This window comes from Dreissena polymorpha, chromosome 12, assembly GCF_020536995.1.
Source record: "Dreissena polymorpha isolate Duluth1 chromosome 12, UMN_Dpol_1.0, whole genome shotgun sequence".
Taxonomy (NCBI): Eukaryota; Metazoa; Mollusca; class Bivalvia; order Myida; family Dreissenidae; genus Dreissena; species Dreissena polymorpha.
Window position 1 is genome coordinate 33,129,111 of NC_068366.1, and position 252,500 is coordinate 33,381,610.

Sequence of the window (252,500 nt, forward strand, 5' to 3'; positions counted from 1 at the left end):
GTGCATTATTCTTTGCATTTTGAAAGATGTCACAAACTGTTTTGAATGTGTGAATGTAACTGGGTCCCTTAAACTTACTTTCCATAGTCTCGTACATGCAAGCGTTGCTGATGGATCATGTTGTAAGCAGATTGGATCAGCCAGTAGCGTGGACAGGATCTGGAAACAGTCCTGTAGGTCAGCATCTGTAACCTTGCAGTCGGATGTGTGACTTACTTCTCGGCCGATCTGACGGACCTAAGAACAACACATCATGGTGAATGAGCAAGTTGTATATTTATCAAAATCGGAAGTTTTAGTATACACGATTTAAATGTCGGCATTTTATTTTCGCAATCTTAATAAACATATTAATAGGACCGAGGAATATTAAAAAATAGGTAATAATTAATTAAAAATCTTTGTAAAGTAACATCAATCAAAAAGAGTTACTTCATATACATTTTAAACCGTAACGTTTACTGGTATTTGTTGTAGAATCAAAAGTGCATCTATGTGTCGTGTATACGAATTTGAGAAGGCTTAAACGGATTTGCTATTATAGGACACGCCGTGTGTACATGAAGGAGTTTTCTACTGCACATCAGAAAATTATGAATTGAAAAAAAACTACTTTTATTTCATTTGTTTCCTGATACTACTTCTTCTTAACTTGTATTCTTATTTTCAAATCATCAAAGTTTTATCTGTTAAAATAAAGATCGTATATACTCGATGTAATTTACAAATTCATGAAATGCCAATGTAAGCGTTTATGCACTGTTTAGAAAGTCAAATGATATAAATTGATGACATAAAATATTCCAAACATTGTGTAGATGTCTCTGTGATTTTCGTAATTACACTCAGTTATAAGTGAACGAAACAGACACAATACTGTATATGCATTAAACTCTGGAGTTAAAATTGTATAACCTTTTCTAGTGGACATTGTTTATCAGGCGGTGGAGGTGATAGACATGAAGAAGAGAGACATGTCTGGAAATGTAGGCAATTCAACATGATGCTTATCACGCCATTGAAGTCGGATTCCTGGACCGAGCAAACGCTGCTATATCCGTCTGGAGGGAAGAAGCATTTTCCTATTTCCCAATAGTCTTGTGCCCAGTTTTCCGCACGAGTGTTTCTCCAGGACGGCCCACTGTATCTGTGCTGTAATATGATATTCTGTTTTACGTGATCACATGTTGGACATGGCTGTGGTTTCTGGGATTTGTGAAAACGGCAATAATTCAGTTTCAGTTTCTTACAGTATGGTTTTGTGGGACATGGTATGAGTTTTTCAATCGGACAATTTCCACAACTTCTACCTACAACGGCGTGTACATTCTGTAATTGTGTTTCCAGAAAGTTAGTAAGTCCTTGCTTCGTCACATTGAGTGCTATGAACGTCTTAAACCAATTAGTGATCTCCTTGTCAGTAAACAAGTTGGTGTTGGCGGCCATCCTGCTATTATAACATGCAGCGTTCAGTTGTGCGTTCTTTGATTTACATGTTTAAACACGACATTATTTCCCGTACAAGTAAGATTCCGGTGGACTTGACTTCGATAATATGCTCTTGTCAGTGGTTTTCCTTTGTCATCTACAAAAAATAAGTTCATGTACAAAACTCATAAAGTGGGTTTAGATAAAACACATCTAACATAAAGTGTTTATACATATGTTATAGATTCATAAGCATATTTTTTTTTCTATTTATTATGATATATTGGCCGACTGTATGAATATAAGCTTATCTCCTACAAAATCCTGTATTAATGACAGTAGGATTGTGTCGCCGAGATGTGCATCTTTTGATTTCACATATAATAAAACTTCTTCATTTACGATTCTCAGCAAACCATGCTAGTTTGACTTATCGATCAATAAAAAAACCTTTTGTTTTTGGTATTCCCAAACAAGAAAAGTAAAAAAATGATATGAAGGATTGTTTGAACGATGATTTTCACAATTTAAACAGTCGCTAGTTGTAAGTTCCATAAGTCTGAGTTGTGCTTTTGTAAAATCGCTCATATTAAATATTAAAAATAAACAAATATTGGTCCAGTAATTTGGTGAAAAATGAAATGCCAGTCGGTAAATGTTAACTTTTTTTTGCGTCAGCGTGAAAATTTTAAAATGTGTGTGAGCAATTGTACGAGTTGTATTGTAGAACTTAGTTTGATTGCTAGTCTGTTATCGCCTGTACTAAAACGTATTTCAGCAGTTTAAATTGCGAATAATAAAGGCTGACAAAAGATCAAAGTTTAAATTTAGGATTAACCAATCAGTTACGTGCACGTTATGAAACACCAAGCAGCCTGGAAATAAAGACATTGTAAACATGATGATTTTGAAAACAGACGATTGAGTGATGTTGAGCGCCATTGCACCTGTAGTGGTTGTCCATTTACCGAGTACAATATGCGATAAACCTTGTTCACTTTTACTTGAATTTGAACCTGGAATGCGTTTGTCAAAATCTGGTATTTTAAAATTTGTATTATATAGCACAGTACAACCTGCACAAATATCGTTCGGATTTTTTGTTTTCACCCTTTCTCACATCTTCCCAAGGTTGTATTCTTAACCATTCAAATATCAATTTTCACTATGAATGTATCGATTTTGTACGATTTAATCACGATCTTCAAAATATACAAGATAATTTTTCTTTATTTTTTCTTTTGGTCTTTAAAAGAGCTTGAAATCGGACCTACACTATTTTGTGCTTAAAACAGCTTTCAATCCGAGCTTAAATAATATTCTCTTGGAAATGGACTTAAAATTTGACCTTAAATGTGATTTTTTAATGACAAACAATTTTTCTAAGAGATAACGTTAAATGAATAAAGATCATTGTTCGTTTCATAAACGTACATGTAAGAAAATGGGCGTGCATGTTTACAACCAAGACAACACATTAAGCATAAACTAGTTATTAAACACAATGTAATTGCTCAGTACACATTTTCGCGACCGATTATTTGAGAAGAAACAGAATCCGACATCGAAGTTGCTTCAGAATAAATTTACGTTAATGTTCTAAACACATAAGGATGAATACCTTATTTCACATTTAATAAACGTTCTTTACTACTGTTATTGTGTCATATATTTGTCAGCACCGAAATTGACATTCATGTTGTATCTATGTATACCTGGGAGAAATAAAGTAGTTCTGTTCTGCTCTTCTGTTAAGCATTTTTCGTCAGGTGTTAAATGTCCATTTAATTCAGCGCTCACCGATTATCTCGTTATGATAATGTCCAAACAATTCCTATCAACATGGTGTTATAAACCTCAGATGACAGCTACATGTCCGTGTCTTCTCTTTGTATTGAGCGGTTATTTTGTTGAGTAATTGAACGAAATCATAATTACATGTTGCTTTAATTGATTTTGAAACATATAGTAAAAATGAAAAGTTGTTTGTCAAAAATAGGTTTAAGCCAGTCTGCTTTTAATAATGCTTTTTAAATAACATTCTGATCAAGATTCATTCGTTCCCCTAGAGTGGTAACAAGATGATTTTCCAACTATATGTATTTGACCAGGTGATCTAGTTTTCAGACGCATCTGTCCCACATTCAGACTTGGCCTGAATATTGTCAAGATTAATATTTTGACCAAGTTTTATGAAGCTTAAGTTATAAACGTTGTCCCTAGACTGGGTTTGATTCGACTGTCTAACTGTTGACTATTAACAAGGAAACAAAACATCCTTTAAGAAATAGACAAACAGACAAACATTAAGCATATTCATAGCAGTTTTTTTTTAAATAAATGTCGTGTGTGCATCTATGAATGGTTTCCACTGAAGAAAGGACAAGAGCAATTACGTGAAATAGTGATTTGATGAAATATGGGAGTTCAAATGATGCATCACATTCTGAATAATGAGGAATGCTGTTGCTGTCGACATAGACTGATCTGTCTTTTGGTAAATTGACAAAATTTGAAAAAAAGTTGTTTCAGATTCGCAAATTTTCGTTTTAGTTATGCTATTTGTGAGGCAACAGTAATACTGAACATTTACCATGCTCTAAAATAGCCATTATATGCATCTTTTTACAATTAAAAAACCTGAAAGTTATAAAGCGTTGCAACGCGAAACGATTGAATAATTTTGAGAGTTCTGTTCCTGTAGTTATATTTTGTGAAACTACAAGGATTGCTCATATAAAGTAAACATCGGTCACTGTGTGAGGACGTATGGCCGAGTGGGCTATATGGTAGACTTTTTCTCCGGGACTCCAGGTGTAAGTGGTTTAAGCCCTGCTGCGGGTTACTTTTCTTTTTTTACATTTTATTTTTGATTTTTTGATAGAGCGTTTTAGATTTAATGTTTACATTTATCAATATAAAGCATTTATTTACAAACTTCAATACATGCCAAAATCTGTGAAAAGGGCCCTTTAAAAATAATTTTGAGACTTTGAATATGTCTAAATCTATCTTTAATGATTATTTTATCTTAATTGGTGTATGTAACTGTTGCATTAGATTGTTGTTAAATGTATATCGCTTTTAAATAACTCGAACATTTTCATTAAAATTTGAAAAGAAATGTCAGCAATCACAATGCAGTCATGAGTACATAACGACATGGGTTCGCATAGTTCGTTCACACAAAGCAAACTGAAATTTGATACTGTCAGTGTTAACCCATGCAAATAATTTGGAAGATATTATAGAACGTTTATTAGTTTAATACGCCTTCTATTCAATGCGACTCTTCTGTCCAGTGAATTATTTTGTGCTCATTTGTCACGCAGGCTTAATAGAACATACATACACCTATACAAAATTAAAACATTTCAATGAAGATTTTTTTTTGTTTTTGTGATTGAAAATAAGCCACTAAAGTATTTAACACGATATGAAATTATGAACGGGCATAAAACAACTATAAGGCTTCACTCATAATAATAATAATAATATTATTATTATTATTATTATTATTATTATTATTATTATTATTATTATAAATAATGATGATGATGATGATGATGATGATGATGATGATGATGATGATGATGATGATGATGATGATGATGATGATGATGATGATGACGATGAAGCGATTGACATTATCCGAGAAGAGCTTTCGCAATATGATTATTAAAAAAACCGGAAAATACTCGCTAACCAGTAGCCATTTAAACAATATACCCGTTTAAATCGTACATTTTTACTTTAATATGCCATCTATTAGAAATATCAAATAATAACAATGTACTTACGCAGTACGTTGCATTGGAGTATTCATTCACTACAACATTGTTTTAATATAACTATGATAACCTATACCTCTACAACCACGGATTTCAAAACGAATGCGCAGTTTATGTAATTGTTTACACACAATCGCGTGACAAAAACCAATAAATGACAAAGCTCGTTATTGATTTGTAAGACACGCTGGTTGATAGGCCGTTGGCAAATGTAAACGCCAATAAAGAATGGAAATCAGAAACGCGTATCGGTGTTTATTATCAGCTCCGGCAAACAACCACTCTTCAAATGTTATCGTGTGTTTTATTGTTTGAAGAGGACCCTCATATATAGAATATAGGATGAATAATTTAACTGTCTAAAGATAAAGTATCAATATTTGTATATAATATAGTGTACATATCAATACATTATTAAGACGTATTTTCTGAAATTATGTCATGTAATTTCGTTTTCGCATGTTAAAGATTAATCTGCACTATTGGAATTTAAAAGCACAAATCACATACTTGATTAATGTGTTTTGTTTATTTTATACAAGATTACAGTATTAGGGTTAAGTGATACAAAACATTTATATTTTCGAAATATGTATATGTGCTTGAACGTAGTTTTAATATACATAGTTTTAATGTATATTTCCCTTTATTATCATACCATGCTACAAAAAAGGTAATTCGGCTCTGTGCCAAAGATTGGACTGGAGGAACGTTTTTTAGTGGCCAAAGTGCCGTTTAAAGTGGGAATTTGTATTTACATAAAAAGTGAAAAACGTAATATCGAACATTATCATATTATAGTGGGAAGGCCTCAAGTTTTAAAATTATTAGTCCACAATAACAATATAGCTATCACATACATTTATGCACCAAATAATGACATCATGTGGTTTTTTTTGTTAAACTTGAAACTACTATTTGTTTACGTAGATCAATTCTCACCGATAGTTGGCGTTGACTTCAATGCCGTGCAAAATTGTACAACAGACAGGTTGAATGGTAGAAATGATACCAATAAAAAGAGTTCTAATAAATCGACGATTTCAAAGAATTACACGATTTATTGGATATTAACAGAAATGTTAACCCAAATGCAAAGGAATATACATGGCATTCAAATTCATACTATCCAATATTTTTTAGATCCAAGTATTTTCTTTGGCGGCCTCACTGATAAGCAATGCAAAAAAACTGTACTGAATATACTGGCTTCACATTGGATTACTTTATTGTCGTACTCGGCATTCTTTTTTGATAATTGAACAAGGAGTTTAGTTTTTTTAAACTGAATAATTCATTTCTATTTCAGCAATATTATGAAACTTAAATTAAAAACTCAATACAAAAGAAAGTTGATTTTAACAAATAAACGACCTCTACTATTTTATTTGAACGTATTAGGGGTCGAATCAGGGATGATTTGATTATTTAATTATCAGCCTTGACAATTTCACCACTATATCCGCTTTACAATTGAATAACAATAAATGTTTAAAATTTAATAAAAGCTTATATTTACTTAAAGGTTTTACATTTCGGTTCAGGGGCATAAAAAAGCCATCATTACGACCCCACATCGTATCTGCTTCTTAGTACATATACTTGAAGCTTGTGTTGATCAAGGCATATAAATAACTCTGAAGTTTCATGTTTATTCCTGCTTGATTTTTCTAATATTTAATTTAAAAGATCAAGATTAATATCTGTTCAGAAGTAAGAAAGACGTTAAATGTTTAAAAACTATTATCTGTTGTTGTTCCCTTCAGTTTCATATGAATGACATTGAGAACGTGATCCCCTTCGTTCTGATCGGGCTGCTCTACCTGCTTACTGGGCCCGTATTCACCAAACAATTCTTAGACTTAAGTCTAAGAATAAAGAAAATTGTTTAAATTGATATATTCAATAATTGCTTGAATTTTGAGTAAAATTTGTAATGTTATTTAACAGCTCTATTTTTGGCATTCTTCATGTAGAACAGTGTGTCTATGACATAATTACCAGTGGAGGCATCTATATATTCAAACATTGAATGCATTTTTCTTGGGTCCAAATCTTTTCTTTATTCTTAAGTCTAAGAATGGGTTGGTGAATACGGGCCTTGGCCTTGATGAAGCAACTGCGGTCCTACTGTTTCGTGTATTTGCTTTCGGCCTCTGCAAACGATTATCTTTTATCCACATTTTCCCAGAGCGAGGCTCATATCTTTCATTTGATTTTTGTTTCTGTCCTTTTCTCTCTGATGGCATGTCCACTGTGTTACAAGCAAGAAAATTCGTTTGTAGATTGTATTCATCAATTGTATTAAATATGTATTTAAAATTTGTGGGAAGGTGTCACGAACGCATCGGTGATACATCTTGGTCATACACATGTTAAAAAACATAGCTTAAATGGCACAGCGATTTGTAGTTTTCCCAGTTGAGCAAGTATTCTAAAATGGTACGTATGGAACTTCCTAAGAACCTAATTTTCACAATACAATAATTAAAAGGGCAAAACAGTAGTTCTGAACATTATCACAATACAATACAATATCTTTCACTTTGCGAGAGCACAAATCATCAACATATTGTTGGTTCTGTAAAAGTCAGTGAAAACTCCTTGTCTGTCGAATGCTTGACCATTAAATACCTCAGAATAAAACAATTTTTTGTTAATAGCAGAGCTCTAAACGGTTGCTAAGTGGCCAATAAATAAATTACCATTTGTTAAATCTTGCGCATGTATTAATTTTAAGCAAATGTCTCGTGCAAACGTGACTAACCGTATATGCTTATTTTAATACATGTAAAGGGGAGCTTAATATTATGTATACATAAAACAAACTTTTGTTTTCCGTGTTGGTGATTTAAATAATAAAGTACATCAATCTTTAGAAAAGTAAGGTCAATATTTAAACGCAACGTCATACTTAAAACTGTACAAATAAGTATATAGTATTATGTCCGTTTGTGTGTATATAATAGTATGTCAGACCATGTACAGCATGTACAGAACAACAATCTGAAATAAAAGAACGACTATTTTTAAGTGGCTTAATGCATGTGCGTACATGTTTATAACGGACGACACTTAAGCTATTAAGGGCAATCCAAGAAACTGTCTGAAAAGTACATTCACCTCGTGTAAAGAAGGGAACTTAACATAAAATTGGCAAGGGACATACATTTGAACCAGTTTTCCGTGACATTGTGATCCCAGATAAAACATGAGCTTGTCACAGTACTTATTTCCCCCCCCCCCCCTCGACGCTGTGTGGAGCAATATGTAAAATGTTTTAACAGTTAAAATCTGGACCCTGGGGCGTGGTACATTTTGACCTCGGGGGCATTATTTAACAAAGGTTCTTAAGTCCATGCTACGCAGCAACTATAGAACATTTGGGCTTTGTGATTTCATATGATAATTGCATTTGAACATTTTCTATTGTAACAATAATGTTACACACATTGTAAGTTGAATAGGGCGGGGAGCATAACTTCAGACATTTAAGCGCATGGCGATGTATATCGGGCATGCGCAGCTTCATATCATAAGGAACGATTCAAGCACGTTTTACTTGTGTACGGTGAAATGTGTTTTAGACATATATATCCCTAAAGACAGATATTAGACAGACGGACATACGGATGAACGAAAGGACGGACAGACCGTTGAATTTATAGACTGACAGACATCCCGTTATGATTCTTCCTTACATTTTTCCGTGGTTTTCAACTGAATAAAGGTGTTATTTATCAAACTTTAGCAGCTATTTTTAATACGGTAAGTACTTTTATGCATAATATAATATAAAGATCAGTGCTCCAGATAACATGCGAAAAGGCGTAAAAACGAATTAAATTTCTTAAATAATGATTTAGATTTAAAATCTCTGCGTTAAGTTACGCATTGAAAAAATAAAACACGAATTCAAAATTTTCGAACGTGCGTAAAACTTCCAGTAGCAAATTATATACGGTAAACATTTCATCCCGGTTCTGACTCGTCTAGGTGCTCAATTAAAACTACAACTTTAAGTCAAGGTCACTCAAGCGTTTGCTGTGTTGAAGAGCCACACCTAAGAACGGTCGAAAGGCCAAACGGTCTCGATTCTGTTCTCCTAGTATTGCAGGCGAGTCATTACTGTTTATTGTACCTTTTTAATTACCCTTATCGTAATTTTTATACACAAGTAAGATACTGTATACCTATTCAAAATGGCATTAAAATTAAATGTTAAATATAGTTTTTGATATGACTTCAACGGCGACCAAAAGGCCATTATGACCTAAGCCGAAGTGTCAGTGACCGTTATACATAAAAAATCAAAATGGCCGACCGAAGCGTGGAAGGCAAAAAAGCCATTTCAGTGTCAAAAATGCACGCTGCATGCATTCTTTCAATTAGATTCAAATACCCAAAGCATGGTTTCGTCAATAATTGATGAATTTATAAGCTCTTGCGCAAATGACTCAATTTGTTGATGTGTCAAAAACGATGAATAAACAATTATTTTGTAATATATTGTTAAGAATTAATTTTATAAATAGACGTAAAATAAGAATTAAGTTTTAAAATAGGGAGTAAATAAGAATAAGACCAAAATTTTATCTGGAGCTCTGATAAAGATGCAATACAAAAAGATGCAATACCATTAAAAGAATTTCATACAAATCATTGACCTCTTACGCGTGATTAGACGGTTACTTATACACAATAAGTTACAGTTAAATGTTGATATTTAAAAACGCAATTCTTTGTGTGAGATCTGAAAATAACATTCAATACCTATTGACTTAATAATCAAAATACAAATACAAGAACATAAAAAATTATTGTGGGTGACAAAAGGAGCATTTCATGACCCAAGTTTAATGTAAGCAACGTATTTTCGTCACTAAAATATATGTCAATCAAAATATGTAATATAAACACGAACGGTGACATATATGTGGATAATGTTTTAATATTTCAGAACATACTTTAAAAAATAACGGTGTACGGTCTCTAGAAAACGTTTCTGATTCGTATTAAACAAATTGACGTCATTCTTTTTGCGTATGTGCAGGTTCAATATAAAGTCAGCGAATGGCAAGCGCGTTGGAAATATCGATTAAGTTATTATGAACAAGCGATATCCTCGTAATACGGTGTCAGCTCATTCTAGTCATTCTAGTCAATGAAATGCCAGGTAGTTCAGGCTGTACGATGTTTATAAAATCAGTAACACGAATACTTTTAACAATTTTTATACAATCTGGTTACCAATGTCCATGTTGTACGGTGTTTATACAATCTAGTCATCACTATCCACGCAGTATGTTTATACTATAACGTCATCTATGTCCACGAAGTACGGTGTTTATGCAACTTAGTCATCAATATCCAGGCAGTACGGTGTTTATACAATCCATTCATCAATATCCATGCACTACGGTGTTTAAACAATAACGTCATCAATGTCCACGCAGTGCGGTGTTTATACAATCTAGTCATCAATTTCCACGTAGTACGATGTTTATACAATCTAGGCATCAATATCCCCGCAATTCGATGTTTATACAATCTAGTCATCATTATCCATGCAGTACGGTGTTTATACAATCTCGTCATCAATGCCCATGCAGTACGATGTTTATACAATCTAGTCATCAATGACCACGCAGTACGTTGTTTATACAATAGCGTTATCAATATCCAACTTCAGATTCGCGGGTACGGACGGTCTCAGGTCGTTTCGCCCTTAATCCCGTTCGCCCTTACGGCTGCACTAAATGTTACAATACACTAAACATAATTAAACGCGGTACGGCGGAAAACAGAAAAAAATAAAACGACGAAGAATCGATTTCAATTCGTTTTCCATTTTCAAAATCAATTTCTGTACGATTGAATTCGTTTCCTGTCAAATAAAAATCGTAAAAACGATCAAATGAACCTTATCTGTTGCCCTGCGATATACCTGAAGCAAAAGACAAAAGAAACAGTAATAAAGATAAAATAATACTGTATTAAACAAATTAATACTCTAGTTGTAACAAGCTAAAGATAAATCCGTATAAAAACTAGGGCAAAACGACCCAATGGGAATGGGAATCAGGGCGAAATGACTCGGGGGCGAACAGGATTTAGGGCGAAACGACCCGGATTCGGTACGGATCCACCCCTGGAAATTTCGGTTCCGAATATTTATTTTCATAGTTGTATGTAACCTAGCGCTGTTTTTTCACGAGTATTGACTGGTTCTGTTTGTAAGATGAAAGATACGTATAATATTCGATATTTATTGACATGTGACAGTCAAATAGCGGATCATTCGATATCCTTCGGCTTTTTTTGTATAAGAGTGTTATGGTCATAATACACTAAATAGTTTCCCTATATAATTCAATGTAAAAGCGACAACTTTGAGCGAAAATAAATGCAACATTTTGCACATAGAGACCCCCATAACCATACCTTTTCTTAAAGGCCATTCTAAGCGGAATCGATGTATGCAATAAAAAAGATATGTCATGTACAAAGCAAGAAAGAACTTGACACAAATCAAAATCGACTGTTTTTGCAACTTTTTTTTTCGGCCGTTTCTTAGTGGAATGTAACCTTTTCTAGTGCAATGGTTTACTATAGTCTTCACGTGTATCATATTTCAGGGATTCAGTAGTGAACACCTATTCATGCCCTACCATTATCTCCGCAAGATAAAACCCAATAATGGTAAAAAGTGTAAAACATGCCTTCCTGTCAACTATGATATTTTTGTAGAGAGTACAGCCCTACCATTCTATTCATAGATGGTGACGTCACTACGTTATTGTCAGTAAGACCGGTGTGACACAATGCAGCCCTACATGAAGCGATCATTTAGTGTATTGTAACCTTATTGGACATAACGTAAGCAGATAAGATAAGATAAGATAAGATTTATTTTGAGTCGGCAAGAGTTAAAACAACAAACATAAGCTCAGACAGCTTGTACAACCGACTATAAAACATGATGAATGAGAAATAACAAGTGTATAAAAGCTGAAAGACTGGAAACAATTTGTTCTGCAATTAAAAGGCAGATATACATATAAATATATAGCATGATATTACAACATCAGATATGGTTCTTAAAAGTTTAGATTTGTCTACATTAAAAGTCAGATAATTTTTAAAGAGAAAGAATAAAATATCAACTAGACACAGCATGCAAAGCATACAAAACATATCAAGCATACAGAGCATACAGAGCATACAGAGCATACATAGCATGCAGAGCATACAAAGCGTACGGAGCGTACAAAGCAACCAGAGTATACAAAGCGTAAGGCACACAAAGTGTACATAGCATTCAACGCAAACAAAGCACACAAAGCATGCCAGGCATACAAAATATTCTAGGCATACACAGCACACAAAAATACACCAAGCAAACAAGGCATATAAAGTATATAGAGCAGAAAACACATGCAAAGCACACAAAGTATACAAGCAAACAATGCATATTAAAGAATATAAAGCACACAAAACATGCAAAGCACACAAAGTATATAAAGCATACAGATCACACAAAGCATATGCAGCATATAGGGCCTACAAAGCATACAGAGAAAGCAAAGCACACAAAGCATACAAAGCTAAGAAAAACACTAACAGCATATAACATTTAAGTAAATAAAGCATATAGAGCATGCTAAGCATCCAAAGCACCCAAAGCTAAGCAAATCTAACACTATATAACATTATAGTAGAAAATGAACTTAAAACTAAGTGATGTGATGCTCCCTTGCTGTGGAAATCCCATTCAGTCTACAGTATTTGCACCTACAGATTTTTCCATTCCATTTCCCAATTAAAGTTTTAAATTGCGAAAAATTTGTACATTTTCTAAAATCTTCTGGTAGGGAGTTCAACAGCGAGTGGGGCAGCATATCTAAAAGAATTTTTACCATATGTTGATGTGCGTACCTGTGGTATCTGTAAAATATTGGTATATCTAAAATTTATGGTTGACTGTCTCTTAACAATTAAATTATTTAACAAAGGTGGAGAAATTTTATTTATGATTTTAAATGTTTCAATAGCCATTGATCTTATACGTCTTATTTGCAAGGATGGAAGGTCTACCTTTTGTAAAAGATCGATATATCGAGTGCTATAGTCGTTGTATATAAAACGAATTGCCCTTTCTTGAATTTTTTCCATCTTTTTAATATTAGTTTCTGAACAGAAATGCCAGGTCATTGGGAAAAAAATTAAAATTTGATAATACAAAGGTATGGAAAATTAAAAGCTTGTTTTTTACATTTAAATTTGTACCAATTCTTTTTAAGATGTTAATTTGAGTGGCTGCCTTCTTACATAATCCTTGTATATGAGTATCAAAATTTAGTTTATAGTCTATGTCAATACCAAGTAGTTTAACAACTTTTTCGCAAGTTATAGTAGCATCACCTATCTTGAATGAGGGCTTTTTACAAGAAGTTGATTTGCCTATTGCAAAAGATTGAAATTTGTCAGGGTTAGCTTGCATCCTGTTAAAATGAAACCAATCAATAAGAATGTTACTTTCATGTTGTAAAACACTTATAAGTTCATCAAAGTTTGTTGTGTAAAATGACAGAGTATTATCATCTGCATAATTGTAAAGGGTAGATTTGTTTATAAAATAAAAAATATCATTAATAAAGACATTGAACAGTAAGGGCCCCAGGATATACCCTTGGGGTACTCCTTTTGTTATACTGGCCCATGAACTAACTGTATCGCCTATTTTAATTTGCTGTTTTCTGTTAAAAAGGTAAGACTGGAGGAGTCTGGACGCAGGCTCTGACATACCATACGCTGACAGCTTTGACAGTAATATATCGTGCGGCAGGCAATCGAAGGCCTTGGACAGGTCCATGATAATTGCTGCAGCGTAATGGTCTTTATCGAGAGCCTGCCTCCAGTCCTCCAGAAGTTCTAATAGGGTGGTTTGACAGCCATGTCCCTTTCTAAAAGCACATAAAAAAATTTAAAAAATTTATCAAAATGAAAGTTAAGTTGATTAGCAATTACTTTCTCAAAATTTTTTTGAGCAGAACTAATTCTAAATCATGGAGGATTTACACATTACAAATGCAATTCCTAATGGCAATAAGTAAGTTTTCAATCCTTATTGTCTTTCTGAGTTGTATTAAAAACAACGGTAGTGGATCCAGTGTGGCTGGTATGTTATTCAGGTAAATGTTGCATAATTTCGCGACCTGTCAAATTGTGTTCCTGCATAATGTATTGTCTTGAAAGCTTTTTTCGTCATATACTAAGTTTAAATGTTATCATGTGATACAAGGAACCTCAGTGCCCAGTGAGAGAATCTTCTCCACAGCAGGAGACCTCGTCAGTGCTCAAAGGGCTTGCCTTGACCGGGATAATGTTGATATCTTAATTTTGTGAAAACAAACATCAAACTGTATGAACAGTGAAAAGTGTATGTTTATGAGCAAACTATTAAGTGAATAAGTGTTAAGGTTTTGTTTTATTTTGACATTGCTACAATGTTAAACAAGAAACTTGTTATGTTTTTCGTTAATTAAATGTTTAATATTTTTTAGTCAAATAATACTTCTAAAACATTGATTTCTTTAATGTTTACAGAAAATTCTTATTTTCTCTTATCTGAGGGATCCGGATCCGAAAAACTGCAAGAAAACATCTTTGGATTCGGATTAGGATCCGATCAAATTTTTTGGATTCGTTGCAGCCCTAATGTCCACGCAGTACGGTGTTAATACAATATAGTCATTAATATCCATGCAGTAAGATGTTAATGCAATGATATCATCAATTTCCACGCAGTGCAATGTTTATACAATCTAGTCATCAATATCCATGCAGTACGTTGTTTATAAAATCTAGTCATCAATAAATATCCACGCAGTTCGATGTCTATACAATCCAGTCATCAATATCCGCACAGTACGTTGTTTATACAAAAACGTCATCAATGTCCACGCAGTAGGGTGTTTATACAATCTACATCAATATCCATGCAGTACGGTGTTTATGCAATCTAGGCATCAATATCCATGCAGTACGGTGTTTATACAATGACGTCGTCAATGTCCACGCAGTAGGGTGTTTATACAATCTACATCAATATCCATGCAGAACGGTGTTTATACAATCTAGGCATCAATGTCCATGCAGAACGAAGTTCATACAATCCAGTCATCAATATCCACGCAGCAAGGTGTCGACAAAATAAAGTCATCAATTGCCACGTAGCCCGGTATTAAGGCAAACACGATGGTGACAATGTTTATGCAAACATGACCTCGACAGTGTTTATGCAAACACGATGGCTACCAGGGATTTCAACAGACGCAGAATCCTGCGTTTTGACGCGAGCAAATTAAAAATGACTTGTTTTTGACGCAACCCTTTTTTGTGCCGCTCTTCATTTTGACGCATCGAAAATTTGACCCGTGCGTCAATCGGTTAACATCTCGAGTAACATGGTAATAAATCCCGCTGTGCTCCTATTAAATTGAAATTAATGTTTCAGTATTTAAAACTCGGTCTATAATCGAGGGAATACCCCGGGCGTTGTTTATCTTATCTCATCTCTTCCAATACACATGTCACCATCTAAATAGTGCGTGCGCACTTACTGGGTAGCCGCAGCGCCTACGTGATGATTGATTAACCATCCGATAATTGCAGGTTTTTTTGCAGACTTTGCAGACGGAACGGTTAACGAAAGTCGGCAAAAATAATTAAAGAAAAAACAAAATTGATCTAATAATTACGTAGATCCACTATTAAGTCCAGCGAGTTTTGTCAGTTTGTTAACCCACCGATAATTACGAGTAACACCCATCTTATATAAACTGGAATCACAGTTCATTTTTTTATACTTACAAGTCATAATAATACACATAAACATTAAGAAAACACATTTCCTTGATTAGATATAAATTATCCGAGTAGAATTAAATTGCTATGTCATGACCTTCGACATTGTAAATGGCGGACATTTTGTAAATCAATATTCATCCCCAATCTCTTGCACGACGGTTACATTACATTCACCTCTGTGTTGGGCTCAGAACGGACTATTGTTATGAAAGCGTCTCATTCATGTCATGATCATACCAAGCGTTCATCATTGAGGTTACAGTATACTAAACAATCTCTTGCACGACGGTTACATTGCATTCACTGCATTAAAGAAAACCATCTCATACCATGATATCTTATATCAGTCTTAATTCATTATTTTAAAATTATATGGTTTCTTGATGTTAAGAAACCAACATACATACACACGTCGAAGCAATTCCTAACGTCACTCAATAAACATTATGTTCAATTGTTGACATTTGTAAAGTGCGTGAAATGATTCCATCTGCGTAAATGGGCAATAAAATAGATCCAAAGAGTTGCATTAGAACTCGCAAGTTTTTGCACGATTTATCGTACATTTAAAAGTCATATTCCTTAATTTAATGCATGCGATCTTAAATATCCAATCAAATATACATTGGATGCGTTTGTTCGGTTTTAGCTATTCTATAGACAAAATGGCGTGCTGAGCCTTTCGCAGAGTTGTATGTGAGAGCAAGGAACGACAACTCTGCGTGGAGATTCATCCCGCGTTCAATTCAAAAAATGGTGATTCTATAATGGAGAAAGCATAAACTGGATGTAACAAATATTTGATAAGGTTTGTTAAACCAGATAACAACAAGGAAAATTTGGATTATTAAAGTTAAACTACTACTGGTATAAGGCATTCCTAAGTGAGCTAAGTGTATATATTTCGGACATGTATAGTATTCGGATAAACATTAATAGATATACTAGATGTTCCATTCATTTAGATTGTGTTTTTGTACAAATGCTATCATAGGGATGATGATAATATAATGAGGATAAATATGTGATGAAAAGGTGCTACCGGTACATATCTTAATTTACTCAAATGTCTTTAAGGACTTAAATGTGTTATGATGAAGTAGATATTAATGAGCATTTATTGTTTTTACAAATAAACATAGTATAAATATAGAAATAATAAAAGTTGTAAAATGAACATGTTTTGTTTTTGAAAAACTTAAAAGTCGATATTGTTCGCACAAATTATTAATATTTTGTCCTTATCTGTGTGTACCAATTCATTAAAATGTGTTGTTTTATGTATCATGGTATTTTTATTTAATAAAGCAGTATAACTTTTTAAGATATTGTGTTACTCTTAGAGCATATTTTTATCTAAAAAAGTGAATATTACAGACAAAAACACAATTAACGCGCTTCAAAATGACCCCAGCATTTTTCAATTTGACTCCTAAAAATTTCTGTCCAGGGGTCATTGACTCCTGGTTTTTAAAATCTATTGAAATCCCTGGCTACGGTGTTTATGTAAACATGATCGCAACGGTGATCATGCAGATCATACAGACGACTGCTGCTACCCCAGAGGAGATTTTCCATCGAGGCTACTCAGCAATATTTACCATATCCACCCTCTGAACATGTTGACGAACAGTGAAAACAATAAGCCCCGTTATGGGGAACATGACCTTTAACCAAAGTGCAGTGCTCGAATTTAACTTTTTTTCTACTTGCAAAATATTGCGAGAAGCTTTAATACTAACTCGCAAAATCAAAAACATTCTCGCAAATTTTAGATTTATATTGAGTTCTTTTTCCCACTTTGCTGTTTTCGTAGAAGGATTTAATTTCCGTTTTTGTTCTAACTCAACAGTTAACTTTGCTTTATCTTTCGTATTGTTATGTCGGTCTGTGTGCAAAAAGAAACCAGTTATTTTTCGCATCGATGCCATGTCTGTTCAAGTTCAATGAACACGTGTGAATAATCGACTGTTTCACGTTCTGTGTAACAATGCCGGCCGCGTATCTGTACTATAAGTATACCCGTCTACATACAAGGTACGCGCTTAAGCATACGGGTATTCGAACGTTCTATAAATTGACCTACAGTCTAGCGTTCACGATGTCGAGCGCATTTAGCAATATTACACTTTTTTCACTATTTCTTTACTCGCAAAAAAATACTAGTGGCTTAAAACTTAACTCGCAATTAGTATTTTTCACTCGCAATTTGCGAGTGTGCGAGTATTAATTTCGAGCCCTGTAAAGTGTTGTCCCAGATAAGCAAGTGCAACCCACAATAATAAGCGAAATTTTCTGCCTAAACTGGATTTTCCCTAAGAAGAGACTTACTTTAAGTGAAAAAAGGTAGCCTCTGTGGACTGCACAGGCTAATCTGAAACGACACTTTACGAACAGGGATTAAGCCAAGTTTTCCAAGAACGTAGCTTACAAAATATCTTGATTGGTGACATTTGATCGTTATCCGTGAATCGGAACAAATACTCACACAAACACGCGTAAACACAACGTTGACATTACTGATTTGTTTAAACAGAAAAGATGTAAAAAGCAACACGTTTTACACAAAAGGTAAAATATAAATCTGCTAAAATAAAAAAATGCTTTGTTAAACCTTCTCCTTTGAAAGATACGGAATGTGTGATGATAAATCAAATAAATAAATAAACGTTTTGCGATCAGATTTCTTATGAAGTCATGCTGACTTAATGACTTACTTTTGGGCCGAAGACATTATTTTTATGAGCGCTCTATCATAAAAATATATATGATAATATATGATATATAAATAGAGAGAGAGAGAGAGAGAGAGAGAGAGAGAGACAGAGAGAGAGAGAGAGAGAGAGAGAGAGAGAGAGAGAGAGAGAGACAGAGACAGAGACAGAGAGAGAGACAGAGAGAGAGAGACAGAGAGACAGAGAGAGAGAGAGAGAGAGATAGAGATAGAGAGAGATAGAGATATAGATATATAAGATAGAGAGAGATAGATATATATGATAGAGATATAGAGATAGATATATAGAGATAATATAGAGACAGATAGACCACATTGAGACACAGATAGACAGATATAGATATAGATATATATATATAGATATAGAGAGAGAGATAGATATATAGAGAGATATCGAGAGAGATATATATAGATACTATACAGAGATAGAGAGACATATAGAGACATATAGATAAGAGAGAGATAGAGAGAGACAGAGATACAGAGATACAGAGATACACATAGAACACAGAGATACAGATGATATATGATAACCTTACGAGATATATAATAATATGTAGTCATATAATATATAGATATATATATAGAGATTATATGAGATGAGAGAGAGACAGAGAGAGAGACAGAGAGAGACAGAGAGAGACAGAGAGAGAGAGAGACAGAGAGAGACAGAGACAGGGGGAGAATCAGTTAGGGGGAAAGTTACAGCCATGACAAACCCTTTATTACAACGAAACGCTGTGTTTTGAAATTATACTTTAAGTTTGATCATGATCTTGACGGTAGCCGAACGGTTGTCATGAGCAACACGTCGTCTTATATGGTATATCTGTGCGTCATTTGTTTGACAACTTTTACAACATAGTGAAGTTACAGTGGTGACAAACCAAGTTACGACTACAAAAATCACTTTATTGTGGACATTTGTACACATATTTTGACGTGCAATAAGGTTGTAGCGGGACACATCATCTTAAATAGATTACAATGTGTTTCAAGTATTTCATATTTGTATATACTTTTAATAAATATATTTACGTAAAGTCATTCTAAACTTGTTTCCCTATCCACTTCCTATGAATGGATTTCAGGTTTTCCCGTCCGCCTAAGATTATTCGTTTTTTTTTTGTGTTAAAGCCCTCAGCTTGTCAAGTGACCCGCATGTTGAACGCGTCAGACGGTAAATACTGAGGATGTTTTAGTATATTTGAAATTACCTTTTTCATTGGTAGCCGGAAATACATTAACCGTCTTAACGACTGCACGTCGTATCTTCTACTCTGCCATTAACACGCAGCTTGTTTATATCGAGGAATATAAATAACGACGGGCGATTTAAATGTTTTTTGTTTGTTTTTTTTTTCTAATATTTTATAAGAAACAAAGATCAATATATGTTTTATGCTGCTGTTTCCTTCAGCTGTCATCTGAATGACCTTGAGAACTTGATTTCATTCGTTCTGATTGGGCTGCTCTACGTTCTCAATGGCACGGATGTAGGAACTGCCATTTCGTATTTTTGCTTGCTCTCGGCATCTGCGCACGGTTATCTTTCTGAACGTCATAACGCAACCCAGCCGGGACATTGTATGACTCCCGAGCATGGCAGTTAATATTTTAATGGCGCTCAAGGTTTTACAGACTGGTTCATATTAGTCCTTTGTTGGTCATAAACATGTTTAATAACTCCGTTTAAATAGAACAGATAAGTGTAGTTTTTACAGATGAGCGAGTATTCTAATATGGTATATACATATATATAACTTCCTAAGAACTTAATTTCCCTTGTAAAATTGTATAAAAAGTGAGAAAAACAATAGTTCTGAACATAATCACAATATAGTATTATATGTTTTACTTTGCAAACGCAAAATTCATTGTGGATAAAAATTACCAGTGACCGATAATTATAAAACACAGAGTAGTCATTTACAAATTATCCATGTAGCTATATATTGACCTATGATGGTAGGAGACGAGTTCTGGGTAAACTGGGCTAAATGCATTTGCGCACATGTTAATAAGGGACGACACTTTAGCCTTTAAGGACAATGCAAGAAACTGTCTGAAAAGTAGATTGGGTAAAGAAATGAACACAATTGCATCTTGTTAATTTCATATACAATTAAACATATACATGTGAAAGGAACATACATTTGACCAAGTTTACCGTGACATAGTGATTCCAGATAAAAACTAGAGCTTGTCAAAGTACTTGTCAAAGGACCCCATCCCTTCAACGCCGCATATAGAATTGTTAAGAAAGTAGCAACAAATAAAAACCGGACCCAGTAGCGTGGTAAATTTTGATCTCAGGGGCAGTATTAAGCCAAAGTTCTTAGAGACCTATAATGAAATGCTTCAAATCAATAATTAAACACTTGGGCTTTGTAATTTGATAAAAAAAAATCATATGAAAAATCTATTGTAACAAAAATGTTACAGTCCTTCTGACGCAAACAATGACCACTGGACCTTACTTGAACATAACATTGATAAAGCTTTTACCATGTTTAACGGTAATATCATCATCACTGGAGACATAAATATTAACGTCCTCAGTCAAACTCCTAATAAAATCATAAACCTTATGACATCATACAACGCTGAACAACTTATCTCCTCACCAACTCACATCACATAACACTCTAACTCACTTATCGATCTTATCTTTTTATATATAGAATATTAGGTTAGCGTTGAATACAGAGAAGTTTATGTTGCGAGGCTTAGAACGCCGGGAGCGCGAGCCTTGGCGAGCGCTTTCGGTGTTCGAGCCGAGCAACATAAACTTCTCTGTATTCAACGCTAATCCTAGTATTCTATTTATCCCATTTGATTTTTGTGTAACGTGACATTTAACATAAATAGATCTAATAACCTTAACAATGATTTTAATTCAGTCTTAAAAGCGCTTAAAATCTAACGAATGTTACCATGCGTAGTGATATAAATGTATTTGTTCTGGTACGCAAAATAGTCTTTAAAAAATTCACACACAAACTGTAAAACAACTAAAAATATCACCATATGCCTCGATTCAATTTTACGCAGTATCCGAATTGTAACACATTACGACCGCAAAAAGAAGATTTTACTTTACTATAATTCATTTTATTTTCGAAAGAAAATGATCAAAATCCAATATGGCGGCGATTGCCTCCTGACAAAATGATCTTGGCGTCCATATTAAAATCATTTCCCCGAGAACAGGGAACGACAAAAGTACAAAAAAGCAAAACACGTTCGAACTAGTATCTTACCTTTAATTATCCTTTAAAACCCATCTAATAATCCATTTAACTCGATAATTGACGATTTTGCATCTAGGGTCTTTAATAATTATTTTTGCATAGTTAAATAAAGACCCTTATGCCATCCTATCACTATATTCAAATGAGTTTACGAACTCAATAAACTTTTTTCTTCGTTACACGCTACGTCATGTACTCTACATTACTGCTGTTAAAATGAACCGGATCAGTTTATCAATAATAGCCGTCGGTAAACTCGGTTGCATTTGCAGATTTCTGCATTCAAACATTATTATGTTTAAACTTGCACAATTTTTTATTTGTCTATGGTAAATGCGCTTTTTGTACAAGAAAATAATTTAATATATAAATACACAAAGAATGAAAACATTCCATTTCACAACAAATAAATGAGTGTATAATACCCGTGTACAAAATGGGACGTTCCGAATTCCAGTGTGGTGGTATTTTTACCATCTTATACTTTACACAGCTCTATGCCTAACGTGAATTAAATCGGAAAGCAAATATTGCAGATTATTTATGAATTGTGCGATATTTGTATTAAGGGTGTCACGATACGCTCACCTTACGATACGATACGTATCGCGGTACAGTGTGTACGATACGATACGTATCGCGATACGTATCGTCAGATGGAAACAACATACAAACCATTTAAAACCATTTTTCAATTTTATTTTAAGACCTCTACATATGTGTCATACAATATACAAAATACCATATAATGTCATGCAAGTGAACGAATTGACAATTAGTTATTATTATTTACTAATCTAAAACTTTGATTAAATATGAACACGAAATTATGAATATGTTTAAAAAATACGGACTGCTTTATGTTTCTTTTACTTCGATAGATTATTTAAGTTAAAAATATAACGTGTTTACCAACTAGTCAAACTGGCTATCTGTGCTCGTACCGTAAGAAACTCCAAGCGCAATTCGTAGAACCAGTCAAATATTGCACCTTGTTTAATGACGTAGGCGACACAGCACTTTTTTGAGTGGTTGAAATTTAATTTAATGCTTTTAAAGAATTTGCGAAATTCTCAGCGGAATCACAAAATTACAGCTCCTGCTTAGGAAATTCGTAGCGACTAAAGTCGTGATATAAAGCAAATGTATATACAAAATAAACGCCTACCACTTTCTTACTGGTAACACAAAATGTTTCCATATTTTTTCATTAGAAGCTCGCTGGAGGTGATTTCAATTTAACTTCCGCATTTTTTTTTTGGACGAATTACAGTTATTTCCCTTGAAATGCGTCATAGAAAATGCCGTACCGTACCGTACCGTTCGGACTCGGAGGCGTATCGTGAACCGTACCGAGGGGAGACTATTACGATATACCGTCCCACGGAGTACCGTGACACCCTTAATTTGTATGGCTTGTTGTACATTCTTAAACCTCAAAAGTATATGCATGGGTTGTAAACAATGCACAATACACGAAATAAGGAAAATATGATAAATTGACAATTCAAATATGTCGATATACAGTACGTGTACATGTGAAATAAGTTGCGGTTGTAATAAATCGTCAAATTTTTTTTTGGGGGGGGGAAATGATGCAATAAGTGTCATTTTCAGCTAATTCATCATTATACGGATGGCGAAATATTATGTCATATGACTAGATTTAAAGGTTGAAGGTCGTATAATTTTGAAGCTAAAGTTTTATCGCATTTTAGCGCATATCGCATGACGTCATTTGAAAAGTAGTCCGTGCACGCGACAGGTATATTCCACAGTGTTGAAGACAGGCTAGTATAGTCAAACCTGAATTCAGCGGTCAGTCAAGGGATATGATCAAAATGACCGTTGTCCACAGGTGACCGTTGAATTCGGATCACAATTTTAAGAAGGTTGGTCAGTTGGTAGTATTACTACTTCGTTACCCCACCCAGTCGTTTGCATACAGTGTAAAACAAATGCTCCTTGCATTAACAAATCATAATAACAGCATTTACTTACGCGTGTACATTGAATAATAGAGAATAATATCTTTTAGATTGATTTAATTTCATATTGTTAAATTAAACAATGACTTTATCAACGCTGGTATAATTGTTTACTCATGCATCTCATTCATTCAGTAAATAAAGCTTGTCATGTTCCGTTGACGGCACGTCCGTAAAAGTCTAAACATCGGATTCGGTGTCATAAACCGATAGTACGGTGTAATTGTACCGTTCTAATTCAAAGAAATAGCGGTCACTTAAATAGCGATAATTACTTTCAACAAGTCATAAACTCTGATATATTTTCTTTTGAAGATACCCCCACAATTATCCCCGGAAAAGAAACCTTCTCAACACCTTATAATTTGTTTACTCGCAGCAGGCCGCTTCTATAATATCATATACAATTACCGCTTTCAGACTTTTTAAACGCAAAATAGACGGACAAATAATGTGCTGTGTTTTTAATTTTCGTGACTCGAGACGACTGACGCGTGACCGTTGATTTCAGGTCAAACATTAATTTCGGAGTGGAATATAGTGGCCGTTGGCCGTTATGGTCAGGTGGCCGTTAAATTCAAGTGTAATATAGAGTGTGTTTCGTCGGGGGATTCCAGACTGACCGTTGTCTGCAGGTGACCGGTGAATTCAGGTGGCCGTTTGGTCAGTTTCGACTGTATATTCCACAACGTGTTATACCGTCAATGTCGCGTTGAAAATGGGATAAAAAATACATACTATCCAGCTTTATTGCAGACCCTTTCACTTCAAACTTAACTCGTTTTCACTGTCCAGTAGTGGTAGTTCTCCATTTTCATAAGCCCAGAATAGCTCCATTTAAACGAGGTGGGTCTACGACAGAGGACATTATGATGATTACAGAGCCGGCCTATAACGACGGACTGGATTAGTCTTTTCGACAATGACGACCTTGACGATATTACAGATAAAATAACAGACGCAATCCTATCAATAGCATCCCAAATATCCCAAACAAGATAATCAAAGTTAGACCTCATGACATCCCATGGATGTCAAACCTGATTAGAACTCTTATAAAAAAGGCAAAAACTTCATAAAAAAGCAGAAAAGTCAAATACGCCAGAAGCATGGTCAAAGTTCAAACACGCACGAAATTTAGTCACTAAACATATACATCAGGCAAAACAAAACTATAAAAATAAAATTATTTGAGAAACTGAATCAATCTAACACATCTCCTAAACTATGGTTTAAAACAGCTAAACAACTTACAAACAAAACACAATTGCAAACAATACCAATATTATACAACCTCAATCACGAGACAACTATTGACAAAGTTGATCTTCTTAACAACTATCTTTCCTCTCAGTCAACTGTCGACAATCGAGATCACTATCCTCCACAAATAAATCGTCTTACGGAATCCTCTTTGAGAAGCATAACCATTACGTCACAAGACGTTCAAGACGCTCTTTCTCTTCTTGACCCAAGCAATGCAAGTAGCCAAGACATGGTCAGTTCTAGGCTTCTAAAAGAAGATGAACTTTATATGCCCCTTTCAAAATAAACTAAAATGAGATCCTTCTAAAACCTCCAACTACCGCCCTATTTCCCTATTTAGTTGCCTCGGTAAACTAAAAGAGCGCTACGTACAAAAATACATATATAATTACATATCAACAAATAATCTTCTTATCCCTTTCCAATTTGGCTTTATCGACGGCGACTCGACCGTTAATCAATTTACATGTCTTTACAACGACATATGTCAGGCGATGGACGAGGACAAGGAGGTGCTTGCTGTATTCTGCGATATTTTAAAAGCTTTTGACTGAGTTTGGCATCGTTGTCTCATCATAAAACTTTCGTCTTTTGGAGTATGTGACGCTCTACTAAACTGGATTATGTCCTTTCGCGAACAACGCGTTGTGTATGCAATTTCTACATCATCCCGGCACCATATACAAGCAGGCGTCCCTCAATGCTCCATCCTTGGACCCTCATTCCTTCTCGCCTATATTAACGATAGTTTCTGCCGTCTACTTAAACATCCGGCTCTTGGCTGACGGCACTAGTCTGTACATTATTGTAGAAGATCCGATAACTGCATCAAAACACGTTAAACAACGACCTTGCATCCATAAATGCGGGGTCCCAGTCTTGGCTTGTATCGTTTAACTCTGAGAAATCTGAATCTATTATTTTCAGCAGGAAAAGGCGTAAACAACAACACCTATCTTTAATTATGAATTCTCTAAATATTGAAGAAGTTGATACCCACAGGCACCCTTGTCTTACCCTTTCCTCTGACGCAAAATGGGACGCACATATCTGAATTACTCTGAAAAATGCTTGGCGACTTATCGGTATCCTCAGGTCGCTTAAATTTTTCATAAACCGCTCCTGTCTAGATCAAAATGTATTTTTCACTTATTCGTCCTACACTTGAATATTCTGATGTTGTCTGGGACACTTGTAGTAAATACCTAAAGCAAGAACTCGAATAAGTGGAAGCTGCCCGTATATGTACAGGAGCAACAAAATATTGCAACATCCAAAAGGTACTGAACGACATCAAATTGGTTACACTCTCGGAAAAAAGGAAACAACATCGCCTACTTCTATTTTACAAAACGGCACATGGATTCTCACCACCCTACATGTCAGATCTGATTCTACATATTAAACAAATCCAACCAGACGGATAAAACCTAAGGCATCCCTATTTTTTGTTTTCTATTTTTGTTTGTATATGTAGACATCTTATGTCTTATAATAGAAAACAACTGGACATGTTTAAAAATAGAAACTAACTAGACAAGCACACACAAATTATCATTTACACCACCCTCCACCTCTTTAAATGATTAAATTATGTACTTTGACTGTAAAAGGGCTAAACAATAAAAATAAACGCGTAAAAATCTCCAAATGGTTAGACGAAAAAAAATGTATATGCCTATTACAAGAAAGTCACTTGACACATACTTAAGCACAAACCTTAAAAGATGAATGGAACGGAGACATCTATCTCAGTGGACAGCATTCTTATAAACAAGGCATTGCCTTTCTGATAAAAAATAATATAGGGATCACAGTCGATAACTTTAACGAAATAATAATTGGCAGACAAGCAAGTATAGATATCAAAATACATGAAACACAACTAACATAAATCAACGTTTACGGCCCTAACATTGACGGTTCCTCATTTTACGAAACATTACAATTCTTTGTAATTAATAACCAAGATAACAATATTATAGTCGGTGGTGATTTCAATACTGTTCTTAACCCATTATGAGATAAACAGAAGAACAACCTTTATACTCATCCTAAAATTAGAAACATTTTAAATAACATAATTGAAAACTACAATTGATAGACATCAGGCGTACAGTAAATCCAAATGAAAGCAAATTCACCTGGCACTCAAACACAAAACCAACAGTATTTTGTAGATTAGACTATTTTTTAATATCTGAGTCTCTTTGCAACATCATTGACACAAGCTGCATAAAACCAGGATTCATGACTGACCACTCTCTAGTTGAACTTAAACTGCACAAAATACAACCTGAAAGAGGCCCAGGATACTTTAAAATTAATAACAGCATCTTATTAGATACACAATATCAAACGCAAATAAAACAAGAAATATTCAATACTGTTCAAAATAATAAAGATGCGAACCCAAACACCTTATGGGAAGTAATTAAAGGAAATATACGTAACACAACTATTAGATATACATCATTTAAACAAAAAGAAACACACAAACCTGAAACTGAAACCATCAAAATCATTGAAACACTTGAAAAACAATTACATGAAACAAACACAAACGACACCAACGCCATTTAAAACGAAATAACATTAAAAAAAAACAAGTATTAGAAGGAATTTATCATACACATCTCAATGGAATAATACTACGAGCATGTGCACAGCATGTTGAACACAATGAAAAAAATACAAAATATTCCTCTAACATCGAAATACGTAGAAGTAAACAAAAAACTGTACACAAATTAGTAGTCAATGGCGAAGATATAACAAACAGAACTCAAATACTAGAAGAACAACGTTTATTTTTCGAAAAACTCTATTAACGAAAACATATTGAAAATAACATCCTTTTTAAAAATACACATCATGCTTTAAATCAAGAGGAAAACTATTGTGTGACGGATTACTTAATGAATATGAATGTGGATTAGCACTAAAAATGCAAAATAACAAAAGTCCAGGATCTGATGGCATCACAATCAAATTTTATACAATATTCTGGAATGATATAAAACAAATCTAATTAATTCACTTAACTATTCATTTAACAACGAAAACTTAACTACGCTACAAAAACAAGGTATTATATCACTCATTCCAAAACCTGGAAAAAAAACTTAGAATCCTTATTAAACTGGCGCCCGATTAGTAAACAATGACTATAAAATTGCAACTAAAAGTATATCAAACAGAATAAAGAATATTACCATCAATCATCTCAAGATCTCAATCTGGCTTCATTAAAGGACGTTACATTGGTGAAAATGTACGTCTGATACAAGAATGCATAAATTATTTCAACCAACCAAACAATTCTAGACTCATTTTCTTTGCCGCTTTCGATTCACTAGACCATTCTTTTATGTTCTCTTGCTTAGAAAATATGAATTTCGGTGAAAGTCTCATTAAATGAGTTAAACTATTTTACACCGATATTAACAGTATAATTATTAAAAATGGCTTTTTCTCAAACAGTTTTAACATCGAACGAGGGGTAAGACAAGGATGTCCACTTTCATCCTCACTATTTATTATATGCATCGAGTATCTATCTCACTATATCCAATCAAACAAACATATAAAGGGAATATCGCTAGAACCCGACGAAGAAATTAAACAGTCCCTATTTGCTGACGATGCAACTTATTTCGTAAATGACAGTAGTGACTCATTTGATAATCTTATAGAATCGCTAACCCTTTTTGGAACAGCATCTGGTCTTAAACTAAACAAAAGTAAATGCACTGTGCTACGAGTAGGTAAATTTAAACAAAGTAATATTCATCTTAAAAAAGAGATGAAATTCAACTGGACATCAGATGAAGCAACAACGTTAGGAATAACCTTTACAAACAATGAACATGAAACAATTTTAAAAAGCATATTGCCTAAATTACAATTTTTTTTAAATTGTTTAAAATCATGGCAGCATCGTAAACTTACACTTATCGGAAAAAACACAGTGTTGAAAACGTTTGCACTCCCTAAATTAATTTATACACTAACAGTTCTCCCAAACCCACCAAATGATATCATTGAAGATATCAAATCAGAAATATTTAATTTCATATGGGACGGTAAACCTGATAAAATTAAACGAACTCAATTAGTTCAATCAGTACAATATGGAGGTATCAGACTAACAGATATAGATTCATTCCTGAATACAATCAAATGCAGTTGGGTTAAAAGATATTTAGATAACACCAATACGAGTAAATGGAAATTATTCTACCAGAAAATCCCTAAAACATATGGTGACTCCTTACTTTTTGAATGTAACATCGACAACAATATCTTAGACGAAATTTCAACCAAAAACATATTTCTATCGAATGTTCTATCGGCATGGTGTAAAGTAACTCAAAATTTAGAAACCAAAATAAACAGTAAAATCAGTTTATGGAACAATAAAGACATAACTACTAATAATAAAACGTTTTTCTATAAAAATTTGTTCGAAAGAAACATAAAATATGTAGATCAATTGTACGACTACAGAATAAACGACTTCTATTCCTTTGATAACTTATGCTACATATTCGGAATACCTACAAGTAATTTCCTGATGTACTACACGTTAATCAAAAGTATACCCATACATATTAAAAGCTGTATACAATACAAATAACACACCATGTACTCAAAAAACTTTCGTAGAAAACATAATTGCAAAACAAAACAAAACAAACAAAATATTTTACACACTTCAAATTAAAAACCCTGCCGAAATCTCTAAAGCTCAAACTAAATGGCAAAACCTTCTTGGAGAAAATGAATTGAATTGAAAACAAATATTCGTCATGCCATATAAATCAACTACTGATAGCACACTAAGAAATGTTCAATATAAATCCATCCAAAGAATCATAGCTACAAATAAATATCTTTTTAAGTGCAACCTAGCCAATACAAATCTATGTGATATGTGTAGTGAACATATTGAAACAATAAAACACCTTTTCTGGGAGTGTAAACATATTCAATCTCTATGGAATCAATTGACAAGCTTTCTAGATAAACAACAATTAAATGTTAAACTATATCTCTTAAACATCAGTTTAGGGGTAAATACCTTCAAAATACCACAGGTTAATAATACTGTGAATAACATAGTATTGTAATGAAATATTTCATATTCAGTATGAAATACAGAAAAATAACACCTACAATGAACTGTTTTATCAATTATTTAAAACTGAAAATTCAAATTGAAAAAGAAATAGCCCTAAACAATGATACACTTCATATATTTGAACAAAAATGGAAACGCATTAAATTTTCATAACAAGTCCAGTATGCTTTCTACCCACGTCATACAACTCATCCTTATTCATAATTATTCTGTTGTTTTTCTTTTTCTTTTCTTTTCTTTCTTTTCTTTTCTCTTATTTAAAAGAATATATTAGCATATCTTGTATGACATGTTTAAACATTATTGTTGCTACATGGTCGCAATCTGTTTTATGATCACATACATGTATACATTGTATGTCGTATATTGAATAATAAAAAAAATCTGTTAAATGGCTTTGACCGATTCTCTCTGAAAGAAACCGAATTTCTATTCTGCACTGTACAACGGTATATCATTGCAACGAAACGTTTTGCGACATATGTGAAATCGGCTCTCTACTGCTCTACAATAGATGGTGTACAAGGTTTACATATAAAATAACGTTTTTTCTTGTTTGTTTTTTTTGTTTTCCTTTTTTTTATATTTCTCTTAGATATTGTCTACTCCCACCCTTTTTCACATGTAATCTAAACACTTACAGTTCGACTTCTGACCACAATAATTACAGTCGCAACTCCACACAAACGGAGAGGAATTTACATAAGTGTCATATCGACCTTGTTTTCCAATCAAAAGCACATTTAATTTGGGTATCTGTATATTTCGAATATGGTGCATGTTTACATGTGTTCATGTTTACATGCACTATTTGCTTGAAATAAAGTTTAAACTTGACTAACAATAATGTTACAAATATTCTAAGTTGAATAGGAGGGGAGGGGGCCATAACTTTTAAATTTTAAGCATAGAACGATAGATATCGCGAATGCTTAGCTTTATATCATAAGGAACCATTCGAGCAAGTTTGATCCTTGTACGGTGAAATGTGTCTTAGACACTCGCCAAACAGATATTAGACCGACGGAAATGCGGATGACCGGAAGGACGGACAGACAGTTTAACTTATAGACTGACAGAAGTCCATTATGATTCAAGTATAACCTCCTTGACTTTTTAGGTTAAACCTTATGATTCTCTTGTAGCTTAATTAATCAGCCATTCCAGTTATACAGGCGCCATTTGCTATACAAACTAAGGATTTTTAAAGGTTTGCAATAAACATTTTTTGGATGAACTTGAGACTATACACTTCCAATTGTTGAATAAAACATGCATTTTGCCAACAGGTGAAACAGTTTGCGAAGTCAACTCTTGTAGAAATTTCGAAATTAGCAAGATGACAAGATTGATAAATTAGCAATGAATATTTTTCCGACAAAAACACGTTTATTTTTTTTCGTCAAATCAAGATAATTACTTAACAAGATATATTTTAACCATCCATGGACACCTAGTTGTCAAACAATTTAAGACTCAAATAAAAAATTTGAAAATCAGCATTTCTGATTTTTTCTGTAGTCGGACAATGTGCTACTGGTATTACGGAAGTTAAAGGGTTGATAGCTAACTTTTAATCATTTTTTAAACAATCCAAAAACAAACACAAGAAACAAAATATGTAATTTAACTGTAATAACACTATATTATCATCTCCAAAATATGTGTCTTATCAAGAGGTTCATATGCGTTAATAACATTTATCATATACTTCTACATACATCTCATCAAATCCACTTAATATAATTGCCACAACTTAACCATAAAATTTAAGTTGCATGCATGAATATTGTTTACACTCAAAATGGCATGTATACATATCTTTTTAAAAATTCAAAATTGAACAAATCTGTATAACAGTAACACTTGTTAATGAACGCAGTTAATATGTAACGGAAGTTAAGTAACGGACGTTAATTATTCAGACATTTTTCAAATATTGATTTTAATCGTTTGCCCTTTGCAATAGGAATACAAAATCAATTTAAAGAAAATCAATTAGAATCCAATTCACGTATCGGGTACTTAGTTGTTTTTAATTCAGTTGTTTTTCTAAAGAGGCAGAAACATTCCTTTCGCACAACTCTTCAATCAAATCCGTGATTTCATTGCCCAGTTTGTAAAGTCGTTTTCTTGACCCTGACGCATGCGGCTTCGGTACTTTCATCAAAATGTCTTGGGCAGGTTTCCATGCTATATCTGCCTTTGTTGGCCATCAGAAACTGGTTTCTCGTATCCCTATCTCTTCCATAAAGTTTATCTTAAATCGATCTTCTGATATATCGACCTCACTTACCCGAAAAATGTACCAGTCTTGTTCAAAAACTGCAGCACAAAAATCACCTTCTTCAGCATGAATCAATTTCTTCCCAGTTTCATCTGTGTTTACATCTTTGTCAACATTTTGAGGACTATTACTCTCTTCTTCTGGTGGAGTCTTTGTTGCTGTAGCCTTAAGAGCGCCTTTGACTTTCTTATCTGATTTACTATTTGTCTTCAACAGTTCATGAACAGTCCAACCACCGCATTCAGAACTAACCATGTCTGATTGACAACCTGTGCATGAGCATGACAATTCTCTGGTCGCTATTAAAGTATTGCCAATAGGAACAACAGCATGAAGTTTAAAAGTCCCTTTTACTGCTTTGATGTTTTCATTTCTAGTTTTTAGATCATCGGTCGATGTTTCGTACATCTCTTGAGATACATAATAATATGTCACTGCAGTTTCAGTTTCAGACTGATTTGCTGCCCACGAGAAGAAATCCTGCGCATTCTGGATTACTACTTTGCCTTGCTTTACAGCCATGTCTGCTGAACGTTTAACACTACCGCCCAACCCATCACATGGGCCCTACCTATGACCACTCTCTAGGTAATCCCAGCTTCCACTAACTCCAAATAATGTTTCATGTCTTGTTAAGAATTCATATGCTCTTGTTCCGATATTGACATGTGGGAGAATCGCTAAGGTAATGTATGTGCTTCAAATTTGGATATTCAGACTTAACTATTGGAACTAGATTTGACACCATAGAAATAACCATTCCTGCATTGTGTATGTTGAGATCAGATATCCCTACGATACTCTTATGCGTTTTATCATGAGTCTTTGGGAAATATGCAACGCTGGTATGCAGGGTAACTTGTTCACTTGTCTAATAAGCTGATTGCACTTCATCAAGTGCGGTGCACGTAAAGTTTTCAGCAAAGTCCATCCATATAAGAACATGGCCACATTCTAGATTTTCACGACGACGTCGCATTTGACTATATATAATTTTTTACTCGGTCAACATGAGCCCTGAATTCTTTCACGTCCTTTGTAAACATGTCAATGAACTCTACCTTTGTAACTTTAGTCTGGACTTGCTTCCATCTCATTTTCCCAGATTCATCAACTCGTTTCCACGCTGTAAATGTTACATGGGACCCATGTATTTGTCTGAGCTTCTCCTGTATGTCTGCATTGGTGTTCTTCTGTATAAAATTATCAGGATTTTCGATCCAGCTACATCTTGAAATGCATTTAAAAGTCCATTAAAAATTATCTGAAATTACGAGTAATAGTACAAACTTTGCACCAAATACTAAATAAATACATGTCTGCATTATTGTTGAAAAAAAAACACTAAGACACACGAAGACACATGGATATATAAATGGTGCATAAATTTCTGGAATGGCTGTAATACGTTTTTAAACAAAGAAAATCGGGATTGTCTTCGTATGTTTTAATTGTCAACGAAAAACAGTCGATATTCCCAGTCTTCAACCGTGTTTACCCATTTTCAAGTAACGGATATATTAGTATGAAACTGATTGTTATACAACAAGAGGACATAAAAATATGTATTAATTGCAAAACACATAAAATGTGTATTAGGCGTGTATGTCGCATTGACAAGACTGAACCAAATGCTGCTATTAAAATATGATCTATTTGACTTCAGAGTGTATTTATAAAGAAATTTAAGAAACCTAGTCATTTGATACATTACAACTATGGAAATTAAAATAGAAATTTAAAACTGCGTATCGTGTTTTATAAAATGTCAGCAACTCGATCTGCAAAAATTTACAATATTAATATAAGATTACACGTATTTGTATTCACAATTTAATCCACTGCTTAAAGACATATTCAGGACAGGATTTGTCTCATCAAATGTCAGATTGTTCATGCAAACCTGCACCTGTAGAGGCGAAACAAAATACTTCGTGACATACAGATAATATTAATTATGCTGTATAGATAAAATAGCAACATCATAACATTCAGTTTACTGTCAATGGTGACATCAACAACCTCCGTGGTTCAACACCACTCCAAAAAAGTGTTCATGAGTACATGTACTGTTATTGAACAATTGTAAAAGTTAATAAACATGTCATTAACTCCATTAAGAGGCCCATGAGCCCTAAAGCGCTTACCTGAAATCGTAAGGAACTTAATTATTCTAAGAAGTTTAACTTCAGAAGAATAAAAAAAGATTATTACATATTGTTACCATAAATAGTAACACATTGACTTCACTAGCAGGCTGTTTTTCGGCACCCTGCCAATATGATCATATCATTGGCCCCGATCCGACATTAGATAAGAATCCGATCGCGCGACTTCAACTAAACAACATGTCGTTCACATTCAGATTTAGACAATAGTGATAAATAAAGCCTCCAAATAAACGAAACACTTCAAAAACATAAATAGTCAAACAAAGCACACAATTAGCATAATTTAACTATCGATTACCACTGAAACTGTACTGTAGATAAGATTGATGACGCTTTTGGATTTTTGAAATGATTATCAAACTAAATTTAACAAACAAATAAACAAATACGCTTACTTCAATGACAACCTTAAAACCATGTTGATTACAATAAAATTATAACGAAATACACGTCCGTTTTCTGTTATTTCATCAGTAAATCTGAATTAGTTTTAAACCACACTTTTTGGGAAACGGTTTTATTGAATGCTAGCCATTCCGACCAAAATCAGGATTTACACAATTGCATGGCTGGGAGGAGCGATTTTTTATATTCCTATCTAATTTCCAATTATACATGACACATGCACAATCCGATATATGTTTTGGATTATGCTTTTAACGTTAACTGTTAAAAAAAAATACATATCCAGGGAGTCTAGCTAAAACTTCACAGAAATTACGTCACATGAGATACGTTAATAATTTGGTAATAAGATGAAGGAAAGCAAAAGAAAAGACAGTTGGTTCACTAATAAATTGTAATATAGGACGACTAGGGTTGATATTTAACATAAAAAATATATTTGGCAGAGCTGGGCCGGACATCTTAATCGGCCCTAGTCGTAAAACGGTCGTCGGGCGTTTGGCCCAACCAAGTTTCATAAAAAATGGACAATAAATGTATGTTTAGAGTGTTAACAATTCTAAACAAAAGCCATATAAGAAAAAAAACACAAATACAAACAAATAAACATAACAACTTTGTATGATGCCGAAATAATATGGCGGTGGCTTTATAATGTCCTTTATAGACAACTTGTTCATTAATTAAATTTAATTCAAATAATCTGATTGTCAGATATAGTTAAATTGACTACATAAATTTTGTTCTTCTCTCCAAATACTGATGCTGAATTTGTTCACATCATAAATAAAATTAGTACAGCTTTTTATGAAGTTGTTACATTGTACATTATTTGTTAAAATAAGTTTATATGTTGTTTAAGCTACGGTTGTGTTTAACATATTTTTTGTTTATTGGGAATTCCCTTATAGATTTCCTGTGTTTATATATGAAGATAGAATATATATATATATATATATATATATATATATATATATATATATATATATATATATATATATACTTATAAAAAAAGCATAAAACCTCTCATGTTTGGTAGTAATGATTGGTATTTTTTACATATTACTTTAAGTCTCTATGGATATAAGCATTTTTATATTGCTGTTAAAGAGGTTGCAAAAATAATTTTGTCGTCAGCTTATATTATAAGAAATAGTTTGAGTTCGATAATAGTGAGTTAGTCGTTAATATCTTTGTTTATGTTGGCCGTTGTGCAATTTACGACAATAATTAATGTCAATGATGAACCATAGCCGTCCTGTTTCAAGCATTCTGCTACAAGGATAAATTAAGAGAAGTTCTGATTAAAGTCAATTATGGATTTATCAAATCTATGAATTGCCTTTAAGTCACCAATCATTCTTGCACTATTTTTTTCAGGCATACCATGGTAATCATAATATGTCTTTCATTTTTGTTTTAACATGTTTGGTCTTTTCCTTATGTAAATGTGTTTAAACTATTGCATAGTGTATACATATGAAATCAGTTGCAATGTTTTACGTTTAAATTGTCAATTGGACTTTTGTTTAATTTTTCGTCTGTGTTTGTCAAATGTGTGAGACGAGTGAGTAGCCATTGAGAAAATAATGTTGATACCACTTTTTGAACGTTATAACGCTGGGATTTTGAAAAAAATATAAAATACAATATACTCTAGACCCCAGTGTGTTGGGTGGTCTGCATTTGTGATTTGCTTATTGCAGAATTAAGCAAATAAGGCGGTAATATGTCGAAGGATTATCCCATTCATTGTGCAATTATATTATATAGAGAACATAACTTATTTTTATTCTTACTGAAAACGGCGATGTTTATTCTGTTTATGCTAAATGCATGGTTTGAATCATTATATATTGTTTCAATAAAAAAATGTTTGTGAGTGGGTTGTGCGCGATTTTTCGTGTATATGCAGAAAATGTAAATGGTCATATCGACGGTTAATGCGGTATTATTGCTTAATGTCCAATATAATCTTATTTTTATAATCTATTTATTTAATGATTTCTTAGCATTTGTATTTTACTTGTATTGTCGCTCAGTGCAATATGTTTTACGTTATAATTCTAAAAAAACACGTCATCCCGGAACGGTTTCTGATGGCCCTGGATAATAATTGTAAAATTTCATTAATTAAATAGATACAATTATATGAAAATTTGGACTGAATTGTTGTACAATTTTCACTTTGGTGCGAGATTTTAGAAGACAGATAAGATAAGATAGTTTATTAAAGTCTCATCACCATGTACCTAGAAAAACATATATAAAATAGCTTTAAAACATAGTACATAAATGCCACTCACAATTGAGTTAAAAGAGACTATACATATTATAAAAAATACAGTTCAGCATCAATAGCCAAAATTTTATGAACATATTTCACTTCAACAAAGGAGAATGTTGATCAAGTTTTCAACTTCAAATATCGGTTTTAAGTAATACAAAATATATAAGAGTAAAATAAATCTTAGGTCTAATTGCTATGGGTATTATAAAGATCATTTTGCAAGTCTAGTGCTAATATAACTTCTAATTGGAGCAGAAAATTGAATAAAATTAAAGTTGTCAACATGCAAATTATAAAGAAGTGTAATGTCTACAAACAAAATTAAGATGATTAAAGGATGGTTTAGTGAGTATGGTAGTATTATGCAGCAAGAAAGGAGACTATTCTTCCCCAGAAATTTACTGTTATACTAGCGTGGAATGTATATCGTCTTATGAAAATTGAAAACTTGATATTTCACACTTATGATACAGCTGTTAAAATACAATGTATTATATTATGAAACCAGAAGCAGCTACTAGATACTCATATTTAAATATCCAGGTCAAACGCTCAAAATCATGCAAGAGAAGGGGTATCCCTTCAGTATTTATAAATAGGAGATGCTAAAAAAATAAAAATAAATTAACCTAAACATACAGTGTACTATCCTACAAAATTTAAAAGACATATCCATCTTTTAGTGGCTGCTTCTTGTATCTGACTAGAATAACCATGAATATCTAATATATATATATATATATATATATATATATATATATATATATATATATATATATATATATATATATATATATATATAAACAAGAGATGTGTTCGTCAGAAACACAATGCCCCCTTTTGCGCCGCTTTTTTTTACCTTTGACCTTGAAGGATGACCTTTACCTTTAACTTCCACCACTCAAAATGTGCAGCTTCATGAGAACGTCGCTTTGAAAATAAATTATTATTATTTATTTTTGACCTTTGACCTTGAAGGATGACCTTGACCTTAAACTTCCACCACTCAAAATGTGCAGCTTCATAAGATACACATGCATGCCAAATATCAAGTTGCTATCTTCAATATTAAAAAAAAAAGTTATGGCCAATGTTTAAGTTTTCGGACGGACAGACGCCATATATTTGACATTTGACCTTGAAGGATGACCTTGACCTTCACCTTTCACCCTTTAAAATGTTCAGCTCCATGAGATACACATCCATGCCAAATATCAAGTTGCTATCTTCAATAGTGAAGAAGTTATGACCAATGTTAAAGATTTTGAACGGACGGACAGACGCCATATATTAGACATTTGACCTTGAAGGATGACCTTCGCATGCACCTTTCACCACTCAAAATGTGTAGCTCCGTGAGATGCACATGCATGCCAAATATCAAGTTGCTATCTTCAATATTGAAAAAGTTATGGCAAATGTTAAAGTTTTCGGACGGACAGACGCCATATATTTGACATTTGACCTTGAAGGATGACCCTGCCTTCACCTTTCAACACTCAAAATGTTCAGCTCCATGAGATACACATGCATGCCAGATATCAAGATGCTATCTTCAATAGTGAAAAGATATGGCCATTGTTAAAGTTTTCGGACGGACGGACAGACGCCATATATTAGACATTTGACCTTGAAGGATGACCTTGATCTTCACCTTTCACCACTCAAAATGTGCAGCTCCGTGAGATACACATCCATGCCAAATATCAAGATGCTATCTTCAATATTGAAAAAGTTATGGCCAATGTTAAAGTTTTAGGACGGACAGACGCCATATATTTGACATTTGACCTTGAAGGATAACCTTCACCTTCACATTTCACCACTCATAATGTTCAGCTCTATGAGATACACATGCATGCCAAATATCAAGTTGCTATCTTCAATAGTGAAAAAGTTATGGCCAATGTTAAAGTTTTTGGACAGACGGACAGACGCCATATATTAGACATTTGACCTTAAAGGATGACCTTGACCTTCACTTTTCACCCCTTAAAATGTGCAGCTTCGTAAGATGCACATGCATGCCAAATATCAAGTTGCTATCTTCAATATTGAAAAAGTTATGGCCATTAAAGTTTTCGGACGGACGGACAGACTGACATACACACATACTGACACACTGACGGACAGTTCAACAGCTATATGCCACCCTACCGGGGGCATAAAAGCTTTGTTAGTTAACATTATTTACACATTTTTTAAATTTAAACACATTAAACGATCAAACTCTACAATACAATTTTCTTTTTCTTTCTACTAGAATATGATGACAGGCTTTGGCAGATAAATACACAAGGTTTTCGTCACTAAACATTCTAAACAATATGCCGTCATCTGACATATTATCATTACTTGCAAACATATTATCGAGTGCAGAGACTAGGTCTTTTCTAATATCACAATATAACGGACAATCAAACAACACATGTTTTTCATCTTCAACATAATCAGGACAATTAAAACATCTTCTATTTAACACATCAATATTTTCATAGCGCCCTGTTTCTATTGTTAGTGGCGCAACACCACACCTAAACTTTGTAAAAGCTGATCTATATTGAAATGGCATATTACACATAAGATAGTTTTCTGTCCAATACTGCGATTTAAACTTTCTGTAAGTTCTTAATTTAGTACCACAGTTTCCTCTTATAGCATTGTGCCTCTCCAACAATAGCTTCTACTTATTCTTTTCAATATCTAACAATTTCTCTTCCAAAATTGATATAGTAGGTTTAGCATTTCCAATATTATTCTCTAATATATGAGCACTATTGATTACTGATAAAAGTTTCTTTAATCTATAAAAACCATTTTTAACATCGCAAGCTTTGGACCAAATATATATAGATTTAATAATTTTATTATCATTCATACTCATAACTCTAAAATACTGCCTAAATACTAAAACCCATTGTCTAACAATTGGTGGTTTCCAACCCATCTCTCCACTTACAGCAACATTAGGAGTATACTTTTCAACGCCCAAGAAATATCGCATAGCTCTATGCTGCACTGCATTTATGATCTATCACCCCATATTGGGGCCCTGTAATTGATTATGGGCCATACCAATGAATCATTTAGTTTTGTAAATGTAGAGTAGTGAAAACCACCTAATGCCTTACTTTTGGATATAACAATACCGAATGCCTTTGAAGCAGACATTGCAACAGATTTAGCAATTTCATTATAATCTAAATATTCATTCAATACAACGCCAAGATACTTGGAGCTATGAACAATATCCAGCTTCTCGGAATTAAATTTAAATATATGTTCAGTTTTAGAGATACTGCTGGCTCTGAAGTGAACAATATAAGATTTTTCACAATTGACAGTCATTTTATTTTGGTTACACCAAATAGCTAAAGCATCTAACATGGTTTGAAGGTCCTGGGCATTTTCCGCTAACAGAACTATATCGTCAGCTTAAAGCAAAATGCATATTTTACTTTCTCCACTACATACACTTTTGTCTTAATTATTCATATATACAACTAGATCATTAATGTACAAGTTGAACAGCATAGGAGATAAGGGGCAGCCTTGTTTTAATCCGCATTTTACATCAAACCATGATGTATCAAACCCGTTCAGGCGTATACAGCACATAACATCATTATATAATGATTGTATTGCCTGGATCATTCTGCCCCTTATCCCCACCTGCTGATGCAACTTATTCCACAGAGATTGACGATCTATGAGATCATACGCTTTTCTAAAATCTATAAAAGCAGTAAATGTTTGTAACTTCTTAAGCTTTCGTGTTTCAATAATACTTGTAAGGGACTGTACTTGATCAATTTTACTTCTGCCCTTCATAAAACCATTTTGTTCGTCACATATAGTATTATTACTCTCGGTCCACTTTATCAATTTATTATTTAAAACAGAGCAGTATATTTTATACATTGATGGGGCCAATGATATGCCTCTGTAGGATAAAGGGTCTCGTGGATCCGATGTGGATGATTTGGGGACCGGAGTAATAATACTTTTGGACCATGCTGAAGGTACAGTACCACTTAAGAAACATCTGTTAAAAAAGACTATGTAGCAAAGCTAAAGCAGAATCATTTTTGAGTAGTTCACATGGTATGTCATCATATCCAGGTGCTTTACAAGATTTAGCATGTAAAATACATTTCAATACCTCATCGATAGATATCATACTATCAAGTTGTTCATTTTCTTGATAATCAATATTATAAGCACTAAAAAAGCCAGTATAATTATCAAAGCCATTTGTTGCAGTGTTCATAGGGTTAAGAAGACCTTCAAAATCAGAGCCCCACTTATTAAGAACCGTCTCTGGATTAGAAATAATGGAACCATCAGGCATTTTTACTTCAAACGGAATGCGTTTTAACCGTTCACTTCCAATACCAATATTTCCAATACTTTCCAAGACATGATCTCCAATTTCGCTTTAGGCGGATATCGCAATCGTTTTTTATGAAGTTTACGGTATTTTTTCTTAAGTCTTGGAAAAAAGGAAAGTTGCATCATTGTTTTAGGTATCTATATTGTAGGTTAATACCTTTGATACGCCCCTTTAAACTTTTGACATCATTCTTTAAACAAATTAAAATAGATATGCCTGGACGATTATCGCCACATATTAAGTCGGCAAAATTAGCTCGGCTGATTAAACATAACATTTATTACATTATTTTATTTATTCCTGATCACTTTTGGTAAATAAAAAAAAACTAGCTCGTATAACTGAAAGTAACAATTTTCCTATTATTAACTATTATTTAAATTTACACACAAAAAAACATTATCTGAGGCATTGTTATGGGCCTAGTCTTCTGTCGATCGTGATCAATCGTCAAAACCAGAACAGTTTTTTAATGTATAAAAACACTCAAAGTATATGTTAAGCTTTTAAAAAACATGTAAACATGTATAAACTTTTAAATCTAAACCGATTTGTTTTGGGACTTTTAAAATCATTTATCGAAATTCCTTTATTCTCGTCATCGATGCATCAAATAGAATCTGCGATGATGAATATTCTGGACTCTTCCAATTTGTGAGTCATGAATATTCAACAAAAAATAAAATGGTCAACGGGGTTAATATTTGTGCTGACATCGAACACACTTATAGTGAGTATTGGATACATATTTTGTGTTTTGCCATTTTTTAAGTTTGACAGATTATTACGTTCTTTCTCTAATATTACAGAGAGCGGCGTAATTTAAACAAAGGATCATGTGAAAACAAGCGCTGTGAGTGTAATTTAAGTGTAAATAAAGTTTTGAATTTGAAACACATAGGTTGGAAATCATCTATTTACCTATAAAAATGGCAGTAAACCAGAGGTCAGTATAGTCTCTAAAATTGCTTCTTTAGCGTACTTAAATGTATACTATGTGTTTTGGTATCGTTAAATGAAATATAAAATGCAATAGGTAATAATTTTAGAAGATGACAAGTTTTCGAGAGCCGTAAAACCATAACTAATGGGCCTAAATTAATGTTCGTTTTATTTGAGCCATGAAAAAGTGTAAGAAAATCTATTTATTTACTTGTTCAATTAAAAAAGCTTATTTTTTTATTGATTTACTACTTGATGAATTGCTGCACCATGCAATTCTATTATAACATTAAAGCCGAACTTTTTCTTTCAGACGTACCTTAAAATTTTATTTTAAGTTTTTTTGGACATATTTATTTATTTTTTTTTTGCAAAAAATTGTTTTAAAATGTACTCAATACTTATGTATGTTGTATATTTTAAAACAATGCTGTAGTATTGCTACTTGCTTATAAGTAGCCAATAACAATATATTAATCGTCGATTTCATTCAAATATGATAGCCACATATAGTCATAACAATGTATTTACGAAATAAGATGATAAGGATTATTCATTCACTTCAACATCATTTTTGAGTATCCAATCACGTCCACATTATTTGTTAATATAAATAGGATAACCTGGATCTCTGCAACCACGGATTTTAATACTAATGCGCAGTGTGCGTGCGACTATGGTTTGCACCAAACCACGTGATCGGTAAGCTTTTTTCTGATTCGTCAGACATCCTTTATGCAAATTATTAAATATAACTACGGTTGTTTTTTTCAATATGTATAACATTACATTATGTGCATCGAGGATAAAGTTGGAAATCTGTTAACCAGCTGACTGTCTTAACAACTGTTTAATACGTAATGTTTCGATAGGGTCGGCAAGATTTTATCATTCAAGGTCGAGGTAGATAAACACAATGTATCTAACATGGCTTGAACAATCATCTAAAAGCTAGTGATATATAATTTCCGACATAACATTGAACTATATACAATCCATGTCATCCTAAAACTGTTCATTAAGGACTGATTTTTGCCAATAAAATTGGTCCGTCAAAACGGCTTTTCGCTTTCATTTCACTGATTATCCGATTGAATGCTGAAGTCTTCGGAGCTTTCTGTGTCTGCGTGTCTACGTGTATGGACATATTTAAGGAAATAATCGAACAGCGGGTGATAAAAAATGTAACTAAAGAATGCAAGACCTGATAAGGGTGGTGGCTTTGTTCATTCAAAGATATGTTTGTCATCAAAGAAATATATCGACACATGTCTGAAAATACCGATTCAGCATCTTTTATATTTTTTAATACATATCACTCCCATGTGTATGTTAACTTCATACCAAGTTATATACAAAAAACAGATCTCGTTTGAATTGTGTTAAGATTCAATTGTACACACCGAGCTCTGACATTGTCACAAGACAAGTCACACTGTGTAACTTAAGGGACTCCGCACTTTACTCCTTTTATTATAAGTATACATAGATAAACATTAATCGTGTTTAAAAACGATAGATGGCATTATAAGGTATTGCAAAACTGCATCTTGTATCTGAATTATACGTTTTTAAGTCATATCACATATATGTAATCGATCACCATATAACGAAAATACGTTATTATAATTCGAGGATGGGAGACTCGGGAGCGTCTGAATAAGCTTTAAGCTTTCGATGAAATTCAGCTTATATAAATCGGTTAAAACTGAAAGTGGAGACACTTGTTACAAGTTGTATATAGGTACGTTTACGCTATATAACTAGTGTTCTGTTTTGGTACATTTCGTATCCTCACAGTCTGTCGCTCAAATATTTAATGGAAATGCGTCTGCCTCGTCAGGAAAAACTTGAATTTCTTCAGCAAATTATGCAGTTTATTAAAACATTGTGTGTGAATAGTCAATCTGATAGGGTATATCTTAACTCATAATATTATTTGGTGCAAATAGTAATAATACTCCTGCACATCTCTTTATTAGTCATTTTCCCCCTGTTTGATTAGTAATGTAACTCATTTCAAAGTTCCTCATTAAGAGCTCCAGTTAAGGACAGAATGTGTATGAGCCGTGCTCTTCGAAAAAGGGGTTTAATGCATATGCGTAAAGTGTCGTCCCAGATAAGCCAGTGTAGTCCGCACAGGCTTATGCGGGACGACGTTTTCCGCTTTGATGATATTTTCTGCTTAAAGAAAGTATCTTCTTAGCAAAAATCCAGTTTAGGCGGAAAGTGTAGTCCCTGATTAGCCTGTCCGGACTGCTAAGGCTAATCAGGGACGACAACTTACGAATATGCATTAAACGCCCTTTTCACAGAGCACGGAATCTATTTTTTTTATCAAGGCGTTATTGGTATGGCACACAAGTATCGCATTACTTTAAACCCGTGTTCTATTTCTAAACCCTCAAGCATAAGTTAGTGAACATTTAAGTGCATTTAGTCGCACACGTATAAGACTGCAATAATTTATTTTTTCTTCCTGATGTTTCAGATAAAATTATATAAAAGCTGTACTGTGGGTTTAGGGTCAGGCAGATTATGTTTCGTGTGGTATGCTATTTTAGATTTAATTGTTTGGATAGCGCGTTCTGATCTCTTTCGTGTCTAGCTTTGCAATAGACACTTCGTAACCGTCCTGTTGTTGTTTTTTTTTTGTTAGTTTCATAATTTTCAAGATATATAACATCCACGCGGATGTTTTTATTTAGTTGTTATTGAAACAGAAGTAGATTATCTTAAATTGTGTTTAAATCAATGCTATCAGAGAAGCACATCACATTCACCATTGTTTGAGATACTATAAAATACTAAGCTGAATTTCTCGCCATTGTTTTTGACTGATCTTAATAAAAGATCAAACTTAACTTAAAAAGCTTGTATAAGCAATCTGTACTTGCTAACACGAATACATTTTTATCAAGTCCAGATTGAACTTCACCAAACGTTTCTCTCTTCAACTTGCACTTGTCTCGTTATGAACTGAATAATCAAAAGGGCATTAAGATTTACGGGAAAAAAAGATTATACCTCCACTATGTGTAGGAGATGAGGGTTGGTATAAAATAATCGTTTTATCCCATGACTTGGCGTATCTGTCTGTCAGTCTTTCTGTCTGTGAATTGTGTAATTTAATTTGATGAGTTTGATTCATTTACATATTTCTTAATAAATTGGCTCAATGGTTCACCTATACGAGACAGAGTGTCGCACGTAAGAACTGCGTGACTATCTTCAATGTCAATGTCAAACCTTTAGGTCAAAAGTCAAAATATAGAATTTAAATATGGAAGTATGGTATGTACGCTCTATAAATTAAACAGTCATAGAACAATGATCAAATAACACAGTATCACCTATGTGAGCTTATGTGAGCATAAATTACATGGCTACCTTCAAGTTAAAGGTCAAACTCAGAACAAAGTCAAAATTCAGCATTTATGTTCCGAAAACAATCTTTTCCGTTCAATAATTTGCATGGAAGAAAATTGGAAAATTAGGAAATTACACGAATCTTTACCTAAATTAGTAGGTGTTTAGCCACATCGCTACCATGTATTCATACTTGAACATAACATTCACAATAAAACGCAGACGTGTATGCACGTGCATCAGCGTCAAAGCGATATGAGGTATAAAACGCTCAGTCAGTGGTAACTTTACTTCCTGTTGTAGTAGTAGGATATCAAAAGCGCTGGTGGTTTTAAAAACTTCATGTTGTATAAGTAATTAATGATATACTGTTGTTATGATGACTAATATAAATAACTGTAAATATTATATTTGTTACACGTAAAATAAGTTTTTGCTGTTTAAATAGGAAAGTTATTCGAGCTATTGGAACGTTGCGAAATAAGCGTTATTAAGTAGCTTTTATCATTGCTATTATAAAAGCTTTGGAATGCGCTTTGAAATAAAGTTAACTTAAAGGGGCCGTCCAACATATTTAGGCATGTATTGAAGCATGTCATTAAATGCTTTATATTGATAAATTTAAACATTTGACCTAAAAATCTCCAGTAAAAAAACAAAACAATAATACAATTTTAAAAAAGGCAAAAAAGTTATCCTAAACAGGGCTCGAACCACTGACCCCTGGAGTCTTGGAGTAAAACGTCTCCCGCCTAGACCACTAGACCAGTCATGCTCATGCTTAGAACGGATGTATTTTTTACCTATATAAGCAATCCTCGTAGTTTCCCAAAATGTAACTACAACAACAGAACGTTCCAAATATTCAATCGTTTCGCGTCGCACGACGTTTTATTATTTTCAGGTTTTCAAATCGTCAAAAGATGCATATAATGGATATTTAAGAGCATGGTAAATGGTCCTCAAAAATATCATAACAAAAACGAAAATTTGCGAATCTGAAATAAGTTTTTTTTTATTTTGTCAATTTACTAATCTGTTGGACGGCCCCTTTAATGACGTATCATGCATACCCGTAGCCAGGGGGTGGGGAGGTGCGTTGGGTGCATTTGCACCCAATATTTTTTAACAAGTAAAAAAAAATCTACTATAAGTTGCAGCCAACTGTATCGACGCAAAAACGGTTATTTCTCTTTTTCCCGGAATGCATTGAGTCTTCGTATTTAAGCGTTACAATAATGTTGAAATCAATAGGCTACCGACAGGTCTTCATATAATTAATTTCTCCATGAAGTCATTTCCAAGATAGCTCCACATACAGAACTTTCCTCAATGTTTTAATTATATCAGACTTGACACTTGAAAATATGTCCTACTCTTAAACAGTTGCTAAAATGAATTTTAAACGTTAAAACATATGCTCAGGTGGACGTTAACGTTTAATAACCATTAACTGTGACGGGTCTTGAGTATTATGGGCATCTAATTCCATCTTTTTGGTAAGGATTTTGAGGCCATAGGGCCAGCAGTTTTTGGTTATAGTGTCTTAATGAAGCCTTATTTGTTATATGTTTCTTAAATTCGTTAAGAAATAGATAACTAATTGGTAAAAAAAGTAACCAAATATACCTTTTTGATTTCTGTTTAGTATTGATGCAGATTAGAGAAAACCCAGTTTTGTCAATCAGTGTTTGTTGTACCATTATTAGCACGTTTAGAGCAATGCTATGCCTCTGGTACTATCCATAGTAGCAGAAAAAACAATTGTTTTGGAAAAAAAGTCCAATCTTTCCTTTTAATTAGCTTGATTTTAGAATGGTAGAATTTTGGAATGGTAAAATACACCAATGTTATCAAGATTTCAAGATTCCAATAAATAATGACATTTTATACTGTTCTTATTGTTGATTTTACATTCTATAAATTTGATGTTGCATATGTAAAGAAAGTGTGTGCGCACATACTAGTGTCGGGTTAAACACCGTATAAAATAGTGTTTTTCCGTGACTGATCGAAAAAGGTGATTATTAAAAAACGGTAGTGGGGAATTCATGTATGTTATTTCATAATCATGTCCATCAGGCACTGATTATGGTCAATGAAAGTGAAATTTCATATACAAATGCCCTATAACTTCAGTCTCTAAATACAGATAAAAAGTCACCAGAATGCAGGATTTTACGTTTCATTTTCAAAATTTTCTAGGGAAAATCCGCACCCCCTTTTCAAAACCCTGCCTACGGGCCTGTCATGTGTATTCATCGTCCGTCATATCTTTTGTAGCGGCTGTATATTATTGTTCATTCCTTTGCTGTGCCCGGATAACATTTCAAATATTTGTCAATTCTTTAATACCTAATGATTAAATATGGCATTTCTGCAGTGAAATAACAGCAGTGAAAATAAACAAATTGTTATTCAACGGTGAAAATAACAAATTTTTGGAACTCTATTTTTAGAGAATTATATCAAGATTTTTATGATCACGAGTGAATTTAAATTGTTATTCCACGGAATCCAACACATTTTTTATTTTATGCTTTTTCACTGTTTATTTACATTGTAAAAGAGTTTAACTGGAGAACTGGAATAGTGACGTCATTTCGTCGAAAAGATGACGTCATTTTGTGTTTTGAAATGTATTGAGGCACGCCACGGGAGAAAGGATAACTTTTCAGCGAAAGGGAAACAGCTGTTAATTATTTTCTTGAAAAAGGGGCATAAAAGAAAGAGAAAATGTGTTCATGTCAGTGTAAGATGCGCCACGAGTGAAAATATTATCATTCAGACATTTCTTTCTCAGTTAAACCTTCTGGACTCAGTTGTTAAAAAATTAAACAGTTTAGTTGAATCGGCCATAGTTAACTAGCAAATACTTTGCTATTAAGACTTAACGCACACAAAACGCACATTTGGGGCATTGTTGGATTTATATAATGATCGAAATTTGTACCACATTTCATACAATCTTAAATAGGCAGCCATCTGGATCAACAAATCATTAGCCTCGGGTTATAATTACCGGACACGAATATTTGCTTACCGTATGTGTCAATCTTCGGTCATTTCCGTATGTATTCGTTAGGTGTCCGTTGCATACGTATATTTAGGTTGCAGACACGTGACTTAACAAACGGCCAATCAGAATTGTACATGTAGACACGTGACGTTACACAGCCAATCAGAATTGTACACATAACAATTATCAAAGCTTTCGTTGTTTATATCTATATTTATGGACAGTCTTACTTAAACGGCCGAACATACAAGTCGCATTATTGCTGGCTTTCTCGGGATGGGCCCATTGCGGGCTTCGCATGTATCTTGTAGTTGACAAACATTTTGGAAACGTTGTGTTGTGTTAATAAGCAGAAATAAAACGCAAAGAAATTAGAAATGAACTTTGTTGGTTACTGTGTCTTTTCCACGAACGATACATAATTACGCTACACAGTACATTTTATGGAGCCGTGTACCATGGATACGACCGAAGTACGATCACAAGTGCGATCACGTGCCGAAAAAATGAAAACATCACAACCACAACGCGACATGAATTCAGGTCAGCTGTTTAAAAAATTATGGCAAACTTGGAGAGGGAATTTCAAAATTTATAAAGTAGAAAATTAAAGTAAAAGTCGTGATGACAACGAAATTTTTAAGAATTGTTTTAAAGGATTCTACGTAGTCAGATGTTAAAAATAATAATGATGATAATCAATTATGTACGAACAAATTTTGCAAATATCAAAATCATGCCAATTTTGCATTTATCGGTACATTTTTATAAATAACGGTGAATTGAGAATAAAAAGAGATATTTGAGTTTTACATTATTTTTATGAGTTATGGAAATCATTAAATTACAGGTGTACACACAGAGAGTATTTAAAGAATTTATATATATTTTTGGTATTGTTAGAATAAAGGATTATGTACGGACTTATGGTTTTTTGCATACAAATCCATTTTAAATTGTTGGTATTTTTTGTAAAGTTCCATTTAATTAAAACGTACAAGGAAATAATAATATCTTATATAGTTTTGTTTATTATTTTAATAAAGAAACTTTGGCGGTGGTTTTATTTATTAATATAATAGAAAAAACTCGGAGATGATACAAATATTCAAAGAATTTACCTAGTATTTTACATTGGCTGAATTAAGAATTTAGGAATTTAGATTATTTAAGACAGTTTTGTTTATTAGAATGATAAAGGAAATTAAAGAGGACGAATAAATAAAATTATTGGAAAATTTAAAAATAGTTTTCCGAATTGTAAAAGAAAGAAAATAGGAAATAAGAAAAATAATGTTGATTGCGAATATGAATAGGGCAGACACACAAAAAAAATATTATGTAAATATGTATATACGTCATTGTGTTGATGCAAATATATGTAGGATATCGGTAATATTGAAGTTCTTGAGTAATTTTAAGTAAGAATTTAATGCGATCTGACGCGTATAGCGCAGTGAAAATATAACGATATGTACGCATTAAATTTCTAATATAATTGTTTAAGGGTTACAATTATATTTTATGAGCACGGCTGACTGATCAGCGTTCGGACATACCGAGCCCGAGGTTCTGATAACCTTAGCGTCCTCATGAGTTAGAGAATTTATCCCTGTGCCATCGAAGCAAATTACGCTATGGACAGAAGATGCGATGTCGCATAAGAATTATTTGAGTAGTTCGATTAGGAGCAAAGACCTGAATTTTGAAGTATACCGATACGTGTTCTTATATTATGAATGCATATATATATAAGTCTGCCTTGTCATATTTGCGCATTTTTACAAGTGCACAGGTCAAACATGTCAATAAATCTATGCCCAACGGCAAAACTATAGTGATAAAGATGAGGTTTATGAAACCATGATATGAACAGGTACGTCTATCATTACCCATTACTCTAGGTCAATAAAGTGGCGCGCGCCTGTCAAAAATTTACTGGCTGCACGTGCGTAAAATGATTATGCCTAAGGCGGTACACAAGTCATATTAAGTAAATGGCTTGTCAGATGTCAAACTGTCATGTACTTATCCGAAGTATGTTTTGAGGAATTGACTAATATTTTTTCGTTGAAAGAATTTATTTTTTTGAATAAGATATCACAGTAAGTTGTCATGACGATGTATAACAATAAATAAGGGAATATTTATAAATGTGTGCCATGATTTTGAACAACTGATGCGTGTATCTGCACAACACAAATGAAAGATCAAGATTTCAAGATTACGCCTTTAAAGATCGACATCGCGAAAACAAACGACTTCCACAACGAATTAACGACAGTACTTCATTATCATGGAATGCATAAGAAACATCATTGGGTTTTGCTCTCAAAGCGAAACACATGGTTTTTTATTGCGAGAAGAAAAATCAGCGCCTGAGAATCATTTAAGGACAAAGAGTGACGCAACACTGGACACGATTCTTATGACGTTAAACACTATAGAGTAGATGCAGCCGTTCAACTGTTTGACGTGCGTAGATAACGCATTTGGAATGATACTTCCGAGGCCAAAGACATCAAGGAGAACACTGCTATAGTTAATACCTCGTGAGCATTATGGCCAATAGAAGATCTTAATATCCCGAGAGAAATGAAGACGCTGGGGCCATCAACAAAAGTACAAACGACAACGAAAACAACAACAACGATGAATACAACGGAAACGACAATCGACGACGCAAGTTAAACATCGGAAAGCAGAGCTGAATCAACAAACGCATTCCAATTGCCACGGGCGAATCCACAATCGGCTTATCTTCATGACGGCGGCAATGACTTCAATGAAACATCGTATTCGCCGCGAGCTACAACTTCAAGACAACATGGACGACACCAGATGTACAGATGGCCAACGATCAACATATGATGTTCTACACAACATTTCGATTGACATTTAAATTGTATATCAATTACTTATGTTATTTATTTCAGCAGAGATGCTTGTCAAGGAAATTATATTGTTATCCGCATATTTTCCATCATTTGAGTGTGTTTATATGAATGTAGTTTTTGTTATTTAATTAGTAATTCAATAGTAAAATTTTAAAAGATTTTTTAAAATCATAAAATATAAAAAAATCAAATTAAGGGGGAAAGTTGTGTAACATAACGCACACAAAACGCACATTTGGGGCATTGTTGGATTTATATAATGATCGAAATTTGTACCACATTTCATACAATCTTAAATAGGCAGCCATCTGGATCAACAAATCATTAGCCTCGGGTTATAATTACCGGACACGGATATTTGCTTACCGTATGTGCCAATCTTCGGTCATTTCCGTATGTATTCGTTAGGTGTCCGTTGCATACGTATATTTAGGTTGCAGACACGTGACTTAACAAACGGCCAATCAGAATTGTACATGTAGACACGTGACGTTACACAGCCAATCAGAATTGTACACATAACAATTATCAAAGCTTTCGTTGTTTATATCTATATTTATGGACAGTCTTACTTAAACGGCCGAACATACAAGTCGCATTATTGCTGGCTTTCGCGGGATGGGCCCATTGCGGGCTTCGCATGTATCTTGTATTTGACAAACATTTTGGAAACGTTGTGTTGTGTTAATAAGCAGAAATAAAACGCAAAGAAATCAGAAATGAACTTTGTTGGTAACTGTATCTTTTCCACGAACGAGACGTAATTACGTGACAATTTGTTGAACTATTTACTACTTTAATCTACTTTAGGACATTATTAAATTTATCAAGGATTATCGAATTAATGTGAAATGGATTATTAACAATGTTTATAATTAACCAATGTTTTAATTTTAACAATAATTGACACTGGATTCAACAGTTGCACGAAACAATTTAGGATCAGTGTATCTAGTGTAACATTGCAATCTTTCTGGGAGGAAAAGTCTATCTCCCCTTTTTCTCCATAAATATAGGGTGTTTATTAACACGTTAAGTTTTCAGTATTTAAATACATTAAATAAGAGTAAAATAACTGTTTTTAAAATAACGCAATTTATAGCAGTTTTCAATTTTAATTGTATAACTATCATTAGAAAAGTATCATACTAGATTTAGATTGTTTTTCTGTGTGATATGAAAAAGAGAGAATTCGTCTCCATACTTACCTGAAAAATTGATTCAACGTATTGTTTTCAAAAGTTCCCAGAGTTTGTTGTGTAAAACAGAATACCAAGATAATCTATTCAAGTGTAATCGATCTCTGTCCTTTCGTCCGTCAAGTTCTTTATCATTCATTTCCACGCGAGATCGCAGACACAAATTTCATTCACTTTGTATTCAGCATCACTTTAAAATTCACATGCGCGTATTGTTCCTCCCTTCTTACCAAAACATTGTTCAGGAAATTTCCTTTAATTGGACAAAACGTTTAATGATGTGCGTGTGCCATTTTGGTTTTTTTTAATTATTAAACAAAGTTGAAAAAAAAATCTACCGATTAAGAAAAGTAAACCAAACCGCATACGAAGAAGTTTGATGGGCAACTAAACATATGAGAATTTCACACCTTGAATGTTTTTTTAAGTAATGTTTTGTATTTATTTGTCCATAGTTTAAAAAAATGAAAAGGTTTCAATTAGCAGGTGCGATATTTTGCTGCATTATGTTGAAAAAAAGTGCACGCATCGCTTAATGATTTGCGTTTGCTTTTGATTGTAATAAGATAAAAGTAACATAAATATTCAAAATCAACGAATATTTCGCAAAATATTCCGTAACATAAAGTTAACCCATAAAAAATCAGTACTCCTTATAGCAATAGCCAAAATTTCTACGATATATATGGTATGTAAACATAGATTGAACGAGATACAAAATACTCGTTTGTATTTGTGTGTGGCACAATACATTCCATTTTAATTGCCCGCAACGCTATCTTTTCATACGATACACGAACACTTACTTGGTACATGAACATGTGTTGAATATATTGTCCCGCAAAAAAGAGCATTTAGTATCTTGTAAAATCTATGTTTCCAGACCACATCTAGGGTTAACATGTTGGCTGTTGCTATAAGGAACAATGATTTTTTATGTGAAATATCGTACGAAATGTTCGTTGATTTTGAGGATTTATGGGCTTTTAAGCATGCGGATATTCAGTATATTTCTCAAAAGTGAAGTGATTTATAGTGTATTATCTTAAAATAACATTTAAAATCTTCTTTTATGAAACCGCAAGGATCAGATGTGAAACATCATATACTCATGCTCTACATCGTTTGTTCAAATCATGCACCCAAGTTCAAGATAAGCCCTCCCCTGGATGTTTCATGTTTTTCTTATATGTATGTAGTGAAAACTTGGACACTTCGGCAACGCAGGGCCAAGCAATTTGATATGGAACATATACGATGTTATGGATGTCATCAACTAAAATTGTTGAAATCATGCATCGGGAGTCAAAATATTTATAGAGACGTATTTGGTAAATAACTTACACAATTATTCTCTGGGTTCGTAGTTTAATATTTGGTCTGTAACATCCCATTGTGGTATGAGATTTATATTGATGGTTATAATACCATCATAGCGAAATAATGCGCATCTAGTGTTTTGATCATGAAAAAAGAATTAGTCTTTGTTGTCAACAGTGTGCGCCAATGTTTCTAATTTTTAATTAAGTTGGTTCAAACAAGTCTGGTATTAGCAGTCACATTTAATTGGAATTATTATATTTTTAATTTACAATTGCCCTATACTTCATTCGCGTGTTCTATTAAAGACAGAATGGCGGAGAAGTAAATTATCTAATCACTTTCGATCGATTCCATAACGAAACTGTTTCATAATGCTGATTCTTGACCAGGCCTGTGAGTCAATATGTTCTTGCTTCCGTCGCTTGACGATACTTGATCAAGATGTATTTGATTGGTTTATGATAAAATGAAACATAAATGGGGTTCTCCATTTTTTTAAATGACAAGATATTCAGATTGACGAGAATTCAATTCTATCTACCAGGGTTTTGACATGTGTCAATATCTTTTTAATATACCGAAGCATTTGAAGGATCAGCAACTACTAATAAACGGACTTTTGTACTTTTGCAAACTCTGAGCCCATATTTCACCTATAATGTCTTTAATATAATAACTTAAAGTGGCACAATAATAAATGTTTCAGATTCGCAAATTGCCGTTGTAGTTAAGATATTTGCGAGAAAACAGAAATACTGACCATTTACAATGCTGTAAAATATCCATTCTATCTATCGTGTTGATGATATAAAACCCTGAAAATATAAAACGCGTAACGATTGGATAATTTGGAGAGTTCTGATGTTATCGTTACATTTTGTGACACTTCGAGGATTGCTTATATAAAGTATAAAATACAGAACTCACTGTATAAGGAGGTCCCTTGAATGGCATAAAAATGAACACTTAAAACTTCCAAACCAGCTTATCCGGGGAATGTTTACAAAGATTAAGTTAACGACCGCCGCCCCATCACATCACTTTAGTAGTAAGGCTTAAGTGGTAAAACAGATATATTATAAAGATTTATAGAGAAAAGTAAGAAGCATATGTTTTTGTCAGAGGGAATAAAGCCACAGACAACAGTTAGGTATGAAACATAGGTCAATAACCATGCACTTATGGTTCTTGTGTATTACACCTCGCTTCGATGTATTCTATTGTATTATGACGTTCCAGGTTTATACCTGATTATTTTCCAGTTCTGCCATGGACAAGAAACCCGAAGACCGCATGAACTACCACACGGAAAACATAATTTAAGAAACGTTTCTCTTACATTTTTTACGGAGGAAAATAACGCGATTTTTATGTAGTCATTATAGAGCTCCGTCGAACAATCCCGTATGGCTCAATGGGTCATTGTCAACCAAACGGCGGTGCCGTTTAATTAAAAAAAACGGGTGACAAGAAGCCGATTCTTGTCATCCGGGGGTGACTAGAAGCCGATTCATGTCACCCTGGGGTGACGTCAAGCCGACGCTAGTCACCGGGGTGACATGAATCGGCTTCTAGTCACCCCCGGGTGACTTATGGGCCATGTCAGGTCGACAATGAAACAATGAGCTCAAGTTATCTTAGAAGATTAAGTTTAAGTCACATACACAGCGGCATATAAAAGTCTCGCACAAAAGGTCATGCTTTGTAAACTCGTTTACATTATCTTCATATACAATATTGTGTTTAAGCGGTAGCACCGTATGATGCCAGAAGTTTTCTTCTGTATAATAGTTAAGATCGGATACCTGAGTCAAGTATTCATTGTTTGCGTAAAACTGTCCTATCGTGAAAAGTTGAGCTCTTAAATTGAGATATCGTGTCCATGTAAGAATACACGAAATCCTATAGCCATACGGTCACATGATGAAAAGGCCAACTTGCAAGGGATTACACGTGCATTTCCTTTATTTAGGATTGTGAAAGCCTTGTAACAATTTAAAGATGAACATATCCTTTCAAAAACTACCACGTTGAGATAATCGATCGTTTTGTGGGACAACTCAAAATGTTGCGATCAATGAATTAACGCGACAACATAAATGTAAACCTATGGGTACCACATATGCGAAATTTCAGATGCATCCGACAAGTAGAAATGCCTCAAAACACATTTGAGCATAACACATTATAAGCCACGAGGCTTGCGTTTCCAGCACTTGGATTTATAGGGAAACGCGAGCAAAACTCTCCTTTAAATTTTTAATGCAATGGAATCAAGCATCATTAAAATGCGATACCGGTTATGTAAAACTTTTTTAAGGGACAGAAGGCCCGTATTCTGTCCGTATTGGTTTTTTATTTAACTTTTTCCACCCGTAGAGTCTGGTGTTGTTTAAGATGTCGTAAAAACACTGATATTAATCACATGTATTTTCGCTAAAGGTAAAACATCGAATGAATGAATGTTAAAGTGGATTATGGATAGCCGGTACATAGTTTTTTCTTAAAGGGACTTGTTAGCAGATTTTGGCATTTTTATGAAAATGAATAAATGCAAAAACTCGTGTATAAAACAAGAATAAAGAAGACTTAACAAAGTTATCCACAGATGGACTTGAAACATCCGACCCTTGGAGTAAAAGTCGAGCGCTGAAACCACTCGGCCATCCGTGCTGTTATAATTCAAGTTGTCTTTTGCACTTCGATAAGCAATCCAGGTAGTGTCACTAAATATAATGATAACAACAGAACTCTCCAAATTGTTCAGTCGTTTGGCGTTTGTAACGCTTGATTGTTTTCAGGGTTTAGAAATCGTCAAAATGCACATAAAAATGCTATTTTTGAGCATGGGAAATAGTCAATATTACTAGAATTATTCCCTCGCAAATAAGATAACATAACGAAACAGTTTTGTCTATTTTTTGTCAATTTAACAAACCGTGAACAGGTTACTCCAATAGTAAGAATACACTTTATCCGTTTCTCTTTTAAAAAAGACCAACTTTAAAGAATTGTTCATGCCTTTCAGTTATTTCTTATCATGCAAGCTTAGTATCCATTTAATGATGATAAAACGCAAACACCCTAATACAACTGGGTTACGGCATTCACATTACGAAAGCCCAGTAAAGCATTAAACGAACCTCAAACGGTAAACTTTATATTTAGTTCCAAATGAAATACACCAACGTGTTGCAGATATATGTTTTATATAGAAAATAGCCACACAAGGCTTTTCCGCGATTGCTAAATTGCTCTTAAACCGGAAAAGAAAATATGATCTTTTTATAAATAGGCATTACTTTAGAGTGTACTTAATGTTACATCCAGAAGAATGGGAAAGATAGTGGTATTGGTTAACAGCGTAACAGAAATGAACACATGTTCCATGTCATCGTTATACTATGTGTCTATATTAGGCATGAGAATGTCAATATCACGAATTCCTCTCCGTATAAACTCATCGTCACACAGTGTCTTGTATTCTTTGAACATTTGTTGAGTAACTGGTCGAATGTTTGTCAAAATGCCGATCATCTTCGAGAAACGTATCAACCCTTTTACCTCTTCGTATCTTTTCCTTATCTCTTTCCGTAATAACGTGGTAAGCTCCAACTGTGAATCTTCTACCAGACTTGGGTTTTCCAATTCACAGCGACATGAGCGAGATGGCTGCTAGAAGTGCAGTTTCCTCTTTTGTTAATTTGAGACTTTGTAGTTGTTTCTAGAGCTCGGCATGCGCATTGACTAACTCTCGCGTCACGAATTTGTCAGAGATCTCGTCTGTGTGATAGACGTCGCCATTTAGATCGATATAAACTTTATATTCTGAATTATAGTACGGGTGACCTATGACTATACAAAAGCCATTATATGCATGTTTAAGCAGAGAGATTTGATCGTTAAGACTTAGTTTTGAAAAATTAGGTAGCTCTTTTGCAAAATCACAGTAGCGATCTAAGAAGTGCTCCATGAAATCTTGACCTCGCTTCAGCATTTCCCATTGGTTATCAATATCAATGCCATAATTTTTCAGGAGGTGGTGATATTCCTCCTGACTTACATTACTCATTTTACCGAACGCAATTGCTCTTGCAGAATATTTGTCATAATGTTCTTTCATTTTAGATTCGCGGAGCTCTTCAGTTGCCAGATCCTCTCCCCAGATGAAAATGTTGTCCAGCTTTATAACAATCTCTTCAACAAGAGACCTTGTACCACGAAGTATTCCACTTGATTTAAGCATATCAGAAACGCCATAACGGAGTCTTGGTCCATATATTTCAATGTAGTTTGAAGGATGTGATGCCATTCCTAATTGGGCTTCATTTGATTTACACAAATCAATATCTGGTGGAATTGTATCTTGAAACTCACTTTCTTTATGACGTTCCATACATTTTACTTTTGTTATTGTCTCTGTTCTTCGCGCAAGCGATTTTCTCCCCTTTTGAACTTTTTCGGATGACATTCCCAGGTCTATGCATTTTTTAAATCGACAGGCCGTGCAATTTGTTTTTGATTGCTTATACGATATTTTACAGTTTCTATAAGTCAAACAAACATGAGGCGTGCTAATCTTTTTTGACTCAAGACTTAATTCACTTGTCTTCTTCATACATCGCCTGAAAAAATTCTTACACGCCTCACATGTATAACAGCCGAAGTGGACACCTGAAGACTCACCGTCGCATATCTGGCACGGCGGGAAATCGAGCGTTTTGGTTTTCGTTTTCTTCTTTGCTCCATTCAGTTCAGAAACATCATTTATTGGTAAATTACTTTTGGAACTAGGAGGAGAATTGTCACAAGAAGACATATCGTCACGTGTTGAAGAGCACTGGGATGAGAAGCGACACGTATGCTCGGTCGTCTGAGTAGGAAGCTTGTCCAATATCATATGGCTTGATTGATTGTGCGTCTGCGGAGGAGACTGGTCTAATTTCAGATGGATTGATTGATTGCATAACTGAGAAGGAGGCTGGTCCAATATCAGATGACGTGGTTGATTACAAGTCTGCGGAGGAGATTGGTTCCATATCAGATGACTTGGTAGATGGTTTGTCTGCGGAGGAGATTGGTCCAATATCAGATCGCTTTGTTGATTGCATAACTGTGAAGGAGGCTGGTCCAAAAGCATATGGAGCGTTTGGCTGCAAGTCTGAGGAGTAGGTTGATCCATTATCAAATACATGGGAATGGCAAGCTTCCCTGGGGGCATTGTGCATTGTTCAATGACTGCAGACGGCACGAGGTACCATTTGCTGGCTGATGACGGAGAAGAAAGTCCGTTACTCATGTCTTCAGGAATTAACATGGGCATACCTTCCTTTGATATTTGCAAGTCGTTCACATCCATTCTTTCTACTGTACTGTCACTTGTAACTATAAGATTGTCACTATCATGCATTACACATATTACACATATTTATCGGTACTTGCAAATTTAACTCGTTTCTCGCGTTTTCTTATTCTGCTCCACAGTCAGTGACAACTCTCGTTAATGCTTCAAAGGAAACTACGTTTTCATAACTGTGTAAGTGGAGGGGGCTGAACAAAATTACCCCACTCGAAAATGTTGGTGAAGACATATGTAAAAAGGTCAGTCGTATTTATTTCAGTCTAAAGTTCGGTGTGCTAAACTAATGCCTTTTCAAGTTGAATATTACTTATGCTGTTATTTTCGTATACACGTTTATTTATTCCATCTTGAGTCATGTAAACGAATAGATATGGTTTATCTGATTGTCACTTTATTGCTGCTTTGATGTCCACCTGAAAGTAAACTGCATAGAATAAATATAGCGAGTAGGTTGCGATATTAAAAATAATGGAATCACAACTTGGTACGTGCACATTGTTAAGCAATCGATAAGAATGATAAATAAGTCTTACTATTACTATATATCAAGAAAGTGCAAGAGCAACATTCTCTTCTCAAGTTCAGATTTATGACAAATGTATTCCTAGTGTGCTTTTAAGGACAAATATTTAAGAAAATACATTCAATGTTTCGGCAGCAGTACTAGTTGCGACAGCAGTATCAGACGCACTAGTAGTAGTAATAGTATTAGAAGCAGTAGAAGTAGAAGTAGTAGTGGTAGTTGGTAGCAGTTTTTTATGTAAAACAATTAGTAGAAGTCCCTAAAACATAATTAACGACCTTCGAATTTCGTTCTTAACACTGATTACAACGGCTCAAGTCCGAATATGTTCCATAACATAATTGATCATATTATCTATGGCTATAACAGTATATGTTACAGTAAATCTGTGAAACTAGTAATTTTACGAAATTCCTTAACGATTCAGTATTTTCGGTAAATTTCTGTTTAACTAGGGGACTTCACGAAATTGTTTTTTTTTTCAGGAGATGGCTGAAAGTGGTGACACAATTATACACAGTTTTACTAGAGGTCTTTAAGAGGATTCAGGCAATGGTTGAAATGTCCTTGTTTGATTTTAAATGAATACATAATTATATTGCATATTGTTTAATAGGAAAAGTGTAGTTTGAATTTTAACCAACCAGCTTCTGTCAACTACTGCTAACAATCAGCCACCGCAAACATTTTCCACTAACGAGCAACTGCCATCTGCTACTTCTACTAACCAGATACCACCAACTAGCCAACGCCGATTGCTTCAACTACCAACCAGCCGCCTCCAGCTACTACCACTAATCATTAACCGCCAACTACCACTTCCAATCAACTACTGCAAACTATCACTGCTACTACCAACCTTCCACCGCCAACTACCACTTCCAATCAACTACTGCCAACTATCATTGCTACTACCAACCATCCACCCCCAACAACCACTTCAATCCACTACTCCCAACTACCACTGCTACTACCAATCATCCACCACCAACTACCACTTCCAATCAACTACTGCAAACTATCACTGCTACTACCAACCATCCACAACCAACTACATTTTTCAATCAACTACTGCCAACTATCACTGCTACTTCCAAACATCTACAGCCAACTACCACTTCCAACCAACTACTGCCAACTATTACTGATACTACCAACCACCGCCAACTACCACTTCCAATCAACTACTGCCATCTATCACTGCTACGACCAACCATCCACCATCAACTTCCACTTCCAATCAACAACTGCCAATTATCACTGCTATAACAAACCTTCCATCACCAACTACCACTTCCAATCAACTACTGCCAACTATCACTGCTACTACCAACCATCCACCACCAACTACCACTTCCAATCAACTACTGCCAACTATCACTGCTACTACCAACACTCCAAAGCCAACTTCTTCACTATTCGATTAACGGCATAAGGCCATTTCAGATCAACGTATAAGAGAAAGAGAGTCAAAATTATCTCAGGCCGTTAGAATGATCAAATGATCCCGTGTAGAACTAAAGACAGGCGAAAGTAGGGATAACGTTGCAATTCCGCCAGACGTAGTTGACAGAAGCAGATCTGATCATAGAAATATTTTTGGCGTTTTCTTTGCCGGGATGAAAAGAACAAGAACAGTATTACCGTGTTGTCAGGTGATATAAGTATAAACAATCCAGGAACCAATTTGACCTATGCCCACAACGCCTTCTTACTGATTTGGATATAGACACAGAAACAACTATAACGCTTCGTCAAGCTTACAGGAAGACAAATTATGATGGTAAATTATTCTCCCATTGCAACTTTAGCCTTGGAGAGAGACATTGTAAGACTGAGAGATGCTAGTGTTTTATACTCTATAGACTTTTAAATAGTAGATGTCATAACAGTCTGACCTGTAATAACGAATAAATGTACTAATTGAATGAAATGTTGTTTTTTTCAAGAGTGGGTTTAACACACACCAGTTTGAATTATTCCTAGATGATACAAATTATGTAGCAAACATTCATGTATAAGTTTCCTATTTTTGTTTACTATCATGTGCCTATTTCGATATTGAGCAGTAAAATGAGATTTGTCTAACATAATGGGAACTATCTTATTTAAGTTATTAATTCATACAGTTATTAAATATTTACAATTGTATTCATTGAGAAAGGATACAAGATTTATCTTATGATCATTTCCATCTTTTGTCTCCGTGAATGAAGTATGAAAAATTAAAAACAGTGTGAAATATCTTGTTTAAGTTCATATTGATGCAGTATTCAAAGATATACACTTTTCTGAACGAATTAATGTTTGAATTTAAGTCGCATTTATTTTATTAAGCAATAAATAATTGTGAATAAAGCTTAAGTCGTTTCATGATATTCACGAAAAGACTGAAGTCATTTTTCAGTCATTTCGTGAAATGCCATAAGAAATTAGGCATTTCCTGAAGTCTGTAAACGAAAATTACAAACATTTAAAATCATTTAGGAATTTCGTGCAATTTCTAGTGACACAGATTTACTATAACATATATAGGCAGTGATTTTAATTGAAGCAAAATCCTGCATTTTGATGCAAGCAAGTTGCAATTTTCTCATGTTTGACTCCTGCACAAATTAGTCTTGCATCATTTTGACACATTTGTTTTCCCCAATCCAATTTTAAAAAATACCAGAAATGATCATTTATGGGAGAAAAACAAAACAAAGCTTTTGTGAAACTGTTTTATTCATTATTATGATAAATAAGCAATTACACAATCTTAAACATGCATTTAGGAACATTTCAGGTTACTTCAATATTTTGGTTAAACATTAAAATCCAGAGGGCGAGAATGCGAGAACGCGAGAGTACGATGACGACAGTGCGACAATACGATGGCGAAAACGCGATTGCGAGAATGCGATGATACGATGGCGACTATACGATATGACTATCGAATTGTCGCCATCGTACTATCGCACTGTCGCCATCGTATTGTCGCATTGTCGTCATCGTACTATCGCGTTCTCGCATTCTCGCCATCGCGTTCTCGCATTTTCGCCATCGCATTGTCGCACTGTCGTCATCGTGTTGTCGCATTCTCGTCATCGCACTCTCGCGTTCTCGCATTCTCGCCCTCTGGATTTAAAATTTGTAATCACGATGGCACTAACGGTATTCCGTAGATACGCGTTGACAAATCTAGACGTGTTAACATGCTCACAGTCGAAATTTGTAGTTCGTTTAAGTTAAGGTGTGAAGATTGTATAAAAGTTGAATTTTTTATTGTTTGCCAAAATACATTGGATTACTACGTGCTTTGTATAGCATATTTCACATATTAAGTTAGAATTATGCTTCTTGTTTTTACACATTACTTTAAAATTTCTTTTTCGATAAGGTAGATTCGCAAATCTTCCATTGAGCTTGTAAAATGGAATTTTCTCAAAAGCGTTATACTTACGATATTTCATATTATCACATTCATTATCCCACCATGGTTTATCTTGCCGTTCATAAACGTTACGTCGTTTGGTTCTATTATGGACTTACATTTTTCCTGCAGAATTTTTATAAAGTGATACTATTGTTAGAAGTGCCTGGTTTATATATACAGTAATTTGATGCAAAAAGTCGTCCTCAACAAATGTATCCCTAAGCGCAACATTTCATTTAAATTTATCAAGTTTAATATTACCTTCAGTGATATTATTATTAATGCAACGAGCAGAAGGTAAATCAACATTCGTGTTGCTATTTTTTCTATGAAAAATCATAGTACTTAGCGCTAATAGGAAAATAGTCTGATTCGTCAATGATAGAATATTAAACTCTAACAAATTCAAATAAATCAGTTGAAATAATGTGATTGAGTCTTCTAGTTCAGAGTATATTTATGTATATATAATTAATCTAGTGTATGCATCCATAACTATTCTTGTTACAAATCACACATACTTTTATACAAATTATGTTGTATTGCTCTTATGTACTGTACGTACTTTCAATTACGAAAATTGACTGATTTTTAGTTAAAAGTCTGTCAATAAGTCAATAAATCCGCATTATTTATAAAAAAATAATTTGGTTTCTTAGTATAACAATCCTAGTCATGCATATGAACCGAGCTCTGGGAAAACAGGGCTTAATGCTTGTGCGTTAAGTGTCATCCCAGATTAGCCTGTGCAGGCCGTACAGGCTAATCAGGGACGACACTTTCCGCCTAGACTTGTTTTTCGGTAAGGAGGGACTTCCTTGAAGCTAAAAATACTATAAAACTGGAAAGTGTCGTCCCTGAATAGCCTGTGCGGACTGCAGATGCTAATCTGGGACGACACTTTACGCACATGCATTAAGTCCAGTTTTCTCAGAACGAGGCTCATATGAACCGAGCTCTGGGAAAACAGGGCTTAATGCATGTGCGTAATATATTGACATACATAAGGGATGACCCTTTCCGTCTAGACTGGATTTTCGTTAAATAGAGGCTTGGGGAGAGGGGGCTGCGTCGATGAAGATTTACCATGTGCGCCGTAAATCGCAAGTGTTGTTTCCGACACCGATATTCGAGTCGCAAATTCGTAAGATATATAGATCAAGTAGGCGTTAATATCGTGAATTAGTACTCTAATCTGCTTATTTCAAGAAACTCTCCCAATGATAATCTTATGAAGATCTTTTGTAAAGACTTAAATACTTCTTTCGAACATGGAAGTAACATACATCTGTCCACTGCGATCGGTAAGACAAATATAAATTGAGTCGTTTTCTGAGAAAACTGGGAATAATGCATGTGCGTAAAGTGTCGTAACAGATTAGCCTGTGCAATCCGCACAAGCTAATTAGGGACGACAGTTTCCGCCTAAACTAGATTTTTGCTAAGAAGAGACTTTCTTTAAACAGAAATTATCAAAAAAGCGAAAAGTGTCGTCCCTGATAAGCCTGTGCGGACTGCACAGGCTAATCTGGAACAACACTTTACGCACATGCATTAAGCCCAGTTTTCTCAGAACACGATAATATCCTTATGAAAACAAATACTTTACTTTGATCTCTTCTGTACGCATTAAAAATACTTCGCAGAATACATCACACCATTGCGGTCTCGCTTCTTCCATTCCAATATCCTTCACACACACAATCGTTTGGTACCAGCACCACGTTGCAAAATCCTAGTAGGCCAAAGTGCAACCTGTATCAACAGACAATGCATTAAGAACTAAAGACTAATCCTTATAAACCCTGATATACCCATATAAGTAAACCATGTAACCATGGTTTAAACAATTAAGTCGCGTTCTCAGAAAACGGGGTTTAATGCATGTGCGTAAAGTGTCATCCCAGATTAGTCTGTGCAGTCCACACAGTCTAATCAGGAACGAGACTTTCGCTTTTATGGTATTTTCCGTTTAAAGGAAGTCTCCTCTACACGAAAATCCAATTGAGGCGGAAAGTGTCGTCCCAGATTAGCCTTTGCGGACTGCACAGGCTAATCTGGGACGACACTTCACGCACATGCATTTTCCCAGTTTTCTCAGAACACGACTCAATTAAAAAAACAGAATTGAAAAGTACACCTTCGTAACCCATCCAAACTGTCAACAAGAGCTAACACACAAGAAAACGCACACATAATGGAAACTTCAAAACACAGCAAAAACACGTGGTGGGATTGGAAATAAAATAAAACGCGGAACAAATAAAAAAACAGAATATAAATTCAAGAGGTTATCTGCAACACAAATGGTAAAGAAAAACTGTTCATACACATTGCAAGCATTTAACTTTAGGTAAATATTGCATTCGAATATTTGGCAATGCAGAAGCCTTGCATTTTTGCTATCAATCGATTGTATCGATATATAATCCTGATTGCGCTTATCGAGTGCAGTGGATAATGCTTTACATTCACCAGCAAAATGAATTGAAAAAAATCATGGACTCATGATTAATAAACATATTCCTTAGCAAAGAATGAGTTGTTCTTAACAAACAGTGTACCGAATAATGGTCGAGGCGGTTATTGATAAACCGATATACGTCACACAACAACGAGCCTTCAACACTCTAGCTGAATCCCCTTTCATGCGAAGAATAATTATGTGTCGCGTTCTTAGAAAACTGGGCTTAATGCATGTGCGTAAAGTGTCGTCCTAGACTAGCCTGTGCAGTCCGCACAGGCTAATCAGGGACAACACTTTCCGCCTAAATCGGATTTTTGCTAAGAAGAGACTTCATTTAAAATGTCATAAAAGCGGAAAGTGTCGTCCCTAATTAGGCTGTGCGGACTGCACAGGCTAATCTAGGACGACACTTTAGGCACATGCATTAAGCCCAGTTTTCTTTGAACACGACTCTGGATTTTAAAGCAGTGCTTAATCAGACATTGCTTTTATTGAAAATATATGTTAACACGCTGAACATTACTTCACATATGTATACATATCCACTCATTGATCACGTGCAATTGCAGGTTTCTCGTTTCTTTTCTTGCATCTTTTTTTTTAATTCACTAAACAAGAAAATAAACATGTTTGGTACAAATATTTATTCTTAATGTAATAATACTATGATGAGAACTGTTTGAGGAAAAGTATACATCGGTTTGTATAACGGGTGGTTACATCGAGTAATTCAAACAGATTAAAACGACATTTCGCCCATTTTTATTAATTTATACATTATTGAATGAACTCGAGGCAAACATTCACATCCACGTCAGTTTACAGACAATCGATGCATTTTGGGCTCGTATTATGAATTGACATTGAATTATTGTATTGCTTGTCAATATGCAATTTGAATCGAACTTTCCGATACTAGTATTCAGAATAGAGCCTTTATTTTGTTATTAAAGGAAAATGATCTTTATTTTTTGAAATTGAATTGGAACTAATCTCATTATCATCCAAACAGAGGTACAGTCAGTGTTTACAGGCCGTGCAATTGGCACAAATCTTACGCCGCCCCCCCCCCCCCCTTAAATGCAAAGAGGTACAGTCCGTGTTTACAGGCTGTGCAAGTGGCACAAATCTTTCCCCACCCCCAAATAAAAATAGGTACAGTCCGTGTTTACAGGCCGTGGAATTGGCACAAATCTTACCCCACCCCAAAATAAAAAGAGGTACAGTCCGTGTTTTCAGGCCGTGAAATTGATACAAATCTTACCCCACCCCAAATAAAAGAGGTACAGTCCGTGTGTACAGGCCATCCAATTAGCACAAATCTCATACTACCTCGAACATTTCACAGACAGTGTTTACAGGCCGTGCAATCGGCACAAATCTTGCATCCCCTTCCTAATTAAAACGAGGTACAGTCTGTGTTTACAGGCTATGCATTGGCAAACACCGCATTCTCCTCCCAACAAAAAACAGTAAGTGTTTACATGCCGTGCAATAGTCCAACCGCTATAAATTAAATTAGTCATGAATAACATTAATTTCAACTAAACTCAAATTAACATTGATTATATTTATCATTTATTTATATTATTTGTGGGGTTTCCACCGAGTACTCCGGCTTTTCCCATGACCCGAGACCACATCAAAATTGAAAATATTTCAATAACTACTAAATAACTGGAAATTCCACTTTACTTCAAAGTTTGTGGGTCTTGTAGGTCAAATGGGTCGGTGTTGTGCGACTCATTCCGGGTTTACACATAATGCCCTTTCAGGCGCGGAAGAACCTTACAAACTTTGAAACACGCGATTTTGAGCCTACTGTTCGCAAAGCTGGGTTTAACTTCTTCGTATGTCTTAGGCTTTGCGATTGCCGAAGTTCTAACGTCCCAGTGCGTTTAGTACACCTCGTTCTTTAGCCTCAAGTAATCAATAGAACTGTACTATTGCTGCGCACATGTATTAAGTGCAGATCGAAAAGATAAAGTTACATAACGATCGATTTATAACGCGCTTTAAGTTTAACAGTTTAATCAAACTGGAGGGATCTTTCTCTATGACACAATCACTAGCATTGGTCACATTAATCACTTTTATTCTGATTATACACGTGCACGCGCGCCCGTACGGACGTGCGGACAAAGGTAGCAAATCGGCCATTAGTAGGGATAGAAACTTACAATTTAGTTTAAAATGTCTCGTCTCCACAACCTCACAGCCGTTTCAATCCTATTCTTTAAAAAAATCCATATCCAAGCGAATAACAGTCAATATAATTACACTAGGTTTAATACTAATTACGAGTCTATATGGTTCCCACTGATCGATGTTATGTAGAAGCTTAAATTGCGCTAGAGCTACATAGGCGATAATGTTCAAATATCTGATTATATACAGGCATATACAAATTGCTATACATTATACTTAAAACATCACAGGGGAAAGGATCATAACAGTTCTCTATATGGCACATTGACATGTGCTTATCTTTGTTGAGAGAAGGTCGGGCTTTACGTATGTTTTTTTTCAAAATGTTATTTGGTGAGGGTAATGCGATGTAAATCAATGTTACTTGAAACAATACATAAACATACATTTAAATGACATATTAGTTTTTAAACTTTGAAACTTTACAATCTGTATTATACAGTAGCCTTTACACAGACAAATAAACCTCAATCCAATCTGGCACCATGTCAATCTGCGGAGTATTAAACAAACACCTAAGGCTCATTTAATATATCAACCAATGTAATATCCAAACAGCTGTGCAACGGCCTTTTACAATGGGAAATAGTTTAGGCAAAAGTTTTTTTTATTCTGCCACACTTCGATTCATGCTTAATCCGAATCCCTGTGGAATCTGAGTTCCTCAAAGAATAAATATCGTTCGACCTTGTCAAAGACAAATCCTATACAGCTCGCGTGATCGATAAAACTGGCTCCAAAGCGCAAAGTCAGCCGTTTCGACCAGGTTTGAAAACATAAGTCAGAGAGTAAGAAAACCAACTCGGAGTCGCGACAGATTGTTAATTAACGGAATATTATTGATCAATTTCTTAATTAATTACAATAAAATGGCCGATAATAAGAGCAGTTTGGAGGAGCTATGGAAGCGGATTTCAACTTCGACCTCTGGATCCTTAATGAAGAAACACCTGACCCCTCAGGTCTATGCAAAGCTCAAGGACAAAGTGACCAACTTCGGAGGGACCCTGGCTGACTGCATCCGCTCAGGTAGGGGTCGTAGCTCTTGCATTGACACTATGCATTTGAAACATTTTTTTAATAATCACGCTGGTAACATGCGCCATACAGTATTTCTTGATGAAAGGTGTGTCTGAGATATTATTAAATATTTTTAAGACTTTTATTAAGGGGTCGCAAATTTTGAATAAATAATGACTGCAGTAATATTTGCAATAGCCATGTTGTCGTTGAACGTTCATTTTCGGACCATAACTCCTGTACATTTGAGCGTGCTTTTGCTTATAAATATAGCGTTTTAAAATTGTATTGGCAGTTCACACAATGAACATTGATAGCATCGTTAAAAGAAATTGTTTGATAACATGATCATTTAATTCGAGCTACAGTAAAATGATAAATTAATGGTTTGATCATTGCACGCTGCCATGTTTTGGGGAACATCTATCAACCATTCGTTCAATAACTTATGAGTGCACTTCTTTAGTGTAAAATTCGACGTATTGAGCAATAGAGAATAATACGGTACAAATGAACCCAAATCATGTTAAAGCGACAACAATGCTGGAAGTAAGGATCCACTTTCTAAAAACAATGTGAACATCATTTTTTGACATTCATATTTTTTTCTTAACAGTACGTATTCATTTTATTATTTTTGATAATATATATATATATATATATATATATATATATATATATATATATATATATATATATATATATATATATATATATATATATATATATATATATATATATATAATATCATTATCATGATTGATTGCATTTATGTGACGTTATATTTACACAACATGTTATTACGCTCAAGCAAATTTCGCGCATTTTATAAAGTATTCTTACAAGAGCATGAAATAAATCGCCACGAATGAAAATATTTGTTTTATATGACCACAATGGAAATGATAATACAATCTTACAATGGTATCTTCTATATCATGGGTATATCATAATTTTATCATTTGGAATATAAATCGATGTGTTGTTTTGATAGTCAGTTGTCAACGAATAAATCAATTTGAAGTAAATGCTTTTGTTCTGTTTCAATAATTCGCATATTTTAGATGACGTTAAATGCCTTACTCGCTATATGTAAATCTACCCAGTTTCTGTACTTCTATTAATATGTTTTATGCCATTTCTCTACCAATGACCTTCCGCAAAGACTTTGAAAGTCAAATACCAGACATAAAACAAACCCGACATCTGAATACATTTGAATACATTTGAACTAGCATTGCTCTAAATCGAGCTGTATATGGTTAGTGTAAGCTTATCGGATATCCCATACAGTCGGATCATTATGACGTATGATAAAATACAATAAGACTGCGATTAAGCAAATAACATTATTGTGCTCATACAATTAGTAATACGGTTAACTTCGTGTACACGTTGATCGATTTCAAATCAGATATAATATGAATAATCGATATCTTCATATCGAACGTATAGATTTATCGTTTGTTGATTTGTTTGTTTAGCATTTCTTTGCAACGAGTAAACGAACCGTTACGACGACTGCCCAAAGATATACTTTTATTATGATATTTTATATTTATAAATTAACGTGTGTACTCAGGCTGTCAAACGTTAAAAAGTAATCTTAATAATAAAGTTCAAGATGAAAATCTTATTATTATCTCTGGAAGATTAGGAACTTCGTTGATGAGCTATCTTAAATTAGCGCTACAACGTAACGTCAATTTATGGCGGGAACGCATGTTGTAAAATGTTTTGCCGCCACGTAGTTCTGACGTCTTTCGTGTGACGTCAATTTGAAACAATCAGACCAAACAAGCAAGATGAGCGCGGCGGAGGATTTGTTCAAACGGCTCAGAAATTCTGGCGATGAATGCAAATCTCTTCTCAAGAAGCACCTTACTCCAGCAGTTTTTGAAAAGTATAAGAATGTAAAAACAGTTTTTGGCGGAACGATCGCACACTGCATAGCATCAGGTATTTTAACTCTTTAGATTTTCATATTCAAGCAACATAAATATGCGCGTCTATATTTATTAAATTGAACTCGTGTTTTAATGTAATTTATAGGAACTTTTTTTGAAAAAAAAATCGGCATGGCATTACAAAACAGATGAGTAATTCGCGCATATCGCCAAATTTTACGGAAACGCGCTTTATATTTACTTATGGCAGCTTTGTTTGTCTTCATAACTTAATAACTTAATTTGAAAGTTTAGTTATAAAGTATCGTCATTTATATACAGAAACGGCTAAATTGCACTTTACCGATACGCAGTTGTTTACCACTATCAACAAAGCGGGGGTTTGGGGACGGTAGCCCCCGATGCTAAGGAAATATATAGGATAAAAAGGATTATTAGGTGTTGCGTTCTAGGTGTTAGGTGTTGCAGGTAAGGGTTAGGGTTAGAGTACGCTTTTCCGTTATCATTTACGTACCGGTAAAGTGCAATTTCCCCACAGAAACTAATTGGGCGGCTTTCGTTGACATCAGTTAACGTGCGTTAACGGCAACGCTGCGTAAGCCGTTACGTTACACGTTTGAATTATGGTTTGTTCCTTGTAGGTTGTATATATATAAACACCCGTATACATGCTTGTAGCATGTTTTTAGCGACGTTTTAAATTTAAACTTTGTAATCCAAGAAACTGATAAAAACATTGTACAGGCATGTCAAAACATAATTTTAAGTCTAATGTCAAACATGAAATGCATTTCAGACATGTGTCTAGCATTAGGCGCTTATCTTAATGATCCTACGCCGGGTTTAAACAATAATTTCAATTGCAGAACTTACTAGGAAACTGTATCCTTCATAATTATTTTTTACAAATTACAGTTTGTCAGTTCCGGATAATCAGCAGTTCCGATTAATTTGTATTTAACTTTCCATAATGCCCCAATAAAAACAAAATGATAAGTGTCTAAGGTAAACATTAGGTAAAGGAATAAAGTAACAATAAATAACAAAGTTTTAACACGAAAGCTTTTGTATTATGCTTACAGGGGAGATAAATGCAGCAAAAAGTTAACCGGAACTGATTGAATGAGTTATGTTTTGAAATGTGCATATGGATATAGAAGGCTTTATTATTTTCAAATAAAATTTTGACGATTGAAAACAAATGACATTGTTTTAAAATACTAATTTTGTAAGTTGAATGATTTTTTATAAATTTTCGAAGGGTGAACTTTAATTGGCTATTTTTGACAAAAAACTGCATATGCCGTCTGGCCTAACCTGTAATCATACAAAATAAATTTTACCCTTTATTTTTACATCTTCTCACATTGACACTAAATCCCGAAAGAAATTATTGTGGTCAAAAGAATTAACGTTTTTTGCCGGGTTATTTTAAACTGGTTGACTGACTGTACCATGATGAATGCATCGCGTGTTAATATTATCTTCAAAATAAATTTTCACCTTACTCAGGAAAGAGTTTTAGCGTTATTATTTTAAATATAAAGGTTATTAATCTTACAATGACACATCTTTACTTAAGCGGTTTCTGGAACATAAAGAATACTTTTACTTTAGCCGTGTCCGAATATTTAAAAAATGCATTCTCCTTATCTAAGGATAATGTGTGCGTGTACAAGGAAAATACTAAAAAATAAACCCTAAATCATTCCTTTTTTAGTGTAATCATATTGTGGGAAGCATTCACAAACTATTAATAAGACCTTGTATGTGTAATGTATTAAAAGTTTTACAGGTTTCTACAAAAACGATTGCAATTTTGGAGACGATATGATTTTTTAAGGAACTGCACATGCATCAAAAGTAGTTAAGGGTTAAATCTAGCCCATATTAAACTCGCATGGCATGTAACGCACACTGTACGTGGCGTTTTGCAGGCTGCCTTCATCTGAAAAGTCACTGCGGCATCTACGCCTCGGACCCGGACGCCTATGACACGTTCTCAGACGTCTTCTACCCCATCCTCAAGGAGTACCACAAGGTCGACAAGCTCGAGCACCCTAAGCCGGACTTCGGTGACCTCAACAACCTGGGATTCGGCGACCTTGACCCCAAGAACGAGTTCATCAACTCGACCAGAATCCGCGTGGGCCGATCTCATGCAGGCTATGGCTTCCCGCCCACCTCATCAAAACAGGTAAAAACAAAACAATAGCGTTTGTTTCATGTTATTGTGCATTCTGATTCTGCATGTTGGGGGTTAAGTCCCTGTCATTATGATTCGTTTGTTTGTTCGGTAGAATCGCACGCGTCTGTAAACAAGTTTCATCAATACTTAATTGTATTATAATTTAACTAAAACAAATGAAAATATGTGTTTGATATGTACTGGTAAATTGCACAGTACTAACTCATAGATGAAAATATTTGCCAAAACCCCACAAAAACAAGCCGTGTTTAAAGTTGAGTAATAATGAAAGAAAAACAACCCATACAATTACAAACTATGGCTAATGTTTAATACTAAGATCACTTCCGTTCCGGCCCCTGTGGTATATTTTGTACTTAGACCGTATCCGTCCCTGCACCGTTCGCCTATATTAAACTAAGACCGCTTCTGTCCCGGCCCCAGGACCGACTGGAGATGGAGAGGATAACGGTTGATGCGCTGCGGACGTTAAGGGGTGACCTGGCTGGCAAGTACTTCCCCCTGCAGGGCATGACCGCCGCCGAGGAGAAACAACTCGTCCAGGATCACTTCCTCTTCCGCAACGACGATCCGTAAGTGCTCGACGTCGTTCCTAAGTACTCGACGCAGTCCGTAAGTACTGGACGCTGTCCGGTGTGGCGAAGACCGGGTACGCACCGGGGAGAGTGTTGTTGCGTTTTTGTTTAAATGACGTTCGACAATGATCCGGTTCCCTTTATGTTTACATGCTTACAGTGTGCGTGAGTGTTGTGTTGTGAGATCATTTAAATTGGGGAAAGTAACATATGGTTGAAACAAAACCGTTTGACTATTCGATTCAAGGTTAACAATTCGATTAGGTTTGCTACATTCGAGCATGTTCGCATAATTATCTTTCATAATTTGCCCACCTACTTGCCGTTTTTGGTGGGGATGTGGTGGGTGCAAACAAACATTTTATATTTGCCGATTTTCAATATTTTTGTTAACACAGCTTTCTATTTTAAAGCGTATGTTTTGGTTACTTTGGAAAACGGATCTATATGCACGTGTTTTTATTCAAATGGTTAAAACTGTTATTCATACCCATTTATGTATGTTGATTTATTGGAAAAAAAATGTAGCTCGTTCTGATCTAAGTTTATTGAATATATGGTCGATAAACGAAGATACGTGTATATAGATAATTTGTAAATTCATTAAGAGTTCTATTTTATAATACAACTCCCGACACAATTTCTTGCCTAACAGCGTGCTGGGAGACGCCAACGGCTACGACGACTGGCCGGCGGGTCGCGGCATCTTCTTCAGCCACAACAAACGCTTCCTGGTCTGGGTGAACGAAGAGGACCATCTGCGCATCATCTCCATGCAGCCCGGGGGAAACCTCGCAGAGGTCTGGCAGAGGCTTGTCAAGGTGAGCGAGGCGGCGGAACTTGTGTGTCTTTGAGTGCTTGGTTATCATAACACAAGTCGCGTTTTGTGAAAACTGGGCTAAATTCATGGGCGTAAAGTGTCGTCCCAGATTAGCCTGTGTGTCTCATTTTGGGAAAACTTGGCGTATTACATTTGCGTGTCGTCTCAGATTAGCCTGTGCAGTCCGCACAGGCTAATCAGATTGAACTCTTTTCGCCTAGGATGGATTTTCGTTTTAAAGAAACTTCCTATAGACGCGACATTCCATGAACGCTGACAATATCGTCCCTAATTAGCCTGTGCGAACTGAACTTGCTTATCTGGGACGACACTTAACGCACATGTATTTAGCTCAATTTTTCAAGATCGAGGCACATAATTATTATAATTCGGTTTCTTTGCTAGAAAGTATCAACGAAATGTCATCATTTTTTAGTTTATAGCCGTTTAGGCTAAACCTGTTAAAGATCAGATACAAAAAGGTAAAAAATATAAGGTTTTATTTAATCGTTACTTCAAGAACAAATGCATTATAAAAGATGTTCAGTGTCATTTTATTTTCAAACGAATAGTAAAAGATCTCTCCAATGTCATACAAAATAGCTGAAGTTAAAAACGTAGTAAATAATGTATGTAATCCCACCGAGTATAATACGTATAATAAGTTGATATATCTACTCGCTGTGCGCATACAATTTCCAATAACAGTTATTCACTAACGTTGCACGTGCAGGGCCTGACGACGCTGGAGAAGAAGCTCACGTTTGCGCACCACCCGAAGTTCGGCTACCTGACGTTCTGCCCCACCAACCTGGGAACCACGCTGCGCGCCAGCGTCCACATCCGCATTCCCAACCTCTCCAAGCACAAGGATTTCAAGGAGATCTGCGAGAAACTCAACCTCCAACCACGAGGTGCGTATGCTCGCTTCCGGTTCGGCGGCTAAATCCGCCTCTGCCCTAAATCCGCCACTCATGGAAAAGCGTGTAGATGCCTACCAAATGTAGCCGATTTTAACAGCGCTAGGACTAACGTAAATTATAAACGAGCCTTGCTCTGAGAAAACGGGACTCAATGCATGTGCGTAAAGTTTCGTCCCAGATTAGCCTGTGAAGTCCGCACAGGCTAATCAGAGACGCCATTTTCCACTTTAAGTGGATTTAAGATGAAAAGAGAAATACTTCAAACGAAAAATACCATAAAAGCGGAAATTGTCGTCCCTGATTAGCCGTGGGGACTGCACAGGCTAATATGGGACGACACATTAAGAATGTGAAATTACTTTTGTTACAGGCATCCACGGCGAGCACTCGGACAGTGAGGGTGGGGTGTACGACATTTCCAACAAACGTCGCATGGGTCTGACCGAAATCGAGGCTGTACAAGAAATGAGAAGGGGCGTCGAGCGTATCATCGAACTCGAGAAGGGACTAAAGACCCAGAAATAGACAGCCACTTTACTGAACTTTTTGAACGTCGTATTTATATGTTGTTTGGACATTTTGATATTTGTTTTTGTAACTAACAGAAAACAACATTTCTTTTGGGTTTAGTCTTTTGTGGATGATTTTATATATTTTTACAAGTTTACAGTCTATGTAAATGTGTTGCTCTTGTTTAATAAATTATAAGTTTTACTGATTTATTTGCACTTTACATAATACGCCAGAAAACAGTATCTGACACAAGTGCTGCATTTTATCAATTTTGAAAACAACTGCTTGAGTCGCGCTACGTGAAATCCGGGCTTAATACATGTGTGTTAAGTACCGCCCCAGATTAGAATATTCAGTCCGATCAGGCTAAAAAGGAACGACACTTTCAGCTTTCCTGGAATTTATCGTTTAAACGAAGTATTTTCTAAACAAACCAAAATCAAGTCTAGAGTCGTTTCTCATTAGAAATGATTACAAAAAAGACGCACTGTTGTTTTTGAAAAATGTACCTTAGTTTCTGTATCTTTGTCACTTTAATACTTTTAATCCTTAAAATGAATTAATTCGTATACTGTTAAATAAACAATTTATATCCTACCGCCCCCCCCCCCCCCCCCCCCCGAAAAAAACTAGCACCAAGATAGATTATTATGGTCAAACATGATTTCATTTTTGAAATTCATGTGTGTGTGCACTGTTGGAACGCTCTTTAACTCCCGTCTTTCTTCGTTCCCGTCTTTTTTATGAACAAAAAATATCCATGGATGACACTATGCTTGGTCACTTTATCTACGTACGAATTGATTTCGGCAAACTCCTCACAGTGTCTACACCCTATATCGGGTCAACTGTAGAAGCTGCATAGTTATTTAAAAAAATAACACTTTTTGTTACAAATAACAAACTAAATAGAGGATATTTGTTGGATCCGGTGGTTTATCGATTTTAATTCACGAGTGATCATAGAAATAATATTTTCACGAGTGGCGCAGCCACGAGTGAAAATATATATTTTCTATGATCACGAATGAATTAAAATCGATAATCCACCAAATCCAACAAATTTTCTTTTTATTTAATGCATTTTTCACAGTTTATATACATTCTTTAAGAGTTTAACTAAAGAATTTTGCTGGGATAATGACGTCATTTCGTCAAAAAATGACGTCATTTCACAGTAAACAATGAAAATTATCGATAATTTTCACTGATAATTTTCACTGTTTGAAACAGTGAAATTATCAGTTTTAATTCACTGATATTTCTCTATAAACCACCAGAAAGCATTAAATAAATAGAGGATATTTGTTGGATTCGGTGGATTATCGATTTTTATTCACGATTGATCATAGAAAATAATATTTTCACGAGTGGCGCAGCCACGAGTGAAAATATACATTTTATATGATCACGAGTGAATTAAAATCGATAATCCACCGAACCCAACAAATTTTCTTTTTATTTTATGTTTTATTTCACAGTTTATATATATTGTTAAAGAGTTGAACTAAAGAATTTCGTTGGGAAAATGACGTCATTTCGTCAAAAAAATGACGTCATTTAACATAAACAGTGAAAATTATCGATAATTTTCACTGATAATTTTCATTGTTTGAAACAGTGAAATTATCAGTTTTTATTCACTGATATTTCTCTATAAACCACCGGAAAGCATAAAATAAATATTTATATTTATAAAAGTTTTATTCTTATTCATGATAATTCTTCTATGACAACAACTCTTCACATAGGAATCCATAGAGGTGTGAGACATGCAAGTAAAATGTTACTAATAAAAATGTAAAGTGTATTAAACATAACATGATTAAACTCTCTTTTTTTCAATTGTAGCAAAAAGTATTTGAATAGACTCGAGTGCGATATATTTATAATTGTACTAGCCTTATAATTAAGCTGCGTGCATTTATAATCGCAAGGTAATGTAAAACACATCTTTCTGTCAATGTTTTACAAAACAGATTTAGTGCTTTTTTAAAGAAAAATTTTTGAATTGAAATAATGAAGCTTACTTTAACACATGTTTATAACCAAACGCGTGATTAAGCGACTAATCTGCTGGATTAGATATAATAAGTCATAATGGTAAACCAAAAGAATCTGCAACAACAATATGCCAACAAATGTCCTATTCGTAATTGGGTCATTAGGATTATTATAATTTAGATTTATATAAAATAAAACATTGGTATCTGCATGCACGTTCGAAAATCGTGTAGCCTGTATTGTATCTGAAGAGTTATGTCAATTTTCAAATGTGAGAACATGCCATAACGGAATGTTTATATGAATGAGCTTGGCAAACAATTACATTATTGGGAAACATCAACTTTTAAACATAAAACAATTGCCATATATACACAGTCTATATATGTAAATAAATGTGTAAAAATATTGCATATCAGTTGTACAAATTTGTCTATTTTACATTACTAACCTTTTAGTGATGGTGATTTATGTCTAAGGGTGAAATATAAATACTGATTACATAAGAAAAATTTCTTTGTTTTTTTTTACAACCTAGTAATGTGTATTAAGTGTAAATAAAACATAAGTGCGTAAATGTAATACATTTTAATTTTGTAAAACATGGTTTGACTTAAGAGGCAGATCAAATGCAGAGCACTCCAAAGTATACCTCAACCCCACCCCCATATACATACATTACATAGAGGATATTTGTTGGATCCGGTGGATTATCGATTTTAATTCACGAGTGATCATAGAGAATAATATTTTCACGAGTGGCGCAGCCACGAGTGAAAATATATGTTTTCTATGATCACGAGTGAATTAAAGTCGATAATCCACCGAATCCAACAAATTTTCTTTTTATTTAATGCATTTTTCACAGTTTATATACATTGTTCAAGAGTTTAACTAACAAATTTTGCTGGGATAATGACGTCATTTCGTCAAAAAAATGACGTCATTTCACAGTAAACAATGAAAATTATCGATAATTCTCACTGATAATTTTCACTGTTTGAAACAGTGAAATTATCAGTTTTAATTCACTGATATTTCTCTATAAACCACCGGAAAGCATTAAATAAATACCAATTATAGCACTCAGTGATACAGAACAATCACACAAATCTAAAGGCAAATCCTGATTTAAGTTGTACTATTCTATAAAATGTTCATTGATAAGTCTAATGTTTTTTTATTTAAAAAAACAACACACAAGTTAAACAATACCTACTTGTTTTACACATTTTAATTTGAAATATCTGCACACACAATTGCCAAAGACTAAATGTATTTAAAGAATTTCAGAAAGTTCCTCTAAGTTTTACCAAAGGTATGCATTGCGATTATTGCTCACCCAGCACTCCACACCCCAGAGACATTCAATGCAAGACAGAATTATATGTAGGATATGTACAAAATAAGCTGGCCTCAGGTTAAACCTGGCTTGATGCTTGTGTTTACAGTATTGTTGCATGCTAGCATGTGAAATCAGCACTTTCTGCTTTTATGGATTTTTTTTGTTCAAAGAAAATCTCTCCCACTTAAAAAGCAGGACTGCAAAGGCTTATCTGGGACAATACCTTACCCACATGCATTAAGCCCAGTTTTTCCAGATGCCCGCTCATATGTATGACTAGGAATGTAATATTAAGATGGGGACAACAAATATATAATTATGGGGTAAATGATGCAGATTCTGTGACTTAATTGACTACCTACTTAAAAAGTAGTAACTAGAAGTACATAAGAGGGATAAAATGACTTATACAAAACAACATGTTTTTTTAAACACGAATATTAATAGGTGCATATTATTCATGGATTAAACAGATATATTCTTTTAACTAGAAAACACAATCACAACATAAAGAATGTAAATCTAATTGACCATTAAATTGAATTTATAACATATTTTCAAAACAAAAAATTATTTTTAGACCATTCATCAAACTCAGGTACATTGTTACTTCAATTAAAAATGTCATACACACACTTTAAGCTTTAAGGTTTGACAAGAATCATTTTATTGGCAAGATTCTGAAATAAGGACTGTTTACAAATAAAAAATATTAACAGCACTAGGCAACATAACAAATACATAAATTTAAAATGAAAATAAAACATATAAAAAACTCAGGGCAATCAGTCAAACACAGTGAGCCTTGAGTGGTAGCTCACTTCAGGAACCTTGTACAATAGCACTACCTTTTTAATCATGTATATTGTCATTTGCTGACACATTGAATACTGTTGTACTGTATTTGAACAGGAATCAAAGAAAACTTTTCATACAATTGTATAGCTTAGAGAATAACCGGTAGTATCTATTCATGTATTGTACAACATTCGGAAATAATGACTGTGTTGTAATCAGATTCTTCAACTAGTTATGTAATTAGAGACCTTATTTTGAAACCACCAGTGGTCTTTCTGACTTTAAACTTGAGTTTAAGTGAAACATTCCTTTAAAAAATATCACTTTCTGTTTAAACATCTAGCTGCAAACAACATTTTGCACAATTTCTTTAGACAAACTCAGCAGCAACAGTTTTTTTCTATTTCTAGTGACAGTGACCCTCACTTTTACCCGATAAACCGAAATTAACTGCAATGATAGGTCTTCATATAAGCAAGCTCCACACACGCACACAGTAAAACCTCCATCCAAACTCAGAGTCTGGATTCCATTTTTCTACTTTTGTTAACAATTTAATGACCTTTACCTCAATGGCCCATAATGCATTCCAAAGCTGAGTCTAAATGTAGGCTACAAACACACACAATTGAAGTTCAAAGCCTCCATTCAAACTGTAGTTATTGCGCATGTGCATTTTTTAAATTTAGTAACAGTGACCATGACCTTTTCCTGACATGCTCAAATACAATCCAAAGCTAGGTCTCCTTACAAGCTTAACTCTTTCAGTACTGTGGAACCGAATTTTGAAGGCCTTTGCAAACAGTTTGGATCCAGATAAGACGCCACAGAACGTGGCGTCTCATCAGGATCCAAACTGTTTGATATTCTGATAGTATTCTTTGAAAAATAATCGAAGAAAATGCTAATGTTAGAAATTCAGCAGACGACATTTTAGCAGACGACAAATTTCCCAGCATGCAAAGGGTAAACATATTCTAAGTTTCATCAAGATTGGTCAATGCAAACTAAAGTTATTGACCAGAAACCACAAGTTTGCCCCTAAAACAGTCCAATGCTGGGCCTCAATGTGAACTACCTTAACCCTACATTTCAGTTATATTCAAACTCAAGTTATTGAGCAATAGAAATTTTTCTATTTTCAGTAACAGCTGACCTTGACCCGATACACCCCATGCACAATCCCAAGGCCTCCATGCACGCTTGCCAGATCCAAAGTTCCATTAAAATTGGTCAAAGCAAACTAAAGTTGTTGATCTGAAACCACTAATTGACGCTCCCCATCCACCAAAGGCCAATCTAATAACTAGAATTTTCAACTTTTTGAAAACTTAAAAGCAAATGCTCCAAAATAAGTGTAAGCTTTAAGATAAATGTACCATTGCAAAACCAATACTACAAGATAAGTGTACTATATCAAAATCAAATCTCCAACATAAGTTTTACATATCAAAATCAATGCTACAAGATAAATGTAACATGGCAAAGCCAATGCAAGATAAATTTAGCAAACACAAATTTACGCTTTAAGATAAATTAACACATCAAAATAAATTCTCCAAGATAAGTATAACATATCAAAAGCCTTTCTGCCAAATAAATGTAATAACTCAAAACCAATGCTTTTTATGTATATTACATTCTGCTTTTTCGAATAAATGCAAAATGCATCAGAATCTAATAGACAAAATTGATCTTGAATATAGAGTGGTAAAATACATGGTCTACATGTGGAACATCAGAAAGATGTCTAACATATGAAACCAAATGTACATATGAGCTGTGCTCTTGTAAAACCATGCTTAATGCATGTGCATAATGTATCGTTCTATATTAGCCTGTGCAGTCTACACAGTCTAATCTGGGACAACCTTTTCTGCCTTGACTATATTACGGATTAGAAGAAACTTCTTTTAAAAGAAAAATTCCATAAAAGCTGAAAGTTTCATCCCCTGTCTACATGCCTTGGACGATACTTTGTGCACACGCATTAAGCCTGGATATCCCAGGGGGGGCTCATATATCTTTAAATAATAAGAAACATTTCTATGACCTGTAGACAGTATGGATAGACAATCATTCACAATTTCATTCTTACTAAGATGTACTGAACAAGTGTCAATTATATTGCTTCTATGATATTAAATAGGTTCACAACAAACAAGTAGATCAACAATAAGTCAAAAACACAACATCCAAAGGGTAAATAACAATTTCTTATTAATATTCTTAATATACACACACTGAATGTTGCATAGCAATGATATCAAATGTTAAGAAAACAACTAGGCATACATTTTAACTACACTTGGCTGTAAAACAAATAAAAAATGTTATTGAGACAAAAGCATTACAAAACTACCATAGTATGATTTTATTTGTAATAACAAGTTAACTTGAATACTGTAACTGAAAATGTAAGAAAACAACATCCAGTTGACAAACAATATTGCAGCTTTTAATAACTAACAAGAAGTATTTTTTAACAAAAAATGTAACCCATTTGACAAGGAATCACTTTGATAAATGATTTCATGGATTATTACATGTCACATAAAACCCTTCACATTAAAAAGTACATAAAGCCTGCAAGTCATGGTTTAGCCAACGAGGTATATGTAGACAGGTACAATCACCCATGATTTGAACAAAATAAATAGGAACACATGACAGTGGTGCAAAGAGAGCCAGCGTCAAAACATTGAACATTTCCAAACATAATCTCAGGTTTTATTTAAGTAGTAAAGTTCTTTATTTCAAACTCAACTTTTCACTTAAAAGTATCGACCAAGTAAAATACATACCACATTTTTAACCCTTGATTGTAACTGGTTAAATATTTAAAATCCATCAAAAACTTAGATTCAACATAAGAATAATTGAGCCTCGTTTTAGGAAAACTGGGCTTACAGCATGGGCATAAAGTGTCAACCCAGATTGCCCTGTGCAGCCTGCACAGGCTAATCAGCGATGACATTTTCTGCTTTTATGGAATTGTTCATTTAAAATAAGTCACTTCAACTTTTTTTATCCAGTTCAGGCGTAAAGTATCGTCCTTGACTAGTCTGTGCATACTGCTCAGGCAAATCTGGGACGACACTTTACGCACATGCATTAAGCCTAGTTTTAGCAGAATGCTGCTCAATCGTAGTCATGGCCAGTGAAAATCTCTGTTAAACTTGCTCAAAGAGATGCAGGTCCAGTTTCACTACTACTTCCCCTGTAGGGACCTCATGTAGTACAAGGTGTTTTGTGATTGGTCGCCGCCCCTGCTTGCCTGTCTCTTGGAGAATGTCCTTCACCCTGATCTCTGTTCTGCCAAGAAAATCTGAAGTAATGAGAAAATTAGGCAGGAATGATTATTATTGTCGATAAAATGTTTCAGAACAATTTATAGTTTGCTTATCAAACATAATAAGAAACATGACAATTCTGCAAAACCAGGTTTTCAGTGTTTGAATTATTCATTTAATTTAAATTATTGTGAAATCCAAAACTAGGCCAGCATGTAAGCTACCAAACCACACAACTGCATACAAATACCCCCATTAAAGCTATAGCTATTGGACAGATTACCTTTTACTTCTTTTACAAACAGTGACCTTTATTGTGACCCAACTGGTCAAACTTGAAAACGCAAGGTAGGCATACATGTAATATGCCTACTGAACCAATGTTAGCACCATCCATAAAACCATTCATATTCAAGATATTGTGCAGAAATAATGTGTGTTTTTTCTTTCAATATTCATAAAAATTGACCTTAGCCCAGACGTGTCCTCAAAAGAGCTACAGGGCTGGGTCTTTATAAAAGCAACATATATACATAACCTATGTGATACCCTATAAAGCTATAACCATTCCTTTCACAATATTACCATAGGGTAAAGAAAAGTCTATATAGAAGACAGTGATACCTTCTAATACTACAATCATGCTGATCATATTATATTAAGTGTTTCTATTGGTTGAGAAAAGGTACCAATCAACCACTCAGATTCCCTGTTAATTTAAAACTACCTATCACAGTATTACCATTGGGTGAGAAGAGGTCCCTATCGAACACTGTGATACACAGTGAGTCCATGTCCACGTCTCGGATGATGAACTGCATTGAGGCGTTCCATTTAGGGTTCAGGGTCTGAGGGATCACCTTCGTCTTGTGCTCCTGGGCCCCCATGCTCACCTCACAGTAGGGGTCACTTTTTCCTGGAGGCAGGGGATAGATGGGGCTCATATGATGATGATCATATGTCAGCCTTATTCTAGGAAAACTAGACTTAATGCATTTGTGGAAAGTGACATCCAGATAAGTCTGCGCAGTCCGCACAAGCTAACCAGGAATGATTGACACAGCTTCAATTGAATTGTTTGCTTAAAGAGGGTCTCTTCTAAACAAAATATCAAGTATAGGTGAAAAGTGTTGAGCCTGATAAGCCTGTGCAGACTGCACAGGCTTATCTGGGATGACACTTTACGGACATGCATTAATCCCAGTTTTCTCAGATCCAGGCTCATATATACACAATGTCCAAACTAATATGATATAAACACAACACCATTTTGAAAGTGATTTAACATTACAGTTAATATGGGGATAATTTGAACATGATTTAAAGATTTGAAGACTTGCAGTCATGCATGGAGATACTGTATATTAAGCAGGCTGATAAACCATCTGACATTTTAAATGAAAGCTTGATACATATTCTTCAGTGAAAATCAGAAAGAATGCACCAGTGTATAATAATTTAGACCGTTCACATCAATTTACAATAATGAAATTTGAGATATTTTGATCTGTTGATTTGGTTCATGGATAGCAACCCAAAATATGCAATAAACATTTCTTAAGATAAAATACATTATAAGTGGTATGCACAAAACTTAAAACATGGGCATCAATACACATACAAATATGTACTTATTGATTTTACTGGAACTACATTGAAAATGTTTAACACAAATGAAAATGTGCTGAGATCTTAAATTAGCATGTTGGGATATTATAGTAAATTCTACACTATGTTTATTTGATGTGTAACTTAAGATTCTGTGTCTATGATTATAATAAGCTGGGGTGTTATTTAAGGCACAGCTTACATGGGATATACGGTGGATATAATTATATACTGTTTATACACGAGCCTCCTTCTGCAAAAACAGGGCTTAATGCATTTTCTTAATGTCATCCAAGATAAGCCTGTGCAGTCCCTACAGGCTTATCAGGGACAACACTTTCCGCCTAAATTGGATTTCTGCTAAGTATAGACTTCCATCAAGTGTTGTCCCTGAATAGCCTGTGTGGACTGGACAGGCTAATCTGGGATGACACTCCACTAACATGCATTAAGCCCTGTTTTCCCAGACTGTGGCTCTAATGTACATGGGTTATTGCTATACCTTTTCCTTTCAATGATGGTACACCTAACAGTGGCAGAGACAATTATAGTACACAGCGGATATAGTAATGACAGAGCGGGTAGTCTACAAGCATTATTGTAATTATAAAGGTGATAGGTGTTGGAAAAACATGTAATAGTTTGAAGTAATAAATGTACTGTAGACATTACAATTATTTTAAGATGTGACTTGATGTTTAATGGAGTTCTTTATAAAGCATGATTAAAAATGTTTTTCAATAAATATTTTCTGGACCGGAACATTTAACAACATCAGTCTTAGTTCTCTTAATAGACAAACAATTATATAGAGGATATTTGTTGGATTCGGTGGATTATCGATTTTAATTCACAAGTGATCATAGAAAATATATATTTTCTATGATCACGAGTGAATTAAAATTGATATTCCACCGAATCCAACAAATTTTCTTTTTATTTTATGCTTTTTTCACCGTTTATATACAGTGTTTAGAGTTTAACTAAAGAATTTCGCTGGGATAATGACGTCATTTCGTCAAAAAAATGACGTCATTTGAAAGTAAACAGTGAAAATTATCGATAATTTTCACTGATAATTTTCACTGTTTGAAACAGTGAAATTATCAGTTTTAATTCACTGATATTTCTCTATAAACCACCGGAGAGCATAAAATAAATATTTGTTGTTTAATACAAAAAATGTCATTTTTCAAAAATACAAAAATCTGTGAACACGAACATTTAAATCTATGTCAGCAAACATTAAATGTTAATAATATTTATTAGTTGTTTTTTTGGTAATATTTTCAAGTGTATAACAGACAAATAGAATACTTTGTTTTTCACAAGCATAGGTACTTTTTATGTGTGATTGATTTTTTAAAATATGAATAGAACAAGACTATTGTCAAGCAATATAAGTCCCCTACCGGCTCCACCATTATCAGAAATTCCAGATATTTTTTTTTATATATTTGTTTCCATAGCAACCAAATTTTTTAATTTAGGAACAAAATGAAATGACGTGCATAATGTCCATATTGCCATCTATCCATGTTTCAAGTTTCATGAAAAAATATTAAGAACTTTAAAAGTTATTGCAGGATCCAGAAAACCACCATTTTCAGCAGTATTTCTAGTCTACATGTTGCCATAGTAACCAGAATTTTTGAGGTCGGAACGAAATGAAATGACGTGCATAATGTCCATATTGCCATCTATCCATGTTTCAAGTTTCATGAAAAAATATTAAGAACTTTAAAAGTTATTGCAGGATCCAGAAAACCACCATTTTCAGCAGTATTTCTAGTCTACATGTTGCCATAGTAACCAGAATTTTTGAGGTCGGAACGAAATGAAATGACGTGCATAATGTCCATATTGCCATCTATCCATGTTTCAAGTTACATGAAAAAAATATTAAAAACTTTAAAAGTTATCGCAGGATCCAGAAAACCACCAATTTCAACAGTATGTCTAGTTTATTTGTTGACATAGCAACCAGAATTTTTTACGTTGGAACGAAATGAAATGACGTGCATAATGTCCATATTGCCATCTATCCATGTTTCAAGTTTAATGAAAAAATATTAAGAACTTTGAAAGTTATTGCAGGATCCAGGAAAACCACCATTTTCAGCAGTATTTCTAGTCTATTTGTTGCCATAGCAACCATAATTTTTGACGTAGGAACAAAATGAAATGACGTGCATAATGTCCATATTGCCATCTATCCATGTTTCAAGTTTCATGAAAAAATATTAAGAACTTTTTAAGTTATCACAGGATCCAGAAAAGTGTGACGGACGGACAGACGGAGACAAAAGCATAAGTCCCCTCCGGTGAAAAAATTAAAATCATCTATTTTGACTATTGCTCTATAGTTACAAAATTATACAAAAGGGCATCACAACAAGCTCCTATCTACACTTCCCCTCTACATGCTACGTTGTCTCACCGTTCTCATCTCTCGACTGCAGATCTATACCCTCTACAATAACAACAAGCAGACGACCGATGCCAGCAGGGCGACGAACTACAAATAAACATACCCATGCAGTTCTCAGCAATCCATCACTGCAGAATTGAGCCTGGTTCTAGGAAAACTGGGCTAAATGCATGTGCGTAAAGTGTCATCCTATATTAGCCTGTGCAGACTGCACAGGCTTAACTGGGATGGCACTTTACACACATGCATTAAACCCAGATTGCCAGGAATGAGGTTCAATTGTTCCCTTCATGCAGTACAATTTTAACTGCTGTTTTCACAGATCATGCCCCACAACTTCACAATTTCCGAAATGTCTGACTTGGTTTCAACTTAAACAAACCAGCCAATAAGAATGCTCGTTACATTACAGCTTCAATCTCATTATCACATAATTATTAAGACAAAAGTTTTGTGACAGAATTTGTGAAGTCTTTGGGTCTAAAGGGCCTTTATGCACCAACCTATTTCCCACTTTCCTTACAAGAAAAAGCGCATGAAATTAACAAACTGCTCAGAAAGCAATCATTTAAATAATTCTGGAATTCACCATTTAAATTAAAACACCCTTTTGTTTTGAACATATTTTTTAGATCTGAGCAATGTGGAACATTTTTGAACTCACACCAAATCTTTTGTATCCCTTTAAGTCTTTTCTTTACTCTTATGTATAAGAATGGGTTGATGAATATGAGGCCCAGGCAAGTGTATGAGCCTTGTTCTGAGAAAATGGGGCTTAATGCATGTGCGTAAAGCATTGTCCCAGATTAGCCTGTGCAGTCCCTGATCAGCCTGTGAAGGCTGAACAGGCTAATCTGGGATGACACTTTATGCACATGCATAAAGCCAAGTTATCCCAGAATGCGGCTTATATGCTGCAATTTCATGAACACAAGGAAAACTATGGATATCCATAATATCCATGTGCAAAGTGACTATGAAGGTAAGGAAGTTCTAACAGGGGAGTCAAGGGAAAAAAGAAAGATTGACAGTTCAGGAAAATACAGTAATGACGATACGGGAGGGTTTGGTACAATAGACAGACACTGAAGACACACATGAATATCTGCCATCAAACAGTTATCAACAAAGATGGCATGCATTTATGATAGTACATTTGTTTTCCTTTGAAAAAAAGTACCATTCAAATGACGCAAACAAAAATTGAAAGATGACTATTTTAGCAAACATCCATGGTTTTCATGCACAGAATTCAACAAACACTACCACAATCAGCAAGCTACAAAGTGAGCCAGTACCAATGGACCAGCACATGCCATGAGTCCATGGTCTCACTATGACAACACAACATGCATGATGGGACATCAATGGATGTAACTAACTGACCTCTGTGATGTTGTGCACAATTAATGTACATCTTATATTCACATTAAGTCATATTTGAAAAGTTTTAATGTTTATGATAAAATTCAAATTATTGTTGACTGCAATCCCTTTTCACTCATTGCACTTAAAGATCAAATACTTGAGAATTACAAAATTCTTTAGCATTTATATTGTAATGTTAAGTGCCTTAACCATTTTTTTAAATTACATATCTGAGAATACAAAATTAATTCTCCAGTGTGTTGCAATTTTTGTTTTGACAACCAGATATGATTAATTACAAGCTGGAGAAAGCCAGCACAATATTTACTAGGGTTTTGTTTTTCAGAGTTTGGTACATGATTTGCAGAGGTCAATGTCTGACAGAAAAAAACACAACAACGACAGGATGACAACAGGTTCTATGCATTCTGGGATACTTGGAGACTGGTTACCAAGGAGACAGGTTGTCATGGCAACAGGGGCCTTACCATCCGCATTTCCCGCCAAATTGGTCCCTTCAAGCACAATAACAAGCAGACGACCAACACCACGGTTATGCTTAGGGGCTAGTGGTAGACAAAGAAAATTGAAATGATGATGATAAAAATGATGATAAGAAATAAGGTAGATTTGATCCAGAGACTAGTATAGAAATATTTTGCATCAAAATTATATGTTAAAACACTGCAGGATAGGCAACAGTATTCACCTGTACAGTGTAAATGGATGTAACAAAAACTGAGAGCTCAAATTTAAATATTAATATGGAATAAATAAGGAAAAAATCGCCATTCAGTAGGGTCCCAAATGGGTAGGTAGACACATTATTTTTGTTTCAGGATGGCAGATCAATAACTTAAACCAACTAAACTAACTATGTGGACCTGTCTGTTTCTAGTTAGTATTTATTGGAGGTAACTGACTAGGTCTCCTATTGCAGGTATTACTTGGCATTCAAAAACATTTACTTTTTTGGGTACCCATTTGAGCCCTTACAAAAGGTGTTTTATACAAAGACTAAATACAATAATTTCCCATATATTTATAATATTTATATAAATATGTAGTTAATGAAGGATGCAGGCAAAGTTTTTCTCAATGAACTTTATACAAAGACTAAGTACAATAATTTCCCATTGGTAAATTATAATATTTATGAAAGTTTGTAGTTTTTGAAGAATGCAGAAAGAGGTTTACCTATGTAACAACAATTGCAAACAAGTATAGCGGGTAATATGGGGGTACAAGATGAGATCCCTACAGCAAGTTAGGTACACAAATGAAAAATAAAGATTAACTGCCAAATCTGATATATTATGTATAAACATAGCTACATTCTAGAGAGTTACATATGCCAAGATACAAGTATCCCAAACAGATTTGTCTAGAAATTACAAACTTGCAAAGCCCCCCCCCCTCCAAACAGGGCCTTGACAACCATCACTCAATCCTTTGCTGACATATTGAATGGAAACCAATTAAACATTTATGTCACAGTGACCTTGACCTTTGAACTAGTGACCCCAATTTCATCAGAGGGTCGTCCACCTTCCTAGACAAATGCACATGGGAAGTATCAAGCCAATCGGTCAATATGTTGAAGAGTTACTGATCGGAATCAATTTTCACACTTATTGTGACAGGGACATTGGCTTTTGACTAAGTGACCCCAATTTCGATATGGGTCATCTACTGTCCACGGCCAATGCACATGGGAAATATCAAGCCAATCGATCAATTCATTGACGAATTATTGATTGGAAATGTTTTCACACTTATTGGGACAGTGACCTTGACCTTTGACCTAGAGACCCCAATATCTGTAGGGGTCATCTACTGTCCAAGGCTAATGAACATGTGAAGTATTAGGCCATTTGGTCAATTAGATGATGAGTTATTGATCGGAAACGAACAGGTTTACCGACAGACAGACTGTTCAACAGACAGACTGTTCAACAGACTGACCGACATCCAGCAAAACAATATACCCTCTCTTCTTTGAAGGGTGTAGGGGGGCATAGTAAACAAGATTTAGAAATGATACTGATCATTTAAATGTATCATCTGAAACAGTCTCAAGAATCAAGATATGATAATGCAGAATGGAAAATATTAACAGAGATATGATGAAGAATGGATTATGTGAACGCAGATGTGATATCTTCAGTATACTTAAGAAAAATTAAAGAAAATTAGATCACAGATAAATCATATGGCAATGCAGATATAGAATTGAAGCAAGATTCAGAATAGAAGAAAAAACTGCATAAGGCTTAATAATCTCATTCAAACAATGCAAGATAATAAACACTGTCAATACTGAAAAATATGATCCAAATTAAAAAATATATATATTTTTGTTTTAAATGAGAACACTCAAAACAGTTAAATGTTGTGTTTGAATTGTCTCATATCATGTGAAAAAATAAAGGCCCAACCTTTTCACAATATGGCACATACCAGTGAAAATAAAATCACTTTTAAGACTTTAAATAAAGTTGATTTTACATGTTCACAAAAACAGCTTAAAATACATACAACTGATGGCTTTTTCCCGCTTTTTTTTCTCCGTGTTATGATAGTCTAGCGAGGCCGTCTTTAGTTTGCGCACCCAGTTGTCCCGATCAGACTGCGTGTTACATCGCAGAGTGTACACCCGGTCAATGTGGGATATCGTGAACCCTTCTGGGTCGTCTGAAGGAGGGTCTTTAATCATCACCTCGTTCAAGAACACAGGCTGGGAAAATAGCAGAAAGAAAATGTTATTTATATCGTCTTTTATGAATCTTATTGTTGGCAGAGTTCTAAATGTTTTTCATTATTATGTCATTTTTTTTTTAAATCAGGATCTGATAATAATTATATTTGGTCTAGGTCTACTTACCAGTTATCAACACCTATTAGACATAGATCCCTTCCAATTTAGACCCCAATCCAATTCAGACTGCCATATATGTTACATGCAATAAACAAGCAGTCATAATGTGGCATTCCACTGGCGGTAAGACAGATTTCTCCTTACATTGATTAATGCATAATTGGTTGGATTGCTTTTATCCAAAATGAAAATGTGCAAATTTAAGACCATGCAAAATATATCTGATATAGAAACTGCCAATCATGTACCCCAAAAATTCAATGGATTTCACATTATTTGTGGATCGGATTTTTAATTAAAAAGGACGAAATCAGCTGAAACTTTCAAAAGAGGCAAAATCACACTTTTATGCACACACACATGTAAAAATGCAAAAATACAGAAATAAATTGTGCTATCATAATAAAATAAGCTTCATTCTGTGAAAACTGGGCTTCATGCGTGTGCATAGTGTTGTCCCTGATTTGCTTGTGCAGTCTGCACAGGCTTATCAGGACAACACTTCCTGTCTAGACTGGATTTTTGTTAAACGAAAAGTGTCGTCCCTGATGAGCCTGTTCCAACTAGACAGTCTAATCTGGTATGACACTTTAAGCACATGCATTAAGCCCAGTTTTCCCGGAACAAGGTTCAACTAAAGGTTCCACTTACAGTTTTGTACATTTTGTATTGCACCTGCCCGGTGAGGTCAAACACACTGTGGGTGGTGTTGTTCATGGGTCGGTTGGACGTGGTCAGCAGGAGGAAGTCGTTGAACAACAACAACACCAGCTCCTTGTTGCTCTTCTTCTGTAAATTTGTGAAACAACAGTGGGTCACTGTAAAATGTTTGTGTATTGTCGTGTCTTAACCATTTACCACTGAAAAACACACTTGGGCCCATTTAAAAATCAAATACAATTTAAGACCTTTCCAACCAGATTCTAGTCTTAAAGGCCTCATTTAAAACCCCATGGCAATGATGAGCAGCAAACAGCATAAAACCTGAACAGAATACGAGTTACTCGCAGGCTGTTGTGGTTTTATACTGGTTGCATAAAGCCATTGTCACTCTTCTTGTGAGCAGGAAAGGGTTAAAGAAAAGCCTTGTGTAATCAATGCGAAACATGGTCACCATACTGGACAACTCATTTTTCCTCTGCTCATACTGTTGTTTTTACCACAGCACAAATCCCCACAAAAACGAAATATCTTTCAGTATAGTAAATAAGCTGAAAATTGCAGCTATTATTCAAAATGCATACAAGCTTTCGAGAGAGAGCAGTATATTAATTAGATAGGATCGTTGGGAAACACTCTGGGTCCTCTAACAATGTAGCCTCAAAGACAGACAGACTTCAAATCTTTGAAAAGGCACACGCATTTATAAGATTATTTTTTAAATTATTAACATAGAAAATGTAAAATGGCTTGTAAATTGTTTAACCTTGGACAATTTTTCGACCCACTGTACATTAAGTAATGCTTTACACATTTTCTTACACATACAATTAAGTATTTTTTCAGAAACAAAGTAAATTGAACAATAACAAAATTCAAATCAGCGGACATATTTGCTAAAGATATCAATATCTGAGAGAACCATAGCTGTGTAAAGTGCTGCTACCTTGTGGACAACCCCGGAGTGCAGGAGCTTTCTTGGGCCAAGGCAGTTGGTCACAGAATTGAAGGTGATTTTCTGCAAAGATAAAGTTTTACATAGTTATTAAATATTTCTGAGTTTTATAAAAAGTTATATGAGCTTTGCTCTAGAAAAAAAGGCTTAATGCATGTGCTCAAAGTGTCGCCCTAGATTAGCTTGTGCAGCCTGCTAATTAGGGATGACGCTTTCACTTTTATGGTATTTTCTGTTCAAAGGAAGTTGTTTCGTTGCAAATCTCCAGTCTGGGCTTAAAATTTCATCATAGATAAGCCTGTGCAAACTGCACAGGCTAATCTAGGGCAACACTTTAAGCACATGCGTTAAACACTGTTTTCCCAAAGAAAGGCTCGTCTAAATCATCAGTTTTGTTAACTGTGAAACAAAAACTACTCCAACTATTACAAGAATTTCATAACATCACGAAACAAACTAGTGGAAATACATAAGGTGTTTTTCCACCACGTTAAATACAGCAATCAAGCGTAGTATGATGACATCCATTTGTTATACATCATTAAATCATTTGTCAATAATTCTTTAGTTCAACCTTCATGGTTCATTTCTTAAATTGCTTGGCAAGAAGACCTGAAACAACTAGTCTCATGGATTATATTTTTAACAGCTCGTCTATTAAACTAGCTAAATTGTTTAGCTTGTCACAAACAAGTCAACTATTGGCTCTTATGGGTTTAGGTTTCTAGGCCTTGTCCTTCTAACTATCAATTTGTGTCACTACTTTCTTAGTCTCTAAACCAGTTGCTATGAAGCTAACCTAGTACTCTAGTAATTTTTTTGTGAGCTGTGACATGCAAAAATGTCTCTCATAAAATATGTGGGCAGAGTTGCTGCAAACAAGCCTGCACATAAGACCATGAAACTTTGCGTGATTTTACATTAGACAACGTAGCTCCTGACAAAACTGACCACAACTACACGGTGGTCTGGAGCTACATTGGTTGCATGTGGCATAAGGCCCATTTTTGCATAGGGCAGCTCTATTTGAGCCTTATTCTGGGAAAACTGGGCTTAATGCATTAGAGTTAAGAGTCATTTCAGAATGAAGGACAACATTTTCCTTATACACTGGATTTTCATTTAGAAGAGACCCCCTTTATAGTAAATGAAAAATTCCATAAAGGCGGACAGTGTAGTCCCTGATAAGCCTATGCAGGCTGCACAGGCTAATCTGGGCTCGTTTCTTAGCCCCTTACCTCAGGCAGTCCATCACAATGCACTCTCTGCTGTATCCACTCGAGCCTGTCCGAGTTTTCCTTCTCCCGCACGCCCTCGTTGACCTGACTGCAGAGCTCCTGACTCGCCTCCAGGGCGTCCTGTAGGTGTACATGGTCAGGGTGGCTCTGGGGCGTGTGCTTCAGGATCTGGGACAGAGATAATAAGAATATCAATAAGCCGTTCTGTGGGAAAATGTGTCTAAAGGCATGTGCATAAAGTGTCGACCCAGACTAGCCTATGCAGACTGAGGTGTCAAATGTTAATTCATACTCAACAATAAAAAGTATTTAAAACATCACAATTTAAAGAATATTGTTTTTCCTGAGACGTAATTCACTGGCCCTTGTCATGTGTTTTACCATATCCCTTTTTGCCCTAGATAAAGTAGAAAACCAATCATGGATTTTCCTGCAACAAATTATAGGTCAAAATTTCAATAAATGCTTTACTGCTATCCCCATCATAATTTAAATCCAACACACTCAAACAGAAACCCGTTGTGATCACTACAATAACCAACACTTACTTGTCAATAAGCACTAACGTTACAACTAACTTAAATGAAACAATAATAATAAATTTCCCAATGTTTGACAAGCAATCTGTAGCCTACCTTGTCAATAAGGAGTGGATACTTTGTTATGCGCTGCATCGGCTTCAAGAGGAAGCTACTCAGAGGCATACCCTTTGTCTTAGGGTTCTGAACACATCTCTATAACAATGTAAGAACAGTTGAGCACCATTTCATTTAACCCTTCACCATTCATGACAAATTTCTAGTCCCTTAGAAAATAAAATTTAAGGCTTCATTTCAAACATTAAGGAACTGATGAATAGCAAACAACATATAACCTAAACAGACTGTGTGCTACTTACAGGCTGTTCTGGTTATATCCTGGTTAAGTTTTAAGAACTAGTTTCCTAACACTTCAAACTTCCTACCTATGAATTTAATTTCTTGATAGCTCACATGAGGGTCAAAATACAGTTTGAAAAAAAAATTGATTATGTATTTTTCACATTTATTTGATTTCAATTACATACTGAAGATAAATAGCAAGTTATTTAAACTAAAAATTTCAATCATTACTAAAATTTGTCATTAGACCTCTAGCATAATGGGGTCTAGATTTGTATGCCTTACTTTGTGGATTTCTACAAATTTTGGATTGGTTTCCGTGAGTCTCTGGAGGAGAGCGGCTGCGTTCAGCTGACAGCTGCAGAACCGGATGTACGGTGTCAGATGGGGGATCTGGAAAACCAAACAATAGATTATTGGAGGTCAGTCTGTAACAAATATGAAAATCTTCAATCTACAACTTTATAATAAGTAAACAATATTTATTTTTTTATATGATACTAAGTGCCTTTGTTTTAATTGTACAAGACAGCCATGACTGCTATCAAGAATTCACCTGAGTTGACCAACACCATTTGTTGAGGAATTGACCAAATATAAGGTCACACCTAAGCATTGGAAGGAAAAGATAATTCTCAATGACCAATTAATGTTCCATTAAGCATGAATGCAACCACATTCTACTTTTGTCATACAACTACATCTACGCTTATATCAGGCACAAGCTGTTCATGATCAAATCTGACTTCGTAGTCTTCTAAGTGTGTCCTTGACATTTTAGTTCATGAGTCAGGTGACACATAAAGTTGCAAAAATCCAACTCCCAGCTATTGACCAACAGGGTAGCTGACAGTTGCGATTAATAACCGTTTTTTAATGGATAGGCGCTGCCTTGAATTTCATGCTACACTTTAATTGGTAATATTAGCGATGTAAACTATTTTCTGGCATACATAAACACAAACAATATAAATATATCACTGATGATCAGATTAAAACAACTTATGTGATATGGTGTGCTTGCATAATAATGATATTAAACCAATGTTAAAAACACATCAACGGTTCAAGAAAATGTGTTGTGATATGGTGTGCTTGCATAATAATGATATTAAACCAATGTTAAGAACACATCAACGGTTCATGAAAATGTGTAAGTTTTTGCAATGGACAAATCCATGTATTAACAATTCCAAAAAACGTTTTCGACTATCTTTGGAAAATGCCACGTGACAGATCTTATTTATAATCAACCAATCGTAAAACATCAACTATCTACGGAACCTCTGTACAATAAATTGAATTTCAATTCAAAATTTCGGCGTTCAGTTTGATAACCTGTTTTTATAAAGATTATTGTTTTCTCCACAAATAACAAGCTAAATGATGTAAATGGTACCAGGTATTGTGATTGTTGCAATTATTAGGTTGATTGAACATTATTTTATAGACACATGTGAGACATAATTTTTTAGCATGAAAAAAGCCGTCATTAGGAAGAACTTTGAGCTGTACGCATGTTCTCATAAAAGCTCAAACCATTCAAGAAGAACTAGTTACACAAGCAACACTCAGTCTCTTCATGCTGGTCACTTGTGGTAATTCGTCTTAAAGTTGAATAAGGAGTAAAACAAGAGCACTGCATAACGGGTGTCACGCTCGGCTGCGAAGGCTTGTCAGAAATTAAAAAAAAAAAATTTGGTCACAGTGACCTTGACCTTTGACCTAGTGACCCAAAATGGGTGTGGTGTGTAGAACTGATCAAGGTGCATCAACATATGAAGTTTCAAAGTTGAAGGTGGAAGCACTTTGATTTTAGAGGTAATGTTAAGGTTTTTGTTAAATTTTATATTAGAGGTCACAGTGACCTTTGACCTAGTGACCCAGAAATGGGTGTGGCATGTAGAACTCATCAAGGTGCAACTCCATATGAAGTTTCAAAGTTGTAGGTGGAAGCACTTTGATTTTAGAGCCTATGTTAAAGTTTGATATTAGAGGTCACAGTGACCTTGACCATTGACCTAGTGATCCCAAAATGAGTGTGGCGTGTAGAACTCATCAAGGTGCATCTACATATGTAGTTTCAAAGTTGTAGGTGGAAGAACTTTGGTTTTAGAGCCAATGTTAAGGTTTTAGCACGACGCCTACGTCCAGTGTTTTTTTCACCTATAGGGGAATTGTGGCGCGGCCCGTCCAAAGGGGAAAAACGCGTTGTTTTTTAGGAAAAGGGGAAAATTAAGAAGTCATTCTTTTATATGTAATGATATTTATTATATGAATACACATGTATGTATGAATGTAATATTCACAGCTGAATGTCTCTGTTCTTTTTCTTAAATATATATCATTATTTGTTCAACATTAGTTTAAGTCAGTTCAGCCGCCATGCACAGTATCAGTGTTCCAAGCCAATTACAGTCTAATTGGGATTTTTTTAATCAATAAAATGGCAAATTTGAGCATTTTTTATCAATAAAATGGGCCAAATTGGAATGTTTTTATCAACAAATATTGACATAATATAGATACATCAGGCCTTTTCTTGGCCATTTGAAAAAAAATTATTTTATATAAGTCCACTGATTTGGGCAAATCTAATTTAATATAACTCTTTATAATAATAAAAAATCATATTAATTATAGTTATATACCTTGTTAGATGTTTATAAAATGCATTTGAGATATATCTATCATGAGGCAGTTGTTTCTAAAAAAAAAAAAACTTTTTTTTTTTTTTACTTTTGGAGGGGATTTTTCAAAAAAATTGGGGGAAAATATATATTATTTTTGAAGGGGAATGAGGCCCCGAAATTGCCATAAAAAACCACTGACGTCGGACGGCAGACGTCGGAAGAGCTGGCTATGAAAATAGCTCAGGTTTTCTCCGAAAACAGCCTCGCTAAAAATTACAGCATAGCCTTTTTTATAACCATATTTGACCTTTGACATCTTAGTGTGACCCTGACATCTGAGGTACAGAGACAGGTTTTGCGCAAAAAATGCTGTGTTTTCATGGTTATCATTTATGGTAATGTATCTAAAAAATAGCTTAATGAATAAAATACAATGTTACAATCCTAATATGCCGTTTTATTGCCAAACTTGATCTTTAAAGTGTTGCTGTGACCTTACAGGTAAGAGGACATGTGTAACACCCAACAACTTGTCTTATGATGAAATGCATTTTTGCCAAGTCATTTAAAATCCATCAATATATGGCAAAGTTATAGCTGAGACAGGAGATTTTGTATAGATGTACACAAAGACAGTGCAACTGCCATATGCCTCATTCTTTGAATGGGAGCTTAAAAACAATCAAACCTTAAATAACAATAACACACAAAAAACATAAACAAGCTTACTAAACTAACTTCTGTCAAATGGGAGTAATGCATCTTTAATTTAATATTTATAAGAGTTGTTTCATATGTAACTATGCTTAAATTAAGAGATAAGTGTTAACAAGGTTTTTCTAAGATTTGACATGATGACCTCATTTATGGCAGCAGATGACCCAAATTAGAACTTGTTTGATATTGTCAGGATAAACCTCCTCACCAAGTTTCATCAAGACTGAATTAAAACTGTGGCATCTAGATTGGTAACAAGGTTTTTCTATGATTTGACCTTGTGACCTAGTTTTTAAACACACTTGACCCAGATTTGCACTCAGCCCAGAAATTGTCACGATAAACATTCTGACCAGGTGCAATCAAGATATATCCTTAAATGTGGCCTCTAAGGTAAAAACTAGGTTTCTCTAAGATTTGACCTGGTGACCTAGTTTTTGAAAGCACCATACACAGATTCACACTTGGTCTAGATGTTATCCAAATAAACATTCTGAACAAGTTTAAGATTGAGTCATAAATGTAGCCTTTAAAGTGGCAACAAGTTTTTTTGTTCAAATTTGACATAGTGACCTAGTTCTTGGTACCAATTATGCCTATATATTATCCAGATAAACATTCTTATTTTCGACAAGATTAGATGAATAAATGGACACCCCTAAACAACATAACATAGGGTCATCACAGTAGCTCACCTCGAGAATTTCGTGCCAAGGTGAGCTAAAAAAATAATATATGGACATCAATACCATAATATAATTCTTGCATACTTTCTTGGATAACAAGAGCACCGCATAACGGGTGCCACGCTCGGCTGCTGGTAGAGTTTTGAATAAATGAAAGCTTGTCAGAATTTTTTTTTATTTTTTAGAGGTCACAGCGACCTTGACCTTTGACCTAGTGACCCAAAAATGGGTGTGGCGTGTAGAACTCATCAAAGTGCATCTACATATGTAGTTTCAAAGTTGTATGTGGAAGCACTTTGATTTTAGAGCTAATGTTTAGGTTTAAGCACGACGTGGACGGCGGACGTCAAACATCAGACAGCGGATGACGAGCTTGCTATGACAATACCACGGGTTTTCTCTAAAAACGCCGAGCTAATAAAATGATAAAAATATTACCAACTTCCATAAAAATATTAACATCACATGTTAACATGTTAAAAAATAGTCTATTTAATTTAATGTATAATTAAATGCAGATACATACATTTTCGCACAGGATGTCCCCAATGCTATTTATGACTTGCCCAACGCCGCACATCTTCTTACGAACACGAAGTGCTCTGAAATGCACTCAAGATATCATGTTTTGTATATAAAATGAGAAATGTAGAAAATATAAATTTCAGAAGAAGACCAAAGGCACTCGTCGGAGATCTCAAGGCACTTAATTGTTCTGAGAAGGTAGTGTTCATATGGTTTTAAAACAGACTTATACATAAAACTACACTGCCTCATGGCTGCCATGTTTTTAAATGAACAGGAACCATATCTCACTAGTCAGAGAAATCATTAAAACAGACATTCAGAGCAAATTTATTGAACATTTGGCAGTAAATGTGGCCTCTAGAGCAGTAATAAAGCTTTTTCTAAGATTGACTATGAGACCTAATTTAAAGGATGCATTTGACAAACATTCAAACTCTGCCTAGAGAATGTCAAGATAAATATTCTAACCATGTATCATCAAGATTGAGTCATAAATGTGGCCTCTAGTGTTTAAGTTCTCGACGATTTTACCTGGTCACCTAGATTTCTGACACAAATGACCCAGATTTGAAATCGACCTAGACATTGTCACATTAAATATTTGTAACAAGTTTTTTTCTACAATTTGACCTGGTGACCTTGTTTTTTGACACTTAACATTCTGACCATGTTTCATCAAGATTGGATGAAAAACAGTGGCCTCTAGACTGGCCACAATCTTGAAGCTCCTATGACGAATGATCCATGAAGCAAAATGAGCCACACACAAAAAAAAGTTTGGCCAACCTACCTGCCTTATTTTTATTTACATGTAAGAGGAAACAAGCAACTTTGTTTTGCCTCATATGTTGACTCTCTGTAAAAATTGTGTAACTTACTTTTGCAGTTTAGTATTGCACAATATAAGATCATTCCAGTTGACAAAAATGGCCTGCAAATTGTCCTCTGTCAGCGCCCCACCCTCCTGCAGTGGTCGGTAAAATGCCTGGAGAACATATAGGGGTAGGGTAGACTTATGCAATCGTGTCTGTCGAACATTACATCATGTCTGTCAAACATTACATTTATCTATTTTGACTAAGTTTTACTTTGATCCTACTTCGCTCCTTGTATTAAGTTCTTGCCATTGATATGTTAGGATGTAAAAATTGTGAATGAATAAGAAAAACCCATTCATAGCCATTGGTAAATATATGAAGTTGATACAGTAATTAAGAATTTTCATAAAACTAAAGTTACATGGACAATACATTAAGCATGTTTATTTGTAAAGATTTAACTCATAAATGTGGTGAACAAACATTTAAAACCATTCCATTCCATTGTTAAATTTCTGAAAATTGAGACTGAGAAGCCAGATTGAAAATGTTCATATCATATGAGCCTGATTCTGGTAAAACTGGGCTTAATGCATATGCTCAATGTTTCGTCCCAGATTAGCCTATGCAATCCGCACAGGCTTATCAGGGATGACACTTTAAGCCTAGACTGGATTTTCATTAAGTAGAGACCTCCTTTAAACCAAAAATTCAATAAGAGCGGAAAGTGTTGTCCCTGATAAGCCTTTGCGGACTGCACAAGCAAATCTGGGACAACACTTTATGCATATTCACTAAGCCCAGTTTTCAAAGAACGCGGCTTATATTTATATAAGTCTTGTTCTGTGAAAATTGGGAAAAATGCACGTGCGTAAAGTGTCGTCCCAGATTAGCCTGTGCAGTCCGCACTAATCTGGAATGACACATTACGCACATGCATTATGCCCAGTTTTATCAGAACAAGACACATATAATCAGTGTCACCTCCAACACAATAGACATGTCCAGCATGTATAACTCCTCTTACCTCCAACACAATGGACATGTCCAGCATGTATGACTTACCTTCAACACGATAGACATGTCCAGCATGTATGACTCCTCTTACCTCCAACACGATAGACATGTCCAGCATGTATAACTCATATTACCTCCAACACAATAGACATGGCCAGCATGTATAACTCATATTACCTCCAACAAAATGGACATGTCCAGCATGTATGACTTACCTTCAACACGATAGACATGTCCAGCATGTATAACTCCTCTTACCTCCAACAGGATAGACATGTCCAGCATGTATAACTCCTCTTACCTCCAACAGGATGGACATGTCCAGCATGTATGACTCCTCTTACCTCCAACACAATGGACATGTCCAGCATGTATAACTCCTCTTACCTCCAACAAAATGGACATGTCCAGCATGTATAACTCCTCTTACCTCCAACAAAATGGACATGTCCAGCATGTATAACTCCTCTTACCTCCAACACAATGGACATGTCCAGCATGTATAACTCCTCTTACCTCCAACACAATGGACATGTCCAGCATGTATGACTTACCTTCAACACGATAGACATGTCCAGCATGTATGACTCCTCTTACCTCCAACACGATAGACATGTCCAGCATGTATAACTCCTCTTACCTCCAACACAATGGACATGTCCAGCATGTATGACTTACCTTCAACACGATAGACATGTCCAGCATGTATGACTCCTCTTACCTCCAACACGATAGACATGTCCAGCATGTATAACTCATATTACCTCCAACACAATAGACATGGCCAGCATGTATAACTCATATTACCTCCAACAAAATGGACATGTCCAGCATGTATGACTTACCTTCAACACGATAGACATGTCCAGCATGTATAACTCCTCTTACCTCCAACAGGATAGACATGTCCAGCATGTATAACTCCTCTTACCTCCAACAGGATGGACATGTCCAGCATGTATGACTCCTCTTACCTCCAACACAATGGACATGTCCAGCATGTATAACTCCTCTTACCTCCAACAAAATGGACATGTCCAGCATGTATAACTCCTCTTACCTCCAACAAAATGGACATGTCCAGCATGTATAACTCCTCTTACCTCCAACACAATGGACATGTCCAGCATGTATAACTCCTCTTACCTCCAACACAATGGACATGTCCAGCATGTATGACTCCTCTTACCTCCAACACAATAGACATGTCCAGCATGTATAACTCCTCTTACCTCCAACACGATAGAAATGTCTAGCATGTATAACTCCTCTTACCTCCAACACAATGGACATGTCCAGCATGTATGACTCCTCTTACCTCCAACACAATAGACATGTCCAGCATGTATAACTCCTCTTACCTCCAACACGATAGAAATGTCTAGCATTTATAACTCCTCTTACCTCCAACACAATTCACATGTCAAGCATGTATGAATTACCTTCAACACAATGGACATGTCCAGCATGTATGACTCCTCTTACCTCCAACACCATGGACATGTCCAGCATGTATAACTCCTCTTACCTCCAACACAATAGACATGTCCAGCATGTATGACTTACCTTCAACACAATGGACATGTCCAGCATGTATAACTCCTCTTACCTCCAACACAATGGACATGTCCAGCATGTATAACTCCTCTTCCCTCCAACACAATGGACATGTCCAGCATGTATAACTCCTCTTACCTCCAACACAATGGACATGTCCAGCATGTATAACTCCTCTTACCTCCAACACAATGGACATGTCCAGCATATAAGACTCCTCTTACCTCCAACACAATGGACATGTCCAGCATGTATAACTCCTCTTACCTCCAACACGATAGACATGCCCAGCATGTATAACTCCTCTTACCTCCAACACGATAGACATGTCCAGCATGTATGACTCCTCTTACCTCCAACACAATGGACATGTCTAGCATGTATGACTCCTCTTACCTCCAACACGATAGACATGTCCAGCATGTATAACTCCTCTTACCTCCAACATGATAGACATGTCCAGCATGTATAACTCTTCTTACCTCCAACACGATAGACATGTCCAGCATGTATGACTCCTATAACCTCCAACACAATGGACATGTCCAGCATGTATGACTCCTCTTACCTCCAACACAATAGAAATGTCCAGCATGTATAACTCCTCTTACCTCCAACACATTGGACATGTCCAGCATGTATGACTTACCTTCAACACGATAGACATGTCCAGCATGTATGACTCCTCTTACCTCCAACACAATGGACATGTCCAGCATGTATGACTCCTCTTACCTCCAACACAATGGACATGTCCAGCATGTATAACTCCTCTTACCTCCAACACGATAGACATGTCCAGCATGTATAACTCCTCTTACCTCCAACACAATGGACATGTCCAGCATGTATGACTCCTCTGTGTTGATCAGCTCATGTATGTAACTCTGCCTCTTACTCTCCTCTGACGACGTCTTCTCCAGCACCTGGGGGTCAGACGACCCTGTAGGGAGCATGGAGGATCAAGTAACATGTTTACCCTTTATCAAATAGATACGCACTTTGACGCTTTTGTAGTCCCTTAGACAATCAACATTAATTTAATACCTTTCTGACTAAATTCAAGTTTCAAAGCCTTCATTTACAATCCGCCGATACTGATGAGAAGCAAACAGCATAAAACCTGAACAGTCTGCGAGTTACTTGCTGGCTGTTTTGGTTTTATGCTGGTTGCATTTAGCCATTTTTACTTTCATTTCGAGTGGGAAAGCATTAACAAAACTAGCTGACACAATTATTTGACTTCTTTTCTCTTTTGCAATGGGCAGGGGGGGGGAGGGTAGAGGGCAATCTTCATAACAAGCAATACTCAATCGATGTTGTTCTAATCAATATTTAGTGCCACCAAAAGTAAAATTGATGTTGCTTAAATTGTAAAATTGATTTATTAATAAAATAAAAAATTAAAATTTTGGGAACAAGCAGCCTTAAAATGAATCTCACAAATCCTATTGCCAGACTATTTTTTCAGCATATCATATAAGCATTACACAAGCCTTAAAATTTTGTTATGTACCACCATCAACCAGGTTGAAATTTTCAAAAAAAAGGTGTACAAGTGTATATAATAAAAGGAATATTATGCTAGTCCATTGTTGCAAGAGATTGTATCAGTCTTGTGATTTGCTTTATATACACAAACACTTGGGGGCTACGTCTCTACTGACACACCATAATACAAGCCATTTGACTAAATACAGCAATTACCTACATATTTCTGCAGTTATAGATTGCTATTATATTTTCCATTGCTACTAATTTTAACAACTAAAACTGTTGAACATAAGTTGAGGAACTGATTGAGATCAATTACTAGGCATTTCTCTGCAGATCCAAAGCAAACTTGATCAAACTTGACATCATATTAAACTTTCAACAGACCCATTCGAAAATTTTGAGACTTAAATTACCAGTTTTTAAGAATATCATCAATACAATATTTAAAAAAAGCAAAGGGATCAGTCTCTTTAAATGGTCAATATATCAATTAGTTTTTCCACGATAACTAGAGAATGCTTTGTAAAACTAGAGCTTTGTCACAGACGTGACGTATACCCCCACATGCTGCATTGACACAGAATATTTTGCATGCTGTCTTCACAAAACAAGATAAGCTAATTTATGGCGATTTTTAAGAATTATTATGCCATTCTCTTTTATGGCCATTTTGACCTTTGAACTCTTAAATTCTTTCGCATGACACGCAGTCCAATGACTGTGAACAAAATTAATGTACAGTCATTTTAAAATCACACAATGAATGACATAGTTATGGCCCGGACAAGCTCATTTATGGCCATTTTTGACTTTTGAACTCCAAGTGTGACCTTGACCTTGGAGATATAGACATAATTCTTTCCCATGACACGCCGTCCAATGATTGTGAACAAATGTTAAAATCTCAAAATGAATGACATAGTTATGGCCCTGACAAGATCAATAATTCTTTCGCATGACACACCGTCCAATGATTGTAAACAAATGTACCGATTATTTTAAAATCTCACAATGAATGACATAGTTATGGCACGGACAAGATCATCTATGGCCATTTTTGACCTTTGAACTCAAAGTGTGACCTTGACGTTGCAGATATCAACGTAATTCTTTTGCATGACACACCGTCCAATAATGGTGAACAAATTTGCCAAATGATATTAAAATTTCACAATTAACGACATAGTTATGGCCCAGACAAGCTCTTTTTTGACCTTTGAACTCCAAGTGTGCCCTTGACCTTGGAGATATCAACGTAATTCTTTCGCATGACACACTGTCCAATGATTGTGAACAAATGGGCCAAATGATTTTAAAGTCTCACAATAAATGACAAAGTTATGGTCATTTTAAAATCTCACAATGAATGACATAGTTATGGCCCTGACAAGATCATTAATTCTTTCGCATGACACACCGTCCAATGATTGTGAACAAATTTACCAATTATTTTAAAATCTCACAATGAATGACATAGTTATGGCAAAGACAAGATCATTTATGGCCATTTTTGACCTTTGAACTCAATGTGTGACCTTAACGTTGCAGATATCGACGAAATTCTTTTGCATGACACACCGTCCAATAATGGTGAACAAATGTGCCAAATGATATTAAAATCTCACAATTAACGACATAGTTATGGCCCAGACAAGCTCATTTTTGACCTTTGAACTCAAAGTGTGCCCTTGGAGATATCAACGTAATTCTTTCGCATGACACACTGTCAAATGATTGTGAACAAATGCGCCAAATGATTTTAAAGTCTCACAATAAATGACAAAGTTATGGTCATTTTAAAATCTAACCATAAGCGCCAAATGATTTTAAAGTCTTAAAATAAATGACAAAGTTATGGTCATTTTAAAATCCAACGATAAATGACATAGTTATGGTCCGGACAAACTTTCGGTCTAAAACGCACTTAGTGACCCTGTGATCTAGTTTTTGACCTGGCATGACCCATATTCAAACTTGACCTAGACATCATCTAGATACACTTCTGACCATGTTTGGTGAAGATCGATTAAATTTTTGGGACAGACAGACCGACCAACAGTTGGGGGTAAAACAATATTGAAATTGGTACAATTGTTAAGAGGGGGTATTAAAATCACATGACAAACAATAGGTGACATCCATGCCGAGACAGTTTTTTTTGCCATTTTATACCCTTTATTACTTGTATTGATTGCTTAAATGCTGCTCACTTTCCAGCCATATCATCAAGAAAGTGATTAGGGTTTATTTTGTATTAATATTCACTCTTTATCTCCACTTAACTTGCTGCTAAATTTGTTTTCAGAAGCTGTAATTTTGTGACACCCTCAAAAATTTTGCAGCAAGTTAAGTGGAGATATAGGGCAAATATTATAAGATATAAACACTTTCTTACTGGAAGGGGGGGGGGGGGGCTGATACATGTTTTATTAATATATTTTTGTTTCAGTATAAATATTTCTTTTTTTCCAGCATGAATAAATTCTACACTTCAAACAAGATATGTGTTTGTCAGAAACACTATGTCCCCTTTTGCGCAGCTTTGAAGCTATATATTTGACCTTTGACCTTGAAGGATGACCTTGACCTTTCACCACTCAAAATGTGCAGCTCCTTGAGATACATATGCATGCCAAATATCAAGTTGCTATCTTCAATATTGCAAAAGTTATTGCAAATGTTAAAGTTGGCGCAAACCAACCAACAGACCAACCAACAGACAGGGCAAAAACTACTACACTACACACTATAGTGGTGGGGGACATAAAAAATTTAAACACATTTTTCACTGAGTTGCGTACATACACTTCCGCTTGCATTACACATCAAGGAGAGTCAAACACAACATTTAATCGTACACTGTTCATTATTGACATGAACTTTCTGGTTGTAAGCAAAAAATAGCGCTGTTTTAATAGTTTTAATATTTTTATTGATCTGCGTATAACAAATACAACAGTATACAGCTACATATTTAATTAATTATAACATAACAGTAAACACATCTTAAACATATATGAAACCATATCTTAACAAACACAGGAATAACCCTATATACTTAACTTATGACCTTGGTATCGCAAATTGCATGATGAAACCACACATTTGGCAATAAATTAGATACTATAATAATGTAAAAACCAATATTTTTTGCTAAATATACTTCCAGGCCATTTAATGGGAGTATTTGAATAAGCACTCTGTTATACTTTGTGCAAACGAACAAAATTGAATGTAAACTATGATATGAATACGAATACATTTAATTTCCTACACATCCACAACATGAAATATAAACACTGGTTTGTCTAAGGTGACATAACGCCTACCGCACAATAGACAAAATAAATGGACCAACAACATTTTAGAGTTTAAATGGTGACATTATACACACTAATATGTGTAAAGAAGAAATAAATTGTCACTGAACAAACCGTTTTCCCACATCGAGGCTTATCTTAATTGCATAGTTGTGTCATAAGCATCTGGATACAATCAAAGTTATGTTGCCCTATCACATTTTACTTAGCAATAAACAAGCATTGTTTTGATGCATGTTTTTAATTCTTTCCCATCTGAACTGCAGATTGTGGTTTTTTGGCTGATAGACAAAATAAGTTATGAAAACATAAATGTGCCATGTCATGCAAAAATGGGCCTTAAGAAATATCCATATACATATATGCCACTGCATTTCTATACTCTGAAGAGGATTCCAAATATCCACTAATTATAGCACCAAACCTTTGCATGACTTGACAGTGTACAGGGTAGCTCCTGACCAGCCCAGGCATTTGCAGAAGCTACACTGGCAGCATATGCAGCATATGGCATAAGACCCATTATGGCATGACACAATGACAATGTACCCTGTTCTCACATAGACAGAGTAAAACATTCAAGGGGCAAGAATAAAACTTTGTTCCATGAATGGTGTATGGGTAGAGAATGCATATGTTATACAAAAATAAGTATTAAATGCATTTAATTAAAGCACTTTAATATTCAAATCATCAAACAAATGCAATTTATACGAATATAAGCAAATAGGAAAAAAATACCATAAAATCTTAAGGCCCCAGGCCATGATTCACAGTGCTCTTTAGGGAATTCTTAACTTGAGTTGAACTAAAAGGAAAATTTCAGATCTAATTTGTTATAAGAACTCCAATAGTTTCTGCATACAAACAGGTACAATATTAATAGTTTTATCAATATTCACTTGTTTTTAACAATTTATTGTAAAAAAAGGAAGAGGCTTTGTAAATACAGGCCCAGGGCAGGTATTTATTAAGCGTCTTAGGAATCTAAACTTCAGTCATAAGTAAGGGAAAACCTTTTTATTATATTATCTTTGTGAAGTGAACTATTTTTGTCCTAACACAATGATAAAATATTAACCATATTTGTAATATTGATTTGTTTAAATTTTAATGTAAAAAAATAAACAGGATTCAGCTAGACCTTGAGAAATGTTTAGGATTTCAGGAATTTCCTGAAGTTTTCCCTACAGAGCATTTTGAATACCCACCTAAATAATGTGAAAAAATATTTAATATGTAAAAGCACTAATTTCATGAATATTCAAAGGTAAGGGTTTACTGGAATGCTTCCATACATTGTCTTTTTATAGGTAGATAAATTACAAAGTCAGGGCAAACAAATCACACAAAAAGCTATATTTTGTAGTAATCAAGCTGTTTCAAAATCACGGAGCTTAATAAAGCACCTTTTTATTACCTTAGGATCAATGCTGATGTTTCTTTACATTTATTGGTAACAACATGTAAATGCCAGGACAAAGAAATTTAGATACACAATACACTAAACTGATGATTAGATTCAAGTCATACCTTTGTTGTATGCTAAAAGCGTTAGCTTAGTCTAAATTGTTTTTATTGTTGTTTGTTTGGAACAACATTTTTATTTTTGATTATAATTGCTTTCGAAATAAAATTAAAATGGAAATATATTTTTGAAAAGAGTAAATTTGTTTATAACAGTTTTTCCTAATTCCCTCTAAACTTGCAAACTGAAATTAATCTCATAGAATTATACAAAGACTTCTAAAAAATATTACCAAAAAATCTTTTTATTACCAAACTACACCCAAAGTAAAAAATTGTGTATTAAAGGAAATATGCAGCTGATTAGAGAAAGAGTGCAAAGGTCAAGGTCAGACTTACCTCTGACCCATTTTCCAAGTTGATTTGTGTGCAAGGTCTTTACATGAGAAAGGCATGTCTAATTAATAAAAAGTGTTAGGAATACTTGGGAATAGTGAAGTTGAGCAACACGAGCATACAACTACAGTATAACTTGAACTACTGTCTTTAACAATACACTAAGAGTCTCTATTTTTGTTTCACACTTTTTAATCCAAACTTTAACCACTCTTATTGGTCTCCCTTACATAAGAAACAAGCACCTTTGCCAAAACACTTAAACTTAAGCAAATTTCTAATGAATATTTTGTGAAACAAAGCATACCATTTACATCACACTTAAAAAGCACTATTTTTTTCAAAAACAACTGGACTAGGCAGATTTGTGTCCAAAGATGCAATAAGCACTAGTAAACAGATCTGAACCTCTAACAGTTGTAATAACACTAAATGACATCATGTATGAAGTAAATGAGTATTGCACGGCAATATATCTAAATCAACTAACAGAGTATCAGACAATTGATAACAACGAAAGCCAAATATCAAACTAGACAACTGCTGTTTACAAACATTGATTTGAACAAGCCAAGGTAACCATATATCAGCTTATCATCATAATAATAATAGAGGTAATTTTTAGTTTTGTAAGTTTTTGAAACAAGGGAGATAACTCAGAGCACAGTTCTTGTAATGGGTCAGAGCTGTAGATGACCTTGACCTTGGCAGTGCCCACAGCTCCTGTAACAGAACAAACACAAACCAGTGCATTACCAATTTGATTTCCACTCATGGAAAATGGGGATTAATGCATGTGTGCAAAGTGTCCTCCCAGATTAGCCTGTGTAGTCCACAAAGGCCAATTTGGGATGGCTCTTGACGTCCAGACTGGATATTTTCATGTACTAAAATTCCATGAAAGCGTAGTGTTGTCCCTGATAAGCCTGTGCAGACTGCATAGGCTTATCTGGGATGACATATTATGCACATACATTAAGCCCAGTTTTTTCAGAACTAGAGCTTTGTCAAAGACGTGACTATTACCCCCACATGCCGCATTGACACATAATATTTTGCATGTCGTCTTCACAAAAAACAGAAGACACCATGCTCAATTTTTAAAGTGACCCCTTGACCTAGTTTTTGACCCAGAAAGGCCCATGTTCTAACTTGGCCTTAAGATCATCTCCATACAACTTCTGACCAAGTTTGGTGAAGATCGGATGTAAACTACTTGAATTAGAGAGCGGACACCATGCTGAATGTTAAAAAACGCACTTAGTGACCCCGTGACCTAGTTTTAGGCCCGGAATGGCCCATGTGTAAACTTGTCCTAGAGATCATTTAGATAAAACTTGTGACCAAGTTTGGTGAGGATTGGATGAAAACTACTTGAATTAGAGAGCGGACAACATGGTGAGGTTTAAAACGCACTAAGATACCCCGTGACCTAGTTTTTGACCCAGCATGACCCATATTCAAACTAGACCTAGACATCATCTAGACACAACTTCTGACTAAGTTTGGTGAAGATTGGATGAAAACTACTTGAATTAGAGAGCGGACAACATTGTGATGTTTTAAACGCACTAAGTGACCTGGTGACCTTGTTTTTGACCCGGCATGACCCATATTCAAACTTGCCCTAAACATTATCAAGATACAACTTCTGACTAATTTTGGTGAAGATTGGATAAAAACTACTTGAATTAGAGAGCGGACAACATGGTGAGGTTTAAAACACACTAAGTGACCCCATGACCTAGTTTTTTACCCGGCATGGCCCATGTTCGAACTTGACCTACACATCATCTAGTTACAACTTCTGACCAAGTGTGGTGAAGATCAGATTTAAACTACTTGAAATAGAGAGCAGACACCATGCTCAATGTGTAAAACGTACTAAGTGACCCTGTGACCTAGATTTTGATCTGGCATGGCCCATGTTCGAACTTGGCCTTCAGATCATCTAGATAATTCTTCTGACCAAGTTTGGTGAAGATCGGATGAAAACTACTTGAAAAAGAGAGAGGACACCATGCTGAATGTTAAAAAAACGCACTAAGTGACCCCGTGACCTAGTTTTTGACCCGGCAAGGCCCATGTTCGAACTTGGCCTTAAGATCATCTAGATACAACTTCTGACCAAGTTTGGTGAAGATCGGATGAAAACTACTTGAATTAGAGAGCGGACAACATGCTGAATGTTTAAAATGCACTAAGTGACCCTGTGACCTAGTTGTTGACCAGGCAAGGCCCATGTTCGAACTTTGCCTAGAGATCGTGTAAATACAACTTCTGACCAAGTTTGGTGAAGATTGGATGAAAACTACTTGAATTAGAGAGCGGACAACATGCTGAATGTTTAAAACGCACTAAGTGCCCTAGTTGTTGACCAGGCAAGGCCCATGTTCGAACTTTGCCTAGACATTATGTAGATACAACTTCTGACCAAGTTTGGTGAAGATCGGATGAAAACTACTTGAATTAGAGAGCGGACACTTAATACGGACAGACAGACCGACAAGTTCACTCCTATATACCCCCCTAAACTTCGTTTGTGGGGGTATAACGAGGTTTATTTTATAATACTATAATGTTAATACCATGTGTTTTTCTAGAAAACCTTAACAAAATGCACATACAGTGAAATCTAGAATAAACACATTCAGTCCATAGAGTCTTATCCTGGATGATAGTTTACACCCTCCAGAAAACCATTGATTGTGTATTCAGCCTGTGATTAGCAAACTGACTTAGCCCAGTTTTCAAACCACACACCTCGCACATAGCTCAATTTTCTGAGTCATATGTCCCAAACCTTTAAACCAGCGTAACATTTTACACTAGGCAAACAAACGTTTTTACGTTTGTTTTACACTTTTATCAAAAGCAATTATAACAAGATGTGTTCGTCAGAAACACAATGCCCCCTATTGTGCCGCTTTGAAATTATTTAAAAAAAATTATGACCTTAACCTTAAAGGATGACCTTGACCTTGAACTTCCACCACTCAAAATGTGCAGCTGCATGAGATACACATGCATGCCAAATATCAAGTTGCTATCTTCAATATTGCAAAAGATATGGCCAACGTTAAGTTTTTTTCCGGACGGACGGACAGACTGACATACAGTTCAACTGCTATATGCCACCCTACCGGGGGCATAAAAAGATTAAGTAAAACAGAGAATTATGCTTCGATGTCTCATAATATAATTGCAGTATGTCATTTCATTGTTACCGTCGTTAAACATTAAGTAAGCCCCCCCCCCCCTAAAATTTAAATACGAGTGAAATATTCATGCAACAACACTTAAAACAAGAGACCAATGAGGGTCTGAATCGCTCTACTGGCTGGAATCAATAGGACTCAAGCCCTTGATAGTATGAACAATCTGAGTAAGGTTTAAATAAACAGACCCAAAATGAGAAATTTATCGCATAAACAAGAAGAAACGTAAAATTTAAACTTCAAATGGCTCCTTTTCAACAATAAGTTGGACAAATTTTCTATACTCTCAATGGGGTTCTGGCCCTTGATGATATAAAATATCCGTTGAAGTTTCAAAAGGATATATCTTTATATGTAAAAAAACAAGAAATGTGTTTGTCGGAAACACAATGTCCCCTTCTGCGCCACTTTGAATTTTTTTTTTTTACCTTTGACCTTGAAGGATGACCTTGACCTTTCACCACTCAAAATGTGCAGATCCATGAGAAACACATGCATGCCAAATATGAAGTTGCTATCTTCAATATTGCAAAAGTTATGGCAAATTGTTAAAGATTTTCATTTTTTTCACAAATTCAAGGGGAGATAACTCTGGACTTATAATTCCGATATTGCTCATTTTAAATAGGGTTTGACTCATCATTCAGACAAAGACACTGTGCAAGTTGGGAAATGATTGGATGAAAACTGTGGATTTAATTGCGTAAACAAACCTTATTTCACAATTTTCTCAAATTCAAGGGGAGATAATTCTGGACTTTTTACTGTGATGTAACCCATTTTCAATAGGGTTCGGGTCCTCATTAATATAAAGACACTGAACAAGTTTGAAAAGTATCGGATGAAAACTGTGGACTTTATCGCGTAAACAAGAAAAAGTCTAACACACACACGCTCACGTACGCACGCACGCATACACGGACAGACGACGGAAACCACGCCATGACATAAGCTCTTCAGGCCTTCGGCCAGTAGAGCTAAAAAGATAATGTACTAATATAAATCACAAACAAAACAGCTTTATCATCAACTGGCTGAGATAATCATACAGTAATCATAGCTGGGGTTGATATATAAATGTGTCCATAGGACATGAATGTATCCCCTATATTTCAATGGACACTGGAAACATATAATGTTTTTGCCACAGTTAATAATAAAGCAGTAATGTACCATTCCTTAATAAGTGTTGCTACACTTTAAGCTTATTACACATACATGATATTGGCCTCCAAGCACTCACCATAGTTAATGTCGTCTTGAGATGATGAAACATTTTGTCAATGCAATAAAAAAGAAATGGGCCGTGCTCTGTGAAAAAGGGGGTTTAATGCATGTGCGTAATGTGTCATCCCAGATTAGCCTGTGCAGTCCGCACAGGCTAATCAGGGACAACACTTTCCACTTTAATATTTTTTGTTTTAAGAAAGTCTCTTCTTAGCAAAATCCAGTTTGTGATTGCACCGGCTAATCTAGGTCAACACTTTACCAACTTGCATTAAACCCCCTTTTAACAGAGTGGGGCTAATTAGAACTGAACATCATATGAACATCTACTATCACAAATACCATATAAACAAACTTCAATTGTCTACTGTGACCCCGACCATGAAGCAAACAACATGGTTATTTCACATCACACATCGTCCAAATATTATGATTATGTGTGCCAATTTGTTTTCCATAATGCATGACAAAGCCATTGGCAATATAAGAAATGTGCACAAAGTGAAAGTGTCCAGTGTAACCTTGACCTTTAAAGTAACATTACTACTCAAAATCAAAGAACATTTCATACAATTGTTCGTAAAATAAACTTAACCAATTAAAAATCAGTGTTCTTTATGGCAATTGCCGAAATTTCAACGTCAGATGTGGACTGGTAAAATAGATGTTTGTAGATACAAAATGCTCGTTTTCATTATTGTTTTGCATGTCTATTCATACGACACATGGACACTAAAATGGTGTTCGTGTGTCGTATGAATAGATATATTCGCGGGAATTAATTGTGGCCACAAATAAATAAACACGAGCATTTTGTATCTACAAAAATCTATGTAATCATATCACATCTAGCGTTGAAATTTTGGATATTGCTATAAGGAACACTGATTGTTAAGGTGTTAACTTTATTTTACGAAATACTTAACGAAATTTTCGTTGATTTTGAGCGTTATAGAGACTTTAAGGAATATCCTTCTTGTTGTACGCACCAATTGTCTTCATATAATTTATGTGTCAATCTTGTTATTAATCCCCAAGTGCATAACAGAGCTATTGTCCAGACACTGACATGTACTTTCACTGCATACATTTAAGGAATAAGCAAAACCTTCCCATGTCCACCATTGCCTTGACTTTTAAGCAAGTTGTTTCATGGAACATGTCATCTATATATGATGATCTTTTGCACAAATGTATCTCCAATATCCCATCATTCACAACAAAGTTATGGGCGGAGGCAAACACTTTCTCGCCACACACACATAAGGAACATGCAAAAACTTAAAGCTTCAATTGTGAGTTTGATATCAAAGACAGCAACATGGCTGTGGCACACATGGTTGTGGTCAGGGATGATACTTTCCGCCTAAACTTGATTTTTGGTAAAGAGGGACTTCCTTGAAACTTAAAAAACCATTAAAGCGGAAAGTGTCTTCCCTGATTAGCCTGTGCGGACTGCACAGGCTAATCTGGGACGACACTTTTCACACATGCATTATGCCCAGTTTTCTCAGGGCGAGGCTCATATGAGGAATGTACTCCACTGTGACCTTGAAGGAAGATAGAGGGCTTTACATGTGATACATCTTAACCCTTTACCACTTAGATACGCTTTTTGGCGCATTTGTAGTCCCTTAGAAAGTTAAAGTTAATTGTATACCTGTCTTACTAAATTGAAGTTTTAAAGGATTCATTTCCAACCCTTAGATACTAATGAGCAGCAAACTGCATAAAACCTGAACAGAATGCAAGTTACTCTCAGGCTGTTCTGGTTTTATGCTGTTTGCACATAGCCATTTCACTTTGCTTCTGAGTGGGAAAGGTTTAATATGATGATCAGTTAGGTCATGTTTTTTTTTTAATCCCATCATGTGCAAAAGGTATTGAGCTGGACACAAACTTTTCCCCCAAAACAAACACACACATTAATAGACAATGATGACACTATATGCCTTTCAGCCATTATCATGCATAAAAAGTCAAAAGTAAGTCAGAAGTGTTACAAGCCATAAACATGCCCTCATATTTCATCTACATGTACTTCTTAGTTTATTCATTTGGATTTTTCATCTTTTCAACAGTTTTTCACTGGTAATATGGCGATAAGTAAACCTCCTAACATTTTACCTTGGTTAAGTGGTTTACCAGTACCAAGTGCACATACATCTGCCAGTAACTGAAATCTGCACTCCTTAACCCTTTCCTCAAATGTGAAAATGGCTTTTGCAACCAGCATAAAACCAGGACAGCCTGCAAGTTCAGGTTTTATGCTGTTTGCTGCCCATTAGTAACTAAGGGTTGCAAATGAAGCCTTTAAAACTTGAATTTAATAAGAAAGGTATTTAATTTAATGTAACATTCTAGGGGACTACAAATGCATTGAAAGAAAGGGAAAGGGTTAAATCAGAGGAAAGGAAAGAAAGGTTGTAGAAAGGTTTTCATAACTCATCACCACACATGTTACATTTCTGGTACAAGAATCAAACATGCGATTCTCTGCTTTGTAGTAAAGCACTCTGACAATTAAGGTAGAAGACCCTTAATTTATTTGAGCATAATTTGATCTGTGTCATGTGAAAATGGGTCTTATGCCATATGCAGCCAGCTTAGCTTCAGAACACCCTGCCAATCCCCGAGGTCAGGTCAGAGACATAGAGAATAATAGGTTAGTGTTGATTATAGATCAGGTTTATCCTGCGAGGCTTAGAAAACAAAAAGCACGAGCCTTGGCTAGTGCTTTTTCGTTTTCGTGCCGAGCAGGATAAACCTGATCTATAATCAACACTAATCTATTATTCTATTTATCCCACTTTTTATTCAGTAAACCTTTATATTTAAACAAAACTGGATATTTTCGCTTGTTTATGACGTCATTTTGTCGAAACAATGACGTCATGACGTGCCGTTGATTATAGCAGAAATTTAATCAACGGGGCTTTAATCAACCGAATTTGCTGTAAAAGTGGGATAAAATGCTGTCTGCTAATACGACCAAAAAACCTTGCGTGACTTTATAGGCGACAGCGAAGATCATCACCAGACAGCGCAATTGCGCAGGCTGGTCTGAAGCTATACATGCTCCATATAGCATAAGACCTATTTTCGCATGACGCAATTCAAATTATACACAAACAATTTAGGGCCAGCTTACTCAGTTTGTAGAGGGCTTAGCTACGAATCATAGGATCACAGGTTTTATTGCAATACCACAAAGATTTTCACATGACACGACTCAATAATATCTAGTTGCCAACTTACATGAGGTGGATTCCGGGGTAGTGGCCTGTACATAGTTGGAAGGGAAGACTCCGGTACTGCCCCCATACTCCCCCTGCCACCAGTCAGGGTCATCCTTCTTAAGGACATTTATCACAGCATCTTTGGGGAATGTCAGCTCGTCTGGGTGCTGGGCAGCGTATGGGTACAGGGCTATAACGTGGTCAACTGGAATACACAGGAACATCCTCTGATGATTTGATTACAAATTTAATTTAAAAAGTTGGAACTTGTACATTAATTATACTAATAATTGAACCGTGCTCTGTGAAAACGAGGCTTAATGCATTTGCGAAAAGTGTTGCCCCAGATTAGCACAGGTTAAACAGGAACAACATTTTCCACTTTTACGGCAATTTTTGCTTTAAGGATGTCTCTTGTAAATGAAAATAAAATCTAGGCCGAAAATGTCCTTGATTAGCCTGTGCAGACTACACAGGCTAATATTGGACTAAACTTCACAAACATGCATTACGCCCAGTTTTCCTAGAACATTGCTCAACAAGAGCTGCGTTTGTGAAACACAATGCCCCCTACTGCGCTTTGAAGCCATATATTTGACCTTTGACCTTGAAGAATGACCTTGACCTTTCACCACTCAAAATGTGCAGCTCCATGAGATACACATGCATGCCAGATATCAAGTTGCTATATTCAATATTGCAAAAGTTATGACCAAGGTTTAAGTTTTGGGACACACACAATGACAGACGGACAGACAGGCCAAAAACAATATACCCCCGATCATTGGATCCGGGGGCATAAAAACATTCATTGTACTTTGTAAATTATGTTGGTATAGTGCTACAATAAGGTGACCTTGATTCAGCCCAATAAGGGCATGTAAATTGGTTGACATTGAACCAAGACAATGGGTTCCAACACACCCGGCTTCACAAATGATACATAATAAGCCTAAAATCAAGTTATAGACCTTGATATATTCAACAAACACATAGTGACAGCATTTAAGTTTGTTGTGGTGGGTCAGCTAATCTAATATATGATTATTTGTTGACCAGATGACACTGTTGAAATCCAAGCCAAAGTACAGTCATTGGGAGAAAAATAACCAAATATACAACATAGAATGAACTTTATTGATCCATTGACACAGTTTTGCAAACCCAACCTAAGTGTGGTGATTATGGAAAAGCATAAACTATATACAGGAAATATTGTTATTGAGCCTCTCTATTGGAAAAGGGGGCTTAATGCATGTGCGTTTAGTGCTGTCCCAAATTACTGCACAGGCTAATAGAAAACAACACTTTTTGCCTTGACTTTTGATAAAAGGAGACTCCCTTTCAAAAAAAAATACCTAGACAGTGTCGTCCCTGATAAGCCTGTGCGCACTGCAGGCTCATCTGGGACCACGCTTTACGCACATGAAGTTCTGTATTCCCAGAGCTAGGCTTAATAGCTTATCAGCTGACAATATTTTGCAAACCTACCGTACGCCTTGGCAGCCTGCGTGCCTGCAGCCTGTGGGGCAGAGGAGGGCGTGGCACTGGTACCCCCAGCCTGAAGAATAGCACAGACACACTGATACATAGAATTATGTGAGAAGAATGTATAAATGCCACTTAAGCATTAAAACTAACCTTTTTGGGGGCTTTTTTATATAATGCCATTTGTGTTGAAAGCAAATAAGTTGTATTTTTCCCTAACTTTTCCATATTGCATCAATGCACAAAATGCAATTGAATGCTTATATAAATCTTAGCTTAAAGAACAAAAGTTTTGATCAGGTCTGTCTTCCTAAGTCCGTCCTTTTTCCGAACCTGATTTGTGTATCTATATTAATCTCAAAGACAAGCAGCGTTACCTCAATCACCTCATGATAAAATTCACATAGATAGACCTGCACAGAAAAATTGAATAATGAGAGCTTACCACACCACCAGCTGGGGAGGTTTTCCCGCCAGAGTCCAGTGTATCCACAGGTGTGTTTCTGGCGCTGCCCTGCAACAGCTTCACATAATTTGCTGGGAACCACCCGATCTTACGCTTCTGACCTCGGGCCTAAAAACAAAGATACTAACTGAGCTCTGGGAAAACGGGAGTTAATGCATGTGCGTAAAGTGTCATTCTTATTAAGCCTGTGCAGTCCTAACAGGCTAATCAGGGACAACATTTTCCCCCTTAACTGGATTTTTTGCTCAGAAGAGACATTGTTTAAACAACAAATATCACAAAACAGGTAAGTGTTGTCCCTCATTAGCCTGTGCAGACTGCACAGGCTAATCTGGGATGACACTATATGCACAAGCATTAAGCCCTGTTTTCCCACAGCAAGGCTCATATTAAAACAAGGGACAAAATTGTCACAAAACCAGGTTTTCATTGTGAAAAAAAAAGTCTGATAAAGGGAGAAAACTCAAACTGAACTTTTGAAATGAACAAACAAAATTAACCCCCTTTTTAAAAAAAAATTTGAAAAAAAATCTATTTTTAGTCGTGGCGACCTTGACATTGGAGATATTGACGTGATTCTTTCGTGCGACACACCGTCCCATGATGGTGAACAAATGTGCCAATTGATTTTAAAACAAATTTTTTAAATAAAATTCATTTTAATTGTTAAATACTTACCTGTTATCGTATGCTTATACTTTCCAAGGGGAAATAACTCATCCGGAATTTTAACTGGGAATCCGCCACCTCAATACCGTAATACAGGCCAGGTTAAACATAGTGCAATGCAACCTAGCCAAAAATCGGTAACCAACCCTCAATATTCTTTCAATATATATACAAAAATATTAATCGAATAGCGGGGTGGGAGGTGGGACTTACCGATAACAGGTAAGTATTTAATAATTAAAATGAATTTTATTTAAAAAATTTGTTTTAATGTCATAAATACTGACCTGTTATCGTATGCTGATTTTGCAGCTGCGGTGGGAAGGTTCGTATATATTTTCCCAACACAGTAGAACCCATAAACAGGGTTATCAGCTAATGATATCAAGTAATCTTCGTTAAAACGGTATTAATTATGACTTCTCGGACAGAGTAATATGTCTATGTCGTAAAGAAGACACTACCGTTAGTGAAACCACAACAAGCCCAAACGTATACAAATTGTATTGTTGGCACTTCAGAAAACGAAGATAAAAAGATGACAAGGTGGTCGGATTCCTCCAGTAAACAGCTTAGAGCACGTCAAAAAGTGGGGTGTGATTAATATATGCCCACAAAACAGACAGAGCTCTTAATTCATGCGGTCAGATCCTAAAAAGGAATGAATCCTTAGATAGGATAAGATTAACTTCCTTAGTCGAGGTCTAACCCCGAGAAATAGAAGCCGCAGACACATCTCCCCCCCCCTTTTTTGGGGAAATGAAGAGTGTCTTTGAGAACCTCGAATGGACTTCTGACTAACACTGCTGAGATAGAACTTCAAAGCCCTGATTGCCCAAAGAAGTTTATCCTCATCTTCATGACTACCAGTTTAAGAAAACTTGGAAACTTGAAGGTAGAAGCCATATAGAGGACTTGATATTAAGCAAGGAATCCTGGCTGACACAACAAAGTGAAAACGACAATAGATCCAACTGGAATTGGTCGTATTCAACAGAAAAAGCATGAATTTCACTTCTCCGTATGGTAAAAGCCATAATAAGAAGGAAAACCGTCTTAAAATTATATTGGAACTGTTAATAAGCCTGATGAAAAAGGTTCATAGGGAGCTCATTAAGCATCCCAACATGTTACACAAGTCAAAACCGCTTAAGAAGGTAAAGGAACGAAAAACATAGTGTTGACGTTCCATAGTTTGGATCAGTTCCAAAATAAGTAAGACAGCACAGAGTTGCGATGACTTACACAGAACAAGGTATACGAAAGCATAATCTCTATCCTTTGATGAAGAAAAGAACAAATTTCTTATCATCAAGAAAAAGATGAGAAAAACCTCTATGTATCTAGTAGAGTGATTAAGGTAATAACTATGCTCTCAATTACCCAGTAAAAAATGAATTTCCATAGAACCTTTATACAGTTCTGATGGAATTATCCTTGCACAAGTAACAAGGATTGAAACTCTAACAGAAAAACGTTCTTCTGTAGAGATAACTAAAAGTTATTAATGGCCAGACATGAAGTGGCACATGTTTGGATCAGTAAAAATATGTCTCAGTGAGATATGATATTTGACCTGTGAAGAAGTTTCCTGAAAATAATTGTACAGGAGACTTAAAAGGTCGTAGAACCATAATCCCATGGTTCATTAAGTATATTTCATGAAATTATGGCAAAAACTCAGTTATTGCAAAAACTCACCAAGAAGGCAAGATATTCCAGTTTATGTCAATGGACGAATGTATAACAATCGCACACCCTGCTGGATCGATTTCTGTGAACTGCATTGTTGCCGTTGTTCAGCATACCGGTATACACTGCGATATACGATCGCATAACGCTAATAACTAGCGTTTGATGATAAACAACATTCTTTGATATACTATGTACACCATGCAACTCGTCTGCAACTTCACTGCCGCGCATGCGCAATTACATTATTGAACCCAACGGAAAAATAATTCGAAAGAAAGAACTGCAGGACAAAAGGTCCAACAGGGCGTTGAGACGAACTGGTATGAGAAAGACGATAGAGAAAATTTGTTGTTCTTGCAAAGAACGAATAAGTTCCTGATTTCCAGTTACAAGGAGTGATAATATGATCACCTCCGTGTCTGTAAGTAAACCACGACCGATGTGTGATAGTTGAAACCATCACAAAGGAATCGTGAAAATGTGTTGTAAATGAAAAACAGCTAAAAAGAATTTTCGCTTTTCAAGATGTAGATGTGCAGGTGATATTCGTTAGGATACCACATAATTGAGAAAATCAAGATACGTTGTTCTATGTGATCGTCCATAACCTTATCTGCTCACATCTGTATAAGATGTAAGGAAGGTTGTGGTAGAATAAACTATATTCTTGCCAAGATAATCTTCTAGTCTAGACACCACTGAATAGTGGTAAATAATGACAAAAAGATGGAAATCTGTGTCATTAAATAATCCCGAGATTAATACAATTATCTTAAAAATAAAGCTGAAACGGACGTAAGAAAAGACGTCTCAGCAGAAGGACCGGTGACCGGACCGGTAAATACCGACCGGTGACCGGAACCATTTGTCAAGGATGGGTGGGCAAAGAAACCACGGCAAGCCGAACTTTCCCACTCCAAACACACTTGAAAATTGGTAGAATAGGACAGTGTTTAACACTTATAAGTTTATGACCTATCTACAGAATATAGCCTCTTCTTGAACCAATAACAGGCGCCTTTAAAATCCTGGATAATACAGGTCGCGAAGTCATCGATTTGCGAAGTACGGAAATATGATTGATAGTGGTACCTCCGGAATCGGAGGTTTGATGGCAGAAAAAGGTGAAAACCCTAGGGGTAACCTTAAGCGGGTCCACGCTTGCCGGTAGAATGCATGGAAGTCTTAAATTCTGACTTGATTAATCCATTTACTTCAAGACTTCTAACCTGGACGAATTCCGAAAGGAATACGACCAGTTATAGGAAGACGGCCTGTTATGGCCAGAAGTGTAATAGAAGAAAAACTTTAAGATGAGGTCCCTCCAGATCCTAGGATCTAAGATCTGAGTTCAATAGGTCCTAAGCCATCTACAAGACTGTAGCCACTATGCGGTCAATCTGATAGGCAATCCTATGTATCAGAACTCTTGTTGATTCCAGTAGCTTGAAAATATGCACTGCCGTAGGAGCAATAGAAAAGCAGAAGTCGATACAAATGTCGTCTTGCTAATCCTGCTAGCGTCATTAATGTGTCCCAACTGTTCCGTTACACTGACTGCAAAGTCTGTAGCCGACAGGTAAAGGCGGTTAAAACAATTCATCCTTCGGGTCTCGAACATAAATTAATAGAGGTCAAATAGTAATGTTTGACCTCAATGCTAGTCTCCGAGCCCACTTCAGCCGATCTATCTGCAAGACCAATAGTCTGCATGTAGCCGGTTGAGATAGAAGTACAAATAACAGATATAGCATGATTTGGTAACCGTCGCCAGTAGAACATCAGTATTGAAAAACACAAAAAGTCATGTAGATTGTTGAATCCATAAAATATAGTATTCAATACAATCATAGCCAGGGGTATACAACTATGTAATGTAGACGATACCCGTGATACTAAAAATTGACCGATGAAAACACAGTGGAATACCGGTAATTGGTAAGTGGTGACCGAACCGGACCGGTCAATGACAGGTAACTGTAGCCCGGTGAACGGACCAGTCATAATATGACAGGTGACGTTACCAGTTAAAGACCGAAAAATGGTGGAATCCATATGGTCTGTTATCAATGTCAAGCACTGCTCGGAAAAGAAGATCATGCCAAAAAAAATCCAATCCGATGGCGATGAGACATCACTTATTCTGACCGGTGATCAGTGATCGGTGATATGACCGATGAATGGTGACCGATGTCCGGTGATCGGGACCGGTATAATATAACTGCGTCAGAATGGAAATATCTGGTGCAGAAGAATGACCATCCACGAAGTCATCTAATAATGTTAACCGGAAAACAACGGTAGATTATCAGTATTAATAGGCATAAGTGTCCTTGTAGTCGTAGTGGAGAAAAGAACAGCTTATCCCAAAGCCTGAATGTTAAACGAACTAGTGTTCGTATACAACTACGGCTCGGTGACTGCAACATGTGTGGATGCCATTAGAAGAACCATCACACGTGGAATGGAGACATGATATTCCTAAAGGAATAAACTGCTGCGCCATGAGCGCATGATACGCCCGTCGTTCGCCAATGAAGTAGTAAGGTAATAAATAACCCTTTGAATCATTTTTTTACTTCAGTTTATTTAATGAAATCACGAAATTTTGACGAACAAAGTCGCATAACTCTGGAACGACAATTCAGAATTCCGTCAAAAATGAAAGGGGATCAGGGTTTATGAATATTAAGATTGTGTTAAAATTTGAAAAAAATCCATCGAAGGATATTTGAGCTACGGTAGGACATTCAATGAAATCACGAAATTTTGACGAACAAAGTCCCATAACTCTGGAACGACAATTCAGAATTCCGTCAAAAACGAAAGGGGATCAGGGTTTATCAATATTAAGATTGTGTTGAAATTTGAAAAAAATCCATCGAAGGATATTTGAGCTACAGTAGGACATTCAATGAAATCACGAAATTTTGACGAACAAAGTCCCATAACTCTGGAACGACAATTCAGAATTCCGTCAAAAACGAAAGGGGATCAGGGTTTATCAATATTAAGATTGTGTTAAAATTTGAAGAAAATCTGTCAAAGGATATTTGACGTAGCGTACGACATTAACAGACGGACGGACGGACGGACGGACGGACAGACGGACGGACAGACGGACGGACAGACGGACGGACAGACGGACGGACAGACGGACGCGGGGTATACCATAATACGTCCCGTCATAGACGGGCGTATAATAAAATGGAGAACGTCGTAATGACCAGTAGGTTCATTAACGCCTACGTGAGAAGTGGCGACATCCATATAACTTCGATGCCGAAATATTGTTCGGCTACGCTGGAAATATTGTCTTCTACAATATTGTCTCCGTGAGCATTGACATGATCGCTTACGAGCGTATCAACGCCGAGAACTGCTCAATGAAGGAGAGGTATGTTCGATAAATATCCAGTGGTGCTCAATGCAGTCCGCTGATGTCTACGTGAAGGTTGACGACGTCCTCGTTTCCTGCGATGTCGAGATCTGGATCGGCCGAGATGTGGATCGGCTGCGATGAGACCGAGATCTTCTAGAATAACGTCTCCGTGAGTGACGACGTGATCGCTTACGAGAGCCGCGACGATGAGAACTGCTCGACGAAGAAGAGCGTGTCCGATGTCTAATCCTTGATGAAGACGATGTATTCAACGAAGAATAGGAGAATAATTCAATGAAGAAGACCGAGTTCTTCTTCTTGACCGGTGACTGGTGTTATCGGTGGCAGGCCTAACTGATGACCGGTGACCGGAGCGGTGATCAATGACCGGACCGGTGACCGAACCGGACCGTTGACATGACCGGACCGGTGACATGACCGGACCGGTGACATGACCGGTGACCGGACCGGACCGGTGACATGACCGGTGACATGACCGGTGACCGGACCGGTGATCAATGACCGGACCGGTGACATGACCGGTGACCGGACCGGACCGGTGATCAATGACCGGACCGGACCGGTGACATGACCGGACCGGTGACATGACCGGTGACCGGACCGGTGACATGACCGGTGATCAATGACCGGACCGGACCGGTGACATGACCGGTGACCGGACCGGCCGGTCAGACGTCGATCAATGGTCCGTGATCAACGTCCCCGGTGACGTACCGGTCATATCATGACCAGTGTTGTCACCGGATAATGACCGTATGGCGGATGCCAAATGGTCCGGCATTGGTCGATGTCCTTGACCAATGCCATCGGGCAAAGACCGGCTGACGGGTGTCGCCATATGGTCTGATGTTGACCGACTGTCTAAGAGACTTAGCATAGTACGGTCGCGATCGTGCCCGATACCCGGTGACTGATACTGCAACTATCATCCATGATCTGCGAAGTCACCGGGTATTTATCCACTCTTGTTTCTGCGACCATCATGTAGTCGAATATATGAAAAACAAGAGCAAAGCATATTCAACCATAAACTGGTCACAGACCAGATTATCATACGGCACCTAAAATCATTATTTGACCATAATGAAAATTATAATAATACTGCCGTAGATCATAAATTAAACAAAAGTTTAATTCAAAACAGATGAAAAATAAAATGAAGATCAATTAGATTGTCATACGGAACGTTAAAACAAATTTTCTTAAGTAAAATTCATTTTAATTATTAAATACTTACCTGTTATCTCTAGCTTACCCCTTTCCAAGGGAGTTATTTCATCCGGAAAATATTCAAGCGCTGGGAATCGTCCACCTCTATAAGAATCCAAATCAGGTTAAACATAGTACAATGCAACCTAACAGGAAATCAAGAACCACAACTCATCTTTCCTTTACGCAAACATAAAAAGGCGATGAGCGGGGTGGGAGGTGGGACTTACCGATAACAGGTAAGTATTTAATAATTAAAATGAATTTTACTTAAGAAAATTTGTTTTAATATCATAAATACGTTACCTGTTATCTCTAGCTGATTTTGCAGCTGCGGCGGGAAGGTTCGCATATTTTTTCCCATCACAGCAAAACCCATATAGAGGGTTTACAGCCAGAGATAGTAGAATCAAGTCCTCTTATAATCTTTGTTAGTACAGTATAGTACTTAATTCTCGGATGGCACCAGTGTACTTATGCCATAGAAGAAACTACAGTTTGAGCCACTACAAGAGGACCCAACTTATACAAATTGTCTTGTTGGCACTCAAGAGAACGAAGATAAAAAGAGGAGAAGGTGGTTGGATTCCTCCAGAAAGCAGCTTGAAGCACTTCAGATAGTGGGGTCTGATTAATATAAGCCCACGAAGCCGAAAGAGCTCTTAATTCATGCGGTCTTATCTTAAACAGGGATAAATCCCTCGATGAAAGAGAAGAATAAGCTTTCCTTATAGTCGAGGCTATCCAACGAGAAATAGAAGCCGCAGACACATCGCCCCCCCCTTTTAATGGAATGAAAAGTCTCTTGCGAGAACCTCGAATAGACTTTACCTTTTTAAGGTAGAACTTCAAAGCCCTGACCGGGCAAAGGAGTCTATCATCATCTTCATGTCCACAAGTTCTAGATAGACTTGGAACTTTGAAGGGTTTGGAAGCCATAGAGGGGAGTTGATTTTTAGCAAGGAATCCTGACTGACACAACAATGTAACAGAACCATCAGAAGAGTCAAAACGAAGATGACTATCCTCGATAGAAAGAGCATGAATTTCACTTCTCCGTTTGGCTGAAGCCATAGTAAGAAGGAAAACGGTCTTCCATGTTAGGAATTGTAATGAAGCCTGATCAAGAGGTTCATAGGGAGCCTTAATAAGGGAACCAAGCACACAAGCTAAATCCCATTTAGGAGCAAGTGTACGAGATACAGGACGACTAAGTTCCATAGCTCGAACAAGTTCTGAAATAGCTGGATCAGCACAGACTTGTGAAGACTTAGTGAAAGCCAATGTATGCGAAATCATAGATCTGTATCCTTTGATGGAACTAAGAGAAAGTTTCTTATCATCAAAAAGATAAATGAGAAAATCGGCTATTCGTCTAGCAGAGGGATTGAGGGGATTAATTTTCCCTCGAAAACACCAATTGGAGAAGAGTTTCCAACGAGCATCATAGACTGCTCTGGTGGATTTTCTCCTTGCTGAAGCAACGAGGGTTGAAGCCCTGACAGAAAAACATTTCTTCTGCAAAGATTGCCTGATAACGGCCAGACGTGTAAGTGGAACATTTTTGGGTCCGCATGTAGTCTGCCGCTTTGAGACAGAAGATCTGACCTGTGAGGAAGATTCCTGGGATAATCGTACAGGAGACTGAGAAGATCGTTGAACCAAGATCTTATGGGCCACCAAGGGGCAATCAGGAGTATCCTGCAAGAGCTCACCCTGATTTTTCCCAATATTTGGGGAATTAGAATGGGTGGGGGATAGGCGTAAGCGTCCAGTTGGTCCCATGCGAACGAAAGCGCGTCGATTGCCCACGCTGCTGGATCGTAAACTGGACTCACATACAGAGGAAGTCTGTGATTGTGTCTGGTTGCAAATAGATCGACCAGGGGATAACCGAACTTGAAAAAGATCTGGTTGGTCACTTCTTGATGAAGTGTCCACTCCGATGGAAGTAACTGGTGTTTGCGAGACAAACCATCCGCCAGGGCGTTGAGGTGACCTGGTATATATTTTGCCAGCAGATGAATGTTGAGTGTTTTGCAAAGAACAAGTAATTTTTTGGTTTCCAGATACAGGGATTGAGAATGTGTTCCCCCCTGTGCCTGGATGTAAGCCACCACAGATGTGTTGTCTGTTGACACCATCACACAAGAGTCTCGAAGATGTGATTGGAAATGAGATACAGCTAGAAATGCTGCTCGCATTTCTAGATTGTTGATATGAAGGTGAGATTCCTGATGAGACCACAACCCTGAAATTATCAGACTGAGAGGTTCCAGGTGAGCACCCCACCCTTCCTTGCTCGCATCCGTTATTAGATATAATGACGGTTGCGGGGGAAGAAGGGGTACTCCTGCCAACAGAGTCTCGTCGTCTAGCCACCACTGAAGATGAGACCTTAAGGAGGGAAGGATTGGAATCTGTGTTAATAGATTGCCTGGAGACTATTTCCAACAAGCTGAGAGATAGTGCTGAAGAGGACGTAGGAAGAGACGTCCCAACTGCACAAAGTCTGCTACTGAGCTCAGGATACCGTTGAGAGAGAGGAATTCTTGAGCTGTTATATGAGATTGGGACAAAACCCAGTTGACCTTCATCAGAAGGTCTGATATACGTTGAATAGACACTCTAACCCAATTGATGTGGGTCAAGAAATTCATTCCCACAAACGTAAAGTCCTGTGAAGGAATGAGGTCTCATTTGTCTGCATTGAGAAGGAGCCCTAACGAGAGGAGCTCCTTCCAAGAGAATTCTAGGTTGTACAGAAGCAATTGACGATCCAGCTGGTGTAAGAGCCAGTCGTCGAAATACTGAAGAAGAATAATCCCGTGAACTCTGAGGTGTGATCCGACTGCCGACATTAGTTTGGTAAAAACTCGTGGGGCTGTCGCCAACCCGAAAGGCATAGACCAGAACTGGTAGACTTGGCCTTGAAAGGCGAATCGCAAGTACTTTCGGTAGTTGGGATGTATAGGAACATGGAAGTAAGCATCTTCCAGATCCAAAGACACCCCCCAGTGCAGGGGTTTGATGGATTCCCGTATGAAAGAAGGAGTCTCCATTTTGAAAGTTGGTTTGAGGAGATACATGTTGAACACTTTTAAATCTATTACTGGTCTCCAGGAACCATTTTTCTTTTGAACAAGAAAAAGACGACTGTAAAATCCTGGAGAATAAGGATCTTGAACCCTTTCTACCGCCTGTTTTTCCAAGAGCCCGAGAATGGACTCTGGAATATGTGGATGCCGAGATACCAGCTCTATAGGGACGCGAGAAAGTGGAGGCCTTTTTTTCGAATTGAAAAGTCAGGCCTTTTGTCACAAGAGAATGAACCCATGCGTCTGAAGTAATTTGAAGCCATCGATTTGAGAAGTGGAAAAGTCTGGCCCCGACTGGTATTTCCGGCATCGGAGGTTGTGGCGGTAGAAAGGGAAGGGACCTAGGGCTGATAAGCAGGAGGTGCGCCCCTGCCGGTAGAAGGTTTGAAATTCCTCTGTCCCGGCTTGGGTTTGCCCTTTTTCCCAGAATCTTTATTAGAAGACTTGTGTGACAAAGAAGGTCTGTTATAGGAAGACTGCCTATTAGGACCTGACCGTGGATTAAAAGAAGGCTTTTTAGAGAAAAGGTTATTTCTCTTAGCCGTCTTGAATGCTGGAACTGCTGGTGGCCTAGAAGCAGGATGCTTAAAGACCCCTTGGCGTTGTCCAGAGTTGTTTCTAGCTAAAGAAGCATGAAGTTGGTCATCCTTGTCAGCTGTGATTGCTTCTTGTATCCTTCCACCAAAAAGAAACCCTGATGTGAGAGGAGCTGTTCTGAGCGAGTTCATACCAGGTTCCAACAGAAAATCTTTAGGTAAAGAAGTAAGGATAAGATCTCTACGAATCCTTAGCATCTCGGACATTGAAGAAGCAGAAGTGTGAGATAAGGCCAGTGTGGTCCGTGAGAGATGAATTAACAAATCACGGAGTTCCTCCGGAACAGATTCCGACCAATCACACACCATTTGTAAAATTGTCGCTAGCATGAAGTCAATTTGGTTAGTCAAACCTAATGATCTACGTTCCCTCATTTCCCAAGTTTCCAACATTGAAAACGGAACAGAAACTGAATTGGAACCACTTGGCATTACAAGAGATAGCTTGCTTATGTCCGGATCTGGAACCGGAAGTTTTGAAAAATCCAAAACAGATGTTGCATGTGGTACAGGAGGTTTGTAACTTTTACTACCTTCCTGGTGTTTTGGATCAGCTAGTTCCTTAGGAATTTTCCATGTTTCTCCTCGTTTTGGAATAGTCTTATTAGCTGATTCCAATGATTGAAGAACAGATAGAACAGTAGAACCAATGGGAAGTCGTGGGTCAGGACAAGCCGTCGACTTAATAACCCTGTTGGGATCAAATGTACGAAAAAGTTGTTCTGTCACAGAAATCGTCGCATTTGAAGACAGTTCAGCAGGTCTTGGACAGTAATCTTCACCAAGAGTACGAAACATCAGTTCATAGATCTGACCAATCGGAGCTAAATATTGATCCGTCTCAACATTAGATTCTGCATCTGAATCAGCCTCACTCTCTACAACACCAGCGGTTTGTATAGAATCAGCAGGAACAGAAGTGAGAATATCTTGTACCGGATTGTAATTGTCTGGTAACAGCGAATGATCATCCCCGACGTCAGTAAACTGATAATGTAAACCGGAAGAAGGTAAATTATCAGCATTGACCGGTACAAAATGTCCCGCATTTCTGTATAGTGTATCAGGATTCGACAGGGTAGCTGTAGGGGGTACACGACTAGATACTGTAGATGATACCCGTGGTGTTGACACTGACGCCGTAGTAGTGAGATGAGCTCCTGAAGATGCAATACGTGTGGCAGTCAACGTTGGAACCGACACATTTGGCATGGAAACATGCGATTCCATAACGGAACACGATGGTGAACGACTATACGTATGGTAAGTCCGATGCTGTCTACGTGAACGTTGCCGACGTCCTCGTTTCCTGCAATGTCGAGATCTGGATCGGCTGCGCTGTCGAGATGTGGATCGGCTGCGATGAGATTGAGATTTTTTGGAATACCGTCTCCGTGAGTGACGACGTGATCGCTTATGAGTGCCGCGACGATGATAACTGCTCGACGAAGAAGAGCGTGTCCGATGTCCACTCCTTGATGAAGACGATGTATTCGACGACGAATCGGATGTAGAAGAATACGCCGATGATGAAGACCGAGTTCTTCTTGACCGGCAATTGGTGTTATCGGTGGCAGGCCCAACTGATGACTGTTGACCGGTGACCGGACCGGACCGGTGACCGGACCGGACCGGTGATCAATGACCGGACCGGACCGGTGACCGGACCGGACCGGTGACCGGACTGGTGACATGACCGGACCGGTGACATGACCGGTGACCGGACCGGACCGGCCGGTCATATTATGACCGGTTACGTCACCGGACAAAGACCGTAGAATGGCGGCTGCCATGTGGTCTGACATTGATCCAGTCGTTCCATGATCAATGTCGCCGGTATGCATGGTGTGAGTCATAAGATCTGATGACGATCGACTGACAACAACACCATCTTGCCCGGTACCCAGTGACTGAAAAAACCGCTGGTCATCCTTGACCAGTGGAGTCACCGGGTAATCAACGTCGGATGGAGGTTCGTTGCGTTTGCGGCTGATCGACGTCCTCCGGCGACCTGCTTTTGTCCATACGTCGTAAGCCCACAAATCGCAAACCGCACATTTGTTATTAAATGTGCAACCGGTACATGCCAAGCAAGTATCGTGGGAATCCCACCTTGCTTTGATATGACCACAAGAACCTCTATCCTGTAAGTTCATTCTGAAATAAAAGAAACAGAAAGAACCTACAAAAGACAAATTAATGATTATAAATTCAAATAAAAAGTTAAACCACAAAATGTAAACACAAAGAACGCTGTCCAATTGACCTCAATTACTTATTGGGGAATAGGCACGAATTCCTCGTGGTTCACGTGCTCATGACGTCATGTACATGAGCGACGATGCAAACAAAGAAACCCAGCAAAAGCAGAAATATGACAATTACTGCAACAAAAAGTATAGAAATATAAACCGAATGATACAAATAAAAGATAAATAAACTTTATCCTTTTAAACTCCGCCAAAAACACAGTGAAAAGAACACATAAGTCCTGAGCCTAAAATAGGCGTGCACATGGTTTTATCCGGAAAGGAAAGATGAGTTGTGGTTCTTGATTTCCTGTTAGGTTGCATTGTACTATGTTTAACCTGATTTGGATTCTTATAGAGGTGGACGATTCCCAGCGCTTGAATATTTTCCGGATGAAATAACTCCCTTGGAAAGGGGTAAGCTAGAGATAACAGGTAACGTATTTATGATATTAAAATCATTATTGCACACAATGGCAAATGATAAACAATCTGTCAATAGAAGAACACGCTTTGCACGATCTCGTAACACATTAGAAGAACATGCTTCGCACGTTCTAGCAATGTATTAGAAGAGCACGTTTTGCACGTGGTCGTTCGCGCCTGAAAACACCCAGCATGGTAGAAATAAACCATTGTTCGATAAAAACAAGCATGGCTTACCTTTTACAAATGAAACAAAATCCATTAAATCCACACAAATTAATCCGAATGAGAAATAAAAAGATAAATAACACAATTTATCTATTCAAAACCCCAATCAACCAAGTGAAAAACAATATTTTAATTCAGAGCCGTAAAAGACACATATACACCTGGTTGATCCGGAAAGAATATTGAGGGTTGGTTACCGATTTTTGGCTAGGTTGCATTGCACTATGTTTAACCTGGCCTGTATTACGGTATTGAGGTGGCGGATTCCCAGTTAAAATTCCGGATGAGTTATTTCCCCTTGGAAAGTATAAGCATACGATAACAGGTCAGTATTTATGACATTAAAATCTCACATTGAATGACATAGTTATGGCCAGGACAAGCTCATTTATGGCCATTTTTGACCTTTGAACTCAAAGTGTGACCTTGACCTTGGAGATATCGACGTAATTATTTCGCGCGACACACCGTCCAATGATGGTGAACAAATGTGCCAAATGATTTTAAAATCTGACAATGAACGACATAGTTATGGCCCGGACAAGCTTGTTCCGCCAGCCCGCCAGCCAGCCCGCCCGCATTCGCCAATCTAATAACCAGTTTTTTCCTTCGGAAAACCTGGTTAATGATGTATGGGTCATTTTAACTTGTAATTTGAGTAAATAGCAAATGTCTTTTTTTAGGGCTTGATATGATAAGAAATTGATATAGAATACAACTGATATTTGGTTGATCAATGTAGTAAACACTTTCATAACCGGTAAAGGAATTACTGATCCCCTATGTAAATTGACCCACAATTAAGTATGCATAATATTTTCTCTCAGCTGACTTACTGAGCTCTTGAGTGTATCTGCAATGTTTCCCCTGCATCTATGAATTGATCACGCCTGATAAGGAATGATTAACTGTCACCACAGCTGGGTTCCAGTTCACAAGGGTATAACAAAGAATTTTGTCAAATTAAGAAGAATTTAACTAGGCACTCAGTCATCTTCATTTTGTTTATTGAAGATCAGAAAAAAACAAAAGGGCTTAGAGAGACAACAAGCTGGCCACAATCAGCATATCTAGGTAAAAGTGAACATAATGAGCTAGTATCTTACGGAAGCCATATAAGTCAAACTGCCACCCCACCATTGTTTTCTTTAATGAAACAAAACAATTTCCTAACTGGGCTAAAATATCATTCTTAGTCTGCTATACTAGAATTATTTGGCCAGAATATCATTCTAACTCTGTATTACTATCAGTATTTGGCCCAAAGTTCATTGTAAGTCTGCTATACTAAAAGTATTTAACAAACAAATGTTGGCTACTTTGGCCAAATGTAAGTAAATAACCCTGATCTTAAATTTGTCCTAAGCATTCACCTGTAGCTCTACCTCCAACCATCCTATAGGTGACTAACCTGTAGTTTTCCCTCCCACCATCCTATAGGTTACTAACCTGTAGTTCTCCCTCCCACCCACTAGCCACTCATTGACTCACCTGTAGTTCTCCCTCCCACCAGCCACTTGGTGACTCACCTGTAGTTCTCCCTCCTATCTATCACTGATTGACTCACCTGCAGTTCTCCCTCCCACCAGCCACTGATTTACTCACCTGTAGTTCTCCCTCCCACCAGCTACTGGGTGACTCACCTGTAGTTCTCCCTCCTACCTGCCACTGGGTAACTCACCTGTAGTTCTCCCTCCCACCAGCCACTGATTTACTCATCTGTAGTTCTCCCTCCCACCAGCCACTGATTTACTCACCTGTAGTACTCCCTCCCACCAGCCACTGATTTACTCACCTGTAGTTCTCCCTCCCACCAGCCACTGATTTACTCACCTGTAGTTCTCCCTCCCACCAGCCACTGATTTACTCACCTGTAGTTCTCCCTCCCACCAGCCACTGATTTACTCCCTGTAGTTCTCACTCCCAACAGCCACTGGTTTACTCATCTGTAGTTCTCCCTCCCACCAGCCACTGATTTACTCACCTGTAGTTTTCACTCCCACCAGCCACTGATTTACTCACCTGTAGTTCTCCCTCCCACCCGCCACTGATTTACTCACCTGTAGTTCTCCCTCCCACCAGCCACTGATTTACTCACCTGTAGTTCTCCCTCCCACCAGCCACTGATTTACTCACCTGTAGTTCTCCCTCCCACCAGCCACTGATTTACTCACCTGTAGTTCTCCCTCCCACCAGCCACTGATTTACTCACCTGTAGTTCTCACTCCCACCAGCCACTGGTTTACTCACCTGTAGTTCTCCCTCCCACCAGCCACTGATTTACTCACCTGTAGTTCTCCCCCCCACCAGCCACTGATTTACTCACCTGTAGTTCTCCCTCCCACCAGCCACTTGGGGACTTCTTGCGGACCTGTATCAGCTGACCGGGACTCAATGACAGCTGTTCCTGGCCTGTGGCTGTGTACGCAGCTATCACTGTGGCAATTTCTGTATTGAACACATCATAGTTAAAGAATTAAGACTTGTTCTTGGAAAATTGGACTCAATGCATGGGAATAAAGTGCTATCCCAGATTAGCCTGTGCAGTCCGCACAGGCAAATCAGGGATAACACATTCTGGTTTTGTGACATTTTTTTTGTTTAAATGAAGTTTCTTTTAAGCAAAAAATCAAGTCTGGGGGGTAAGTACCATCCCTGATTAGCCTGTGCAGACTGCACTGATTAATATGTGACAACACTTTACCCACATGAATTAAGCTGGGTTTCCCAGAGCATGGTGCAATTATAGAATGAGCAAAGGACTGAGAACAAAGATTTGGCATATGCTTTCCAACAGCTATAAAGGAAATTTCAACTACCGTTTCAGTTTGTTAGAATAAGACCAACACCAAGCCCAACACTAAGCTCAGAATGTTTAATCAGAATCTCTGTTTTACTAGAAGTTAAAAACCTTTAATCTCTCTCTCCCCCTCTCTCTGATCAGTAAATAACAAGACTGACAGCATCTTACCACTCTTAAAGGACAAATTCCAAAGTCATCACCTAACCAACCTGGTCTCTTCAATGTTCCAGTCTGGGAGGACCCAATTGTTGCCATGGTGAGGAGCCTGTGCCTAAAGTGTTGTCGCAGATTAGCATGTGCAGTCCACACAGGCAAATAAGGGACAACACTTTCCATTTTTAAGGAATATTTTATTTTATTTTACCTACCTGGTTTCTTTAGAGTACCGGTCTGGGATGGCCCAGTGGTTGCCATGGTGAGGGAGCCTGTGGCCCCGGGGATGGCGCTAGCAGGCCTTGCTGTGGAAGCCACTGACACTGAGCTCGTGGCTCCTGGCCCAGCGCTGGCTGATCTCACCTGCAATAAAGAGAGGGGGTTGTGCGTGACAGACTGAGCTTGGTTCTGGGAAAGCTTGGCACAGGATAATCTGTGACGACACTTTCCACTTGATATTGATTTGGAGAGACTGCCTTTAACCAAACAATTTCATAAAAGCAGAAAAAGTCGACCCTGATTAGCATGTGTGGTCCGTCTGCAATGGCTTATCTGGGAAGACACTTTAAGCATGTGCATTAAGTCCAGTTTTCCCAGAACAAGGCTTTAATAACAATTAATAAACAAGAGGGCCAAGATGGCCCTAGTTCGCTCACCTGAGAGGAGTCTGTGTATTCAATCTTTACCAAATGTCAAACTTTACCTAGATATTGTCCAGACAAACATCCTGGTCAAGTTTCATCATTATTGAATGAACCAAAACACTGGCGTATGGAGTGTTTTTGTTTTTGTAAGATTTGACGTGGTTACCTATATTTTGAGTTGACCCCCCTTACCAAACATCAAAATTTGCTTAAAAAAATAAATATTATGACCAAGATTCATAAAAATCTGAAACAAAATTGTGACCTCTAGAGTGTTTACCAGGATTTTGTATAATATAATGAAAATTTGAACAATCTAAGGGTAATAATTATGGCATTAATTATTTGATTTTGCTCATTATCAAACTTGACGGAGGTCTTTCAGCAACTTTGATAAAGAATGCTTGAGAAATGTGAATGCTATAGTGTTTATGGACGGCGGACAAAGACCAATCCTAAAACCTCACCTGAGCAATCAGGTGAGCTAAAAAGTGTGTTTCACCGATCTGAGCCATTTTCCAACTTGTCCGAGAAATCAATAAAACCAATGTATTGACTAAGTTTCACGATGATTAAGCAAAAAAAGTGACTTCTAAAGTGTTCGTTCACAAGGTTTCTCTCTAGTCACATAAGGAAAACTGCCCCACCCCCCTGGCAGCCAGGTTTTTTACCGATCTGGACTATTTGCGAATCATCTGAGATATATATAAAACCAATCTTTTCACCATGTTTCATGATGATTGGGCAAATAATGTGACTTCTACAGTGTTCACAAGCATTTTTTACTATATAAATATAAGAAAATTGCCCCCCCCCCCCCCCCCCCCCCCCCCCCCCCGGCAGCCAAGTTATTCAACTGTCCGGAACCATTTTTGGAACTCAACTCTTGTATCAACAAAACAAATGTTCTGACCACATTTCATGAAAATTGGGCAAAATTTGTGACTTCTAGAGTTTTCACATGTTTTCACTATATACATATAGAGAAAAATGCCCCGCCCACTGGCAGCCATGTTTTTTCACTGATCTGGACCATTTTCAAACTCGTCCGAGATATCAATAAAAACAATGTTTTGACCAACTTTCATGATGATTGGGCAAAAATTGTGACTTCAAGAGTGTTTACAAGGTTTCTCTATAGCCAAATAAGGAAAACCGCCCCGCCCACTGGCGGCCATGTTTTTCATCGGACGGAAACCACTTTTAAATTCAACCAACATATCATTAAGGCAAACATTTTGACCAAATTTCATGAAAATTGGGCCCAAAATGTTACTTCTACAGTGTTTACAAGGTTTTTCTTTTTTTTGACCTAGTGACCAAGTTTTTGACCCAGCATGACCAATCTTCTGACCAAGTTTCATGAAGATCGGACAATAAATGTGGCCTCTAGAGTGTTAATGAACAAATGTGGACGGACGGACAGAGACCGGTCACAAAAGCTCACCTGAGCAATCAGGTGAACTAAAAAAAATTGTTCATAAATTTGCCTCAGTGTATTAAATAATACAACAAACAAGACGATGCAGAATCAGCCTTTGTTAATAAATTGAAAATTACATGCTTACAAGTGGACAAGTTTGTTTTTCTTCCTACCACTCAATTTAAACCTATTGATTTTAGCTCAATTGCATAAGAAGGATAATTTAAAACAGTCTCGAGTCGGTTTCCTGGGACTAGAACCAGTAATTGGTGTCTATGGGGGAGATCTAACGAACGCTCCCACAGTGGGGATCGCACACTGGACCTACTGGTTGTGAGGCGGACATATCCACTACGCCATGGCGACCTACCACTTGATACAAAAGGAATTATAAATTATTGTAAAATTTGCAGTATAGTTAACTATCAACAATCAGAAATATAAGGTTCATAAACTCAACCCTGAGCAATGCATCTTGAGCACAGAAACAGATATAGACTGAAATAAAAATACATAATTCAACAACATACATTGTGCAAATAACCTTGATACATATAATTCCCAATTATATACTTCAAGAGATATACTTAAATTAATTAACTAAATGTTTATCCTTTTTGTAAATGATAAAAACATGTAAGATTTACTTTGCAATCAAACTATAATAAGAAATAGCTTGTATTTATTGTATGACCAATAGCTATTAGCAAGATGTCTGTGGGCAACATGTCTGGCCAAGTGTCAATAATGATTGTAATTATTTCACAAGCTGAAACATGCACGTGTTCGAGTACATAATAAAATGGGACAGGAACAATGACTCAGTTTTTTTTAGAAATTCCACTGTAATAAAACATTAGAGCTGTGCAAGAATCTAAGATTGATTACACAAACCTTAATAATTACAAGGTATTGAATTATGTTGCAGTAGGATCAACATGAAATCAGAGGATAAACTTACTGATCAAGTGCAGGTGGAAAAACAACTGAATAAATTGGATGGTTACAAAATTGTGTGTGTGAAAGGGGACTTTGAAAGAAGCCAAGTTGAATCCAACAGATCATTGGTATAACCTTTGTTACCATTAACAAAACATCTACAGAAGACTACAGTGATTCATCTGGTGGAATATATATATTTCTTGAATTTTTTCAACAATAACGGATCTACTTATGGCAGATATAATATGAAAACAAATGTTTCGAGGACAAATGGACAAAAGGTCATGGTGCAATGAGTAGATATGCATATGCATATGTGTGGTATATTAGGGGAGATTCTCACATCATCATTCTTTGCGTCTGCCATGTCCCCTTTCGGATCTAGGCCTGACTTGTTCAAGGGATTCTTTTTTATCATTTTCTCTGGCAATGCTGGTGGTCTTGGCGAAGGGTTTTTGTCTGACTTACTGCCTGACCTTTGTAAGTTACTATCCACAGTGTCTGCTGACCTTTGCATGATATCATCTACCATGTCTGATTGAGTATCAGTGAATTTCTTATCATCGGCATTACTTGAAATTGTGTCAAACATTGAAAAATCGTCAAAGGCTGAATTTTGATTAAGGGATGATGCATTTAGACCTGTATCAGTGGAATTGTTATTATTGGGGTTACTTGCTACTATGTCTAACATTGACATATCGTCTAAGGCTGAATTTCTAGTGAGCGATGCTGTGGTTTGACTTGAGCTATCGTGACCTTGAGGAAGAGAGGTCGAGATGCTTGTGAGGCCTGACAGACTGGTTGGCAAGGACATGTCTGCGTCCTGTTCCAAAGACTGGATCCAGCTTTCAGACTGGTTTGGTTCATTGGAAAACCCAGAAGTTGGTTCATTAGAGAGTCCAGAAGTCCAGTCAACACCTGAACTAGTCTGTGAATCACCAAATGATGCAAATGGATCAGAGTTTGCTTCTGTCCCACCTATAATCTGACCAAATTCTAAACTCTGGGTGTCCCCAAAAGCTGCAAATGAGTCAGAAGCAGCGGCTTTCATCCCTGAATCTTGACCCATGTCTGAAAATGGGTCATCCGAAAATTCTATTTCCTTTTCACTAAAAGTCACCTTTTTAATGGCATGTGAATCTTGACCCTTGCTGGGGTCATCTATCAAATCATGTTTATCCTTAATTTCATCCGACACTTTGAATTCATCATCAAAGTTTTCACCTGAATTATCACCTGACATTTTGAATAAATCCTCAGAACTTTTGCCAATATTGCTTGGAGACAGACCATTGTTTAATGACTGAAAAGCATCTTCAGAAAAAAGGCCCTCTTCAAACAATTTTCCTGATTGCTTAAAGGGATCATCAGAGAAAGAGTCACTGGGGATAGAAGCATTTGCCATGCTGATTGGGGGTGTATCAAAACTGGGGTCTGCTATCTGGGACTTTTGTACAGTGGTGGTATCATACTCAAAGTCAGCAAATGGATCAGAAGAAAATAAATCCTGATTAGTGTTGGACAGGGGAGCAGACGTGTTAAAGGGGTCATCTCCAAACGCACTGTCAAATAGTCCGGCATTTTGTGTGGCATTGTCAAAAAGTCCGGTATTTTGAGTGGCATTGTCAAATAGTCCGGTATTTTGAGTGGCGTTGTCAAATAGTCCAGTGTTTTGTGTGGCATTGTCAAATAGTCCGGTATTTTGAGTGGCAAAGCCAGAGTTGTTTGCTGATGATTGAGTTGCTGTTTGCTAAAAACAAAAATGCGAGACAAAAATCTGAGAAGAAAGAAAATCCAGTCTAGGCGGAAAGTATCATCCCTGATTAGCCTGTGTGGACTGCACTGGCTAATCTGGGACGAAACTTTACACACATGCATCATGGCTTAATATGTGTTCATATATAGAAAGTAAAGTTAAAAATAAAACATGTTGGATGAAAGAGCATGCAGATGTTTAAGTTTTGGTGAATACTGCAGTACAATCAACTTTTTAAGTACTACATAGATCCTTTATTGTACAAAGCTACACATGTAGTTAACTTATCCTTTTCCAAAGACAGAGAACATCTATGAAACTATACTTAAAAGCCCAGAGTGGCTACAAAAATAAAGAATGAAAATTTCCTGATTTTCCCCTTACATATCCCCTTACTTAGCATTGACTTTCCTTTACATAAATTGCCAGACTTAAAGGTAAAATTTGTTTGAAGCTTTGACAGTTTAAGCAAAGAAATTTAACGGCTTTATTTGAACTCAATAAACTAAATAATACTACACAAATTTACTATTGTTAATTTCTGTACTGCAGCCTCACATTCACATTGAACAGTTCTGGCAAATTAAGTCCAATAGCTTTAAAATAACAATGCCCGTCTTAGCCCCCACCCAACCCCTTACTATAAATATATCTTTCTCTATTATTTGTTTTTCTTTTAATTAGTGGCCACCCTTTAGACAAAAGCAAATACTAGACAACACAATTCTAAAACACAATGTACAAATTAAACACACACCTGTTGTTCATGCTTTTTAACATAATTGGCCGGGAAGATTCCGGACCGACTTCCGATGGTTCCTGTCCACCACTGGCCGTCCATCTTGGTAACCGTGATTATCTCCCCTGCTTGGAACGTCAAATCCTCTGGCTCACTGGACAGGTACGCAAACAGTCCCTCATATAAGTCTGCAAACAAACATTGCACGTAGTATCACTATATCAGAATCATACGAGGAAAACTGGGCTTCTAACATTAGTGTAAAGTGTCTTCCAAGATTAGCCTATAAACTTTGCACAGGCTAATCAGGACAACACTTTTTGTTTATATGGAATTCTTTGTTTAAATGTTGTCCATTTTGCCCCAAAATCCAGTTAATGCGGAATGCGTTTGCCATCATTAGCCTGTTGCTGAATGCGCAGGCTATTCTGCTACAACACTTTACGTCCAGTTTTCCAAGAACAAGGGTCATTCAATTAACAAAAGAATGCTGTTGATAATACTGCATAAAGAATATTTTATTTCAATCAAAGAAATTTTGAGGGGAAAAAAAACCAGTATGTAAATAGGCAATTAAACACTTGCTTGATTCATTCCCCTAAATACTTTAACCTCAACTTTAGTTTAGTTTAAACAAAGTAATTCTTAGAACATTATTAATCATTTAGACAAGATTGTGTAATCATTTGATGAGCATATAACTATAATCAAACACCATATAAATCCACCTGATTATGTTTATACCTCCAGCAGGCTTGCCCATAGCTGGTTTTGGCTCCACAATAGAACTGACTTCCTGTACTGTGCTGGAAACTGGTGAGTCCACTTTGAGGGTTGGGGTACCGGAACTTGTCAGCTTCACATACGACTTCGGGAACCAGCCAGTCTGAAGTATATATCAGCCGCCCTCTGGGAACACTGGGCTGAGTGCATGTGGGTAAAGAGTCATACCAGATAAGCCTGTTCAGTCAGCAAGGGCTTATCAGGGACAACACTTTCCACCTAGACTGGATTTTTGTTTAGAAAAGACTTCCTTGAAACGAAAAATTTCAAAAAAGTGGTAGTGAGACTTTACTGAGCACAGGCTCAACTGGGATGAGACTTTACTGAGCACATGCTCAGCTGGGATGAGACTTTACTGAGCACAGGCTCAGCTGGGATGAGACTTTACTGAGCACAAGCTCAGCTGGAATGAGACTTTACTGAGCACAGGCTCAGCTGGGATGAGACTTTCCTGAACACAGGCTCAGCTGGGATGAGACTACTGAGCACAAGCTCAGCTGGAATTAGACTTAACTGAGCACAAGCTCAGCTGGGATGAGACTTTACTGAGCACAGGCTCAGCTGGGATGAGACTTTACTGAGCACAGGCTCAGCTGGGATGAGACTTTACTGAGCACAGGCTCAGCTGGGATGAGACTTTACTGAGCACAGGCTCAGCTGGGATGAGACTTAACTGAGCACAGGCTCAGATGGGATGAGACTTTACTGAGCACAGGCTCAGCTGGGATGTGACTTTACTGAGCACAAGCTCAGCTGGGATGAGACTTTACTGAGCACAGGCTCAGCTGGGATGAGACTTTACTGAGCACAGGCTCAGCTGAGATGAGACTTTACTGAGCACAGACTCAGATGGGATGAGACTATACTGAGCACAGGCTCAGCTGGAATTCGACTTAACTGAGCACAGGCTCAGCTGGGATGAGACTTTACTGAACACAGGCTCAGCTGGGATGAGACTTTACTGAGCACAGGCTCAGCTGGGATGAGACTATACTGAGCACAAGCTCAGCTGGGATGAGACTTTACTGAGCACAGGCTCAGCTGGGATGAGACTTTACTGAACACAAGCTCAGCTGGGATGAGACTTTACTGAGCACATGCTCAGCTGGGATGAGTCTTTACTGAGCACAGGCTCAGCTGGGATGAGACTTTACTGAGCACAGGCTCAGCTGGGATGAGACTTTACTGAGTGCAGGCTCAGCTGGGATGAGACTTTACTGAGCACAAGCTCAGCTGGGATGAGACTTTACTGAGCACAGGCTCAGCTGGGATGAGACTTTACTGAGCACAGGCTCAGCTGGGATGAGACTTTACTGAGCACAGGCTCAGCTGGGATGAGACTTTACTGAACACAGGCTCAGCTGGGATGAGACTTTACTGAGCACAGGCTCAGCTGGGATGAGAATTTACTGAGCACAGGCTCAGCTGGGATGAGACTATACAAACTTGAAATAAGCCCTATTTTTCCTCAGCTATGCTCATATATATATATGTGAGATATATGTGCATAAAATGTTGACCGTTACACACTGTATTGTGAAGCAGTGGGTTAGTTGTTTTATATGAGGATGGTTTTTCGAAAGGAGAATACAGATTACAATCTAACATATTTAATCAACATAGTCAAAGTGATTTTACAAAACAAACAATAATTTGGTTTCAGTAAAATGGTTTTTAACCTTAGCAAAATTCTTTTGGTTGGAAAACAAATTAACGTTAAAATCAAAAGATTCTAGGGCAGAAACACAAAATATGCCTTATCAAAACAGAATCCAGAAATATACCAATAGACTTTCTACATATTTTATGTCCCCCAATTCTATTGTATCCATTTCCTGCTCAGAAGCAAAGTTAAAATGGCTATATGCAACCAGAATAAAACCAGAACAGATTGCAAGTAAATAGCAGTCTGTTCAGGATTTATGCTGTTAGCTGCTCATCATTACCTTAGGGTTGGAAATGAAATGTTACAATCTTAAATATATTTTAACAAGAGCTGTCTCCATCGGAAGACATATGCCCCCAAAAAACGCTTTTTCAAAACCTAAACGCAGATTTCGAAAGTTCAAGGTCAAGGTCAAAGGGGTCAAAATTTGTGTGCGCATGGAAAGGCCTTGTCCATATACACATGCATACCAAATATGAAGGTTACATCTGAAGCGACATAGAGGTTATGAATTTTTTTAGCGGGAACGAAATTTTTTAATGATTCAAGGGCCGTAATTCAGAAGTGCCTATGTAAATTTGGCTCATTATCAAACTTAACCTAGATTATTGCCTTACACATTTTAATTAAGTTTGGTTAAGATTCGATGACAATTGCTGGAGTTATTGAGCGGAAACGAGAAAAAACTCAATTTTTCGATGATTCAAGGGACGTTACTCAGGAGTGTCTGGGTCAATTTGGCCGATTATCGAACTTGACCTAGACGTTATTGCCTTAAACATTTTGATGAAGTTTGGTGATGATCTGACGTCAATTGCTTGAGTTATTGAGCGGAAACGAGAAAACAAATTTTACGATGATTCAAGGGCCGTAACTCAGGAGCGTCTTGGTCAATTTGGCTGCTTATCGAACTTGACCTAGATCTTATGACCTTACACATGTTCATGAAGTGTGGCGAAGATCCTATGACATTTGCTTGAGTTATTGAGCAGAAACGAGAAAAAAAGCAATTTTACAATGATTCAAGGGCCGTAACTCAGGAGTGTCTGGGTCCATTTGGCCAATTATCAAACTTGACCTAGACGTTATTGCCTTAAACATTTTGATGAAGTTTGGTGATGATCTGACGTCAATTGCTTGAGTTATTGAGCGGAAACGAGAAAACAAATTTTACGATGATTCAAGGGCCGTAACTCAGGAGCGTCTTGGTCAATTTGGCTGCTTATCGAACTTGACCTAGATCTTATGACCTTACACATGTTCATGAAGTGTGGCGAAGATCCTATGACATTTGCTTGAGTTATTGAGCAGAAACGAGAAAAAAAGCAATTTTACAATGATTCAAGGGCCGTAACTCAGGAGTGTCTGGGTCCATTTGGCCAATTATCAAACTTGACCTAGGCGTTATTGCCTTACACATTTTTATGAAGTTTGGTAAAGATCTGATGATAATTGCTCGAGTTCGATGATTCAAGGGCCGTAACTCAGGAGTGTCTAGGTCAATTTGGGTGATTATCGAACTTGACCCAGATCTTATGACCTTACACATGCTCATGAAGTGTGGCGAAGATCCCATGACATTTGCTCGAGTTATTTAGCGGAAACTAATCCGGACGGACGGACTAACTAACTAACTAAGTAACTAACTGACGGTGCGATTTTAATATGCCCCCAGAACCTATGTTCTGGGGGCATAACAAATGTTCAATTTAATTTGATTTGTTAAGGGACTTTTAAGTCTGTCAAAGTGCATATGTCAGCGGTCAAGGGGTATACAAGCGTCATGCTGCCTACCTTGCCATGCACTTCGCCGGACCACCACATATCCTGCTGCTCCAGGACTCTGATTATGTCCCCCTTGTTGAACGTCAGGTGGTTATCTTTCTTGGCCTTCCAGGGGTACAGAGCCTGTGCTTGAAGGCCGTCTGGGGCAGCCTGGCCCTGTGGGGTAACAATTAATGCATGCGCGTAAAGTGTCATAACAGATTGGACTGCGCAGTCTGCACAGGCTAATCATGGACAACACTTTCCGCCTCAGCTGGTTTTTTGTTTATAAGAGACTTTGTTTGAACGAAAAGATTCCAAACAAGGGAAAAGTGTCGTACCTGACACAGGCTTATCTTGGATGGTACTTAACCTCCTATAATATCCTGCACCTATATTTAGATACTAATGTCAAATGTTAAATTAAGCCTTAAACCATTTTCAACCAGCAGTTTAGGGTTTGGTGAAACTAACTATTTTATATGCTTTATATACCACTTCAATGTACCAGTCTGGGGGCCGGTGAAGGGGATATGGAGGAAAAACTGGGCTTAATACATGGGCGTAAATTATCATCCCAGATAAGCCTGTGCAGTCTGCACAGGCTAATCTAGGATGACACTTTCCGCTTTTATAAATCCTGTTGTTTATTTTACCCACCTGTCCAGGGGTTGGAGAAGGTGAGATGGCGGGCACTTTACTGCTGGGGACGGCCATGAAGGAGGAGTCCTCTGATGTTGCTATGGAGTTGCTCATGCCAGCGGTTCCCCAGTCCACTGCACCAGTTCCCTCCTCGTCTCTCTCCACATAGGCTTCAGGGAACCAGCCACACTTGCCCCCAATCTCCCCGCCCTTCCAGCCGGGCTCCGCCCCTGTCTGGTCATCAAATACCTGCACATGACATGGAAACTAGTCAAGGACCTGTATTAACCAACCTATTCTTAGGCTTAAGATCAAAGAAGAGACTTGATATAGAAATAATTTAAAAAAACATACCGTAAAAACTCAGTCATAAGTCTACCCGTTCATACGGGGGGTGGGGGGATGTGTAAAACAAGTTGCGACCCAACAAATTTATTTCCAATTCTGTGACACAACTATATTGTTTAACATGTTAATTATATTAAACAAACCCGATATTATAGTAGTTAAAAATAGTATTACTTTGCAATTTGATAATTAGCAATAATTCAACAAAACACTGTGTCATTATTTACGATATATGTGTTTAGGAACTTTGTAAACACAAGCGTCCGCCATTATTAGGAACTGTACAGGAAGTTTGTAAATCGGAACTAATTGGTATTTCTCTGAAAATCATAGATAAATGTATTCGTTGTTTAAATGCTTAGGCCGAGTAATTACGGCAAATCAGAACTCAACTTGCGTAAAACACATGCTCATTTAACCATTAAACTCCGACTCCGTTCTCTGCAAAAGATTTGAAAGCCGGTGCTATGCACATGCTATTATTTAAATGGACAATTGCCATTAAGGAACAAACACACGATTAGTTCGGCATGTTGATTGCTAGACAAAAAAAGCTCATTTTTTCAGCTAAAATTTGTTGCTTTATGGTTTCAGAGGGGAAGCAGCTTACCTTTGATGACGTCAAACTGTCAATTCACACAGAGTGCACATTTTCGAAAGACTTTTACTGATTCTTTGTTTACAATTCCGGTAAAAAAACAACTTGCTAACATTAAACTTTGGATTTAATTATCAAAATAAAGCAAATGTGAGGTAAAACAAGAGATGTGTTTGTCAGAAACACAATGCCCCCTTCTGTGCCGCTTTGAAGCCATATATTTGACCTTTGACCTTGAAGGATGACCTTGACCTTTCATCACTAAAAATGTGCAGCTCCATGAGATACACATGCATGCCAAACATCAAGTTGATATCTGAAGCGACATAAAAGTTTTGAGCATTTTTTTTAAACCTAAATGCAAAATCTAAATGCAAAGTTTGACGGAAAGACAGACAGACGGACGGTCCAATCACTATATGCCCTCCTTCGGGGGCATACAAATATGATTAAGTTAATTCGTATCAGTTAAAATAAGAAATTTTGCGTTGTAAATCAACAAGTTTTCATGACACCAACAACTTAAACAACCATTACAGCGACAACGCGGGGATCGATCTACCTCGATTTTTTTTCATGAACGATCTCATGAGTCGAGACTATAATTTTAATCAATTTTTGGAGGAAAAAAATCTCGACTTATGACTGCATTTTTACTGTACTTCAAAGTATGAATATATGCAGACTACATCTTGTAATTATGTCATTAAAAAATATTCTACATGACTATTGAGGAATGATGGAGATAGAGGTGGTTATAGCTATTCTTGAATATTCAAATTTAATAATGTTCTTTATTGTGAGACTTATTCTAGGAATTGTTTGGTGAATACTGGTACAATTGCTATTTTGACCGATCTTAAGGAGAGAAAAAAACTCTTATCTCCCCTTAAAAAGTCTTCACATTATGAAAAGCAATCTTGACACTTAAAACAGGATGAAATCAGCTATAAGGGGGAGAAATCAATCCTCATGCAGTAAATGCACACGTTGGTTTTTTTAGTACACAACATTTAAAGAATTTCATAGAAACATTCAAATCCTTTATATTTCTAGCATCAGTATCCCATTACTGTCATTGCCATGCAAACATCATTTTGAAGCATTCACAAGTTCAAATGAAAGTTTTAAGTCATCAACATATAAAAAAATATCCTACATTAACCATTTAAGTCTCAAAATTGGTTTATAAACTACATAAAGTGTGCCTTGTTCTGGGAAAACTGGGCTAACTGCATGTCTGTAAAGAGTTGTCACCAGCGCAAGCTAATCAGGAGCAACACTTTCCACTTTTACAGTATTTTTTGTTAAAAGATGTCTCTTCTTAGCAAAAATATTGCTTGAGCGGAAAGTATCTTCCAGATTGGCCTGTGCAGACTGCACAGGCTAATCTATGATGACACTATACGCACATGCATAAACCCAGTTTCCCAGGAAAAGACCTAAATGTTGTTCCAACATACCATTACAATATCACCGGGCATCAAGGAAAGTTCATCATTGTTGCGAGCATCAAACTGGTATAATGCCTTGTATTTCTTCTTGGCACCAGATAACTTGAAACCTTGTGAATCTGAAGATGAGAAAAACATTGAGTCGTGTTCTGAGAAAACTGGGCTTAATGCATGTGCGTAAAGTGTCGTCCCAGATAAGCCTGTGCAGTCCTCAATTGGATTTTTGCAAAGAAGAAACTCCATCTAAACGAAAAATGTCATAAAAGCGGAAAGTGTCGTCCCTGATTAGCCTGTGCGAACTGCACAGGCTAATATGGGATGACACTTTACGCACATGCATTATGCCCAGTTTTCTCAGAACATGACTCAATTATCAAATAACACACATAACCATTATCAAAGCTTTGAGATTGTTTTTAATGTGCTGATGCTCTTGTATTGCAAGATATTTCAAGACAATCTATACACTATGTTCCAACTATCATGATTAGTGCCACAATTAAAATTAAGAACTAATAGTGAATGCTGTACAAAAATTACTATTATAAATTTAATCACTTGCCATCAAATATTAATGTAAGCATCTTATCAGATAACAATTTATTAGAACAAAGAGCTGTAGTGTATTCAATTGCATTTCCTCTTCATGGATCACAGATTGGTACTAAATAAAGAGCAATACGATATGTTCTGTTATGATGTGTTGCACTCTAAAAAATAAAAGAGGCTGATATTAACTATGGCTGCATTTATCTCATTAGAATCTAGTCAAAAGCTCAAAACATGAACATTGGAGCCCAATGGTGATTGATTAACATAAGCAAATGTATTACCTAGTGCAAAAAACAGCAAATTTTTTCCTTGTTGATAAAGTACCCTAAAACGGCACTTACCCAATCAGGGAAAATTTATGAATTCTGTCCAAAAAACCACAACAATTGAAGCCCCCCCCCCCATAAAAATGCAACATTTAGTTAATTTCCCTGTGCAGCTGTAGGAGTTGAACCTAAGGTAATGTAATATTGACATATTGACAACACTAATTCTCAATTTTTAAGTATTTGTTAGCAAAAATTACATTCATTTCGCAATTTGAAGATTTCACAACGCGAATTTTCCTAATTTCAGGGGTTTTCTTGCTAATATTCCCGATTGGACTTGTACTGGTACTTTTCCCAATTATGCAAAAACATCGCTGAAAACATACATCTTTTGGGTACCTGATTGTGAGGATAATGCTCAATCAAGACCAAAAAAAGTATTTTTTACACTCCATCACTAGGTGAGTCATACAAGTCAGTAATAAATTGTAGCACATGAAGTTGTCATATTTGCAAACAGATCTGAGCGCCTGGCAGGGTATCAAAGTCTACTGATACGCATCACAAAATATCAAAGCATGAAATCTTAAAGTAACACGACAAGCAGTTATGTATGGATAATCATAGTATTCATGACAAAACCAACAACAGTGGAAACCTAGCATATCAAAATCCCACTTTATGTTTCTGACTTTCAAAATAGATTTCTTGGAATAATAATTCTTAATGTATGTCATGTAACCTACTTTGTGCAAAAATCAATCGAGCATTATTTTAATAACTAGAAATGTGAGCAAAAATCGACTACTACTAAGGTTAGAGCTGCAACGATTCACCAACAGTTCGATTCGATTCGATTTCGATTTCAGACACTCCCGATACCGATTTTTTCGATTCGATTCATCTTCAAACCTAGTTTTATCATATATTCACTCGTATGCCTCAAAATTAACATTTCTGTTCAAATGTGATTTCAATAAAACACATATAAAAGAATAGCAAATTAGGACTCAATTTTAATTTTAAAACTTCTGACTAGATTACACAATAATATAAAAAATAAATAAATAATCATAAAAACGTATCTGGAATCAGTTGAATGGTAGTACTATCACTATTACACCTTTACCCAAAACCGCTATAAGCATGTCTACCACTGTGCCATGACAGCATAACCTGTTACCTGTATGACAAATCATATTTTCTAATAAACTTAACAAAACTCCAACAGAAAAAGAACTACTTTTCTGGCTGGCGACTTGAGTAGTTGCACTTGTGCGACCTCTTTGTCTTGCTAAATTGACGCTATGTTTGCGTTTGACATATTGCATTAAATTAGATTAGTGGTTGAGCCGGACTTAGCGTACGCCACATCCGTGAAGCACAGTTTACACTTAGCTTTATTGGTAGGGCTACCATCCCGAAACCCAAAATACTGCCACACTTTTGATTTTAGCTTCTTAGCCGCATCTGATAATTTCAATTTGTCGGCAACAACTTGTTCAGCCATTTTGACGCTTTTTACGAAAGTAGACCGTAACGGGCTTATTGATTGGATGACTAAAGTAATAAGCAACCAATCGCGCGCGTCGCAATTACAGGTAAATATAAAACCTACACCTCCCTGTATCAATAGTCAGAATACAGCGCGCTTTACGTATCTATGTATATATATATGTATATATTTTAAAGAATCGAATCGAATTTGGTAGGTTTGGTATCGTAATCGAATCGAAGCATTTCGAATCGATTTTTGATGAATCGGATCGAATCGTTGCAGCTCTAACTAAGGTGCTTCCATAATGTAAACTAAAAACATATGAACATGCTCTGTGATAAGGAGGTTAAATGCATGTGCATAAAGTTTGTCCCAGATTAGCCTGTGCAGTTCACACAGGTTTATCATGGACGACACTTTCTGCTTTATGATATTTTTCTTTTAAAGAAGGTCTCCTCTTAGCAAAAATCCAGTTTAGGCGGAAATTGCAGTCCCTGATTAGCCTGTGCGGATTGCACAGGCTACTCTGGGGCAACAATTTACGCAAATGCATTAAACCCCCTTTTTCAAAGAGCTCTGCTCATATTTAAATGCAATAATATCCATTTAAAACACTATGATCACCCATTCAAGTGTAAACATTTTTCACACACAAAAGAATATTAATAGTGTATGTGATAAATGAAAGAGTAGTTGTTGTGTACGTTGCAATTATTGTGATATTAAATTAAAGAAAATGTAATAAAATCACAGATGCACTTTGATCTGAAACACTTAATTCCACTGCACCATTTTTTAATAAGCAAAACATAAGCAAAAACAAGAGCACCGCCTTGCGGGTGCAGACCGCTCATCTATTTTCTTTTTAAAGGTGAAGGGACTCTCATTTTCAATCACAAAGGAGGGAGGAGTGGAGTGAAGAGGGGTGTATAGTGTGGGGTTGTGGACATTTATTACATTATCTTCCAAAAAAGCGAAAAAAAAAAAAAAAAAAAAAAAAAATCGGGGGGGGGGGGGGGGGGGGGGGGGGGGGGGTTGGGGGGGCGATGGGGGGGGGGGGGGTTTGGGTGCGATGGTTGGACGGTATTTCAAACATAACAGTTTTAAAAAAAAATGGGGGGGGGGGGGTATAGTGTGAGGGTTGTGGTGGTAATTTGTGAGATGATCTTAAAAAAAAAAAAAAAAAAAAAAAATTGGGGGTGGGGTGGGGGTATAGTGTGAGGGTGTGGTGGTCATTTGTGAGATGATCTTAAAAAAAAAAAAAAAAAAATTGGAGGGGGAGGGGGGAGGAGGGGGAGGGGGGGGGAGGGCACGGGGGATGGTTTGGGTGGAGTCTATTGTGGTATGTCAGGTAAGAGTAGTTTCATCAAAGTATCAATCAAATCTAATCATAAATAAAGAAGTTATGGCAATTTTAGCAAAATTTAATAATTTGACCTTGAGAGTCAAGGTCATTCAAAGGTCAAAGTAAAATTCAAGTTGCCAGGTACAGTAACCTCATGATAGCATGTAAGTATTTGAAGTTTGAAAGCAATAGCCTTGATACTTAAGAAGTAAAGTGGATCGAAACACAAAATTTAACCATATATTAAAAGTTACTAAGTCAAAAAAGGGCCATAATTCCGTAACAATGACAACCAGAGTTATGCAACTTGTCCTTTTACTGTACCCTTATGATAGTTTGTGAGTGTTCCAAGTATGAAAGCAATATCTATGATACTTTAGGGGTAAAGTGGACCAAAACATAAATCTTAACCAAATTTTCAATTTTCTAAGTATAAAGGGCCCATAATTCCGTCCAAATGCCAATCAGAGTTACATAACTTTGCCTGCACGGTCCCCTTATGATAGTTCATAAATCTTGCAAGTATGAAAGCAATAGCTTTGATACTGTAGGAATAAAGTGGACCTAAACACAAAACTTAATCAAATTTTCAATTTTCTAAGTATAAAAAGGGCACATAATTCTGTCAAAATGCCAGTCAGAGTTACATTACTTTGCCTGCACAGTCCCCTTATGATAGTTAGTAAGTGTTGCAAGTATGAAAGCAATAGCTTTGATGCTTAAGGAATAAAATGGACCTAAACACAAAACTTAACCAAAATTGTCAATTTTCTAATTATAAAAAGGGCACATAATTCTGTCAAAATGGATGCCAGAGTTATCTAACTTTGCCTGCCCAGTCCCCTCATGAAAGTAAGTAAGTGTACCAAGTTTGAATGCAATAGCATTGATACTTACTGAGAAAAGTGGAACTAAACGCAAAACTTAACCAAAATTTTCAATTTTTTAAGTATAAAAAGGGCACATAATTCTGTCAAAATGCACGCCAGAGTTATCTAACTTTGCCTGCCCAGTCCCCTCATGATAGTAAGTAAGTGTACCAAGTTTGAATGCAATAGCATTGATACTTTCTGAGAAAAGTGGACCTAAACGCAAAACTTAACTGGACGCCGACGCCAACGCCGACGCCAAGGTGATGACAATAGCTCATATTTTTTTTTCAAAAAATAGATGAGCTAAAAAACAAGATATGTGTTTGTCAGAAACACTATGTCCCCTTCTGCGCCACTTTGAAGCTATATATTTGACCTTTGACCTTGAAGGATAACCTTGACCTTTCACCACTCAAAATGTGCAGCTCCATGAGATAAACATGCATGCCAGATATGAAGTTGCTATCTTCAATATTGCAAAAGTTATAGCAAAATGTTAAAGTTGGGGCAAACAAACACACCAACAGACAGGGCAAAAACAATATGTCCCCCACTATAGTGGGTGGGGGACATAAAAAACCAAGATGGTCAGCAAGCCTACCATTACTAGTTATGGTGGTAGTTGAAGATTGACTAGAGAATGCTGCACTCCACCCACTCCCACCCTTGGTTGCAGCCTGTGCACTGGGCTGGGCGTCAAACAAAGATGCCCAGTTATCACTGGTGGCGGTCGATGTGGTGGCGCCAGAGTCGTTACCGAAGGCAAACCAGCCACCATTAGTAGTAGCCGCCGCTGATGGTTTGATTTCCTCTGCAGGCTTCTTAGATTTGGCACTCACCTCCCTATATACAGAAAGCGAGGAAATGTACTTTTCTATTATTTAACAAAAAACTGAAAGCAGATTTTTTAATTTTTTTTCTATTTAATCTCTACTTGAATATATCCTTTTAACCCTTTCTCACTTAAAAGCAAAGTGAAAATAGCTATATGCAAACAGCATAAAACCAGATAAGCATGCAAGTAACTCGCAGCCTGTTCAGGTTTTATGCTGTTTGCTGCTCATCAGTATCTAAGTGTTGGAAATGAAGGCATTAAAAACTTGAATCTAGTAAGAAAGGCCTTTAATTAAATTTAACTTTCTAACGGATCACAGATGCGTCAAAATACTTATCTATGTGGTAAAGGGTTAAATACGTAGCTAAGTGGTAAAGGGTTAATGCTAGTTAAAGTCAACAAGTCTAATGATTTCCCCAGACTTCGCATTCGGACTACATACAATTATTTTTCCAGAATACAAACTGCAGGTACTACTTCTCCTGGCACACATGAAGGGAATGAAATGGGAAAAACTGCTAGATGCCAGGAAATTAACATCAGGTAGTGGCAACTGATAATTTAGCATGTCTGAGAGCGTCCATCAAAATTCAAAGAATACTTCATCTACAGCAGTGCTCAAACTGTTTACCTTTGACCTTGAAGGATGACCTTGACCTTGAACTTCCACCATTCAAAATGTGCAGCTTCATGAGAACGCCGCTTTGATTTTTTTTGTGACTTTTGACCTTGAAGGATGACCTTGAACTTGAAGGATGACCTTGACCTTGAAGGATGACCTTGACCTTGAACTTCCACCACTCAAAATGTGCAGCTTCATGAGAACGCCACTTTGAATTATTATTATTTTGACCTTTGACCTTGAAGGATGACCTTGACCTTGAACTTCCACCACTCAAAAGGTGCAGCTTCATGAGATACACATGCATGCCAAATATCAAGTTGCTATCTTCAATATTGAAAAAGTTATGGCCAATGTTAAAGTTTTCAGACGGACAGACGCCATATATTTAACATTTGACCTTGAAGGATGACCTTGACCTTCACCTTTCACCACTCAAAATGTTCAGCTCCATGAGATACACATGCATGCCAAATATCAAGTTGCTTTCTTCAATAGTGAAAAAGTTATGGCCAATGTTAAAAGTTTTTTTCAGACGGACGGACAGACTGAGTGACATACTGACGGACAGTTCAACTGCTAAATGCCACCCTACCGGGGGCATAAAAAGTGTTGTTCTAGCAAAACTAGGCTTAATGCATGTTCATAAAGTGTTGTCCCAGATTAGGCTCACCTGGGACGAGACTTTAGGCACATGCATTAAGAATGGTTGTCCCAGAAGGCTCCAATAACGTCTATTAAATCTGCCCCCACAATCTGTGAGAACTTACTGCAGTCTTTGAGCTTCAAGCTCTTTCCTCAAGGTCTCGTGTTTGTCCTTCTCTCGCTGGATGCGGTCTTTCTCGGCCTGCTCAGCCGCAGTGTTCTGCTTTTGCCTCTCCACCTTGCCAATGTCTGCCTGCAGCTTGGACAGATTAGAGTTGAACTCCTGCAGAGTAGTAACATTAATACATTTGAGCTGCACTCTACAAAGAAAAGGGGTTTTTATTCATGTTCGTAAAGTGTTGTCCCAGATTTATCAGGGACGACACTCGCCTAAACTGGATTTTTGCTACGAACAGACTTTCTTTAAACGCAAAAAAATCATAAAAGTGGAAAGTGTCCTCCCTGATTAGCCTGTGTGGACTGCAAAGGCTAATCTGGGACAAAACTTTACGCACATGCATTAAACCCCCTTTTCACAGAGCAATGCTCATTGGTATTTACACATGTGAGTTGCATCATGCGAAAATGGGTCTCATGCTACATGCAGCAAGCCCAGCTTCAGACCAGCTTAGCAATTGCTGAACAAGGTATCAAGAGCACCGCATAACCGGTGCCAAAGCTAGGCTGCGGGAGCAGTTTTGAAATAATGAAAGCTTGTCAAATTTTTTTTTAAGAGGTCACAGTGACCTTGACCTTTGACCTAGTGACCCCAAAATGGGTGTGGCGTGTAGAACTCATCAAGGTGCATCTACATATGAAGTTTCAAAGCTGTTGATGAAAGCACTTTGAATTTAGGGCAAATGTTCAAAAGGTTAACAAAATGTAAAGGTTTAAGCACGACGCCGGAAGACGATCTGGCTATGACAATACCTCCGGTTTTCTCCGAATACAGCCGAGCTAAAAATGAGGTGAGATGATGTGTGAATGTTGAAAGTGTTCAAAAACATCATCCCTTCAAGTATCAGAGCTTTGTAGAAGGCATTTTTGATGTTATATGAAACATGTCAATAGGCTTAACCTTGTTTTTGGACGGAAGATCAAACAAAGGGACAGGCCAATCACCATTAAACAAAAAAAGTGCTTTGATTATATCATTCTGTTTTTCAACCAACCAGAACCATTTTCCAAATCGCCCAAGATATCATTATACCAAATGTTCTGACCAAGTTTCATGAAGATGGGATATTAAGTGTGTTAACAAGGTAATTGTTGACAACGCAAGACAGACGACTGACAAAAGGCCGTTACAAAAGCTCACCATGAACATTTACATTGATCTAAACAATCCCCGGAATTCAGTGTATCCACCGAAAATTCTCACCCCTGCACTAAATGGTAAATGATTACGCCCACACACCTTCAGTTTAAAGTTTTGTGTATAAAATAAAATACCATCAATTGAAATAAACATCATGAACCTTTAAAGCTTACAGGCAAAACAATCACACCACTAATTGTTAATTGCTAGCTACAGGAACAGTAAGTGGTAACAAAACAACCAGCACACACCTTCAGTTTCTGGTTTTGTGTATCTATGTCAGCTAGTTTGGACTCAGTGTCCCTTTCCAGCTGCTGCAGGTCTTTCTTCAGTCGTTGTACGGACGTCTTCTTCAGTTCCACACTGTGCATCATGGTTCGATGGGTCTCCGCTGAAAATGGGGGACACAAACCAATCAGTTTCATTAAAAATAACAGCTGTTATTTGGCTGCTTGCCAAAGGCAAAAAAGTGAATGTTTCCTCATGCTTACAAAAATTTCCCCCAAAATGCCAAACTTGCCCAATAAAATCAATGAGACTAGAAATGTTATATAATGTGATAATACCGTATCAGGAGTGTCAACACAGTGTGCCGAGTTTTCCCTGAACCATAACAGACTTTACTATTGGTTAGCAAATGTGGCAAACAAAGAGGAAATGAATTCACAATATTTTACCTAATTGATAAATAACATTAAAATAAATGACGGAAATAATATAGTTTGTAGGAATGGAATGTGTGTGTCAATTAACGATTGAGAATATGTTTTAGATACAAACAACAAATATTTATCAGAAATCTACTAAGTAAATGTATTTCATGGGAACGAATTTTTGCAAATTGGAGTTTAGTCTACTCACAAAAAAAAAACATTTTACAAGATTATTGTTCCAAAATGAAAAAAGACAGACATGTTTTGATTTACATGTATATGTTAGTGGATCTGTGTTTAATCAGATTCATATGCACATTCTGCTTTATAGTGTTTATCACTATACTGTTTACTAAAATAACATGGAACTCAAAATGAGAAATGCAAGATATTGAAAAGTAAACAAATTCAATACTTAAATAAAGCTCAGTTTAATACATCAATAACACAACAAGAACACTTAAGTGTGTTTTGTTTATGTTTTCCACATCTAATATTTAATAGAATTCATCTATTTAATTGAATTCATAACAATGTTAAAGGCTACATTTTACTATTTTTACTATTGCCTGTTTAGCATAGATTTTAAAAGATATCAACTTAACATTATCTTGATTGAAAGAAGAAATTATAGCCACATTTTTATAATATATATTTAAAATGCACTTATAAACAATGGTATACTGTTATTAATAATCATATACATCATTTATCATATGTCCAATGTCATGGCTTTACACGATATTTTCCCCGATCCATAAGGCAAAGGCAGTAAAACATAAAGCCAAAAAATCACTGAACAAGAACACTTTGTTCAACAGTTACTTACCCACCCTGTATAAATCTATAGATATATTATTTGTTATGGTAAAGGTTAGATGCACACTGTGAACATTTGGAGCAGAAACTGTTAATAGGCCATATATAAGGACAACATACCGGTACTGGATGATTCCAATGATACTTGAACCTGGCTGAGACAGTCGTCGAAATTTGCACTAGTCCGACAGCAAAAAACTAGTAATTTACGCATTTGTCAACTGGCTTTTTGTAGAATAACCTGGCACTTAATTGAATATATATTTTCTGGTGGTTCAAGTTTGCTCTCTCTTTCACATGGATATATGGGATACAGTTCTGCTAATTTTTTACCTAAACTTTATGTATATATTTATAATTGTGATAAGATTGAAATTCGTGTGTGAAATTAATTTCTTCTTATTTCAGAATCCAAAAGAGGCTGGCTCAGATGACGAGGAAGCTGACTTGGACGAGGATGAAATTAATAAGAGAGTTGTATTATGTGTTATGTTTAACTGCATTTTTAACAAAAATGTTTGGTCTAGTAAAATCTGACTCGGGCTAGTACAAATTCCCATATTACTAGCCCGACTTGCTTGTAGATTTACATCTGAATTTCAATGACTGCTGAGATAAAACTGTTTTAAATAATTTCACAAAGTTTGTTGTCAAGGGTGGTGAATTTGAAAACATGAGGAGGTAAATATCTCACCAGCCTTAGTGGGATTACCATAATTCCAGCTAATATAAGAACAATTTGTAATGAAATAAATTAACTCTGGCGATAGGAGGAGAAATCACACTGTTGTTTATTATACCACAATAGCTTCAACATCATTTTGATACTGGTTGCCCAACCATTATTTTACATTTGTGTACATTGCGCTTGAAAAACAGTGCTTAATACATGTGCGTAAAGTGGGGCAACACTTTCCCCCTCAACTGGATTTTTTCGAAAAGGCACTTCCTTTAAACAACAAGCAAATTCGTTGAATTGATATCCCCCGCCAATATGCTTCTGGACACAAAAGTATTATATTTGACACTCACAAAAGCATTTTTTCAAGATACAAAGGGCCATAACTCTGTTATTAACAGATGGTGTACAATGCCATTTGGCGTGCATCATCCTCATATCCATATACATACTCATACCAAGTTTCAATGAAACCCGCCAAAGCACTTCCAAGATATGGCTCCGGACGGACAGAAAGACGGAAGGACGGAAAGACGGACAACGCCAAAACAATATCCCTCTTCCTATGGCGGGGGATAAAAAATACCATAAAAGCAAAAAGTGTAATCCCTGATTAGCCCGTGCAAACTGCACAGGCTTATCTTGGACGACATTTAACAACATGCATTAAGCCCGGTTTTCGCACAGCGCTGCTCATACATATTATCTACTTACACATGGGGTTTGCCTGGCCGCTGGTCTGCATTCGTAGGTCAGAGGACTCCCTCTCGGACTGGAGGCTCGAGAGCCGCTGCTTCACTTCCTGTACGATAGAAACCAGTGAACAGGATGTGCATTCACTGCTGGCATTTACCAGCCACTGTCCAGACTCAGAAATAACTCAGTAAACCATGCAATTATCATGGCACACATGTCAATCTACAGAAAATACTATACCAATTATCAAAGGCAGTTGATGGGTAAAGAAAATATTGCACCCAGAAGAACTTGATGTCTAAAGAGGCCGAGGGCAATATTAGCTAAGCGCCAAAAGATACTTATAATATTTATTTCATTAGACAAAACAATTATACTGCACTTCAAATAAATACCTCAATCAAGCCCTTATAAACAGTGATTAGTATCATATTTTTAAAATGCCCTTACCAATTGTTAGCTTTCATGGAATTTTGTGAAAGCAATACTACTATTTTCAGCCACAAGCGCAGGGTATATTAAAAATTGTAGCCAAATGTGATGTATAAAGTTCCAACAAAGTTGCATATTAAAACAAGCAAATTCGTTGAATTGATATACCCCGCCAAAAATAAATTTTGTAACAGACGGACGGACGGACTGACAGACAATGCCAATTCTATATCCCTCTGGTACAGGACAATAATGCAGGAATGGTCATATTGAAATTTAACATAAAAAAGTAACGTGAGGTTTATTGAAGAAGACATAAACATTTGATAGAAAAAGGACCCCTCCTGTCTACATGTCTGGCGACTCTTCTCAGCTGATCAATACACTTCTGCAGTTGAAGCAGCGCTCACACTTATTGCTCATTCAGTTTATAGTGAAATTGAAGATAATTATACCAATAAATGATTGACCAATTAAATACAGCAAGGAAATTGGCATTTTTTTTTATTGGGGGGGAAGGAGGGGGGGGGGGGGTTCTTCCAGTTTAAAATTGTGCACAATACCACAAAAAGAAACTGGACTTTTCGTAAACAAAGCCTTTCACCCAGCTAGTTACTCCAGGCTGTTTTCGTTTAAAGCTGGTTGTATATAGCAATTTTTGCTTTGCTTCTTTGTGAGAATGTGTAAAAAAAATGTCCTACCTGTATCCCTATTGAGCCTGTCTATGTCCTACCTGTATCTCCCTATTGAGCCTGTCTATGTCCTACCTGTATCTCCCTATTGAGCCTGTCTATGTCCTACCTGTATCTCCCTATTGAGCCTGTCTATGTCCTACCTGTATCTCCCTATTGAGCCTGTCTATGTCCTTGTTCTTGAGATCCCTGGTGCTCCTCATAGCCTCGATATGGGCCGTGAAGTCACCCACTCCGTTCTTCACCTGGGATATCTTCATAGTGATCTCTGTCTTTTTGCCTTGCTGCAAAACAGAATGGCACACATTTATCCGAGCTCATACGTTGTGTTCTCTTTTCTTTTTAGAAAAGTATCACCATTTCCAGGTAGACTGTGTATAGCATATTCTTTACTTAATCTCAAACATTCCACCTATGGGAATCACTGTTCAAATGTAACAAGCATTCTTATCATTCAATTTTTACATCAATGTGTGCCGTCTATTTACTTCCTAAACATTATATTCCAAGAAACCATTAATTTTAAATAATTTCTACAAGAAATGAAACATTTAAAATATGCACGCAAGTTGAAGTATTAAGTAAAAGGGTAGTATTGTAGTAAAACAAGGCAAAGTAAAATGGTTTCATTTTCATCAGCTAATGTAGTTACATTTGCCGTACAGCCTTCCGTACAGTCACGGGCGCCTACTCACCAATGACTCGAGCTCACACCGCAGGTCACTGGAGCGTGACTTAAGTGCACTAAGCTGCTCGTACTCGCGCAGTTTCTCCGCCATAAGCTGCTCCTTCCTCTGGCGCTCCCACTCCATCTGACGCTGACGCTCCAGTTCACGCCGCGCTCCCTGCAAGTACATGTAACAATGTCAATATGTGCATTGTTTTGGATATTGGCTTAATGCATGTGCCTTAAGTGATGTCCCAAATTAACCTGAGCAATCTGGGAAAACATCTTTGGCTTTTATGGAAATTTTCTTTTAAAGAAATTCTCGTCTCAACAAAAATCCTACCATATTTAGCTGGGCTTAATACTTGTGTGTAACGTATTAACTGGGCGGAAAAACCTTTACTTAAAGATTTAGAATCATGCTTGTTCAAGACACAAACAAACTCTTAGCCACTGTTCTTATCTAAGAGGGGTTTTAAAACAACTAGAACTTTATCTGGGCTCGGTAGAAACACTTCCTCAATTAGGGAATACAATGATTTCAATAAGCCATAAGTGAATATATTACTTTGCCATATTTAATATCATTGTTCAAGACACAAACAGACTCTTAGCCACTGTTCTGATCTAAGAGGGGTATAACATCTAGAACTTTATCTGGGCTCTGTAGAAACACTGTATCCATTAGGTAAAACAATGATTTCAAGAAACCATATGTGAATATATTATTTTGAAAATAATTTATTCAAGTGTAAGTGCCATATTTAATATCATTGTTCAAGACACAAACAGACTCAGACGTCTCTTAGCCACTGTTCTGATCAAAGAGGGGTATAACATCTAGAACTTTATCTGCGCTCGGTAGAAACACTGCCTCCATTAAGGAAAACAATGACTTCAAAAAGCCATATGTAAATATATTCTTTAGGCCTAATAAATATCATTGTTCAAGACACAAACAAACTCTTAGCCACTGTTCTGATCTAAGAGGGGTATAACATCTAGAACTTTATCTGGGCTCTGTAGAAACACTGCCTCCATTAAGGAAAACAATGACTTCAAGAAGCCATATGTGAATATATTCTTTAGGCCTATTTAATACCATTGTTCAAGACACAAACAAACTCTTAGCCACTGTTCTGATCTAAGAGGGGTATAACATCTAGAACTTTATCTGGGCTCTGTCGAAACACTGCCTCCATTAGGGAAACAATGATTTCAAGAAGCCAAATAAGAATATATTATTCTGAAAATAATTGATTCAATTGTAAGTGCCATATTTAATACCATTGTTCAAGACACAAACAGACTCTTAGCCACTGTTCTGATCTAAGAGGGGTATAACATCTAGAACTTTATCTAGGCTCTGTAGAAACACTGCCTCCATTAAGGAAAACAATGACTTCAAGAAGCCATATGTGAATATATTCTTTAGGCCTATTTAATATCATTGTTCAAGACACAAACAAACTCTTAGCCACTGTTCTGATCTAAGAGGGGTATAACATCTAGAACTTTATCTGGGCTCTGTCGAAACACTGCCTCCATTAGGGAAACAATGATTTCAAGAAGCCAAATAAGAATATATTATTTTGAAAATAATTGATTCAATTGTAAGTGTCATATTTAATACCATTGTTCAAGGCACAAACAGACTCTTAGCCACTGTTCTGATCTAAGAGGGGTATAACATCTAGAACTTTATCTGGGCTCGGTAGAAACACTGCCTCCATTAAGGAAAACAATGACTTCAAGAAGCCATATGTGAATATATTCTTTAGCTCTAATAAATATCATTGTTCAAGACACAAACAAACTCTTAGCCACTGTTCTGATCTAAGAGGGGTATAACATCTAGAACGTTATCTGGGCTCTGTAGAAACACTGCCTCCATTAAGGAAAACAATTACTTCAAGAAGCCATATGTGAATATATTCTTTAGGCCTATTTAATATCATTGTTCAAGACACAAACAAACTCTTAGCCACTGTTCTGATCTAAGAGGGGTATAACATCTAGAACTTTATCTGGGCTCTGTAGAAACACTGCCTCCATTAAGGAAAACAATAACTTCAAGAAGCCATATATGAATATATTCTTAAGGTCTATTTAATATCAATGTTCAAGACACAAACAAACTCTTAGCCACTGTTCTGATCTAAGAGGGGTATAACATCTAGAACTTTATCTGGGCTCTGTAGAAACACTGCCTCCATTAGGGAAAACAATGATTTCAAGAAGCCAAATAAGAATATATTATTCTGAAATAATTGATTCAATTGTAAGTGCCATATTTAATATCATTGTTCAAGACACAAACAGACTCTTAGCCACTGTTCTAATCTAAGAGGGGTATAACATCTTGAGCTTTATCTGGGCTTTATAGAAACACTGTCTCCATTATGGAAAACAATGACTTCAAGAAGCCATATGTGAATATATATTTTGAAAATAATTGATTCAATTGTAAGTGCCATATTTAATATAATTGTTCAAGACACAAACAGACTCTTAGCCACTGTTCTGATCAAAGAGGGGTATAACATCTAGAACTTTATCTGGGCTTTATAGAAACACTGTCTCCATTAGGGAAAACAATGATTTCAAGAAGCCATATGTGAATATATTATTTTGAAAATAATTGATTCAATTGTAAGTTCCATATTTAATATCATTGTTCAAGACACAAACAGACTCTTAGCCACTGTCTGAGCAAACAGGGGTATAACATCTAGAGCTTTATCTGGGCTTTATAGAAACACTGTCTCCATTAGGGAAAACAATGATTTCAAGAAGCCATGTGTGAATATATTATTTAGGCCTATGTTATATAATTGTTCAAGACACAAATCAGACTCTTAGCCAAAGTTCTGATCTAAGAGGGGTATAACATCTAGAACTTTATCTGGGCTCTGTAGAAACACTGCCTCCATTAGGGAAAACAATGATTTCAAGAAGCCAATGTGAATATATTATTTTGAAAATAATTGATTCAATTGTAAGTGCCATATTTAATATCATTGTTCAAGACACAAACAGACTCTTAGCCACTGTTCTGATCTAAGAGGGGTATAACATCTAGAACTTTATCTGGGCTTTATAGAAACACTGCCTCCTTTATGGAAAACAATGATTTCGAGAAGCCATATGTGAATATATTATTTTAAAAGTAATTGATTCAATTGTAAGTGCCATATTTCATATATGCTTTTAAATCAGCTTTAAGGAGGAATAATAACACCCCTGGTTAATTTTGTCTTTGAAATCAACTAAAAGGACAAGAAATCACACACCTGGCTAATTTCCTGCTTTTTAAATCACTTGAAAAGAGGAGAAATTTCATCTTTGGTTAATTACATCTACTGGTATGATCCATGCTCACCTCGCGCTGTTCAAGCATTTTCTGCCTCTGTTCCTCCCTCTGTCGTTCAATCTCTCTCTGCTTCTCCAGCTGTCGCTCCAACTCCTGCTGCTTCTTACGCTCCTGCTCCTGTCTGAATCACAACCAATACAATACTGAGCCTCATTCTGGGAAAACAGGGCTTAATGCATGTTCGTACAGTGTCATGCAAGATTAGCCTGTGATATCCGCACAGTCTAATCTGGGACAAACATTTCAGCATTCACAATATTTTTGTTTAGAAGAAACCTTTTTTAAACGAAATATTCCATAAAAACGGAGAGTGTCGTCACTACGCATATGCATTAGAGCCTTTTTTTCTACAATGCCGCTCATATTATGCCCGCATTAACAAAAAATAAAATTCCCAACTGTTGCATTCAACATTGTTAAACGCAGGGCTTTTTGGCTGATTGTATAGCTGTTATTCAGCCATATTCCCGATGGCTAGAACAAAATTTCACAATTGATGGTTTCAGTTTCAGGGTTTAGAAGTAAAGCTATGATTTGTCCAGAAATAAAGTGTGTTGAAGTTGTATTATATATTTTACTTATATTAACATTGGGAGTTTTTGTTTTATGTAAGTTTCATCACCAATAAATCATTCTTTTACACAAACATTAACACTTTTCCCCCAATTTAAGTAATTTTAATTTTAATTCCCAATTTTAATGGGTAAAGGTAACATTCCCAAAATGATGAAAATTCTCTATGAGAAATCAGTATTAAAACCTTAGTTTCTTTACTTCCATGAGTCAGCATGAAATAATTCCATATTTCAGTGTTGTTTTCAGCTGTTTTCTTCAATTAATGTTTGTTTAAAAGATGGAAAAAATCATAAAAATCATTAAGTCTCTAGTAAGGTTGTGTAAACATGTAGTTTCATTAAACTGTTATAACAAAAATACTTTTTTCTTAATTCTAATTTTTTATTGAGTATGAAAAACACAGAATTTTATATAGGGCATACACTGAACAAAGGATTTTGATGAATGAGTAAGCTTGCCATTTACAGAAACTTTGGTCTAAAAAATCACCATAGTTCAAAACACAAACAGACTCTTAGCCACTGTTTCTGATCTATGGGGGTATAACATCTAGAACTTTATCTGGGCTCTGTACAAATACTGCCTCCATTAGGGAATACAATGATTTCAAGAAGCCATATGTGAATATATTATTTAGGCCTATTTAATATCATTGTTCAAGACACAAACAGACTCTTAGCCACCGTTTCTGATTTAAGAGGGGTATAACATCTAGAACTTTATCTGGGCTCTGTAGAAATACTGTCTCCATTAGGGAATACAATGATTTCAAGAAGCCATAGGTTAATATATTATTTTGCCATATTTAATATCATTGTTCAAGACACAAACAGACTCTTAGCCACTGTTCTGATCTAAGAGGGGTATAACATCTAGAACTTTATCTTGGCTTTATAAAAACACTGTCTCCATTAGGGGAAACAATGATTTCAAGAAGCCATATGTGAATATATTATTTTGAAAATAATTGATTCAATTGTAAGTGTCATATTTAATATCATTGTTCAAGACACAAACAGACTCTTAGCCACTGTTCTGATCAAAGAGGGGTATAACATCTAGAGCTTTATCTGCGCTCTGTAGAAATACTGCCTCCATTAGGGAATACAATGATTTCAAGAAGCCATATGTGAATATATTATTTTGCCATATTCAACTTCACTGTTCAAGACACAAACAAACTCTTAACCACTGTTCTGATCTTAGAGGGGTATAACATCTGAAACTTTGATCTTGGCTTTATCGTAACACAAGCTCAATTAAGAACTATGTTTTCAAAAAGCCTTGTTAACATGAAACAAATTTTCATAAGAAGAACTAACACTTAAAGATATGCAATCATTTATGTTCAAGACACCAACACTCTTAGCAACTATTCTGATCTAAGAGGGGTAAAACATCTAGAACTTTGGTCTTTGCTTAATCGTAAAACAAGCTTATTAAAGAACTATGCTTTCAAAAAAGCCTTGTTAAATGAAAACATTTGTATAAGCAGAACTAACAATACAAGATATGCATCTATCATTGGTCGAAACACAAACAGACTCTAAGCCACTGATATGATCTAAGAGAGGCATAACATCTAGAACTTTGCTCTTTGCTGTTTTCAAAAAAGCCTGACTAATATTAAAATAAATAATAACACATTGCACAACAAACACTCAAAGATATGCAATCATCACTGTTCTAGACACAAACAAACTCTTAGCCACTGTTCTGATCTAAGAGGGGTATAACATCTAGAACTTTGATCTTGGCTTTATCGTAACACTGTTACAAATGAACCATAGCAGTGTTTTCAAGAAAGCCATAGTTTATAGCATATGTATACACTACCAAAGTTCATAGATTATGTCTACTCTACTTAAGTTCATAGATTATGTCTACACAACCTAATTTGACAGATAATTTATTCACTACCTCAGTTCATAGGTTATGTCTACACTACCTAAGTTCATAGGTTATGTCTACACTACCTCAGTTCATAGGTTATGTCTACACTACCTAAGTTCATAGGTTATGTCTACACTACCTCAGTTCATAGGTTATGTCTACACTACCTAAGTTCAAAGGCTATGTATACACTACCTAAGTTCAAAGGCTATGTATACACTACCTAAGTTCAAAGGTTATGTCTACACTACCTCAGTTCATAGGTTATGTCTACACTACCTAAGTTCAAAGGCTATGTATACACTACCTAAGTTCAAAGGCTATGTATACACTACCTAAGTTCAAAGGTTATGTCTACACTACCTAAGTTCAAAGGCTATGTATACACTACCTAAGTTCAAAGGCTATGTATACACTACCTAAGTTCATAGGTTATGTCTACACTACCTCAGTTCATAGGTTATGTCTACACTACCTCAGTTCATAGGTTATGTCTACACTACCTCAGTTCATAGGTTATGTCTACACTACCTAAGTTCAAAGGCTATGTATACACTACCTAAGTTCATAGGTTATGTCTACACTACCTAAGTTCAAAGGTTATGTCTACACTACCTAAGTTCAAAGGCTATGTATACACTACCTAAGTTCAAAGGCTATGTATACACTACCTAAGTTCATAGGTTATGTCTACACTACCTAAGTTCAAAGGCTATGTATACACTACCTAAGTTCAAAGGCTATGTATACACTACCTAAGTTCATAGGTTATGTCTACACTACCTAAGTTCAAAGGTTATGTCTACACTACCTAAGTTCATAGGTTATGTCTACACTACCTAAGTTCATAGGTTATGTCTACACTACCTAAGTTCAAAGGCTATGTATACACTACCTAAGTTCATAGGTTATGTCTACACTACCTCAGTTCATAGGTTATGTCTACACTACCTCAGTTCATAGGTTATGTCTACACTACCTCAGTTCATAGGTTATGTCTACACTACCTAAGTTCAAAGGCTATGTATACACTACCTAAGTTCATAGGTTATGTCTACACTACCTAAGTTCAAAGGCTATGTATACACTACCTAAGTTCAAAGGCTATGTATACACTACCTAAGTTCAAAGGCTATGTATACACTACCTAAGTTCAAAGGCCATGTATACACTACCTAAGTTCAAAGGTTATGTATACACTACCTAAGTTCAAAGGCTATGTATACACTACCTAAGTTCATAGGTTATGTCTACACTACCTAAGTTCATAGGTTATGTCTACACTACCTCAGTTCATAGGTTATGTCTACACTACCTAAGTTCAAAGGCTATGTATACACTACCTAAGTTCAAAGGCTATGTATACACTACCTAAGTTCAAAGGCTATGTATACACTACCTAAGTTCAAAGGCTATGTATACACTACCTAAGTTCAAAGGTTATGTATACACTACCTAAGTTCAAAGGCTATGTATACACTACCTAAGTTCATAGGTTATGTCTACACTACCTAAGTTCATAGGTTATGTCTACACTACCTAAGTTCATAGGTTATGTCTACACTACCTAAGTTCAAAGGCTATGTATACACTACCTAAGTTCATAGGTTATGTCTACACTACCTAAGTTCATAGGTTATGTCTACACTACCTCAGTTCATAGGTTATGTCTACACTACCTCAGTTCATAGGTTATGTCTACACTACCTAAGTTCAAAGGCTATGTATACACTACCTAAGTTCAAAGGTTATGTCTACACTACCTAAGTTCATAGGTTATGTCTACACTACCTAAGTTCAAAGGCTATGTCTACACTACCTCAGTTCAAAGGCTATGTATACACTACCTAAGTTCAAAGGTTATGTATACACTACCTAAGTTCAAAGGCTATGTATACACTACCTAAGTTCAAAGGCTATGTCTACACTACCTAAGTTCATAGGTTATGTCTACACTACCTAAGTTCATAGGCTATGTCTACACTACCTAAGTTCATAGGTTATGTCTACACTACCTAAGTTCATAGGTTATGTCTACACTACCTCAGTTCATAGGTTATGTCTACACTACCTAAGTTCATAGGTTATGTCTACACTACCTAAGTTCATAGGCTATGTCTACACTACCTAAGTTCATAGGTTATGTCTACACTACCTAAGTTCAAAGGCTATGTCTACACTACCTAAGTTCAAAGGCTATGTATACACTACCTAAGTTCAAAGGCTATGTATACACTACCTAAGTTCAAAGGTTATGTATACACTACCTAAGTTCAAAGGCTATGTATACACTACCTAAGTTCAAAGGCTATGTCTACACTACCTAAGTTCAAAGGTTATGTCTACACTACCTAAGTTCAAAGGCTATGTATACACTACCTAAGTTCAAAGGCTATGTATACACTACCTAAGTTCAAAGGCTATGTATTCACTACCTCAGTTCAAAGGTTATGTCTACACTACCTCAGTTCATAGGTTATGTCTACACTACCTAAGTTCATAGGCTATGTCTACACTACCTAAGTTCATAGGTTATGTCTACACTACCTAAGTTCATAGGCTATGTATTCACTACCTCAGTTCATAGGTTATGTCTACACTACCTAAGTTCATAGGCTATGTCTACACTACCTCAGTTCATAGGTTATGTCTACACTACCTAAGTTCAAAGGCTATGTCTACACTACCTAAGTTCAAAGGCTATGTCTACACTACCTAAGTTCATAGGTTATGTCTACACTACCTCAGTTCATAGGTTATGTCTACACTACCTAAGTTCATAGGTTATGTCTACACTACCTAAGTTCATAGGCTATGTATACACTACCTAAGTTCATAGGTTATGTCTACACTACCTAAGTTCAAAGGCTATGTATACACTACCTAAGTTCAAAGGCTATGTATACACTACCTAAGTTCAAAGGCTATGTATACACTACCTAAGTTCAAAGGCTATGTATACACTACCTAAGTTCAAAGGTTATGTATACACTACCTAAGTTCAAAGGCTATGTATACACTACCTAAGTTCAAAGGTTAGGTCTATACTACCTTAGTTCATAGGTTATGTCTTACATTACAGGTAACTGCATCCATCCTTCTTAAACACACAAACTGTGTGATGTCACCTTCTCTTCTTTTGTACAACATTAATTTCACTTAGTCATTATTCTATTTTTCACTTTCACATCTATTATTTCCTCCTCACATCTGTTATTTCATCCTCAGCGTCTTGAACTTAATGGCAGTCTGTTATGTCACATTCAACACTGTTATTTGAGCCTCACCTCTGTTTCTCCCTCTTCTCCTGCTCCTGTCTCTCCTTGGCCAGCCTTGCCTCCTCCTCTCTCCTCAACTGCTCCTGTAGCTGCTGTCTACGCCGCTCCAACTCCAATGCCCCCTTGTCAAAATTCTCTTTTCTTTTGTCTTCAAACGTCACTGCGGAATAAAACAACCCAAAATGTTGGCTTTACAATAATTGATGGATATCTGAATCATAATTTTCATTCTAAAGGTCAACTCTTTTTTTCAAAATAAAGCAAAGAATCTTAACATGTTATACACAAACATATGTTGTTGAATACATGTACCTACACAAAAACTTTACCCAAGTCATGAATAGCCTTGCCATTATATTGTGTATTGCTGTGAATAAGATCCTCAAAAATACATTTAAATTACAATACTTAAAATAATTGAAGTTATGTAATAGGAAATAAACTTTTTGCGTACATAAAAGGGTCTCAATAGACTAAAGCTTGTGGATACAAACAAAGACAGATATAAAACAAGAGATGTTTGTCACACATGCATGCCAGCCGATGTGTACTTAAGTCTTTCCTGTGACCTAGACCTTAAATCTCTTGATTTGAAATGCAAGCTCCAACTCATCCCTTGTCAAGACTGACCAGCATACTGATTTACATGATCCTAAGAATTGTCAAGATATTGTGTGAAAACAATGTTCACGACACCACTCCCTGTGACCTTGACCTCTGACCTGATTACCTCAATTTGTCTGAGAGACCTTATTTTCACCCAAGAAATCACTACAACAAATTGCATGATGGAAGGTCAAAGTGTTCTTTACTTATTGTGGAATTTCCTGTTACAAGCCTTTGTGACCCCTGTTACCAGCCTATGTGACCCTTATCTTTGACCTGTTAACCTAAAAGTCAATGTGCATCCTTTTCTATCACAAAATAAACAAATAACTTTAATTAATAGGAGGTAAAAGCATTCTCTAGATATCTAGAAGAAACCAAGTTTTTGTGTGCATTGTCAGTCGCATGGGCTTTTACTGCCTTTTTTGCCCAATGAAACACACTGGCAATGTCAATGATGATGACCTTTTGTTTCCCTGAAAGAAAAAAAAGAATTCCGGTGCAAACCGGAAAACTTTTAACTCTGAATAAATGGTAAACCTTGTTAGTAAGGTTAGCAAACCAAAAGAAAAGTCTTTACTTTGCTCCAATTTGCATTACAAGCAGCAGGGATGGAATAGCAGCAGAACACTAGCCAATGGCCCCTTAAATGTCTGAAGGGACCCATAAAAAAAACAACATGATCTCTGAATAAAAAAACATTGAAACAACAAAGGTTGACAACCATGGCAAAATAGAAAGTTCCCAACCGGAGATGGTGAATATGTAACCTGTGACCTACTGTCCCTACCTGGTGACATATCAATCTCTTCCTGTTTGGTCTCTCCATTGGCCACAGGCAGGGTCTGGATAGGGGCTGGCAGTCCCATGCTGCCCACAAGGTCGCCAAATGTGTCCTTCTGCTGGGCTACAACACAGGAAATAGCAGGTTACCATTTATTTGACCTGTGCTCTGTAAACACCAGGCTCCATGCATGTGCAAAAGTGTTGTCGGAAGATTTGACTAGCCTGAGCAGTCCGCACAGGCTAATCAGGGACAACACTTTCTGCTGTTATTATATTTTTTCATTTCAAAGAAGTCTCTTTGTAGTGAAAATTCCAGTTTAGACAGAGTGTCATCCCTGATTAACCTGTGCAGACTGCACAGGCTAATCTGGGACAACACTTCATGCACATGCATTAAACCCCATTTGCCAAGAGCAAGGCCCAATTATTTCATGCTTTAAAATGGACCTTCTCAGACTGCAAGTTTAAAAACTGGTAGAGTCTGATTTCAGATTTGAAGGGACTTGAAACAGGAAAATAACACTTTTCCTCCATTCGGGGACCCTTCTGTATATCAAATTCATCACTTACATTATAAAAACCTTGAAATCATATTTATGTTTATAATGAAAGGGTGACAAAAAATAAAATTAAGGTAAGCTGAATAAATTGCATAGAAAAATATAAGTACAATAATGACAGTCCATATAGAAATGTACTTTTTAAGCCTTTTACCACTCAGGAAAGCACTTTTACGCATTTGAAGTCCCAAAGAAAATCTACCGTAATTACTGTAAGTTTTCGGACAGCCTCTTTTTTAGCATAAATAATTATTGGTCTTGACTCTTAATTTTCGGAAATACGCGTTTTCGTCCATTATAAATGTCTCTTTATTTTTGGACAGTAAATTTTATAGTGCTATACTACAAAATTGGGCCCTGTTTTTGCTTATCTTGTGACACCTCTATCATGGATTTTTACTACCGGATTAACATCATAAAACCTGGCAGATGAATGCCAGGGTAATTGGGGTATTTTTTAAACCATGTTTACCTGCAGAAAACAATGGAGTCACCGAACAGCATTTGAAACAGTTTCATCTTATAAAGGAAGCAGAACATTTTATGTTTTTACTTTTTTGTTCTATATCAATTTAGGCAAGAGTAAGCAAAGCTGTGAAGTTGTTTTTATTTTTTAAAGCAAAAAAAAGAGTAAACCACAACAAGAGCACTGCATAACAGGTGCCACGCTCGGCTGCGAAAGCTTGTCAGAATTTTTATTTTATATATTTTTTTAGAGGTCACAGTGACCTTGACCTTTGACCTAGTGACCAAAAAAATGGGTGTGGCGTGTAGAAGTCGTCAAGGTGCATGTACATATGAAGTTTCAAAGTTGTAGGTGGAAGCACTATGATGTTAGAGGCAAAGTTAAAGTTTTATATTAGAGGTCACAGTTACCTTGACCTTTGACCTAGTGACCCAAAAATGGATGTGGCGTGTAGAACTCATCAAGGTGCATGTGCATATGAAGTTTCAAAGTTGAAGGTGGAAGCACTGTGATGTTAGAGGCAAAGTAAAAGTTTTATATTAGAGGTCACAGTGACCTTGACCTTTGACCTAGTGACCCAAAAATAGGTGTGGCATGTAGAAGTCATCAAGGTGCATGTACATATGAAGTTTCAAAGTTGTAGGTGGAAGCACTTTAATTTTAGAGCCAATGTAAAGGTTTAAGCACGACGCACGGACGGCAGACGACGAGGAGGCTTTGACAATACCTCGGGTTTTCTCCGAAAACAGCCAAGCTAATAAAATTATTGTACATTGATTTATTACTTTTATTGCAATATAATTATAACTTTCTGACACAATCAACTTTTATCTCTACATTTTCGGACACCTGTAATTTTTGAATATGTTTCGTTTTTAAATTGTCTGTATTAATTACGGTATTAAAATCAAACACCTTCCTTATCAGACTGCAAATATTTAAAGGCTTCATTTCCATTCTTTAGATACGGATGAGCAGCAAACAGTGTAAAACCTTAACAGACTGGGTGTTACATGCATGCTGTTCTGGTTTTATGCTGGTTGATTCATAGACATTCTAAGTGGAAAAGGGTTTACTCCAAGTCCAATCAAGTACTTATTAAAAAGCAATAAGTTCCCTTACGTGGGGCTGCAGGCTGGGAGGGGCCAAAGCTGCCTGCCCGGGCCTTGCTAGGGATGAGCTCAGGGGGGAGGAAGGAGGGCAAGGGGGTGCCTGTCTTGACCACATCACAGAGGTGAAGAGCGATACAGAACTCCTCGCAGTCCAACATCCCATCCTTGTTCACGTCTGACAGGTTCCTGTGGGCAGAAAAACAGTGCATGTTTGGTGTTCATCAGTATCTAATGCATGTGCTTTTAATCTGTGCATTCTGCAACAGGCTAATCTGGGATGAAAAGTTCTGCTTTACCTAGAATTTACTTAGGAGAGATTCCTTTACACAAAAATATTTTTTTGGGACAACACTTTACACACAGGCAGTTAACCCATTTTCCCAGAAAAAAAGCTCATATAGAGATTAACTCTTAACCATTCAGATATGCTGAATAGCACTTTGATAATTTTGTAGTTTCTTAGAAAATAAATTTGAATTAAAGACCTTTCTTTATAGAGTTTTAAAGGCTTCATTCCATCCCTAAGATACTGATAGGCAGCAAACAGCAAGTTGAACAAGCAAATTCATTGAATTGATATCCCCCGCCATATAAATTTTGTTTTTGGATGGGTGTAGACCTTTGACCTCAATGTGTGACCTTGACCTTAGCCCCTAGGATTATGGGTGTTGAATGTGAAGCAACCCCAGATGATAGAGAACAACTATAGCAAGTTTCATGGCATAGTAAAGGAATGACTAATGAATTATTGACCAAATTTGTGACCTTTGACCTCAATGTGTGACCTTGCCCTTAGCCCCTAGGATTATGAGTGTAGAATGTGAAGCACCCCCAGATGATTGAGAACAACTATGGCAAGTTTCATAGCTCTGGCTCATGTGTTGATGGAGATAAAGCTGTAAGCTTATATTAAAAAGCATTTTTTTAAGATACAAAGGGCCATAACTCCGTTATTAACAGATGGTGTACAATGCCGTTTGGCGTGCATCATCCTGTTAGCTATATATATACTCATACCAAGTTTCAATGAAATCCGCCAAAGCACTTCCAAGATATGGCTCCGGACGGACAGACGGAAGGACGGAAAGACGGGAGGACAGACATACGCCAAAACAATATCCCTCCGCCTATGGCGGGGGATAATAATGCAATTTTCTTTTTTAGAGGAAATCGGTTATGGTTGGAAGCTTACACTGCGACAATGAATATATTAATCTAAACTATCAAAAACTTTCCTATGAGAATGCTTGTAATTCTGATGCATTAAGTCCTATGACTGGATTCATCAATGTACTGGACTACAAAATGCCACCATGCAGTCCCATTTAAGAACGAATTTCACACTACATCTGAAGGTCATGTAGGAAGCCTCACATACCAACAAGAGCACCGCATAACGGGTGCCACGCTCGGCTGCGAAAGCTTGCCAGAATTTTTTTTTTATTTTTATTTAGAGGTAACAGTGATCTTGACCTTTGACCTAGTGACCCAACAAGAGATGTGTTCGTCAGAAACACAATGCCCCCTACTGCGCCACTTTGAAATAAATTTCTATTTATCATTTGGCAGGTATAGAAATCATTCTCCCTTTAAAGCTTATAACTTCCCTTAGATTTTGTCCAATCCTACCGGGGGGGGGGGGGGGGGGGGTCTGTAGACAGTCAAAAATGACCAAGTCAGACATCACTGCCAACCAAGGCCTGTGGTTTATCAAAGAGATCATAGCCAGAGTTCATTATGTATCTATGGACATAAGTCCACAGGTATGTAATGAACAATACTATTAACAACTAAGTACATGAAAGAAATGATAATTATATCATTTAAAAAAAAACTTTGACAAATCAATCATTTGAGTTATAAACAATCAAAATAATAAATATGTACAGTAACTGTGAAAAGAACTTCAATTCTTGGTAAGGAAATATATAATATGAGATTTATAATTATATAAATTACTTCCCTTGAATATAATTGTCTCTAACAAATCTCTATTTTTAGTAGCAAATAATTAAAAGCCACTACCGTGACTGTAGATTCACCACTCAAAATGTGCAGCTCCATGAAATACACATGCATGCTAAATATATAATGTGGCTATGTTCAATATTGAATAATTATCTCCCTTTAAAGCTTATTACTTCCCTTAAATGTGTATTTTTTACCGTAGACTTTGAAGGATGACCTTGACTTGACCTTTTACCACAATGCGTTTGTCAGAAACACTATGCCGCCTACTGCGCTGCTTTGATTTATTTAACAAAAATATATACGTGGGCAGGTCAGATAACTATGTCCATTTAAAGCGTATTACTTCCCTTGACTTTGTTTTTTTCGACCCTAGACCTTGAAGAATGATGTTCACCTTGAAATTTGACCACTCAAAATGTGCAGCTCCATGAGATACACATGCATGTCAAATATCAAGTTGATATCTTCAATATTTAAAAAGTTATGGCCAATGTTAAGGTTTTAGCACGATGCCTATGGCGGACGGCAGACGGCGGACGACTAGCTGAATATGACAATAGCTCGGGTTTTCTCCGAAAACAGCCGAGCTAAAAATCAGCTCAATATCTGAAAGCGGTGTGTTAAAAACCACTGGTAACAGAAAGCCAGTCAGACAGATGGAGAGAAAGTGCAACTGCTATATGCAACCCATAGAAACTAATTTTATTTATTAAGCATCCATCTGGGAATAACTGGCTTTATTGCATTTGTGTAAATTGTTTTCCCAGATTAGCCTGTGCAATCCACACAGCCTAATCAGGGACAACACTTAAAGCACATGCATTAAGGCTTGATGTATTTTAACTCCATGTCCACGTACCATATCTGTGCCAGCATCTGTTGGGGTACTCCAGTCTGCACAAGTATGGCTCTGGCCTCAACTCCTGTAACACATCATGCATGTACTATAACACAATCAGAATATTGCCATACTAGTTTGAAAAACATGAGCTTTACTTTGGGAAAACAAGGTTTATTGCAGGAGTGAAATGTGTCATCCCTTTTTAGCGTGGGCAGTCCGCAAATGCATTACACCCTGTTTTCCCAGAACAACTTTCATATTTACTTCCTAAAAATGATTTGTTGTTATATGATATTTTTAAATCAGAGGTTAGTAACTGAAACGTGTGCACGGTATAAGGAACAGATGTTATGAACTAAGTCAAGAAATACGACATTCCCTATAGTCCTTACCAGGCTCACCTCAACTTTTCACTTCAGTCTATTATCCTATAAACCATTTGTATCACATTTAGAGAAGGACAAAAGTGTCAACATGGAGAGTAAAATCAAATGCCTGACATGATTAAAATAGGCTCCACGATGACTTTATGCTAATTTTAAACAACATGACTAAAATATTTTCTAAAACGCTGATCAATTCCTCCAATACCTGTAAGGTTGCCCTTTTTGTTCCTATCATTACTGTTAAACATCTGAGTGTACTTCAGCTTCTGGGTGTGAGGCATCGCCAGCGATAACCTGTTGATGTACAATGCATGTTATTCATATATTTTAATAACAATTGATAAATACTAATTTTTGTGCCTCACATAGTTGGTGGGAAAATTAAACAATGACTGTTTTTTTGGTTCCCCATGAATTCAATACTGCGACAGGGGTTAGTGCAGAAATGAGATTTTAGTATTAACTTATTTCAATGAACGCTGCAAAAATAATTTATATAACAAAACAACAGAGTTTCATCAATATTGTGCTTATTTGTGGCATATTGTTATAAAATTAGAGAAGTTAAAATTCAGAAGACCAGCTGAATCATACCAATATTTGACCTTTTACTGCTAAGCGTGACTTTGACACTGAGATTTGGAACTTTTGAGTGTCACATGCAGTCTCCACATGGTTATATGTGCACAATTATTTTTAATTGATTGATAAATAATGAAATTGCAGTCCATATAAGCTATATTATTGTCTTATTTGACCTTTGACTTCTAAGTATGACCTAGACGATTGAGCTGTGGACACAGTTGTCATGTGAGACACTCCATCTACACATGGTGATCATTTGAGGTAGTTCACTATGCATGATCAATGAATTTTCATCCTAGTCAAGATCTAAATGGATTATTTGAAAAGGGCAATTCTATGGACACCCCAACACCAAGCCCTCTAAAGTGGAGTCCTAGAAACTAATGGGCTCCTTACACTTGGTTAGGTACCGCTGGCCGGACAGGCATTCCCCCTGTGTATCCTGTAGGCACTGGGACACCCCCTGTAAGGTAGAAGATCATTGAAAATATAAACCTAAATCTGGGAAAACCAGGTTTAATGCATGTGAGTATAGTGCCATACCAGATTAGCCTGTACAGTCACACATGTGAGTATAGTGCCATACCAGATTAGCCTGTAGTCACACATGTGAGTATAGTGCCATACCAGATTAGCCTGTAGTCACACATGTGAGTATAGTGCCATACCAGATTAGCCTGTAGTCACACATGTGAGTATAGTGCCATACCAGATTAGCCTGTAGTCACACATATGAGTATAGTGCCAGACCAGATTAGCATGTACAGTCACACAGGCTAATCAGACGACACATTCTGCTTTTATGGAATTTTTCGTTCAACCCTTTACTACTTAGATACATATTTTGACGCATTAATTTGTAGTACCTCAGAAAGTTAAATTTAATTGAAGACCTTTCTTACTAGATTCAAATTTTAAAGGCTTAATTTCCAAACCTTAGATACTGATGAACCTCAAACAGCTTATAACCTGAGCAGATTGCGAGTTACTTGCAGGCTGTTCTGGTTTTCTGCTGTTTGCACATAGCCATTTTCTCAGTCTTTCTGAGTGCGAAAGGGTTAAAGGATGTATCTTCTTAGCAAAAATCTAGTATAGGCGGAAAGAATCGTCCCTGATAAGCGGTTGCACACTGCAGTCTAATCTGGGATGACTCTTTACACACATGCATTAAGCCCTGTTTTCCCAGAATAAAGCTCATATATAGCATGTGAATAATATGTGAACTTTGTGAAATAAAAAAACGTTATCTATTGAAAGGAAAAGGTTGATACAGAATTAAGAATATGTTAAAGACGTTAATACTGTATAGGAAGATTATCAAAATCAAATGCACATGTATCATTCGAAATAGATATACAAAATATAATTGTCTTCTGATGGTTGACATTTGTGCTAAGGAATTTCATAATCTATCAATAAATGGTAAAGTAAAAGCAAAGACAGAAATTTGTGTGGTCTGTTTTGACCTTCGATCTCTTAGTGTGTCTTTGACCTTTAAAGTAGGGAGACAATAATTTGTATGGTCAAAGTTGAGCTTTTACTTTTAAGTGTAACCTTGACCTTTAAGGTAGGGAGACGGATGTTACTTGGTCAATGATGGTTGACATAAGCACCAAGTTATTAAAAGAGGCCTTTTCACAGATTTTGGCATGTATTGAAGTTTGTCGTTAAATGATTTATATTGATAAAGGCAATCATTGCATCTAAAAAAAGTCCAATAAAAAAAACAAGAATAAAATTAAAGTAAGAAAAACAAGGGCTGTTTGTAAAACATGCATGCCCCCCATATGGGCTCTCCGTTGTAGTGACCGTTATTGTGTGAATATGTTTTTTGTCATTGTGACCTTGACCTTTGACCTAGTGACCTGAAAATCTATAGGGGTCATCTGCCAGTCATGATCAATGTACCTATGAAGTTTCATGATCCTAGCCATAAGCGTTCTTGAGTTATCATCCAGAAACCATTTTACTATTTCGAGTCACCGTGACCTTGACCTTTGACCTAGAGACCTGAAAATCAATAGGGGTCATCTGCGAGTCATGATCAATCTACCTATCAAGTTTCATGATCCTAGGAATAAGCGTTCTTGAGTTATCATCCGGAAACCATTTTACTATTTCGGGTCACCATGACCTTGACCTTTGACCTAGTGACCTCAAAATCAATATGGGTCATCTGTGAGTCAATATCAATGTACCTGTGAAGTTTTGTGATCGTAGCCATTAGCTTTCTTGAGTTATCATCCGGAAACCATTTTACTATTTCAGGTCACCGTGACCTTGAACTTTGATATAGTGACCTGAAAATCAATAGGGGTCAACTGCGAGTCATGATCAATCTACCTATCAAGTTTCATGATCCTAGGCATAAGCGTTCTTGAGTTATCATCCGGAAACCATTTTACTATTTCGGGTCACCGTGACCTTGACCTTTGACCTTGTGACCTGAAAATCTATAGGGGTCATCTGCGAGTCATGATCCATTTAACTATGAAGTTTCATGATCCTAGGCATAAGCGTTCTTGAGTTATCATCCGGAAACCATTTTACTATTTCAGGTCACCGTGACCTTGACCTTTGACCTAGTGACCTGAAAATCAATAGGGGTCATCTGCCAGCCATTATCAATCTACCTACGAAGTTTCATGATCCTAGGCATAAGCGTTCTTGAGTTACCATCCGGAAACCATTTTACTATTTCCGGTCACTGTGACCTTGACCTTTGACCTAGTGACCTGAAAATCAATAGGGGTCATCTGCGAGTCATGATCAATCTACCTAACAAGTTTCATGATCCTAGGCCTAAGCGTTCTTGAGTTATCATCCGGAAACCATTTTACTATTTCGGGTCACCGTGACCTTGACCTTTGACCTAGTGACCTAAAAATCAATAGGGGTCATCTGCGAGTCATGATCAATGTACCTATGAAGTTTCATGATCCTAGGCCCAAGCGTTCTTGAGTTATCATCCGGAAACCACCTGGTGGACTGACCGACAGACCGACATGAGCAAAGCAATATACCCCCTCTTCTTCGAAGGGGGGGCACAAAAAAACATAACTGGGCTTGAACGACTGACCCCTGGAGTAAAAGTCTATTGCTTAGACCACTTGGCCATTCATGCTCATACAATGAGTGATGCGTTTTATACTTTATATAAGCAATCCTCGTAGTATCACAAAATTTAACGACAACAACAGAATACTCCAAAATGTTCAGTTGTTTTCTGACAAATATCATAACTACAACAAAAATTTGCATATCTGAAACATCTTTTTTTCAATTTATCAAAACGTAGAAAGGCCCCTTTAAAATTCCATCAATAAATGTCAGAGTTAAAGCAATGAGAGGAATTTCTATGGTCAAATTTGACAAAGTGTGACATTAAAATATGATCTAGGGAGATGGGTGTTAGATAGGGGTTGGGGAAAATCATGTTCTTTTAACTTAAATTGAGGCCAAACTTTGAACCATAGTGTGTAAAACAAGGACATCAGTAAAACTGATGGATGCTCCCAGTGCTCACTCTGGCCTTCAGAAAATAATAGCCATATTTTTTTTCCTTAAAAAAATAATAGCCAAAACATATGCGGACTTTTCCGCAAAACGGTACTGAAGGCAAAAAGAAAGAAAAAACCATGAATCTCATTTTATCTATGTTTTATTAAATGTATATCTATTGATTTAAGTTATAATATATATATATACTCAAAAACAAGCATAATATCAGTGTGCCATTTTCTTATAAAATATTATCATGGCTTTACAATAAAGAATACAATCAATGTTGTGGGTGTGACTTAACAAACCAGATCTCAGCTACAGTTACATACACATAAGAATTAAGGGCAGAGGCCCCAACCCACCCAGAGCACTCATTATACTATTTTTTATAGTTTTTCCAATTGCAATTTTTGGTGAATACTCGAAATATTATAAACCACATCTTCCGTATCACCGCATGTGTATTCGTCATTCTATTTTTGCTGTTATGAACTTCGAAAATAAATCATAATGGACGAAAAAAATACAGTATCCGAAAACGGTAATCCGAAAAATTGTACGCGTTTTGCAAATGAAATATGCATAATATAAAATATTAATATGCATAATCTAAAATGTGCATATCGTTCGACTACTTTATCTCTTAATACGGCGTTTGCCATCGGCCGCAATATTGTAGGCAGAGGCCAATATCAATTGTAAATGATTTATTCCAAAAATAACACTTTCGCAATGCCGATCATGTTTACATCAATTAACGTCACAGCGCGTGAGTTAAAATACACCACCTTAGTGTAATTCCGTACACGTGTTTCGTTAAAATTAGCTGACCATGGCATATGCCGGGTCCCTTTGAATTGGGAAAACCAGGTTACCTGGTTAAAAATTGGAATCATTATGTTAAAGCAGACGACAAACAGCGGTAATTACGGGGATAATTAGTTGATGGCGATTAAATAATTATTTCATCAAGCAATGTTCAACGTAATCTAACTGCAGAAAAAACGGCGTGCAAAACAAAACCAGCCAACAATATTAGCGGCGATTTTCAATAATGACGATTAAATAATAATTGGCGAAAAATTAACAAAGATCTCACAGTTACCGATAATTGGTAAAGCACAGGGAGATTAAAGACGTTTTTTCCGAAATATATCACTGCTGTCGGACACTGATTGAGAAAAATGCTCTAGGCCACAATGTCGCAGAAGTTATTGACGCGTGTATGACAATACACAGGGTCGAGTGTGTACACAGGTAATCTCGTTATCGATTTTTCCTGCTTGATGGCCCGATTTGCAGGCGTTTCGCAATCGCGGGACAACATTTAGTGGCAATTTGTTTTTTTATGTAGGCGGATAAAATAATCGCCATTTTTTCTAGACAATTTTAAGAAATAATAGCCAGTTGGATAAAATAATCGCCATTGGCGATAATGTCTGGCAGCAGCGTGAGCACTGTGCTCCCCAATGATGCTTTGTCAATATATGGTTTGTGTTGAAAAAGTGTGACCTTGAGAAAATCTATTATAAGCCTCAGTAACCTTGACTCCAGTGACCTCAAACCTCATCAAAAAGGTAGAGGTCCATGCAAGGTACCTTCATCCCAAATTTATAAGAGATCGATCAAATATTGAAGGTGCTATGAGAAACTGTAACAAACGCGTGACGGAAAATCTATTATTAGCCTCAGTAACCTTGACCCCAGTGGCCTCAAACCTCATCAAAAGGTAGAGGTCCATGCATAGTACCTACATTGCAAATATGTAAGAGATCGGTAAAGTATTAAAGGCGCTATGAGAAACTGTAACAAAAGCGTGACGGAAAATCTATTATTAGCCTCGGTGACCTTGACCTTGAACCCAGTGACCTCAAACCTCATCAAAAGGTAAAGGTTCATGCAAGGTACCTACATGCCAAATAAGAAAGAGATTGGTAAAGTATTGAAGGCGCTATAAGAAACAGTACCAAAAGTGTGACGGAAGTAAGGACAAACTGGCAACTATATGCTCCGCCAAAATTTTATTTCGGGGAGCATAAAAAACATTGGATGGTTTACATTAGGGCCAAGTTATTAAATTATTTATCAACATATGGCAAAGATATGGCTAAGACAGGAAGCTTCGCACAGATATATAGAGACAGGCAGTGAGTTGCATTACATGTAGAAAGTGGTCAAGAACTTCTACAGACGATTTTCTGTCTTATTCTTTGTTTGAAAAATTCTTATTTGAAAATATGTCATAATTTTTTAAATATTGCATAAAAGGGTTTTAAAAATCGCAAATGCAAAAACTATATCCTAAGGAATTTCCCATGTAAGTTTGAAAGTGTTACAATAAAAGGTAAAGGAGAACTTATTATGACAAATGGGCATCTATGGTAAGGACGGACGGACAAACAACTTTCGACGATTTCATTACATAACGATAATTCATACCAGGGGGGATGGTGGGGGCTTAATAATTATTTACCCATAAGAGCGGGAAACAAACACTCTTTCACACAAACATTTCTGACATTCAGTGCAACATGGCTACATACCCATGAATCCAGCGGGAGCTACCATTTGAGGCATTCCATTGGCCATGATTGGCATTCTCTGCCCCATCGTCATGGCAACAGGTGCTACCATTCCCATTGAAGGGTGGACACCTAGTGTATAGTGTACAGTGCAGTGCAGTGTTAGAATATACTGAATATGGAGTGAATATAGAATGTAGAGTATATTCGAGTATATAGAGTTTAGAGGCATATATAGAGTGCAAATGGAGTGTCAAAACTGAACGCCTAAAACAAGATTTCCTGTTGGGCTTCTGTAGAAAAGCTTTTTATAAAACTTAAAATCAACATCATAGGCTTTATATGACCCACAACTCTTTGGGATTGTATTCCTACCAATGAGAACTCAGTATTGTTAATTTATACCAAAAATTACTAAGAATTGTTCATTCCTACCAATCACAACTCATCATGTATATTCTTTCCAATTAGAACGCAGCATTGTAAATTTCTACCAGTTTGTACCCAGCATTGTTAAATTATACAAATCAGAACAAGGTATTGTAAATTCCTTCCAATCAGAAGTCAGTAATTTCCTACCAAGAAGTACTCAGCATTGTTAATTCCTATCAATAAGAACTATTCATTGCTTATAACTACCAGAAGAACTCTGCATCGTCTATTCCTACCAGTCAGAACTCAGTATTGTGAATTCCTTCCAATCTGAACTCAGTATTGTTAATTCCTAGCATTTATAACTCAATATAGTTAATTCCTAGCATTAATAACTCAGTATTGTTAATTCCTACTACAGCATTTATAAATCAGTATTGTTAATTCCTAGCATTTATAACTTAGTAGTGTTAATTCTTATCATTTATAACTCAGTATGGTTTATTCGTATCAATCAGAACTCACTGGTGTTATTTCCCTTCAATCTTAACTCAGTTTTGTAAATTAGAGCTCTGTATTGTTTATTAGCCAAGGAACAACTCTAATTTGAAAATTATTTCTTCAACAAGAAATACAAATATTAAGACATTCTTATCATAACAAATACCAAATATATAAGCCTGGCAGTTTTAGAAAAGTGTTAACTACCTTTTGTACCTGAAAGTATAAGAAGCTAGCCCTAAGGGCGGGGCCAATGTTAACCCCATGCAGTTGATTTCAACACACTTGGTAGACAACACTATGAAGATGAATCATAACAAATAACAAACCTCTGGGCCTTGCAGTTTGTACTTCCATGTATATACATAAAAGGACAACAAATTACCCACAGGGCAGAGCTAATGTTGACCCAAGGGGAATGGTTTGAACAAACATGGTGTATGACCTGCATATGAGGTAACAAAACAAATCATGAACACTTGACCCTTGCAGTTTCAGAAGAAATATTTTTAAGTTTTCATTGTATACAAATAAAAAGGTTACTCTAAGGGCCGGGCTATTTTTTACCCAAGGTGCATGATTCCATTTGTTTTTGAGAGACCCTAGTTATAATGTTACATACCAAATATCAAACCTATGGGCTGTGCAGTTTCAATATTATTCTTTACGTGTTCATGATTAAAACCCATTTTTTGGTCCCTTTACCTAAATAATCATAGTACCAGAACCATTTTAAAAACGTTTTAAAAGAACCACCCAAGGAACATTATTATAAAGACTTGTAAAATTTTGACCAGACATTGTATGAAGAAATGGTTTAGGGACAGACTGACATAATTCATGCAAACAGGGCATACGACAGACCTAATAGTATCTCAATTGCTCAGGAGAGTTAAAAATGCAAGAAACGGGCATTCAGTTTATTTCAAGACTATATTTGCAAGTCTATGATGCAGATTTCAAAGCTGTAACTAGCTTTAAACTATTCAACCTTGTCTGTTTATCGAAAAACGTCTAACACCTTCAGTGTATGATATGGAATTATGCACAATGCTTGAATGTGTGCAGACTTGAAGATTATATTATCATTGAAAACCCCACCATATGCCCTCTTACCCATTCCTGGCATCATGCCAACCATTTGGGGCTGGGAGGGCATGGCCCCAAATGACCCCACTACAGGGGAAGGGTCCGCTTTCATGGATTGGGGCAGAGCCTTGGGGAGCTCATAGCCTTGGAGTTTCTTCTTGATGAGATGCATGGCTATGGAAAACTCCTTTCTGTCCATCTTGCCATCGTTGTTCATATCTGCTAGACCCCTGTTTAGGTGTAACACAGGTAAGACAATATGTTCTGGCTTTAACATGCCTTTTTAGTACAAATCACAATTTGTGATTACTTTACAAAATAATGTATTTACTATTATAATGCATGCATTAAAATAATTATTTTACATAGCAGCAGTTTGTGACAGTACACTTAAATCTTTTACATTTTTATTTAAAGGACAACATACTTGAATCATTGTTTATTACAAACAAAAGGTCATTAGTTTACCATATTTGTCCTAATACTGCCGTTGGAAGACCTGACTGCAAGAAAAAATTTCTGGCCTGTTCACCTGTAAAAATATACAGCAAATACACATAACAACTTAGAATCATATTACAGAGTAATCATAAGACATAAAGCCACATAAATGAGTGAGACAATTCATACCAATTAGTACTTATAATTGATATGGCAATTACAAAGGACACTTTTTAATGGGCACTCAAATGCAATTTTTGCAGTGTCAAATAGCGATCCTAAATTTTCTTATCATGTACAACCAAAAAATGTTTCATGCTACACATGTATATGAAACCAAGAATCTGAGCATACCTAGATCAAACTTGTGCACATGTTGATACATAATATTATACAAACCTTTTTAAATGTAACAAAATACGTTTCGCAGGAACATCAGATGATTTGTTAAATTAAGACACATTAAGTTATGCTGATTTTAAGGATGCCAAAGAGTCGTTATATACTTTAACATCATTAAAATAAAAATTAATCTAACATACAATTGATGTGGAACACTGTCAAAAATTTTCCTAAAGAAAAATTACCAGTATCTGATTATCACGTTTCTTCAAAATTCAATTTAAATAGATTGGATCTGAGCATGGGAGCTGAAGTATATATGAGATATACTGTATAGCATGGTTCTTGATAATCTTCTGTACAGCAAACAACAGGCTAATTGTTATAAATCTTCTCACGAGTGCAGATAATTCAAAATGAGCCATGCTCTTGAAAACCAGGCTTAATAAATAAGTGTTAAGTATTGTCCAAAATTAGCCTTTGCAGCCCACACAGGCTAATCACTCCAGTGTTTTCTTTCACCAATAGGGGAATGGTGGCTGGGCCCGTCCAAAGGGGAAAAATGCGTCGTTTTTTAGGAAAAGGGGAAAATTAAAAATTCACTCTTTTATTTGTTATGATATTTATTATATGAAAACACATGTATGTATGAATGTAATATTCACTGCTGAATTTCTCTGTCCCTTTTCTTAAATATATATCAATGATTTTTTCAACGTTAGTTTCACACAGTTCAGCCTTCATGCACAGTCTCAGTTTTCCTAGCAATTTTGAGTCTAATTAGGATTTTTTAAGCAATAAAATGGCAAATTGTATCATTTTTTATCAATAAAATGGACCAAATTGGAATGTTTTTATCAACAAATATTGACACAATATAGATACATCAGGTCTTTTCCTGGCCATTTTGGGAAAAATGCAATTCATATGAAAAGTCCACTGCATGATGTGGGAAAAACTAATTTAATATAACTCTTTATAATAATTCAAAATCATATTAATGTGTTATATACTTTGTTAGTTGTTTATGAAATTAATTTGAGATATATTTATCATTAGAAAGTTCTTTCTAAAAAAAAATATTTTTTTTTAACTTCTGGCGGGGATTTTTTCTACAAAATTGGGGGAAAATATATACTCTTTTTTTAGGGGAATGGGGCTGAATAGGGCCGCGAAATTGCCATAAAAAAACACTGGTCAGTGTTGAAACTTTCTGCCTTGACTGGCTTTTTGATTAGAGGAAAATTCTAATGAACACAAATTTCTATAAAAGCAGAGACTGTCATACCAGATATGTGTATGTGGACTGCACAGGCTAAGCTGGGACCACACATTACGCATATGCATAAAGCTTCGTTTCCCCAAAGCGTGTTTAAAATACAACTTAATTTTGAAATAGGGCTGTGACCTATTATGGTCTACAATAAATTACCTGTGACGAAGCCATTGACTGGCTTCAGGGCAAAGAACTGTGAATCGTGTTTGGCTCGGTCCTCCCCAGTTATCCTCCATTCATCCCCTCCACCTAAGACAATACAAAGAAATGATTGCCACATCCTCCATCAACAACATTGAGCCAGATACATTCATTGAACTGTTAGAGAATTTAAAATTGAAGTATTCCATTGACCAATCGTGCCTTTTTATTGCAGTGATATAACTAAATAATACTTTAGTTTATATCACATTGTTGCACAATACAATTTATAGAAGTCTTATCGTAGGACAAACAATGTTGGGCAAAAATTAACGTGGAAAAATCTATGTTTTCTACTGGTTAATTTAAATCTTTAAACCTTTACCACTTAAGATATACGTATTTTCACGCATTTGTAGTCTCTTAAAAAGCAATATTTAATTTAAGACCTTTCTTACTTAGACTAGATTCAAGTTTTTAAGGCTTCATCTCCAAACCTTAGACACTGATGAGCAGCAAACAGCATAAAACCTGAAAAGACTGCGAGTGACTCGCAGACTGTTCTGGTTTTATGCTGTTTGCACAAAGGCATTTTCACTTTGCTTCTAAGTGGGAAAGGGTGAAATGCACCATGTTTCACAAGAGCCAGTTGTTCATTACTTAAAATAAAATCACTATTGCAACTTACTAATTTCAACACAATAATTTCTGTTTCACATTAAAAAAATATTGTATTTAAAGTTGTCATGGAACTTTTTCAGGCAGTGAAATGAATATTTAAGTCCTTGAAAATGGTATCATGTTATCTTTAATACAATGAATGAAGATGTACAAGTTGCTTTTATTAAGTTAGTATAATTTAAAGCATTTATTATAGTTGGACATTATAATAATATATTTGCAAGGTAAAAACTACTCATGGAAAAAAATGAAATAATAAACACAGGTGTAGAAAAACCACGCTAATCTAATTCACTGAAAGAAATTCACTGATCTCTCTTTTAGTGTTATTTTTGTGACCTTTATAAGAAATAGCAAACAGAACAAATCTAGTGTTGCACACAGAAATGACAACCAGCTAATATACCCCAAATGAAAAAAGGAAACTCTGGTATAGACTATTTCTCTACTATTTATCTCTGTTGACAATATGTGAATCGGAGTTTCAAAAGAATTTCTTAATCTTTTTTCTCTAGTACTTCACCTTCTTTAAAAATGGTCTTGCTTTTAAACCAGCCCTGTAAACACTTAGCTCATTTGCTGCTGTATCAAGTCAAACATGTGCTGAATTCTTTATTACCTGGAACAGCAGCCATGTCCAGAACATCAATCTATGTTACGTATCCATGCAAGAGGTGCACACAACTGAAAATACAATAAAAAACATGACATTACCTTCAACAAGAATTAATAAGAGCGATGAAGAATACCCTCCTGATGCAGCACTTCATAAAATGAAGTTGCCAGGGCTCAGGCCGTGTTCAAATTTGAGAAATTTCAGTTGAAACAAGAGATTGCCAAGTAATATGGTCCCCTACCGGTGAAACTCCACCATTGTCAGAATTTTAATAATATATTTGTTGCCTAAGCAACCAGAATTCTTGACCTAGGAACAAAATGAAATGACGTGCATTATCTCCATATTGCCATCTATCCATGTATCAAGTTTCATTAAGAACTTTTAAAGTTATCGCAGGATCCAGAAAAGTGTGACAGACAGACAGACTGACTGACACACAGAGCACAAACCATAAGTCCCCTCCGGTTTCACCTGTAGGGGACAATAAGGTAGAAGTGAAGCAACTTTCAGGAGAAGTGGTTTTTGTAAAAAGTCTAATCAAGTCTTCACTTGTTTTTTACCCCTCATTACACCATGCCCATCATCATTAATATCAAATAACTCAAATTTGGAAGTTTGGGGAAAAGTGTTAACAAAATATATTTAACAAAAAACTTAAGTGTTAATGTTGTGTTATTGATGTATAATGAGTTTATGTTTTCAATTTTGTTTAAAATATAAAAAAAATCATTTAAAATTTACAGAAGGGATTCCAAATCTGACATGTAAACAAGCCCAATATTTATTGCCAGTGCCAGGAAAACTTTTATTTTAGCTGAGGTTACCTCTTCCCATTTTCTTTGAGTGTTGTTTTAATGGGCCATTTAGCACAAGGCAAATTAACCCTTCCCCACTTGGAAACAAAGTGAACATGGCTATGTGCAAACAGCATAAAACTAGAACAGCCTGTGAGCAACTCACAGTCTGTTCAGGTTTTATGCTGTTTGATGCTAATTAGTATCTAAGGGATGGAAATGAAGCCTTTAAAACTTGAATCCAGTAAGAAAGGTCTTTTATAAAATTCAACTTTATAAGGGACTACAAACATGTCAAAATTTATCTAAGTGGTAAAGGGTAAACAAGGCATCATCTATGAACAATTTAATTTCAAGAAGTCTAATGGCTCCGGACTGTCCATTTCAATGTATAACTTTTCACCACCTGCAAATGGGGTAAATAATGGCAGAGACAGCCATTCTCCACATTTAAATTTTAATCTGTGAATGTCTGACAAATAGAAAATCATTATGAGTAGAAGCCACTTCACTTTCATGCGTTTAAAGGGCAACATTAATGTCCCGAGCAAATTTATCGTCCATGTTGCCCTATGCCTAGCGGCTGAGCCCTTGATGATATAGAATGTGCTAGTTGTAAAAAGGACACAAGATTTGCATTTTTTTTATATAGAATGAAAAACAGCAGGTGGGTCATATTATTAATAACACATCGGAATGTATTTAGTTAAAAAGTGTAAAAGAACACATGCGGACAAGTCTAATTCTACTGACAGATGGACATCTGAACATTCCTGTATAACCCCATTTACATGGCTAAAGGTAGTATAACTATGTTTTTTTAGATTATGTTGACACCAGTGCATTCCACAGGATTTTTGTCAGGCGCCCCGGGGCTGCTAGGGGTGGTTCGGGAGGGGTGTCCCCTTCCGACGTTGATTTTTTTATATTTAACGTGTCAATTCACGTTCGGTGGTGCGTTATAACTCAAAGAAAAACAACGTCAAAAGACGTCATTTGGTGCGCTATGACTCTTAAAAAAAAATCCCCCAGTCATTTAAAAATATATTTTTTTATATTGTTTATTTGTTTTAAAACTTTCCCGCACAGATAATCAAATCCCGACTCGAACGATTCCCCAATACATCCGTTTAAACCCGACTCTATTACTGTATACTTACTTCTTTTCAAGTTTTTATTTATTAACCGATAATCCTGTTTATTCCGTTTTTATCAATCTCTTTCTGGTAAATATTTACGATAAGAGGCTGAGCTCTCAATTATTTCTTTAACACAAACCTTGCCATTTTTTAAGTGACTATTTATAGATTTGATGAAATATTGCCTCTGAATATGCGTCAATCCTCTGACCTGTTGTGTGCTTGTTAAAACGCTCAATACACGCACGTTTGTATGCAAATGACGCGACGTTGTACATGCTGCATAATTTTGGCGCTCTTTTTAATTGAGAAAAAGATTCGACACAAAATAAATTTGCACTGCTAATTTGAAGCAAAAATATTTAACGTTGCCGTAACATTTACATTCGAAAGTGTGTTTCGGATTAAAAACGTGTTAACATCGACTTACGGGAATGGGTTTCGATTTACAAATTTAATTATTCCCATTTGAGATTTAAACCTATATTAACCGTTGCGTTATAAATTCAACGATAATTTGTTTAAACACTTTACGAGTCGAATAAATGTTTTGACGGAACTATGCAGGAAATTCACGTTGTCCACGAGGATCACGGCCGGTTGCCATCATCAGTCTTCTAACTATCGATTATCGGACGAAACATTTACAAGTGTGCGTAATTAATTCAACGAAAATTTGTTAAAGCGCATTACGTGTAGAATAAATGTAAAAAAAAACGAGGTGAATCTGTTCTATATATGAACATGATGAAATATACATGTACTGGAATTAAATTGTTATCACATAATTGTAATCGGGGGTCATTTGCACAACTAACTCGCTATAATAATTAAGTGTTTACCACTTGCAATTAATTTCTCGTATTAATCATGAGTCATAGGTAACACTTGTTTACAGTAAAAAGGTGTGATCATGATGCCCCAAACCGTCTTTAATGTTCTGTACTGTACTAATTACCAGTTTTATATTACGTAAATGGTACAACTTCTTGCTAATCAAGCTGCGATAAACTCTTACTTCATGCCCGACGTCAATCAAAAATAATGGTCGATAGTTAACCCAGCCCTCATAAGTATTCGCGTAACCGATTGGACGATGAACTTCACAGTTTGACGACTGGAAAGATACCAGATACATCCCTGTCAGCATTTAAATGACTGTGTAATGTGGCTTCAGAACACATCACGCGTTTTCCCCCCAAAAACGCGCTCCCTCCGCGGGTTTTTTTCTGCTAGCGAGTGTTCACGCGGCGTTGAGAGAGCGAGGTGAACTCCATAAAACGCTCAGCGTTACGCAGCATTCGCTAATTCCCGCGGCGTTTTACTTTAGCCTAGTCGGTTAATGCAGACAATTTTCGTTCTTATCAGTGACCGCCGCGCAACGCCGAATTAGCAGTGTGCTACTGGGCATGCCAAAAAATAAAAACATTGTTATAATAAATTGTTTAAATACTGTAGTACATGTAAAAAAAAGATTATTGCATAGACAATTAATACGTATAAAAATTATGTTTTTTAATTCACAGGCACGTCTACAATATGAATGAATATAAGACATTTGACAAATTTATATTTAAATCATAACACATATAAGACAAGAATAAATGTTCCGTAAAATTTCCAAATGAGAATAATAATCAGTAATCTGAAACACACTACGATTTTTTATGTTAACACGACGTTTACAAATGCTTCCAATATACAGTCATCATGTATATTTCCCGACAAAATCGGCGAAAATTATGCTGCAATGTACAAGGTATACTCCTGCAAAGCGTGCGTGTATTGATTTTTTTATACAAACTTTATAGCGCAGAGAACATTGAATTTTGTTGATTTCAGTTAAAAGTTTCGTTGGTATTTTTTAACAAAATTATATCGCGAATAAGTTGATATTTCCTCCAAAATAATTTCAAGTCATACACGCCGAATCTTTATTGTTACGGTATTTTAGTAGAGTAATTATTTTAACAGTACAGTGAAAACTCTCTTTACGACCACCTCGGTATTCCGACCAACTCGCTAAGTCGACCACCATTTTTCAGTCCCGATTTGTTTCTTCTATATTTCAATGGTCGTTACACTCACTAATCCGACCAACCCGCTAATCCGCTATTACGACCACTTTAATCAGTACCAATTATCGATATTGTTCTTAATTGACACCCGCCAAACGACCAGTAATTTTCACACCTTACTTGATCTGATGTTGTGGTACTATCGGGCTTGTGTACGAAGCCATTCTGACCCAATAAACCACAATTAACGACAACGGTTTTTGGCATCGATTTGCGACACAGGTGTTAGATTTTCGGCACTTGTTATAATTTTTAACCATTGATTGACAATTAGCTATTATTATTATTGAGTCTTTGATGGGTAAATTGGTAGTTGTTTGGTACACACTTTAAAGATTTATTACGGCGAATAATTTAACAGTTAGGATATTTGAGTAACACGGTTTTGTTCGTGATGGATATAAAAACCGACTTTTATACCATATCGTTATTCAAAATGGATAAGCGAAAACGGAAAGAGTTGTGTTTAAAAGAAAAGATTGATTTTATCGACGCAAGTGATGGGAAATCTCAACGACGATTTATTCGGCATTGGAAAGACTCGGGTTCAAGCTATTCTAAAAAGAAAATCTCGACTTTTATTCGACAAAATGCTAAGCAGATGACAATTGACTCATTCGTTAAGTAAACATCAAGGATCTTGATGAAAAGTACATATACATGTATTTACACTTCTTTAATGAACAACTTGAAATACTATCTTTGTACAATGTATAAATACAATGTATAAACGGATGACTGTTATATTGTATGCAAACAGATAAAAGTTCAGTGAATATTTACGTTGTTGTAATTATATGTCCATCAAATTCATGAAAACTCAGAATTAAGACCACCTCGCTATTAAGACCACTTTTGAAAAGTCCCACAAGTGGTCTTAATAGCGAGTTTTCACTGTAATTGTACTGTAAACTGATTAAAGAAGACATCTGGGCGGAACTGGATTTTAAGTGTTTGACATTATGAAAACACGCAAAGCTTGTCTACTGACCTATTGTGTAGTCTGCTGTCTGCGGTGTTGTGACAAAAGGGATTAACATGTGTGAATATCACTCTGCCGATTTGGTCCATAATTACTGGTAAACATTGTTTTGAATGTCGATGCAACAAGAATACAACTGTGAATATTAAATGCAACTATCAACTCAATACATGTAGTTACCACCTTCTTTTAGCAATCAATGGAATAACCTAACTTCAAAGAGAAAATAAATGCATTAGCGAGCAGAGCATTGACTTTGTTCCGACAATTAACACCATTCCTTATGCATTCGTTGAACGTGTTTACTTGAGTAAGTTATGCCTTTAGACAGGAAGCGGCTTTTCTTTGATTACGTCAAACTGTCAATTCACACAGATTTGCAAGATTTTTAGGGTCCTTGGTCATTTGTTTACATGTTCAGTATAGAAAATCACCTGCTAACATGAAAACTTTGGATTAAATTATCAAAATAAAAACAATATTGCAAACTGTGTTTATATTAATTGGTAAGTATTTGTTAAAAGACGACGTTTTGTTTGTCGTAAATCAACGAGTTTTCTATACAACAACAACTACTTCTACAACCACGTCGGGATCGATCTATCTTGGTTGGGTTTTTTAATTGTAAATATTATACTACATGTTCATGTATGTACTTGTAATAAATGTAATTTTATTTGAAAATCAGGAAGTCAAACAAAATGAAATTGATTGTTATCTCGTAAAACGCGGAGTTTCCCCCGCGTTGCCAACGCCGAGGGCCACCGCGTCGGCTTATCAGTTTTGCCGATCGTTAACCGCCGCGTCAAAAAATAATGCAAACGCCGCGTCTGGCGGGATTTTCTTTATCTCCCTCCTGGTCAATCATCGCGGAGTATGGAGGGAAATTGGGGAAAACGCGTGGAGTGTACTGTAGAATAATCGATATGCCCGTCATGCTATTCTCTTATCAGTGGATCATCCATTACCCCATGCGGTGTTAATGGCAATTACTTGTGAAAGTGCTCTTTTAAAACAGGGGATATTGATACACTGATAGAGAAACCTTGATTTCTTTGGACAATCTCCACTTTCTTTTACTGAAAAATACACTGATTGGAAAATTTCAAGCGCCCCGGGGACTCTGATTTCGAAATTCAAGCGCCCTGGCAAGGGGCGCTTAAATGGCCTGGGGAAAACCCTGGTTGACACAACTTAGAGCTTAATATTGCAGTATTGAATTTGCTTCTATGGTTCTTGATTTGCCCTTGTCCTCCATCCTTCACCAGCAAATAAGCCCATGTCAACCAGATTTCAACTGAATGCTGGCACTATCTGAGGTGTTTGCTCATGAAGGGTGGGTAATGTCTGATTTTGAAATAATATATTGTTCAATATCAGCTTATCTGATATACATTATACCAAAAGCAAACTTGAGGTTGTTTAATGATAAAACCTGTCCCCACCCCTCCCAAAGTTATTTGTGGCAAATTAGATTTACTGAGTCAGTGAATATTAGATTAGTTAAGACTTCTCTTTCAATCCGATAAAGTTAACTACGGTTAAAGCCTTGACTAGATAAGAAGATTGTGGTTAAAAGTGTACCGTCTGTTATTTACCTATCAATAAATCATTAAAATTATGATGATTTTGACGTCTCTTGCAATGACTTTTCAATCCACGATCTGATTCACCAGCCGATCACTCTGTACTGTGTTATATATAGACAGGCAAGTAAAAATCACTCCTCTGGTAAATGTGCAAATGATTCTATGAATCATATGCTTAAAATGGTGAGAGAATCATCTAAATATTAGCGCAGATCCTCCCAGGACACACTTTCAGTCGGCCTTTTTGAATGGTGCATTGTGGTTAAAAAAGGGGAGTGACCACAATCAACTTCCGGTTTTGTTGTAAGCTGAGCAAAAATATCTGCGAGTGTTCGGCGAAAAGGACAGTAATTAGGTAGGGGAAATCAATCAACTGTATTAAGTTATATGAAACTATTAATTATAAATTACTTAAAAATTATTTTGTATTTGAATTCAATTCATAAATTCTTAACTTGCGTGATTAAACTTTATGACATCTTTTTACAGGGAGATAATTGGTTATATCTACTTTCACTTTCGGATACCTTGCTAAGAGGTGGGACATAATAGTATTTTTTTTAATTAATTTTCGCCCGTTGATTAATCAGATTTCTTTAATTTAAAACAAAAGATTTATTACTTCTAATAAAATGCTTATATCTAAGTATCTTCTCTTTTTTAATGTTAACGTTTACCTGGGCATACAATGACTGCAACACTTAATGCAATTTTAGGGTAAAATTTGTTTAAAATAACTCAAATCGCGGATGCCATCCAAGGGCATAAAATTAGTTTTTGATGTCAATATAATAAATTATTCTAATGAGAGCAAAATTTGAAATGGCTATCTTGTTATATGTGATAAGAGGTAAACCAGTCTCATGGATCCAAGTATCTATATATTTTTTTAATAAAAATAATTATATAATAAAGCGTTTGATAAATATTATTTTTTATTGTTTAGGGTTTAAGGAGTGTATGATTAGATATACACCATTCTTTAGTTGATAGATATTTTATTTTTCAGTAAAACAACTTTCAAGCATTCTGTGACGATAGCTATGCCCATAAAAAGTGGTATGAAACCATGAAACTGTCTTTCTAAACCACGTCTATTCTCTGTTTTCTGCAGAAATACTCTAAACTGTTCTGAACTCCATAATTTTTAAAAAGTCAGAAAGAAACCAAATTTTCACTTCTACATTATTGTTTGATATTTTGCAGATGCTATTGATTTGTGACAAATGTTGGATGAAATCTATGAAAAAGCTGTGTTTTATCTGAAGTAGATTTCCCCACAGTGATTACTTTCATATTATGACAATTAAAAAGTCCTGTAGTTTGTTAAAATGTAAAAAACCACTAATATTAATAAATGTTGTTGTTTGTGTTATTAACTTTTCTATCTCAAAGCTAAACTCATCTATATGCAGCTGAGGTAACTACATCATTTAGTTTAGTATGATGTTTATTTTCTAGTGACTATAATCTTAAGCTTCTGGCCATGAAAGTAGACATGCTGCGACATTACTTGTGGGTAGCATTTATATAAACATGAAGAGTGTACGTCAGGCAGTTGTGAGAGAAGTTACCAAAACTACCGTTCCCAAGATCCACTTCAGTGTTGTGGAGGTACATGTTATATATGTTTTATCAGCATTTGTCCATAATGACATTCTTGTTGTTTTTGTATTGCTTTTCATAATAAATGTATTCATGCTTAGAATAAACATTTATTAATACAAGAGGCAAACTTAATACAACACTGTTTGTCACAAATATTTAACATTTACATACAACACAATTTAATGTTTGCATAATATGTACAGTGTCTTTTGCTGAAAAGATTTCACATGAAGGCAAAAAGTTACAAATAATTAAGCAGTGGTCTGAGAAAACAGTGTGTAATGCATTTGAATAAAGGGTCATCCCAGATAAGCCTGTGCAGTCAACATAGGCTAATCAGAGACAACACTTTTCGCTTAAATGGTATTTTTCGTTGAAAAAGGATGTCTCTTTTTAGCGAATTTAATTTAGCTGGAAAGTGTCATCCCTGATTAGCCTGCGCAGACTCTGTTTTCCCAGAGCGGGTCTCAATTAAAATATTTGAAATAATAACTACAACATAACTGCCATTCGATTGCAGGTAGACATACCGTCTGCAGGGCCAGGCCAGGTGCTGGTGAAGGTGCATGCCTGTGGTCTGTCACTTGTCAGACAAAAGGTAACAAATGAGTGTTGCTGTGGGAAAACAGGGCTTAATGCATGTGCTAATCTGGGATGACACCTACCGTCTAAACTGAATTTTTGATAAAAAAACTTTCTTTAAATAAAAAATACCATAAAGGGGACTGTATTGTCCCTGATTAACCTGTGCAAACTGCACAGGCTTTTCTGGGACAACACTTTACACGCATGCTTTAACCCCATTTTCCCAGAGCCAGACTAAAATGTTTGTAGTTTAGGTTTTAATGGAACATGTTCACAGGTTGAAAAAATACAAATTAACAATAAATCATTTAATCAAAAAGAGGGTTTACAGTATATTCAAACAAATGGTATAACACTCATGACAAGGAGAAGCTTTAAAATATTGTTTTGTGTATGGATAATCATAAATTGAAAGACAAAAACTTACAATGCGATGGTAACACGTCAATGTTTTTGGAAAATGTGTGTATTACAAGCATAGTGTTTAAAATAATGTGTTAAGATATAAGCCTGAATGGGTAGACTTTACTCTTAAATTATGAGGATTGGAATCTAAGTATAAGTAAAACTCACCAGTGATGGCAAAACTTTTTATCCCCCTAATGGAGGCATGTAGTTTCAGCAGTGTGTCAGTCCGTCACTCCATCAGTCAGTTTTCCACTTTCTTGTTTCTGCTTTAAAACTCAACATGTTTTCGTGGTATTGTCTTCAAACTTTAAAAAAATGTGTATTAGCCTTAAATGAAGACAAAGCTTAATAATCAGTCATATTCCACCAGGCACTTGAGTTTAGGGCCCTTCAAGTCCCGTCCGTAATTTTTAGATCATCTATTTTTTTATAAAAAATTATGAGCTACTGTCATCACCTGGGTGTCGGCCTCGGCGTCCGGTTAAGTTTTGTGTTTTGGTCCTTTTTTCTCATAAAGTATCAAAGCTATTGCATTGGTACACTTACTCACTATCATGAGGGGACTGGGCAGGCAAAGTTAGATTACTCTGACTAGCATTTTGACAGAATTATATGCCCTTTTTATACTTCGAAAATTGACAATTTGGTTAAGTTTTGTGTTTAGGTCCACGTTTCTCATAAAGTATCAATGCTATTGCATTAAAACTTAGTACACTTACTTACTATCATGAGGGGACTGGGCAGGCAAAGTAAGAAAACTCTGGCTGACATTATGAAAGAATTATGTGCCCTTTTTATACTTAGAAAATTAAAAATTTTGTTTACTTTTGTGTTTAGGTCCACTTTTTTCCTAAAGTATCAAAGCTATTGCTTTCATACTTGCAACACTTACTAACTATCATAAGGGGACTGTGCAGACAAAGTTATGTTACTCTGACTGGCATTTTAACAGAATTATGTGCGCCTTTATACTTATACTTGAACATTTCGGTAGGTTTTGTGTTTCGGACCACTTTACTCCTAAAGTATCATAGCTATTGCTTTCGGACTTGGAACGCTCGCTAACTATCATAAGAGGACTGTACAGGACAAGTTGCATAACTCTGGTTGGCATTTTGATGGAATTATGGCCCTTTTTTGACATAGTAACTTTGAATATTTGGTTAAATTTTGTGTTTAGATCCACTTTACTTCAAAAGTATCAAGGCTTTTGCTTTCAAACTTCAAATACTTTCATACTAATATGATGGTTCTGTACCTGGCAAGTTGAATTTGACCTTGACCTTTGACTGACCTTGACTCTCAAGGTCAAATTTAAAAAATGTTGCTAAAATTGCCGTTACTTCTTTATTTATCATCAGATTTGATTCATACGTTGACATAACAACACTTACCTGACATACCACAATAGACTCCACCAAATCCATCCCCCATGCCCCACCCCAGAATCCCCCCTCTTTTTTTCTTCCATTTTTCTTAATTTTGAAAGATCATCTAATAAATGACCACACCCTCACCCTATACCCCCTCTCAACCTCCCCCCGACCCCACCCCACCCCCCCCCCCCCCAAATTATTTTTTTTTGTAACATTGTTAAAAACACACAAATATTTATTTTTATTATTTAATATTTGAAAGACCGTCCAACCATCCCACCCAAGAAACCCCCCCCCCCCCCATTTTTTTCATTTATTTTCATATTTTTGAAGATAATGTAATACATGACAAAAAACCCACACTCTCCACCCCTCTCCACCCCTTCACCTTTAAAAAAAAGATGAGCTGTCTGCACCCGCTAGGTGGTGCTCTTGTTGTACTTACATTAACTCCAGAGCATATCTCAAAATCTTAAAAAAGCATAAATTTGAAAACTACTACTAGTTTATAGGTAGATCCCATTAAGGGGAGATGCAGTTCACAACAAAAATAGCTCTTGATTCCTATATTTAAACTAGCTGCCCTTTGCTATATTTTGCCCTTAAATTTTGCCCAGAGCATATCATGACAAATGAAAGAGGTATTTTATTAAAACTTAATATGTAGGTAGATCTCATTAAGACGATTTGCAGTACTTAAGAACCATAACTATTTCTCCTCTTTTTCCCCTTTTATTAATTTTTATGTCCCCCACTATAGTAGTGGGGGACATATTGTTTTTGCCCTGTCTGTTGGTCTGTCTGTTGGTCTGTTTGCGTCAACTTTAACATTTTGCAATAACTTTTGCTATATTAAAGATAGCAACTTCATATTTGGCATGCATGTGTATCTCATGAAGCTGCACATTTCGAGTGGTGAAAGTTCAAGGTCAAGGTCATCCTTCAAGGTCAGAGGTCAAATATATGTGGCCAAAATCGCTCATTTTATGAATACTTTTGCAATATTGAAGATAGCAACTTGATATTTGGCATGCATGTGTATCTCATGGAGCTGCACATTTTGAGTGGTGAAAGGTCAAGGTCATCCTTCAAGGTCAGAGGTCAAATATATGTGGCCTAAATCGCTTATTTTATAAATACTTTTGCAATATTGAAGATAGCACTTTGATATTTGGCATGCATGTGCATCTCATGGAGCTGCACATTTTGAGTGGTGAAAGTTCAAGGTTAAGGTCATCCTTCAAGGTAAGAGGTCAAATATATGTGGCCCAAATCACTTATTTAATGAATACTTTTGCAATATTGAAGATAGCAACTTGATATTTGGCATGCATGTGTATCTCATGGGGCTGCACATTTTCAGTGGTGAAAGGTCAAGGTCATCCTTCACAAGGTCAAGGTCATCCTTCAAGGTCAAACGTCATATAGGGGGGACATTGTGTTTCACAAACACATCTTGTTGTACTTTTATTTTGCCCAGAACATACCTCAGTCATTGAAAGATAGGTATTTCGAAACTTGAAAGGTAATTTTATCTCAGTAAACCATAACTATACACTCTTGCTTCCATATTTTAAGACTGAATGCCCTATGTTAATTTCTGATCTTAATATTTTAAAATGAATTTAGTTAATGACTGTCCACTCAACACTCTTTTGCCCAGTGGTGTTTAGCGCGGGGATCCTTGTACTATGGGTGCAATTATTGGTTCTTCTAATATTCTTGATATAATTATTTTTCATTATTACAAATAGTTAAGTTTTGTTACAAAATGCTTATTAAATTTTTAAAATTAAATAATTACAAAATGTAAACTTCTGTGAACAAAGTCCCTTTCAACATTGATGTATGTTATGATTTTGCAATGTAATAACTGGTAACCTATGTTGTTTTAAGAAAGATCAATGGAGCACATATTTATTATATACAGACGCGATATTCTCAAATACTTCATAGGAATCTTAAGTTTCACGTAAGTGAGAATTTTAATGTAAGCAGTTGCTTAACATTATGTTAAGCTGATTAATCTACCATTTGCTCCTGTCTTCACCATGTTTTGTTTCTGTTTCACAGATTCTGAATGAGATCTTTACTGGCAGTAATGCAGAGAGCTTTCCCTGTGGCCAGGAGGTATCAGGGGTTGTGGAGAGGATAGGAGAAGGAGTAACACATGTCAGGGCTGGAGATGATGTTGTTGGTAAGGGTTATAGGGCTGGGCTGGGGATAATGTTGGTAAAAATTACAGGGGCCTACACACGTCAGGGCTCGCAATGATATTGATAGAAAGGGTAACATAGCTGGCCTCTTGCTCAAAGAACATGGAAAATACATGCACAGTTAAACCTCGCTATTGAGACAACCTGTGGGACTTTTTACAAGTGAGTTTAATAGCGAAGTGGTCTTAACACTGAGTTTTCATGAATTTTGATGAATAGATAATACAAATTGTAAATATTCAATGAACTTATTATTTTTGCATGCAGTATAAACTGATCATTCAAAAAATTGTACACAAATAGTATATTAAGCTTTTCAAACAAAAAGTGAAACATAATTTTAATCATGATACTAAATTACTCTTTACTTAAAGAAACCGTCAATTGATGTTTGCTCAGCAGCGCTCATTACTTAATGCTTTCTTGAAATATTTCACATTCAAATGCTAACGATTCCATATTATTGTTTAAAAAGAAGTCTGATCTGAAACTATAAGTTAGAATTGCAGACGACATTTCACATCTAAATTATTTTTTTCAACACAGGTTAAGCAGGAGAATTTCTCATAACTGACAATTTCTATTATTAGTGCAAATTTGTCAATGGCAAAAGCATTTTTTTGTCACAACATTATAAGTAGGTTATCAGCTGCATAGAGATCTAATAAAGCAGATTAATTTCCAACTATCAAATGAGGCTATTGTCAAGCAATATGGTCCCCTACCGGCTCCACTATTGTCAGAAATTCCACCATTTTCAGATTTTTTTTTGATTTTTTTGGTTGCCATAGCAACCACAATTTTTGACGTAGGAACCAAATGAAATGACGTGCATAATGTCCATATTGCCATCTATCCATGTTGCAAGTTTCATGAACAAATATTAAGAACTTTTAAAGTTATCGCAGGATCCAGAAAACCACCATTTTCAGCAGTATTTCTAGTCTATTTGTTGCCATAACAACCAGAATTTTTTATGTAGGAACGAAATGAAATGATGTGCAGAATGTCCATATTGCCATCTATCCATGTTTTAAGTTTCATGAAAAACTATTAAGAACTTTTAAAGTTATCGCAGGATCCAGAAAAGTGTGACAGACTGACGGACAGACTGACAGACTGACTGACGGACAGACGGACACACAGAGCGCAAACCATAAGTCCCCTCCGGTGAAACTGGTAGGGGACAAAAATTGAGCCAAGCAAATAACCTTTGGTCTTTTCAATGCTGAATAAATCAGCCCACTGCTAGACATTTCCCATAATTTGCATTGATTAAATCAATTTTTATGCCCCCGGATCGGGGGTATATTGTTTTTGGCCTGTCTGTCTTTCTGTCTTTCTTTCTGTCTGTCTTTCTGTCTCAAAAATTTAACCTTACAGTAAAGTTTTGCAATAACTTTTGAAATATTGAACATAGCAACTTGATATTTGGCATGCATGTGTATCTCATGGAGCTGCACATTTTGAGTTGTGAAAGGTCAAGGTCATCCTTCAAGGTCAAAGGTCAACAACAAAAAAAGCGGCGCATTAGGGGGCATTGTGTTTCTGACAAACACATCTCATGTTTTATTTTAAACACAGCTTTTTCCATTTTTGCTTATCCATTTTGATTTATGGCATAGCAAACAGGTTGATTTGTAAAACCATTACTGACAAAACAATCTCACTCAATATTTAACTGCTAAATTATTTGACGTTTTTATCTGTAAAGTGTACCAAACAATATTCAATATACACATCAAAGACCGGATTATATTATCAATAAACACCTAGCAGTCGATGCCCAAAACAGTTGTTTGTTAATTGGGTCACAGTGGCTTCATATTTAAACCCCATCAAACTACAACACCGAATCAAGTAAGGTGTGAAGAGCAATTTTGTTGATTGGTTCTGGTAAAAGTGGTTAAAATAGCGGATTAACGGGTTGGTCAGATTAGTGAGTGTAACAATGATTGAAATATAGAAGGAAACATTTGGGAATGAAAAATTGTGGTCCTCTAGGGAGTCGGTCGTTATTGGGAGTTGGTTGTTAAGAGAGTTTTTACTGTACTCATTTTTAGTTTAAACCTATTTATGTTAGCTTGATTGCATAGAAAGCCTAAGGCTTATTTGAAATACTCTCAAGTCAGTATCCTGGGACTAGAACCAGTACTTGGTGTCTATGGGGGAAATCCAAAGAACGCTCGCACAATGGGGATCTAACGCGTTACCCCTGATAGCTAGGCAGACACCATATTCACTACACCACTGCGTACTCTTTTTTAGCATTGTGCATATACATAGTTCTAAGTTTACAATAGAAAATTTATATTAATCGATTTTTGGCTGTTTTATTTGTTTGTATAAAGAAAACATGAAGTCAAACACAGGTCTCAAATTTAAGTTTGCTAATTTCAAGTATGGGCTAATTTGGTGACTTGCATGGTAAGTCCTGAATTTAAAGTGTAATTTGGCATTGTGCTCATTCTGGATTCAGTTCTGGCAGACTATTCTTAAAACAGGGCATGGTTCAAGATTAATCTCTGTCAGACCCTGTCAGGATCAGGACATGGGTCAAGATTAATCTCTGCCACATCCTGTCAGGATCAGTGCATGGTTCAAGATTAATCTCTGCCAGACCCTGTCAGGATCAGGGCATGGTTCAAGATTAATCTCTGCCAGACCCTGTCAGTTTCAGGGCATGGTTCAAGATTAATCTCTTCCAGACCCTGTCAGGATCAGGACATGGTTCAAGATTAATCTCTTCCAGACCCTGTCAGTTTCAGGGCATGGTTCAAGATTAATCTCTTCCAGACCCTGTCAGGATCAGGGCATGGTTCAAGATTAATCTCTGCCACACCCTGTCAGGATCAGGGCATGGTTCAAGATTAATCTCTGCCAGACCCTGTCAGTTTCAGGGCATAGTTCAACATTAATCTCTGCCAGACCCTGTCAGGATGAGGGCATGGTTCAAGATTAATCTCAACCAGACCCTGTCAAGATCAGAGCATGGTTAAAGTTTTGTCCCTGATCTCATAGTCATAAATGTTGAGATAGCTCATGATGGAATGTATATCAGCATGTATTACCTAGTCATTATTTAAACTTTATATGATCAATGTATTTGCATATATAATTTAGCTGATGTTTGTAATAAGACTTAAAGTAAAGAATTATAAATAAACACTTTTAGTGATGGATAGATCTTTCCCTTGTGTAAGTTAGAAAAGTTTGAAATTTGTTGTGAGAGGGCATGTTTTCCAGTAATTTGATTGGCTGACATTTCCTTGCAGGCTTGCTGCCATTGGACAGCCCAGTATCAGGGTGTGGTGAATACTGCATCTTCAATGAGTATGACTTAGGTTGGTTGCCATTCATTGAAAAAATCTATGCAATTTCACAAATGGGAATGCTCTTCTTTGAATGAAAATAAGTTTTTAAGAAAATAAAAATAAATTATTTGATTTATAAGTGCATAAAATTATTTCATTTATAAAATAATCAAATTTTGATGTTAGTCGAAATAGGTGTTAATATGCTCTTTAACTTAGTTAAGGGTAGTGCTGCCATTCAGAATGTAACTTCATGGAGAGAACAATTTCTACATTTATCAAGTGATGAAATTGAAACTAGAAATATTATATATAATATTGACATGAACAATCTAGATTTGCAAAATGCCGATATCAGGTGCAGTGATTTACATATGTTGGTGAGTTATTTGCCCTTGAAATTAGTCATGAGCCTGTGACAAAGCTGTGCAGGGATATTTATCATGTTTGTGACATAGCTCTTTTTAATCCCCAACAGGTTTTACTGATAGGTTTACCACCTTGACTGTCCTTCTAAAAAACCTTACCTTAGATTCTGTGGTAACTCACAAAGTACGATTGCTATTCATGAAAGATATTATGCGGATAGAGGGCCATATTAGGAATATAAACGTGATTTTAGTTATACAATAATTGAGGTTGCTATGGTTACCAAACCATTACAAACAAATCACTTACTTACTTACGTAAATCCTTTTTTCAATTCCAACAGCATTAACTTGGTAAGTGACTGCTTTATTAACTGTGACAGAGATAGTGTTGTTATTACCCTTACATGTTATTTTCAGTCAAGAGGACAAGGATGCTGATTCATTCTTATATATCAAGTGAAGACTTTGTTAACATTTGAAATTCAAGATTTGGTTCCCCCCAAATACGCATTTTCATAAGTATATAATTCCCAAATTATCATTGTTTTTTCAAGCAGTTTTACCAAAGCAGTTTTGTTTGGATGATATTTCCAGTCAAAAAAATAAAACTGAAAAAAGGCTGATGTATATAACTGCATAAAGTAGCATGGGGGTTAGCAAATATGTTGTTTATTGCCAAATATTTTATATACCAGTAATATTTTAGCCTCATTCTCAGAAAACTGGGCTTAATTCATGTGCTTTAAGTTTCATCCCAGATAAGCCTTTGCAGTGTACAGGGGCTACTCAGGCACAACACTTTCAGCCTAGACTGACTTTATTTAGAAGATACCTCCTTTAAATGAAAAATGCCATAAAAGACGAAAGTGTTGTCCTGATAAGCTTGTGTGGACTGATTTTGCTAATCAGGGACAACATGCAACACACATGCAGTAAGCCTAATTTTTCCAGAACCAGGCTCATTTAAATAAAACCCCACACTTTTTAGTCAAGAAACCGAAGATGCTGAGTCATGCTGATGCAGCAGGCGGTCTGGGTGACTGTGTGCGCGCCTACACGGCCCTACACTACCAGGCACGAATCTGTTCCGGGGACACGGTTCTCATCATCGATGGGGCCTCAGGGTTTGGTCTGTGCGCTATGCAGATAACAAGACAGTGGGGAGCCAAGGTCAGTGGGCATCAGTTTTATTCACTAGATTAGCCTTGTTTCGGGAAAACGGGACTTCACAGGCTAATCTGGGACAAAACTTTACTCAAACTTATTGAACTCTGTTTTCCAAGAACAAGGCTCAATTCGGTTCATTTTTAGCAAGGCTGTTTTCAGAGAAAACCCGAGCTTTTGTCATAGCCAGCTCGTTGTCCGCCGTAGGCGTCGTGCTAAAATCTTAACATTGGCCATAACTTTTTTAATATTGAAGATAGCACCTTGATATTTGGCATGCATGTGTATCTCATGGAGCTGCACATTTTGAGTGGTAAAATTTCAAGGTGAACATCATCCTTCAAGGTCTAGGGTCAAAAAAACAAAGTCAAGGGAAGTAATAAGCTTTAAATGGACATAGTTATCTGACCTGCCCACGTATATATTTTTGTTAAATAAATTAAAGCGGCGCAGTAGGCGGCATTGTGTTTCTGACAAACACATTGTGGTAAAAGGTCAAGGTCTTCTTTATGGTCTATGGTAAAAAATACAGATTTAAAGGAAGTAATAAGCTTAAAAAAGGAAGAAAATTATTCAATATTGAACATAGCCACTTTAAATATTTGGCATGCATGTGTATCTCATGGAGCTGCACATTTTGAGTGGTTTATCTACAGTCACAGTATAGTGGCTTTTAATTATTTGCTACTAAAAATAGAGATTTGTTACAGACAATTATTTTCAAGGGGAGTAATTTATATATTTATAAATCTCATATTACATATTTCCTTACCAAAAATTGAAGTTCTTTTCACAGTAACTGTACATATTAATTATTTTGATTATTTATAACCCAAATGATTGATTTTCAAAAGTTTTTTTTTAATGATATAATTATAATTTCTTTGATGTTCATTACATACCTGTGAACTTATGTCCATAGATACATGATCAACTCTTATGAAAAAAAAAAAACTCTTATGAAAAAGAAAAAAAAAACTCTGGCTATAATCTCTTATAAACCACAGGACTTGGTTGTCAGTGATGTCTGACATGGTCATAATTGACTGTGAGACCCTCCGCACCGCCCCCCCCCCCCCACTGGATTGGACAAAATTCAAGGGAAGTAATAACCTTTAAAGGGAGATGATTTCTATACCTGCCAAATGATAAATATATATTTTATTTCAATGCGGCGCAGTAGGGAGCATTGTGTTTCTAACAAACACATCTCTTGTTGGGTCACTAGGTCCAAGGTCAAGGTCACTGTGATCTCTAAAAAAAAAATAATAATAATAATTCTGACAAGCTTTCGCAGCCGAGCGTGGCACCCATTATGCGGTGCTCTTGTCGTACATTTATTTAGCGTTTTTTTTTATAGTTTATTAATTATATCTTTCTATATATTTAAGTGTCAAGAATTACATTTCATTTTTTAGCTCGGCTGTTTTACGTTTGGCTCTAAAATCAAAGTGCATCCACCTACAACTTTGAAACTACATATGTAGAAGCACCTTGATGAGTTCTACATGCCACACCCATTATTAGGTCACTAGGTCAAAGGTCAAGGTCATTAAAAAAAATTATTCTGACAAGCTTTTATTTATTCAAAACTGCACCCTCAGTCGAGCGTGTCACCCGTTATGTGGTGCTCTTGTTCTTGACATATGTTCCTATTACTCTTGAATCAGTGCAATAATTGTATCTCTTTTTTTCACACACGTTTTTCATAATATCTAGGGTGTTTGTAAAAAAATTCTATTACATTTACCCTGTAGAAAAGAGCTTTTTACCAAATTAAGAAACAGGAGACATAAGCCAATTGGAAAATAAGCCTCTTTTAGTTTTTTACAAGGCTTACAAAAGCCAAAACTTCCATACTAGATAAAAGGTGTAATATTTGGGTAAAAAAAATGTGTGATTGTTGATCGCACAGGAAAATCAAGAAGGTTCTAATGTCTGCCTATGCATTCTATGACAAACCGATTTTTGTCTCTTGAACTAATCCCTGTTTTTACTTAAAATTATGCTTCCTTTGTTTTGGCAGAATGTTTTGTCTAATATAAAAATTGCATTAGTTCCCAAGGTCAATAATTACAAAGGATCTTAGTGAAAAATTAAGAAAATATCTCACACTCATTGCACTCCTTTAAATTGTGGCTGGTTCATTAATGAATTATAATTTATTAAGTTTTAAATGTTTTATCCAAGTCAAGCATGCATTTAAAAGACTTTTCCTTCCTATAACGGATCTCATAATCAAAACATCTATTATCACAAGGAAAATTAAGTTTGAATTGTTAATGTTTGTTTTTGGTTGTTTGTGTATATATATATATATATATATATATATATATATATATATAAACCTAGCGATATGATGTGGACAGGCTATTTTTTTATGCAGGTTATAGCCACTGTGAACAGTGCAGCTGAGAAATCTTTTATTGAGGCTGTCATCCCAAATTGTGGTGAGTGCTTAAGAGAATTCATACAAAACAATACATGTATGTGAGTTCATTCACGTATGTCCTTTTATCATATGAATTAACATACATGTAATAATCAACAATAATATTTAAACAATTTTTAAGAAATCAACTTTAAAGTCTTGTAAATGTTTGTGTACCGTAACATTTTAGGATGATTACTTTATTATATATTTTGAGGTGCTTTATAGTCATTTATCATATGTACTTTACGTTATTTGCACCCATTAAAATGTATTATGGGAATACATGCAAATGACAGGTGTTTGGGCAGGGTGATAGTTCAAGAGGAATATGTTAAATTAGAAGATAATTTTTTTTTGTGGCCATAATATCTCGGCCGAGTTTGCTAACAAGCAATATTGCCTGAAGCATTTGCAAATTATTTCGCTTTAATTATGCCCAATTAATGATGTCTGCTCTCTGGCTAAAGTAGACAGTTTCCGGTCATCGACTAAAGTTTTCATCAACCAATCTTGATGACTTATTGTATATAGCTAACTTGTAGTGAGTCCTAGCTTCGGATTGTTTTTGTGGTTAGTAAGGTAAAGGTCACTGTTACTAAAAATAGAAAAATGGTTTCTGCTCAATTACATTAGTTTGATATATTGAATTCAAATTGTGTACATATGTAGCTGGCATGGTGACCTAATTTGTGATTGCATTTGGGGGTCTGTGGGGGTCAAGGTTAACGTATTTAAAATAATAAAAGCGTCAAACAGATGGTTTCTAGTCAACAATTTAGTTTGCATCGACCAATTATGATTAAATTTTGGATATAGTAAGCATACATGAAGCCTTTCTCTCCTGTTATAGTTTGTGGAGTTCCATTGTTTGCCATATTAGCTTGGGAGTATATTACGTTATTTTTGGGTCTCTGCTCTACAACTTTTCTTAAGATGGAGTAATTGCAATGAAATTATTTACCTGCTGACCTAGCTTTGGGTTACAGACTGGCCAAGGTCAAGGTCTGCATTTCTTAAAAGAAATAAAAAGTTTCAGTTACTAACTGCATATTTTGTGTGTTTGTAGTCATATCTAGACCTAGCTTGTGATTGTATTGTGGTAAGTCAGATAAAAGACAAAGTCACAATTGCTGAAATAGAAGAACGGTTTCCACTCATTAACTTGAGTTTCATGAAGGTATTTTGCTGAAAAATTGTGTGGAGGTAGCTTACATGAAGACTTGGGATGGTATTGCCTTAGTGGCAAAGTAACATATATTAAAGGTCAATGAACGAACATGTTGGTTTCTTTTTAAAAACATGCGTTTTATCATGTTTTGTTTTAAGGGAAGACATGCAAATTCAGTTTGTGTTTCTAAGGTAATTGTTTTGATTGGGTCATTGCGCTGAAATTTTGTGGGTTTGTTGGTTGTGGGTATACATGCACACATGTGGATTGCATGTTGAGGCCAGTCAAATAAAGGTGAAGGTCACAGTTGCTAAAAAAAATTATAAAATGTTTCTGCTTTACAACTTGAGTTTTGATGCAGATATTGCCCACACATTGTGTGTTTGTGTGTGTGAGTGTTGGTAGCTTAATGTTAATAGATTAAAATGTAAAACATGGAAAACCTGATGTGTATCATTGCCTTGTCTCTTGAAGTCTACATTATTGCTCTTTCTCAAATTTTTAAAATAAGATAATACACATTTTCACAGTCTAATGTAATCCAGGCCTTTTGTGCATTTTTGTGACAAGTTGGTAAAATTGTTGTTTATTTCAAGGCTGATCTTAACTCTTTCAGTGCCGGAACCGAATGTTGAAGGGCTTTGCAAACAGTTTGGATCCAGATAAGACGCTGCAGAACGTGGCGTCTCATCTGGATCCAAACTGTTTGCTCTTCTGATAGTATTCTTTGAAAAAAATCGAAGGTAATGCTAATTTTAGAAATTCAGCAGACGACATTTTTGCAGACGACAAATTTCCCAGCATGCAAAGGGTTAAAATTCTATAAACAAACAACAACATCAGTTGAAGCTGCACAATGTATATTTATTTATTTATCAATCTTTTTAGCATAATGTATTACAGTCAGTCACATTTGAACATTTATGTTATATCTTTTTAGCAGGTCATGTGATTGAAATGGGTAAAACCAGTGCCATTCTAGTGAGCTCAGTCATGGAGGAGACAGGTGGTCTTGGAGTGGATGTTGTTGTTGACAATGGAGGTATGGATAGACAGAATATCAACAGTTGTGTTTAAATTTTTAATTGTTTGAAATTTATCTAAAGCTTGTCACAGGGAAAAACAAGTTTTGATAAAGAAATTTTACCCTGGGGCGTGAATACTGATGCATGTTCTGAATAAATTTGGTAGAGGTCCACACTACAAGATTGCAGACTAAATATTATAACATAGCCATTGTGGTTTCAGAGAATTTTCATTGTTTTGTTATATAGTGGTAGTTTTCAGACACCTGATAGTGTTACAGTATTAAAACTTTGTATTAATTGCCATATGAGGGGTTTCCTCTCCGTGTATTTTTCCAGCTTAAAATATTGTATCCTTTCCTGACATCTTTTCTCTCTTTGCTTTTGACAATGCAACAGTTTAGATCACTTGTTCAATCTCAGCTGTGTATTGATCATAGATCTTAAGTTACTGCTGCACTCAGTCCTCAACAGGGTGCCAGTGTATAGAAGTTCAATAATTCCGATATTTAGAAATGTAGAAGTATTAAAAAATAAAAAATCTACAAAATCCAACCTTTTGTTCCTAAACATTCCAGTTCGTATGTACACAAATGAGGAAGACTGCAACCTGCCCTCAGAGCGCAGGAAATTCACAACTCCTCACAAGCATGATGTCATTTCCTGTCTGGGGGTTGCTGGGAAATGGGTTACACAGCAGTCTGATCTCCAGGTGAGGATTTAACGGTTCTTTTCATTGTAGCAGTGCAGTGCTTGTTGCAGTGCTTTTTATACTGACTACACTGATTGGTCCCTTGTTCCATCTGTTGAATTCGTCCCTCCGTATGAGCATAAACCTAAGTGACATGTTTCACATAACATCAGTAATGCTTCCTACAAAGGTTTGATTCTTGCACAAATTATTTCTTTGAATATTATCACCACACCCACATCACCGTTACCTCATTTTGACTTTAAGATTGGACTTATTTTGGTTTTAGAATAACTCAAAAGGTGTAAAATCTGGGTTAATTCAAAATAATGTCTTACATCTTTCATCCATAGAGCTTCCAACAAATCTAGTATACTCTCATGGGTATCATCTTTAAACACAATGAACCCATCCACATGACCTTATTTTGACCTAACATTGAATCACTTTTGAGCTTATTGAGAAGGTCAAATTATTGGTTAATCTAAACTGCATATTTAAAAGCTTTAATACTTTCATTCGACTCTTGGCACACCCATATAACCTGACCTTACTTTGACTTTGATACTGACCTTATTTCAGACTGAGACTTATTTAGATTGTTTAATGAATCAATACTAACAAGGCTTTCTCAAGGAGAACCAATGTTTATTTGTGCAGCATCTTGTTTCCATTTAACATTTTAAAAAATATTTCCAGAACAAATGTTAATCTTATATGTAAAATGACTTCCATTATTTATAAAATCCATGTTTAGTCATTGTAAAAGCTTTTCATCAATTAAAATTATTTCTCTGAAAACATAATTATATAGCTTACCAACAGTTTTTTTTTACATTTCATTTTTAACCAGGTTTTTAACCAGGTTTTCCGAAGGAAAAAACTGGTTATTAGATTGGCGAATGCGGGCGGGCTGGCTGGCGGGCTGGCTGGCGGGCTGGCGGAACAAGCTTGTCCGGGCCATAACTATGTCGTTCATTGTCATATTTTAAAATCATTTGGCACATTTGTTCACCATCATTGGACGGTGTGTCGCGCGAAATAATTACGTCGAAATCTCCAAGGTCAAGATCACACTTTGAGTTCAAAGGTCAAAATTGGCAATAAATTAGCTTGTCTGGGCCATAACTATGTCATTCATTGTGAGATTTTACAATTATTTGGCACATTTGTTCACCATCATGGGACGGTGTGTCGCACGAAAGAATCACGTCAATATCTCCAATGTACAACTTAAAATAGATTTATTTTGAAACAAACTTACAAAGGGGGTTAATTTTGTTTGTTCATTTAAAAAGTTCAGTTTGAGTTGTCTCCCTTAATCAGATTTTTTTTAACAATGAAAACCTGGTTTTGTGACAATTTTTTAACCAGGTTTTCCAAAGGAAAAAACTGGTTATTAGATTGGCGAATGTGGGCGGGCTGGCTGGCTGGCTGGCTGGCTGGCTGGCGGGCTAGCTGGCGGGCTGGCGGAACAAGCTTGTCTGGGCCATAACTATGTCGTTCATTGTCATATTTTAAAATCATTTGGCACATTTGTTCACCATCATTGGACGGTGTGTCGCGCGAAATAATTACGTCGATATCTCCAAGGTCAAGGTCACACTTTGAGTTCAAAGGTCAAAATTGGCAATAAATTAGCTTGTCTGGGCCATAACTATGTCATTCATTGTGAGATTTTACAATTATTTGGCACATTTGTTCACCATCATGGGACGGTGTGTCGCACGAAAGAATCACGTCAATATCTCCAATGTCAAGGTCACCACAACTTAAAATAGATTTATTTTGAAACAAACTTACAAAGGGGGTTAATTTTGTTTGTTCATTTAAAAAGTTCAGTTTGAGTTGTCTCCCTTAATCAGATTTTTTTTAACAATGAAAACCTGGTTTTGTGACAATTTTGTCCCTTGTTATTGTTTTTATTGCTATAATGTGATTATTATTGACTGGTTAATTTGCTGCACACACAAGTTTTTATCTTACCAAATTTGTACAAGACAATTATTATGCTTTTTGTGGCCATCTCTTTTTTGTTTTGCCAGTAGAAATGTGATTATCTCTAACTGGTTAATATGTTACCAAACTTGAACAACATAATTGTGATACTAACTTTAGATGATACATACATACAAGAGACACCATTTCAGACTTCTCAGCCTATGGTCTACTAAATTTGCATTATTCCAAATGTATTGTTTAATGAAAAAAAAAAGTACTATCTTTTTTTAAATGTCATACAAAAATCAATTATTATGCCCCCCTTCGAAGAAGAGGCGGTATATTGCTTTGCTCATGTCCGTCTGTCGGTCGGTCGGTCCGTCCACCAGGTGGTTGTCAGACGATAACTCAAGAACGCTTGGGCCTAGGATCATGAAACTTCATTGGAGGTACATTGATCATGACTCGCAGATGACCCCTATTGATTTTGAGGTCACAAGGTCAAAGGTCAAGGTCACCGTGACCCGAAATAGTAAAATGGTTTTTGAATGATAACTCAAGAACGCATACGCCTAGGAAACTTCATGGGTAGATTGATCATGACTCGTTTTATTTTCAGTTGGATCCACCTGACTCTCAAGCCTTGTTCATGCGTGGTGCCAGTGTGAATTTCCTATTTGACGCAGCATGGACGCTGTCCTATGCGCAACAAGGTCGATACCAGCACATTCTTCAAGAAGTCGTTGATAAACTTGATCATGGACAGATCAAGTAAGATTCTATAGTTTCTCAGCTGCAACCAAGTGCTGAAATATTTATGTTTTGTAATTGTAGTAATATGATTTAAGCAGCTCATGTTATGTAATATTTATTAGTTTTTTTTTGTAATTATAATTACATGCTTGAAATTCCATTGGGTGCAAACTGCTCTAGTATGAGAAACTGATGTGGCTATCTGATGTCATTACCCTTGAGTAAACAATCAAACTATTTTCAACATATATAAATATTTACACAAACAATATTTACAAAAAAAATCCAGCCTTCTGTTAAATATGAAGTTTTTATTGTATTTAATATATACTTTTAGGAATATGTTGTATGTTATCCAAATTTTAAGCAATATATTTATTATTAATCTGAACTATTACAATACCACTTTAAAATATCTATTTACATGTACTTACTATTTGTTACTTTATTATATATTTAATATGGGATATTATTTATCATTTCTAGATAATAACTGTTTTTTTCTTTATTAGTCTTTTTTTTCTTTATAATTATTAAAATATAAACAACTTTTAGCCCACTCCTTTTTCACCATCCATTTTCAAGACAATAAGAATGCTCTATCACTGCCAAGACTTATTTTGATCTTATAATTGTTCATATCTAATTTGCAATCATCGTATAACAGTCTGCAGTTGCACCATTGTTATGTAAATAAACATAGATATTGAAGAAACATGAAGAGGGAGCAGTGTCATATGAAAAGCAATGAGTAAAATTTTATATGACCCATTTTGTTGTTAGATCAAGTACAGATATATTACATGTGGATGTCCTATTTTTCACAACATTCCATTGTTTCTTTTTCCTGTTATCATATGAAAATTGCAATTAAAAATTTTAGATATAGATAGGCAAACAGGAGATGCCACATTTACCAATCAAAGAATGTACTACATGATACTGCATGTGATATCTAGTGCTCCTTGGTTAGAGTGTTGACATTTGTTAATGTCAATACTTGTTATCTGATATGGCTTCATATAATTATTTTAATTTATCCCTTTGATGGCATATTTCTATGAGTGTATTTGCTCCATATGGTCATTGAAATGCCTTCTATTGCTGCAAACAGTAGATGACTTTTATTTCATACATCTTTAATCTGACTCATTCTTTATTTGGAAAGATTTTTATGCCCCCAGTAGGGTGGCATATAGCAGTTGAACTATCCGTCAGTCAATCTCTCCGTCCGTCCGAAATATCACATGACCACATTGACCATGGATCCTCATTATCACATAACCACATTGACCATGGATCCTCAATATCACATTACCACATTGACCATGGATCCTCAATATCACATTAACTCATAGACCATGGATCCTCAATATCACATAACCACATTGACCATGGATCCTCAATATCACATTACCACATTGACCATGGATCCTCAATATCACATAACCACATTGACCATGGATCCTCAATATCACATTACCACATTGACCATGGATCCTCAATAATACATAATCACATAGACAATGGGTCCCCAATATCACATAAACGTATTGACCATGGATCTCCAATATCACATAACCTCGTACACCATGGATCTCCAATATCACATTACCTCATAGACCATGGATCTCCAATATCACATAACCACATTGGCCATGGATCTCCAATATCACATAACCACATTGACCATGGATATCCAATATCACATAACCTTATAGACCATGGATCTCCAATATCACATAACCACATTGTCCATGGATTCCCAATATCACATCATCACAATTACCATGGATCTCTAATATCATATTACCACATTTACTATTGATTTCCAATATCAAATCACCACATTGACCATGGATCCCCAATATCACATTACTGCATTGACCATAGATCCACAAAATCACATTTACTAGGAATTAACATGACTCTTCAAACTGGGATAGGCTTTAAGTATAATTGTCACATTACCTCTTCATTATTGGCTTACAACTTCCATTGCTGCAGTTTTGAAAGTCTTGTTACAAATAGCTGTATTAAATTACATCAGAACTTGTTTAACACATTTCTTAGATGTCTGTATCGTATTTCTTTTTTTTCAGATGCAAAGTCATTAAGACAGTGACGATAGAAGATGTCCCTGCTGAGTTATCTAATCTTGAAAACAATAGGATGGGAAAGATTGTCATGACTGCGTAAATGATGATAGAGTTTAATATGATTAGAAGTGATTTTTACATGTCTGATTAACAAGTCATAGGTGTTTTTTAGCATACAAACAACATTGTCATTAAAAATTGAATTCATGACATTTTTTAAATGATTTAGTAAAGTTTCATTGACTAGATTATCTTTGAATATTACTTTATTGTCTTAAAATATATGTGTGATTAAAAAAAAAATCTGATTTTGTTTTGTGTAAAAAATATAAATTTCAGAATGCAGATACTTTTATTTTGAGATATGATACTGGATAGGCATGTCAAGGTGTTGTGCAATACAATATTATATGTAGATAACTAAACATTGTCTTTGTTTGTGAAATAGTATGTAATTCTTTATATAATGCCTGCAAAACTGCAAGTCCAAAGTTGTTGGTTACATCTTTTTGCCACAAAACCATTCTTATACTTTATGTCAGATTACGTATCAAATCTAATTCCCATGCTCATTATTAGGATTACATTGTAATGGCATAGTGACACTCATATCCAGGCTACAGTGTAATTACCATATAGCCATACTCATACTTCGGGTAGAGTTGTATCTGCCATATTGCTGTACACATACTTCATGTTACTCTGAAATTTCCATATTGCCAAACTTCAAGTAAAATTGTAATCACAGTAAAGCCTTACTGACATGGCAGCTTACCCTTATATAATATTAAATTTGCTCCATTCAACAGTTAGGGTTTGAATTTGGATATATTCCTGCATTAGAAAAACATATAGGAGTGAGCTTGTCTGTCGGTCGGTCGGTCGGTAGGTCTGTCGGTCCGTATTAAGTGTCTGCTCTCTAATTCAAGTTATTTTCATCCGATTTTCACCAAACTGGTCAGATGTTGTATTTTGATGATGTCTAGGTCAAGTTCGAATATGGGTCATGCCGGGTCAAAAACTAGGTAACGGGGTCACTTAGTGCGTTTTAAACATTCAGCATGGTGTCCGCTCTCTGATTCAAGTACAATTCTAATTCATAGTTTTAGTCGACACGATGAGTTATTTTTTCATGTCATGACACCTTTTTCATATCATGCCGTCATAGAATTTAGAGTTAATGTCGTTATGGCGAGTAAAATTAAGAGGGAAATACCTAAAAAAACTATGACGACATACCATGTTATTTCACAGTAAGTCGAAATAAACTAATCCGGCATGACCATATTATTGGTGTGTACCATATGCGCTTCCGTAGATATGTACACTCTGTAAGACATTTTGTCGTCATTAAGTCTACTTTCTTTCACAAAATCTCATGTGTCTGTCTCTCAGGCTTGTACGTTGAACATCACATAAAATCACAAATTCAAAAATCTTATGCACTTACAATTAAACTTCCCATTTTTGCTGCGTCAACACTTGCCCATCTCAATCCTACGACGTTTTAACAAACATAAGTTCCATGCATTTCAAACAGAACTTTATATTTTCGACCCCCCTCCCTCCATTATTCTACTTTGGTGTTCAAATTTGGCCTTTGACCTCTAAGCAGGGAGACATGCTCAGGATCTTAACATAATGCAGCCACAGGCGCGAAATAAACTTCAGAACACACACACACACGTTTGCAAACTAAAATACTTTCCTCTTAATGCATTGATTAATATAACTTCAATAATGAAGTCAAATTTTTAAGTGAATTTTATTTCTTTGACCACCATATTTACAGTCCAAATAACAAGCACATGTTGATATATTTATGAAAAATTGTATTCAACACATTACCATTAAACTGTGTAATATTTCATTTAAAGTTATTTGTAGGTGTATATCCCATATCAGTTTGCATACGATATTATCAGTGTGACCAAAATCCCATCACCCGTAGCATCGCCTATGTTGTTCGTTTGTAATGTGTTCGCCGATTTGCTGATCCCGTGACCGGTTTACTCCGATTTTTTTAACGAATTTACCACTTAATTCGAGATGGGCCAAATAAATATTTCATGATTTTTTTAAATGTTTTTAATAAAAAATAACAAATACGCAAAACATTTACTCTCAACAAAATATCAAAATGTATTTACATCTACGTAATACATTTATCGTTTCAATTGTTTTGGAGGATTGCTATGACAACATTTCTCAAATCCCGCTTGTCATAGTAAGAAAACATTATAACATTAACAATTGATGCTCTTCTTTCAACAAGTTTTTTTTCCGAGCTATATCAGCCAATTGGAACGATCATGTTTTGAGGATTGCTGGTAGAATCATATACATTTGCCTTCTGGGTAACGGCTTCACTTCCGGTTGCAGCAGACGAATTTGGATCTGTTTGCGGCGCCAAAGATCCAGTTACGACAGTCTTCCTCTTCAAACGAAGTGTTGTGCTTAATATGTTAGTAACAATTTGGGATATTGTCGAAACCGATGTAGTTAGTAATTCTGTAGTTCCAGTTGTAAGGTACGAAGTTGTTAAAACTGTTGTTGTTGTCCATAATTGTGCTGACATAGTTGATGTCGTAGTTGTGGGGGTAGTGATCGTTGAAGGCGCAGCTGTCGTGTTTCCTGGAATGACGTAGCATCGTCCAAACAGTGACGTAATGTGCCCCTCGACGTCTGAAGCGCACCGTAAGCCCAGTGCACACGGACACTCGAAGTCGCTTGGTTTTGTGCTGCAAGGCGCTTGTGCCTGACCAAACAGCTTGCAGTACGTTCCCAACAAGAAATCGTCGTGTACACAGCAGTAGCCACCCGGACACGTGTTTTCGATGTTAATTATGCAAGCCTGGTCCGGTATGGCCTGCAAAAAATGAACACTCTAAGTAATTATTAAGTACACTAGAACATCAGGATTTAGATTCAAGCGTCAACGTGATGATGTAGATAATAATGATGGTGTTCTTGATTCATCTGTAGCTGCCTATGATGACGATTTGATAGGTCTGCTGCTGAAGATGAGTTTGTTGCTATGGTAATGTCGATGTGTTTGTTGCTGTTCGTGATTTTGGTCCATGATGATAATATCCTGCTGTTGCAGTTCCTATTTCTGCTGTTGCTGCTGCTGATGATGTTATTTCGTATGGGGATGGCGATTATGATGTTTGTTATTATTTTTTATGTTTTTAGCTTACCTGAGCACAACGTGCTCATGGTGAGCTTTTGTGATCGTGCGTCGTGCGCCGTCAACATTTGCCTTGTTAACTCTCTAGAGGCCTCATTTATTGTTCAATCTTCATGAAATTTTGTCAGAAATTGGTCTCAATAATATCTTGGATGAGTTAGAAAATGGTTACGTTTGCTTGAAACACATGGCTGCCAAGTGGCGGGGCATTTTTCCTTATATGGCTATAGTAAAATCTTGTTAACACTCTAGAGGCCACATTTATTGTCTGATCTTCATGAAACTTGGTCAGAAGAATCATCCCAATAATATCTTGGAAGAGTTCGAAAATGATGCCGGTTGGTTGAAAACATGGCCGCTAGGGGGCGGGGCATTTTTCCTTATATGGCTATAGTAAAACATTGTTAACACTATAGAGGCCACATTTATTTTCCGATCTTCATGAAACTTGGTCAGAAGATTTGTCCCAAGGATATCTTGGATGAGTTCGAAAATGGTTTGGGTTTCTCTAAAAACATGGCCACCAGGGGTGGGGCATTTTTCCTTATATGGCTATATATGGCTTTAGTAAAACCTTGTTAACACTCTAGAGGCCACATTTATTGTCCAATCTTCATGAAATTTGTTCAGATGATTGGTCTGATATCTTGGATGAGTTCGAAAATAATTATGTTTGCTTAAAAAACATGGCTTCCAAGGGGCGGGGCATTTTTCCTTATATGGCTATAGTAAAATCTTGTTATCACTCTAGAGGCCACATTTACTGTCCGATCTGAATGAGACTTGGTCAGACGATTCATCCCGATAATATCTTGGACGAATTCAAAAATGATGCAGGTTGGATGAAAAACATGGCTGCCAGGGGGCGGAGCATTTTCCTTATATGGCTATAGTAAAACCTTGTTCTAGATGCCACATTTATTTTCCGATCTTCATAAACTTAGTCAGAAGATTTATCCCAATAATATCTTGTTATATCAGGTGAGCGACTTTTGGCCTTTCAGGCCCTCTTGTTATTTTTTACCATATTAAAGTTATTGCATTAATAACAAAGAACGAGAAGCGTAAATGCATATTATTGTCTTAACAAGGTCTCCAGTGTACACAAAATAAGTTCATCTTTATGTCACCGCACTAAATCACCTTAATTAAAACTAAGCAAGAAGCTCTTACTCGATCTGATTTAAACATTGGTGACAATTTGTCACATTCAGTTCTTAACAAGTAATCTCTTGATACGAATATATTGACACCATCTTGTGAAGGGCAGTATTTAAGTATCAAACTTTGAGGTAGTCAGAACTTTATCCTCGTAAGATGCGTTTTAAGATATCATGTAGAGATTAGAACTGTCATCGTTTTAACCAGGGCCCAGTTTCGAATGATTACCTGAGATATAATTTATTGACATGATTCACAATAATTTTTAAGTTCACGGTTAACACATGATATGCACGGCAGTGCATTGAAAAAGGTAAAGTACTGGTACTTGGTGAACTCGTTTGAGAACGTGGTGCAAAACCATAAACTTTGGGTACATTTCATTGAAATCACGTACGAACTCATTAAGGTTCAGAATGGTGGTGTCGATGTTTTGGGGCGAGTAAATTCCACCCAATTAGTTTTCGCTGCGTATAGGAATCCTTGATACAGAATAGGTCGATTTATACTGAGCATCTGTTGGTCGGCTCGTGCGTATAATGCAAGGGAGTGTGTTAAGTTGCAACAACTATACATATATATATATTACATATCTATGTTCCTATTGCAGGTGTTAAATTGAAATGGCACAGGTGTTAGAGGTCATTGTGTGAGGTCACTGGCACAGGCCTCTATCTGTTATCTGCATTTGGGCCTTGTTTTGCTTTTTGTACACATATACTAGAGTATAAGTTATGTGTGCAGCAATTCCATAATTCTGTTTATGAAACATATGTATCCAATTTAAACTTATCAAATGACAAAAGGGTTATTGTGTAGTCAGTGACCAATGCGCTCTTCTTCGTACGTGCGATTTAACAGGAATGTGGCCCTCTGAGTGTAAGTCAGATTAACATCTGTACACAAGGAAAATGAGCTTCCTACGCGACTGTTTTGTTAAATGAGGCTAAAGTGCAGATGTACATTCATTTTAATGATCAATTATTAGAATTTATGCATGCTGACAACAGGTTATTAATTCATCCATTCTTTAAACTGTAATATGCCGCGAATGTAAGGCTATGGTGCCATGAGTGAGACATGCAGTACATTTTATTGAACTGCTGAACAAATTATCTCAGTTTATACCAAATTGTTGACGACTAGAAGGATGACAATTACTATATTATTCCTTCAGGTTTTTTCACTGAAATTGGTATGATAATTTATAATATAATATGATAAATCGATTCCATGTTGTTTTAAATGTGAAGGTTTGACAAATCTTTTTAAAGAGTTATTTTCCACGAGTTACTGCTAGCGGGTAATGTTAAAAAGACATAAGTTATATGGCTTATATATAAACGCAGATCATATCATGCACAAATATTTATTTACATGTATTTATATTGAGTTATGTAATTGCGTTGGTAATGCATATGCATCATTATATAAACATACGCAAGTGCACGATTAATAGATTATTTTTATTATCCGTATAAACATTGGTTTCATGTATGCCGTATACAATACAACGTTGTTTTTTTTCAGAATAATGAAAAGTATTATTCCAGGCATATCATACATTACATCAATGATTACACTCGAATCGCTATGAGTAGCATTCGAATCTGCATAGAATGATAATATGAAATTAGTCTTGTAATTAGTATTTTTTATTTAAATAAGTATTTATTCAATTTACTCACCAAAGTTAATACTTGTCCATTTAATACAGAGAAAATCACGGTCACTTTTAAAGCGAACATCATAATTGCACTTCACGTGTTCTTATACTCGTTTGTGTATATTTAATGTCAGGTATACCCTGTAATCAATTAAGATTTGATTTGAACAGCCCAGAGATCAGCGTTAACCCGCTATTAGGTTCCAGTGTTTCGAAGTAACTATCTTTATCAGGCCTTTTATAAACATGCGTCACTACAACGGCGTGAAATGTGCAACCGTAGCAAAAGTACAGCTTTCACTTGTTCACAGATTGTCGTATGAAACAATTGTCAATAAATGTATTAACTTACTAAACCATAATATTTGGAAAAAGTAATTATAAGATTAACATAAACAGTTTGCCTTCATTATGACTAGGGATCTTTACGAGCTGTACTTGCACTGTGCTACCCATGCATTTGTAAAAAGACGTGCATATCAAATGCTAAGTTACTAACCAAGGAAGTGAACCTTAACGATGCAAGAATAAGACGCATCACATTCCCCTGGTTTGGGACATTATGCCTCCGCCAAAGTAGTTCTGCGTATGAATGAAAATGTTAATAATGAAAGAAAAATCGTTTTTTATTGTGTGTTTAAAACGGAATGTTGTTTAGAGAAATGCTATTCAATTATGTTTAAATGTGATTTTGAATCCATATTAAGACTGATAGCGATAATCAGATGCACGATTACCTGACCTACTTTCGTTTTCATTTTTCACTCGTAAAAAAAGTGCTACCCACAGATCCTTTCGCGTTAGTACAAGGTCAGTAAGACCGGTGTGTACACAATGCGGCGACTCTTTTTAAATTGAATCTATTTTAAATGCACCAGCGGTAATTTTAAGTCCAATAAATGTACCAGTATATTGTTAGCGAAACCGGAAATACATAGAACATTTGCTGGAAGCAAATATTTTTGACGATGCTGCGAAGCGGCTCGTCTAAGTTATCATACCATGTAAAATTCTTCACCATGGCGACCTATGTAAAAGACCGAGCCAGTCCGATTGAGATAGCTCGATTTTTCTAATCGGAATACCTCGCTGATTATCTTTGATAAAAGTAAAGGAAGCTCAGCTATAAATAGGACAGCATATTCCGGGGAAAAGATTTAATACTAGTTTGAAAACGTTAATTTTAAATCAGTTATATTCAATCCATAATATGTTTATAGATCAATGAAACAACTATGCATTTTCTGTATTGTATTTGAAATTTGTCGTGATTCTGTAAATAAATTGCGAATGAAAACGTGTATAATTAACGTTTAACACAATCATGAGTGTAAAGAAAACGAATTATTTCGAACCTGCCATTTGTAAACGTTATAGCGAGTATGGTATATAAACATTATTATAGCCGTACGACATGTATGCCTCGGTTAGCTGCTGGAGCGTGCGCGTCGCGACCGAGGCGAGAGTCGCCCGCAGAAGATTCTCTCACCTGTACATATTTCCTTATAGAGGGGAACTTCTGCGGGTGGCTCTGCTAATCCAGCAGAGTCCGTCACCCTCGAGCCGGACGTCTTCTACACTGCTGGGATTGCTGTCTTCTCCAAGATGCAGCAGACTTGTCACCCGCTGTTTATCGTCGAGAGTTCGCCGGCCCGGACCTGCCAGAGGTCCCGTCTGAAAAGGGCCGGGGACGGCGGGACAGCAAGACCACCAGTGTGGGGGACATACGGGACGGACCTGGGTCTTGCGCTTCTGCGCGGGGGGGAACCCAAGAACATCGAGGGGGTGGCTTTAAAGAGGGACCCCGGGGCGGCGGTACCTAGTGCGCTCAACGCGCTGGGGAAACCGTCTCGGGGATGAAGACGACGGCTGATGACAACAAGTGGGCAATAAAGGCAGAGCTGTGTGCTGCAGCGGTGCTGCGTTCAGACATGAATTTGTCTTTTAAGATTGTCTAACTACCAGTGCACATTAAGGTCTCATTGGCCACCGTGCACTGGTCTATTTGGATCTAAATTATTTCTTTGGCGAATACCCGGGAAGCCGGGGTAAATTTGACCTACTTTGGCTCTAAATAAATCTTTCTCCCCTGAAAGGTCACAGGGGCAGGTCGGGCTACTATAACCTCGTGAAGAGGCCAGTAGGACCTGTAAATAAACTCTGAAATACACACGTACGACATGTATGAATACAGGTCGGACCTCAAAGACCTCGTGAAGAGGCAGGTAGGACCTGTAAATAAACTCTGATTTAAAAAAAAACAAAACGACATGTATGAAACTCGCTCTTATGCGTGCTTTCTCATTTTGCATATTTAATAAACTGTTCAAACTTAAATTACAGAGCCACATCAGTGTACATACTATGTTTGATAATTCATTCGGATGTTGGATATTGTTTGCTGTTTTAAAAACATATTAGGTCATATCGCGGAGATTTTGTTAACCTTACCATGTGTTCATGGGCCAACTCACGTATACAATTGCTCTTTTGGGAATCATCATGAAATTATTGCCGTACTTAACGAACAAAAATGCCTAAGCTTATTGAATTAGAGAAAAAAAAACAATAATCAAAAGACAAAAATTATCTGTTCATGCACATGGGCATGTGAAATCACATCCGTTCACATGACATCATTAATTTAGGAAAGGAAACAACGAAACAAAGTTTGGTATGATATACATGTGAAATTTAAGAGCATGGTGTAATTAAAGAGCATGTGAAGTTTTGAATATATCTGCTGAAACGTAATGTTATAACCCACAAACGTTTTACTGTAACAGAACGTTTTTTGAGATAAGTGGTATAGAAAGCACACTTCGAATATCTATTTAAAGATATTTCTTGTTATATTAGAATGTAACCCGCCTCCCAGTTTCGCTGAATGGGTCAAATTCCCCTACGGGTACTACTTCCCCGTACCCCCCAATTTTTTTTTCGTTCCCAAAATTTTTGTTCCCAATTTTTTTCGTACCCAATTTATTTTTCGTATACCTTTTTATTTAATGCTTTCCGGTGGTTTATAGAGAAATATCAGTGAATTAAAACTGATAATTTCACTGTTTCAAACAGTGAAAATTATCAGTGAGAATTATCGATAATTTTCATTGTTTACTGTGAAATGACGTCATTTTTTTGACGAGATGACGTCATTATCCCAGCAAAATTCGTTAGTTAAACTCTTGAACAATGTATATAAACTGTGAAAAATGCATTAAATAAAAAGAAAATTTGTTGGATTCTGTGGATTATCGACTTTAATTCACTCGTGATCATAGAAAACATATATTTTCACTCGTGGCTGCGCCACTCGTGAAAATATTATTTTCTATGATCACTCGTGAATTAAAATCGATAATCCACCGGATCCAACAAATATCCTCTATTTTTCCTACCCAATTTTTTTTTCCTACCCAAATTTATTTTCGTACCCAATGCTTTTTTGGCAGCATTTTTGTACCCATTTTTTTCGTACCCAAAATTGTCGTACCCACAGACATATTGTGGTGATGTAGATTAACTTAAATTGATGCTTTTATATTCATCCTCTTCAAAAGCATCGTCACACCAGTACTGTCAGTACTTTGATTTAAATAGAAAGACGAGTACATAAAACGGTAGATGATGCACATAATAATGGTTCAATAATTATATTATTTTTGCATGTTACCGTTATCTACCATGTAAGCCTTCTATAACTTATACTACTACTACCACAAATACCGTAACAACAACCAACAGGACACCTTTAAATTATTAAAAGCAGTTATTTCATATGTTAATTCATATTAAAAACTTGCACTTCTATCTCTCCTAATATAAAACAATAGGATGTGATTTCCGTTGAATAAAAATTAATATTGACAAAAATACGAAACAAAATTTAATTAACTAACGTTTGCACTTATTTTTTTAATTAACTCCTTTATATTTTTACATAGACTTACAATTCCATATTTTAATGCCCCCGGTAGGGTGGCATATAGCAGTTGAACTGTCCGTCAGTATGTCAGTCAGTCTGTCCACCCGTCCGAAAATACTTTAACATTGACCATAACTTTTTCACTTTTGAAGATAGCAACTTGATATTTTGCATTAATGTGTATCTCACAGAGCTGCACATTTTGAGTGGTGAAAGGTCAAGGTCATGCTTCAAGGTCAAATGTCAAATTTATGGTGTCTGTCCGTCCGAAAATTTTAACATTGGCAATAACTTTTTCAATATTGAGGATAGCAACTTGATATTTGTTATGTATGTGTATCTCATGGAGCTGCACATTTTGTGTGGTGGAAGTTCAAGGTCAAGGTCATCCTTCAAGGTAAAAAAAAATAAATCAAAGCGGCGTTCTAATGAAGCTGCACATTTTGAGTGGTGGAAGTTCAAGGTCAAGGTCATCCTTCAAGGTCAAGGTCATCCTTCAAGGTCAAAGGTCATTTTTTTAAATAAAATTTCAAAGCGGCGTTCTCATGAAGCTGCACATTTTGAGGGATGGAAGTTCAAGGTCAAGGTCATTCTTCAAGGTCAAGGTCAAAGGTAAAAAATATATAATCAAAGCGGCGTTCTCATGCAGCTGCACATTTTGAGTGCTGAAAGTTCAAGGTCAATGTCATCCTTGAAGGTCAAGGTCATCCTTCAAGGTCAAAGGTAATATTTTTATAAAAAATCAAAGCGGCATAATCATGAAGCTGCACATTTGAGTGGTGGAAGTTCAAGGTCAAGGTCATCCTTCAAGGTCAAAAATAAAATAAAATAATAAATTTCAAAGCGGCGTTCTCATGAAGCTGCACATTTTGAGGGATGGAAGTTCAAGGTCAAGGTCATTCTTCAAGGTCAAGGTCAAAGGTAAAAAAAATATAATCAAAGCGGCGTTCTCATGCAGCTGCACATTTTGAGTGGTGAAAGTTCAAGATCAATGTCATCCTTGAAGGTCAAGGTCATCCTTCAAGGTCAAAGGTAATTTTTTTATAAAAAATCAAAGCGGCATAATCATGAAGCTGCACATTTGAGTGGTGGAAGTTCAAGGTCAAGGTCATCCTTCAAGGTCAAAAATAAAATTAAATAATAAATTTCAAAGCGGCGTTCTCATGAAGCTGCACATTTTGAGTGGTGGAAGTTCAAGGTCAAGGTCATTCTTCAAGGTCAAGGTCATTCGTCAAGGCCAAAAGTCAGTTTATTTATTTTTTATTTCAAAGCGGCATTCTCATGAAGCTGCTTATTTTGAGTGGTGGAAGTTCAAGGTCAAGATCATTCTTCAAGGTCAAGGGCATCATTCAAGGTCAAAGGTCAAAAACAATAATTTCAAAGCGGCGTTATCATGAAGCTACACATTTTGAGTGGTGGAAGTTCAAGGTCAAGGTCATCCTTCAAGGTCAAAGTTCAAAAAAATATTTCAAAGCGGCGTTCTCATTAAGCTGCACATTTTGGGTGGTGGAAGTTCAAGGTCAAGGTCATCCTTCAAGGTCAAAGGTAAAAAAAATAATCTCAAAGCGGCGCAATAGGGGGCATTGTGCTCCTAACAAACGCATCTCTTGTTTCTAAATATTACCGGCATGTATTTCTGTAGTGGATCGTACGTACAAAACACATATAAATGCCCATTATGTGGACCATGTTCGTGATATGAAATGTATTTATACAGGGAAACTTTTTCTGTAACAGCTAGTCAGTATCAACCTCATTCCGACATTCTTTGTAATCATTAACTTATTATTAGGGCGTTTTGGGGGCAACAAAAGGTTTCTGCAGGCAACGGAATGACGAAATAGAATAGTCAAGGTAAAAATTCATAATTTTTGCAACGAAAACTCACCTGATCATAATGATACTGCTCGTTCTAAATTATCAAGACAGATACGCCAATAAGTACATTGACGTCGAAATCTCGCTTAAATCCTATTGATGCATAATTTGCGTTCAACCCTTTGGTAATACACGTATAATTTGCCACTACTGTCGACAAAAAGTGTCATAAACGATTTATTAGCTAACCATTTTGGATGATTATTATCCATAAAATGGACAAAATGTCTTATATGTGGTGTTTCGATGGTTTGTATGACGTTGTGTGACGTTGAAGATCTTTATTTTAAGAGCCCATGGGGCAGTTGAAATACAATTTGAAAGAATGAGCCCGTGTGAAAACGCATGAAAACCGTCGCAATGAAACATTCTATTCATTATATAGTTTATTACGATTAAAAAGACGATTAAAATTAACAAATGCAACAAATCATGTTTAACTTTCGAATATAAACACAACATTAAATTGACCTTCGCGATTATATACGGTTTATGACAGCGAATCCGGTTTTATATATAATTGTTCGGACGTGCTGTTAATGGCACGTGACAAGCTCAATTAATTGAATGAACGAGATGCATGAGTACAAATTTACATTTTGTGTGTGTGTGGGAATTGACCAGTCGCCAACTCCGCCCTCATTTTGTCGATCAGCCAATCAGATATCGATTTTTCACACATCCCTCAGCAACGCTTATCTGGCCGCCATTTTGTCCGACAAACAAAGCGTGTTGTACATATGGAATGGGCGTAATTTTTAAGAGTTTACACAGATTTTATATCAAATGCATGATCATTACTGTTCGATCATTATTCAAAATTGTAGGTGCTATACATACTTTATAAAAGGTTATTATTTTATCTTTATTTCTTGAGAAAACAAACACAATAAATAGTTTAACCACACCAGGTGTGTGTTCTATAAAAACGTGTTATACCGTTTGATGCACAATATTATTAAGCAGTTTGGGCAACATAATAATTGCCACACGTGCTTATTAATCTCAGCGTAATTGTCGATGATTAATAAATAACAGTATGTTGCGTGGATCTCAGAATGAAGGAACATTAAGGCATTGTTAGGTACTGTACACAAGAAAAGAAAACTATTTAATTACTTAAATGATTTCCAATTATATATTTATTTTCTGTGGATCATAAACAAGGAAATCATTATAAATTGTTAACTTAAATATTGTTTTAACTAAAGTAAACAACAAAAAGGTGATTTCAACGCGGCTTAGCCAGCTTAAAGCGACTTCAAGTGTAAAATGTACAGCTTATAATACAACAACAACATTTCTAATACAACATATATTGATACGGGGAGAAATGTAAAAATTGCAATCAACATATAAGGGCCGTCTTGTTATAAATAAGCAAATGCATAATATGCTAAATGTATTCAATTCGAATGTTCGTGAACAGCACCGTAATACCAACATTTCATTTTTTGATAGTGAAATGTAACAGGTTCGCATTACACATAAATGAAATAAAATGCATATTAGACTATCTGTTAATGAAACCACGAAATTAGGCCTGTATTAAATTATGGTTACAATCAAAATTTAATTTAAATCTAAATAAAAAAATCGGTGTCTTTTTACAAATATCACAATAAAACAAAGATCTAAACATTTTTAATAAACAAAAACCCATCATGATATGGATATGTCATTTGCATTTAATAAAAATATTTTCAAAATTATATATGAATAGCCATCGGGTTCACTGTCAGACGGTTGAATACAAGTTCAAAATCAATATGAAATAAATGCTCATTTTTACAACGGATTTTTCATCAACTCCCTATATAATATGTATAAGAAACGTTTCTGATAGTCAGTCTGCCGTTAACTCATTTATTTTGATTACGCCATTTCAAGTTTTTATGATTGTATTTACGTTTTACAAAGCAGTTTAGTTTAGTGTGCGGCTTTAATAATTTATATTATAGCAAATAGCATAATACATCATTACAGATATAGAATTTCCCTCACGTAATCCGCTATAATTGCGATCTGCTTGTCGGAGTTTTCTAATCACTAGACCACGTGACTATGTGCAGAGGCGTATCCAGAAAATTTTCAGAGGGGGGGGGGCTCAACAGGGGAGGGTGCGGGAGGGGTGTCCCTGCCGTCTACGATTTTTTTTTTAATTGGCACCTTGAAATAATGCGATTTCCTGCTATCTAATCAGCATTTTGCATGATAAAAGTGCATGTAAAACAAATAAGAACTTGAGTTCACACATCAAGTGTGACAGACACACGGACAGACAGACACACATGGGTAAATCAAATGTCTCTCAAACAACTTAAGTGGTGGGAGACATTATCTTTATCCATAACTTTTTAACAGAGTAAGATGGGTGGACCTCCTATTTAACCTTGCTGGATATCCTACTAGGTGAACTTAGGTACAACATTAAAATGTTTATGTCCATGTCCCTATGAATGGAAAGCAGTGGGCGGAGCGATCGATAATTTGGCGACTGGTCAATTGACCAGTCGCCAAATTATCGATCGCTCCGCCCACATAGTCACGTGGTCTAGTGATTAGAAAACTCCGACAAGCAGATCGCAATAATAGCGGATTACGTGAGGGAAATTCTATATCTGTAATGATGTATTATGCTCTTTTCTATAATATAAATTATTAAAGCCGCACACTAAACTAAACTGCTTTGTAAAACGTTAATACAATCATAAAAACTTTAGAGAGAAATGGCGTTATCAAATTAAATGAGTTAACGGCAGACTGACTATCAGAAACGTTTCTTATACATATTATATAGGGAGTTGATGAAAAATCCGTTGTAAAAATGAGCATTTATTTCATATTGATTTTGAACTTGTATTCAACCGTCTGACAGTAAACCCGGTGGCTATTCATAAATAATTTTGAAAATATTTTTATTAAATGGAAATGACATATCCATATCATGATGGGTTTTTGTTTATTAAAAATGTTTAGATCTTTGTTTTATTGTGTTATTTTTAAAAAGACACCGATTTTTTTTAGATATAAATTAAATTTTGATTGTAACCATAATTTAATACAGGCCTAATTTCGTGGTTTCATTAACAGATAGTCTAATATGCATTTTATTTCATTTATTTTTAATGCGAACCTTTTACATTTCACTATCAAAAAATGAAGTGTTGGTATTACGGTGCTGTTCACGAACATTCGAATTGAATACATTTAGCATATTATGCATTTGCTTACTTATAACAAGATGGCCCTTATATGTTAATTGCAATTTTCACATTTCTCCCCGTATCAATATATGTTGTATAAGAAATGTTGTTGTTGTATTATAAGCCGTACATTTTACACTTGAAGTCGCTTTAAGCTGGCTAAGCCGCGTTGAAATCACCTTTTTGTAGTTTTTACTTTAGTTAAAACAATATTTAAGTAAACAATTTATAATGATTTCCCTTGTTTATGCTCCACAGAAAATAAATATATAATTGGAAATCATTTAAGTAATTAAAAAGTTTTCTTTTCTTGTGTACAGTACCTTACAATGCCTTAATGTTCCTTCATTCTGAGATCCACGCAACATACTGTTATTTATTAATCATCGACAATTACGCTGAGATTAATAAGCACGTGTGGCAATTATTACGTTGCCCAAACTGCTTAATAATTTTGTGCATCAAACGGTATAACACGTTTTATAGAACACACACCTGGTGTGGTTAAACTATTTATTGTGTTTGTTTTCTCATTACTCGTTCATATGTTCAAGAAATAAAGATAAAATAATAACCTTTTATAAAGTATGTATAGCACCTACAATTTTGAATAATGATCGAACAGTAATGATCATGCATTTGATATAAAATCTGTGTAAACTCTTAAAAATTACGTCCATTTCATATGTACAACACGCTTTGTTTGTCGGACAAAATGGCGGCCAGATAAGCGTTGCTGAGGGGTGTGTGAAAAATCGATATCTGATTGGCTGATCGACAAAATGTGGGCGGAGTTGGCGACTGGTCAATTATGTTATCTCTCCAGTGTGCATTCACCCATGCAGAATAGTGCAATAGTTGTCCAATCAAAATCATGTATTGCTCCGATACAAGATGTCGTTGGTCGGCACTTAAAACCTTTGTTTGCGATTGCAAGTTTACTGATCTCGCTTGCATTTGCGTAGAGGTAATGGTGGACGAAACTGCATTTTAAAATCGTGGTTGACTTGCATTTCATTATAATGAGTAAAAGTATTGCTCATATAGATAGAACCTTTTATTGTAATATGAAATGTGTGTTCACTAATTTGTTATTCATTTCATTGATATTTCATAGAATCGCATATTGCTATTGTTTTTGCGTAGGTTTTTCCGTCATGTGATCGACGTCAATAACGAATAACAGGGCCGTACCCAGGAAATGTTGACTGGGGGGGGGGGGCCCAAATGGGGAGGGTGCGGCACTGTTCAATGTGAATTTTAATGCATATAGAAACATATGTTGTGTTATAAATTTATGGATATATAACAAGTAAATCAGCACCTTTCTGAAGTCTAAAGCTTTAACCATTATGGGCCGTCCATAAAGTATGTCACGCTCCAGGTGGGGGGAGGGTGAGTAAGAAAGTGACCGTTTGTGACATGGGGGAGGGGGTCAGGCGATGTGTGATGTCAAACATTTATTTTAAAAAAAATGTATAATTTATTTATTATTTCTTTAGTAGAATTTAAAAATAATTTTCAAAAACATTGTGAAACATTTGAATTAGTTTTATGTCAAAATAAGACGAATTGCGTATCTCCTGATTCTGTTGTTCGAATGTTTAATAGGCAACTTGGCTGGGCCGGCTTATTCAATAGGCACAACTTCCACACAGATTTCAATGACGATATAATTGGACTTTTCCATTTTTAGTTAGTAAAGGGTTGAAAGAAAATCTAAATTATAATTTCGTTTTTATTAGAGGTTAACACGTGGATAAATATTCATACTGCTCATCGTAACAACCCTACAGTTATAAAAGCCTGTAATGTGAAAGTTCTTTTACCGGTAAGTAAAATTTTAATACGGTTTAATAGTGAATTGAGTTTGAGATTAAATTTAAATTAAGTATTAATTAAAAAAAAATGTTCGAAAGTGTGAGTTTTTGACGTACTTTAGCGGAGGGGGGTCCAAAATTGTGTAACAGTTTGTGACATGCCGGAGTAAAAATGGTCAAAAAAAGCGTGACATGCATTATCAACGACCCCTTGGTGTGAAATTCACACACATGTGTACAGCTTTAGATTTCATAAATGTATTACACTTTATAAAGAAGTAAAAGTAACCTTTGAAAGTAAAAAACCTTTATTATGAAATGTAACAAAAAAGTATGACTGTAGAGGAGGTTTGATTTCAAAGAGAAAATACTACTATGGTTATATGTCAGTAACTGACATATAACCTACTAGTATTTTCTAAATCAAACCTCCTCTATTTAAATTTCAAAGCAAATTCATTATACAGTGTTTATCATCTACAGCACAGTTTTCACAGAAATGTTTAATAAGCTATGCCTCTATAGAGGAGGTTTGAATTCAAAAGAGTAAACACTATTGTCGTTCAGACCTACGACCTTCTGTATCAGTTCCATCCATCCGCTGTTTCTCTTTCCTTGTCCAATCAAAAGTCGTGTTACACCCACCATCAAAAGATGAAGCATTGAGCACAATGGGTGGAACAATTCTAGTGAGCGGAGCGATCATAGATAAGGCGTCATGTCAATTGACAGATCGGGGATAAGGTGATAAGAAAACAATGCCTAGGGGCTTATCTTCACTGGCGAGTAAGTAAGCGCTAATCCCCTTGAGTATCAGGGGCAATAAAACACATCTGCACATTTGTATTGCAGGGAAGTGTACTGTGGGCCCTTTCATGTGAGAAAATTTGCAGTAGGCCCATTATTAAAAAATCATAACTCGACAGCCAGCTGGGGGGGCCCGGGCCCCTGGGCCCAGTGCCTGGGTACGGGCCTGAATAATGCACCTCTATTGACTTTGTATTCCATGTAACCCCACCAAAACGCATTACATATAGGTATGCAACACATTAAATATATATAATATATGTATAATCATACACTACTTAAACCCTAAAGCCGTAATCAAGATTTTTTTTCGATATTATGCTCTAAACGCATATTGATTCATGGAATGCAATATTCAGTACATGTATATATCTTTGCAATACTCCGTAAACCTACGTTGATAAACAGTCAGTCAGAACTCGTTCGGTAACAACCTCCGCTCAGAGATTTGACTGGTTCTTAGCATAGCTCGATATCAAATCCCTGCCTTTATAACCAACCACTTGATTGCTTGATTGATTTTATTTTGTAAAAATATGAACATAACATAGTTACTACATAATGCAGACAACATGAAATATATTATCACAGCAATATACATAGTAAACCATGGAATGCACACACAATACCAAGGATAACACAAAAAAGAGAAAAATGATTTTCACAAACCACGTGATGATAGCCGAGCCACGTGGTACAATAATGGCGTCTAAATATGTGTTTACTTTTTAAGTTTAAAAAAAAATATTATGAACCTAAACATATACATTATTTTTAAAATATATAATATCATTACACTACTTTTCATAATACAATACATAAACAACAAAAAATAAAAATGCTTCCAGATCTGGAAGAATTTTCTTGTGATGGAAGTGGTTATCACCAATAGCTGTGGGGAGACCGCTGCGTGGAGTTTGATTCGGTAAGTGTTATAATGGGTAGAAATTTTTTATCAATTTACTTTTAACCACATTGTCATTCTAAATTTTGCTTGCATTTAGATTGACCTAAGGAACCACATTCGCGGCATTTTTTTACAGTCGTGATCGAGTCATTATTAACAAATTTTATACCAAAAATGCAACATTATGTTACAATGAAGGTTCAATGTCAAATTATAAAGTCAACAATTGTATGTTTTTTATATATTATATTTGTATTTAAGAGAATACGATTAAATGAAAACTCATTCGATCTGATGATTTTGTTTTAGGCGCATTTTAGTCAGATTCGAAATTGGGCTCAATAAACACTTTGTACAAGTTTCATCAAGAATGAGTCAAAAAGTGGCCTCGAGAGTGGTTACAATATATTTCTAATAGTTTTTTATGCATATGACCAAAGTGCGAACTTGGCCAAGATTATGTCAAGACTTCCGAAATGTGGCCTCCAGATTGTTGTTGTTTTGTCACATTTGACCTAATGACGTTGTTTTTGGATGCTCTAAATCCTGAATAAAAAATCAGCCTATACAATGTCAAGACAAACATTCCGATCAAGATTAAGTCATAAATGTGGCATTGAGAGCGGTAGCAAGTGTTTTGGTCATATTTGACCTGGTGGCGTTGTTTTTGGACGCACTTGACACAGCTTTTAATTCCGCCTATCAAATAATGTAAAAGTTTCTTCTGTTGTTGTAAAAAAGGTTTTCTGAAATTTGACCAGGTGACCTAGTTTTCAGACGCATGTGAGTCGGATTCAAACTCGACATCGTTCACAAAAACATTCAGACAAAGTTTCGTCAATATTGGACTTAAATCGTAGTTTCTATAGACCACACGTCGCACGACGACGCACGCCTGACTTTGGCTGATCAAAGTAGCTCACCTGAGCACTTATACAGACACGAACAACGTTTAATCGTAACAAAATATCAAAATGTATTTACATGTTCGTAATACATTTATCGTTGAAACAGTTTTTAAGATTCAAGAATTTGCTATAGCAATATTTCTTGATTCTCGCGTGAAAACATAACAACATTAAATAACAATAATGATCTTCTTTCAACATGTTTTTTTTTTTCGTTCTTTAAAAGACATCATCCAATCGGAACGATTATATTTAGGGGATCGCTTGATTTCTGGTTAACGACTTCACTTCCGGTCGAAGCAAACGAATTTTGATTTGTTTCCGGTGCAAAGTCTTCGATTATGACAGCTTTCGTCGGCACATTAAGTGTTGTTGTTGTGAGCATTTGAGTTGAAAAAGTGGTATTTGTCGAAACCGAAGTCGTTGGTAATTCCGTAGTTGTAGTAGTAAGGACGGGTGTTGTAGAAGCTGTTGTTGTGTTTATTGTTGTCGACGATGGCGCTGTAAGAGTGGGCGTCGTTGTTGTTGTTGTCGTCGTAGTTGTTGTTGACACAGTAGTCGGGCTTGTGGGAGTAGTGGACGTTGTAGTGCTAGGAGTGGTTGGCGCGGTGGTCGTGTTCTCTGGAATCGCGTAGCATCGTCCAAACAAAGACGTTATATGTCCCTCGGCGTCAGTAGCGCACCGGTAGCCCGGTGCACACGGGCACTCGTAATCGGTCGGTTGTGTGCTGCACGGCGCGCTTGCCTGACCGAACTGCCGGCAGTAGGTTCGCGTCGACAGGAACTCGTCCCGTACGCAGCAGTAGCCGTCCGAACACGTGTTTTTGTCGTGGTCATGAATGCAGTTCTGGACCAGAATTTCCTTTAAAAAGAGAAATATGTAAATACTTGTAGAACTACGCTTACTTCCTTTCAATGTGTATGATGAATTTTATTGTGATGATAGTGATGGTGATAATGTTCTACATGATTATGATCAAATCAATAGCATGCTGCTAATAGTTTTTATGATTTTATATATACTACTACTCATCTTTGTTTGCTTAAACTACTACTACTACTACTACTACTACTACTACTACTACTACTACTACTACTACTACTACTACTACTACTACTACTACTACTACTACTTCTAGTACTAGTACTACTAGTAGTAGTAGTAGTGTTAGTAGTAGTAGTAGTAGTAGTAGTAGTAGTAGTAGTAGTAGAAGTAGTAGTAGTAGTAGCAGTAGTAGTAGTAGTAGTAGTAGCAGTAGTAGTAGTAGTAGTAGTAGTAGTAGTAGTAGTAGTAGTAGAAGTCGTAGTAGTAGTAGTAGTGGTAGTAGTAGTACTAGTAGTAGTGGTAGTAGTAGTAGTAGTAGTAGTAGTAGTAGTAGTAGTAGTAGTAGTTGTTGTTGTTGTAGTAGTTGTAGTAATAGTAGTAGTTGTTGTTGTAGTAGTAGTAGTAGTAGTAGTAGTAGTAGTAGTAGTAGTAGTAGTAGTAGTAGTAGTAGTAGTAGTATGTTTTTTTCAGTGATTGCATTGGTTTTACTATGTTAACCAGTGAACAAGGCGCTTTGCTCAAACCTTATATCTAACAGCATCGATACTTTTGTAATATCGTTAATTATTTACGAATAATCTTTTGATTCAAATAAATTGCCACCTTTTTGTGAATGGAATAATGTTAGTTTCAAACTTTGTGACAATCAGAACTTTATCCTCGGGGATTAGCACTGTCATCGCGGCAACCAAGACCCAATTTCGAATGATTACCGGAGGTCTAGTTTTCGTACATGGGTCACAGCTGTGTGAAGACATCTTATGACATCTTATCTACCCAAACTTGGTTTTATTCCTGCTGACGCCGATTATTTTACTTATGCGGTTGGACTGAGACAATCGGAGGTATAGTGTCCCCGATTTTGTTTTCTTTATTTTTTGACGACCTTGAAGACAAAAAAACAACATGAACTCTTGTTCGAATATAGATGATATTGTGTTGATTTTATTATAATTTGCTGATGACATACCTATTGAAGGCAATCACCTTCTAAAGTTTAATCACATTAAATAACTTAAAATATATTTATATCGCACTTATTGTGGCTAAATGTTAACACTGCATGAAACGAAAAAAAAAGTTTTTCGGAAGAGAGGAGGGTTAAAAGAAAACGAAAACTTGGAACACAATGGTAATGATGCTGAATTTGTTGATAACTTAAACTATTAAGGCGCAGTGTTGATAATATTGGAAGTTTTAAATCAAACCATGGGTTGGGAAAATCCCTTAAAGTTCTGAATACATTATTGAGTAAACGCAATAACTTTGACATACAGCCAAAAATATTGTCAGTTGTTTTACTCGTTTGTGGGTACTACTAGTATATTAACCCTTTCTCATTTAGAATCAAAGTGAAAATGGCTATGTACAAACAGCATAAACCAGAACAGACTGTTCGGGTTCTGTGCTGTTTGCTGCTCATCAGTATCTAAGGGTTGGAAATGAAACCTTTAAAACTTGAATGTAGTAAGAAAGGATATTAATTGAGTATAACTTTCCAAGGGACTACAAGTTTGGCAAAATACTTATCTACGTTGTAAAGGATTAAAGTATGCTTAAGAAAAATGTCGTTTCACAAAGTCAGATCATATATTCGTTCGCATACATTTTTGAAAAAGATTACTTTCGGATAAAATAAATACATGCTATGTTGCTGTTATGGGAAATGAGATAGAAATCCATTGTTTATAAACATGTCTGTTAAAATGTAAAATATATTTTTAAATTTTAAACCATGAAAATATCAAAATGAAAATTGTTAAAAAAAAACAAGCTCTTTACGAGTGTACTAAAGGATATACAAAATTGGTCTCGAATGTCAACAACATGTTTCATAATTATGGAGTTGGTAATGGATTTGAGAATCCAAAAGTTCTGCAAGTAAACACCGGTAATTTTTTAGCAAGTTCAAATGTAAATGTTGACAATTTTTAACAAGAGTGGTGTGGTAAAATTAATAACTAGTTATGTATTAGATATATATTCAGTTTGTAAAACATATTTGGAACATTGAGAATATTTCGACTTCACTTCTTAACGCGCTTATTTTTTTGTATGATTAGTCTCAGCACAACCGTATAGAATCCAAACTGGCAGATATGCTCAGAGTAACCTATTAACATGACAGACAATAATATGCAAATTTTAGTATAAGGATGATTTACAGTTGTATAAGTCTGAATAAACTGTCTGTTTGTCTGTCTGCTGAGTTTTAACTTGAGTTTTGAGTTTTTTAAAGTTTGCTTCGCTTGGTCAAATATCCAAATTTTGATAGTATTGTGCGCGTTACACAAAACGCAGATAATACTGAGGTAATTTTTGCTATTCTATTCATTTATCCGTGTACGTGCCATTTAAAATGTCGTCGATAATTATGTCGAGAATGCATACATTATTATATAAACATACGAATTAAGCGGCATATAGCTTGCTTCAAATTATCAGCGATATAATTTATCTCCAATATAAATGAAATATTTATTTGTATAAAATCTGCGATGGAATACGATAAATATTATACAATAGATGCCCAGATTGTGATTTTAAGTTAGCGCATACAAAATACAATACTTATAAAGAAAACATTAATTATGTGAATCAGCATATAACTAAATATACTGCAATGACATCAGACAATTTATTGTAATTGTTTATTTGAAGTGAATCTAAAACAAATTTACTCACCCTAGTCAATACCTGTCCGATTAATACTAAACAAACGACTGTCACATTTAAAGCCGACATTATTAGTGCCATTCCCGTCTTCAAATACTCGTTTTTTTATATTAAATTGTCAATAATACACGATGCCATCGGGTATACCCCGTGATCAATTTTGCTTTGATTGGCAGGCTAAACCTTATCTTATATTATGTTTACAAATGACAAGAGTAGTGCAGAAGCGATTAAAGGTATTTGTAAAGTCTGTTATCCGAGATTTATTCCGCGACAGGGAAAGCCAGTGATTAAGCTCATGTGAAAATTGCACGTGCTCTTTTTGTTATCGTTTTCATGCACTCACATTTTCCTGACCGTGCGTGAACAGACAGACAAACAGACGTGCATCATGTGGTGGATGCAACTTATTTAGAAGAGGTGGGGCTGCAATGATGATTAAACAGGACATACGGTCGCATGATTGAAAGTCTGTTTATAATAGCATTAATAAACAGAGACGATAAATCATTTTCTGTTTGACTTTAAGTTTGAGCAAATATTTAGGCAGGTCTCAACATATAAATACTCTATTAATATTCTTGTAATGTAATACAGCAAAACGTATTCAAATCAGCGATCAACCTGCGAAATAAGCAAACATTGTGTTTCAGTATTTGGAAGTAACTAGGCGTTTTTTTTTCTCCATACATATTAATAGTCACATTAACATGCCATCATGTAAGCAATCGCACCATAATTATAAAACTTACAGCAAAATAATTCATGAAATCACGAACCAAAAACAGCTATAATCGTTTGTCTTTGCGTAGCTAATGATTATGCAATCAAATAGAATGACTGTCTATAATGAAATGTATTGGGTGTAAAAAAATCGAAACAAATGGTACACAATTAATATCACCAATAACCCAATTGTTGACGAGCCAACATTTAGGGCTTTATAGTAGTAATGCTTATTGGGTCATTGTCGACCTGAAATGACCCACAAGTCACCCGGGGATGTTTTTAAGCCGATTCATGTCACCCTGGGGTGACTTCAAGCCGACGCAAGTCACCCCGGGTGACTAGAATCGGCTTCTAGTCACCCGTGTATTTTTTTTATCAAACGGCACCGCATCCATGTATCTAATATAGGCTATTGTGGCGTTTGAATATATTATATACATATATGATAAAATTCGCTTTAATGATTCTCAAACACTAGCCTTCAAACTGAATTTGTGCTGATTTCGAAGGTGACTAGAATTGGCTTGAAGTCACCCCCGGGTGACAAGAATCGGCTTGAAGTCCCCCCCCCGGGTGACAAGAATCGGCTTTATGTCTTCTCCGCGTGACTACAATCGGCTTCATGTCACCCGGGGGTGACTAGCCTCTGCTTGAAGTCACCCAAGGGTGATAATAATCGGCTTCTAGTCACCCCCGGGTGACTCGTGGGCCATTTTAGGTCGACAATGACCCATTGAGTAGTAGAAATCGAGTGACTTATTGACAGATTTTCGTGTGTTATTTTTTTTATAACATTTTACAACTAAATTTACAGATCTATTATATGTTGAATAGTCTTTATTTATTATAATAATAAGAAAATATGTTAATTAAACATTATTGGTTTCGAGTGCGGTACCTTTGGTTGCACGGGATATTTCGTTCGCTACCTCTTCGCTACGCAGGCTTTTTTAAACTTTAAAACCTATGATAATCCTCCATGTGTTATCAAACTTTTCAAGGAAAATCTGAACTATTTTACCGATGTCGAAATATGATTTATCAATTAATTAACCAGTATTAAACAAAATAATCAGGAGTGTAGTTTCACGTGTTAACAAAAATGTATACATTGTTTTTGAATCTATGACAATTTTTTAAAAAATAGTCATTTTACCAATTTGCAAACAATACTCAGTTTAAAAACCTTGAAGCCGTTTTATTTCGATACGAGCCTTTAAGTGTGCCCTGATTATATTAATAAATCACAATACGTCAGACGATGCATCTGTTCAAGTGCCTGGTCTATTTCAGTATTTGACCAGCCGCGATTACCCGGCGACCGAGGAACTCCCGCCGACGCTCGTGGTATATGAGGTCACTATAGGAAGAAACGATCGGCCAAGCCACGTCTGTTTGGGCAATTATTGATAGCATCCGATTAAACGAGTGAACATTATTAGCTTAATTCGGTAGCTTTAATAAGTTTCGAATCTGTTATTGATGGGACAGACACAATGACGTGTTCTACTATCGAAATCACTTGCTCCATAGCTAATGCGTTGACAAATTCGGACGAAGGATCGGGGCTTAAGATTGCGTTGAGCCATTTATCTCTCATCTTCTTCAATATTGGAGTGTAAATCAGATAACTCATTGCATTTATCGTATGTTTAACGTCAGAATCGAATGAGGGTGTGACGGCGCTTAGTGTGACCATAGAACGGCGGATAAGCCTTAGATAGGAGGGAAGTGTGTCAATCCCCAAGCCTAATGACTCAATATTCCGGGTCGGAGTCGGGGCAGCGTTTGATCTGCGATTGTATTCACCAGACACTTATTAGTATTAGACTTCAGCGCAGACCTGTTTTCATAGCTGCGTCAGGTGCATCGAATCCTAGCTGTCAGTCATGCCCATGCTCGAGTCAATATTATGTGCACGAAAACCCTATTGATTGACAATTTTAATGGAAAGGATCATGGTAGACTATTAGAAATTTTCAAATTGACAGTGGTTTATTAAGCATTGTTTAGCCACTTTTTGTCTACACAGTTCAAACTAAAACAATTGAACAGTACCAATATAGGACTTTAATGTCCCATGTTGACAAGTGCAGTAAACAATTTAAAGGGGCTTGTTCACAGATTTTTCATATTTTTGTGAAATATCTTATAACTTATTTTACCAACAAAACTTTTCAATTTTGAATAGTTTTAAATAATTAGAATAACAATGGGAATATGTTCTGCTATAGGTATCGTACACGGAACCTCTAGAGGTAATAGCTAACTCGATACCACTAAACCATGTAGGCTGTTGATCCTTAATCATTGTTAGACCTTTTATCGGTAGTGCACGAGTTTGCTAAATTGGCGCTTAAAACGTGCTACAAATGCGTTTTATTTTCTACGATTTCGATTGACATTTAAGAATAAAATAAAATATTTTTTAACAATTTGCCTATCCATAAGTGCGTTTTTGCTTGTCCGAATATAAAACATACATATTTTTTTTTATTTTAGACCAAGTTTTGGTTGTCAATTTGCTAAACTGTGAACAAGTCCTTTTAAACAGTTCGTTCATTTGTTGAAAAATAGGCTTAATTTATTTGTTTTGAAGACGGTCGTTAACAAGCAAAAAAGAAATGACGACACATTAATTAACACGAATACAAAACCAATCATATCATAATCATCGTGTGGTGAAGGTTGAATATATTTATGTGATGAGTGGTCGATGTATACCCATGTGTTATGTAGCATAGAAACACACATTTATGTGATGAGTGGTCAATTTATACCCATGTGTTATGAAGCGTGGATATATACATCTATGTGATAAGTGGTCGATTTATACCCATGTGTTATGAAGCGTAGATATATACATCTATGTGATAAGTGGTCGATTTATACCCTTGTGTAATGAAGCGTAGATATATACATCTATGTGATAAGTGGTCGATTTATACCCATGTGTTATGAAGCGTACCGGGTATATAGATACATCTGTGTGATAAGTGGTCGATTTATGCACCATTGTGATGAGTGGTAGATACACGTTTATGATGTGTGGTAGATACATCTGTATGTCGATAGACTGATATACCTGTGTGATGATACACTGATACACCTGTGTGATGAGTCACTGATACACCTGTGTGATGAGTCACTGATATACATGTGTGATTAAAAACTGATACACCTGTGTGATAAGTCACTGATACACATGTGTGATTAGTCACTAATACACCTTTCTGATGAGACACTTATACAACTGTGTGATGAGCCGCTAATACACATGTATGAGTAACATATACATCTATGTAATGAGGCACTGTTACACATCATGTGTGGTAAAGCACGGATACACCTGTTTGATAAGAAACGTATATACCTGTGTGATGAGTCACTGATACACATGCGTGATCATCCCATCGCATTTTCGCCGTTGGTCCCATCTGGCCGCCAACCAGCTTCCTCCAGGCGTCTCGGTTCTGGGCGAGTCTCTACAGCTGCCCCCATGTTTGGGGCCCAACTGCTTAGCATCTGCATCCAGGTCACGGCTCAAGGTGTTTCTAGACCGCCCTCTCTACCTTTTTCTTTGGGGGTTTCATGTGAGAGATCGCCTTGTAGTATTAAATGCAGGATTGCGAAGGGTGTCGACCATCCATCGCCAACGTCTCTGAAGGATGTCTTCTTCAACTGGCTGCTGGTTTGTTCTTCTCCATAGTTCTTCGTTGGGGATCTTGTCTGGCCAGTGGATCTTGAGGATCTTCCTGATGCAAATGTTGATGAAGACCTGTATTTTCTTTATGGTGGTGACAGTGGTTCTCCAGGCCTCTGCTCCATAGAGGAGCAGTGGCTTCACGATGGTATTGAGGAGCCTAATCTTGATGCCAATTGCGCTGGATCCCCAGATATTCTTCAGCTGATGGAGGGCTGCTCGTGCTTTACCGATGCGGGTTCTGACATCTGCATCCGTTCCTCCCTGGTTTTCCAGAATGCTGCCGAAATAGGTGAAGCTGTCCACCTCCTCCATCGCCTCGCCTTAGACTGTGATGGGTGTGTTGTTGGATGCGTTTGTCCTGAACACCTTGCTCTTCCCTCTGTTGATGGTGAGGCCCAGTCTAGCTGAGTTGTCCGCTACCATGTTTGTCTTTTCCTGCATCTGTTGTTGGGTGTGGGAGAGAAGAGCCTAATCATCGGCAAAATCGAGGTCTTCCAACTGTTTCCAGAGTGTCCACTGAATTCCATTCCGCTTCTGCTACGTCGATGTCTTCTTTACCAAGTCATGGCCAGCAGGTTCAGAAAAGGTGAGAGTGAGCAGCCTTGCCTCACACCGGTTCTCACTTCAAAGGCATCCCTGAGCTGTCCGCCATGAACGATTCTGCAGGCCATTCCCTCATAAGACTTCCTGATGATGTTGGTGATCTTTTCTGGCACTCTGCCTCAGAAGTCTCCAGAGGGACACCCGGTCAACGCTGTCGAACCCATTTTCATAGTCAATGAAGTTGACAAACAACGGCGTATTCCACTCCAGGAATTTTTGCAGAATGATGTGCAGGGTTGCGATCTGATCCGTGCACGATCTCTCCTTTCGGAAGCCTGAATGTTGGTCACGGAGATGCGGGTCTACTGCGTCTTTCATTCGGTTCAGCAGGATGCGATTAAACACCTTTCCTGGGATGGACAACAGTGTGATTCCTCGGTAGTTGGAGCAGAAGCTAAGGTCGCCTTTCCTGGGAATCTTTATGAGGTAACCCTCTTTTCACTCTGTTGGAATTTCTTCTACTTCTCATATCTTGCTGAAGAGTGGGTGTAGTAGCTCCACACCGGTCTCCATGCCAGCCTTAACTGCTTCTGCTGGTATGCTGTCAGGTCCTGGAGATTTGTCGTTCTGCAATTGCTTGCTGGCGCTGCTGATCTCTTCCTTTGTGGGAGTGCAACATTTGATTGGCAGATCGCTAGTAGCTGGCAGAATCACCGGTGGGTCCGCAGGAGCTTGCCTTTTGAGAAGCTCATGGAAGTGCTCAATCCTCCTCTTCTTCTTCTGTCCTTCGTCATCTGTTATTACTCCTCCATTTTTGTCCCTTACTGGCCTCTCTGGCTTGGAAAATTTTCCTTCTAATCTCTTGGTGATGGAGTACAGACCTTAAGTTCTGTTCTTATAGACTGTCTCTTCCGCCTCTGTTGCAAGCGTCTCTAGGTGGGTCCGCTTGTCTGCTCTTATACTTCGCTTGACGCTCCTATTTGCTTCGGTGTACTCTTCGTGTGCTTTTACTTTTGCGGCTCGTGTTCTGCTGTTATTTACTATTGCCTTCTTCTCCGCAACTTTTTGAAGCGTCTCTGCTGATATCCACTCCTTGTGGGTGTAAGACTTGGAGCCCTGTACTTCTTGGCATGTTGAAGTCACTGCTTCTTGCACGTTTTGCCACTTCTGCTCTATCGTCTCTTCTTCAATCAGCTCCTCTAGGACCTGAAACTTGTTGGAGAGAGTGCCCTTGAACTCTTCTTTCTTCCAGGTGTCTTTCAGCGTGGCAGTGTTGTACCGTTGGCGTTGGCTGGGCCCCCCTGCCCAACTGTTAGTTTAAATCGGGCGACAAGGAAATGATGGTCCGAAGCCACGTCTGCTACTCGCTTAATCACGTACATCCTGAAGAAAGCGATGAAACTTCCTTGCCATGCACAAGTGGTCAATCTCGTTCTCCGTTGACAGGTCTAGTGTCACCCAAGTTGCCTTGTGTAGCCTTCTGTGATGGAAAACACTTCCTCTGATGACTAGGTTACTTGTGGCGCACAGGTCGGCGAATCTCTCCCCGTTGTCGTTCATCTCGCCTAACTCTTTCTTCCCCATGATCATCTCATATCCTCGGTTGGCACTAACGATCTTGGCGTTGAAGTGACCCATTAGAATGATGATGTTTCTTGTTGGTCTTTCTTAAATGATGGTTGACAGTCTATTGTAAAAGTTGACCTTCTCATCCTCTTTACTGTCGTTTGTCGGGGCGTATCACTGGATTATGTCCACTTTGATCCTCTTTTTCTTTGTAAGAAAAGAGGCCGTCATGATCCGTGGTCCGTGTGCTTCCCGCCCGATGAGCGCTCTCTGTGCCGACTTGAAAAGCATCAGGGCTACTCCCTGGGTGTGTGCTGCATCCTCCTGCTCATGCCACGAGAACAACAGTCACTCATCGGAAGTCAGTTGCTTCTGCCCAAAGCCAGTCCATTTTATTCACTAATCCGTAGGATGGTGATGTTGAACTTCCTCATCTCTGTGGCCACTTGTGCTGTCTTCCCGGTCTCATACATGGTTCGGATATTCCATGTACCGATGGTGGTTGTGGTCCTGGTAGAGATGATGGACTTCGGTCTGATGGCTTCCAGTTGACACTGGCTTTCAGCGTCCGGCGTCATGCCTCCTCCAGCTGGAGGTCCACCTTCTCCCAGGTCCGTGATGTATGTTCTTATTCTGTTCGGCGTTTCTGTAGCAATAAGGTTTCAACAAGGTAGGGTAGCTAGCCCTACGCCCAACCCTCCTCCTTTTTCAGCGCGGGGTTGGGACCGTCCCTGGCGGAGTCACTAATACATCTGTCTAATGAGACACTGATACACCTGTAAGATGAGTCACTGATATACCTCACGGCCGTTAATCACGGGCGCCCGGATGTTTTGAAAATTCACGGATAATTCTTCAGGGTGAGTAGGTTTTATATGTCTTTCCAACATATTTGGCAATATTTAAAAAATCGGGCAATGTAGTGTGATTCAGTGAATGTGTATTCATCCACAAATGTACATTAACATACAGCTAAACCCCATTTGGAAACTTTAGGACCTTTATAAGTTGCGACATGGTGGAGTTTTTGAAAGCAAATCAGTGTATTGGACCTGTGTTACGAGCAAAATTCCACCCGAATAATTCGCGTACGACATTAAACGATTGCGTTCAACATATACAAGCTGCTGCATGCACAGACACATTGCAATCTTGCAGATCTATTCGATAATTTTGTATTTTTCCAAAAGAGATGGAGCCACTGCCACGGAGCTGGAGCTAAGGACAGAGTTGGTGCCAATACACGATATATGAATCATCACACGACTTACCTTTGACAGATAATGTTTCGTTTTCATATTTCTTTTTATTTTTCAACGTAAATACTTAAACCCAAATCTATGCAGAACACATACACATTCTATAAATAAAACAAGATGTAAATATGTGAAAATAATTATAAGTAACCTACTAAATTAAGAAGTCAATAACCTGAAAAAAACAACATATTGTACGATATAAATCCAAAATATGTAATAGTCGATAAATTCAATAACTTAATTGTCAACATTCTCATAATGTGTTCTCTTAATCAAATGCGTTAATACAAAAAACGAAATTAACAAAGTAATACAAAGATATTACTTCTTCTTGAGACGATGTGTTTTGTCCCCTATTGCAATTCGTCGCTGTCGTTCTCAAACCTCGTAGCTACAAAATGCCAACTTTTCAGGAGAGAGAAAAAATCGTCTCATTTTTTTATAGGAAACCTCGTAGTTGCAAATAACAAAAATTATATAAACGTTTTTGTCAAATTTGTCTAAACGAAACGACGTACCTATAGGTGAAATGGCATCGCTACGACTATTCGCCGGGAAAAAGCCAACAATCATTCTACAACATTTAGTCACGTCACGTGGCTTTTTCAAGGGCTTTGATTGGCGTAGAGCTACGAGATATAGCACAAAACACGCGCCAGACTTCATATATTCGGAAAAGACGAAAAAAATATTTTGAAAATTTTGGAGCTTCGAGGTTTGAGAACGACAGACAGCGACGAATTGCTTAATTTACTAAAAGGCGAAGGTCAACGAATCTTAAATAGGCTTACATAATTATGTCATTCGTTCCTACTTATATCTGCAAAAACAATGGGATAACTTTGGCTTTAATCGTTACCTTTTTGTTTATTATAATCAAGTTTCTTTCCAGTTTTGAAGTATATTCAATAACATAAATCTTAAAAATCTCTTTGCAAAACATGTTTCTTCATAATTATGTAGACTGTACTTATTTGATTATATTTCATTATGATCGAATTAAGAAAAACAAGCAAATTGGTTGAATTGATATCCCCCGGCAATATGCTTCTGGACACAAAAGTGTCATATTTGACACTCAAAAAAGCATTTTTTTTCAAGATACAAAGGGCCATTACTCCGTTATTAACAGATGGTGTACAATGCTGCATCATCCTCTTATCCATATATATACTCATACCAAGTTTCAATGAAATCAGCCAAAGCACTTCCAAGATATGGCTCCGGACACACACAAAAAGGCATTTTTTCAAGATACAAAGGGCCATAACTCCGTTATTTACAGATGGTGTACAATGCCATTTGGCGTGCATCATCCTCTTATCCATATATATACTCATATTAAGTTTCAATGAAATCCGCCAAAGCACTTCCAAGATATGGCTCCGGACGGACGGAAAGACGGACGGAAAGATGGACGGAAAGACGGACGGACGAACAACGCCAAAACAATATCCCTCCGCCTATGGCGGGGGATAAAAATCGAACACTCAATCTCAAATACGGAACAAAAAGTGTATGGTCGGCATCGAAAATTTAAATAGCTAAAATAGTGCACTGGCGCCAACTCCCGTCATTATTGCCACCTCCTTGTCGTTGGCCCCATCTCTTTTGAAAAAACACACCAAATTATCTATTACCAGTAGATCGACAAGAAGCCACTGTTTTTGTGCATCGAAACACTTATACCTGTTCAAATCAATGGTTTGATGTTGTTAGGGATTTCATTTGGTGTAAATTTGCTCGTCACGCAGGCAAAATACATAGACTTTATGTGAACATCTTTACCATGCCACAGCTTATAAAGGTCATCACGTTTCCAAATGGGTTGTTATAATATGTTTCTGTACATGTGTGGATGAATAAATCTTCGCAATATCGCACAACATTGCCCGATTAAAAAATAATAATGCGAAATACGTTTAAAAAACAACATATAAAACTAACTCCCTCTGTAGAATTATCCGTGACATTTATTAACATCCGATCCTTAGCGCCACCTCGGAAGTAGCATTGGCTCATTTATCAATGCATCGCATAACGGAGTTGACGCCCGTGATTAACGACCGTGTACCTGTGTGCTGATATACTGATATACCTGTGTGATCAGTCACGGATACACCTGTGTGATGAGTCAATGATACACCTGTGTGATGAGTCACTGATATACCTGTGTGATCAGTCACGGATACACCTGTGTGATCAGCCACTGATACACCTGTGTGATCAGTCACGGATACACCTGTGTGATGAGTCAATAATACACATGTGTGATGAGTCACTGATACACATGTGTGATGAGTCAATGATACATCTGTGTGATGAGTCAATGATACACCTGTGTGATGAGTCAATGGTACACCTGTGTGATGAGTCAATGATACACCTGTGTGATGAGTCACGGATTCACCTGTGTGATCAGTCACGGATACACGTGTGTGATGAGTCACTTATACACCTGTGTGATGAGTCACGGATACACCTGTGTGATGAGTCAATGATACACCTGTTTGATGAGTCAATGATACACCTGTGTGATGAGTCAATGATACACCTGTGTGATGAGTCAATGATACACCTGTATGATGAGTCAATGATACACCTGTGTGATGAGTCACGGATACACCTGTGTGATGAGTCACGGATACACCTGTGTGATGAGTCACGGATACTGCTGTGTGATCAGTCACGGATACACCTGTATGATCAGTCACTGATACACCTGTGTTATCAGTCACTGATATACCTGTGTGATCAGTCTCGGATACACCTGTGTGATGAGTCAATGATACACCTGTGTGATGAGTCAATGATACACCTGTGTGATGAGTCAATGATACACCTGTGCGATGAGTCAATGATACACCTGGGCGATGAGTCAATGATACACCTGTATGATGAGTCAATGATACACCTGTGTGATGAGTCACGGATACACCTGTGTGATGAGTCACGGATTCACCTGTGTGATGAGTCACGGATACTGCTGTGTGATCAGTCACGGATACACCTGTATGATCAGTCACTGATACACCTGTGTTATCAGTCACTGATATACCTGTGTGATCAGTCTCGGATACACCTGTGTAATGAGTCAATGATACACCTGTGTGATGAGTCAATGTTACACCTGTGTGATGAGTCAATGATACACCTGTGTGATGAGTCAATGATACACCTGTGTGATATGAGTCAATGATTCACCTGTGTGATATGAGTCAATAATACACCTGTGTGATATGAGTCAATAATACACCTGTGTGATATGAGTCAATGATTCACCTGTGTGATATGAGTCAATGATACACCTGTGTGATATGAGTCAATGATACACCTGTGTGATATGAGTCAATGATTCACCTGTGTGATATGAGTCAATGATACACCTGTGTGATATGAGTCAATGATTCACCTGTGTGATATGAGTCAATGATACACCTGGGTGATATGAGTCAATGATTCACCTGTGTGATATGAGTCAATGATACACCTGTGTGATATGAGTCAATAATACACCT

The 252,500-nt window shown here is 36.3% G+C and overlaps 6 protein-coding genes across 23 annotated transcripts; 2 read left to right on the forward strand and 4 right to left on the reverse strand.

The window, feature by feature from the left end:
• Positions 1 to 58,107: 58,107 nt before the first annotated feature.
• LOC127853686 (probable nuclear hormone receptor HR3) lies at positions 58,108 to 68,947 on the reverse strand. 2 transcript variants are annotated; one of them, XM_052388402.1, is made up of 2 exons: positions 68,722 to 68,947; positions 58,108 to 60,546 (listed from the first exon to the last, which is right to left on the reverse strand). In XM_052388402.1, the coding sequence occupies exon 2, from the start codon at positions 60,179 to 60,181 to the stop codon at positions 58,496 to 58,498; it is 1,686 nt and encodes a 561-aa protein (XP_052244362.1). In that variant the 5' UTR covers positions 60,182 to 60,546; positions 68,722 to 68,947; the 3' UTR covers positions 58,108 to 58,495. The 2 variants fall into 2 exon arrangements, with proteins under 2 accessions (XP_052244362.1, XP_052244363.1); XM_052388403.1 differs by having other exon boundaries at positions 58,108 to 60,557.
• Positions 68,948 to 69,479: 532 nt separating this feature from the next.
• LOC127853695 (arginine kinase-like) lies at positions 69,480 to 76,917 on the forward strand. Of its 2 annotated transcripts, none has more exons than XM_052388422.1 (6): positions 69,480 to 69,778; positions 73,614 to 73,873; positions 74,309 to 74,457; positions 75,116 to 75,281; positions 76,014 to 76,194; positions 76,574 to 76,917. In XM_052388422.1, the coding sequence occupies exons 1-6, from the start codon at positions 69,619 to 69,621 to the stop codon at positions 76,726 to 76,728; spliced, it is 1,071 nt and encodes a 356-aa protein (XP_052244382.1). In that variant the 5' UTR covers positions 69,480 to 69,618; the 3' UTR covers positions 76,729 to 76,917. The 2 variants fall into 2 exon arrangements, with proteins under 2 accessions (XP_052244382.1, XP_052244383.1); XM_052388423.1 differs by lacking the exon at positions 69,480 to 69,778 and adding an exon at positions 71,532 to 71,728.
• Positions 76,918 to 79,939: 3,022 nt separating this feature from the next.
• LOC127853681 (intersectin-1-like) lies at positions 79,940 to 196,994 on the reverse strand. 11 transcript variants are annotated; one of them, XM_052388382.1, is made up of 45 exons: positions 196,847 to 196,994; positions 190,256 to 190,320; positions 188,971 to 189,063; positions 187,224 to 187,287; positions 186,783 to 186,985; positions 184,815 to 184,925; positions 179,164 to 179,230; positions 178,388 to 178,476; positions 177,815 to 177,878; positions 174,995 to 175,170; positions 172,851 to 172,967; positions 171,464 to 171,614; positions 165,717 to 165,828; positions 162,363 to 162,512; positions 161,811 to 161,951; positions 160,562 to 160,649; positions 159,179 to 159,193; positions 157,948 to 158,087; positions 156,504 to 156,661; positions 154,884 to 155,119; positions 149,750 to 149,859; positions 147,359 to 147,589; positions 146,729 to 146,875; positions 143,230 to 143,371; positions 142,504 to 142,673; positions 140,331 to 141,740; positions 137,194 to 137,341; positions 136,349 to 136,470; positions 120,429 to 120,557; positions 119,987 to 120,056; positions 118,515 to 118,700; positions 104,953 to 105,074; positions 101,618 to 101,724; positions 100,738 to 100,813; positions 96,461 to 96,568; positions 95,930 to 96,028; positions 95,295 to 95,462; positions 94,048 to 94,119; positions 93,093 to 93,230; positions 92,102 to 92,300; positions 90,052 to 90,129; positions 88,205 to 88,282; positions 86,267 to 86,290; positions 84,899 to 85,072; positions 79,940 to 84,191 (listed from the first exon to the last, which is right to left on the reverse strand). In XM_052388382.1, exons 2-45 carry the CDS (start codon positions 190,269 to 190,271, stop codon positions 84,037 to 84,039), a joined length of 6,654 nt encoding a protein of 2,217 aa, XP_052244342.1. In that variant the 5' UTR covers positions 190,272 to 190,320; positions 196,847 to 196,994; the 3' UTR covers positions 79,940 to 84,036. The 11 variants fall into 11 exon arrangements, with proteins under 11 accessions (XP_052244342.1, XP_052244341.1, XP_052244350.1 ...); XM_052388381.1 differs by having other exon boundaries at positions 154,878 to 155,119; XM_052388390.1 differs by lacking the exon at positions 184,815 to 184,925 and having other exon boundaries at positions 154,878 to 155,119.
• Positions 196,995 to 197,046: 52 nt separating this feature from the next.
• Positions 197,047 to 218,298, forward strand: LOC127853694 (quinone oxidoreductase-like protein 1). Of its 6 annotated transcripts, XM_052388419.1 has the most exons (13): positions 197,131 to 197,192; positions 197,327 to 197,375; positions 197,847 to 197,896; positions 198,299 to 198,451; positions 198,966 to 199,043; positions 202,888 to 203,011; positions 206,306 to 206,374; positions 207,704 to 207,885; positions 210,266 to 210,329; positions 212,422 to 212,523; positions 213,085 to 213,218; positions 215,758 to 215,909; positions 217,994 to 218,298. In XM_052388419.1, exons 4-13 carry the CDS (start codon positions 198,374 to 198,376, stop codon positions 218,088 to 218,090), a joined length of 1,080 nt encoding a protein of 359 aa, XP_052244379.1. In that variant the 5' UTR covers positions 197,131 to 197,192; positions 197,327 to 197,375; positions 197,847 to 197,896; positions 198,299 to 198,373; the 3' UTR covers positions 218,091 to 218,298. The 6 variants fall into 6 exon arrangements, with proteins under 6 accessions (XP_052244375.1, XP_052244381.1, XP_052244377.1 ...); XM_052388417.1 differs by lacking the exon at positions 197,327 to 197,375 and having other exon boundaries at positions 197,101 to 197,192; XM_052388418.1 differs by lacking the exon at positions 197,847 to 197,896 and having other exon boundaries at positions 197,102 to 197,192.
• Positions 218,299 to 220,096: 1,798 nt separating this feature from the next.
• Positions 220,097 to 224,415, reverse strand: LOC127853702 (myb-like protein X). Its single transcript, XM_052388431.1, has 2 exons — positions 224,030 to 224,415; positions 220,097 to 220,859 (listed from the first exon to the last, which is right to left on the reverse strand). Exons 1-2 carry the CDS (start codon positions 224,090 to 224,092, stop codon positions 220,284 to 220,286), a joined length of 639 nt encoding a protein of 212 aa, XP_052244391.1. The 5' UTR covers positions 224,093 to 224,415; the 3' UTR covers positions 220,097 to 220,283.
• Positions 224,416 to 236,150: 11,735 nt separating this feature from the next.
• On the reverse strand, positions 236,151 to 241,371 carry LOC127853699 (integumentary mucin C.1-like). Its single transcript, XM_052388428.1, has 2 exons — positions 241,189 to 241,371; positions 236,151 to 238,320 (listed from the first exon to the last, which is right to left on the reverse strand). The coding sequence occupies exons 1-2, from the start codon at positions 241,258 to 241,260 to the stop codon at positions 237,688 to 237,690; spliced, it is 705 nt and encodes a 234-aa protein (XP_052244388.1). The 5' UTR covers positions 241,261 to 241,371; the 3' UTR covers positions 236,151 to 237,687.
• Positions 241,372 to 252,500: the final 11,129 nt, after the last annotated feature.

Excerpts from the sequence above, each read along its gene's own strand:
- LOC127853695 (XM_052388422.1), top strand. The coding sequence starts at position 69,619 with ATGGCCGATAATAAGAGCAGTTTGGAGGAGCTATGGAAGCGGATTTCA. Across the intron at positions 69,779-73,613 it reads GGCTGACTGCATCCGCTCAG|GCTGCCTTCATCTGAAAAGT; the intron begins GTAGGGGTCGTA and ends GGCGTTTTGCAG. Across the intron at positions 74,458-75,115 it reads CTCTTCCGCAACGACGATCC|CGTGCTGGGAGACGCCAACG; the intron begins GTAAGTGCTCGA and ends CTTGCCTAACAG.
- LOC127853681 (XM_052388381.1), bottom strand. Across the intron at positions 177,879-178,387 it reads CAAAAAGGGCAACCTTACAG|GAGTTGAGGCCAGAGCCATA; the intron begins GTATTGGAGGAA and ends GATGTGTTACAG. Across the intron at positions 149,860-154,877 it reads TACCACCATAACTAGTAATG|ATTCACAAGGTTTCAAGTTA; the intron begins GTAGGCTTGCTG and ends TCTCATCTTCAG.
- LOC127853694 (XM_052388415.1), top strand. The coding sequence starts at position 198,374 with ATGAAGAGTGTACGTCAGGCAGTTGTGAGAGAAGTTACCAAAACTACC. Across the intron at positions 207,886-210,265 it reads CAAGACAGTGGGGAGCCAAG|GTTATAGCCACTGTGAACAG; the intron begins GTCAGTGGGCAT and ends TTTTTTATGCAG. Across the intron at positions 215,910-217,993 it reads CTTGATCATGGACAGATCAA|ATGCAAAGTCATTAAGACAG; the intron begins GTAAGATTCTAT and ends CTTTTTTTTCAG.
- LOC127853686 (XM_052388402.1), bottom strand. The coding sequence starts at position 60,181 with ATGCATGATAGTGACAATCTTATAGTTACAAGTGACAGTACAGTAGAA.
- LOC127853702 (XM_052388431.1), bottom strand. The coding sequence starts at position 224,092 with ATGATGTTCGCTTTAAAAGTGACCGTGATTTTCTCTGTATTAAATGGA. Across the intron at positions 220,860-224,029 it reads ATGGACAAGTATTAACTTTG|GCCATACCGGACCAGGCTTG; the intron begins GTGAGTAAATTG and ends CATTTTTTGCAG.
- LOC127853699 (XM_052388428.1), bottom strand. The coding sequence starts at position 241,260 with ATGGCACTAATAATGTCGGCTTTAAATGTGACAGTCGTTTGTTTAGTA. Across the intron at positions 238,321-241,188 it reads TCGGACAGGTATTGACTAGG|GAAATTCTGGTCCAGAACTG; the intron begins GTGAGTAAATTT and ends CTCTTTTTAAAG.